This window comes from Medicago sativa, chromosome 1 (assembly GCF_051527215.1).
Source record: "Medicago sativa cultivar Bolivia chromosome 1, Bolivia_mono, whole genome shotgun sequence".
Lineage (NCBI taxonomy): Eukaryota > Viridiplantae > Streptophyta > Magnoliopsida > Fabales > Fabaceae > Medicago > Medicago sativa.
In genome coordinates, this window is record NC_140749.1 from 78092570 (window position 1) to 78361033 (window position 268464).

At 33.7% G+C, this 268464-nt stretch overlaps 28 protein-coding genes, 3 long non-coding RNA genes, 2 other non-coding genes and 3 pseudogenes across 43 annotated transcripts; 16 read left to right on the top strand and 20 right to left on the bottom strand.

Annotated features, from left to right (window-relative positions):
- Nucleotides 1-5748: 5748 nt before the first annotated feature.
- LOC146957734 (stellacyanin-like) lies at nt 5749-7202 on the bottom strand. The gene is made up of 2 exons (XM_085738363.1): nt 6665-7202; nt 5749-6313 (listed from the first exon to the last, which is right to left on the bottom strand). Exons 1-2 carry the CDS (start codon nt 6819-6821, stop codon nt 5943-5945), a joined length of 528 nt encoding a protein of 175 aa, XP_085594489.1. The 5' UTR covers nt 6822-7202; the 3' UTR covers nt 5749-5942.
- Nucleotides 7203-8594: 1392 nt separating this feature from the next.
- LOC146957735 (uncharacterized) lies at nt 8595-10046 on the bottom strand. The gene is made up of 2 exons (XM_085751074.1): nt 9806-10046; nt 8595-8776 (listed from the first exon to the last, which is right to left on the bottom strand). Exons 1-2 carry the CDS (start codon nt 10044-10046, stop codon nt 8595-8597), a joined length of 423 nt encoding a protein of 140 aa, XP_085607200.1.
- Nucleotides 10047-13841: 3795 nt separating this feature from the next.
- LOC146957736 (polycomb group protein EMBRYONIC FLOWER 2-like) lies at nt 13842-31498 on the top strand. Of its 2 annotated transcripts, XM_085738676.1 has the most exons (24): nt 13842-13933; nt 14088-14146; nt 16174-16278; nt 16355-16496; nt 16829-16884; nt 19508-19613; nt 19751-19910; nt 20002-20070; nt 20448-20587; nt 21825-21887; nt 21998-22167; nt 22560-22592; nt 22766-22797; nt 23768-23820; nt 23919-23972; nt 24062-24121; nt 25250-25296; nt 25402-25937; nt 26344-26482; nt 27552-27600; nt 28395-28478; nt 30153-30232; nt 30416-30505; nt 30863-31498. In XM_085738676.1, exons 3-24 carry the CDS (start codon nt 16244-16246, stop codon nt 31035-31037), a joined length of 2373 nt encoding a protein of 790 aa, XP_085594802.1. In that variant the 5' UTR covers nt 13842-13933; nt 14088-14146; nt 16174-16243; the 3' UTR covers nt 31038-31498. The 2 variants fall into 2 exon arrangements, with proteins under 2 accessions (XP_085594802.1, XP_085594796.1); XM_085738670.1 differs by lacking the exons at nt 13842-13933; nt 14088-14146 and adding an exon at nt 15457-15623.
- A 983-nt stretch (nt 31499-32481) lies between these two features.
- Nucleotides 32482-33135, bottom strand: LOC146957737 (oleosin Ara h 11.0101-like). The gene has a single exon (XM_085738579.1). It carries the CDS (start codon nt 33118-33120, stop codon nt 32689-32691), a length of 432 nt encoding a protein of 143 aa, XP_085594705.1. The 5' UTR covers nt 33121-33135; the 3' UTR covers nt 32482-32688.
- A 20380-nt stretch (nt 33136-53515) lies between these two features.
- Nucleotides 53516-55398, top strand: LOC146957738 (UDP-glycosyltransferase 79A6-like). Its single transcript, XM_085738684.1, has one exon. The coding sequence runs from the start codon at nt 53642-53644 to the stop codon at nt 55037-55039; it is 1398 nt and encodes a 465-aa protein (XP_085594810.1). The 5' UTR covers nt 53516-53641; the 3' UTR covers nt 55040-55398.
- Nucleotides 55399-59625: 4227 nt separating this feature from the next.
- Nucleotides 59626-61573, top strand: LOC146957739 (UDP-glycosyltransferase 79A6 pseudogene; annotated as a pseudogene). The gene has a single exon (XR_015023952.1). The product of XR_015023952.1 is annotated as a UDP-glycosyltransferase 79A6 pseudogene (transcript).
- Nucleotides 61552-62329, bottom strand: LOC146957741 (ethylene-responsive transcription factor). The gene has a single exon (XM_085738721.1). It carries the CDS (start codon nt 62327-62329, stop codon nt 61724-61726), a length of 606 nt encoding a protein of 201 aa, XP_085594847.1. The 3' UTR covers nt 61552-61723.
- On the bottom strand, nt 61552-71075 carry LOC146957740 (ATP-dependent 6-phosphofructokinase 4, chloroplastic-like). Its single transcript, XM_085738695.1, has 15 exons — nt 70735-71075; nt 70045-70091; nt 69847-69886; nt 69677-69739; nt 69468-69605; nt 68238-68396; nt 68097-68150; nt 67936-68004; nt 66434-66563; nt 66223-66263; nt 65716-65940; nt 65110-65158; nt 64529-64683; nt 62530-63849; nt 61552-62092 (listed from the first exon to the last, which is right to left on the bottom strand). The coding sequence occupies exons 1-14, from the start codon at nt 71020-71022 to the stop codon at nt 63691-63693; spliced, it is 1617 nt and encodes a 538-aa protein (XP_085594821.1). The 5' UTR covers nt 71023-71075; the 3' UTR covers nt 61552-62092; nt 62530-63690.
- Nucleotides 71076-72100: 1025 nt separating this feature from the next.
- Nucleotides 72101-77603, bottom strand: LOC146957742 (Transducin/WD40 repeat-like superfamily protein). Its single transcript, XM_085738707.1, has 6 exons — nt 77265-77603; nt 75702-76190; nt 73904-74125; nt 73752-73824; nt 73443-73550; nt 72101-72828 (listed from the first exon to the last, which is right to left on the bottom strand). Exons 1-6 carry the CDS (start codon nt 77379-77381, stop codon nt 72461-72463), a joined length of 1377 nt encoding a protein of 458 aa, XP_085594833.1. The 5' UTR covers nt 77382-77603; the 3' UTR covers nt 72101-72460.
- A 2122-nt stretch (nt 77604-79725) lies between these two features.
- On the bottom strand, nt 79726-82137 carry LOC146957743 (uncharacterized). Of its 2 annotated transcripts, none has more exons than XR_015023965.1 (5): nt 81866-82137; nt 81488-81763; nt 81236-81279; nt 80488-80790; nt 79726-79976 (listed from the first exon to the last, which is right to left on the bottom strand). It is a non-coding gene; the product is annotated as an uncharacterized LOC146957743 (long non-coding RNA). The 2 variants fall into 2 exon arrangements; XR_015023966.1 differs by having other exon boundaries at nt 81488-81732; nt 81866-82136.
- Nucleotides 82138-87612: 5475 nt separating this feature from the next.
- LOC146957744 (putative E3 ubiquitin-protein ligase LIN) lies at nt 87613-95418 on the top strand. The gene is made up of 17 exons (XM_085738738.1): nt 87613-87908; nt 88394-89334; nt 89593-89656; nt 89766-90134; nt 90353-90453; nt 90604-91884; nt 92263-92407; nt 92500-92757; nt 92847-93156; nt 93242-93366; nt 93456-93575; nt 93656-93781; nt 94117-94239; nt 94321-94431; nt 94626-94769; nt 94844-95092; nt 95184-95418. The coding sequence occupies exons 2-17, from the start codon at nt 88394-88396 to the stop codon at nt 95199-95201; spliced, it is 4485 nt and encodes a 1494-aa protein (XP_085594864.1). The 5' UTR covers nt 87613-87908; the 3' UTR covers nt 95202-95418.
- Nucleotides 95419-95814: 396 nt separating this feature from the next.
- Nucleotides 95815-103100, bottom strand: UCP3 (Mitochondrial substrate carrier family protein). The gene is given in 4 exon segments (XM_085738750.1): nt 95815-96540; nt 97456-97530; nt 97532-97712; nt 102923-103100. Coding segments are annotated over 4 exon segments (921 nt in total). The 5' UTR covers nt 103045-103100; the 3' UTR covers nt 95815-95997.
- Nucleotides 103101-104943: 1843 nt separating this feature from the next.
- On the top strand, nt 104944-114454 carry LOC146957746 (uncharacterized). Of its 3 annotated transcripts, XM_085738779.1 has the most exons (10): nt 104944-105267; nt 107027-107118; nt 108193-108323; nt 108949-109147; nt 109559-109864; nt 109943-110029; nt 110119-110847; nt 111143-111729; nt 112328-113178; nt 113344-114454. In XM_085738779.1, the coding sequence occupies exons 1-10, from the start codon at nt 105006-105008 to the stop codon at nt 113997-113999; spliced, it is 3900 nt and encodes a 1299-aa protein (XP_085594905.1). In that variant the 5' UTR covers nt 104944-105005; the 3' UTR covers nt 114000-114454. The 3 variants fall into 3 exon arrangements, with proteins under 3 accessions (XP_085594905.1, XP_085594890.1, XP_085594897.1); XM_085738764.1 differs by having other exon boundaries at nt 112328-114454; XM_085738771.1 differs by having other exon boundaries at nt 107027-107070; nt 112328-114454.
- A 728-nt stretch (nt 114455-115182) lies between these two features.
- Nucleotides 115183-118384, bottom strand: LOC146957747 (uncharacterized). The gene is made up of 4 exons (XM_085738587.1): nt 118237-118384; nt 117422-117641; nt 116241-116479; nt 115183-115710 (listed from the first exon to the last, which is right to left on the bottom strand). Exons 2-4 carry the CDS (start codon nt 117567-117569, stop codon nt 115333-115335), a joined length of 765 nt encoding a protein of 254 aa, XP_085594713.1. The 5' UTR covers nt 117570-117641; nt 118237-118384; the 3' UTR covers nt 115183-115332.
- Nucleotides 118385-118894: 510 nt separating this feature from the next.
- LOC146957748 (U4 spliceosomal RNA) lies at nt 118895-119044 on the top strand. Its single transcript, XR_015025092.1, has one exon. It is a non-coding gene; the product is annotated as a U4 spliceosomal RNA (small nuclear RNA).
- A 5072-nt stretch (nt 119045-124116) lies between these two features.
- Nucleotides 124117-125947, top strand: LOC146957749 (transcription factor TGA4-like). The gene is made up of 4 exons (XM_085738787.1): nt 124117-124280; nt 124818-125077; nt 125287-125490; nt 125607-125947. Exons 1-4 carry the CDS (start codon nt 124178-124180, stop codon nt 125730-125732), a joined length of 693 nt encoding a protein of 230 aa, XP_085594913.1. The 5' UTR covers nt 124117-124177; the 3' UTR covers nt 125733-125947.
- Nucleotides 125948-127071: 1124 nt separating this feature from the next.
- LOC146957750 (5'-nucleotidase / magnesium ion binding protein) lies at nt 127072-130299 on the bottom strand. Its single transcript, XM_085738801.1, has 10 exons — nt 130157-130299; nt 129925-130072; nt 129390-129450; nt 129163-129295; nt 128816-128939; nt 128609-128665; nt 128396-128489; nt 127776-127983; nt 127580-127640; nt 127072-127376 (listed from the first exon to the last, which is right to left on the bottom strand). Exons 1-10 carry the CDS (start codon nt 130240-130242, stop codon nt 127314-127316), a joined length of 1035 nt encoding a protein of 344 aa, XP_085594927.1. The 5' UTR covers nt 130243-130299; the 3' UTR covers nt 127072-127313.
- Nucleotides 130300-132243: 1944 nt separating this feature from the next.
- On the top strand, nt 132244-133861 carry LOC146957751 (uncharacterized protein At3g28850-like). The gene has a single exon (XM_085738601.1). It carries the CDS (start codon nt 132556-132558, stop codon nt 133657-133659), a length of 1104 nt encoding a protein of 367 aa, XP_085594727.1. The 5' UTR covers nt 132244-132555; the 3' UTR covers nt 133660-133861.
- Nucleotides 133862-135634: 1773 nt separating this feature from the next.
- LOC146957752 (early nodulin-like protein 6) lies at nt 135635-137668 on the top strand. Its single transcript, XM_085727250.1, has 2 exons — nt 135635-135905; nt 136938-137668. Exons 1-2 carry the CDS (start codon nt 135725-135727, stop codon nt 137414-137416), a joined length of 660 nt encoding a protein of 219 aa, XP_085583376.1. The 5' UTR covers nt 135635-135724; the 3' UTR covers nt 137417-137668.
- A 194-nt stretch (nt 137669-137862) lies between these two features.
- Nucleotides 137863-139947, bottom strand: LOC146957753 (putative fucosyltransferase 8). Its single transcript, XM_085727312.1, has 2 exons — nt 139650-139947; nt 137863-139563 (listed from the first exon to the last, which is right to left on the bottom strand). The coding sequence occupies exons 1-2, from the start codon at nt 139855-139857 to the stop codon at nt 138110-138112; spliced, it is 1662 nt and encodes a 553-aa protein (XP_085583438.1). The 5' UTR covers nt 139858-139947; the 3' UTR covers nt 137863-138109.
- Nucleotides 139948-144237: 4290 nt separating this feature from the next.
- LOC146957754 (uncharacterized) lies at nt 144238-148524 on the bottom strand. Of its 5 annotated transcripts, none has more exons than XR_015023918.1 (10): nt 148250-148524; nt 148126-148170; nt 147943-147980; nt 147758-147829; nt 146691-146931; nt 146279-146348; nt 145594-145656; nt 145261-145346; nt 145059-145129; nt 144238-144541 (listed from the first exon to the last, which is right to left on the bottom strand). It is a non-coding gene; the product is annotated as an uncharacterized LOC146957754 (long non-coding RNA). The 5 variants fall into 5 exon arrangements; XR_015023919.1 differs by having other exon boundaries at nt 145594-145678; XR_015023921.1 differs by having other exon boundaries at nt 148126-148175.
- On the top strand, nt 146731-146803 carry TRNAR-UCU (transfer RNA arginine (anticodon UCU)). The gene has a single exon. It is a non-coding gene; the product is annotated as a tRNA-Arg (tRNA).
- A 415-nt stretch (nt 148525-148939) lies between the features above and the next one.
- LOC146957756 (RING-H2 finger protein ATL20-like) lies at nt 148940-149561 on the bottom strand. Its single transcript, XM_085727384.1, has one exon. It carries the CDS (start codon nt 149552-149554, stop codon nt 149075-149077), a length of 480 nt encoding a protein of 159 aa, XP_085583510.1. The 5' UTR covers nt 149555-149561; the 3' UTR covers nt 148940-149074.
- A 2312-nt stretch (nt 149562-151873) lies between these two features.
- Nucleotides 151874-152746, bottom strand: LOC146957757 (E3 ubiquitin-protein ligase ATL59-like). Its single transcript, XM_085738632.1, has one exon. The coding sequence runs from the start codon at nt 152555-152557 to the stop codon at nt 152093-152095; it is 465 nt and encodes a 154-aa protein (XP_085594758.1). The 5' UTR covers nt 152558-152746; the 3' UTR covers nt 151874-152092.
- Nucleotides 152747-160485: 7739 nt separating this feature from the next.
- Nucleotides 160486-161016, bottom strand: LOC146957758 (RING-H2 finger protein ATL70-like; annotated as a pseudogene).
- Nucleotides 161017-167294: 6278 nt separating this feature from the next.
- LOC146957759 (RING-H2 finger protein ATL70 pseudogene) lies at nt 167295-168055 on the bottom strand (annotated as a pseudogene).
- Nucleotides 168056-168881: 826 nt separating this feature from the next.
- Nucleotides 168882-172854, bottom strand: LOC146957760 (vacuolar protein sorting-associated protein 60.1-like). Its single transcript, XM_085738643.1, has 7 exons — nt 172603-172854; nt 172322-172470; nt 171941-172034; nt 170978-171049; nt 170783-170894; nt 169878-170032; nt 168882-169238 (listed from the first exon to the last, which is right to left on the bottom strand). Exons 1-7 carry the CDS (start codon nt 172669-172671, stop codon nt 169185-169187), a joined length of 705 nt encoding a protein of 234 aa, XP_085594769.1. The 5' UTR covers nt 172672-172854; the 3' UTR covers nt 168882-169184.
- Nucleotides 172855-180576: 7722 nt separating this feature from the next.
- Nucleotides 180577-184337, top strand: LOC146957761 (uncharacterized). Its single transcript, XM_085738817.1, has 2 exons — nt 180577-183820; nt 183927-184337. The coding sequence occupies exons 1-2, from the start codon at nt 180862-180864 to the stop codon at nt 184250-184252; spliced, it is 3285 nt and encodes a 1094-aa protein (XP_085594943.1). The 5' UTR covers nt 180577-180861; the 3' UTR covers nt 184253-184337.
- Nucleotides 183947-186719, bottom strand: LOC146957762 (uncharacterized). Its single transcript, XR_015023979.1, has 3 exons — nt 186478-186719; nt 186230-186383; nt 183947-184217 (listed from the first exon to the last, which is right to left on the bottom strand). It is a non-coding gene; the product is annotated as an uncharacterized LOC146957762 (long non-coding RNA).
- Nucleotides 186720-209473: 22754 nt separating this feature from the next.
- LOC146957763 (UDP-Glycosyltransferase superfamily protein) lies at nt 209474-211436 on the top strand. The gene has a single exon (XM_085738833.1). It carries the CDS (start codon nt 209592-209594, stop codon nt 211017-211019), a length of 1428 nt encoding a protein of 475 aa, XP_085594959.1. The 5' UTR covers nt 209474-209591; the 3' UTR covers nt 211020-211436.
- A 2177-nt stretch (nt 211437-213613) lies between these two features.
- NUDX26 (nudix hydrolase homolog 26) lies at nt 213614-216483 on the bottom strand. The gene is made up of 6 exons (XM_085738843.1): nt 216227-216483; nt 215914-215964; nt 215739-215831; nt 214563-214657; nt 214235-214349; nt 213614-214126 (listed from the first exon to the last, which is right to left on the bottom strand). Exons 1-6 carry the CDS (start codon nt 216413-216415, stop codon nt 214061-214063), a joined length of 609 nt encoding a protein of 202 aa, XP_085594969.1. The 5' UTR covers nt 216416-216483; the 3' UTR covers nt 213614-214060.
- Nucleotides 216484-225003: 8520 nt separating this feature from the next.
- LOC146957765 (exocyst complex component EXO70A1-like) lies at nt 225004-232056 on the top strand. The gene is made up of 12 exons (XM_085738852.1): nt 225004-225238; nt 225414-225509; nt 227059-227264; nt 227385-227630; nt 228394-228532; nt 229073-229285; nt 229415-229620; nt 230002-230199; nt 230305-230404; nt 231246-231364; nt 231449-231595; nt 231679-232056. The coding sequence occupies exons 1-12, from the start codon at nt 225077-225079 to the stop codon at nt 231794-231796; spliced, it is 1950 nt and encodes a 649-aa protein (XP_085594978.1). The 5' UTR covers nt 225004-225076; the 3' UTR covers nt 231797-232056.
- A 563-nt stretch (nt 232057-232619) lies between these two features.
- On the top strand, nt 232620-235655 carry LOC146957766 (Nuclear transport factor 2 (NTF2) family protein). The gene is made up of 7 exons (XM_085738864.1): nt 232620-232687; nt 232778-232862; nt 233522-233605; nt 234509-234548; nt 234915-234983; nt 235102-235211; nt 235299-235655. The coding sequence occupies exons 1-7, from the start codon at nt 232678-232680 to the stop codon at nt 235432-235434; spliced, it is 534 nt and encodes a 177-aa protein (XP_085594990.1). The 5' UTR covers nt 232620-232677; the 3' UTR covers nt 235435-235655.
- A 9313-nt stretch (nt 235656-244968) lies between these two features.
- LOC146957767 (protein SMAX1-LIKE 3-like) lies at nt 244969-248282 on the bottom strand. Its single transcript, XM_085738876.1, has 3 exons — nt 247026-248282; nt 246681-246906; nt 244969-246365 (listed from the first exon to the last, which is right to left on the bottom strand). The coding sequence occupies exons 1-3, from the start codon at nt 248210-248212 to the stop codon at nt 245232-245234; spliced, it is 2547 nt and encodes an 848-aa protein (XP_085595002.1). The 5' UTR covers nt 248213-248282; the 3' UTR covers nt 244969-245231.
- Nucleotides 248283-250041: 1759 nt separating this feature from the next.
- On the top strand, nt 250042-254564 carry LOC146957768 (uncharacterized). Of its 2 annotated transcripts, XM_085738889.1 has the most exons (6): nt 250042-250128; nt 250180-250209; nt 250513-250644; nt 250978-251075; nt 253311-253521; nt 254187-254564. In XM_085738889.1, the coding sequence occupies exons 1-6, from the start codon at nt 250113-250115 to the stop codon at nt 254270-254272; spliced, it is 573 nt and encodes a 190-aa protein (XP_085595015.1). In that variant the 5' UTR covers nt 250042-250112; the 3' UTR covers nt 254273-254564. The 2 variants fall into 2 exon arrangements, with proteins under 2 accessions (XP_085595015.1, XP_085595013.1); XM_085738887.1 differs by having other exon boundaries at nt 250063-250209.
- A 2291-nt stretch (nt 254565-256855) lies between these two features.
- Nucleotides 256856-259821, top strand: LOC146957769 (uncharacterized). Its single transcript, XM_085738662.1, has 12 exons — nt 256856-256993; nt 257293-257462; nt 257570-257607; nt 257708-257816; nt 257925-257948; nt 258042-258110; nt 258206-258256; nt 258378-258471; nt 258549-258603; nt 258715-258887; nt 258971-259028; nt 259145-259821. Exons 1-12 carry the CDS (start codon nt 256930-256932, stop codon nt 259428-259430), a joined length of 1191 nt encoding a protein of 396 aa, XP_085594788.1. The 5' UTR covers nt 256856-256929; the 3' UTR covers nt 259431-259821.
- The last annotated feature ends 8643 nt before the right edge of the window (nt 259822-268464 follow it).

The window sequence follows — 268464 nt, forward strand, 5'->3', positions numbered from 1 at the left end:
AAATAGATCATAAAGTACATTATTTTATTTTATGCAATACACAAAAATGTATTAAAATAGACCATAAAGTACGTGCATCAATCATCAAGCCATCCATCTAAATGGATCTTGATGGTCCATGCAGTGAAACTTACACAAAATACAGAAATTACATGGAAAAATGCAATAGCACTATCGTTGACAAACCTTGAAAACATTAAAAAATAAAGGCTTAATTACCTTTTTTGTCCTCTAACTATTTAATTAGTATCGGTTTGGTCCTCTAACTAAAATTTGATTTATTTTGGTCCCTTAACTTTCTCTTTTGAATTATTTTGGTCCCTTAACTTTCTCACCGTTACTACATTTGGTCCTTTCTGTTAGTTTTTGGCCCTCTAACTTTATTTATTAGTACCATTTTGGCCCTCTAACTTTATTTATTAGTATCATTTTGGTCATATACCTGATTAATTATTATGATTAAATAGTGACTGATATTATTAGTAACTGTTATGGTTCATATGTATGTGTGAAACAGGAGGTCTGATACCCACATAACACAAACCCTAACGTTTATTTGAATAAAACTAACAGAAAAGACTAATGTAGTAACTGTGAGAAACTTAGAGGACCGAAATAAATCAAATTTTAGTTAGAGGACCAAACCGATACTGATTAAATAGTTAGAGGACAAAAAAGGTAATTAAGCCAAAAATAAACAGTTACACTAAACATTAAACATGCATATATATAAGACATTCCACATAGATAATAAAAAAATGTTTTGACTATATATTTCCTATTGCGTTGTATAGCCTCAATGGCTAAAGCCCCCAGAATCATCGTAAATGTAAATCCAATTATTGAATGCATTCCGGCCTGGACTGTATTATTAACTCCAATTTCATAGGATGGTGACTTCAATGGTAATCCGGTTAAACATCTAATGAACGCAAGAGAGGCAACGTACGCTCCTGAACATTTGAGTAAGATGTGTTCCATTGATGCTGTATTTGGAATATGAGTATTGTGATATCAGTGTTGGATGGTATATATGATATTAAGGCTTTAAGAGTTTCGTATTTCTTCAGCAGTGGTAATCAGAAGAGAGGACTTGCTTATAATGAATTAACATTGAATGAGCAAGAATCTATTTCATAACATGTAGAGTATGTATAAATTCTTTTGAGTACAACATAATTTTCGAAATACACATACACATGCACACCGTGCACGCTTGCGCGCTCGCGCACAAACACGCACACACACACACATATATACATATACATATATATATATATATATATATATATATATATATATATATATATATATATATATATATATATATAAAACAAGAATGACAAATGACAAATAAAAAAAATGTAAATCTTTCATAATAGATGTGAATCCAAATGTTAACATAGTATCCAAATTTAACGAACCCTGATAAAATAGACCATAAAGTACATTATTTTATTTTATGCAATATACGAAAATGTATTAAAATATACCATAAAGTACGTGCATCAATCATCAAGCTATCCATCTAAATGGATCTTGATGGTCCATGCAGTGAAACTTACACAAAATAAAGAAATTACATGGGAAAATGCAATAGCACTCCCGTTGACAAACCTTGAAAACATTAAAAAATAAACAGTTATACTAAACATTAAGCATACATATATATAAGACATTCCACATAGATAATAAAAAAATGATTTGACTATATATTTCCTATTGCGTTGTATAGCCTCAATGGCTAAAGCCCCCAGAATCGTCGTACATGTAAATCCAATTATTGAATGCATTCCGGCCTGGACTGTATTATTAACTCCAATTTCATAGGATGGTGACTTCAATGGTAATCCGGTTAAACATCTAATGAACGCAAGAGAGGTAACGTACGCTCCTGAACATTTGAGGAAGACGTGTTCCATTGATGGTGTATTTGGAATATGAGTATTGTGATATTAGTGTTGGATGGTATATATATGAAATTAAGGTTTTAAGAGTTTCGTATTTCTTCAGAAGTGGTAATCAGAAGAGAGGACTTGCTTATAATAGATTAACATTGAATGAGCAAGAATCTATTTCATAACATGTAGAGTATGTATAAATTCTTTTGAGTACAACATAATTTTCGAAATACACATACACACGCGCACGCTTGCGCGCGCGCACAAACATACGCGCGCGCGCACACACACACACACACATATATATATTAATTAAAGTTGAACCCCTCCCCCAGGTTCCTACCAGCGCCACTGAAAATATGTGTAAACACCATCAGAAATTGTCTAGTGATTTCTTAATTTAATGTGTCCAATAGAGGTAAAATCACCCCTAACTTGAAGGCAACACAAATCATTCTCATGAGGACAACTATGACATTGTTGTTGCGCATAAATCAATTTACTTCAAACTCAATTTTAATCAAAATTTAAGAGAGGGAGTTTTACATAAATCACAAGTCTCTTTAGTTTTAATCAGTGCTGCTATAGTTTTTGTTTTCAGCTCTTTTGAAGTGCCCTCCTATCTTTGCCCGACTCCTTCTTTCTCTTATCTGAATCACCTCAAGCCTGATTAACAATGGTTAATTAGACTAATTAAATAAATATTTTTTTTTAAGTGGCAAAACAGAATTGGCTCATTCTTTCTCTAATCTGAATCACCTCAACTCTTCAATTAAGGCATCTATCTCTCATGTCCCTTGCAGTGATTTTAACTATCAGATTAAATTAGATTTTTGCTAAAAAAAGACAGGATTTAAATAAAATTTTATTAATAGTAATAAATTAAATACAACAATTTTATTTAAAAAATTTACATTAATTAAACCACGCCTGTAAATATGATCTCATTTTCAAGGTGGTTAAAATAAAAAAAGCAATACAAATTATATAAGAACGCATCATAGCCCACGTAGGAAACCGTGAAAATATAAATTGGCGGAGTGTTAAACTAAATAGCATACAAGACAAAATATAAGATACCCCGTTTAACCAATAAAAAAGTGTTTTCCACCAATACCTATTATCGTGTTCTATGGCTTCTTTAGCCAACCCGGCAAGATTATACGTAAACATGAAGCCTACACGTGCAATTACACCAACGCTTATTAATCTATTTCCACTCTCTATATAATTATCTACATTGTTATTAGATTGTGGCAATGCCGCTAAAGTAGCGATGAAACCGAATCCCATCATATAAGTGTTTGACGATTTTGATAAATGTTTTATAATTTCCAATTTCCTCTGATCGTTGTTGAGGTCCATATCTCTGCACACATAAATAAATAAACATTATGAACTTAATAAATCCTTAATATATTAAAGTAAATCTTATTTTTGGTGTAAAAGTGTGCTCAAGAGTGAATATATAATACCAAGAGTGAATGTAAAAAAATTGAAACGGCAATTTGAGGCTTGAGCTTTGGTATAAATCGCTAACTAGTGCTTGAAAGGCTTGATTCCCTAACTACATGGTGTTATTTTGATTGTGAAACGTGATTTATGTAAAATTTAGTATGTAAAACTAATTTGATTAAAATTAAGTTTGAAGTAAATTGATTTATGTATAGAAATGTTTACTCTGATAGTAAGAAAGTTCAAAACAGGGTCGATTTTCTTTGGTAATTTTGGAGAATTATTTAAGAGGGAATTAACATTGAATGAGCAAGAATCTATTTCATAACATGTAGAGTAGGTATAAATTCTTTTGAGTACAACATAATTTTCAAAATACACATACACACACGCGCACTTTTGCTCGCGCACACACAAACACACACACACAATATATATATATATATATATATATATATATATATATATATATATATATATATATATATATATATTAAAGTTTGAACCTATCCCACAGGGTCCTACCAGCGCCACTGAAAATATGTGTAAACACCATCAGAAATTGTCTAGTGATTTCTTAATTTAATGTGTCCAATAGAGGTAAAATCACCCCTAACTCGAAGGCAACACAAGTCATTCTCATGAGGACAACTATGACATTGTTGTTGCGCATAAATCAATTTACTTCAAACTCAATTTTAATCAAAATTTAAGAGAGGGAGTTTTACATAAATCACAAGTCTCTTTAGTTTTAATTAGTACTGCTAGTTTTTGTTTTCAGCTCTTTTGAAGTGCCCTGCAATCTTTGCCTGGCTCCTTCTTTTTCTTATATGAATCATCTCAAGCCTGATTAAAAATGGTTAATTAGACTAATTAAATAAATATTCTTTTTTTAAGCGACAAAACAGAATTGGCTCCTTCTTTCTCTTATCTGAATCACCTCAACTCTTCAATTAGGGCATCTATCTCTCATGTCCCTTGCAGTGATTTTAACTATTAGATTATATTAGATTTTTGCTAAAAAAAAGACGGGATTTAAATAAAATTTTATTAATAATAAAAAATTAAATACAACAATTTTATTTTTTAAAAAAAACTACATTAATTAAACCACGCCTGTAAATATGATCTCATTTTCAAGGTGGTTAAAATAAAAAAAGCAATACAAATTATATAAGAACACATCATAGCCCACGTAGAAAACCGTGAAAATATAAATTGGCGGAGTGTTAAACTAAATAGCATACAAGACAAAATATAAGATACCCCGTTTAACCAATAAAAAAGTTTTTTCCACCAATACCTATAATCGTGTTCTATGGTTTCTTTAGCCAACCCGGCAAGTTTATACGTAAGCATGAAGCCTACAAGTACAATTACACCAACTCTTATTAATCTATTTCCACTCTCTATATAATTATCTAGATTGTTATTAGATTGTGGCAATGCCGCTAAAGTAGCGATGAAACCGAGTCCCATCATATAAATGTTTGACGATTTTGATAAATGTTTTATATTTTCCAATTTCCTCTGATCGTTGTTGAGGTCCATATCTTTGCACATAAATAAATAAACATCATAAACTTATTAAATCCTTAATATATTAAAGTAAATCTTATTTTTGGTGTAAAATATTTTCCAGAACGCAAAAGTGTGCTCAAAAGTGAATGTAAAAAAAATTGAAACGGCAACTTGAGGCTTGAGCTTCGGTATAAATCGCTAACTAGTGCAGCTTGAATCAATTTGAGGCTTGAGCTTTGGTATAAATCGCTAACTAGTGCTTTGAATCAATTTATGTGGACTTGTACTTAAATTAGTGCACCTGGCTGCTTTTGGATCGCCAAGGTTGTGCGGCTTCCCCAAGCTTAATTGCATTCCACAACATTTTGATAATTTTGGTCTTTGTACCCCCTAACTACAGGGTGTTATTTTGTTTGTGAAAGGTGATTTATGTAAAATTTAGTATGTAAAACTAATTTGATTAAAATTGAGTTTGAGGTAAATTGATTTATGTATAGAAATGTTTACTTGATAGTAAGAAAGTTCAAAGCGGGGTCGATTTTCTTTGTTAATTTTGGAGAATTATTTTAAGAGGGAATTAACATTGAATGAGCAAGAATCTATTTCAGAACATGTAGAGTAGGTATAAATTCTTTTGAGTACAACATAATTTTCGAAATACACATACACACACGCGCACACACACACATATATATAATTATTAATTAAAGTTTGAACCCCTGTTCCAGTGTCCTGCCAGCGCCACTGAAAATAGATGTAAACACCATCAGAAATTGTCTAGTGATTTCTTAATTTAATTTGTCCAATAGAGGTAAAATCACCCCTAAACTCGAAGGCAACGCAAATCATTCTCATGAGGACAACTATGGCATTGTTGTTGCGCATAAACAATATGAATGTGCCTGTCATTTAATCATGTTCAACAAATCATGTACAGTGTATGTTTCATGAGTTTTACAAACCAAGCAAAACTGTAATTTTTTTTCTCTTAATTAACATCACAAAATAATTTACTCATGCTCAAAACATGAACTTATAACAGTTTCTGTAGCAGTTCTTAGATGCTCAAATCTGTAGCATCCCATAAAAAGCTACCATAACAGCAATATAAACTATATGTGCACAATTTGCAACTCCCTTTGAAAATTCTGCGCTCTTCTTTGTTGATGGAGAAGTCCTTTGATCTGATCCAGCTACTGCTTTTGGTGCTAGATTTGGCGAAATTGATTTGCCGTCATCTTCTACATGAACATGAAGTTTCATCCCACCAAGGCAATACAGTTTGTTTCCACATACAAAATACCTGTCTCCGGCTCTTGTCAATGGCACCGTCGTGTTTCCATTTCCGTAATTTGCCAACACTTTTGTTGTGTTGCATGTGTCGAAGTTTTCTTTTGTAACCTCGTCCACACTGTATGTCGATGAATATTGAAAAACTGAAAGGAAAAATAACAAAAAAAGTTCCCAAATGGTTGTAAAAATTGTCCTATAAATGCATAAAATCTGTTCTATCATAAATCTTGTTATCAAAAGCTATAAACGATAATCAACTTGACATTTCAAGTTTCATTATCTATTGAATTTTAACCCTCAAAAATACAAATATAAATACATAAAATATGTTTTTATTTATCCATATATGGTCACAAGAAGAATGATTGATTTTGATATGTTATGGAAAAATAATTCAATTTATGTGAATTGGAACTTGAAGAACATGTAAGTATATGTATGATTTCAATAGCTTATAGAAAATGAATTATTGAATGAAAGATAAAGGTACTTACGAAGAGCATCACCTATCTTGAAATTTTTATCAGCAACCCATGTTTCTAGATTAGAGCTAATGTCCCAGCCAGAGCTATCTCCAACAGTGTAGGTAGTTGCTGAACATGTGATAGTTGCCAAAGAAAACAGAAGAGAAAGAAGAAGCAACTTTTCCATGTTGTGAAAGAAATGAGCTAACTGATTATGAGAGCTATAAATTAATTAGGTGCATCATGTGCCCAACTTATATACTTGAATTTTACTCTTTATTGGATGACCTAAGTCTATCTCCCAAAAACAATAAATTGAATAGAATGATACAATTTAAATGAACTAACAAATTTTACCTATGAATAGAGTAGATATACACGGATATTTTTAAAAACTAGTTTAAAAAATGACATCATAGTATGATTTGATTTGATACAAATGCAAAAAAGTATTACATTACCTATGCATAATAATTAATCAATTTTTTAAAAATGAAAAGATTATTGTATAATTGATACTATGTAGTAATAATATATTAGGGCTTGCATTTGATAAAGTTGGTGGAATAAGAAGGGGTTATGTTAGCTGGGCAGTGGTTAAACGGTATTGAACTGCCAATTAGCCTTTAGGTTTGACTTTTAATTAAGTTCATTCTAGATGTGCATATAATATTGTCTTCCACAAAGCTTGGCAAACTGGTTATGTTTTTTCCTCATATAGCAAGATTAACTAATTAAATTAATGTTACTTCTGTAGTCACGAAAGTGAAAATTTATATTTAGTTAACTCAATAAGTAATATTATTCTAGATAAATATCAAAGTTTTGATTATACCAACATGAGAAATCTCAAAATTTTGTTGAACTCAATAATATAGATAATGTATATTAGAGCATCCACATTGAAGACACTCAATTGTGAGGTCTTAAATGGGTCCCACATGAACACATCATTTTTTTATTATTTTTTAATAATAGTACCTAATAGGTACTCATCCACTCCAATGGAGACCCTCTAACAAAAGGTCTAAAAGGGTCCCACCAATAACTATTTATTCAAGACACTATTTTTTTTGTTGAAAGGATTTATTTAAGACAAAAAGTAATGTTGGGTCCACTTTAAAATGATTATTTAAAAAAAAAGTAATGTGGGGTCCACTTAAGCATTGATGTCTTAAGTAAGACCCTGGGTCTTAAGAGACCCCCCAAAAAAAAAAATCCACATTGGGGGTACCTATTCGGTACTGGGTCTTATATGGTTAAGACCTCACCGATGTGGATGGTCTTACTTGGTCTTACTTTTCATTTTTCATATGTTTTTTTTTTTTTTTGTTGGGCGGGGTTTGAACCCTGGGGGTCTTATATGGTTAAGATCTCACTAATGTGGATACTTTTCATTTTTCATATTTTTTTTTGTGTTGGGCGGGGTTTGAACCCTGGGGTCTTATATGGTTAAGACCTCACCAATGTGGATGGTCTTACTTTTCATTTTTCATATGTTTTTTTTTTTTGTGGTGGGCGGGGTTTGAACCCTGGACCTTGCATATATTATACATTGTCCCTAGCAACTGAGCTAAGCTCACGATGACCATTTTTCATATGTCTATGTGTATATGTATATTGGTAAAAAAAAAAAAAAAAGACTAATTCCACGAACATTAGACTAAAAACATTAGACTAAAACATGTGTATATATACTAAAATAATTTTCTAAAATTTCACGAACACTAATTCCTGATAATTATCTCACCTATATAAAATGGTTGGAAATACCAAAAAACAGTGAAGCTTTCTTTGATCATAACTTAGAAAAGCAATTAAGAATATTATAACTTCTTTTAGCTTTAGTATCTTACAACATATTAAAGCTAGGCTACCCATATCCACCTCTCCATTTGTAATTTGCAAACACTTGAGCTTAAGATACACATATATCAAACTTTATAAATTTAAACATCATTCACTTAAAGTTCTTTAAATTTATCAAATATTTTTCAGCTCCCAGTTCTTTTGTGGATATATCTTCTAAGCCCATAATAGGTAAAACACCAGCTTGTGTACCGTCGCTATCGCTTTCCATTTCTCCATCAAGACTTAATCCTTCAATTCTTGCTCCAATAGGATCTCCTAGCATTCCCACTTCTATTTTTTCAACAATAAATAAAGAAATTAATCAAACTAATTAAATCAAAGAATTCATAGGAGGATAAAACAAAATACAAATTAATCAAACTAATTAAATCAAAGAATTCATAGGAGGATAAAACAAAATACACGTCGTTGTGATTTCCTTAAAAAAAACCAAATAAACTATAATAAAAAATATAATTTAGGGTCCCCGTGAGCATAACTCAGTTGGCAGAGACATGCATTGTTATATGCAGGGGTCGGGGTTCGAACCCTGGACACCCCACTTATTCACCTTGAAAAAAATGAATCCTAACCACTAGGCTACTTGACAAAAAAAAAATTAATTTAGGGCATCCATGTTTTTTTGTTATGATTATAAATGCAGGGGTCGGGGTTCGAACCCTGGACACCCCACTTATTCACCTTGAAAAAAATGAATCTTAACCACTAGGCTACTTGACAAAAAAAAAAATTAATTTAGGGCATCCATGTTTTTTTGTTATGATTATAAACCTAGCTATGTGTTGGAGAAAACTCGTAAACGCCGACACACTTCCGGATCTTAAATCTAACATAAATGTCACCAAACATATTTTTTGTTATTGGAGTATAGATCATCTTATTGGAGTAAAGATCATCTTCATTTTTCAAAAGAAATTGAGTAATGAAGGATTCATTTACTATAGTTTCAAATGAATATAAATACTCAATAAGTGTCACCAATTTTTAAAATGTGTGATTTTATATATGGGTTTGTCTAACATGTGCAATATTGCACATGTTAAGGTAACTAAAAAATAGTAACTTTTTATTGAAAACCAACAATTATTTATTACAAACTTACATATTTAATATAAAATGCACAAGTTCCAAGTCAAAGTTACTACTTTAAATTTCTTAACATGTGCAAATTTGCACATGATAGAAAAACCCTTTATATATTTATAGTTATACTTACAAAACCATAATGATAAAACTCTATATATTTCTTTTGAAAAATGAAGAAAATTCATATTATATCATTGTACATATATAATTCACCTGGATTTGAAAAGATCCAAAGAATGATGGCACAAATAAGCAAAACAAAAGGGATGACATGCACTGCATTCTCAGAGAATTTAACACGTGCTTTCTCCTTCTTAGCCAACTCTACAATGGGGTCATATGTAGGCAAATCATTAGATGATCTTTGCCCTGGAGATATTGATGAAGAACTACTACTTGTGGCATGTTTGAAGTAATCATCAGAAAATTTGTTCCAGCTTGCAGACCTATACATCATTCTTTGGTTTCTTAATTTTTAATCTTTGTACTATAGAGAAAATATATATTGATGTTAATTTGGAAGAGAAAAAAGTAATTAGAGCATGAGCATAACAAGTTTTGCATTTTTGATAATTTTATTTGTTTATTTAGAATAGAAAAAAGTCTTCACGAAAATGAGGCCTATTTCTTTGAGTTCGGCAATCTTTGCTCTCCAATTTCCACTCAACATCCTCTTACCAATTCAATTATCACCATTTCTTGTGACTTCATACAAAAATAATGTGAAATTGTCAATGGTAATATAATTAAAAAAAAGAGTATATACTTCTTTAAATGATACTACATCTCAGGAGAGGAGCCAAATATTTATTTTAAGGGTGATCAAATCTAAGAGACAGAAACCTCAAAATTTTCAATGCAGTTTTATATACTTAAAATTAAAGTTGTCAAATATATAAAAGATAGAACTTTTTTACTATTGATTCGTCAAAAAATAAAAAATAAGCTTTTCCAATTGAAGTTGTGTTTGAGGTGATTCCATAGAGTTAAAATCATCTATTAGAGATGAAAAAGGAGAAAATTCACCTATAACTCTATTACTACCAAGTGTCAAAGACGACAAATTTGATGACCTTTTTTTTTCTTTCTTTCCTATCGTTATTTGAACTCTTTCTAATAATAATGGATACCAATACGAGGAATGCTAGCAACACACATTCTAACACACATTTTCCAATACACTCTCTTTGATTAGTTAAAATTTACATGGGTCCCACCAAATCATGTGGGTTCCATATAAATTTGGTGGGTCTAATGCAAGGGCGGATCCAGACTTTCATTATACGTGGAGCTAAAATTTCTAGGTCCTTAGATTCACTATACTCAATCCAATCATACAATCCAATCATACAAATTAAACCAATTCTTACAAAATCTACGTCTTTGTCTACCATGATCAGACCAAGGGTAAACGAAATTGCTAGGTTTATAACGACCTTTTTTAAGGTAAGCTTTATGTACCTCATCTTGGATGTTAGGATGATAGCTTGAAATTGGAGACCTAAGTCCTGGATCCGTTTCCAACAAATTGTAATCAACAACTTGAATACCCTCATTGGCCGAGTTAGGTGTAACTTCATTTTGTGGTTCACTTGGATGTCGAGTATTTGATGGTTCTTGACTAGCCGAAGAACTAGCTTTGTCTCTAGAAAGCACGGGAAAAAATTTCTTCATCCTATAAAAGTAAAACACACAATCATTGTTACAAGTAAGTAACAAGAATATCACTAGTCATTAAATCATAAACAAATACAAAATACATATATATATATCGGGATACATTATAACAACTTCATAGAACTCTTTGTCACATTTGATATAGCAGCATTATCAATTGTTCAATAAAAGATGGCTAGTTCAACCATTACAATTCTTAGTATAGTTTTCTACCTTATGTTCATTTCACAAGGTAGTATTTTCTTCCATAATTTTTGTAAATTATTATTCAAAACTGTCATAATTTTTTTTTGGTGATTATCTCAGGTTATAGCCTATGTTCATTGAAAGATATTTCAGTAACCCAGTATGAGACAGGAGTAGTGGAGAATAAGCCAGAATGGACTGTATATATCTCCAAAAAATATCATTATGCTCAAAGAAAATTGCTTTTCTGACCCAGCCACTTATTACCATTTCCACTTATTACCTTTGAGAGAGATTGCAATTTAAGAGAGAAAGGGGCGTGTTTAGTTACGGTACAGGAAGGAAATTGGAATAGAAAATGAAAGAGAGAGAGTGAGACACACATCTGTCTTTTGTTTAATATACCCTCCGATCACTATTATAAGCAAATGTTTGCATTTTAGATTCATTCATTGAATGATGTATGTGACCTACAACAAAGACCATATATATCATTAATTGTTGAATGAACCTAAAGTGTAAACTTTTGCTTATAATAATGACCGGAGGGTATATTTAAAAAAAAAAAAAAGGGGGAAAGCATGTGGAGCTATAGTCCCACATTGCTCCTACATGCATCCGCCCCTGGTCCAATGTGAATTTTAATCAATCAAAGATAGTGTGTTGAAAAGTGTGTGTTAGAATGTGTGTTGCTAACATTTCTCATACCAATATATAAAGGGTCATGTTAACTTGTGCCCTAAGGGCACAAGTTAAGAAACTAAAAATGGAGTTAAAAAGTAACTTTTATATTGAAAAGACAAAATTTCAAACTTTTAATACATTGAATGCACAATTTCCAAGAAAAAGTTTCTATGTTTAGTTTCTAAACTTGTGCCCTAGGGGCACAAGTTAACATTTCCCATATATAAATGCCTGAATTAGTTTTTCATTGTTTTTTGTTGTGCATATATGTTTAACAACCAACATAGGCTGCAAACCCTATGTCTAAGAGGGGACACAATCGTAGGAGTGATTTGGAGGGGACTTCACAAACTGTGCGTCCCAGGTTTTGGACCATTCTCAGGACTAGTATTATGTTACTAAGGATCATTTCAAAGATCTTCCTAACACAATAGGTATCATACATACCCTCTTTGACACGATGGATGAGAGGTTGTGTGATGGTGACTCAGTTAAATACTTTTGTGATCTCATGAGTAGGATGCATGATGAGATGTGCTCGACCGCTACGTATCAAATCTAGAAAGAATAGGCAACAATTGAGGAGGCATTAGTTTTATGTTTACTTGTTTTTGGATCTTTTTAGTTGTAAATAATTGAATGATTTTGGTTTAAATTTATTTCTTTCGCTGGATGATGTAAATGAATGACTTGAGTGAATGATTTGAATTATTTGAATGAATGAATGTGTTTTAAGATTGAATGTATGTCCGGCGGTGTTGGCGTGTGACCTTGAAGTGTGCTCCTCCTCAAGGTCTCAAGTTCAATTCTCATCGGTGCCAATTTAGGTGGGTTAGTTTAGCTTGTTAAAAAAAAATGAATGTATATGGTGCAAAAATAAACGAAGGTAGATGTATGTATATGGGGGTTCTACCTCTACTCTATGTTACAGGTGAGCCACGATACTTAAGTTCCGCTGGTGCCAACAACCGTTAACCGTCGTAGGTACAAAGTCAGTTAACCACCGTTGGTACAATGACAATTAAGTGTCAATGGGGTCGAGCGTCAATTAACTGTCACTAAGGGTATTTTGGTATTTTCAGAATGTCTATAGACATTTTGGAAGTGAAAACATCAATTTTCTCAACTTGTTGGGTCTTAGCCTAGTTCTCGATATCATATGTTTTCGACTTAAATAGACTTTTGACTCACCTTAACTATTCAAAAGTTGCAATTTTTGCCTATTTTCTTTAAGAAATAGCAATTTTGGCCCCTTATCTTCAAAAAATAACAATTTTGGTCCCATCTTTTGAGACATGTGGTTTTTTCTCAGCAAGTTTGGCCCTTTAACTTTAAGTTAGGGGGCAATTTTTTTTTGTTGAACGGCCAAAATCACAAATTTTTAGAAGTTAGAGGGCTAAAAGTGCATTCAGACCCATGTTTTTATTAATAGAAGGCCTTATAGACAATCTTTAGTCTATTTTTTTAAAAAAAATTGACTTTACCCATCTTCAAAAAACCTAATTTGAGTCAAATGTTAAGTAAACTATTGACCCTTATCGTAGAGGTTAATTAAATGAAAATATTTATCGTAAAATACAAAAGGTAAACATATGCCGCAATATGATTTGTTGTTTCAATTTTTATCATGTAATAAAATATTTTCACTCATTTTATTCATTTAATGGTCTATATAAATGGTTATCTCAATTCGCTCACATACTTTGTTTCATTTTGCGCCGCTCACATACCCTAGGTTTCAGGCGATCCAACTCCATCTTTGAGATTTGAAGGGATCGTCTTAAGCTGCGCTAGGTAAATCTTAATCTTTTAGTAGATCGAATGTTTTTCAATCTTTATTATGTAATAAAATATTTTCGCTTATTTTATTCATTTAATGGTTTATATAAATGGTTATCTCAATTCGCTCACATACTTTGTTTCATTTTGCGCCCCTCACAAACCCTAGGTTTCAGACGATCCAACTCCATCCTTGAGATTTGAAGGGATCGTCTCAAGCTACGCCAGGTAAATCTTGATCTTTTAGTAGATCAAATATTGTTTATTGTTGCATCGTTGTCACTATGAGTCTAGATTTTGTAAAATACACAATAAGAACATATGTCTCGAAGTGATTTGTTGTTTCAATCTCACCTTTATTACGGAACAAAATAATTCCCCTTTATTTTTTTTTTCATTGGAAGGTTAGTATAATTGGTTCTCTCAATTCAATGACATTCTTCATTTTATTTTACATTGTTCACTAATCCTTGGTTTTCATACGATCTAACTCAATTCGTAAGATCTGAATTGTTTATTGGAGATCGAGCTACGCTAGATAATTCTTAACCTTTTTGTGAATATTGGATGTTGTTTATCATTGCATCATTTTGGTTTCACATGTTACACTAAAAATGAAATCATAATTATGGTTAAAACTTTTCTTCAAAAAATTGAGATTCAAAGTATTGGCCACTATGGTTAATTTTATGAAAAAGGATTTTCAATTTCAAACATTCATATCCTAATATTGATGGTGGAGAAAAGTAGGGCATAGTTGAACTATATATAGGAAATGCATTCCCTCATGTGAAAATCCCATGTTTTCTCCGTTGAATTAATTCTCATGTTTTTTATGGGAATCATTTTTACCTAAGAATAAGTTTGTTTATATTTGTCTTTAAAAAAAAAAAATTGTTTATATTTGCAACGAACATGTTCCCTATCCATAGACATGTGTTTAGATGTCTAACGAATGCATCCTTATTTTTTCTAACCTTTTGATGTTTTTGTGGGACAAAAAATTGTTCCATAGTTCATTGAGTATAATTTTTAATGATAATATATTGTTTCCTGTTGTGTTAAAAGAAAAAAAAATATCGCTTTGTGCTTAATCGTATGATAAGTAGGAAGACTTCAATTTAGTTTGGTACTTTGGTTTAAACTTAGATATAGAATATATGTTAGAAAATTGTATCAATTTATTTTTTAAAAAGTTGAAAATTAATTTTTTTTCAATAAATATTTGCATGACCATATATAACTATATTCACTCCAATATTAATTTTAATCCATTAATAATTTAATTTAAGCCACTCTTATTTTTTTTAAAGAGATTTTTATTTATATTTCAGTACTCCATTTTATTTTATTTTACTGATTTACTGATCTTAACATTTCCAACTTCACTTAGATCGTAACAAACAACACAGTAAATCTCCTTAATTATTTTGTGGGTACTGTTTTACGTTTAACTTTTAATAAATATTAATTACTAGTAATAAAAAAAAAGGACTGTGAAATAGATAAAAAGTTAGTTGGTGTATTAATTAAACCTTAAACCCATTTTCATTTCATTCTGATATAGTAGTTGCAAAGTTTGAACAAATTCCGATGGCTTTTTTTTTTTTTTTTTGTCATTTACTATTATTATTATTCTGTAATGGATTCACCATTGTTCTTCGTTAATCTTCGCCATTGCTATGCTACTCTTCTTCAAAACATGGTATATTATTTTCTCAAATTTTCATTCTTTTTTTTTTTTTTTTACGGAATATCAACTCTTCATTTTTCTTTGTTCTCAATTTGTATACATAATGCTTATTACTTTAGGTCTTATTCTGCATTGTTAAATTTAATACATTATTACTGGTATTCGAGCCTGTTTGAATTGACTTATTTGAGCTGACATCAACACTTGTGAGACTGTTTCAGAGAACGACAAGTTGTTTTCAACTTATTTCCATTTTCCATAAGCTATCCTACTTATAGATTATAGAAAATAAGTTGACTTCATTTTATCTTTTGTTATATAAATAAGCACTTATATAATAAGTGCTAATGCTAAGAGTGCTTAATTAAGTTGTTTTTCTAAATAGTGGATTACTTTATTTGGTGGATTTGCACTCTCAAAAACAGAAATGAGGTTTCTGTTGTTTGTTGATGTTTAAGCTGCAATATGGAGCACTGATATTCAATGCATTTCGATACGTTACTATATTTTCAATATTTGGTTTTGTTGGATTGGTGATTTAATGCCACATTTTCTGTTGTAGGTTTGTTCTCAGATACACAGAGGTTTCGGTTCCGTTAAATGTGTTTATATCCTAGACTTGTTTGACAAGAATGCCTGGCTTTCCTGTTGCGGCTGATGAACCATGGTATGTTCACTTTCAGAAAACGCGTTCCATTCTGCTACGACATTGTCAATGCTAATATCTGTGTTTTTTCCTGCAGTGATTTTACAAGCACAGATCAACAACCTAGCCCTCTAGATACTAGTGTGGAATTATCTATATCAGAGAAAGTCGCTGGAGAATGGACTTTTACAGGTTTTTGCAAGCCTATAGAGTTTTACAACGTTCTTCTTCATCGTCCGGTAGGTACCTTATTTGTAGGCCCAATTGTCCATGGTCCAGTTAAAGTCATCCAAAGATGAAAATTATAGATGGGGGGGAGAGTTAGTTACAGGGAAAGGGAGAGAGTTGAAGGATAGAATTATGGGGTATCCTTTGGGTTTTTTTCTTCTTCTTTCTATAGCTGTTGTTTTCAAAGCATTTCTTATACTTTCTATTTACTTCTTATCTGAAGTTACTTTATAATCCCCTTTCTATTTTACCTCCTAGTCTCTTGATTTATGGTCTCTCAAGATTTTACATATAAAATATTGTTGCATAATACATTCTAACAGAGTACATGTCTTTTTTGTAGCGATTATTCCTTCCAAGATGTTTGAAGTACAGGATAAATGCTAGCCAAGAGAAAAGGTAAAAATCTATCACTTATAATCTTCCCTCCCCCATTCACTTCCTTTTCTCTAACAGATTTATGTCAATCATATTGGATGTTTATGCTATGTTCAGTTCAAATAGAAGGATTTTATAGGTATACATCTGTGAAGTCTAGGAGCCATTTTGTGGTGGTTACTATATAACTGAAATTTTCCTTTTTTTTTGACCGACATGTGTATTTAATATTATATGTTAGTCATCACAAATGACAACCTAAAGCTATGAAGCTCCGTCATTGTTTGGTCCAAAGAAGGGCCAGATCCATTATGGATTTATTATAGATAGACTGTTTGTTTTTGCAAGAGATTGATTCATAACTTGAACCAATGTCATCCACTTGAACTCGGGATCTCCATTTGTGATTAATTTTAAGAGATTATGGACAGTACCTTGTATTTCCAAGAGATCGATTTCATAGTTTGGGAATGGGGAAAAAGTTGAGTGTATTTACTATTATAATAAAATTAGTGACAAGACAACTTTGATATGAAAAAGGGGGATATGGACTCAGTTGAATGAATGTACTTAAGTTGTTAATTTTGTACCTGGACATGTAGGTTTTCTTGGTCTAAGCTGAATTAGTATTAGCTTTATCAGCAAGTGCGGTATTTCTCAACCAGTTTCTTTTAGAAACTTTGAGACCTATTGATATTGTTGCTGTGCTTTGTCACATGAGTTATACATGTGGTGGTTTGTATTGACCAAATTAACGTGTCCATCTCATAATATTGTTTCCATTCAAGTGGGGAGATTCAGCTGATATTGATGTACGACTCTCTTCGGCAGCTTTTGAAGTATGGGGTTTCACCAGATATGTGGGAAGACTAGGAAGCTTCTCTCTATTGAGTTTCTCTTTCTTCTTTCATTGCTTTATGTTTTGTTCTTTTGTTTAAGAGGATTCATTATTCTCCCATTCTCATTGCAATTTTTCTTCTTCATCTTGATGAATTTCTTATTGTATGTTAAATCTTGAATAACCTTTTGGAAAATGTGAAATTAACCAATCAAGCTGTTAAATTGAATTTTTTTTATTTAGTATATCATGTCAACAAAATTTCACAAAATAAGTCAGAAATTATTTGTGCTTCACACGCCACTTCATTTTGATGTATTATATGATATGTAAAATATAAGTTAATGTCTACCAATGTTATCGATAAGCATAGCGGAGACGAGGATGTTTCCTCGGATGTGTGGTAAGACTAAAGAAGATGGGATTTTAAATGGCAACATTAGAGAGAGAGTTGGAGTAGCACCTATAGTAGGAAAGATGGTGGAAACAAGGCTTAGGTGGTTTAGGCATGTAGAGAGAAGAACTGTAGATTTTGTAGTAAGGAGAGTAGATCAGATGCAGGATAGTCAGATCACCAGAGACAGAAGATATAGAAAAACTATAAGAGAAACTATTAAGAAAGATCTATAGATTAATTTGTTGGATCGAAATATGGTTTCTGATAGAACATTATGGTGTAATGTGATCCCTTTAGCCGACCCCACTTAGTGGGTTAAGGTTTGGCTGTTGCTGCTGTTGCCTACCAGTATTATTGATGGTGGATGGCGGAAAGCCAAACAAATCTTCTTCCATTGTATACTGTCATATCCACCATAAAACGCCATGTCATCACCATCCTTCACAAACTGGCCAAGGTGGTTGTCAAAAAATCCGCTAGCACAATCTTCCATGGCGCCGCCATGACTGATATTTGACTACACTGATGGCTACTATTAATTTACCGGCCCATGGGTGTTTAAATCATCTGAAATTTTGCGTATATGATTAAGTTCATATAGCAGGATTCAATGGTTGGATTGGTCAATGCCTCGTTTTAAAAAATAGTACTGAAGATGTAAGTGTGGTAAGTTTGTCACTGATGCCAAAAAAGTTTCTTTGTATGTCTCTCAAGTGCCGCGCTCGTGCACACTCACGCATACAATCTCATGATTGTGCAGCTATACTTGAGTGCGTTTGGCATAATAAAGTTCATATGAAAGCATTGCATCTCTAACCAAGAGTCCAAGAAAAAAATTATGTTACCATTAAATAAAATGTGGATCTCAAGAAGTGGGATCTGGTTCAGTTATGAGGCTCATTGGTCTTAAGCCAATATGTGAACCTTGTTGTGTTTATCCTTGGTATAGATTATATCCTTTTAAGTAAATCTTAGCATCCATGTTGTGTGAGCATATGATCACCATTCAACTATAACTCAACATCAGTACATAGTCTTGTTACTCTAGTATACAAATAAGAAGTCAGTATTGACTCAGCACCAAATATCTTGGGTTTTTCGTGCACACTTTATGTATATAGGCAAATTAGTTCTTGCAGACATACCAGGGTAACTGGTAATCTTTTATAGTATGAAGTAACGTTTAAGAGAACTTCTGTTATGTAGACCTTGTGATGCCATTTATTTTTACCTTTACTCAGGCGGTACTATTTATTTATGTTTTCAGATAAGGTTGAAGTTATTGTAATTTCTAGTTATTTCATTTGAGTCGGTATTTCAATTTGGCTGTCGCCTTATTTTCTCTGATTGTTCTTTAGAGTAAATATCAATATTGAGATGCTGATGAGATGTCTCATATGAATGTTTAGGATACAAATGACAGTTTTGCTCTCATGGAGTGATGAAGAAACACAAAATATGTTTCCTTTGTATATCAGTCTGGCAAGGCGTGATCCTAATAATGAAGATGCTGATGTAAGAATAGTGCTTTTAAGCTGAACTGTTTTTTGTTACTTTATGCTAACTAATTTTTTAGTGCACTTATAATATCTTAGTTAATAATTTTTCTGTTGCATGATACTTTTTGCTTTAACTTGCAAAAAAACAAAAAGTATTCTGCTGTTTATCTACTCAGTCAGATATTAACCTTTCGAGGTTCCTCCGGCATTGATGGGCGGAATGAAATCAAAGCAAAGTTTGTGCTCTCTGAAGTTAATAAGTTAGCTGTGGAGGCTAGATCTGGCTCACTTTTTCTCTTGTTTTTCACCACTGGTATGCATATGGTTATGCAATCCAATTAGCATGTGTGTGTGTGTGTGTGTGTTGTTTTGCTAAATTCATATTTTTAACTATTTACTTGCAGAAGGAAACTCAAATTCATTATCTAGAATCAATGCAAGCCTAGGGCCTTCAGATCAGACTTCTCATGAATGTGAGATATACTTTAGTTGATAACTTCATACATGCAAAAATATGGTTTGTCAATTTGTTCTGTTACATTGTTATTGCCTGAGCAGCCTCCATATTTACTTCTTTTTATAGTGATTTCTGCTACATATATTTTGATTTTTTTTGTTCACTGTGTTTCATTTTCGCTGTTATTTTTTAAGATGGATCCGTTATCTTTCAGACTCTCATCATCTTCTCTTTTCCTTAATGACTTTCTTCTTTCAAAAAAATGTAAACAGAAATATGATGTTTTGACTTCCTTGCTATTCTTGGACACTCCTTCCCGAAAAATTATGCTGATTTTGTTATAGAAAAGGGTGATTTGTGAACTTTCATATTGTTTCATTCTTTACTTGACAGCAATAGCCGAAAAGACCTGCTTATATGGGAAAATTTCTTTTCAATCAATTTATACGGCTTGGGATGACTCTCCGAATTTCCGTTGGGGACAACGAGCTGAGATTATGACTACTCTCAATTTGCTTCCATGTATTTTAAAGGTATAACATCTATCTATATGGGGTGATGATCAATATTGCATTGCATGTACTGTGCTAGTTAAATAATATGCTATTTTGTGGAAAGCCCTAGAGAAGAAAGGTGTTAGGGTGGCCTATATTAGAGCTATCAAGGATATGTATGAGGGGGTCTAGACTAGTGTGAGGACAGAAGGTGGAGACACCGAAGATTTTCCCATAACAATAGATTGCACCATGGTTCAACACTAATCCCTTATCTTTTCACCTTAGTTTTGGATGTACTTACGGAACACATCCAAGAGCGAGCACCAAGATGTATGCTTTTTGCTATGATATAGTCCTACTTGAAGAGTCGAGTCTTCAAAGGAAGAATTAAATGGGAGGTGGAGACCTGGAGATACGCCTTAGAAACATATGGGTTTCGCTTGAGTAAAAGTACGACAGAGTATACGGAATGTAATTTTAGCAAGAGGCAAAGCGTTTCTAGCGTAAAGGTGAAAGTTAGAGATCATATCATAACACAAGTTACACGGTTTAAATATCTTGGGTCTATAGTACAAAACGACAGATAAGTAGGAGATGTAATCCATCGAATTCAAGCTGAGTGGTTGAAATGGAAGAGTGCCTCAGCTGTTTTATGTGATGCGAAAGTACCACTTTGGAAGGGAAAATTTTATCGGACAGCGGTAAGACTGGTGATGTTGTACGAGGCAGAGTGTTGGGCGGTAAAGAACTAACACAAACATAAAGTAAGCGTAGCAGAGATGAGGATGTTGCGTTGGATGTGTGGCAAGACTAGATGAGATAGAATTAGAAATGACAACATTAGAGAGAGAGAGAGAGAGAGAGAGAGAGAGAGAGAGAGAGAGAGAGAGAGAGTTGGGGTAGAGCCTATAGCAGAATAGATGGTAGAAACTAGACTTAAGTGGTTTGGGCATGTAGAGAGAAGACATGTGGATTATGTAGCAAGGAGAGTAGATCAGATGGAGGGGAGTTAGATAACTAGAGGTAGGGGCAGACCTAGAAAAACTATACGAGAAACTATTATGAAGGATCTAGAGATAAATGAGTGGAGAAAGATATGGTTTTTGATAGATCACTATGGCGTTGTTTGATTCATGTAGCCGACCCCCCTTAGTTGGACGAGGTTTGGTTGTTGTTGTTGTGGAAACTGCTTTTATTTAACAATGTTTTATGCGTTTTATCTTATTTTAGCAATTATGATAAATTTGTAACATTAAATTTCTTCATACTGCAGTATGATTTTGAAAATAAGGGCACGACCATCGCAATTCAAGATCTCCAGAATTCTGAGATTGTGGTTTGTTCTAGCATCATTAGTATTTACTCACTAAGCAAAAGTTCCCACACCCAAACATGGATAACTTGTTTTAACCGCTTCTTGTTTGTTTTCTGTTCTGCTTTCCAAAGACTACATCAAAGAGCATTCATATCAAAATATTTGCTGAAGAGTTTGGGGCCAAGGAAAAATCTCCTTACCATGCAAATGCTATCAATGATGTACCATCACCATTAGCATCATCATCATCATCAACACCATCGTCACCATTGTCATCATCGTCATCTTCTTGCGTTATTCGGTAATTTTCATTATGCCATAAGTGTCTGTTGGGGAGTATTAGATATATATAAGGAAGTTACCATGAGCCTTGTTGCTGCGTAGTTTGAGCTTTAAGAGTTACTATTTTATACTATTAGTACAACTCTTTTAATAAAGTCAGAAAACTGTGATTGAAAAGGCTCTTTCTCCATATCTTGGGGTTTATTTCTTAATATCTATAGCATTAAGTTATTGGGGTTTCTTCCTGTTTTAGTTCTTTGGCTCTGTATTTTTGTTACAATTTGAGGGTTTCAGTAACTTAAAGTTGCAGCACTTTTTGTTGTTTTGGGTGGGGGGCAGTGTTTGAACTTTAAATGTAATTCCTATTAAATAAATGTAATTGTTTAACTTTTAGCTGCTTGCATGGTTCAGGTCGAAAGAAGGAAGAGTGGTGTTTAATTACAGGTATTGCATTTTAACTTCATTTTGATGGGGTATTTTTATGGCTTCTTCGTGCATTGGAGAAATGAAATAGCTGATGGGTTGGAGAGCTCTTTTGTCATTAGAAGAAATGTTGTTGTATATGCTCTGTATTTTTCTACCATTTTAATGATTCTTGTTTTATAAAAATATTACAGGTATTACAAAAACAGATTGCAGAGAAGGGAAGGTAATCCAAATGTTGCTCTCTTAATTTATTATCTCCTGTTCATTTTCTTGGTGAATAACAAATGTATTTTTTTTTTTTTCCAATTTAGTCATTGATAGAAGTTTGTATGTGATAGAATATTAGCATTTTATTAGACTTTATACTCAACTATATTCCTGTTAGTTATATTAGAATAATGAATTATTAGGCTGGAGATCAGTTTTTAATCAGCTGAGATTACTCCGTAATTGACTGTGAAGTCGATCAATAAATGGTAGAACACGTGTTTGCCCTAGCACATAATTCTCTCAACTAGTCTCTTTCTCAACATTGTACCAGAATCGTACCATTGTCCATAACCCAATCTGTTCTGCTTCAAGGTTCCCAAAACATGGAATCCCTATTATTGCTCCCTCTGTTTACCCTGCTCTACTTTCTGGTGGCAGTCTCATTTTCTAGCGCTTTTCCTAGTCAGTTATCCATTGTTTAGAGATGTAATAAACCATATGTTGGCGTTATTTTCTAGTGTCTTCTCCTGGTAACTGAAGCTTTTGGGGGATAGTTAATTCATGAGATGTTACATAGCCTTATCAACTGGAATTGATGAGCTAGTTCACTAATGCTCAGACTTAGACCTATTTGATGGATAAAATTGTTACCCACTGCAAGCAAATTTTCAGATGCGTAGAGTATTGGTCTCATTTTCATCCCTTAAATTGATGGGGAGTTTTCACATTTAGATTAGAATATTAGCTTTAATCTCAGAATATACAGCTAATTATGTCTTTGATCATTTGATGAGAATAATCAATTACTGGTTATTAGGGTAGAGATTAGTACTTAGTCAGTTGGGCTATGCTATTAGTCAGCTCTTTATGTTCTTTTACTTTATTTATATATTATATATAATTTTTTATCGGCAATCAGCCCACATACTTCTTTTGGAAACTTGGCAATCGGCCCACATACTAACTGAATACTTTGTTAACAGTCACTGAGAATTTCTCCTGCCCATACTGTTATCTAAAATGTGCAAGCTATAAGGTGAGCACTACTGAAGACCACTAACTTAGAGCTATAATTTTTATTTTAATTACGATGAGTGTACCATTTTTCATTGCTTTTGACGCGGCCTTTTTTAGGGTCTAAGATGTCACTTGTTAGCATCACATGATCTTCTCAACTTTGAATTCTCGGTCAGTAATCTTCAGAACTCTTTCAGTCTTTATAATCACTTAGTTTTGGTAAGTCATGATAAAGGTTTCAAGTATAAATAACTTTGCAGGCATCGGAAGATTGTCTGGCTGTTAATGTGTCTAAGAAATATGATATCTGGAGATTTGAGGTTAGAACAGTTTTCCCTTAGTTTTTCGTATTTAGTTTCACTAAATCTATTATTGCTTAGTATTAAATTGGTTACATTTTTTTTTTGTTTACATGTGCCTTCTTCTCGGAACGGAAATGTTAAATTATGTGATTTTCAGCCTTGTTTTATTTCTCCTTCATTCAGTTTAAACCGCAAAAGAAATCGTTGACATCTCTAATTTTGTTCATTCATGTCCTTATTTTTTTGAGAGGAGGGAGAAAAAAACAAAGAAGAGGAAAAACAGTTTTTTTATTGCCATATTGTAGGGATGTACAAGACCCGTCCCATCCCGATGGTTTCAGGTTGGTCCCAACACTGTCCCATGCAAAAAGAATTGACAAAAGGACCGCCCAAGCAATAGCCCGACATTGGGTAGGTTGACGCCCGGGTTACCTTAGATGCGACTTGAAAAGAAATGTTTTCATTGTTCCATACTGAGTATTCCCCTTAGCCACCCAATTTTGATTTGGGAAAAATGATACTTTTGGCCCTTCTTTGGCGCTTAGCATATGGTTTCCCGAACAGATATGCGAAGTAATAATTGTAGAGAGCATTATTGTTTCAGACATGTTTGTCTTTAATCTTTTTAATCCCTTTTGAATAAAATTTCTTTGGTTTATAAATGTTTTTGATCCATCAAAGTGTGGTGAATTATGCAAGCAGTACTTAAAATTTTATTTATTTAGTCTTTAAAAATAAATTTTAAATAGGGATTAAATTAACCAAAACATTATAAGGTAGTTTTAGTGTAAGCACGCTCTTTGTTCATGTCTAGCGGGCTTTCCTCGTCTAGGATTGTGCATCGCAGAAGTCATTCTTGAGTTGGGTTCTTGCTTAGCAGCTTGGTATTTAAGGTCTCTACTCCGCCAAACTTGAAATATGTGTTGTTGCTATGTAGTCTCTATAAGAGATGGTATCTAATAGCTACAACACTGTTATTGTGATACACAGCAAGGATGGTTGATTTCCTCTGCACTGTACTAATCTTGTATGGAACATCTGCCTAGAATCATCAAAGAAGCTTGACAAAACTGTCTGAAGTTTTTGCATGAATGCATTTGGAATTTTGTGTTATCTCCAGAAAGTTATTGATTGATTTTCCTCCAGTTTATTGCAGATGGTATTGATCCAAGATTGCAGACTTTTATGCATCGGTAAACTTTATATTTCCTACACCATTCTGAAATTTTCCTACGCCCATATACTTTCATATAACTGTTTATGAAGTAAAATGGTCAATTGATAATGTCTATATGCAGTGGCAAGCGAACCAGACAGGTTAGGCCAGAAGATGCACGTTTTGAAGAGGTCCAGGATGTGGATTCACCGGCCTTAGCTGATAATGCAGACCCACCCGTCTTAGCTACGGATGTGGATCTACCAGTCCTAGCTAATGATGTAGACTCTCCGGTCTTAGCCATAACTAATAATGCAGACCCACCGGTCTTAGCTATGGATTTGGACCCACTGGTCCTAGCTAATGATGCAGACTCTCCGGTCTTGGCCTTAATTAATAATGCAGACCCACCAGTCTTAGCTATGGATGTGGACCCACCGGTCTTGGCTAATGATGCAGGCTCGCCGGTCTTGGCTAATGATGCAGGCTCACCGGTCTTGGCTAATGATGTAGACTCGCCGCTCTTAGCTATGGATTCAGATCCACCAATCTTGGCTATCGATGAAGACCCACCGATCTTGGCTATGGATGCAGATCCACCGGTCTTTGATTCTGAAACTACTTTAGAAGATATTGAGTTTTTGAAGAAGGCGGACGGAAATTCTGCAACTACATCAGGTATTTTAGTTGTTATTTTATATTCTTAAAAGCTTTATGAACTGTTATAAGGTCCCACATTAGATGAGATATAGTTGAAAATGTGTTTTTAAGTGGGAGACATCCTTCACCTTACAAGACGTTTTTGTAGGGTTGAGTTAGGCTCAACCCAAATTTAAAGAAAAGTCTCACTGAATGGCTTTGAATGGTTTTCCTCTGTTGATTCTTGAATATCCAGTAATCACTTCTGCAATAAATCATGACATATCTTAGCTGAACTAATTCAAAGTTGGAATATATTTTCCCTTCAAAGAAGTTTGTTAAGTCCTTTTTCTCTTATGACCAAATTGTTAATATTTGTTGAGCATGATTTCTTGTTCTGAACACTCATTCTGATCATATGTCACATATTGCTATTATATTGCAGGGGTTGCAAATACAAATATTGTATCTAATCTCGATCCAGATTGTGTCCCACCAGTATCTGAGCATGATAACGGGACTCCTTCAGCACAACAGGCTGGCAATACAAGGAAGTTACCAGTTGAGCATTTTAGCCCACAAATGTATGACCCTGATCATTTTTCTATCCTTTGGAAATAAAAACAATTTCTTAGATTCTTGGAACTTAGATGCGTAATTAGAATGGTAATTACAATCCTAAAATGTTGCTGAAATGAAATAGTCTTCAAAACAAAATTAATTCCATCTTGCAATGCTTTGTTTGACGCAATAATTCACCGGCATATTATTATAATATAAAACTGTTCACCTGATTGATCAATGTTGCCTTAATTGTCAAATAAATATATCTTCAGTTTGAGCAACAATAGCCCTATCTTGGAAATGACAAAATAATATATAAAGAAGCCCTTGAATATAGAAGGTTGTCAAAATGTACATTTGGCAACTCATTTTATGTGGCTTACGGGGTGTTGATTTGGGTTTTGTTATCTTTTAAACTACTAATATGTATGTCAAATAGAAGGTTTTGTTAACAATGTACCAGCTTTACTTTTTTTCCACTCTTAATAAATTCAGTATTGGAGGGGTAACCTTGACGCAAGTGGTAAAGTTTTTGTCATGTGACTAAAAGGTCACAGGTTCAAGTGCTGGAAACAGCCTCTTGTGTAAAAATCAGGGTAAGGCTGTGTGCAATGCACCAAATGGTGGGACCCCTTCCCGGACCCTGCATATGCAGGAGCTATAGTGCACCGTGTTGCCCTTTTTAATAAATTCAGTATTGCTGTATTTCTAAGTCAAGTATTTGACATGTAAAGGGTTTAGTCTTCTAGATGTAGAGGTGGAAAAGGAATGCCAGGAATATTTAAATAATTAAAATAATATTATTGAGTGATATGTTGGATGTTATTACAAACTAAAAACGCCAATCATTATTTATACTGATTCTAGGCTCTTAATCCTAATTAAATAAGGAAACAAATATTGATAAACAGGTATACAATATTTTTCTATGTGATGCCTAAATGAGTGTCATTATTGGAGTTTATAGGCTGTGTTGAAATAAGTTGTTACTTACACTTTTTAACTTGGGATTATAAATTTATAACTCTTGCTAAAAGTACAACTATTCGTGGACACAGATTTGACGTAGTTCTTTCGAAATCATTTCAGGATAGCCCAGTTGACGAAGCGTGAATTTTTTCATTCTCACAAAGCCCAGGTGATGAGTGACCACCATTTGTTTTCCTGCACTTGTATTTTCTCTTCATGTTTATAGAAATTCTCTTTAAAAAACCATGAACTGAGCTCCATTGAGCAGCCTAAACTCAATCCTTCCCATTGAGATGTAGACCATCAGATTCAAGCAGGGAGAGTGATATACAGGAAAGCCTTGGGGGTTTTATGTGATAAGAAGGTACCGCTCAAGGTAAAAGGGAAGTTTTACTGTACAACTATAAGACCAACAATGTTGTACGTGATGGAGTGTTGGGTGGTAAAATGTCAACACCAGAGTAAAGTTGGTGTAGAAAAGATGAGAATGCTATGCTAGATGTGTGGGATACTGGATAGGGTGTGCTTAGGAATGTTTGTATTAGAGGGAGTTGGGATAGCACCTGTGTGGGATACTGGATAGGGTGTGCTTAGGAATGTCTGTATTAGAGGGAGTTGGGATAGCACCTATTATAGGAAAGGTGGTTGAATCTAGATTTAGGTGGTTTGGGCATGTGTGAAGGAGACCTGTATATTCCAAAGTAAGGAGAGTAGATCAGATGGAGTGTACCTCAGTTGCTAGAGGCAAAGGAAGACCAAGAAAAAGTATAGGAGAAACTATCAAGAAAGACATAGAAGTCAATCGTTTGGATAAAAAACTGAAAAACATTCTTTTATGCTGAATGTTGAGTCCTATTTTTTTTTTTAATTCCAGTTTCATTTTGTTGAGAATGTTGAATACTTACCTTTTCTATCATATTTCTGAAATTCTCTTCTCATTTTTCTCTACCTTTTTCCTAAAAGCCAATGTCACTTGAAGAAGTTCTATCAGGTTATGATAGTGAGGCTGAAGTTGATGATGAAGTTTTAGACATTGAAGACCGATGGGTATGTAAAATTATATGTGATCTTCTGTTTTGATTTTCTAAATGTCCATTCTCACCTACTATATCTTTTATTAAACATCAAAAAGTCTTTTGGAGCTTTATAAAACTACTTCCTGGCAAGAGCTTAAGAGTGATATATTGGTTACCTTTTTGAAGGTTTATAATTGACCACTGGCTCAACAATTGGAATTTTTTAACCATATTTTACTATAAATTGTAGACATACAGAGAGTTTGGGAGGGAAAAAAATGAAGAGATGTTAAACAAATCATTTTTGCTAGTTATCTAAATTATGAGTTTAATACTCATTGAGGGTTTAATGACAAGGCACTAAAAGTGTAAAAGTATTTTGCACAACTATGAAATCATATCTTGCCATGACACCACATTATTATATTATGACTTCCTAAAACAAATCGCAGCATGTATATATACAGTGAAATTTGATTATATGACTAGTTTTTTTTACGATTAGAATGGTTGTAATGCATAAATGACCATATATCTTTGCTAATTTATATTTTTTTTTTATTTTTTAGGGGAAATTGCACTCACCTCCCTTGAGGTTTCTTTAAATGACATTGACACCCCCTTTAATTTTTAAATAGACAATAACCTCCCTTATTTAATCTTTTAATTGACACTAACCACCCCTGGCTTGTTAACGCCATTTCCTTGCTGTTAACTTAAGAAATTAAGAGGAGACCATTATGTTCATTTGAATCTCTAAACCTAATTTTTCATTATGTTACGTGGGTTTTTCTGTAGACCAACACATTATCTGCTGCTTTCTGTATGTGACCGTCTCCCTGCCAACAATTTTCTCAAATCCAACAAATAAAATATTTGATCAATGGAGCCAAATAGGGGGGGTGCTCATGATTTAGTCGTGGTGGCATATCGGCGGTTAGGACGATAGTTGTAAATCTATATGGACAACCAAGCAGTAGCAAAATCCTTTCTTATGCACATTCACAATTAATTGCACATTGCAAAAACAATTCCAACAAACAAATTGAATACGATACACTGCTATAAGTGAAAAACACACAAATAGTTGTTTCCAACAACAAATATTTTGAAGTCAAATGGTATCAGTTAACATCTTCTACCGTATCATCTCATCAAGCTTTGGTGTTAGATGCTGCGTTTGTTCTCATATTCTTTATTTTCCAGAAAAACAGACGTAGTGGAATGTGAATATTTTGTTATTTTAATTAACAAATATCTAACACCGTTAATAAAGAGGGGAGGTAAGTGTTTTTTTCAAAACTAGAGGGGGTGTAAGTGTTATTTAAAGAAACCTCAGGGGATGTTAATGTAATTTTCTCTATTTTTTAATATGAAGTTTGACTTATGGTGTTGACACATAAGCCGATTTATTACTACTATCTTGTTTCTTTTTTTTTTCCTTTCATTTTTTTAACCTCATAATAACCCAAGAATTTGTCTGTTTATGTTTTTCACATTCAATATCATTCCTAAATGTCATGAATGTGGTGTTGGCTTGGGACATTTAATTTCTTTACATTATGTATTTATGGTTTCAAATGTCATGAGTGTGGTAAATTTCTAAAGCACCCAAACAACTCCCTGCAGGCTACAGCTGTTGGACTTTTTACAATTATTTGTTCTTATTTCTTGTAGAACATTGATACATACTGATACCTTGCAGAGACTTAATCTTCATGATAATGCGACCAAAGAAGAGAAGCAGTTGATGACCATGTGGAACTCGTTTATTCGGAGGCAACGGTAATTTCTTTTCATTCACTTCTTGTTGCATGCTCCATATTTTTTTTCTTGCCATCACTAACAAGTAACAACACATATATTTTATACCGAATGCACTTTGACCTTTAGAAAGGTGATATACACGTCCTTTCTGAATTTTACTTTCTAGTTTGAAACTTTGAACTATTTTTCATATTGTGGCAGTGTGCGGGTCGATGCTCACGTTCGTTGGGCATGCAAGGCTTTCACAATTAAGCATGGCTCTGAGATTGTTAAATCGCGCGAATTATCTGAGTAACTAGCATCTCACTTGTGTTAATTTATACCTAACTTGTTTTCCTCTTTGTCTAATGGATTCTTATTTATCAATATTGATTTTTACCTTAACCAAACAAACATACTGTTGCCTTTTGTACTATACGAGAACGACTATTAATTATTGCATAAAATATAATAAAGTTCAACGTATCACACCAACAGAATATAACACTGTTAAATCATGATAACATGTACATGAAGTTGGTTTATTTGTCGAGTTTGAATATTTTATGCCATTATAACACTTTTTTGTGACTTCACCTGGTCAAAATGCCACACATTACACTCTTATATTTTTTTTATATATATAAATATCTGCAATTTTATTGGCAGGTATTGGACAGTGTTCAGGCTCAAACTATATAGTGAAGGTCTTATAGATTCAACGATCATCAATGATTGCGGTACTGTTCTCAAACATTACCGGGCAAATCCTGATACCCAGTACCCAGAAGATCAGATACCGGCCATTCTTTTGTCCCCTGTCAAAAATAGAAGAAAAAGATGACACAGAAAAGGATTTCTTTACAAGGTGGAAATTTTACTCACCCTCTTGTGAAATGAAACCACCTTGGATTTAAATTTATACCCTTGCCTTGTTGTACTATATGATTATCTGGAGTTGTACCATGAGGTTTACCAAAGGATAAAAGTTTCATTCTACATCTCTTTTTCTGCGGCATGGAGCTGAAAGAAACTCCTAAGCAACCTGAGTATTATGTTCTTGATCCATTTCTTCTTGAAGTTTGAAATTCAATGTTTTATACTTTTTATTAGACACCAAAGTTATATGGAACTGGATTTCCAGTAATTCAAAAGGGAGCTGCATGAACTGATACCTTTTTGTGGCTGACATTGATTGTTGTATACATCTTTGAGAAAATGGTAGACATACTCATCCAGATTGTGTTTTTTAAAACTGTTATCTATTTTTAATAATTGAAAAAAAAAGGATGTTTTAATGGATGATTTATATTTGTTTTTTAAGAATTTTGTTTATTTCACTTTTATGCTTATAGAGTAAGCTTCAGTCCAGTGTTGCGTGTACATTTAACTGCTATGTTATAGTATGTAATGATCAAAATAGACAGAAGAGAGTAATTGACTATTCACACTATATTTAATTAGTCCTTAACTTAATTTTAAATAATACTTTCGTCGTAGTAAAAAAATAATCAAAAACTCCAAAAAAAAATTATCAAACTCATAGACGAACGCAAATCTTCATCATACAAGCTAGAAAATCAAATTTCATTGAAAAAATCTCATAAAAAATGATAAGATATTGTCTTTTATTTTTTATGAAAAAAATAATCAAAAACTCCAAAAAAATTTATCAAACTCATAGACGAAAGCAAATCTTATCATACAAGCTAGAAAATCAATTTTTATTGAAAAAATCTCATAAAAAATGATAAGATATTGTCATTATAACAAAAAGACAAAATCGGAATAAAAAAAAATAAAGGATGAAATTAAGGGACTAATTGTGTTAGCTCACTGTTTGTTTTTTACAGTCTTTTTAGATGAGATCAACGTTGTCGTTTTCTCTATTGTTCCGGAAGGAAGGAAGAATGCACTTTTAACTCTTTTAGATGTGTTTAATTTGCTAGAAATCAATTGCACTATCAAGTAGTCAAATGACTAAAATTTCATGAAATTGATGAGCTAGCTAATTCACTATTAAGTAGTTTAATTTGCTACAATTCTAATTACATAAAACTGATGAGCTAATTAAAGAAACAAATGCTAGCAAAAATATCTCGAAATTTATGAAAATTATTTATTCAAATTCTCTTAAAAATGTCAAAAAAATCTATTTTTAATATTATTATTTTTGTCTCTTAGTAAACCTTAGTGATATTTAGAATAAATTTATTCTATTTTATTGTCTGTACCATCAGAAACATGGTACCACCCCACAGAAAAATAGATTAAGAAAGACAACAAAATGACATAAACAAGGACTACAGAAGAATCATAAAAATGAAATTACAAAAAATACAAACAGATGATTTTTCAATACTCTCTCACCTAGAATTTTTTGGAAGATACAAGAGGAATGATGACTCACATTATACGAAATTACAAGAAAACTAAAATAGAATAACAAAGGTTGAGGGAGAATCTAGTGCATGCATGCAACTGCAAGTGCAGGCTTAGGAATTCTGCGTCCCACTGATTTGTTGCTGACCATAGTCCTTAATCTCACGCGCTTTGTTCATCAACTTATGACGTGCTGTGTCCAGTTGATCAGCTCCAGGTGGATGTTTACCAGTAACATACCTGTAAATCCACGCTAACACCGTTATCGCCGCCACACCGAATCCACCGGAAACAAAGAATCCTAAGGTCAACAACGCCACCGTGATCACCGCAGGAACCAGCACCGGACTGAATAACACGAACAGCGGAGTAGCGATGGTGAGAGCGATAACCGTGCCGGCTAAGACTAAGCCGGAGAGGATCAAGAGTGAGCCACCGGCGGTGACGGCGGTGCTGGACTTAAGAAACTGAGTTAACTTGGATGAAAGTTGTTGTTGTTGGTTGTAGCCACGGAGAGGTTGGTAGTGTCCTCCTGTATCAGCCATGTTTGTTAGGGTTTTTGGGTTTGAAATGGAAATGGAAATGGAAAATGAGAAGATTGAAGAATTAATTGCAGTTGCATTGCATGGTTTATAAGAGATTATAAATGGTGGGTGGTGGAGGGTTGTGTGGCAGCAGTTGAGGGTGGTATGTGGCACGTGTTGAGGTGGTTTTCATGCAAGCCTTGCATGCAACATGCATTCCTGCTTCTATGACACGTGCATTTCTTGTTTTCGGTAAGGAAAATGTTTACCCCTTGAAACAAAAGAAGAAAAAAGGTAAAATAGTGGTGTCATAGATGTGATAACAAAAGAGACAGGTAGAAAATGAGGTGTTAAATGTAACGCCCTCCTTTTTATTTAATTATTTTTATTAAGTTAGAGTCTATTTATGTGATTTATTTATTTATATGAGGTGTTAGTATTTTATTATGTGGCATTATTCTATTATTTATTAGAATATGAGAATTATTAGAGTAAGTAGATTTGGAGGTAGTTTTGAGATTAGATGTCTTTTTATGATTTAGTCGATTTATTTTGATGAGTGATATTTTGTTATGTTATATGTTGGTATTTACTAGAATAATATATGTTTGTTATTTGTTAGAGATATATTTGTTATTTGGTGTAGAAATATATATTTGTTATTTGTTAGAGATATATTTGTTATTTGGTGTAGAAATATATTTGTTATTTATTAGAGATATATTTGTTATTTGGTGTAGAAATATATTTGTTATTTGTTAGAGATATATTTGTTATTTGGTGTAGAAATATATTTGTTATTTGTGAGAGATGTATTTAATTTAGAAATAAATAAGATTATGAGGATTATTAGTGTGAGTGGAATTGGATGTTAGAATAGAAAGAAGAATAAGTTGTTGGGCCTAAATAGATTTGGGAAGAATATTTTAGTATTATAAATAGAGAAGCTTAGGTTAGAAAGAGTTTACCTTAAACCGCTTTTTGGAAAAGAAGAGAAGAGAAGAGAGAAGTCAAGAGAAGAGGAGAAGACCTTAGGAAAGAAGAACGCTGCTGCTGATTCAGGAATTAATCTAAGGTGAGGGTGAGACTATCTTGCATTAATATTAAGTTGTTAAATCATTAGATTACATCTAACAAAGTTGGGGAGAATTTGTGAGATTAAGAGGATTAGGGTTTATGAGCGATTTTGATGATTAGATGATGAAGAACCGTAGAATTGATTAGAGAATCATGAACAGACCTTAGATATCCCATAGGAATGTTATTAGAAGTAGTTTGATGGTTAGAAAATTAAGTTGTTAAATCATTAGATTACATCTAACAAAGTTGGGGAGAATTTGTGAGATTAAGATGATTAGGGTTTATGAGCGATTTTGATGATTAGATGATGAAGAACCGTAGAATTGATGAGAGAATCATGAACAGACCTTAGATATCCCATAGGAATGTTATTAGAAGTAGTTTGATGGTTAGAAACATGGGAATAGATGAAAAGTTGAGATTTTTAGGATTCTGGCCGTACTGACACAAATCGCTCGCAATGGCGAGTAACCAGTAGCCGCTCGCAGTGGCGAGTAATACCAGAAGCTCGCCTTGGCGAGCAAATCACTCGCAGTGGCGAGTAACCGGCAGAAATCATGATGTTGCATTTAGGCCAAGTTTTAGATGGTTTTGAGTGCCTTAATAGTTATGAGTTGATCTTAGAAGTAAGATGAAGATTGTTTAGGACATTAGGAGCTGTCCAGGAAACCAAACTAATATGGTATAGGTTGTGATTAATATAATATTGATAAATATGCTTTATTTGATTCTTTTTTATGATTAAGTTGATATGATACATTTCTTTAATGATGATATGATATTCAAGCACTGTTATATGCTGTAATTGCCGCTGTTTGTTGCTGTTGAACCTTGATTTAATGTTATAAGTAAAGTGACGTTGTTATAAATACATTAAGTAAATACTTGTGATGCTTAAAGTTAGTGTAATGCATTCAATGATGATAATAGGTTGTGAGCTGTCCATACGTTGTCTTTGTTGCTGTTGAGTTTTAGCGAAGATGTATAAGTCGGTCTAAGTTGTCGTGATTTAAGAAGTTGTCCATTTTAATGGAATTGTATAAGATGTTCACGTTGTTGTCCAAGTTGTAGGAAGATTGTGTCGTTGCATAGTCAGTGATGGGGGCTTAATGCCCGACAGGTTCTTTATGACCTTAGCGATGGGGGCTTAATGCCCGACAGGTTCTTTATGACCTTAGCGATGGGGGTTTAATGCCCGACAGGTCCAAATATGACCTTAGCGAGGGGGGCTTAATGCCCTGGTGGTACCACATGCATGTTGAAGTTGTCTAAGTTGTTGTTGAAGTTGTCTAAGTTGTTGTTGAAGTTGTTGTTGCATTGTAGAGTCGTCATAACTTATATTTAATGATGATATTCGATGATGGTATTTGATTGCGATTATGATTTAATGATGATGTTGTTTATGAAGTTGATTATTGAACTTGGTTATGAAGTTGATTCCAATAAATGCTATGTTTTGATAATGCTATTACGTGAATTATATGGTGATGCCTATTACTATTGATGTTAGATGTTGATGCTTATTATTATTGTTGATGTTAGATGTTATGTGATTTATGATAAGATGTTATATGATTATGATAATGTGTTGCGACTATTATTTGATGATGTTTTATTATTAATAATTGAAGTTATTTGATGAAGTATATGACTAATGTAGGTGATTAATGATGCTAGTTAATGGAGTTTAAGATATGTTAATGATGTTTAAGTTGTTGAATGTACTTTATATGATTTATATGTTTAATATTTTTGTTTTGAGAAATCTCACCCCTCTGCTTGGAAATGTTGCTCTTCGTATGGGTAACTTGCAGATAATCAAGATTAGAGACGTCGTGAGTGGACTCCTCACATGTGTGTCTAGGTGCTCTGATACGTAACGGGATGGGACTTGACTTTACTTCTATTCCTTACGTATTGTTTATGAACTTTTATGAATAAATATTGAACTAAGACTTATGAGATTTTCTGATGAGGCCTGCGTGCCAAAGACTTTTTATGTTGAATGAACTAATTCCATTGCGAAGTTTTGAATTACTTATGTTAAATGATTTTGAAGAATAAATTGTTATTTATTCAGTTTATGAATTTTTAAGAAGTGTAGCATTCCGTTTAAAGTTGAATTACTCTGATTTTTAATTATGAAATTTTTATGTTGGGAAAGCGGGGTGTTACATTAAACGAGTGTATGAAATTTAGAGATGTTTATGTATCATTGTTGAAAAATGAAAATGATACTTTGTAAACTATTTTGACAACTATTTATTTTATGTATTTTATTTTAATTGTGTTATTACTCACTCTTCATCTTCTCTATATGTTATTTTTCTTCAATTAAAAAAGAGCAAAATGTTATTTCAAAACTTGTCACAAATTTCAAAACTCTCTTCTTCATACATATGGATCCAGAAGAACGATGACATGGACACGATCCAAAATTAAAATTAAGATTAAGTGGGAACGTCCTTTTTTAAGACTCGTTTTTTTTATACATTTACTTTCTAAAACAGTAAATTGACGATAATTTTGATGAATCATAGAGTTATTTGTCAACTTTTGAATTTTAAGAGTGGTCATTTTCATAAGAAAAAGCATCACTTCATTGTTTATATCCTACAAGCATCATTATTATACTTTATTATCTGACACTTTGATAAACAATGGGTGCATTTGTTTCGGCTTTAAAAATAGAGCAATGCTATATCTCTAGAAAAATAATATCAAGAATGAAGGTGAGAAAAACACAAGAAGGGGGGTTGAATTGTGTTTTGAAAAATTCTTCGTTTCTCTAAATAACTGAATACACAGATCAGAAGCTAAGTGAGACAGCTTCTGAAGTGATGATCAGAATCTAAATGCAGCGGAATAAAACAGAGAGAGAGAAGAAGAACGACACAAAGCAATTATACTGGTTCCTTCCACAATCCGGAAGTAGTCCAGTCCCCCTTGCACTTCCAAGGAGATTTCACTATGAGTAATATCTGATTACAAATGCTCAAGCACACAAGCAAGAGACTTCCAATGCTCAAGCACACAAGCAAGAGACTTCCTTTGCTCAAGAACACAATCAAGAGACTTCCTGCTCAAGCACAACTGCAAGAGACTTCCTAACTAAACAAAATTACACAGAAAATTGTTTAAGGTTGAACACTTGATATACAATCAGAGGTGCTCACAATACAAATCAGATACAGACTCAATGGACTTAAGAATTTCTAAGATATGACTTTGAGACACAGAAATTCTAAGTGAATGCAGAACAATTTCAGCAGAGGTTTGGTACTTGTGAAAATCTTGTGAGTCTTTTGTTCAGCGTTCTTGCATTACCAATTCTCTAGGTCTTCACTCCTTTATATAGAGGTGTGAAAGAGACGTTGTGAAATTGCCAGCACACCAAAGAGTCGTTGTTGAAGCTTGATCTTTCACCAATGATCTTTTGCCTGATTTGGTTGTTGTCCTATGAAGAACAAATTTGAAATCCATTCCTTATCCAAAGGAACATCTATGCAGGCGAGACCGTATTCTGGAGCTGTTTTCTTGTCTTGAAGTGCAGACACAAAACAGAGTAGTGGAGAACGTGGTTGTACAATTCGTACAAAGTACAATGTCAACGCTTTCGTCCAAATTGCAAACACACACCTTCAAACACCTTTGAAATGACCGTTGCAAGCTCCACTAATCCTTTGTTTGTGTTTTCGAATCCAATAGACAGCTTTTGCATTGATGATTCTTCAATTCTTGATTCTTTGCAAATCCAGTTGATATTCAGCTTCTGGTGAAATGGCTTCTGATGAGGCAGCTTCTGATGATGCAGCTTCTGATGATGCAGCTTCTGATGATGTGACTTCTGGACCTCTTGTCTTCAGGAGCACTATTCTTCAGGAGCGCTATTTCTTCAGGAGCAGCTTGACTTCAGGAGCGCTTTTTCTTCAGGAGCAAGTTGCCTTCAGGAGCGTCCAAGCTTCAAATTTTTGTTGTTTCCATAGCTCTTTATTTGCTCATTCAAAACCAATGATGATGTAACTTTATAATTATGGTCCTGTACACTTGAACAAATATTAGCTAATCCAATTTACAATTTTTAATACCTTGTTATCATCAAAACTCTTTAAGGTTTATTGTTAAACACATTTTGTTCCAACAATCTCCCCCTTTTTGATGATGACAAACAAAAGTATTTAAAATTGATCAATTGTTGTTAATCTAATTAACAAGTTGACTTTGGGGTTCTGAGGTTTGTAAGCTCAGAATCTGAGGTTTGTAAGCTCAAACTCCCCCTGAGTCTGATAGTCTTTAAGGTGAGGTTTGTAAGCTCCCCCTAAGTTCTATCCAGGTTAATTAAATTCATTTTGCGCGCAATAATTATTATCAGAGCTTAAAAGCAAAATTGAATCATTGAAAGAATTTACTTATAGATAAGAAGAATGGTTCAATTAACTTTACTTGAAATTTTGATACTCCTTCGTTCATTCATAGCTTATACCAATAAGGTAAAAAGATAGAAGTTTTTCAAAAATTTCAAATGCCATTAATGGGGCTCAGAGCCTTTAAATACTTGTCACATATACTCCCCCTTTTGTCATTATCAAAAAAAATAAAATAAATCTAAGCACAAAAGACAAAAAGATATGAGAAAAACTCAAACGTGAGAGAGTATACTAAGCAATGAACTAAATAAATCAGAGCAAAAAAAAACATGTATATTCAATTGTCAGAAGCAGCTAAACAGTCAGAATCAGTAAGCATTCAGAAGCAAAGAGAATTAAAACAGAATGGTTTCAGAAGCAAGGACTAGGAATTCAAAACAAACAACAAACAAAAAGAAAAACACAAGGGTGTGCAACTAAGTGTTGGTTTGATGTTGTTTCTTCATCTCCTCCATTTCTTCAATCTTCTTCTGCAACAGTTCTTCAAGCTGTTGTTGCCTCTGGAGAAGAGCCTGTTCCCTTTCCTTAGCTTCTTGCTGCTGCTGTGCCATCTGTTTCTTCAGAAGCTTACATAACCTTGCTTCTCTGGTCAAGTAATCCGTTTCTAAGAAGAAAGGCTGGTTTGCCAGGAGCAGTGTAGAACTTCTTACTCTGAGACTCTGATTCAGATGCTCCATTAACTTCCTGACAGAAGCTTCCTTGCTTCTGATGCACTTAGCCCTTAAGCTTTCAATTAGCTCAGTTGCCCGGTTCTGAAGTGATGCCCAGGAGTCTTCATATGCACTTGTGAGATCAATTGTCCTTCGTTGATCCACAAGATTAAGCAATTGACTAAGGATTGTCTGAAGCTCAGAATTGATATATCCAGATTCCAGGATGTTTGTGGGTGGATGTTCAAGGATTTCAAGATCAGAATCACTGATTTCTAAGTCTTGAATAGGGTTAGGAACTGGAATGGTAAGGTGTGTTTGTGTGTTAGAAGATGAGGGCTGGTCAGAATCAATGTGTGTGGTGGAGGTTGAGGCTTGAACATTGACTAGAGAGATGTCAACATCCATGGGAGTTGGTTCAGGAGAGTGTTCAGGTAAAGGTTGAAATTCAGTTTCAGATGGTGGTTGTTGTGGTGAAGTTGATGTTTGAGTGTTGAGTTGGGGGTCAATGATGGCTATTGGTGATTGTGGGGGTGTTGTGGGTTTTTGTGGTTCAGGTGTTTGTTGATGGGGGTTTTCTGAAACAACGTTTTCAGAAGCAGCTGCTTCTGGAGTTGCTTCAGAGGCTTTTTCTGAGGTGGACTCAACATTTTCAGGAGGAATCATGTTGAGAGGTTGAATGCAAAGGGGTTGAGGGTTAAGGCGAAAGATAGAATCAATGACTCTTTCTCTTTGCACAGCCAGTTCAGCTAACTTCTCATTAACTATGTGGCCAACTGGTTCATAAGAAGTTGACGAAGAGGGCTTATCGTTGGTTTTGGTTGATGTTGATTGGCTTTTTACTGGTTTTTGAAAAAGTTGAGCTAAGGGTACATCATCATCAGAATCATCAGAATCTGATAATGATGCGGATGCGGAATCTGAAGATATATTAATTACCTTTTCTGGTTCAGGATCAGAATCCTCTTTAGCAGATTCACTGGACACCTGCAACAGTTGCTTGGCTTCTGAAACTACAGACTCTCGTAGCTCAGCAGCAATTTCCAGAACCTTTTCAGCGGCTGCTTTCTTCTCTTGTAACTCTTTTAACTTCAAATCAGAAGCAGCTTGAGCTCTTAAGGTGATATGAGGAAAATCCTTGGTTCTCCTCAAGGCTGGCTTTCTCTTCCTCTTTGGTATAGCAGGTTGATCAAGAGGAATGTCAACACCCATGATCATCCTGGAGTCCATGTCTTCAATGGCTTCTTCAATAGAAGGTGCTGATGAACTACCAATCTTGAGCTTGTCAGCAGCAACTTTTGCCTTTTTAGTAGTTTGTTCAACCTCTAGATATTGCTCTGCAGTCATCTTCCTTTTTGACTTTCTGCCTCTGGCTCGTGGCAGAGCACCACCATACATTTCCTCTGGAATATCTTCCAATCTGATTTTCTCATTGGTTGCCTCAAAATGTTCCTTGATATAGTACAATTGCACTTCAATGGGATCCTTCTTGCAGATGGGTGGAAAGTCCTTCATAAGATCAGACATAACAAGTGATTCACTTAAATCAGTTTGAAGTTTGGTGACTTCACTGATTAGCTTCATATTCAATAGAGTATGAGCATTAATGAATTTTCCAGTTTTTGTGTCAAGTAGCTGATCTGTGAAGCCTTGAGATTGACTGAGACTGTTCAAGATACCTCCTTGATAGAATATCTCTGAGAGGAGTCTTCCATAAGGAACCCAGGGTTTATCCAGTAGCTGACTCTGCTTCAAACACTCTACCAAGTACTTGAACACGTATTTGGGCACATTCACCTTTTCCTTCTTGATGAAGTGCTGGAGAAGGACCTTCTGAGCTAGATTTGGTTTCACACAGTCACCACTTGGAAACAGGGTCTCATTCTGAATCTTCAGAAGCATCTTGGTTTCCATGCTCAATTCAGCATATTTCTTCTCCTTCTCAGAATTGTAAATCACCAAGTTGGCTTGCTTTTTCCAAATGCGTTTTTCAGCAGCATCTGAAAGATCAATTCCAGAGTAGTATCCAGAGGCTGCAGCCTTGAGAACATACTCTATGTGCCATTGTGCAATTCTTATTGGAATACCACAGATGCTGGATCTGATTTCATCTTCAACAAATGGCGCAAGACCCATTTCTTCTCTTGTTTTCCCTTCTAATTCAGGATACATTAGCACCATTTGACTTTCCTCAGATAAGGATGCCGCTTTGTTGTAAAATTTTGCTCTTACCCAGAAGTGTCTAACCAGAGCTTCATATGTTGGTCCATTCAACATTCTGAAATAATCCATGAGTCCTTGCTCTTCATAGTAGCTTCTGATAGAACACCTATGAAAATTCAGAGAATCAAAGTCCACTGGATTCTCTATCTGAACTTGCAAATCCCATTCTTCCAATTTCATGCTTCTTCCTCTGTAGTCATATTCAGGGACCATTCTTGAAGTAGATACTGAATCTTTTCGTTGCGAGCTTGATGATGCCATTTGATGATTGACGAAGATTTGAAGAAGATGAAGATTTTAGGGTTCTAAGGTTGAGAGAATGCGCTTACTTCGCAAACGGTTTGAGAGCAAATGTGTTTGTTGTGAGTGAGTAGTGTGTGAATTGACAAAGTGTTAAAAGTAAAACGATTGCAATTCAAAAGAGACAAACAAACATAACATTAATGACAAAATTGGGGGCGCGTGAAAAGTACTTTCAAAGCTTTTAAATCATCATTGCCCTTTTAGTTATACACCAACACATACAGGCCACGTAAGAAGTTCACAGAGTAACTACCAGGTTAGTGGGCCAGAAGTTACTTTAAAAAGTAACTCCCAACGTTTCCACTTATTCAACTATTCAGAAGCAACAAATCCAGCTTCTGGACTTCAGATGCTGATGTCATCATCAGAAGCGAGTTTTCCTCAGAACCTCAATAAAGAGCTTCTGATGGACTACTGCTTCTGAACTAACTTCAGAACCTAAAATCCTATTCAGGAGCAAGCAAACATTTAATCAGACACGAAGTGCATGTTCAAATTTTTCTTTATAAAATCAAATCTTTCAACAGTTAAAGGCTTAGTAAATATATCAGCCCATTGATTTTCAGTATCAATGAATTGTATATCTAAAATTCCTTTTTGAACATAATCTCTGATAAAATGGTGTTTGATTTCAATGTGCTTAGCTCTTGAATGCAAAATTGGATTTTTAGACAAACAAATAGCAGCAGTATTATCACAATAAATGGGAATACTGTTAGCAGTTATCTGATAATCTTCCAACTGATGTTTCATCCAAAGTAGTTGTGTACAACAACTTGCAGCTGAAATGTATTCTGCTTCTGCTGTAGACATAGCAATAGTTGTTTGTCTTTTGCTAGCCCAGGATATAAGATTATCACCCAGAAATTGACAATTGCCACTGGTTGATTTTCTTTCAATCCTATCACCAGCATAATCAGCATCACAGAATCCAATTAGCTTATAATCTAAGGATTTCCTATAAAGGAGTCCAAGATTAGTTGTTCCCTTCAAATACCTGAAGATTCTCTTGACAGCAGTCATATGAGATTCTCTAGGATCTGATTGGAATCTTGCACACAAGCATACACTGAATAAAATATCTGGCCTAGATGCAGTGAGGTATAACAAAGAACCAATCATACCTCTATACAGCTTCTGATCTACTTTAGCTCCTTCAACTTCTTTGCTCAGGTTGCACGTAGGATGCATTGGAGTGTTCATCACTTTACAATCTTCAAGTTTGAACTTCTTCAGAAGCTCCTTTGTGTACTTTGATTGATGAACATAGACTCCATCTTTGCATTGATTGATTTGAATGCCAAGGAAGAACTTCAGCTCTCCCATCATGCTCATTTCAAATTCATCCTGCATTAACTCAGAAAATTCCTTGCAAAGAGATGCATTAGTAGAACCAAATATTATATCATCAACATATATTTGCACAACAAGAATATCTTTCCCAAGGGTCCTTCTGAAGAGTGTAGTGTCAACCTGTCCTCTCTTAAAATCATTTTTGATTAAGAAATTACTTAGTCTATCATACCAAGCTCTGGGAGCTTGTTTCAAGCCATATAGTGATTTCTTCAGTTTAAAAACATGGTCAGGATATTTAATATCCTCAAATCCAGGAGGTTGCTTAACATACACTTCTTCTTCTATGACACCATTGAGAAATGCACTCTTGACATCCATCTGATATAATATTATGCCATGATTAACTGCATAGGAAAGAAGTAACCTGATTGCTTCCAATCTTGCAACTGGAGCAAACGTTTCAGTGTAATCAATGCCTTCTTGTTGACTATACCCTTGTGCAACAAGTCTGGCTTTGTTTCTTGTTACTTCACCTTGCTCATTCAGCTTGTTTCTGAATACCCATTTTGTTCCAATAATGTTCTTGTGCTGAGGTTTGGGTACCAGATCCCACACATCATTTCTTTGAAATTGATTCAACTCTTCTTGCATAGCTAGGATCCATCCATCATCTGAAAGTGCTTCATCAACTGTTGTAGGTTCAATCATTGAGATTAGTCCAATCATTGACTCTTCTTGTCTGAAATGTGATCTTGTTCTTCTTGGACTATCTTTGTTTCCAATGATTAGCTCCTCAGGATGTGAAGACTTGTGTTTGAATGTGTTTCTGGGAGGATCTTCTTGATGTGAGCCATCTTGTGCTTCATCAGAAGCAGTTTCATCTTGCGCTTCTGATGTGGGTTCAGCTTCTGGACTATCTTCAGACTCAGCTATCTGATCAGGTTCTGGAGTAGCTTCAGGAACCTGTATCTCTGCAAAACTTTCACCCTGCTTTGAAGTTTTATCTTCAAGCTCCTTGTCATCAAATTTAACGTGCATAGATTCTTCAACACAGAGTGTTTCTGAATTATACACTCTGTATGCCTTTGACCTTTCAGAGTAACCTAAAAAGATTCCTCTTTGGGCCTTGGCATCAAATTTCTTTAGGTAGAGCTTGTTGTTCAGAATGTAACAAGTACATCCAAATTGATGAAAGTAAGAGATATTGGGTTTTCTTCCTTTAAAGAGTTCATATGCTGTTTTCTCCAAAATAGGTCTAATATAGATCCTGTTTTGAACATAGCATGCTGTATTCACTGCTTCTGCCCAAAAATGTTTTGGTAAATTGTTTTCATGAATCATGGTTCTGGCCATTTCTTGTAAAGTTCTATTCTTTCTCTCTACAACTCCATTTTGTTGTGGTGTTCTAGGAGAAGAGAATTCATGGAAAATTCCATGTTTTTCACAAAAAGCTTCAAATGGCTCATTTTCAAATTCTCCACCATGATCACTTCTGACTTTCAAAATTTTTGATTCTTTTTCAGATTGAATTTGAGTGCAGAAGCTACTGAATACATCACACGCAACATCTTTACTCTTTATGAATTTCACCCAAGTCCATCTGCTGTAATCATCAACAATGACTAATCCATATCTACTTCCATATAAGGATGCAGTACTCACTGGTCCAAATAAATCAATATGGAGTAATTCTAAAGGTCTTGAGGTTGAGACAATGTCTTTGGTTTTAAAAGATGATTTCACAATTTTCCCTCTCTGACATGCACCACAAAGTGCATCTGAATGATAGTCAATGTCTGGTAGCCCTTTCACAAGTTGTAACTTACTAAGCTTAGAGATTAACCTCCAGTTAGCATGTCCCAACCTTCTGTGCCACATCCATTTCTTATCATTTACTGATAGTAGGCAGATCACCTTCTGATCAGCCAGTTCAGAAAAATTGATTTTATAGACATTGTCAACTCTCTTTCCCTTGAACACAATGGATTTGTCTTTCTTGTTGATTACTGTACAGTTGGGTTTTTCAAAAAGCACATCATAACCATTATCACAAAATTGACTTATGCTCAAAAGGTTATGTTCAAGACCATCTACCAACCATACATTATTAATTGAGGTAGAGGAATTACCAATAGTTCCTGTACCTATGATCCTGCCTGACTGGTTGCCTCCAAATTTCACATTTCCTCCCTCTTTCATTGTTAGGCTGAGGAACATGGACTTGTCTCCTGTCATGTGTCTTGAGCAACCGCTGTCTAGGTACCATGATCTTTGCTTTGGCACTGCTCTTAGACATACCTGCATCATTGACATTTTTAGATTTAGGTACCCATTGTTCTATGGGTCCTGGAAGGTTAGTACTTAAGGCTTTACTCTTCACTTCTTGTACCTTGTGCTGTGAGTTGGGTTGCTTCTGATTAGCCATCACCTTAGGTTTTGGTACTTCAGAAGCAGTAACTGTCTTCTTCTGAAACTTAGACTTCAGAACCCCAGATTTTGGTTTCACCAGACTCTGAGGAATAGGTTCTGATCTTTTCAGGATCCTAACCTTTGAAGTTTTGGAATCAGATTTGATCATAGCCTTTGACTTAGAGTTCTTTGGCTTTGAAGTAATCTTAGCCTTAGAACTAGAAGCTTCAGGTTCTGATTGAACAACAGTTTCCAACTCAGCCCCTTCTGGTACAAAGAATGTTTTCAGACCTTCCTTGATGCATTCACAACAAGACTTTAGATTGGTTTTCTCCAGTTTCACTTCTGGAAAGCCAATTCCTCTGCCATTGTTCTTGTAAATGCTATAAATCATAGAAGCCACTCTGCTTCTGTCAATGCCAGATATAATGAAGTCTTCAAGAGCAATTTCATGATTACTTAAAGGTTTTTCATTACACTTTTCTTGTAGCTTCTGACATAAGAACCTGAGCTGGTCTTCATATGTTTTACACATGAAGTCAAAGCCCCTAAGTCCCTGTTCAGAAGCTTTCAGATCCAATAGAGTTGATTTTTGCTGTTGTACCAAATCAGCATATTTTTCTTTTAAATCCTTCAACTCATTGGTTCTTACTTCAAAATGTGTAAGAAGTTCTTTAAGTGACTCAACAAGTTCATCTCTGGGAATTTTGGAATATACCTCATTTTCATCTTCTGAGTCTGAATCTGATCCAGCTTCTGAAGTTGCTGTTGCTACCAACCCAACAGCTACCTTTGCATCTTCATCAGCTTCCTCTTTATCAGATCCAGATTCACTACCCAAATCATCCCAGGTTGCCATTAAACTCTGCTTAATCTGCTTCTTGAGTTTGCTTGGTTTGAAGGTAGACCTCTTTGACTTGTCCTTTGACTTTTCTCTTTGAAGATCAGGGCATTCAGCAATGAAGTGACCTGGCTTCTTACAGTTGAAGCATCCCTTCTGATCTTCTTTCCTTGAGCTTCTGGAGTTACCCCTTCTGGAGAGGAACTTTCTGTTCTTCTTGGCCAGATATTGAAGTCTGTTTGAGAGCATGGCCATTTCAGCAGCATCTGGTTCAGAGTCTGAACTTGACTGTTCTTCCTCTTCAGATTCAACCACTTTGAGAGCTTTTGATGACTTGCCTTTGGATGGAAGAGCTATTGATTTACTCTTCTTAGTAGACTCATGTTCATTAAGACTTAACTCATGAACTTTGAGAGAACTAACAAGATCTTCGACACTTAAAGTGTTTAAATCTTTAGCTTCCTCAATGGCAGTCACTTTTGGTCTCCATCTGGCAGGTAAGCTTCTGAGTATCTTGCTTACATGATCAGAAGCAACATAGCTCCTCTTTAGAATCTGTAGACCAGAAACTAAGGTTTGAAACCTTGAGTACATCTCCTCAATAGTTTCATCATCCTTCATTTTGAATAACTCATACTGATGTACAAGCAGGAGAGCCTTTGCTTCTTTGACCTTCTTGCTCCCTTCATAATTTGAACAGAGAGAAGCAAACATAGCTTTAGCAGTGGATTTGTCACTCATCTTCATGTATTCTGCTTTGGGTATGGCAGTGACAAGAGCTCCTCTGATAATATGATGCTTCTTGTAAAGTTTCCTCAGTTCTGGAGTATGTTTCTTTCTATCCACAGCAGCTCCTTCTTCATCAAGGACTAAACCACCAACGCCGTCTTCCAGAATATCCCACAATTCTTCATCTAGGCTCATGATGTAACTGTAAAAATTGGTCTTCCACCAAGAGAACTCTTCAGCATCTCCATTGAACTTTGGAACTTTTCCAACACTGGTTTTCTTACTATCACTATAATCATGTGAGACATTTTTATAGCTAGTATCACCATCAGGAGGAGGAGTAGTCATGTTTTTCTCAGATCTTTGACTGTTGCACGGTTAAGTGATACACAACAGACCAAGGCTCTAGATACCAAATGAAGGTGAGAAAAACACAAGAAGGGGGGTTGAATTGTGTTTTGAAAAATTCTTCGTTTCTCTAAATAACTGAATACACAGATCAGAAGCTAAGTGAGACAGCTTCTGAAGTGATGATCAGAATCTAAATGCAGCGGAATAAAACAGAGAGAGAGAAGAAGAACGACACAAAGCAATTATACTGGTTCCTTCCACAATCCGGAAGTAGTCCAGTCCCCCTTGCACTTCCAAGGAGATTTCACTATGAGTAATATCTGATTACAAATGCTCAAGCACACAAGCAAGAGACTTCCAATGCTCAAGCACACAAGCAAGAGACTTCCTTTGCTCAAGAACACAATCAAGAGACTTCCTGCTCAAGCACAACTGCAAGAGACTTCCTAACTAAACAAAATTACACAGAAAATTGTTTAAGGTTGAACACTTGATATACAATCAGAGGTGCTCACAATACAAATCAGATACAGACTCAATGGACTTAAGAATTTCTAAGATATGACTTTGAGACACAGAAATTCTAAGTGAATGCAGAACAATTTCAGCAGAGGTTTGGTACTTGTGAAAATCTTGTGAGTCTTTTGTTCAGCGTTCTTGCATTACCAATTCTCTAGGTCTTCACTCCTTTATATAGAGGTGTGAAAGAGACGTTGTGAAATTGCCAGCACACCAAAGAGTCGTTGTTGAAGCTTGATCTTTCACCAATGATCTTTTGCCTGATTTGGTTGTTGTCCTATGAAGAACAAATTTGAAATCCATTCCTTATCCAAAGGAACATCTATGCAGGCGAGACCGTATTCTGGAGCTGTTTTCTTGTCTTGAAGTGCAGACACAAAACAGAGTAGTGGAGAACGTGGTTGTACAATTCGTACAAAGTACAATGTCAACGCTTTCGTCCAAATTGCAAACACACACCTTCAAACACCTTTGAAATGACCGTTGCAAGCTCCACTAATCCTTTGTTTGTGTTTTCGAATCCAATAGACAGCTTTTGCATTGATGATTCTTCAATTCTTGATTCTTTGCAAATCCAGTTGATATTCAGCTTCTGGTGAAATGGCTTCTGATGAGGCAGCTTCTGATGATGCAGCTTCTGATGATGCAGCTTCTGATGATGTGACTTCTGGACCTCTTGTCTTCAGGAGCACTATTCTTCAGGAGCGCTATTTCTTCAGGAGCAGCTTGACTTCAGGAGCGCTTTTTCTTCAGGAGCAAGTTGCCTTCAGGAGCGTCCAAGCTTCAAATTTTTGTTGTTTCCATAGCTCTTTATTTGCTCATTCAGAACCAATGATGATGTAACTTTATAATTATGGTCCTGTACACTTGAACAAATATTAGCTAATCCAATTTACAATTTTTAATACCTTGTTATCATCAAAACTCTTTAAGGTTTATTGTTAAACACATTTTGTTCCAACAAAGAATTCTTCAAGAATAAAGAATAGCCAATCACAATGCACTATTTGCCACAATTCAAGGAGGTGTGGCTGAAAAATAGGAAGTGGACAAATAAGTCATCCAATTAAAATTTGCCAACTATTTCTTGAAAAATTCTTGAAGCTATTTTTCTTGAGAAGTAGCATTTTCCTTAAAAATAATAGATTTTGTGTCAAAAGAATCTAGATTTTTTTTTTTTTGAGATTTAAAAAAAAAACTGAAGTTATTTGTGTTTGCCTACTATCCATAAAAATTCATTTTAAAAAAAAATGAGTTCTAACATGCACATGTGTTATCTCCTTGTTGTTGAAAAAAATAGATTTTGAGAAAAGCTAATCCTAATAGCTTTTCATTTTATGGTCAAAATATATTTTTTTTGATAAAATGATTTTTCTAAAAATCCTAAACAAACACTTAAAAATGAAAAAAGTGATTTTTTTTAAGGGAAAAAATAGATTTATTTTGGAAAAAATCTGAAACAAACGGGCCAAATATTAATTATTATATTTTTTAAAGAAAAAATTACACTCATTTCTCTTGAGGTTTTCTTAAAAAGCATGAACACCTCCCTATAGTTTTCAACTAAACTTAAACTCCCTTAAATTTTATTTAAATTGACAAACACCTTCTTTTCAATTAACACAGTTAGTTATCTACTCTCTCCGTCCTAAATTATAAGCAAAAAAAACTCATTTTCTTTGTCCCAATTTATAAGCAAAAAAGACCAACTTTTATCATATTTAATTATGTTTTTTCAAAAAATTATCTTTTCTAAAGGAAAATTAAATGCAAAGTGCATTTAATTTGCTCTCCTTTTCATTTTCTTTATAATCAACTACCAATGAAAATTGTTTTTACATCTTCCTATAAAACTTATTTTAAAGATAACACAAAAAACTATGTAACAAACTACTATGTTTTAGTTTTCTTAATAAGTGTGATTTTTTTTCTTATAATATGGGACGGTGGGAGTATTACTTAACCCTTCCACTTTCATTTGCATTCATACACAGTTTCCCTCTTTCTCGTTATATTGAATGCAAAATTTTATAACTTAAGAGTTTACCTCAACTCGTTTTATTTAGCTAAACTCGACTCGTAAACTTGTACGAGTTTATCTAAAATTAAAATTATATACAATTTATTATATATGTGGCATATGTAAACTAATATAAATATTGTAAATAAGTCGATAGTGCAAAATATTACTTAATTATATAAGCAAAGTATATCCAACCACTACAATAAAGTGTTATGCTCAACTTAACATCAAAATATAAAATTAATTCGTAAAATTATAAATATTGTGTGTTGTGTTGTTCAATTAATAATTTCAGAAGAAATAAAAGCAAGGCAAGACAAGAAAGTATTTAACGGGAAAGTCAAGGCAAGTTCGTTGGGCTACCAAGCTTGAAAAAAATGAATCGGATTTTAACAAAAAATAGGCTCATAAAAAAATGGCTCATAACCAAAAAAATATGTTTTTAAACGTTAACTCGTAAATTCGGACGATTTACCTGAATTTAACATGTGTTAACTGGCTCAAACTCATTAAACATTTTGATTTCAACAAAAAAACAATTTTACTCCAAATTAGTAGAATTTTGACATCTAAAAAAAAGTAAACTTGTTCAAACTTAAGAGTTAACGTTCGATTTATGAAACAATGATTAAATGCTCACGAAGTAACACAACTATTATAAGAGAATATTATCATTTTACAAAGGGTCATGTTAACCGGTGCCCCCGGGGCACTGGTTAAGGAACCTAAAAAAAGAAATTTTAAAATAAAAATAACACTTTTTATGTTTTTGAGGAGTTGACAACACAATTTCCAATACAATACTTACTACATTTGCTTTCTTAACCAGTGTCACGGGGGCACCGGTTAACATTACCCTTTTACAAATAACAGACGTTTACTGTACCCGTGCGTCAGCACGAGTTTGTTACTAGTTAATTAAAAAAAAAAAAAGCAGAAATAATGACTGATGCACCATGTGCTATTGTCTGGTGATGTAAAAAATAGAGGCTTAAATATGTTATTCGTCCCTGCAAATAGGGGTCGCTTAAAATTTCGTCCCTGCAATCGCTACTCTTTTTTTTTTGCCCATGCAAAGTTTAATCAGTTAAAAATTCGTCCCTTGACCCAGTTAATGACTGCCACGTCATCAAAATTACCATAATGGCATGGGAATTGACCAAAATACCCCTGGGCTAATTTTTTTTTTCAAAATTTTGAAAATTCTTTTTCAAATTAAAAAAATCTGAAAAAATAATTAAAAGTAAAAAAAAATTTCGGAAAAAAACTGTTAAAATTAAGGGTTAATTATGTTTCTAGTCCCTATAAAATAGCGACCTTGTAAGTTTAGTCCCTACTTAATTTTAATAGCATTTTTAGTCCCTATAAAAAAAAATTTACTTATAATTTTAGTCCCTGTAAAACAAAGTTTGATTAATTATCCTTAAACTCTTAAATTTTTGAACGATTTTTTTGAGACAAGATTAGAACACTATGAAAGGTTCGTTTACTAAAATTTAGAATTTTCTGACATGAAATGAATTAAATATGAATTTTTTAAAACGACAAAAGTTAAAGATAAAAAGTAATAAAATCTGGATGTAGAAATCAAATTTTGCAATAATTTTTTGCGGACGAACTTTTAGTAATGTTCTAAACATGTCTGCAAAAAATTGTTCAAAAATTTAAGAGTTTAAGCATAAATTAAACAAATTTGAATTGAGTAGGGACTAATACTCAGTGCAGAAAAACAAAATTAGGGACTAGAAATGCTATTAAAATTAAGTAGGGACTAAACTTACAAGGTCGCTATTTTATAGGGACTAGAAACATAATTAACCCTAAAATTAAAACTGAAAAATTTTCTGGAAAAAATCGTAAAAAAAATTCGGGAAAAAACTGATTTTTTTTTAAGGGAAAAAAAACAAAAAAAAAAATAAGCCAGGGGTATTTTCGTCAATTCCCATGCCATTTTGTTAATTTGATGACGTGGCAGTCATTAACTTGGTCAAAGGACGAATTTTTAACTGATTAAACTTTACAGGGGCAAAAAAAAAGGATTAGCGATTGCAGGGATAAAATTTTAAGCGACCCCTATTTGCAGGGACGAATAACATATTTAAGCCAAAAATAGATGAACTGTGTTCTTTAAGTTTTGGTGTACAAAATTTTCCGCATCATTATTTTAAGCTATCATTTCACCACTGCATGTACCACAAGGGTGATTATTAATTACTTCGACGTCCGTTCCATAATAATTTAGTCATTTGTAAAAAAAATATCTTAAAATAATTGAGTCAGTTCATTTTTCAATACAATATTAATTACTTTTTTTTCTTTATGACTCTAATTAACATCATTTTCATCGCTCTCAATTCAATATATTCTACTTTGCATTTATGATAGTGGAGAATACACCAAATGCTAAACAAGAGCATTTAAAATTATTTTTCTCTCTTTCATTTATACATTTTTCTTAATATGTGTGAAATGAACAAATAACTCAGTTAATCCGAGACAGAAGGAATAATATACTCCATCCGGTCACTATTATAAGCAAATTTTGATTTTTTAGATTCATTCAATAAATGATGTATGTGGTCTACATTGTAGACCACATGCATCATTTTTTGAATGGATCTAAAAAATAGAAATTTGTTTATAATAATGATCGGATGAAGTATTTTTTAATACATTGACGACTACTCTATGTTTAATCTTAAATAAATATCTTAACCCAGCCACGAGTAGTATATTTTTTAATAAGCATTAGTACATATATTAAATTAAGAGAGTTACGCACACACAAAAAATAATAATAAGAGAGATACTTATGACCACAACACTACATAAAAATTATTTAATCGCACACATATAACATTATTTGTCATTTAATTAATTAATAAATATACATTATTAAATTTTTTTCAATGCTACTTTTTTAAACCTATGCTAGCCGGAGCCTCACATAGTAAGATATTAGTCTTTATTTTTATTTTTTGAAGTAGATATTAGTCATTATTATATTTATATTATATGCATCCTATATTCTAGTTAAGGCTTTGATATTACAATGGTCGAGATAAGATTATGAAATGCTGAATGAGTGTGAAAAAAATAAGGTGTTCATATATCATACTTCATCCAAAAATATAAAATAAAATGGTAGCTAAAAATCAAAATGTTATTTATATGAACTAAATTTTTAATCAAATGCATTTACCTTTTACTTTTACAAATGTTTCATTTCCAAGTATTAAAAATGAAAAGGCTAATGTTAACTTGTGCCCTCAAGGCACATGTTAAGATACTCATTATAGAAATACACATATCAAAATGCGTGCATTCAATTTCTTAAAAGTTGTTATATTGTGTTTTCCAATGCAAAATTGCTCTATTTAGGTTGCTTAACATGTGCCCTAAGGGCACAAGTTAACACGACCCAAATGAAAATCATCTTACCCAAATTAGTATCAAACTATACTTAACTGTGGGACAGCTCACACACCAAAGTGTGCAAGAAATTCAACTGTCTTAAATTAATCTTTAATGTCTTAAACTTACCCCAACAACGAGGCATCAAAATTAAATTCAATTATACATGCAATATATTTGTAGTATTATATTGTAGTATATTATACCACTACATCAAGCACGTTCAAAGCAAGCATCAAGCACAATCCAAGAAACTCTTGCAAATTCCCACACAAAAATGTCTAATTCAAAGGCTATGAACAACAATGATCATCAGCTTCATGTGTTCATGTTTCCATTCCTTGCATTTGGTCACATAAGTCCTTTTGTTCAATTATCCAACAAGCTATTTTCTCAAGGAGTTCATATAACTTTCTTATCAGCTTCATCAAACATTCATAAAATCAAATCCACTCTTAATCTCAACCCATCCATCCAAATTATCCCACTTCAGTTCCCAAATGGTATAACCAACACTGCTGAACTGCCACCTGATTTGGCTGGAAATCTAATCCATGCCCTAGACCTCACTCAACCTCAAATTAAGTCCCTTCTGTTAGAACTCAAACCTCATTATGTTTTCTTTGACTTTGCACAAAACTGGCTTCCAAAATTAGCTTCTGAACTTGGTGTCAAATCTGTTCATTTCTCAGTATATTCTGCTATATCTGATTCTTACATTACTGTTCCTTCAAGACTTCATGATATTGAAGGAAGAAGCATCACTTTTGAGGATCTTAAAAAACCTCCAAAAGGGTATCCTCAAAAAAACAATATCTCCCTTAAGACCTATGAAGCCATGGACTTCATGTTCATGTTTACAAAATTCGGTGAAGGTTTAACCGGTTATGAACGCGTTATGCAGAGTCTTGGTGAATGTTCATATATTGTGTTTAAATCATGTAAGGAGATAGAAGGACCTTATATAGATTATATAGAAAAACAGTTTGAAAAACAAGTTCTATTAGCTGGTCCATTGGTTCCAGAACCATCAATGGAAGTGTTGGAGGAAAAATGGTGCAGATGGTTGGATAATTTTTCAGTCAAATCAGTCATATTTTGTTCATTTGGTAGTGAGACATTTCTGAATGATGAACAAATCAATGAACTAGCAACTGGTTTGGAACTCACTGGTTTACCATTCATTTTGGTTCTGAATTTTCCGTCCAATCTTTGTGCAAAAACTGAGTTGGAAAGAGCATTGCCAAAAGGGTTTTTAGAAAGAGTGAAAGATAGAGGAATGGTGTACACTGGTTGGTTGCAGCAGCAGCTTATTCTGAAACACAATAGTGTTGGATGTTATCTTTGTCATGGTGGTTTTAGTTCTGTGATTGAAGCTATGGTTAATGATTGTCAACTTGTGTTGTTACCTTTTAAGGGTGACCAGTTTTTCAATTCTAAGCTCATTGCTAATGATTTAGAGGCAGGGATTGAGATGAATAGAAAGGAAGAAGATGGAAATTTTCATCAAGAGGATATTCTGAAGGCAGTAAAAGCTATCATGGTGGATAATGAGAAAGAGCCAGGGAAGAGGATAAGAGAAAACCACATGAAATGGAGGAAGTTTATGTTAGATAAAGAAATTCAGAATAAATTTATCATTGATCTGGTTGCTCAGCTGAAGTCTTTGGCCTAATGCATGATTGGTATTACGGTGAGTTTCATGAAATAATTTGTACTGACGTGATTTTGTTGAAGCTCCAAAGCGCAGCTTTCCTAAATCACGATGGTTCCACTTGATTTTGTTAAACTCCTTGTGAATTTAAACATGCATCCACTCCCTCTTGATGGAATGGATTATTTGTGTTCTATATATTGATTGTGTTTTTCTTTGTTTACATGTTTGTTTCAGTTTCCGACACTTAATGTTGTTCTAATTGTAATTAAGATTTATTCATGTTTACCGTAGTTTGTTGTAATAAAACCAGTTAATAATTGAGAGTTATCAACATCATGTAAAATTTTAATGTTAATTTTATTATTTTAAAATTAAAATACATTAAGAGGTACACAATATTAGTTTTCTAAATAATGATATCACAATGTGAATAAAATATTTATTTTCATCTTGGAAGTTCTCTCCGTTAGATCTTGATAATTGATGGTTAATTCACCGAATATATCCTCACCAACTTTTTTTATACTCCTTCCGTCCCATTTTAAATTACTAGTTTAAAAATGTGTATTCATGTAACATGCTTTGACTCTATTTTCCTACTAATATATAACGACAAAATATAGCATATAAGATGTTGTTAGATTCGTCTCGATGAATATTTTCAAAATATTTGTTGTTTTTGGATTTCCAAACTGTTAAATTTGGATTTCCAAATTCTGTTATCTACCGAAGTTGTTACTAGGTTGAGTCACGACCAGGTCGCTCTCTTTAAGACGTTTCGTGGCACTACCCAAAGTTGTGCAAGGTAGACTATCAACCACGCCGCCTCCAGGATAAAACAAGCCCAGCTACAACTGTTCGATTAACTACTGCACTGTAGAAAATCGTTCGAGAATTACACCCTCAAATATGGTTCTAAGACCACTCTTTAATATTGAAACCACTCAAATTAATATGGTATTATTACCATTCTATTATGGTGCTGAGACCACTCAAATATGGTCCAAAACATCAATATGGCACTACGACCACTCAAATATGGTGATACCACCATTTCTCATTAAATAGAAAATTATTGAAATAATTTATATACTGTTAAGATCATTCTTAATTCCGACGGGACATTAGTATTATGAAAAGGGACTATGATCTTAATAGTACTCTATATTCCGAATAGATATATATTATCGAAGGGACTATGAACTTAAGACCACTCTTAATTCCGAAGGGACATTAAACCGAAAAGGGGCTATGGTCTTAAGAACATTCTTAAAATATGGTTCAATCGATTGATCGAAGCCACTCGATACGGTACGTAACCGCTTTATTTGAAACCGAAAGGGACAGAAAGGAGTAGAAGCAGAAGAAACTTGTTAACACAAGTCGGAGGGAGAAGAGAAGAAAAGAATTCCCGACAACTCAATGAAATTCTTTTCGGTGTGTAGAATGAGTGGGGCGAACTTCTCCTTTTATAGGGAGAGTTTGTAACAAAAAACGAGTGACTTGGGGATTAAGTCTGCTTAATCCTTAAGCAAACGCGTTTTGTTTCTTAATTGGATATATCCGGAATTTTCTGGATACGCGATTTGAATCGGGTCGGATCGTAACAAATTTATTTGTTACGCGTAGCGCTTACGGATAATGATTAAATTAATTAATTAATTAATTAATTTAACATTTTCAAGGGACAAAAAATATATATATCATTTTTTTATTCGATATATATATTTTGTAAGCGTTCACCCGTTCACAAAATTGGGTACCCCAAGGGCACACTCTTGGAGGTCACTTTGCTCATATATAAACACTTACTAGTTGGGGTGACCCTCCAATGTGGGACATTTTTAAGTCACACCCACACACTAGTTCTTTCATAGTGTTTTTCTTTCCAATTTTCTTCACTAGAATTAACTAGTGTTCCAACAATATTAAATTTTCATAATTTTTTCTAATAGATAATAATAGAAATTTAAGTTTAAAATTGTGCATTGACATACGTGCGAGAGTCAACTAGTTATATATTAAGTGACGGAGGAAGTACCAAAGATAGTGTATTACTGTATTAGATATTTAGGTCCAAGTCCCAAAAATAGAGAGCACAATGGAGACACCCATTTTTGGGTACTTAAATGGGTCTCACACGTACACATCACTCTTTTATCATTTTTTAATAGTAGTACCTAATAAGCACTCAATCCCTCCAACCCAGATCTCACACAAAGTTCTTAAATGGGACCCACTAATCAACTATCAATAACTTTATATCACTACATTTTAATTTTTTAATATTAAAAGTGTGCGGGTCCCGTTTAAAGTTGGGGGTCTTAAATAAGACCCCGGGTCTTAAGAGACACCCGAAAAAAAATTTCCCAATGGGGGTACCTATTAGGTACGGTGTCTTAATTGATAAAGACACCACCATTGGGGATGGTCTAAGGTGTTGAGTGAGACACGTTTCTAAAAGGAGAAATATTTTGCAGTGCCTCCTCCTTCATGCTCATGTTTATGTTACATTTATGAGGAAACAGAAAAGTTGTCCATAGATGCCAATTGGCAGCATAATGACAAGGAATGGCAGTTGGCAACAATAGGCAATAGCTTCAAACCAGTCAGTGTACTTCCTGCAGGAAAAAAAAAAATTGGTCCGTAAAATACTAACCTCACAATAACAACTCTTGAGAGTAGTTTGAAATGTCTAAACTGAACGTTAAATATCATAAGTGTTAGTATTGTAACACAATCATTGAACTCGTTCATATGTGTATCCCTTGTTTTAAATCCTAGGAGTTGCATCTTTTCATTTTTTTTTGTCAGTTTACTAGCAAAAAATCAAACTGCAAAATCTGGGGGTAGAACCCTTCATTGTTTGTTGCCATGAACGAGACTTTAGAGTATGTTTGGATGAAATAATTGAGAAATTTTGAAGAATTTAAAATCCTGGACAATTTAAATAATTCAATTAAATTGCTTTCATTTCTCAATAGTTTTATTTGGATGGAGTAATAAAAAATTTCATTTTCATGATTTTTGGGCAACTTTTATAAATTATATTTTTTTGGCCAAATTTGAAAATTGAAATTAGGGGTCAATTTGAAATATAAAAATTTTTAAGGGTCAAATTATAATTTTTGGAAAATTTGAGAGGTCTGATTGCAATTTTTTATAAAGTTATTGGGGTCAATTTGAAAAATTTGAGGACCAAAATGCAAAATTTGGAAACTTTAACAATGAAGAAATTTAAAATTTCTACCTTTTAGGTGTCATTTGAAATACTCTAGATTTAACTTGAACAAAATACTTTAAAATTTCATCAATTTGAAAATTTTTCAGATTATCGTCCAAACAATAGAATTCACCTCAAAAGCTCAGAGTATTTCAATTCCCTAAAAACACCGTGTTACCTCAAAACATTCCCTATCCAAACACTCTTACACTGTGTTTGGTAGAGGAGAATTAGGGGAGAGAGAAGTTGAGGGGAGAGAGATAGAAGAGAAGTTGACAATTTCTCTTGTTTGGCAGACAAAAGAAATAGGAGAGAGAGAGTTAAAACACGTGGGACCCACATGTTTTTATTTCTCTTCACATGAGCGAAGAAAGGCTGAGAAATGGGTTTTTTTTTTCAAATTTCCATATTTGCCCTTGTCTTCTTCATGTTTCAAACTCTGCAGAAATTTTAAAGACTGGTGGCTACATCCCCTTGTCTTCTCCGATTTAATTACCAGATTTTATCTTATTTAATTTCTTGAATTGCTTTGCTTTAATTACATGTTTCTTGAATTGCTTTGCTTTAATTACATGAAAAAAGATAAGGGAGTAGATTTTTGGTAATAAAACAAGCTTAAGAGGGTGGGTGTTTTTTTCTTCCGTTTCTTTACCTGTGAGTTCATTTTTTTATTAAAACATTACATTTGTCAAACTGATTGATAATTAAAATAACTAAACTATCTTAAAAAAAAAGTAATATAATAACGTGTATTAATTAAATTATTTTTATGAGTTTTTAATCTCAAGGGTATTTTTGTACTTTTTGATATAATCAAAACTTCTCTCTTCTCTATTTCTTTTATCTTTCTCTTATATCAAACAACCCATCAAATCTACTCTATTTCTCACCTTTTTCTCTCTTCTCATACTCTCTCTTACCTATTTCTCTCTTCAGAACTTCTCTTCTATACCAAACATACCCTTAGTGTTTGGGTTTGGGATACACATGTTTGTTTAATAAGATTAGGTAATGAATTTTTGTGACAGGGTTTAAAGATTCCACACTTGATTGTTTTGGTTTTGGTTGATGGATTATTAGATGAGTTTGTAGGAGTGGGGGATTTGATCAAATTAGTGGGAATTATGTTATTGGTTTGTAGGATGGTGGATTCGGTCTCATCCATATTTGTAGGAGTGGGGAGTGTAACCAAAGTTGTAGGAATTTGGTTATTGCTTTGTGGAGTATGTTGCTGATTAGGTGGAGTAGTTGGAAGTGTGATTTGTTGAGGTAAAATAGGAGAGGAATGGGTGTTTGTTGAGGTCTGATTAGGTGAAGATTTTTGAGCAGGGAAAAATTATTTTCAATGAATTGGACATGTCTTGAATGATAAAATTTGTTGGTTTTAGGATTGTAACAAATTGATTTCTCTGAAGCTTGGGAATCAATCTGAAATCATGCCATCCACAGCCTGTGCCGTTGGCTCGCCATAGGAGTTACCATCTCCATTGAGTGTGGTTTCTGATCAGCTTCAAGGGCACATGGAAATATGGTGGTTCCTCCGCCCCCTTTCTTCGCAACTTGGACAGAACTGGAAACGACGTGGGTGCCACGAAGTTTTGCTCTCTCTTCGCCATTTCTCTTCTGTTCCAAATGTTGCGGGAAGTTCTCTTCGATGTTTCGCTTGTACCAAACACACTCTTACAGATAATTCTCATCATAAGAATGGTAATCAACTTCATGTGATCATGTTTCCATTCCTTGCATTTGGTCACATTAGTCCTTTTGTTCACGTATGGAGTTCGCGTAACTTTCTTATCAGCTTCATCAAACATTCCTAGAATCAAAACAGCTTTTAATCTCAACTCATCCATCAACATTATCCCACTTCAGTTCCCAAATGGTGTAACCAGCACCGCTGAATTGCCACCTGATTTGGCTGGAAATTTAATCCATGCCCTTGACCTCACTCAGCCTCAAATTAAGTCCCTTTTGTTAGAACTCAAACCTCATTATGTTTTCTTTGATTTTGCACAAAACTGGCTTCCAAAATTAGCTTCTGAACTTGGTGTTAAATCAGTTCATTTCTCCGTTTTCTCTGCAATTTCTGATTCTTACACTATTGTTCCTTCTAGACTTGATGGTATTGAAGGAAGAAGTGTCACTTTTGAGGATCTTAAAAAACCTCCAAAAGGGTATCCTCAAAAAAACAATATCTCACTCAAGACCTTTGAAGCCATGGACTTCATGCTTCTGTTTAGAAAATTTGGTGAAGGTTTAACCGGTTATGAACGAGTTATGCAGAGTCTTAGTGACTGTTCTTATGTTGTATTTAAATCATGCAAGGAAATAGAAGGACCTTACATAGATTATATGGAAAAACAATATGGTAAACAAGTTCTGTTAGCTGGTCCATTGGTTCCAGAGCCATCAATGGATGTGTTAGAGGAAAAATGGTGCAAATGGTTGGATAATTTCCCTGTTAAATCAGTCATATTTTGTTCATTTGGGAGTGAGACATTTCGGAGTGATGATCAAATCAATGAACTAGCTCTTGGGTTGGAACTCACTGGTTTACCATTCATTTTGGCTCTGAATTTTCCATCCAATCTTTGTGCAAAAACTGAGTTGGAAAGAGCATTGCCAAAAGGGTTTTTGGAAAGAGTGAAAGATAGAGGAGTGGTGCACACTGGTTGGTTACAGCAGCAGCTTATTCTAAAACACAATAGTGTTGGATGCTATGTTTGTCATGGTGGTTTTAGTTCTGTGACTGAAGCTATGGTCAATGATTGTCAACTTGTGTTGTTACCTTTTAAGGGTGACCAGTTTTTCAATTCTAAGCTCATTGCTATTGATTTGGAGGCAGGGATTGAGGTGAATAGAAAGGAACAAGATGGATATTTTCATAAAGAAGATATTTTGAAGGCAGTGGAAACTATCATGGTGGATGGTGACAAAGAACCAGGGAAGAGCGTACGAGAAAACCACATGAAATGGAGGAAGTTTATGTTAGATAAAGAAACTCAGAATAAATTTATCATTGATCTGGTTGTCCAGTTGAAATCTTTGGCTTAATACAATATTGGAATCATGTTGAGTTTCAATCAAAGTGTAGCTTTTGCAAGATCACGGTGGTTCACCTTGATTCTGACCTACTCGCTGCATATCTAAACATGCATCCACTCCCTGTGTGTTCTATATTGGTTTTGTTTTACCTTGTTTGTTGCAGGCTCCAGCACTTACTGTTGTTCTGATTGCAACAGGATTTACTTCCTGTCTGTTGTAGGTTTTAGTAATAAAACCAGTTGATTCATGAGAGTTATTAATATCATGTGAAATTTTAATGTTTATTTTTGTCTTAAAATTAAAACACATTAATAGGTACACACGGACCATTGCTATTTTTTTTTATAGACCATTACTTTCTGAAAGACGAACTAAATCCAATATAAAAATCTAATATGGTATAAAATATCGGCAATACTAATCATGTCTTAACTTTAACTTGTAGCATCATATCTTTGATGTATTCTCCTTCTCCTGCCAGAGTTATTAGGCTTTGGATTAGCTTCACCAGCCTCCAAAGGAAAATTCAATATGGCTTTCTGACCCCTCATTCTGAAAGCTGCACAATCATAAGCCTTAGCAGCATCAATCTCTCTGTCAAATGTTCCTAACCAAACCCTGCTTCCTTTCCTTGTCGGATCACGGATTTCTGCAGCATATTTTCCCCATGGCCTTCTCCTCACTCCTCTGTAATGCCTTGTTCCATAACTTCTTTGTTCCTTCTTCTCCAACACCATTGATTCTGCCAAATTTGACTTCTTCTGAGTTTCCTCTAAGGGACTTTCTTCATTCAAATTTTGTACCTTATTATGAGAAGAAGTGAAGTTAATAAATTTTGGATCAGCTTCAAAACCAAGGATTTCAAGAAAACTGTTATGTTCTGAAAAGTATGAATCCAAATCAATTTCTGGTGGTGATGATGATGATGATGTGTTTTCAAGTTTTACACAACTGAGATTGGTGAAGAAAGAGTCTGATACATCCTCTAAAAGATGTTGGCTCAATTGTGTCAAACTTGAAGTTTCTTCTGATGTTGTCATGTTTTATGAATTATGTAAGTAATAGAACCTAGGAGGTTTAATTTGAGATTGAAAAATAAAACATGATCAACAAAGATATATATACAAGTATATGTATAAACCTGTTACTGATAAAGGGTCTCAATCAAATCCTCTGATAAGGGATACATGAGAATTGGATGTTGTACTAAGCTAGTTGATGGAGTGGACCCTTATAGTACCTTACACGGTTTACACTCTTGAGACAGTGTATCTTATCCAAATTACATGGTTACATATTCGGTTGTCCCGCATTGAAGTAACAGTCTTTAATTAGACTCTCAACTTGCTTCTTGGCATTTAGCAATAGAAACCAAATGATGACTTGTGTTACATACAAAGAAAGGTGTCAAAAAGTTGCTTTTGGTTGTATCCAGCCGATGCATATACATAAGTTAGAAAACGTGGTTGTTTTGGGGACCCTCATCTTCAACTTGTACCTGTACATTTAAGGACATTTATTATGATACACATTAAAAAGTTCACATCAAGGCAACATCTAGATGTAAAATTCTAATTCATACTCTTGTCAAGTGGTTTAGCCAAAACCAGCAAAGGAGAAAACAAAAGTCAAGCAGGTTGTTGGCTTTCCCCCTCCAAAATATTGAAAAATATACCATCTCCAATACTCCCTCCAATAGAAATTATAAATATTTTACAAAACTATCCCTTATTAATGATATGAGAAAAATAGATTTAAAAGAATGGAAAGAAAAGAGAGTAATAAATGTTAAAAGGTATGACAGGAAAAAAAAATCATTAATGATGCATTGAAATTGTAACGCGACTTATAATAAAAATAGATTTTTTCTAAAGTGACTTATAATAAAATGCAAAGGGAGTATTAGTATATGTATAAACCTGTTAAAAAATACGGAGTATTTGATTATACCAAACTTGATTTTTTTTTCCTTATATTTAAGCTTAGAGGGTGCATAAAAAAATTGTAAAAGAAATACTAGAAATAGTAAAAATAACTAAATGTTCTTGTAGACAAATATCTGATAATAAAAAATTAAATATAAATAAATCATCATAATTTTAATTTAACTAAAAATAAGTACAAGCAAAATTCAAATACTCAATGTGCAATAGAGTTTTCAAGGATTCTTCAGACACAGGTGGTGATCCGTATACTCAATGGAGGATTTGGGATTAAGACTGCAATAACTAAAAACCTCTGTATGTATTATTAAATTGAGCAACAAAAAAATCTGATGAGCATAGTAGTAACCAAATTATGCTCGTACATAAATCTAGCATATTCTAACTTTCCAAACAGAAAAATAAAATAAAACAGGATAACACAAGGAAGTGCAGCAACACACAATATTGAACCTAGATTAGATAGAGGTAATATTCATATTATTTGTATCTTCGACCATCTCCTTCTCAACTCTTTGTTGGTCAGAGGTAACAAAACTTGGTTGATTTGTCGATTCAAGAAGTCTAGCCCACATCCTACCCGTCAGTTGGACTGTATTCGGTCTCTCTGTTACACACTGCAACAAGATGTTTTGTGATCAGCTGGTATAGTAAATGTTATGGACCAAAACAAGAAAAATATAATGAGGAACGCAATGACTTTATTCACTGTAGATAAACAGTTTTAACAAGATTCATCTATACTTTCCTTAATTACAAAAAAACAATTGCTTATGTAGAAGACTGCCAAATCGAAGAAAAACCTAGCAGAAGGTTGTTAGAGAAGGTATTAAGAAAGATTCACTAACAAAATTAGTAAAAAAAATTCCAAACTACTCTACGACTTATTCTCATAAAGCTTATGCATTTGGAATAGTTTCTTGTTTACGTGATACACATTAATGCTGATCAGGAGGATGCCGGCAATTCATTAAATTACTTAATTCAATAGCCATTTCATATCCTCAACACAACTTTGTTGTTAATTCTAGGAAGCTTTTCCATTGGACTATAGTCTATACTCTATACTGCATAGTACATAGAAACTAATAACTAATAACATCAGTATAGTACAGAAGCAAGCACCAAGAGAAAATATTTTATTTAGAAAATCTAGATGAGGTTAACAGAACATAGTTTAGAAAATAATTTGAATGAAGTAAAGAGGTTGTTTGAACTACACTTTGAGGAGCACAACTTTTAGTCACAGAGTAATTTACTTGAATATAATCATGATTTATGAAATGAACCACTTACAGCTATTGGGAGATAAGCATGTTTGCTGTTCACAGGCCCAACTGTGAAGCCAGAATATCCTGCCATAGCTCCATGAACAGCACTATGAGCAAGAAGCGTGCAGTAAATGTTGTCCGAGGCATTACTTGGAATAGCTCGAATCATATATGTAGGATCTATAAAAGTAACACAAACAAAAGTTTTATAATAAAAATTAGAACAGATTTCAATAGAGAAGAAAAGTGAAACGATTTTAAAAAAATTAATTAATATACCTAGATTATGTTTAAGTAATCAAGCAAATAAAAAAGTTAACATGGATGAAAATAAATTATAAAAAAAAAATACTAATTTCTTTAAAACTTCGATCTTGAATGTTTTCAGAATATAAATTTCTACACTTTTTTCCTACTAATCTATTAGATGCAATATTTCCTTTCCATCTGATTCAGTAACATGTTAAATTAACTATAGGTAGATTTCCAACTGGATAATACATTTTCGTGAGAACTCTCTAAAGATAAAGCTATTGTAAGTGGAAGGCTACAGTCATTTCGGTAATCTAACATGATTAAAACAAGTTCAGAAACTCATGAACATACCTATATATTTCATATTTACCGCCATCTTTGGAAACTTTGTGAAATGATCCTGTAACAAGGAGGTTGTATTTTTATATTAAGAAAAAATGGACAACTTAAAGGATGACAAAAACCATACTCAGAACTTCTGGAGAAATGAAAAGCAATGCTCATCAAGACGAAAAGATCGATGAATTTGTTTGTACCAAATATAGCGCTCAGTCAAAGACAAGTCCAAAGTCTACACAGTTTTCAAATGATACGCATTCATCATTCCTCTATTTGACAGTATCGTTATTGACTGTCATTTCATTTTCTTTGATGAGAAGGAACAAATCAGAAAACTGAACTAGACTAAGAGTTGATACTGATAGTTATTATTCCACGTCAGTAAATTTCCCATCGCAAAGCAATATCCCCAAGTTTTATGATTAAAAAGTGAAAAGCAAAAAATAACAAAATGAATTTAACAAGGAAATTTTGCCTTAAAAAAACAAGAAAAATTCACAAGATTATTGATATTTAACATTATAGAACTGATCTATTGGTAAGTTGACTGATATGGCATAAATGCCGTTTTTAAACTAGTGTACAGAATACAAGAGAAGGAAAGATGATGGATCATACCTTGATCTTATTGGATAACCATGGACCAACATCAAGAAGTAGCTTGTTCCCTGATGCATCCTTCTCGTCAGCTGTATGAACTTCTGAAGCAACACATTCCTGACCAGCTCCTTCTGCTACCACAATAACTAAATGTCCATTTTCTTTTAACCTCTGTTCAATAAACTCAAAAATTCCGCCTCTTCCTTCCAAATAAAATGGAGACTCTGGAATCAAGCAGCAATCCTGTTACAACTTTTGCTATTAGTAGGCAGTCCTTTTTCTCTCTTGAAAAAATCAATAAACGAGGAGGTGCAAGAGGAGTCATGTACCGAATTAAATCAATTAAATACATCAGTACTAAAAAAAGAGAAAATGCAAAGATATATCAACATAGTAAAGCTCTCCAATCCTACTATAAATCTCAGAAGAACTACAACTTTAATACTACCAAAAGAATCAGTTCATCAAACACCACCCATCAATAACAAAACACCTAATAAGAATCAGTTTATGGATATCCCTTACCACATCTCGACTTGCCAAAGTTGCATTCATGGCAATGAAACCTGCAGATGGAAGCTTGTAAAGCATTTTTCTGAAAAGAGAAATAGGATGCTTAAAGATCTAACGCTCCCATTCTATGTCCTTTCAATGAAAAAATATATATTTGGAAAAAATAGAATTTAAAAAAAACAAAAAAAAAATACAGGATAATGAAGTTGTAGAGCATGTTTACCACTGTATCTTCCCATTAGCTTAACAATTCCAATTCCATTTTCAACACTATTAACCTCCACATGTGCAGCGTTAATGGCTCTTTGGGCTTCTTCCACAGCAGTATCAAATCCAAAAGATTTATCTATTACCTAGAGGTAAACATGCAAAATATCACAAAAAGTTATTGCTCGGTCCATGTTTTATTTATATTTATAAATATATCTATATAAACAATATACTATACACATCAAAAGTTCTGACAAACAAATGCTAAGGCACATGTCTATCACAGTTCAGTTTAATCAAATAATATATGCACCAAAATGGTCACTGATGTCAAATTTTAATAACAACCCAGTTCTTTAATGTCATTTTTTATATCATAACGATTCTTCAAAAAGTCGTCTGGCATTTAAGGAGTATTTGGATATATTTATTATTGGAGGGAGATTTATTTCACTTGCATTTTAGAAAAGACCAAAATAAGCATGAATTCAATCTTAATTTATTTAAGTATATGAAAACCTCTTATTAATGTGCTGAAATTTCTATTGACTAGAAGAGTAGAACAATAAAGATTAAAATTTTGGCCATTTGTGTGAAGATGCTCCTGTATGTTGTGAAATAAAAATAATTGACATGTTTAGCTTCAGAAAAAACAATTTATTTTCATTTCCTATTTTCACTATCAATTACAAAAAATATCAATTTGACTTTACCTTACTTCTTGTTTTCAAATCATGGAAAATATAACATTGTTTTATTATTATAACCATTATTATATATTAGATTTTATACTTTGTATTAAACTATATATTTGCTACCCTTTTTAGTAATAGCCTACATTAATTTTTTGCATATTTACATGTATATAATTGAATTATGATAACATATAATGTCATATTCTCTAAAACATCATGTTAGATATCAAAATGGAGTTCAATTTCATTTGTCTATTAGTTCGTTAATCTATTTAAAGATATGTCTGATTACTTATTTGAAGATGTCATAGTCTCTAAGTAGGCTAGCAGGTCATACTAAACTTCTGGAAAGGCCAGGCTCGAGCCTAAAAATAAGCCTTCGACAGGTAACAGAGGCCTTGATTATTTTTACCAGACCAGGCTTAAGCATTGCAAAGTCTAACCCGGCTCAGCCTATTCCCACCCCTATCTATGAGCACAAACGGTAGATAACATTTGCACCACCAAAGTTTGCAGCCAAAAATAAGAAAAGATTCAAATTGATATCTTCCTAAAAAATTGTTAGTATTGTTGTCTAAGAAAATGAGGATATCAATTTTAACTTGCCAAAACAACACCAAAATCATCAGATATATTATCAATTCGTACTCTAAGAAATACAGCCGAATTTGTTTGTCATGAACATTATTTTTCCCCACAAAGAATAAAAACAGGATAATGATACAATGGTATAAAACTAATTAAACAGAAGAATGTCATTAGTGATTTAAAACTTCCATGTGAGCACAAGTTTAAAACAGATAACGGCTAAGAAACTTACAGCAATATCATTATCAATTGTCTTCGGAATCCCAGCCACAGCCACTTGAAGACGACGTTTTTCAACTTCCTTCATCAAAGGATGCTCATATTACATTATTCCATAATAAAACTATATAATGGACTTGTTGAAGACCATAAATTGTGAGAGAAATCAATTACCTCATAAATGCGTGCAGCTCCTTTTTGGGTACCATCACCTCCAATAATGTATACCTAATATGCACAAATCAAATTTCCCATTGGTTTTCCATAATCTATTAAGCACCTAAAACGACAAAATTTACTGAAATTTTTAACCACCTGATTTATTCCTCTGTCCTCAATGTTATCTACTATCTTGTGGGTATCATGTCCTCCACGAGATGTACGAAGAAATGTTCCCCCAAGTTTATGGATATCGCTAACCACTTTAGGTGTCAATCTCATGGTATTTTTTGAATAAAATCCTTTATATCCTTCCTGAAAAAGTTCCCAGAGAATATGGTGATTCATAAGAACTCAAGAAATGACAATAAAAGAAATTGGGAAACAGCGCTCACGGACTGGTTATTGTGTTCAAAACCATACAATATACACAATATTTTGGTTAGAGATAAACTGAGTTATACTATTAAGAGTTATCAAGTTAGATGGTTTTTATTCTTTGTAAAATTATACCAACCTTCTTCTCAATGTTCCCGTCATAATATTCAAGACAGGAAGACAGTTATTTTTACAAATGAAAATAACCTATAGTTTTCTACGTTGAGGAATTAAAGTTTTTCTTACAAAAGTCGCGAAATGCTAGCTGTTGAGATCCCGTATTGATTAGAGATAAAACAAAATAGTCCTTACAAGGCTTGGACAATCTTCAACCTTAAGCCATCTTTGGGTCTATAGTCAGCCTCAAAATCCAAATTTGAAAATGCTATTAGAGTTAACCTAGATCTATTATTAGTCCCATGCCTATATTAGTCCACGCTCTAGATGACCAATCTTGAGCGTGAAGAGATGTGTTCAGACCTGAGATCCCATGTTGAGTCAAGATATAGCCAAAACAGTTCTTATAACTTATAAGACTTGGACAATCCTCGTCGCTTAAGCTAGCAATCTGGGTCGAGTTAGACGTAGCCCAGATTGTAAAACTAGTTAACGAGTGTTTTGTGGCTTCCCTCCTTTACTGTTATGAATTGGTTGTTTCATTCAATCCTTGCCATTTTCTTGGTTATTTTCTTAGTTATTTTGATTATGAAAATTTTGTATCCTCTTTTATCTTTTATATTTTTCTCTTCACTTTAACAAAGTTCTGTTTAAGAAATATATATTAAAAACCGCAAATGACGTATTAACTACTCAGCAAACAACAAAAATAGTCAAATTAATAAAAAAAATCAAATTTTATCCGAACTATTAGTAATTTAAACAAGTAGTGTGCATTAATTCTTCAAAAAAAAAAATTGAATGGTGCATTAATTCTTCAATTAACAAAAGGAGTATTATATTAATATTTTAACAGATAGCGAAAAAAAAATGTAATTTCACAAAACTCACCTCAATCCCAAGTATATCTTCAACCCCATACATGTTTTTCAAGCCAGATACAATTTCCCTAATCACTGTATTAATTCCTGGGCATAATCCTCCACAAGTCACTATGCAAGCACGTACTTCTTCTGGCTTGAAGTAAACCTAATATTCGAAGGCATCATCGTCAGCTTCTAAACATAACAAATGAACACTGAATTTTCCATGTTTTATACCTTTTCTCGAGGTCCAGCACGGCGAAAATGAACTCCTCTAGGACTATTTTTCTGAACGACAATCTGAACATGTAACATTGTTTGAAATATATGTAAGATCAAAGAGGGAGACATAAATCATTCAGAAAAGAAAATAATTCACAAACAAGGGAGAAGATTGGGCCACTCACAGTTTGTGCGACCATATCTTCCGGACTTACAAAAGTATTCCTGAAAGCATAAAACGGTTTATAGAAAATTTGATAATAAAATAATTTAAAGAAACAAAAATTTGGGAACTGGAAAAAATTAGAAATCAGTTAATAAGCTTCAAATCTAGGATGCAAAATCACAACATTTTAAAACAAATTGCATAGAAGTAGATTTACTTGACAATTGAATAAGCTTGACTGGTTTGCAGTGGGTTTGGATAGGACTGCAAAAGAGGAATTCAAATGGAAACTATCAGAAATCACCAATATGGTTAGAAGAAGGAATAGATATACATACATACATGAGGACAAAACATCTGCTTGTCACAACTAAAAAGACAAAAACAGTATAATCAAACACACAATACTAAAGAACTACCGAACCCCTTAACAAATCGACCAAAACAGTTTGTCAAAAACTCTATATTTGTCCTTCGATCTGGTCCATTACTTGTTAACTTATGCAACGAGGCTCATTAATCAAAATACGCACCAACTTAATCCTTTTACAATTAAAATTCACCTCATATGGAGGAGCAAATTGAGAATAACCATATGTTAACAGACAATACTGCTGCAAGCTTGATGAACCTCCTCAGTAATATATACATCCTCTTAATGACTTGAAAATGCATTGATTATATATGATATGAATCCTTATTTGTCTCTTTTAATACTAATAGAACATTTATTATTTAAATCATTTAACTACTCCACTAGCTATTATTAATAAGAAAAACACATTTTTTTACCATTAAAATTAATAGTACCAACACATAGATTCAATTAACTAATTTTTTTAAAATTTTGACTGCAATGTTGTGTCTGGGATAGAAAAATAGTGTTAGAAAGGAGAAAAAACGGTACCGGCAGATTGGGAAGGAAATTGGTGAGGTGTGGAACGTCTTCGAGGAGAAAACCGTCGTCGTCATTTTGGGTTTGATTGGAAACTCGAGGAGGTGCGAGTGGGGGATTGTTTTGGCGGGAAAATGGTGGTGGTAGTGGCGAGTTCCGGAGAAAGAGTGCACGGTGAGGAAGGTGGGATCTTAACAACAGTAGTTGCAGAGAGTTTTGACGGGAGGAGAGAGAAAATGAAGGAGGAGTTTTAGAGAGAGAAGAGAACGAAGTGGAGGAGGAGGAGGAGAATAGATCCATTTTCCTTTACAAACACCTGACTCAATCAATCTCTCACTACAGAGATTGTTATTCAGAGTCGGACTGGTTCAGCCAATTGTGCAATATTCAATGATATTTTTACACATGTTTACTATTTTCAAAGATATTTTATTTTATTTTTACATCAATTTCTACTCATAAATTAAGGCAAGAAAACAAGTTTCATGTACTACTTGAAACTAATTTGAATTAAAATTGTAACCAAAAATATAAAATTTGAATTAAAATGATTATGACCATCTTAACAGTGGATGTTCACATATTTAGCATTATTAAATATGTAACTCCCTTGTGGAGTAGAAAATTTGAGTGTGTGTAGAGAATGACAACTATGGAAGCATTGTTTCTTTACTTTTTACGAATATCGTTTAACAAGTCATAATGAAATAAATTAATTTTCTTAAAATGTAGTGATATAAAATTATTGGTGGAATCTATATTTAGTTTTTATTTTAGATGCTAGATTGAAAAAAAAATGGTGTTTATTAAGTATTATTATAAAATGAGTGAAGTGGACACAAGGGACTCACTTTTCTTTTTAGGGACATAGGGGACTCGATCAAACACCCAAAATGGAGTGCTCTTTTTTTAAAAGAAAAATGGAGTGATCTGTGGTGGATGCTCTAATAAATATGTGTATATTTTTCAACAAAAACAAAAGGATGTGTATTTCAACACTTCAAAATTGTAGCTTTTTTTTTTTTTGAAAAGAAAGCTTACATCATTTCATTATTAATCATATCAGTAATACATGTGATTTCATGAAAAATATGGAAGTTAGGTAAGGATGTGGGTTGCCTTAGCTGATTTATGGGCAACTTCATTCCCTTGCCTCCTAATAAACTCAACATGAGAGTTTGTTAAATAAGAGCTACAAAATTGGAGACCAAATTCGGTGACATCTCCCCCTCCTCTATTAAAGTAATCAACTACTATTTTCGAATCAACCTCAAAATCAACATTTGAGTAGTAGGTCATATATCCACCGAATCCTTGTTAGAGTTTGGAATGACTTTCAATCATTTTCTTTACTCTAGAAGCTACCTTAGAATTAATGTCATCACAATCGACATTACATTCTTATTTCTGATAAGGTAATGCATGAAAAGAGAATGTGGTATTAATACATGCTCTTACAACAAGGGCTGAGACAGCCTTTTGAATTTTCCCAAATGCAAAACGAAAGGTTTCACTGGAAAAACTCTCACTACATAGCACTGCTTAATTGCGCCTATTAAAAATGAACTCATAGGCATATCCTACCCAACAAACAGGAGAGACACTCTCATGGAATTTGAATTTACAACTGAAGGTTTTTACATGATCTTAAACCTTAGCTACACTTACCTACCCGGTGCACAAAGATAAAGATAGCCGTTCATATTTACCATAATTTTGTTTTACTCACTTGTAAGCATCATTCATCTGAGCTATATTCACTAGATTCTGGCAATAAGGGTACAGCAGCACAGCAGAATGTCTCCTTATCCTTAAGAAGCAGACAACTGCCATCAGAATTCCACTTCAGGTCTGTTATCGAAAATTGTGGTAGAGGAACATGAACACAAAAGGCACCAGATGGGGTCCACATGTATAAATGTGTGCTTCCGGTGCAGAAAACAAGGCGAGTGGATGTCGGATCCCAAGCTGCCACTCTGATAGGGTCCTTCTGCACTAAGATTGCTGTAAGCTCAAGTTGTCGAATATTCCATACCCAGAGTACTGTAGGCATACTATCATTGCGAGTACATATGTATTGGCTATCATTGCTCCATGACAAAAAACCTGCAAGAAAAATCAGTTTTGTTAGGCGGGCCAAGAGCCATCGTGCAAAGCTAGTGACAGAAGGCTTTGATTAAGTCCAGAGGCAACCAAATGATTCAGTTTGTCTAGGTAAAGTTTAGTTAAAAGAAACTGATATGGTACAAGATACATAACCATCAAAGTGTATTGCAGAAACCAAGGTATCATCAATAAAGAATATGAAGAACTAAAGAATCAATCCAAAGGACATAATAACTTGGAATTGCAACAAAGAAAGAATATATGGATAGAGATTCTGATGTTAAAAGTCCAGAAAAATGTAAAATTAGAAATCGCCAGTGAATCACATAACAATATCATTGGAGATAAGGTTTACGCTAAACATGAAAGGATATATCGGTATTAAAGGTCACTTGAATTAAATAGTTTGCATCCAGATCTGCTCTATCTCATGCTAATACTTGTACAAACCAAAAATCAAATTGACCAGAAAAAAATATCCACATGAAGTAATTCAGTTTCTTCCTATTTACCATGCAAATAATGGAATTAAGAACCCTGGAGTGATCATTGCATTATGTAGCAAGGAAGGGCATAATTTGAAGCATTCAAAAGTTAGAGGAAGCACAGCTTACCGATTCCTTGTTTGGGGTTAGGTTTCTCAGCAGGAGGCTTCTGAAATGGTAAATTGATTGGAACTTCCATAACCTCATACCTTACTCTAAAGGGTCGTTCTGGAGAATCTGGTTAGAGAAAGAAAAATATGAAAACGAAGGAATGTGTTTCATGGACCAACTGTCCAAAAAGCTTAAATCAAATAAAAATAAGAACTGTGTACTAGAAAGTTATAAACCAACAATACATGTGAAACTTTTTCCTGCCAAGACAGGTCGTTCAAAACAGTGTAATTGTAATTAAAAAAAAGTCATAGCACTTATGCTTACCATTGTTTCCTTGAGAAAAATCATCGCTCAAACACAGTTCTGACATATCAAGTTGCAGAGGCTCATCCACTTCCTGCAATTTCAGGGACATGGTAAATAAATTTTTCATAAACTGCAACACCATCAACAATAAAAGTGTCAAAAAGAAATACTTTGAAAACAGCAGCATAACAAGGGCCACGGACTGCATATGGATGCAGAAACTCTGCAAATGTCTTCCAAGTTAAATGATTCAGGACTCGCAGCATCTGGTCATAACTACCCACTGCCAGAAACTGACCACAGGGAGACCACGACACACTTTTAACTCCTAATCCACTTTCATATGCTTGATACTTGAAAAGACACCTTCCGTCTGGAGAATAGATTAGAACCTAAGTATAAAACAAAAACGACTAAGGCTTCAGCATAACTTGCTATCATTAACTTTATAGCATGACCATCAGTCTAAAAAAAACAGGATATAAGCAACACGAGTAGACATACAGAATACATGCATGAAAGATTGCATTATTTGATATACGCAACGCCATTCATGAAACATTCTCTATAAAATGCTTGCAGTTCTATCTATATTATTGAACATTGTAGATATTTAACCTTCCTTCCCCTGTCCATTGACTCTCATGTCCGTTGACTCTCCTTCCCCTGATCATAGCTCAGTGAAGCTTAAGCTTTACATGATTGTTAAGGGTCTAGAAAACTAATAAGGATCTGTTGACCCAAACATTATGGGTGATATACCAGTAAGTAACTGGTTCAACGTGATAAACCAGTAATTTCGAGTTTGATTGGAGAGATGAATGACCAATAGAGGAGAGGACTATGAGCTGTTAATACTTAAAATAATTTTTCTCCAACTTATTATGACATTCCTATACTATCTCCCCATCTCTCTATTTTGCTCTTCCAACTATTTTTCATCTCCAATTTTTAAACATAGTTTCAAAGTGGAATAATCAACAGTGACAAAAAATCACAATTTCAACCACTGAGTTGATTGTATCCTCTCTTTCGAGTAACAACGGTAGTTTATGTAATTTTAGATTTTTTTACCATGTCTATTGTACATTGATATCAAATAGCTGACATTGTAGGTTGCAGTGACGGATTTTTTGCCAACCTTGATGGCAAATATGTGAAGGATGTCTGAGCCATAGAGTCTTACAAGGGAAATGGGGGCTTAAAAAAAAGGATATTTGGCCTCCCAAAGGTGTACACCATACGTAATTGATGGCACTGCTATTACATGATTAGTCGTTGTTATTGTTCTTGCATCTAGGATTGGACCCTAACATTTCCTTTAGAGGTGTTTGAATTTGATCATAGACTTTGATTTTGATTTGGTGGCTTAAGATGATCCGCCTAATTGTTTTCAATTGTGTGACATGGTAAGTTGCCATTGGCCGGTCCAATCTTGTAGGAAGGAAACAACAATGTATACACACTAGGCAGATACGAGCTTTTAGTGAGGTGCAAAGTAGTAAGTGTTTGTTTAATAGGATAGTACACATGATAATTGTTGTGTTTATTTTAGGTTTTGTTTGGATTATTAGAAAGGGATAAAAAGAAGCAAAACAAAATGACACTAGTTGCCAATATTTGAATTGCTTAAAATAGGATAGAATGGACCTGAGGTAAGGGAATATATTCTATACCTATGGAATATAAGATTTAACTACAAAGCTTTTACCATTTCAACCACTTCTCAAACAATGGTATGAAAACTTTCTTTTGTTTCGCCATAAATTGTCCAAACAACTGTATGCTATTTTTTTTTCCATTCCATTAACGGTTTGAATTGAGATAGAATGGGAATTATCAGTGTTTCCTTAATTTCACAGACTAGTTAAATTCAGTGGAATATTTTGAATCACATTTATGTTTACCAAGTCTCCCAGGTTAAGAGGGCTAGGAAAGAAAAATAGGAATTAGGAAGATAGTAGCTACCTTGTAATCAAGTGGTGAATCCCATATTACTATAGAACTATCGTCAGGTGACCATTCGACATCAGCCAAGTCTAGAGTGTCAACAGCAAACATGCCCATTATTTCCCATGAATGACAAGATAACAGATTTATATGGTCTTTGCAATCACGCCTTGTGCAAATCGCTGCAAATTTTCCATCTCTTGTAAAGGAAACCCCCTTAGAAGCATGCTTTGGCAACTGCAGGTGCACACAAGCCGTGTTTACCAGTGACCAAACTGTTAAACGCAACTGAAAATCTGATGTAGTAAGTATGTGACGACTATCTGGGCTCCACCTAGCATATGCAATACCAGCAGGACCTTCGTCTATCTTGCATGTCCACTCTGGCTGGGTCAGTGACCAAGCCTGTATCATTGGCTTTTTATAGAGACCGCAGAGGATGTACTCAGAATCAAGGGCCCATTCAATATAGCTAATTTTGTCCAAGCATGAAAACAATTGCACAACCTGCATAGGACGGAAAGAATGATTCAAAACCACAAACCAGAAGCAAATATTTGGAATCTCTCAGATGGAATATATGCACAATACCAAGTATATAATTCACCTATGGCACATTAAACCTAGACACTAAAGTTCCAAATACATTCTTGTATTCTTTTATGTGAACTTATCAGGTCAAGAAAAAGAGTCATACACATGCACAAATACAATAATATATGTTGGCATATAGAGAAAAGAATAAAAAGAGAAACGTTGAAGCATTAAAGTAAAAGGTAATAATCGAAAAATGAGCTGAAAAGGAAAATTACATACAACATGTGTTCTAAGTTGCCATTTAAATTTCAACAGGCACTCTTGTTTAATTTTACTCGCTTTATATCCCAAAAATTTACCCGGTATTCAGAACTGCTGACCATGAACCAAGATTGCCTGCAGTTGACAATTTGACACACTCACATAGTCAGCACATCTGTGTTTGTTGGATCAAGATTGGACCATCCATATTTCAAGCTCGGTATTTTTTTATTTAAAAAATAAATAAAATCTTCATTGAAATATGAACCATCCGATCTTCAATCCAACGGCCACAGATATGCTGCCTGCGTGAATGCGTCAAACTTCTTATTGTAGCATGTTGGATTTCAGATTTGAGGAGCATTAAGCAATCACAATTAAGAGTTCACAATCTCCACAAGTATTGCCTCAAATCCATCTATTTCCAATGATTTTAGTGTCTCCGTTCCTAAACCCAAATAACTTTAAATTTCCTATTTACAACATTATACAACTTCATCACATCTTACAAGAACTGAAAATCCTAAAACATCAGCTTCATGTTTTACATTTTACAATCTCTACTTAGCTAGTATCTATCTATCTAGTTGAGTTCTTAATCTTAATCAAAAATTGAATCCCATTAGTGGGGTCGCTCTTTCAACCACATTTTTCCATTTCCATCCAAAAGGCTCGTACCCGAGACTTTATTTAAGGGATCCGAGTCAAGTTTCACTCAGATCAATGTAATGTTGATAACCACCACACAGAATTTTATCAAATTCAAAAATTAAATAATGTTACCTTGAAAGAAAGAGTGTCACGAATGACGAGGCGATAATCAACTGCGACGGCTAAGAAACGAGCATTGGGAGAGAAAGAAGAAGGACCCGTTTGTTTGTAACATTCAGTGAACTCCATTATCACACCGCAAATTCAAGGGTTTCGTTTCGTTCTTCAATTTTCAACTTTGAAAAGATAATGATATTATTAATAGTAACCGTTTTCACTAATCATGATTAATGTGAGTGAGTGAAGTTTGGTGCGATGAGAAGATGAATGAAGTGTTGTTCCAAGTGAAGACAGACATCAGATCTGAAATGGAATGGTGGATCCTTTTTGTTTCATATACTTTTCACTTTTCAGACATTCAACATTTCAAATTTTTCTTATATGCTTCTAATAGACCGTTAAATTAAATCCTAAATCATTTCTCCATTTTATTTTATCTTATAATTATCATCATGACAATAACTTATTTTATTTTAAGCAATTATCTTCTTTTTTTTCCACAATTTTTGGTATTGGCCATCGGGTCTTTCTAATCGATGTATCGGGAGAACTGATTAAGGAATCCAAAATTAGAATTTCTGCTTTAGAAACATAAACTATCATTTTTCATTAAGTAATAATTATGTTACTTTTTTCCTCTCAAAAAAATTACATTATTTTTTGTTCAATCAACAAATATTATGTTAAATCTTTAAAAAAAAAATATTATGTTGAAAATATAAACTAATTATCTCCCTTAAATAATCTAATTGTAAAAACATTATTAATTACAAACAAATTTAATATGACTATCAATATTATTTATATGAACACATTGGTACACATGAAGTTTGGTTGGGTATACACAGTTCATCTGATCATTCAGTGTATGTCATTTTTATATTAATGTAAAATCAAATGTTTAACAAATTTTGCCTACAATATCCAATCCAACTTCAAGGTACCTAAGAATTAACATTTTATTAATTTCTGTGATTTAGTTAAAAGGGTCATATATTTAAAAACATATGTAATTATGTATTATCTCCTACTTATATTACCTCAAAAAAAAAGTCTCCTACTTATATAAAATTAATTACATTTCTTAGTACGTATAAAATGATCAAAACAATTTATAATTTAAAACAGATGGAGTAATTTACTTGAGTTGATTTTTTTTACAACATAAAAATTACATACAATTCATACACGAAATGATAAGCATCGATCAATATATTCCCTCATTCTTATAAATTGATTACGTCTTTAAAATTGTAAAATATAATTTCAGCTATTAACCTATGTGGACATAAGCTATGGTCTATGATACGACACGTTAATAAGACATGTAACATTCAACATTATTTGTAAAAAAAAAAAAAAAAAATTGAACATTAATATTGGATAAATGTATATTATATATAGTCAACCAACTTTTGTGTCTAGGAGGTCTATCTTAGATAATATCGTGGCTACTACCGAAACAATTCACTACATGAAATCAAAGGTTAAAGGTAAAAAATGGAATGTTGTTTTAAAACTTGATATTAGCAAAGCTTGTGACATGATTGATTGGAGTTACCTTTGAGGGGTTATAGCAAATATGGAGTTTTCTGATCAATAGGGTTAAATGGATTATCATGTGTTGAAACGGTGGATTACTTTGTACTTCTTAATGGTAATGCCACAAGTCCTATCATTCTAAAAAGAGGTTTGAGACATGGAGATCCACTATCCCTCTATTTGTTTATTATTTATGTTGAAGGTCTTTCTGCGCTTATTCGAAAAGCTGAAGCGATGGATGAAATTAATGGTGTCAAATTTTGTAGCAATGCGTCAACTATGGAGTATCTGGAAACAAAAAAATAACAAAGTGTGGAAAGCGGTAATTGATGCTCAAGTTTATGTTGTGGAGAGAGCAAAAACTATGTTTCATGATTGACAGGATGCACGTAGGATTTGTAATACATCTTATGCACATCTGCGACAAGAAGGAAATGTGAAATGGATCAAACTAGTTCAAGTAAGATTTAAGTGCAATATTAATGCTTCTTTCTCCCAACTTTCTAATAGAGTGGGAATATGAGTTTGTACAAGTAGGGGTGGACATCGGGCGGGTTCGGGCGGGTTCGGGTGCAAACCCCCCACCCAGATGAACCCGCGGGTGTTGAGTACATACCCTTTTCTGCCCAAAAATTGAACTCGGGTTAAACGGGTTCGGGTGAAACGGGTTGCGGGTTAAACAGTTGGGTTCAAACGGGTTGGACCAATTACTGGGCCATTCAACCATTTCAGGCCCAATGAATTTTGCTACGATTTTTTTTTATTTCACGGTAATTGACCATTTTTTTTGTTAATTTTAATGGGCCATTTAGAAATGTCTGCCCATTAAATTTTATAGTGTTTCATTTTCTCTTGTACTGAGCCATTTTTTATGTTTATTTAACTTGGATTATGTTGTCATAAATATGTAAAAAAAAATCCTTTAAAAATCTTGTTAAATGGGGATGATGATGTCCCATTTTCCCATTTGATGTCCCTTAGCTGTCATATGATTAAAATTAAATTTAACTTACAAAACCAATAAAAATAACTTTAAAAATTTACATATTCCTAATAAAAAAATTAATACAGTGCTCATGAAAATAATAACAGTGAAACTGGATCTGGATAGATAATAATAACTCCTTTATATATCTTGATCCACAATAGATCAAGATACATTATCACAGTAATATTGTTAACCTGTGAAAAAAATACAGAAAATATACATCAGTAACTAATAAATCAAGGTTCGTTTTCTTCAAAATTGCATAAATTATGTGTATATGCAGGATAGGTTTTAAGAATCACAAGCCAACTGATTCAGCAGCGTACCAAATTTTACAGGCTTGGCATAACATAATATGTGCTAATTGATTTATGATACTACACTAAAATTAAGACAGATACGAATAGCAGCATCAAGCATCATTTTATTGAGGGGAAATGTCAAAGAAGTAACATTGTAACAGCTTCAGTGAGTCAAACATTCCCAAACAATGAACTGATGAAGTGAGAGTATGCAACTATTGAAGAAAGCAATTTATTAGTTGGTTACAACTCTTTCTTTTAATTTTGGCATAAATTGGCCAAAACCAACATATAAAATCAAAGACAACTATGAACACAGAGAGTAAACATAGAATAAATCAAATACAAAGTTACAACAAAAATACTAAATCAATATTACTCTAAAAGAGTTAAAAAAAACTACCTTTATCTTTTTGGACATATCATCATATGTTTAAGCATGTTGTTAGTTGGATGGCTAGAACTATTTGACATAAAAGAAGTGAAACAGAAGTTACAAAAGGCAGCATCTTTTTTCTTCGTAAAATGTCTCCAAGCCATTGAAGGATGTCTAGCATCTTTTTTCTTCTTTAGATTTTGCACTAACTCAGCATGTTCAGGTCCTTGGCTATGTACTAAATCAGCAGCCTCAACTTCTTGTATTCTAGCAACTTGAATTGGAATTTGAGGAAAATGATTCACACTAGTGGTACCACTTTCCATGTGTCTATAAAAACAAAATAAATAACAGACCATTAGGATAAGAAATAAACAAATAAACAATGAATTCAAAGGAAGAAGTATAAGCATCAACAAAATATGCATAAACTCAACAAAGTATGCATCAAAGACATGGATAAAAACTCAACAAACATAAGTATTAACAAGTCAGAAGCTATGTGCATCAAAAACATGGATAAACTCAACAAAATATGCATCAAAGACATGGATAAAAACTCAACAAACATAAGTATTAACAAGTCAGAAGCTATGTGCATCAAAAACATGGATAAACTCAACAAAATATGCATAAAAAACATGGATAAATTCAACAAACATAAGCATCAACTCAATAAAATATGCATCAAACCAATAACTAAAAAGATTAGTAAGGACAAAAACTGAGAGAAAATGAAATTGAGTAAACTTAATATATTAAGATCCAATATTACCTCTTGAAGCTGGAAAATTTGCACAAAGATAGAAGTTTCCAAAGCTGATAAAAAGAGAAAAAACAAATAACAAAAATTGTCAAGTTAGTAACAAATTCAAATACAAACCCACACATTGAATAAAGTTCAGATCTGGAAAAGCCTAATATTAAAGACTCCAAAAAAAATGAATAATTTAAAATTTTGGCATAAATGTATAAAAAGACAAGTAACAAAACTGAAGCTAATATTAAATCAACAAAAATTACTTACTTTGACAAGCTGGAGTTCTCATAGATGCAGTACAGGGAGAGGTTCGATTTTTTAAAATCATAAACAAATAAAATCAAAGAAAACAATAGTTAGAAAAGCACAAAGTGAAAGTTTGTTGTAAAGGGAAAAAACTTATAGATAATGAATCGAATAAAACTGAATGGAAGTAAGACTAACACTATTTTTTTCTGTAAATGGTTAACTTTAAGAGAAAATATGTCAAGAAGGAAGATTACCTCTCAGATCTGAAATAATTTGCAGAGATGTATAAGTTTCCTAAGCCAAACAGAGAAAATAAACAAAAAAATAATAATTATGTTAGTAAGAAATCCACAGCAGTAAGCTGAAAATGAAAAAAAAAATACTATGTTGCCTTACCTTTGATAGATAGAAGTCGCGACTGAGAAGAAGGAGGAAGAGGACGAATTTTCGTGTTGTCTTGACTGAGAAAGGCATAAAACAAAGGGAATCAAGTTGGAAAGTTGTGAGGTAGTGGTGGTGAGAAGCAGCGGCGGCTGCTAGGGTTTGTGGAGGAAGGTGACGGTGAGGTAGTGGTGGTGAGAAGCAGCGGCGGCTGCTAGGGTTTGTGGAGGAAGGTGAAAGAGTTTGAGGCTAGTGAGAGAAAATTTTGGAAGAAATGAGGAATGAGTGAGTGAGATAAGGGTTAATGTATGGTAGGTAATAAAACGACGTCGTTTTTAATTATCTAATACGGGCGGGTTCGGGTACCCGCGGGTGAAGCTCATTAACCCTACTCTGCCCCTTTATACCCTTGTGTACCCGAATTTTTGACCCGTTTGACCCGCGGACCCGCTTAAACCCACTCAGCTCGGGTTTTTTTTCCGGGTTTTTTCGGGTTGGGCCGGGTCACGGGTCCTTGTCCAGCCCTATGTACAAGAGATGATACATGCACTTTTGTTTTGGCTAAACTTGAATGATTTACTTTAGTTTGTGAGGTACATGGTGGCGAAGCTCTTGGATTGTTATCAGCTTTAGAATAGGTTCATCAATTACAGTTGAGACTTATCGCTTTTGAGCTTAATGCCAAAAAAGTGGCGGATAGTTTTTCATCTGCACATCAGGATGTTACAAAATTTGGGATGATTATCCATAATTGTAAAACTGACTTTGAACAATATTATGTCAACTCTAGAGTTGAGTTTAGGAGACAAGCAAATAAGCCAGCCCATAAATTAGCTAAGGCAGCCACATCCTCGGTTAGTTTTAAGATTTTGGTAGAAATACCACATTGTATTAAACCTACTAAGCCCGGATACTCCAAAATGGAGACATACCTGTATTTGATACCGATACTTTGTGGATACTCGCGGATACATACCCACAGAGTATCATAGTTAATTATTTTATGGGATACTTATAAGATACTCAACACATGCACGCAAATACTTATAAGATACTTCACAAAGACGTATCCTGGAGAAAAAATAAAGATAAAAAAATGAGATCATGTTGTGAAAATTCAATGGATATGTATATGATTCAATTTAATATACGAAACAATTTAATTGTTTTTCGATTAACCAATTAAAAATTATGTTTTGGTCGATGAAAATAACGAGAAAGAGGAGATTGAATCAATCAACATTAAACAAACTTTGTTTTGAGTTCTTTTATTGATGTATTTGTTGATATCTTAACATATGAATGAAAATATAATAGTGTATGATTTATATGAAAACTTTGCATTTTTTATTTCGATAGCATATATATATATATATATATATATATATATATATATATATATATATATATATATATATTTTAAAATTGTGACTTTTATGATTATATAGTATTGATGAGTAATCAATACTTATTCGATCCCTTAACTTATTTGTTGTTTCCGATTTGGTCCCATAATTTTAACTTTTTCTTTTTCGGTCCCTCAAATATATTTCCGTTAGTCTTTTGGTCCTAGTCTGTTAACTTTAACCATAAATGTGTATAGTGGATCAACATTGTAAGTTGTCCATCGTAGACTTTATTGAATTCTTTAATTTTAGCCGTTTGATCTATTTTTCAAAAAGTGAATGGTTAGAATATAGAGATCCATTGTATCTAACGATGCACCCCCAACATCTAATTATTTTTTTACATGTCTTCATCTTCTTCCCTACTCATCTTCATACATTCATAAAAAATTCAATAAACCCAAATTTTTTTTTTCAAACAAAGAGATGGAAAAAAACTCAAATTCTTCATCATCATCATAATCATACATTTATACAAACAAACCCATAAAAATAAATTAAAAAATAAAAATCATATGTTATATTTTCCTGTATTTCCTCCAAAACCCAGCAACCTAGTAAGAACAGGAACAAAATCATCAACAAAAATCAACAACAAAATCATCACCACAATCTCATCATTACACTTTCAATTCTTTAAATCCAGAAATTCGAAAAACTTGGAGAAGGAACAAGAACATCAACGATAATGGCAACAACAACAACACAAATTCGAAATTCGAATTCGAATCTGAGTTTTGAAGAGGAGGACCATACTGAAGCAGCACCACTACCATTTCAGCGCAAACACTAAAAATCACTTTTTTACCTTTCTTTTTCTATGAAACTAAACACTAAAAAAATGGATTCTTTTTCCTCTCTTTGATGCTTATCTTCACTGAGAAAATTTCCCAGTAACCAACCAAATGAAAACATCATTGTTACATTGAATCAACAAAAGAATGAAACACCATCATTACACAATCGGTGACAGTGAACTCAACGTCGATGATGAAGCAGAGAGATTGATAGATCTGGATTTCGGAATTCGGTGAAGAAACTCAGGTTCAGGAGATGAATCTTTTGAATTCGCGTGAGGAATCCATGGATAAAATCAATTGAAGTTGATGTTGTTGTCGTTGTTGATTTTGGATTCGAAAAAAGATTTTGAATTTGTGTGGAATCCATGGATAAAAAGAATTCGTGTGTGGAATCCATGGATAAAAAGCAATTGAAGTTTATGTGTTTTTGAGAGAAAAAAGATGAAGATTGAGGGGGGAGAAGATGAAGTTTATTGTTGTTGTGTTTTTTAGGTTTTTGGAATTTTTTTAGAGGAAGAAGAAGAAGGAAGATCATGAAGAAGTGAGGAGAAAGAAGAAGATGGAAAGATGATGAAAAGAAAAAATTATGTGGTGATAGTGCACTGTTAGATACAATGGACCTGTAATCAAGTGATTAAAATCACATCATACATATTAGACATTAAAAAAACTAACGGTGAGGACTAACTTCATTAACGGAGTGTACATGAGGGACCGAAAAGGAAAAAGTTAAAATTATGGGACCAAATCGAAAACAACAAATAAGTTAAAGGATCGAATATGTAATTAAGCCTATTTTTTTTCAAGTATTTTACACACATATAAATTTTAGTATAAATATTTGTTAGCGTATCTTAGTTGTATCATATCATAAATTTTTAAAATTTCACATATTTGCATACGCGTATCATATCGTACCCGCACCCGTACTACGTATTAGTGACTTCATTATACTGAACACATTTTAAATAATAAAATAATATAAGCTTCTTTCCTTAAAAAAGAAAAAGAATAATCTCACTTTATTGTAAGTTTGTCGTAAACTAATTTACCTTTGAAAATTATGTTATCTCATTGATTGGAATTGTTCATGAACTTATCCTATAGAATTAGTGAAATGATATATTTTTTTTAATGGCGAAATATATATATATATATACACACACACACAAGGACGAACAATATAATACAAAATACATTAAAAGAACCGTCAAACGACTCTCCAGAAAAACACCAAAGAGGAGAACACCCCAAGCCCCACACACGAGGCTGAGGGCGCACCAACAAACACTCTAAGCAAAAACAAAACAAAAGCAACAAGCGAAGGAAAGCACCAAATAGCCAACAGCCACAAGTGGCAACAACCCCAACAAACACTTGTAGGCAACAAGACAAACACAAGAAAAGCCAGAAAGCCACACGGGAAGGGAGGAGATACAACCCCACCCAACCCCGCAAGCAACCCCAGGAAAACCAACCACCACAAAACCCTACCGATTCCAACACAGGACGAGCTGGATCTCCCACTCAAAGAGAAAACATGAACTGGCAGAGCACTTAGCTCGGAACTACTTCCAAGCTAAGAGTTTCACTCTGTCCACCACTGGCTCCTCTCGGAATAAGCCACCAGCAAAGATAAGGTCATTCTGGGATGCCCAAATGGTCCAAACAACAACATGTCAAACCAGAAGTAATCCTAACCTAACTATCTTCCCCCTTCCTAAACCCGCAAATGTCTGAAACTGCAGGGGAAGCCCCGGAGGCATCACAAACTCTCAACCCAACCACCTAGACACCTGGTATCACACTGGGAAAAAGAAAGAATATGAGAGGAAAAGGTGCAGCGCCGACTCAGTCGTGACAATATTTATAAAATTTATTAATATAAAATTATTAATAAATTACATTTTTTTGGGAAATATTTAATATTTTTAAAATTAAAAAAACTGTCATAAAATTTGAAAGTATGATAATAGATAAGATGTATTATTTTGAAGATATTTACAGTGGGTTGTTAATCAATTATTACAAAATTAAAATTTATCACAAATATTTAAATGTAAAAAAAGACGTGACATTAAAAAAAGTTAGTTATCTTAAACAAGGTTTCGAACAATTTAAGATTTGTTGCTAATACTTCTTCTATAGCTAAAGGTTAATTCTCCCAAAGAAGTTACGACAATGGCAATGTTGAGCTGTAGTCAATCTTTTGTTGAAAGTCTATGCAAATCTGTCGTTAAAAGAAAAAGTGCAATTAATCAAATGAAATGAACTTTAGTTTGTTTAGGATCTACTTGTACTTCCTCAGATTCGTTTACTAATCAATCAGAGTGCACTCTTCTTAAAGAGAGTCGTTTACTTATTAATCAAACAATTCTTATAATCATTCTCAAATCAAATTAGTTTTTTAGCAGTAGTAACATGTTTATATATGTTTCTCTAAACAAAAACATGTTTATATACGACGTTTTTGTTTGATGATAAAAATAAAATTTTTTATTTGAGATTGTTATCTGACATCATCATCATATCATACTATTCAATCCCCCAATTTTTTTTTTTTAATTTTACGAGTTTTGTTATAAAAAAATAAAATAATCTTTAAGAATCTCTTGATCTATAATTTTTGTCAAGTTATATGAAAAAGGACTCATTGGAGCCAAGTCTATTGAATTTTACACCCACATATTGGAGCGGTTCGTTATAAATAAAATTGTCCATTTTCAACATCAAAATATAATTTCCAATTTTATGCTTAGTTCAATTTTAAACAGTGATGCCCCATCCCAAGCCCATTCTTTGGATATGACCGATCTACTTTCTTAATAATATGAGGGTTTTTTTTTTTCTTTTCAAAAAACAATTAAATAGTAAAACTCATTTCAAATTAGTAAGGAGTTTTTTTTTTTTTTTTTTGTTGAGGGAAATTAGTAAGGAGTTTTATTATAGGAGTTGAAAATCGCTAAAGTCGTTAAACACGTGATATGACCTATAAAAAGGAGTTAAGCAACTCCAATTTAGTTAGACCATATTGACAATTCTCCAAATCCATCAAATGTAAGAGAAATACTTTGAATAATATAATTTTGTTTATTTTAACATTATTTTTATACAATTTATATATAAAAAACTATCCATACTTGTCCATAAAAAAAGTGAAGCTATATATGCCGCCGAAAGCATGTTAGGCAAAAAAAAAAAAATGGAAATTTGGGGTTGGTAGAATCATTTAATATTTTCTACTACTCCTATGTAGCTAAATAAGTAAATTTATTTTCACATTTTCACTCCATCAAGCATGTATAGTAAGAGACCAAGAGTCTAAACCTAAAAGCCAACGGTTGTTTGTGTTTTTGTCAATGCAATATACAACCAATCATTTCCTAATGATTTAAGCATAAAGTATATAATACAAATACATGTAACCTTTGCACAATATAATAATAAATAATCTATGTGCCTTAGTCCGCGCTTTGTTTTGCTTCTGTCATCATGCCGGCATAGCAATTTCCAACCTTAGTGTTACTAATTTTGTTTTTGTATACCATATGCAGGCAAACACATAGTCTTCTTTTACACCTTTTTTTTTTCTGATTTTTTCTTCTTGCAAGAAACGTGTTGGCTTATTCATCATGTCAATCTCACAATTTATGTCTCTTTCTTTGATAACTTTAAGTCAAAGACTCAAATCCTAGTGTCATTAATTCTTATACTTTGTTTCTGAATATTTGAGTACTTCCATCATCTTCTTCTATTGCAGCTAGCTAGCTAGCTAGCATGCCAAGTCATCATCAGTTGCATCTCTTGAAGGATCAAAGTGGGAAATTTTAGTGGTTGAAAAGAAGCTATAAGGTCAAACAAATAATATCTATTTTGAAGATCATAATCTGTTTTAGTTTACTTGGTCTTAACTTTACAATATAACGATAGATTATTCAAATATGTATGACAAAAATGTTTGCTTCAAAAGGTCTTGATTCAATATTAATTGCTTTTGGAGGATTCATGTCCATTGCACATAAATTTTGACCATTCTTAAGTTTTGTTTGACTTGGCTGAAAGTTGTATAGATGTTGACTTAGAAATATCTTGTTGAGGTTAAGAGTTCTGATTTCATTTGGAAATTAGATTGGTATTCAACATCCTGGTATACTTGGATGATTTTAGTTTGTTTCCTAAATGTTAGTTTATGCTTAATTAATACTAACATCACCTTATTAGTTATTTGATTTAGTTTACCTTTATGTTGATGAATTTGTACACTCCAAGTCACTAGGGTTTTTTATATTTCATGAACAATGTTTTATTAGGCTTTTTTTTGTGATTTTTCTTGATAGATGTCAGGGAATTTCAGATTCATGATGGATCAGAAGGACATTGTTAGATTCTTGACTACAACTATAGATAGTTTCATTCAAGATAGGTTAATCAACAAAGAACAAAGAACACAACATAAAGATCAATGTGCTGAGAGATTAGCAGCTGAAGATGGAAACACCGACAAAGAAACTGAGGTAGAATATTCTGATCAAGCAGTATTAGCAAATTTGGATTGGGGTATTGAGGCTCTTGAAGAAGCTATTAATACCTATAATATGGAAACTAAGCTTGCAAGATTAGATTATGCTGAGAAAATGTTGCAAGTGTGTGCAATGTTGAATCCTAAGCAAAAAACTGCTGGAGTACCAAATTCATATTTATCAGCTTGGGCACATTTGAATCTATCCTATTTATGGAAGTTGAGGAACAATATTAAGAGTTGTATTTATCATTCTTTGGAGATGTTCATTGTTGATCCTTTTTTCTCTAGGATTGATTTTGCTCCTGAATTATGGAAAAACCTGTTTCTTCCACATATGAGTTCAATTGTAGGGTGGTATTCAGAGGAGAGACATAAGCTTATGATGGAAGTGTTACCTGAATCTTCTGATTTTTCTTATACTGCTGATTTCGATAAAGTTTTCAATGAGTCTTTGGTATTTTCTATGAGGCCGAATCAGCTTGAGAAATTGCAAAAACTTGAGCAGCTTTATGGAGAGTCTTTAGATGAGAACACGAGGCTATATGCGAAATATTATAATGATTGTATGAACCCTGATTCTACCTCAAGCAAGAAGGTTGTTCCTATGTTGCCAATTGCTGAGCCGCCGATGACTCCTTTGCATGAGTTGAGCCGGTCTGTTCCTGATTTTGTAAAGTTTGGTCCTATTTTGCCCAAGAGTTCTGGATTTTCTATGACAACAAGAAGACCTAATGATGGTTTAAATGAAACAACCAGGTTAGAGCTATGCACTCAAACTTTGAATTCTTGGAATCTGTGAGTCTCAATGAACTTCGGGACATAGCTATGCGATGAGACCATTTTATTTTATTTCTAAGATATTCAATTTTTCATATAATATTTAAATATGCAAAATCTACTCATGTGTTTTATGATTCAGTGCCAAAAACTTGGCTCAAGAAAGTTCAACAAGCATTTTATTTAATTTGAACCTCCTAATTCTTGTATGTACGTTTGGATTCTGAATTTCAACAGAGAGACTATAGCTTCAAATTCCAACCATTCAAAGGGGGAACAATCATCACTATGGGGTGCTAAGGTAATAGAAAATTATCTTTATGTTTGTTTATTGCTAATAATATAACTTTTGATTAATGGATTTAGAGTAGCACATTCATATAGGCGTTATGATAAATTACCTTATGCAGGAGAGCATAATTGAAGAGATTGAAGACGGTTCGGATTCTGAGCATTATGATGCATCTGTGGATTCTGATAAAATCAATATTTTCTCACCTGAATCGAAGAAAAATATCATGGATGAAGATGTTGAACCAAAAGTATATCGATCAAACCAGAAGAATCAAATGAATTCTCCCAATATATCTCCTATGGAATCTCCAAGAAGAGCTTCAAATTACTCATCTACAAATCCTCATATCCGTAGGAAAAAAGAATCAAAGTTTTTGCGGTTACTATCTAATCGTTTTACGGGATCAATTGTTTCTGATCACTCTCTATCATCATCTCCAGACACGAGCTCCGATCATATTTTCACTGCCGATGAAGAAGTTATGGTATGTCAGATAATATATACATAATCCTATTATTTATTACTAGTCCGGACTTAAATATAAGCAAACAAATGCATGTATCTGGTCCATATACATATACTTTTTTTTTTTGCTTATTTTGAAGCCTAGAGGGAGTATGTATTACTCGTAGTTTTTTTATGGTTGGTGGATGTAGTTACTATATTTGAAGTTCAACTATGTAACAGTTATTTGGGATATAGGTCTTGAATAATATTAAGAGGAAGAATGATAGTCAAACACCAAGCATGAATCAACCAAGCATGAATCAAGACAATGAGAATAGTCTGGTGCTGAATGACAGGTAATTACTACTTCTTTTTATTTATGAGATATTCTTTTTATATTCTAGGATTCTCTTTATAGTTCTCATGCTACTATTTGGGTTAGTGACAAATAAATAATATTATTTCCTTCCTAATGTTCAACTTTCTTTGCCCTTTTGAGTTTGCAGTTCACATTGTGAAAGTGAAGATGGTTATCAAAGCTCTAGTTCATTTCCAAAATTAGAGAAACTGACTATTGGATCAAAACCACCAAAAGATTTTGTTTGTCCAATCACAGGTCAGATATTTAGTGATCCTGTCACCCTTGAAACAGGCCAAACCTATGAAAGAAAAGCTATTCAAGAGTGGCTTGGAACAGGAAACACAACGTGTCCCATCACGCGACAGGCTCTATCCGCAAACATCTTACCAAAAACAAACTATGTTTTGAAGAGATTGATAGTATCATGGAAAGAACAGAATCCTGAACTAGCTCAAGAATTCTCAAATTCTAACACACCAAGGGGTTCTTCATGTTCTCCCTCTGCAAAAGACATCACAATGGTTTCGAGTATACAAAGAACAACTGATTCACCAAGTCAGAAGTACAAAGACGACTATATTAGACAAAGAAACAACAGATTTACGAGGGTTTCTGTCGGTGCATCTCCAACTAGTGTGTTATCGCAAGCTGCAGTTGAAATGATTATAAATTCCTTGACACCTTACATCACAAGTCTATGTACATCAGAAAACTTGCAGGACTGTGAACAAGCTGTATTGGAAATAGCAAGATTGTGGAAGGATTCAAAGACTGATCCTCAGATTCATTCTTATTTATCAAAGCCAACAGTCGTAAGTGGTTTAGTAGAAATTCTCTCTGCTTCTCTAAATAGAGAAGTTCTGAGAAGATCAATTTATATTCTTTCAGAGCTAATCTTTTCAGATGAAAGAGTTGGAGAAACACTTAACAGTGTAGATTCTGATTTTGATTGCTTGGCTATGCTACTTAAGAATGGTTTGGCCGAGGCTGCACTACTTATTTACCAACTAAGGCCAGTTTTTGCTCAGCTTTCAGAACATGAACTTATACCCTCTCTTATCCAAGTGATCCAGAACAAAAGTGAGGATATAGATGATTTTCAGTTAGCTATAGACCCTAAAGCTGCCGCCATAGAAATTCTTGAGCAAATTTTAATAGGAGGGGATGAATATAATAGGTCAGTCAATGCTTCAAGTGTTATCTCAGCAAACGGAATTCCAGCCATAGTTAAGTATTTGGACAAAACCGAAGGAAGGAGACCTGTAATTTCCATACTTTTGTGTTGCATGCAAGCTGAAAAAAGTTGCAAGAGCTCAATAGCAAATAGAATCGAATTGTCACCCATTCTTGAATTATTTCACGCTGGAAACGATAGCGTGAGAGGAATCTGTGTGGAGTTTCTCTCAGAACTGGTTCGATTGAATAGGTAACTTTCAATAAGAAATTTTTTCCTTTCCCTTCAATTAAAGCAGTCATTTATCTGTTACTTTTCACCTTGTTCAATATTTTGGAGATGTAAACCAAATTCAATGCTAACTGATATAAACCATATTATCATTCATTTGAGAAGTATCACCTTTATGTTTACAGTAAAATGGAGAAATTAAAGCAACGATGATACCATTTTTCACAAAAAAATAAATCGTATTAGATGGGAAAAACACAGATTTTTCATATCACTCAGCAATAGGCACACCTAAATATTTTCCTATTAAGCACTCCCCACATGTTAAGAAAAAAAGTACTGTTGAGCCGCTCCTCGTCCAACACCAATTTTAGTATTTTTGTTTTTATGATTATACAGAAGGACGTCCAGCAACCATATATTACAGATAATCAAGGATGAAGGAGCTTTCAGTACAATGCATACATTTCTTGTATATCTTCAGATGGCTCCAATGGAACATCAAATTGCTGTTGCCAGTCTTCTTCTTCAACTTGATCTTTTGGTTAGCCCTGTTAGATGAATTTATTGTTCTTAAAATGTAACTATGCTCTTTTGTTGCCTCAATATATTTTTTGTTCTTGTCAAACTATTCAGGCTGAGCCACGAAAGATGAGCATTTACAGGGAAGAAGCTGTAGAGACACTGATAGAAGCACTTTGGCAAAAGGACTTCTCAAATAATCAAATGAAGGCTTTAGATGCTTTACTATTTCTTATTGGACATGTCACTTCCTCAGGGAAGTCATATACTGAAGCTGGATTGCTGAAGATTGCAGGATTTGATCAACCTTACAATGTTTTAATGAAGGCCGAGCAATTGGGACACTCTGACAATGATTTCATGGAAACAATGGTTTGAGGATATGTGGCATTTCAATTGTTATTTTGAGTATTGTTGATAATTGATTTCGTACGATACTAATACAAACTTTTCTTACATAGGAGGATGAAAAAAACGCCATGAAATCTTGGCAGAAAAGGGTAGCTTCTGTACTTTGCAATCATGAAAACGGTTCAATATTTCAAGCTTTGGAAGAATGCCTAAAGAGTAACTCCTTAAAGATGGCAAAATCTTGCCTTGTTCTTGCCACATGGCTGACACACATGCTCTTTACTCTACCTGATACTGGTGTAAGGGATGTTGCTCGGAAATCCCTGCTTGAGGCACTTATGAATGTCCTCCAGTCATCCAAGAACCTGGAGGAAAAGATCCTAGCATCCCTAGCTTTGAAGTCTTTCATTAGTGATCCAGGTAGGTTTTTTATACTAGATGTAAACATTATACGGGTCTTTATCATACAAAGGAGTACACTAAATGAAAAAATGGAATGTTGCAGCTGTTCACGAAGTACTAAGAGTTTATGCTAAAAGCATCTATAGAATCTTGAGGAAGCTGAAGAAATATTCAACAGTTGCAGCTGATATTTTGAAAGCCTTACTAAACTTAAATTCTGTTGATGTGGTAAGTGGAGTAGTGATTAAGGATATCATTCATTTCGTATAATATATTTATGTTTAGGAAAGTAACTATTTTAATTCTCTGTTCTATAGACAGAGTTGTGGAGCTGTAAAGAAGTAGTTGAGTTAGATTTGAGCTCAAATGGAGAGGTGCTTTCTTTGCATTATCTGAATGGTCAGGTCTTGAGTGGACATGCTGATGGAACTATCAAGGTAGAGTATCCTAACAATCAGAAACAGTGTGGTTGTGCGTTTGTCTAGCTGTTCTTTTTAACAGTATAAATTCCTCCTAGGTATGGGATGCAAGGAAGAGAATACCACGGGTGATTCAAGAAACTCGCGAGCACAAGAAAGCTGTTACATCTCTTTGTTCTTCAGTTGATAAACTATACAGTTCTTCCCTGGACAAAACAATCCGGGTAACTCGTCATGCTATGTCATAGAAAAAATTGGTCAAATATTTTGTTGTGCATACCAATTAACGTTGCTAATATTTGAGGTGATGAGGCATACGAAAAAAATTAATGAATTTTACCAGAATAAACAAATATAAATGGCTAGACTCAACAATTAACATATAAAATGTTGTGCATTCTTATTGTTTGTCATGTACTCTACAATAATTGAAAGCAATACAAAGTAAACAATAGTACTTGATATCTTAACTTTCCAAATTACCTGCATCTTTTTGTTGATCCACTAGATTAATCTTAATACTTGATATGCACCATTGAATAATACTTCTTATGTACAGGTTTGGACAATTAAACCTGACGGGATTAAATGTATAGATGTTTATGACGTTAAGGAGCCAGTGTATGAGCTAGCAGCCAATGCTAAATTGGCATGCTATGTAACACAAGGAACAGGAGTTAAGGCAAGCCTTATATGTTGCTGAACAACTCAAAGAAATCTAGTTCCATCATAAGATAAAATTGATAAAATTTGATGTTTACAGGTTTTTAATTGGATAGATGCTCCCAAGTTCATCAATTTCAACAAATATGTAAAATGCCTTGCTGTTTCTGGGGACAAACTGTACTGTGGTTGCTCTGGTTACAGCATACAAGTAAGCATCCCTCTATATTGCTTCATTTTTTTAGTGGTGTCTTTAGCTGAAGTAAAGCAATCAGCAAATATTGCTTAAGAGTTAAGATCCATACGTTCTTTCCAGTTTCATAATATACAACTCTAACAAAACATACAAAAGCTTCTCCAGAAATTGTCTATGTTTTTTAAGACTTACCGGCTGAATGATGGCAGGAGGTTGACTTGTCCAAATATACATCAACTTCATTCTTCACTGGTACAAGAAAATTGTTGGGAAAACAAACCATACACTCCCTTCAAATTCATGATGATTTGCTCTTTGCTTGTGGTTCTTCTATTGATGCAACCGCAGGAAAGGTATATGTCTGTCCTTGTTCTGTTCCAAAGCATATTTTCTCGCAGAACTAACTTTTTCCTTCAATTGATACAAGATATTTTCACTTTCCACCAAAATGGTGGTGGGATCGCTATCAACAGGACTCGACGTCCATCGTGTAGCCATCAACAGTGACTTCATATTTGCTGGTACAAAGTTTGGCACCATTGAAGTTTGGCTAAAAGATAAGTTCACCCGGGTTGCTTCCATCAAAATGGCTGGTGGTAACACAAAAATTACATCATTAGCATCAGACACTGATGGAATGATGCTTTTTGTTGGTTCCTCTGATGGAAAGATCCAGGTTAGGCACTGATCATAATAGCAGCCATGATATCACAAACTAACCAGCTTCTTTCCCAGTAACTGAATTTTCTCTTGGATTCATGATGCAGGTCTGGGCATTGGACTAAGCACAATAAAAGTACGAGTATAACAACCCTTTTGCCACATGTAAATGAAATGCTGATGAGTTTTACCTATTTGAGCTCCTTACATATTTTATAGGATTTCATTAGTCAAAGAGTATTGTTCATTAAATTATATTATCCAAATAAGATCTTCTATGTCGAAGGTATACAATGCAGGAACAATTGAATATACTATTTGCGGGTACACTACCACCATCAACTTCTTCTTGCACAAGCATCTCATAGTTGATAATTCAACTGCAAAGTGAAAGAGACAATTGAAACATTTAATCCACGTATATCATCACATAATGTATGTAACATATAAAAATGTGAAAAAATTACTTATTTTTAATATAATTGTCAATTAAATCAATCAGTTCATCCAATTATTTCGCAAACTGTATTTTTTCCCCCAGTTTTAAGTAATCCGAGGACTGTTTGTATTGTAGTCCCAGCATCACAAACTGTACGAATAACATCTTCCGGAGGTTATTTTTCCAAAAGGAAACTTTCTTCTTTCTCCAAACTAGGTTTCCAGTAGTAAACAACCAGCGTATATTAACTATAACAAAGGGAATAATAGTGTGGCTAAATTATCTTTAAGGGAAAAAAGGAGTGAAATTTATTCCAAAATAAATAAGAACAACATCACTTGACAATGTAACTGCACAGACAGGCTTCCAAATAATAGTACAGGCAGCAGAAAGAAATTTCAGTGTGTGCACTCACTCTCGAGGCTGTGAATTGTGAATTTTATCTTGAATGAATGTTTAACATCATAAATCAAAATAATATCCTAGAAAGAAGAGAGCCTAGCAAATTTTCTAAACTTCTCGTAGGAAACCCAGAACACAAATTGCCACGGACCAAGCCTTGCCCATGTGGGGAAGAATCCTTTCCAGAGTGCTCTTATTCCTTCAACTTTAACTGTCTTCACCAAGCAATCATAAGAGCTTCTATATAGGACATTCCCTTCCTTTTTAGCTGCCTGATTCATCATTCTAGTCTTGACAACGTCGGCTGGACAACTTAAAGAAGTTGCCGCAAGACCCGACATGATGGAAGCTAATGTGTGGGCATAAACGTTATCCTCAGCAATCTTACTTTTAATAACAAATTGTTTAGCGTGATCATAACAGGCTAATTCACCCATGTTCACTAAGAAGGCTCTTTGGATATTAGGAAAAACACCCTTCCACAGTCCTTGAAATCCTTCAGCTTGAATGATTTTGTTAAAAGCATCAAATGGCCCTGAATACCGAGGTTGGAGACCTTTTCTCATCATTTGACTATCAGCTTGCATCCTCACCTTGACAAGATCAGCCGGGCTTGCTATAACCTGTACTACTAATTGTAAATAATAAAAAATATAAATCTGTAATTTTCCAAGGACAAATATAAAGGTGATCAGTCGGTTAAAACATGGATTCGTCTCCAAAGTTACAGTGCATTGGAAATTATATTCTTGTAAAATTGCATTTTATGATTTTATCACAATGGTCAGCAGATATTTCTTCATTTTTCTTTGATCTCTTGTTTAACTATTAGCATCTCATGGCTACTTTTGCTTCTAACTGATGAAACCATAATCCTAATATTTTATTTCCACCTCTCCAGCATGAGACCAGGTGTGAGATTTAAAACTTAGTAAAGCTTATGCTTAAGGGAGTGTCAGAATCAGAATTTTATAACAAAAGGCAATCCAGAAACATGTGCAAAGCTCTCACATAGGCTGAATCACCTAGACCAGGGACCAAGACAAGGCAGACGTTATGTATACAACAGAGTGGCCGACTAGGCTAACCCCACTAGTAACTAAGATAAACATCAGTCGAAAAACACAAAAGTCGTGATATACCTACCTAATACTGAATCAATCAATCAATTGTATAAAACAGATAATTGATGTACAAACACCACATATTCTTTTACTATGTTCATAAAATCTGGCCGACGGTGTTCTTCGAAGTTGGAAGGTATAAAATTATGTTCTTGAAACTCTGAAGTCTTAACAACAGAATTCAAATGAAGAGACAGTAACTTAACTATTTTTTGGTCCAGGCTCAAGCCTGAATCTTGGAACTTTTATCCTTTAAATATACAATCTTGATGCTCAGCATTTTCAAATAAAAAGATATAGAAAAATTTCAATTACAAATCTGAATTATTTACTTACTATGAGAAATGACTAAATTGACAAGAATTCTGCACAAATATTAACTACACAACACATTTCAGACCATGTAATTCTCACCTGAGCCATACTGCCAGAGATTCCACCAACAACAGCCTTGCCAATGATAGAGGGCGACCCATTATCGGAAGAAATAAATAACACTCCTGAGGTGCTCATACCCAACAATTCGAATAGGTGTGTAGAATAGGTGTCTAAGAATTGCTGGAGACAAGCCCTTATAAAGACCAAGAGGACCTTGTTCACGAATAATGTCTAAGCCTATTCGAAATGCACCGGTTGGACGAGTTGATGAAAGTGACTCCCCATGGAGTTGGTAACAAGAAACTCGAGAGAGAGAAAATGAAATGAAAGTGAAAAACTTTATTAATGAATCAATCAAATGATACAAAGTGTATACACTTATTTATAGACTAATGAGAGTCTATTGTAGTTATCATACACTAATCATATACTAATGCTACTCATCTAACTGCCATAACAGAAAGTCCAGCTGGCATATTCAAGTTACTTGATCCTCAAGTAACTTCTTCTTCCTCATTTGTGAGCTTACTTGCATCACAAGTAATCTCCTCTTCCTCTTTATTTTGTAACAGCCTCCCACAAGCTGGAGCTTGGTATATATCTACCATGCCAAGCTTGGACAATAGAGTAATGAAAGGCTTAGGATGCAGTGGTTTGGTGAAGAAGTCTGCTGCTTGTTCAGCACTTGAAACTGGGAGAAGCTTCATAGTTCCATTTTGTACCTTCTCTCTTACAAAGTGACAATCTATCTCCAGATGTTTAGTTCTTTCATGAAACACTGGATTGGCTGCAATATGTAAAGCACTTCTGTTATCACAATACAATACAGGAAGCTTAGTGTTGTGAATCCTTAAATCCTTGAGAAGGTAAATCAGCCACTGCATTTCACAAGCTGCAGCTGAAAGTGCTCTGTATTCAGCTTCACTTGAAGATCTAGACACTGTGCTTTGCTTTTTGGTGCGCCATGATATAAGAGAGGAACCAAGGAAGAAGCATAAGCCTGTTATGGATCTTCTTGTGTCAACACATCCTGCCCAGTCTGCATCTGTGAAGCCTAAAAGCTGTATGTGTGATGACTTAGAAAAAAAATAAACCTTTGCCTGGTGAATTCTTCAAGTATCTAATCACCCTACATGCTGCATTGTAATGAGTTTTGGTTGGTGCAGACAGAAATTGACTAAGTTGTTGAACCACAAAACAAATGTCTGGTCTTGTGTTTGTCAAGTATATTAATCTGCCTACAAGCCTTCTATATGAGTAGATATCTTCATAGGGTTGCCCCCCATCATGGTGCAGCTTGATAGAAGGATCCATAGGTGTGGAAACAGGTTTAGAACCTAATAAACCAGAGTCATTGAGCAAGTCTAAACAATATTTCCTCTGAGAAACAGAAATACCAGTTTTGGAATAAGCGACCTCAAGACCAAGAAAGTATTTCAGTTGACCTAAATCCTTGATTTTGAAAGATGCATCAAGTAAATGCTTGACTCTAGTGATTTCTGGCAAAGAATTTCCAGTTAAGATGATATCATCAACATAAATGAGCAGGGCAGTGAATGAATCATTAGAATCATTCACAAAAAGAGTGTGATCTGCAGAAGCTTGAGTATATCCTTGCTGAGTGAGAAACAAGGTTAACTTTTCATACCAGGACCTGCTGGCCTGCTTCAAACCATAAAGAGATTTATTTAACTTGCAGACTTGATTTGGTTTGGAAGTATGAACACCCTGTGGGATCTGCATATACACATCTTCATGGAGGTCACCATGAAGAAAAGCATTGTTCACATCAAGCTGGTGCAAGAACCAATCATTGATGGAGGCCAAAGCAAGAAGCATTCTAACAGTGGTGATCTTTGCTACTGGTGAAAAGGTTTCAAAATAGTCAAGACCTTCAATTTGACTATACCCTTTAGCAACCAATCTGGCTTTGTACCTTTCAATAGTGCCATCAGAATGATACTTGATTTTGAACACCCATTTGTTCCCTATAGGTTTGACTTTGGGAGGAGAATCAACTAATGTCCATGTACCATTCTTTACTAAAGCCAGGATCTCAGCATTCATTGCCTCAACCCAGTACTCAGATTGCATAGCCTCTTCAAATGATTTGGGCTCAGTGTGGGAAGTAACAGAAAGAGTAAAATGTGATTGTGAAGGAGAAAGAAAATGAGAAGAAGTAAAATTGGACAAAGGATATAAACTACCTGAAGAAGATGAAGATGGTTGATCTGTGAAAGAGTTACAAACATAGTCTTGAAGCTTAACAGGGACATTTTTGACTCTTTCAGACCTTCTAATAACAGGTTCAACATCATCTATAGGATCAGGTAAATTAGGTATAGAAGGGTTTATAATAGGAGAGGAAGAATCATTATGATTGATAGGAGGAATGAGAAGAGAATCAGAGAAAGAATCCTGATTATGATACGCTACACGTGGGACAGACGCAGGAAAATTATCAGAAGCAGAAGGAGGATCAGAAGCAGAAGTAGGATCAGAAGCGGAAGTAGGATCAGAAGCAGAAGTACGATCAGAAGCAGAAATAGGATCAGAAGCAGAAGTAGCATCAGAAGCAGAAATAGGATCAGAAGCAGATTTATAAGGCAAAACATACTCATAAAAAACGACATTTCTGGAAATGAAAAGTTGCTTAGACTGTAAGTCAAAGAGAACAAAACCCTTGACACCAGTCTTATATCCAAGAAAAACACTCTTTCTTGCTCTAGAAGCAAGCTTAGTTCTGTGAGAACAAAGAGTAGAAGCAAAACACAATGAACCAAAAACTTTAAAACTATCAAAATCAGGGTTTTGATCAAAAAGAAGTTGATAAGGAGATTTATCCTTTAAAATGGATGAAGAAACTCTATTTATGATGTAAGTGGCATGCACAAGAGCATAAGACCAAAATTTTTTAGGAAGTTTTGATTGAAAAAGAAGCGCTCTTCCAACATTCAATATGTGCTGGTGTTTTCTCTCAACCCTCCCATTTTGTTGGGGAGTTTCAACACAAGATTTTTGATGTAAAATTCCTTTTGAAGCATAAAATTGTTGTAAATCAAACTCAGGACCATTGTCACTTCTGACAGTTTTAACCTTGCAATCAAATTGATTTTCTGCAAAAAGTATAAAGTTTTGAACTTGTAATTGAACTTCTGATTTTGATTTCAATAAAATGATCCATACAAATCTACTATAATCATCCACAACAGTAAGAAAATAACTATGACCATGAATGGATTTAATAGAAAGAGGACCCCAAATGTCAAAATGCAAAATATCCATTTTATTGATTGCTCTTTTGGTACTGATACAAAAGGGAAGTTTCTTTTGCTTAGCAAAATGACAAGTTTCACACACTAAGTTGGGATCAGTTTGCAGGAAAGGAAACTGCTTATTCATAATAGCTAATCTAGAATGAGATAAATGCCCTAGCCTATAGTGCCAAAGAGCTGAAGAAGGAATGATATTGGGATCAGCAACTGAAACAGACATGACTCTTGACATGCTAGCTTCAAGGTTTAGTTTGTACAATCCTTCACATAGATCAGCCAAACCAATCTTCCTTTGAGAAGTCATATCCTGCAATTCACAATATTTGTCAAAGAAATGTAAAGTGCAATTTGAACTGGAACATAGTTTGGACACTGAAATCAAATTAAAAGAAAAATCTTTGAGATATAGAACTCTATGTAAAACTAAATGAGGTGTGAGACTGATGGTGCCTGCTATATTAGTGACAACAATAGTATTATTAGGAAGTTTAACATTGGTAGGCTCAATGTTATAATATGTAGTAAACCAATTCAAAGAAGAGCAAATATGATCACTTGCTCCTGAATCTAATATCCAGGAGTTAGATTTAACACAGGCCAGGCAATGTGCAACAGGTAGGGAACAATAAGCATTACCTGAAGTAGATGCTTCAACTGGTGTATGACCAATTGAAGCTGAAGTGCTGACCTGGTTTACCAAAGACTGAGGAGATGCAACCTTAGAGGATTGAATTAAGGCAAGAATGCTGTCATACTGTTCTTTAGTAAATGCAGGCAATGAACCAGAAGCAGTCTCAGTAGATCCTTTACAACTTTCATCAGGATCTTCAGATTGCACAGAATTTGCATTAGAGTTGAATCTACCATTACCATAGTTGGGAGGATAGCCATGCTTTCTGTAACAGGTCTCAATAGTGTGACCTGATTTACCACAAAAGCTACATTGTCTACCACTTTTCCCTCCCTGAGAAATGGATCCCTTGCCTCTACCATAAGGTTTCTTGGTTTCAACAGCATTAACCAAGACTTTACTATCATCAATAGCATCAATACCTTCATGACTTTCTTCTTGAGCCACTAAAGAGTAAACTTTGCTGAGAGGAGGTAATGGATCCATAAGCAGAATTTGAGTACGAACAATGGAAAAAACTTCATTAAGGCCACTCAAAAACTGAATCACTTGATCCTCATGCCTAAATTCTTTAACATTTCGCATGGAAGCACACACACATCTCATAGGGCAAACACATGAAGGTGTAGGTCTATGACTATCATACTCTTCCCAAAGAGATTTCAATTCAGTGTAATAGTCATTAACAGAACCAGTACCTTGTTTGAGATTGTTGATCTCAGATTTGAGCTTCCAAACACGAATGCGATCAGCTTTGCTAAAACGTTCTTTCAACTCATTCCAAACGTCAGAAACGTTATCAATATACACAATGCTCTGTGCAATACTATCAGAAACAGAGTTCATGATCCATGAGTGGATAAGATTGTTGCAACGTTCCCATGCAGAAAAATTCAAATCATTATCAGTAGGAGGAGGAATTGTTCCATCTACAAACTGATACTTGTTCTTGCCACCAAGACCTCTGCGCATAGCACGCGCCCAAGCTTGATAATTGGACGTGTTCAATTGAGGCTTGATTGCAACTGAATGAGGTCCATCACTGGGATGAACATAGTAAGGTGAAGAATAATCTTGTGTTGGATCTTGATTTCGAACCATGATTGATTGAAAGGAAATCAAAATCTGAACGATTCAGGAATCAACACAAAGATGAGAAAAGAGATACGAAAAAAAGAAAGGATCTTCAACGAGAAGAAAGAAGAAAAAGGAAAAAAAAAAACTTGAAAAAGCTTCAGAAACACGCATCCATGGCGGAAACGGTGCGTAACTGAATCGTAACCACCTTCCCCAAAGAGAAGGCTCCTGATACCATAACAAGAAACTCGAGAGAGAGAAAATGAAATGAAAGTGAAAAACTTTATTAATGAATCAATCAAATGATACAAAGTGTATACACTTATTTATAGACTAATGAGAGTCTATTGTAGTTATCATACACTAATCATATACTAATGCTACTCATCTAACTGCCATAACAGAAAGTCCAGCTGGCATATTCAAGTTACTTGATCCTCAAGTAACTTCTTCTTCCTCATTTGTGAGCTTACTTGCATCACAAGTAATCTCCTCTTCCTCTTTATTTTGTAACAGTTGGAGCCTGGTTTTGATCAAGTCTATGGGGAAAGTTGTGGATTCGGCCACCATTGCGGATAATGATGTTAGTAAAATCTTTGTATGAGTATTGTCAACTCCACCCTGTTGATTGCCTGATTTCATTGGTACATACAAGAAAACCCAACTCGCCAAAATAAAATATGCACGGGGCAGGCTATTCTAAGACAAACAATACAATGAATTGACAAGGTACACAGGCATGAGGGGTTGGAGATTAGATTGAAATTACCTCAGCCATGCCATTTGAAAGTGTTGAGGAATCAGGATGACACGATTGAAGTTGTGTGTAGTAGTTCTGTCAGAATAAGTTACGCGTACTTGTCCTTTTGTGGCATCGTCCAGAAGATGCGTGAAGGGGGCTATTGGAGCATGTCCAACGATTGCTAGAAAATAAAGTACAAGACATGACAATGCTGTACCTTAGTATTTGATTTACAAAATTGTCCTTAATAAATTATATAGGAAAGATAAATGAAAGAATTGAAAGAAGAAAGAGTGATAAATAGTTAGGGATAATAGAAAAAGTAACATTAATGTTTCATTGATATTGTAAAGCGACATATAATTTGGGACTCTTTCAAAAAAATATATATATAATTTGGGACAATTTGTTTTCTTCCTAAAGCGACATACAATTTGGGACTGAGGGAGCATTTGATTGTAAATCTAGGTAGGGCAACACACGGTGGAAGTCAAAATCAAGATAAAAACCCAAATTTTGTCTCATTAAATTACATTTTTATTTCAAGTACAACTTGTTAAAAATAACAATATAGTCTTGAAACTATTTACCAAAAGTCTTGTGATGTGTTGTTTTTTTTCGTACTTATTTTTAACGGATCAAACACACTCTTATTAAGAGATTGTTGATTTATTTAACTTTTTAATATTAATATTAAATATATCCCATTTATAATTTTACATTATTTTTTTAATCGATCAAAAACACCCTTATTAAGATATTGCTGACTTATTTAATTTTTAACACTAATATTAACTCTTTTATTGAATGAAACTCATCCGTGCTAACAATTTAGAGAGTGTTAGAAATATAATATAATGTTTTTAACATTTATCTTACTTTTCATTGTGTCATTTCTTAAATCACTATTGTTGACGTGTCAGTGTTGTATCCAATGTCATATCAATGTGTTGTATTCAATGCTTCATACTCTTTCGGACACATATAAATAAAAAATAACTTTTTAAATTTATTGAATAACTAACGTATCTAATCACATTTACATATCACACACACAGATATATATATATATATATATATATATATATATATATATATATATATATATGTATGTATGTATTAAGAGATATTCTTGCATGAACTCTTACCTAAGAGATTATTCTTACACCCAACCAATAAAAATATGACACATGTTATTAACTTAAAAAAAAATGTGATTTTAATTAAGGAAATGGAAACATAAATGGTGGTGGGTGGTTTTTGTTGGTTAAAGAAAGTTGAAAAATGAAAGAGAAATATTAAAAATAATGAGAAAAAATTATGATATTAATTATTTTTATTATTTTAATGAGATATTTGATTTTAATTGGTTAGGTGTAAGAATAATCTCTTAGGTAAGAGTTCATATAAGAATTTCTCTCTCTATATATATATATATTATATTAATTATTCAATTAACAAAAAAATTGTTTTTTTTTTAAATGTGACCGGATGGAAAGAGTAATAAATTACATTGCCTTCCATTTACACATGAGAGATTAATTCAAAATTATTTTTGTTTGAAAACAAGAATCAAAATGAGTTTTCAATCTTTTTTTATTTGATGGAATAGATAGTGATTTCTCTTGAAAAAAAAAAAAATAGACAGTGATTTCTTTTTTTGACAAATAGATAGTAGTGAGTTTTCTTTCTTGAAATACTTTTAATTTTTCTACACCAATACCCAATATATTTAATTTAATTATTTTTATTACTCTATACTCTGTATTATTTATTATTCGTTCTCTTTCTCTCTCTCTACGATTAAAACCCTAATTTGCCCTGCGTTTGCATTTCTCTCTCTCTCTCTGAACGAGCGGCGATGGCGACGGAAGGGAAGGAGAAGAATCCATACGAAGGTGGAACCGGTGGCAAGTTCCGTAAACGTCCCTTCCGCAGAACTCAAACGACGCCGTACGATCGTCCTCCGGCAGCACTCAGAAACCCTAACAGCAACAACAACGGTTGGATTTCGAAGCTTGTTGATCCCGCTCACAGACTCATCACTCATGGCGCTCACTCTCTCTTCTCCTCTCTCCTCCGCAAGCGTCTTCCTCCTCCCCCTCCTGCTCCTAATTCTTCAGGTTTTCACTTTTTTTTACCCTCTTTTGTTTGAATTCAATTGAATGTTTTGCTTCTAACAATTCGTTAATGTGTTTTTTAATTATACTATTCTAGATTGAAATTTTGTATTAGGAATTAGACAGATTGTATTTTTTGTTGCTGTTAGGGTTTATGATTAGGAAATTGTTCACTTTACGCTACAGTCATTACCATTTTAAATTTACTGCTTATTAATTATTTATTAACTATGAGGCATGACACCGGACACTGATACATCGAGATCGGTAAATTGTTTAAAAATTAGTTAAAAAAATGAACTAATTGAAAGTAATTGCATGTGTCGGTGTCGGGCACTGAACATGTTTTCCATCAGAAGGGTCAGTGCTAAAAAGTTTATTAATGAGTGTTTCGGGAATGCTTAAGGTGGTAGTTTGATTGTTATCATCATCACGGCACTTTCAAACATAATTCAAATTTGTGTCCAAATAGTTGTTTCCGGTGTTTAACTCTTCGATATTAGATGTCTTTCAATTTCTTGCTTTAGGGAAGTAGTATTATATTGTAGATGCATCGAAAACTCTTGGTGGTATTATCGCTATTCTGAAATATTTTATGCAGTTTGTAAGATGTATATTGTACACATACAAATAAACATTAAAAAGTTATTAAAACTACTCAAAATTCATGACAAATACATAATATTCATAAAAAGTCTTGGTGTCTTAGACAGGACTTAAAATCCCTATAATAGCTTAAAAAGATCATAAATGTTCATGAGGTAGATGTTCTGGTGTGTTTTAAGGCAGAAGTGCCTAGAGTCTCAACAAAAAGCCTTAGGTTTAGTTTGATGGATATTTTGGCATTTCAGCTGGTACTCACAGGGGCAATATAATAGCATTGCGATACCTGCTCTGCTTCGCTGCTATAGCACGGTATAGATATCAGCTCCCATTCAATAATGTCATGTTCTATATGCTCCTGGACTGGAAGTTCTAAAGTATATTGTAAACTGAAATAATAGTTTTCCTCAAAATTTTGTCAGCAACAAGACTTTTGGTATGCAATTTTTTTGTTTTCTAAGCTGATAGTAGGACAAAATGTAAATGAAATTAGGGAAGTGGGGTCAAAGTTTAATATTTTTTTTACCTTCAAACGTTTCGTTGTTGAATTTTTTCAACGGGTTTTGTGGTGGAAGCAGAGGAACTGAGCTGTCTGGTTGCAGTGTTTTGTGAGTGTGTCACAATAAGCATTTGGGTGTCCTGGGGCAAGGGCACAAGTGTAACTTGACTACTCTTCTAATCTTTACTGATGTAGTGAGTGAATGCCATCTGTATCTTTTCTGTGGATGTAGGGCTATAGTTTACTGTAGATATAAACATGTTAAATACTATGTTTATTTTTTGAGTAATGATATTTTGACATCCATTTGATGACAACTTTGTTGACAACCTTGTTTTTCTCACTTCTTATTGGTCAAAAACAATGGAGAGAGAAAAAGGAAGAGAGAGGATAACAACATCATGTGAGTATGAGAGAGAAAGTTGTCCAAAAGTTGTCAAAAAGTGGTAAAATATCATTTCTCTTATTTTTTATTCTCACTATTATATGTTTTTCCTTGTTTACAGCAAGTAACTTATTGGCTGTAACTTTTCTATGGTTTTCCAATTTTCACCACTTTAAATGTCATTTTTTGTCATTCTTTTCTATGAAAGTAATCACACGACTCCATAATTTCTTTATTATCATGCACTTCATTGATATGGGGTTTTTATGATGCAGGGTTGGAACAAGAAATGAGACAGGACAATCATCAAGAAGAAGCTGTAGAGATGGAACAAGAAATGAGACAGGACAAACATCAAGAAGAAGCTGTATGTATGCACGCTCTGTATATGTTATAACACCATTTGCATATCTTGAAAGATTATTTTTTGGGGTGTGAAGTGCATGCATTTTATTTAATAATAAGAAATTGTCATTATTATTTTTATATTTCATCATATCTAGTAGTCCTCAGTTTCTTTACAGCTTAATATTGTGCAAAATTTACTACACTGTATGGCTAAATAAAATGCCAAATTTATGCTTTTACTTATAGTTTTTACATTTTATATTCCTATCTGTGTTTATGTTTAGTTGTGGTTGGAATTGATAATTTAAGGGTCAAAATATGCATCTTGTTGAGTCCCATATCGACTGAAGATGTGGCTTAAGTAGTACGCATATGGCTTGGATAATTGTCACATTAAAAAGCCGATTTTGTGTAATTGAGTCAAGAGTTGCACCCAAAACTTAAGATAATATCAGAGTCTATTCTAGATCCGTTGGGCCACTTGGGTCAAGCTCTAGGTTTGTACTCCTGAGCGTGAAGGGTGTGTGGTAAGAGTTCCAAATCGGATCGTGATATGAATTGAATAATGTTTATAAGTGATGGGAATCCCTTACCTTACAAGCCAGCTTTGTGAGGATGAGTTAGTCCCAAACCCAATTTCTAAGATTGCATTGAGAGTCAGATTCGACCTGTGGGTTATAGGCCCACGATCTAGTAGCTTGTTCATGTTGGATTGCAGAATTGGCTTAATTTGGATTGTTGATGGATTAGAGCTCTGTAAAAGTTCATGTAGAATGCTTGTTAATATTGGCTCTTTATTTCTATTGCCATTTTTTTAGCTTAATTCTTCTCTACTTTTATTTTTCCCCGTAGGTGTTGTTGTGGGGTAACCTACATTGTGGATGTAAAAGTTTCCTTAAATGTCTTTTGTTAGTTTCTATTCGTCTAATTGCATGTTTCATGATGGGATTGCACTGCTTTTGAAATCAATCTTTATTTCTATTGGTTGCTATATTATATATTGAGTATTGGAGCTGCAATGTTACCTATTGATTGGTGAAACCGTGTTATTATTGATATCTCACTGTTTTTTCATTTCCCATACGAGAAACAGGTTGCAAAAGAATCTTCTGGCAATCAACAAAGAGCAGTTGGTGAAAGTAATGTTCAAATTGATTGTTCTGACTCGGATCAAGGGGGATTGACTGAACTTGAGAAACTGTTGAAGCATAAGACTTTCACCAGGCATGTTTTGTATCCTGTGGATTAGGAATAATTGTTTTTGGTTTTTAGCGACATGATTCTCTTGAGCATTTGATAATTTTATTTTCAGAAAAGACTTGTAACTTCTAATTCAAATAATTTGATAATTTTATAGTAAAATGTTGGTTCTGTCAGTTGTTCAAATAGCATTCCTGGCTTGATTATGATTTTTCTCCCATATATTACTATATTTTGAGCAGCTTTTTATTTTCTTCCTATTATTTACTGTAGTTTTTGAAGTTTTTATTGCGATGATTCTGATTTTGGTTTACCATTTTAGTCTCCTAGTTTTTGAAATCGTTCTTATATTTATAGTTGCTTTCTGTAATTTGTGCTTTGTGTGCAAGTTCATGAAGTTCATTCTGCTACAAGTTTGATTTCACCTCTTCCTGATGTCCATATCTTTTGAAATCGTTCTTATATTTATAGTTGCTTTCTGTAATTTGTGCTTTGTGTGCAAGTTCATGAAGTTCATTCTGCTACAAGTTTGATTTCACCTCTTCCTGATGTCCATATCAATTTCATTCCATTCTTAGTCTTTGATTTATGGTGTACCTTTTGGGATGTTTTTGGTTGATTGTGTATATGTTTTTGGTCCATACAACAGGTCTGAGATTGATCATTTGACAGCACTTATGCAGTCAAGGACTGTAGATGCAGCTGTTAGGGGAGAAGAGAAGAGGTCAGAAATGGTTCTCTCAGAACCAATATTACCTTCTGGACAAAAGGAAGAATATCCCAAAACACCCACCGTAGAAAATGGGACTGAAAACCATCTTGCATTAACTCAACCTGTTACTTCCAGTGTATGTGAACTTGCCTTAATATTTTATGCTTGAATATGTATTTTGCTAAGAGCTATAATAATAAAAGTTAAAAACATCCCATTACACATTTTAGTTACAAGGATAGTTTCTTAGTGTAACTTATATTATCTCTTTATATTAGTTTCCATATTTCTTAGTTATTAACATGGTTTATTTTCCTATGTAATTGGGACTTGGAGTCTTGTAAAGGGCTAAGTGCTTATTCTTTTTTGTAACAAATTATTACTACCAATCTTATCAACCAATATTCATAATTCAAAGTCTTTATTCTTTTTCTTTTCTCATTATTTGAAACCCTAATTTATTTGTTTGATTCTATTTTGTGGATTTGAAATTACTGATTTCTCCACTCTGAACTATCTCACATGGATTACTTCGTAATGTCCATAGGTTCCTATTGAGGATGTTGCTTCACCTGTAGAGCTTGCAAAAGCTTACATGGGGAGCAGGCAATCCAATGTATCCTCATCAATGCTAGGCGTGCGATATCCTGCTCGTAGGGAAGACACAACTCCTCTAAAAAGTGAAAAATCTCCGTATAAATCCCCTATTATGTCGATTGTGCCAAGGGCTACTACTGGGCACACTGCAATTCATGAAAACGGTTTTGTGACCCCAAGACCTCGTGGCAGATCTGCAATTTATAGTATGGCTCGTACACCGTATACCAGAATTTATCCAACCTCTACTCTCAAGGTCCTTTTCCTGAATTATTTTGTATCATAATGTTCATGTATTGGATCAAATTCCTGATATGGCTCTCTAATTCTACAGGGTGGCGGGCTTGCTGTTCATGGCGAGCCTTCGTCTTCAACCCAGTCTGCAATGGATCATGCCATGTTTACCGGATCTACACAAGGGGTATAAATAACTCTTAGTTATAAGTCCTGTCTTTCAGATAATACAGGTATCTTATTAGCTTTTGTGGTGTTTTCTCCTTATTTTCACAGGGGATAAAGCGTAGAAATTTAGCAATGGATAATAATATAGGATCTGTTGGTCCTATCCGCCGAGTCCGTCAAAAGTCTAATCTTCTATATTCCAAAGGCTCCAGCTCACCTCTTTCTGGCAGTGCTCTATCTGTCTATAGGAACGGATTGGGTATTGAAGCTGCTCAGCAACCCTCATCTTCCTTGCATAAGCCTGTTCTGCTAGATAAAGTTAAGCACAAGTCCGAAGAAAACGTGAGTGGAACTAAGTCCAGTACGAGCTTTCCCCCTTCCTCCTCAAAATCCAGTGAGATGGCTACAAAAATTTTGCAGCAACTTGATAAAATAGCTTCTCCCAGAGAAAAATCATCTGAATCAAGGCTACAAGTTGTGAGTGATAGTTCATCAATGAAGTTATCACCTTCAATGCTACGTGGACAGGCTCTTCGAAGCTTGGAAATGGTAGATGCGTCAAAATTGCCGGACAGTTTACAAGGAAATAATTTGGATGGCACATTTGGAAATTTTACTTCCAGTGCTCAGAATCAGAAGTCAATTTCACATAGAGATAAGGGTGAAAACGGTCCATTGAAACTTGTTGCTTCTTCCAATGAATCGGTTCCTATTGTAACCACTACAGAGACCACAAAGTCAAGCAATCAAGTCTTGTCTAGTGAAAATTCTTTTATGATGAAATCGGTTTCTAACCCTACACAAAAGAAGCGAGCATTCCATATGAGTGCACACGAGGTATGAGATTTTGTACGATATCTATTGAAGTATTTATTTATTTTTTTATATAAATCTTCCGTTTGCAGTTTCATGCAAGTTGTTTTAAATTATTGTAGCGAGAATAAATGATATTTACTAACCATGGCCATTTGATTCCTTCCATTTACTCCTAAATAATTATGAGTGAAGCAATTGACTTTTTTCAGTTTTTTAGATATTTATTTGGTGGTTGTATGTCTTTTATTTTCCTTGATAGTATGGCCCAACCTCAGATCATGATTGTTCTCTTTTCTTTTTGTCTCCTCTATTAAAGAATTCTCTGGACCTGGGTGATAATGCTTTTAGAGCCGTCTCTTTTTCTTCTGCGGAAAAAGAATCAAAAAGCTCCATTGTTATTGCGGACAAAGTTTCTTCTGGTTCTGAAGCCATTGCACATGAAAGTCCCTCAACATCATCTGTGGTATTGCCATCCACAGGGTTTACGATAGATGCTCAAGCTCATGTTAAGACAACTGATGGTGGAGCTAATGTTAAGACATCTGTGGCTACAGTTGCAGTTACAGCACCTACAATAACAACTTTTGGTTCTGACAAGCCTGCATTACCAAATGGGTCAACTGCTAATCCTTCTTTGTTTAATTTTTCTAGTAAGAATATCTCGTCAGCAGAGTTATCAACTTCTGTTGCTTCATCAAAGGAGTTAGCCAAATCAGCTCCAGTATTTGGTTTGGAGAAGGTTGATCCTTCAAAGGAGGCTGGTGGTCCATCAGTAAACTTTGACACCAAGCAAAATGTTTTCAAGGTTCCACCAATCCCATTTACTGCTTCATCATCAGTTGGTGGTGAGTCTACTCCGAAATTTGGTGCTTCTTTTGACTCTCAGCCGGGAGGCTCAATCAGGTTAGTCTATGTTTCTTTAGTAAGCTATTAAAAACCTCGCCGAACACAATTCTCTTCACATCTAGACTGTTTTTTTTTTTTTTGGGTTTGTGTCTGTTCAGCCATTTGTTTTTTACTTTGATTTAGTTTGGGGAAGTAATAACATCTCTTATTACGAGGATGATTTTCCATTTAGTGAACATATTTAGACCCAATTCCCTTAAATGGTTGCGGGGAAAGTTTTGTTGTTACTTTTGGGGGTATAGCTTTCCTTTCATTTTCAAACTTTCTTACATTTCCATTTCATATGTTTAGCTACATATACCTTTACTTGGTTTGAACTTTCAGGATTACAGTTTTTTGCTCGAGCATATTTTCATCAAACTTACCGTCTTCAGTCTTTTATTGGGGCATATATTCATCAAACTTACTGTGTGTTTTATTACCTCAAACTTTTGATAGTGTAGATGTTTGATATTAACAACGTATATGCAATTTGACCATATGATTCACATGTGCCATACGATCAAACTTGAACAGATCTATTTAGATTTAAATAATTATAACAATTATCAAGTGTTGCAATTATTCGTGTACTGAATTTTTGCTTTGTCTGCAGCTTTACTACTGTTGCTGGTTCAACTGGTTCTATGCAAAAAGTTTGTGAATCTGATAGTGGTGATGCTGGGACTGATAAAAATACCGGATTTTCTGTTAGGGCATCGGAACTAGCTGTTTCATCTGCAGCATCAACATCATTGTTGACACCATCAAATAGTATATTCAAATTTGGCCATAGTTCAAATCAAAATAATGGGTCTCTTGGTTCAGGCCCTTCATTTTCTTCTTCCTTTCCATCTCTCATATCAAATAACTTTAGCAACAGTTCAAATCAAAATAATGGGTCCCTTGCTTCAGGCCCTTCATTCTCTTCTTCCGTTCCATCTCTTCTTGTATCAAATAACTTTAGCAACAGTAGCTCGTCCCTTTCTGCAAGTGGTTGCATTAATGCCACTTCTGCTTCCACTGGAATTATCATGTCAACTCCTGCGCTTGCTGCATCAAGTAATAACTGTTCCTCTTCCTCCACCCCAGTGGTGGCAACTTCGTCTTCAACAACTTCCCTTTTCAAATTCGGTTCCTTTCCTGTCACATCAGCAGGTTTATCTGTATCATCTTCTGGCTCAAAACCACTGGAAACTGGGAACAGGCAAGATGCAGGAATCGGTAGTTTTAGCAGCACTGCATTTGGCAGTTCTTCTGCTGCAGTTGGAAGCACAGTGAGTGCCATTTTTGGGTTCAGCTCTTCATCAATGACAGCTGGAGCTAGCCAGTCTCAGAGTTCTTTCGGTGCTGCCAGTGGTTCTCTGTTTGGTTCCCAAGCTTCTCCTTCTGCCGGTGTATTTACAACTTCTACTCAGACCCAGTCAGTTCAATCATCTGCATCATCCCCATTGTTTGGGTCGACTGGTAAGACAGATATTTCTTCTGGGAGTTCTTTGTTTCCTTCTTTAAGTTCTGCCACAAATACATCTTTTTCTTCTGGGAGTTCAATGTTTCCTTCAAGTTCTGCCACTAACGTTTTCAATTCCGGTACAACATTTGGACTCGGCACATCTGCTTCCTCTTCGGCAGTCAACTCTAGTAGTGGCACAGGCTCTAGTTTATTTGGGGCTTCTAGTTGTCAACCCAGCAATTCTCTATTTGGTTCCTCATTTAGTTCATCACCTTTGTCCGGGTTTGGAACGTCCAGTACTACTGTTGCTTCCACCAGTTCACCCATGTTTGCCTCCACGACCAGTGCCTCAGCTCCTCAGTTTTCATTCACTTCAGCTGTAGCCTCCACCTCCACACAGCCTGCTTTTGGAAGCCCTAACCCTGTCTTTGCTTTTGGTTCAGCTCCAGTTAATAATGATCAGATGAGTATGGTGGACAGTATGGCTGAGGACAGTGTTCAAGCGACTCCGCCTGCGAGTCCTATGTTTGGTCAACAGCCTGCCCCGGTTCAATCAAATTTTGTATTTGAAGCATCCACTCATTCAGGAACCAGTCCTTTCCAGTTTGCAAGTCAACAGAACATTGCTTCACAGGTTTCCACTCCTTCAGGAACCAGTCCTTTCCAGTTTGCTAGTCAACAGAACATTCCTCCACAGAACCCTTCTCCATTTCAGGCTTCTGGCAGTCTGGAATTTAATGCAGGAGGAGGAGGGAGTTTCTCGTTAGGCTCAGGTGGTGGTGATAAGTCTGGTCGAAAAATTATTAAAGTCAAACATAGAAACCGTAAGAAGTAAAAGACCATTGTTTATGAAAATGGTTGCTTTCTATCACCTGCTTCAGGCCGCACTTCAGTAGCGCAACAAAAAAATAAGTTCTGAAAAGCAAATGCCTTATAGTGTTGCTCATTTGGCGATGTGGACAAGCGAAGCTATTGCTAATCAGCATATCGAAACTTGTTGGTCATCTTTCACCTTCGATAAGCTGAGGCATAAATGTTCCCAATTTTGTTATTGTATGATATGATAGAACATATGTGCTGTACTTGTAGTGATTCTAGGTCATACAGTTCACGATTTATGATGATAGATAGTACTCTAAGATCGTTGTATTCTCCTCACTTGTAAGTTGTAACATTACCAGAATTAGGGATGAAGTTATAAGCTTAGCTGGTTGTAACATTTACAGTTCCAATGAGCGATCTGCTGAATATTTTCTGCATTATATATTGTATAATGAATTTTTGTTTACAGATTGATGAATTTCTGCATTATATATTGTATAATGAACAATCCCATTGAGCGAATTATGATGATGATCCGGCACTATAATATAATTTTTTTTTGTATGCAAATATTAAAGTTTTGGTTAAACTTCTTAGCACCATTTTATCTCCTTATCTTTTTACACTTTCATTAATTTCCCCCGGCCTCCATTAAGAATATGATTAGGTATTTGTGAAAACCAGAATACAAAATCCTCTTCCACAATGTGGTGGTTTGAACGTACAGCCTTTTGAGTGTAATAGTTTCTTGTTGTTGCTGTTGATACTCAATAATACATCTTACATTTTGTCGCTTAAGATATCTTTGTTCCCACGTCTGCATACCCTAGAATTAATTTTACAATAGTTAAACAGGGTTTGAGTTCAAAAGGAAGCATCTTGTTTTCACCATCTAAATCAATTTAAGCATCAAAACCAATTTTGAATTGAAACCAAATGTATTTGGAACAATTGAAATTCATCGTCCTATTAGCATTGAGACATGATATTGCCAATCAAAATGCGAATCAAACATGCTTTAAAATTCCCAGCTATCATGGTGGGCAAAATCAACACCCAAATTTAGTTGTGACAGATACATCTTACTTTTTCATTATTGCCAATTTTAACTGAGATACCGTGGACAACAAAAAGAAGCAAATATTTATTGTAATTTTAGTTCTTATATGTAACAATCATCTTAAATTTGAGCTGAATTTCTGACTCGAAAAGTGACTCACGAGATTTTTATACTTCATACAACTTATCAGAATTTTCATGGTCTTATGATTGGGCAATTGATGACATACCCGAGTTAATGTATAAGGAACAACTTCATGCTATTTCAATCATTATATTATTTAAATCTAGTTATTTACAGAACTGTTCTTGTAAACACGACCAGGGGGCAATGGAACCCTTTTCTCATTTCTCTGAGTTGTTTGCATCCCATTTGAAGTTGTTGTTAAACACTCTTTTGGATCTCCAACATATTTATTATACTCAGTAACACCATGAAACCTACTACTGCTAGTTACTTCTCTAGCAATGAACGTAGTTGAAGGACATAAATAGCCATTAGCATCTTCCACCTTTATGTCGGGGTAGCGGTTCCTTTTACCATGCTGATCCTGGTTCAATCTTGCCTGTGCTTCCTTACGAAGAAACTCTTCTCTCCGAGTTTCTTGAAGAGCTCTTAGGGAAGATAACTTTTCCTGGAAGTCCGTGTTTATCTCAACTATTCTCTGGAAACAACAATATATATATATATATATTACGTTTGAAATGATTAGATAATCATGGCATGAACAAAGTGATCTAAAAGCTTAAGTTGGAAGTAACAAAGATCAAATTCTAGACCACTTCGTTAAAAAAGGCTCTGATACCATGTCATGAACCAACTAGGGCCTGATTGGATTGACTTATTTGAACCAATCTACTTACATAAGAACTTGTGAGACTGTTTGGGAGAACTTATGGAAACATCTTATGACATGTGCACAATTTGCTTTCAGCTAACTTCCAGAAGCACTTATATAATAAGCGCGACACTTATATAATAAGTGCTTAATTAAGTTGTTTATCCAAACAAGACCCTCATCCAAAAGCTTAAGTAATCTGTTGAAGAGACATGAATTTTTTATATCTGACACTTTAAATTTAAATTTTATACAGATTATTCTCTGTACCGAGAAAAGGCCTAGTTTCTTTGTTGTATGGATTATTTTTCTGTATTGCAAAATATTAGTACATACTAATTCCATCAGTTACTGACCTCATTGTGCCTTGCAAATTCTGCATCCTCTTTATCACTTCGGTCCTTAACTAGTTTCATGATCTCGTCAATAAATCTCTGTTCAAGACCCTCGTAAGTTGGCGTTGGTGGACTTTCGTCATATCCTATTTCCATATCTTCCTCACAAGCTTCATCCATTTCTTGGTTGGCTTGGTTCTGCCGACTGACTTTAATTGATTCATCTGGAATGTAGCGTTGTATCCCGTTATTCCCTTGAGCTGCATAATAGAATTTGTAAGGTAAAATGTAAGGCATCTATTTTCCAAACATAAACTGCTAAAACTATGCCATATTAAATTGCTATAACTATGCCACATTGAAACATAAAAACAAAAACTGAGACGAATCAGAAACACATAGACCGTCAATGAAACTGAGAAATTATCACGTGGAAAATACCAAATATTATGTAGAAGTAGATGGTGAAGAATATCCTGCCAATGTCATAATCCACAGCAGTTATAGTACAACATTTCTAACAATATAACGTGCCGAGCCAAGATAAAAACCTTAAGGCACTTCTAAATAACAATTGAAAAACATTTTTGAATCATGAATATCAATAGCAAGTGCATACCAATGTCTAAATTCAAAGCTATGCCCTCATTACATGACTTTATGATGTCACTTTTAAGCCATTAAGCTATTAGAATATAATAACTGCTCATAATCATGATGCAGTACCATCAAATGACATGCACAACTTCCCTATATTTTAGTGATGAGGTGTTACCATTTAAGGAAACTTCCAGTGTTTCTGCACATTTTAAATAAATTTTGATCTAAATATAATTTTCTGGCGAAAAGCGCACACGGATCATAGAGCATACCTTCATCAAAGAATATCTGGTAAATACATATCACATGAGAATTTTAGCCAAAAAAATTATCACAGGACAAGCTGATAAGTACGTAATATTTTTGCAGCCATTACATAACATTGAGCATATACAATTCATTCATCCAAAGTCTATTACATCCAATATTTACTATACATCGGCTACACATGAACAGATCTTTCAAGCATCAAAAAGTTAAGTAAAACATGGCTGAAAATAATTAAAATGGTAAAAATATTCATTGCCACAAAGTCTGAAAGATTAGACACATTGCAGTATTTAATATAACATGCTTTAGCTAACACAGAGGTCAATACTTGCCTTCATTATATGCAATAGTGGGCAAGCCATATACATATGATCCATATTTATCTCTCGGCAAATGCGTCTCTGTATTTAATGTCTTGTTCGCACCAGAAAACAAGCCTGGCTGGCCTACAAGATGATTTCTAACAGAATTATTTTGCATTCTCGCTACAAACGTTGAATCATACCCTTAGCTCTGCTAAGCATGCTCATTCAAGTCCAGAAACCTAACCACCTGAAAACACATCAGTCAAGTGCAAGAAATATAATGAAGCTTCAAGAAAAAATTGCATCCTTGGAAAGACACAAAAAAAGAAATCATCTAAGACGGGTCGACTGAATTGCCGTCATTGTCACGGCCCACGGATACATAAGTGATTATAAACCCGAATGACAGTGGTGGATAACTCAAAAATAGTGAAAACCAAAATTGCAGATTTTCTTGGTGGTGAATAATTTTAAATAAAGTATCACCATATAGCCAGCACTCAACAATTGAGATTAAAAGTGTGTCTGGTGTCCGACATGTGTCAGTCTTCGACACCAACATATGTGTATTATCACTCTCATTTTCTAAAATTTTACGGTGTCTGCGTGTCAGTGTCGGAATAGCAACAAATAGTTCTCATTCTTTCTCTCTGTGATTGTAGCAACACGCATACATAATTTTCTTACTTATCAAAAAACAGAATGAATCAATGAAAATCAACAAAATCAGAAATTAAAGTATATCAAATTCAAATAAGCGAATTTGGGAATTAATATAGATAATAAAACAAGAACCTCATTAAAATAAAAAAAGTTGAAGTAGAGGCGAAATTGAAGCTTACCTGGGTGGGTGGGTGGGTGGTTGCGAGGGTAGAGGGAGGGAGAGAAACAAGATAAAGGAAAACAAACGTATGCGCGATCTAGTTAGTTAACTATCCAAATTGTGTCGAAATATACTTAATTTTCATGTGTATTATAACCATAATTTATGTTTAAATATATATTAAAAAAATATGATTAAGACTATTTAAAATTGTAATTGATCAGTGAGGCAACGATCTCTTGCAGTGTTTCAGTCTAGTGGTGGAGTCTTTAACGTTAACACTTCAACACTCAAGTCGGTAAGAGAAATGAGGTTAAATATGTCTAAGTGTGTGTAAATGAATGTATCTTGATGATGACACCGAGTCACCCTTGTATAGGCGAGAGCGGCACCAATGGCTTATGTGAAATGCAGCGCCTCATCAGGGAGTCGTTGGAGGCCACATGTACAATGCAGGAAGGGTGAGGGTGTGTTCCATGAAGGTGATCCACACCGGAATTAGCATGCTCCCTCATGACATTGTACTTCATTCATAGGATTTAAGTCTACATGACTTTATGGGATTGTGCATTCTAGCCGGTCCAGAACAACGATCGAGATGATTAATGGGTTACGCAATGTTACGATACTCATACTCATTTTCTAACCTTTGAAAAAAATAACAATACTTATGTTTTATCTTTGCGCTTGGGGCAATGATGCAGTTAATTAGGTTTTAACCGAGGCGCGTCTATTGCTGGTTGAAAACTATTTCCAAACCCCCTCTTAGGCTTGGGGCAACTCAAGCCTTCGAGAATTTCTGGAAGGACTCCCTTTGGGGTAAAGTCCTACAATCTTAGTTCAAACATTAATTTTCAAGGCTGCACCATTAAGCCTATTCAATTTTTGAAAATATTATTGGTTTGAAATTATTTCAAAAAAAAAAGAAAATACTTATGTTTGAGCGTAAGTAATTAATCACATTTTGAATTGTAATACTCATTTAATTTATTTTGAAATTTGACAAAACATAATTTAACAAAATTGCAACGGTAAATCCGTAAAAAAATTTACAGTGGTAAAATATGCGTTTTTAACAATGTGTCCATATGTGTCTAAAACATTTCTAGTCACTTAAATTATTATTATTATTATTATTATTATTATTATTATTATTATTATTATTATTATTATTATTATTATTTAACAAAGAATATCCATCTCCGTCTGATGGGCTAGAAGTTGACTTTTTATTATCTGAAAAACTTCTGGGTGTCTCTTCCACAATTTTTTGATGAAAATTATGGGTGATTAATATCTCTTAGAGAAATAAATCAAATCAGAGGAGAAGAATTAGAAGATTAAATTAAAAGTCGTCAAATTGGTTGATTATGATTTATATCATTTCAACATTTTTAACTAATAATAACATAGAGAAGTTTGTTAAAATTCATTGACATATGGTGTTAATTATGGGTGATTAATATCTCTTAGAGAAATAAATCAAATCAGAGGAGAAGAATTAGAAGATTAAATTAAAAGTCGTCAATTGGTTGATTATGATTTATATCATTTCAACATTTTTAACTAATAATAACATAGAGAAGTTTGTTAAAATTCATTGACCTATGATGTTAATGTTTGTTTTTGCTAATGTGTTTTGAACGTGCATACAAAGATTCATGACAAATTCAAATTGTTTTTTTTTTTTTTTTGGAATGATGGTAAGATAAAATTATTTGTCTTATTATAGAAAAGTCACGAAATATCACACAAAGATCCACATAGTTGTACACACAACTATCCAACCTAGCATTGTGTAAGGATAGGGTCGTACATACCTAGAAATACTAGGGTTTGTACGGTGATCAACGATCTAGAAAGCACCAACAAATGAATATTTTCTTTAAGGTTATTTGACCTCTGAGTTAATGGAGGAAATCATCATTTGACCATGTTCAACAAAAGAAAGAATCAAATTGTCAAACTATATGATTTCCTTTTAAACAACCATAATATAAGAGAAGCAAAGTGAAAGATATCACTAGAAGATATATAAAATTACATGAGTTACCTCTAATAACCATGCTCCGACACATTTAATATGTTTCACAATGCTGCCTCTATTACGGTAACTAGACCCTAGTAGTTGAAAGTACCACTTGTCTAATATTGAGTCAATCTATTGACCGTCTATCTTTGAGATGATCGTCTGGTATTCAACTTCTGAAATACAACACGCAACCATATGACTCCAAATAATAGGCAGTAAAAACTTAAGAATAGTAAATTCATATGAATTTTTAGTTTATTTTTTTCTCATTCATTTTCTACAAATTGCAAGCAAATATATATTCTTTTTTTAAGAAAGATCTTGTTATATATTGATCTTGTTGGTAAAGATTTGAATCATATAACGCAAGGTTGTGAATTCAAATTTTACACTCAACATGAGAACTCGATTGCAAATGACTTATAATTATATTTGTAAACTCTATTTAAACATCAAGATTTTTCCCTAATTTTGATGAATCGGCCTAACTCTTCTAAACTTTTATTTAAAAAGAATCTTTGCATCCAAATTAACTACCTTAATTTATATTATGTAAGTAAATACTTTCCCATTAAAATAGCTACATTCATTTCATTAATAAAAGGTGGGATTAATAAAGGTTGAAAAAGTGATTCCACCCACACCATTTGAAACTTTAGCCATGTTTCGCCAATAGTTATAGTGATAAATGACTTAATAATTCATCTAAACTTTGGTGGAAAATGATCTAATAATTAAAAACTAAAAGTTATACTGATATAGTATGCCACATCAATATTATATATGTCGTTTTTCACATTACCTAAGGTTATAAAATATAGCTCTAAGAGATCTACAACTAAATAATTTTATATAAAGATTTATAGTAAATAATAAAATCACATGTGGTACATTGAAAAGTCTCACACTCTCACTATCATTCTCATTCTCACCTTGGCTTGTCTTGATGAATGGGGAACCACTTTGGTGCCATTAATGGCACCAATGTCACCATACCATTACATCTCCACCACACACACACACATCACACACACATTCCCACACACATTCACACACATCAACGGCCAGGATTTCTCCAATGGCACCAATGGCACCTAAGCTAAGTTACTAAAATATTTCCCGAATGTATGTGTCATATGATCTTTTTGGCCACGCAAGCACCTATGCAAATTAACAGCATTAAACTTTCATTTTGCTTCATTGCTTGCTTGTCATGAAGGACTTTACAAGCATGGACTAACTTTTTATTACTTGTGGTCATTCAAGCAGTATGCCACACTATCAAAGGCCTCGTTTCTTCCACGTGAGATAAGACTACTATTTATATTTAAATAATACAAAGAAAATGGCAGAAGGAGATGCACCTTTGGTTCAAGGCTACTTTGGATGATAGTTACGTAAAATTAACCAGTGTTCAATATATAAGAATATACCAAATTGGATTCTTTGCACTCACAATAAACACTTCAATAAGAAAATATACCGAATCTTGATTCTTGACCGTTCATGAAAAGCGAAAGATACACATGGTTCCACGAAGGTGACTACCATTTTTTGAAGGATATGGAATCTCAACCATGTCGATTCTTAAACTTTATTTGTATTGTAGTGGAACTCCATATTATCAATCCCCTTTCATGAGAACCTGATGGTTAACCAAAACAAAAAACAATAGCAAAAACGAGTATATTTGATGAGATTAGATAATTCCGACTGGTTTGAGTTAATGGTTAAGGAGTTGGAGGTCTAAAGTTTACATCCTGACAAAGAAAAAAAACTAATATATAACAATTGGCATTTGGGAGAATTGAATCTAAAACCTTGAGAGGATCACACCTTAAGAGCATTCACAACGAAGACTCTCAAGTTTGAGTACTTAAATGGATCACACGTGTAGTTTTATAATTTTTTTAATAATAGTATCTAATAAGTACTCAATCACTACAATGCAACTCCTCTCACAAAAATTCTAAACGAGTCCCACCAATAATTCTTCATTAAAAGATTACTATTATTGGTACCTAATAACAACAATGGGATCTCAATATTCACTCTAACACGTCATTTTTATTTATATCTTTCTATCACATTACTAACGTATTTTTATTTAGGGTTTTGTTACAAGCCACCCTTTGGTGGTGTCTTTTAACAAGTCACACCTTAAGGTGTGATTTTCACTTTTTAGTTATAACTTTGCTAAAAGACACCTTCATAAAAGTAAGTTGGTGTCTTTTCGCAAATGCTCATAGAGTAACTTGATAAAAGACACCTTCATAAAAGGTGTCTTCTATCATAACCCTTTTATTTATTTATATACCTCTTTCTATCACATTACTCTATATTTATTTCTCTTAAAATGGATACATTTATTGTTTATTATATGGGATGTCTACCAAATATTTTTCATCATTTAATTACTCTTTTCATAGGCTCTCGTAAGATTGTAGTTCACTAATCATTCATTCAAAGATATATATCATGTCCATCCTCCATTTGTTCCTTTTTATTTGTTATAGTTTTAGGGATTTTTACATGTACTAAGACAATTATTAAATTTTATTATTTTTGATAGAACTATATCTTATTTCTAAAACATCTTTAATCATTTATCATCTTATTTTTTCCATATGTCTCTATACAATAAATAACTAACACTAATAGTATTGACAAAACAACAATTAACGATGCATTGAACTTTGAAAATAATAGGTAAATAAGAATAAAATTTCCCATACAAATGTGACAATATTTAAAGAGGAATTGAGGGAGCTTTTTTTGATGGCAAACTATATTAATAGGAAAAGATAGTACAAGAAGTACTTGAACCCAATATCAAAAGATGAAAGCCAAACAAGAACAACCACTAACTAGAGTATTAATTTATCATTTTACATTTATAATATAATTTAAATATGGGGTTTGCTAGAACACACCCACTAATTTTTATGTGGGAGTGTTTTAGCAAAGCTACACCTTAGGGTGTAATTAACCACTTTTTAGTTATTTACTTGCTAAAACACTCCCACATAAAAACTAGTGGGTGTGTTCTAGCAAATGCCTATAGGATTTGCTAGAACACACCCACTTGTTATTGTTAGAAGGTGTGTTATAGCAACATACACCTTAGGGTGCATTTAACCACTTTTTAGTTATTTACTTGCTAAAACACTCCCATATAAAAACTAGTGGGTGTGTTCTAGCAAACCCCTTTAAATATATCAAAGCATTGGAGGAGGAATGGACCATCATATTACAATTTACAGATTACTAAATTGTAAAGTTAACTTGGTGAAATATTGGAATATCTCTAGTGTGATTTTCATTCAACTGTCCAGGTTTATTGATAGTCTGACTGCATAGTTTTTTTTTTTCTGTTGAGGAAAATGAATGCATATATAGTTTCTCAAATGAACATAGATGGAAATCCGGGCCCAAGAATATACCATCTTGAATTGGGAATATGACAAAAACTTTAAGTGATGATTCTACTTTTGTCCCAAGATGGTTTGAAAGGTCAAAAGTATACCTATATTGGTTTAATGATTTGGAGATTCTCAAAATATTCAGTAAATCTTAGCAATGTATGATGATTGATGACATGAATGGTTAATAATACGTGTAGTGTAGCTTTTTGTAGATAAGTGGGTGATGATGTGGTAATTTATTTAGGTAAGAGTATCTGGCACATATTGGCTTGAGATCTGGGAGTATGCTCCTCCTCGAGGTCTCAGGTTCGATTCTCTCTGGTGTCAATTTAGATGGACTAATTTAGCTTCTTCAAAGAAAAAAAAAGAGTATCTGGCACATAAAACTTTGGTCACCTTATTTCTCTTTTTGGTGATTATATATACACCCTTAATTCTTCTCATATTCATTGGTGCATTATGGAATTATGTGCTTGTGATTGCTTTTCTATTCAAAGAAAATCATGAGTTCCACATCTAACAAGTTGAGCCAGAGCACCAGGCTTCGTGCTGAAAAACCAATAAATGAGGCTAATAATATTCAAGGAGAAGTCTTGAAGATTAATGGTAAGTGTATAGAAAAAGTTTGTAAAGTCATTAAAATAATTAAGATATTTATGCTTAGGTAAACCAAGGTACTCCCTGCTTCTAATTACATGAATGAACTAAGATTCTATTAAGTTGACATCAATCTACATATATTTTTCCATACTCATTGACTAAATATTGTACTCTGGCCAAATGATTAATTAAGAGATTCAAACATCTATCACTTGTGTCACACCATATTGATTAAGATTCGAGGCAAAACAAAAATTACTATTGAAAATCAACCAAGCTGGGTTTTTCACCACTATTTATAGTGGCATCATTTTCAATGTGTGGAACTTGAGTTTTCTTTTAATATATCTCCTCACGCTCTGGAGCATTAGGTTTGATGTGTAATCCGATCGATATGCTAATATATCATCATATTAGGTTTTTAAATTAGGTCTCATTCTTACAAAATCGGTTTGTATGTTGAGAATGAGAAGTGTTAGTATTTATAAACAAATTTCAGGTCAATTTTTATTCTATGAGATTTATGTTTTTCACAATATGTAGGAAACACAATTTCTTTGAAGAACTATGCACTTTCCTCTGAAGAACAGAACAAGCTTATTTCTGAGATACATAATGCTCTAAATGATCACAATCACGTTATATATGATGATGACAAGCTACGGTTAGTTCTAAACACAATCATGAAGCACTGTTTTGAATTATTGGAGATAAAAACACGTTCTGCAAATGTAGATTCTGCCACAACATGTGAACGCAATCTATGGTGGATTGGTGGCTTTCGTCCTTCTCAACTTCTTCAGGTAATGCTTGTTGATATTTTGTATGAATGAGTTAAACCCAATTTCAACACTATATACTGTCATGCGCATTCATTTTGTTTATATTTTTTAGAGCTAAAAAGATTGATGTGATGTCCTAATTAGGGGTAGAATTAGTTAGAAACATATACACACCAATTTGAATTATGTTTTCTTACAAGTACTATGTGATTTAATTTGGATATACATAGGTTATTCTGCCTCAACTGAAACATTTGTGCACTCAACAACAACTTTATGATATTTATAATCTTGGACAATCATGTCAACAAGCTGAATATGCTCTTGCACAAGGCATGATAGAACTCCAACAAATCATTGATAAAGCAACATTAGCAGGTGACAAAGAGTTTCAGCAGACGTATGTACCTCAACACCTAAGCTTCTTCAAAGAGGTAATACCTATTTTTAAGTTTTAACCCTACACACTCTCTAACACGGCTCGATTATAAGTTGAAATTCATGCGAGTCTCATCATATAGAAAACTGACTTGGTTTCTTGTAACTACAGGCTGATAATCTTCGCCGGCAATTCTTGCATCAATTTTCTCGTCTCTTTACAATTTCTCAGCAAGCTGAACTCGTAGTTACTCTGAAGGAACATCTACATAATCCGCAGCCTCGGAGCTCACTTTGAGAATTCTCAAGAGTCAAGACAAACGATATGATACTATATAATAGAATATAGATCAAATAAACTTCATTTGCTTCCAATTAATTTGGTATCAATGTGTGTCATTTAATTTGGTTTTGTTATTAAGTCATTTAATTTGCTTAGATGTATTCGCAATGAAAAATGTTAGTAACACTCTGTAAGAAAGTCTTTTCTATGCACTCTATTTCGTTTCATGAGTTTCGCAGAATCCACATAATTTAGTATAGAGCAATGCTATTTATCAAGAAAGATTTTATCAAGAAATTGTCCCGAAATTAATGTTAGCCAATAAAATCTCAGTCTGGTCGGAAATCATGGGGTGGTGGGTGTTATATATTTTTTTTTTATGAAACTTTAATAAATAAGATTAAAATCTAAGGGTGATTATTCTGCCATGCCATTCTTGAATTCATCAAGAAAATCCATTCTTGATATCTAGCATTTTCCTTTAGTATATTAAGAAAATATACTAGTGTATGTTTCTTACTCCATGGTTGTAATTTATGCCCATATTGAGGTTTAATGTAGTGACAACGAGCATGTCATTTTGTTTTTGCTGGCCTATCTACTTTTAGCTTCATTCAATTGAATTGCAAAGACACGACCCTAAATGAAATTTATTTGGACACACACATTAATAGTGAAGTTAAAAAAAGAAATAATATTAAGTGATATGACTAAAATATCCTTATTAAGCTAGATAAATCAAGCAGACATAACAATTTAATTATCCCCAAGGAGGTTCAAGAAAAATAACTAATGTTTAGATGAGATGGTGAGCTTCAATATGGATGCAATCAAGCAAGTCCTAGACGTCAATGGCATAGACTAGTTGTAAATAACTTGAGAGGAAATGAGAGGGGGCAAACAATATATTTACTATTTGCACGTCTGGGTGCATGGAGTAGTAAACAAAACTGGCCTAGTTGTATCTTTGGCCCACAATCTTTTTAGCACAAGTTGTATGAGGGGACACCTCCCTTGTGGCAATGGAGATCCCAAAATGTAGTGACTTTTCCCATCCCAAAGCGACTTCAGGAAATTTTGGTGCTCTAAATTTTTATGGAACCAGCGAAAGGATATGTAGTTCTGACACTTCCAATCAAAGGTGTGCCTAGTGCCCGATGCGTGTTAGTGTCCAACACCAACATGACAGACACATGTGATTACATTCAATCACTTTCATTTGCTTAAAATATTACCGGTGTCTATGTCACTGTCGCATATACATTAGTGTTTCTTTCATAAGTTATATGCAAAAGCAAAAAATCAGGGACAAACGTACTGAACTGAACCCTCACAATCGCAACAGAAAATGCAGTTTGTGTGTAACACAGATAATATTATAGCTTCATTGTAAACATACATGGGAGTAAATAAACTATATCCTAGCATAACATAACTGCTAATCGCCAGCCATATCCAGGAGGGGAAAAAAGTGCAGTAAAGGGGTGCTTTGTTACTTGTTAGCATTCTTCATAAGGAGAAATTAATAGGAACCTTGGGATGTGTAAGACAAAAAAATGATGATACTGCTAAGAGTATATGGTTAACTGGGAATAATCAGTTCCCACTTGAGCACATATGAGAGACCACTTTGATAACTTCCCACATGGGCGCATCATTCTGCAGGGAAAAAGTTGCAAGTTAAAATTAGATACTCAGCCACCCCTTCACCTGGTACTTAACATAAGAAATATAATAATGTTTGTCACCTTATACAAATCATATAGGAAGATCTATCTATGAATTAATTTAGTTTAATAATAACTAAATTAATGTTTGGAAAGGAATCCAAAGATGTGTTACCATCCAGCTAATCAACTTACCATTAAAACAACATCAAAAGCTTCTCGATAGCAGCTAAGTGAGTTCTCAACGTTGTGGTTCCTGCAACAATTCAAAATACCAGAAAAAAAAATTAAGTCAGGGATCAAGTCACAATCATAAATGCCTTATAGACATTAATTGAGCTCAACTTTAACAAAATCACAGCAATTAGAGTCTGGCAAATGCTTTACTTACAAAAATCCCACAGAAATTCGAGTATCGTAATTTAAACCATCAGACATTCCCAAGTCTCCAGTGTGATCACCAAGAAGGAGAACATTGGTTCTCTTCTTGAGCAAGTCATTGTCATCGGTTGGACCATCAATATCACCGAATCGTTCGTGAACAGGCGCAGCCATATCAAGAGCATGCTCATTTTTATTTAAGCTGTGAATCAATTTTCCTGTGATCAAAATTGAGAAGTAAAAATTAAGAACTGGTTCTTGTTAAGTACGCATATGAAATGTTTATTTTCAACTCAGCAATAAGCTTTGAAAATCTGATTTTGTATATGAGAAAACAAGGCTATATGTGAAGTCAATATCAAATTACAGAACTACATTGTAATACAAATGTACTTTTCACTATCAAATTACAGAATGTTTATTTTTTTTCAGACTCACTCGCCAGGGCTTAAACATAATTAAATAAACAAACATTGTGATACAAGTGTGCTTTTCTGTATTACCAGTGAAACCTAAAGGCAATTAATTATTATGTAATTCCCCGGCCTCTGAAAAATATATTTGCATATGAACATTGAGAAGACCAGCAAACAAATACACAATAAATGAAAGTTGGAAACATAGAATCACCTTTAAAAGATACAAGTTGGCCATTGTTAAATACCATCCTGTTGGATACTATCTTCACATTTTTGAAGGATCTGCGAAGCTTCTGCCTTAGAACCTGTTAATATTGGAAAAAGCGAGACAGAGATATTGAGAAGCACAATCAATAACCGACAAGAAAATGAAGAGAAATTCTTAGTAACCTTGCCAACATAAAACAAAATAGACTTTTCACACCTCTTCAATGATATCAGCAAGCCCTGCAGAGAATATTAATACAGGAATGTCTCTTTCCTGAAAAATAACAAAATGGAAAATGGTATCCAATGTCAGCAATCGAATCTTCACACATATATATATTACATTTCATAAATTCTCCTGATATAAAATGAACATATCAACATGTAAGAACATATATTTGTCAAAGAAAGATGGAATATATACCTCCAAAAATTCAAAAAGCTCGGAAACACCTTCCCTAAAAGCTATGTTAGCATTAGCAACTGATTGTTTTATTGATTCATATGTAAGTCCTCCTTCAATAAGAAGAGCATGCGTTTTTCCCCACCTAATAATACACCAAATCCTAAGTTACAGCATCAAAGATTAATGTCAATTGAATATCACTGTACCTCTGGTGCACAAAATGTGTGAGTGTTGTAACTAGTAAGTAAACTCTGGGGGTACTGAATTTGATTTCTACCCATAAAAAAAAAAAAAAAACAGAATACAACACTATTCAAGTTAAAGCCTATATATGTAGACCAGCATTGAGAAACCGAATCACATACCACTCTACCATGAGTTTCCTTTTCTCTTCCAGCCCAAGGGTAGGAGAAAATTCCAATGGATGGTAATGTTCATATAACTGCTGCCTTTTGGCATCATATTCTGGATTATCCTGCTGCAAAAGGCCATGACTGCCTAGAAATGACTCGATTAGATATATAATACATATTCCTAATTTTTGACGTGTAAGGGAGCATTAGAGGGGAAATATAATAGTCATGTAACATACTTTGGCCGCGAGTTCCATTAACCCAAAACTTTGTTAATGTGGCATCAAAATCAGCGATCACCTACAAAAAAGAAAATATAAATCTTAGAATTTGGGTTGAAATTCTCAATCCTACAAAACAGATTTGTAAGGTGAAGACTGCCCACCACTGCACGTTTGGAGTGTGACTCGATTGATCTTGGATCGTCTCTGATATCATCTTAAGTTTTTATATTCGGTATAATTCAACCCTCCCAAAAAAACCCTCCAAAAATGAGACTCTTAAACACCACCTCACGCCCACTAGTATCTCAATTTTACAAAAGTGGCTTGTAAAGTAAACACATTTTCAAGCATTATTATATAGTGTGGGACTTCTCAGGAAACATATTGAATTGAACTACTAGTAGTAATGAATTAAAAAAATCGTTTTTTTTTTTTTTATAAATGAGACCCAATTTTGTGTTATGCAATTACAATGAAATGATCACATAATAAAATGCAATCATTGATTTGCATGAAACTCAATTATCAATGAAATGGGGTTTGAAAAAACCTGAAGCTTTTGAGGACCAGCGGAACGAATTGCAGCAAGTTTGTTGTGGAGCAAAACAGGATCACCCACCACCAGCGTCAATTCTGAACCCAATTTGATATCCTCCATTTCCAAATGTTTTCCACAACAAAATGTAGAAAACGAAACCCTTAAAAGAAAAAAAATTACATGCAATAAGGGGGGTGTAGGAAAGGTAAAAAAAGAGAAGAGGGGGTGAAGAAGAAAAAGGAACCTTGATGTTGAAGAAGTGTAGCGGGAAAAGTGACGTGGGAGAAAGTTGGTGGTGACGATGGATTGGAGTTGGAGGCGATAACTCATTTGAGTGTGGAGAATTGAGAGAAAATAAGTGGTTACATAGTTAAGTTAAGTTGTGTTACCAGAAAAATGGGAAAACAAAATTAAGAAAATGTGATTCATGTGTCTGTCTGTCTCAGCCTCTGCATGAATTACAGGTCACAAGTAAAATGAATGGATGTTACTTAACTGACTCAATGAGACGTGTTTATCATAGGTTCGGTATTGGATTCTCTATAAGCATATCTTCTAAAGGGTAAGACAACTTCTTTTTATTGATAAAAAACAATAGAGAAAAAAGAAAGAGTAAAAGTAATGTAAATTTGAGAGAAAATTATTTAAAAATTGTCATAAAATAGTTGCATAAATAATATTTCTCATTCTATCTTGCCTTCAACTCAACATACTAACTTTGTTCACCTTTTATTAATGGTAATGTAACAATCTTCTAATTATAAGTCTCTTTTAAAGAAAGAAAAATGTCTTTAAATATAAGTTTCAAACCAAATTATATTTTTAAAACCAATCCAAATAATAAATAATTAGAAAATAACAAGAGAAAATCTCTACACGCAAGAAGAAAAAGAAATTCATAATAAAATATTTTATTGCTCTCAACTTGGTATCTTTACAAGAATATAATTGCAAACTCTCACAATTGTCATGTTGTCCACAGTAATTTTATTTCCTAAAACCTTATGAGGTTGGTAGTGTAACCTTGAGACATATCCTCATCTCAAGGTCTCGATTTCAAATCATTTCAATTCTAACACTTCATGTGTTAAACCAATTCATATAACGCTATGCTTTAATATTAATTAGATCTATGCTAGTGGACAATGAGATTGACTGTCCTTAAATATCAAATTTTTAAAAAATTATATCTAGATGTGCCTTAATTCATATAGAAAAAGTTTAAAGTAAACCGATGCAAAAAAAATCAAAATTAAATTGATACTGTAGGAGTGTAAGTGGTTCAGATAAAAGCAATGAAACCGAAAATTCAAACCGAACCAAACCAAAAAAGTATCCGATCTTGTTTGGTTCGGTTCAAAAACAAACTGAACCAACCTAAACCGATCAAGTTTGGTTTGGTTCTCGATTTTTAATTTTGAGATCCAAAGAACCGATGAACCGAACCGATGCTAACCTCACTCCCTATTTTAGTAATATTATTCCTCCTCATGCACACTTACGATTAAGCTCAAAATTAAACTCCAACATAAAATATTTCTTAATTCATTCACTTTCTCCCATCATCATCTCATCTCACCACTCACACTCTATTTCGTTTAAACTAAAAAAGAACACTAGCTATTAGTCACACCTAACTCATAACCCATCGTTCCTCACCGCCGTTGGGATCCATCTGTTGTTAGTTTTTTCATGTTAGTTATACATAGCAGTTTGAAAAATAGAGAACAAGGAAAACAAAGTTCTATGAAATATTTGAGTATATTGTATACATGAAATACAAATTTGTGAAATTATGGAATTTTTTAAATTATATTTTCAAACAAACCGATCAACAGAATCGATCCAAACCGACTAGTTTGGTTTGGTTTCTTTTTTGAAAAACAGTACAAACCGAACCAAACCGAACCGATGAAAATTTCAATGGTTCGGACATATTTTTGACCAAAACCCGATCCAAACCGAACCGTTACACCCCTAATTGATAGTGTGTACACCCTTCAAAATAAATTATAAAAAAATGTTTAAAAAGTTAAATGTATTTGATCTAATTTTAGGTAAATACATTTGACTTATCAACTCCAGATCAATTTATACTTCATTTTAGAGCAAGTATCACCTTATTTTGAAACATTTACATGTGGGCTCGAATATAATTGCTCTCAAATGTGTGTGTATATATATGTGGTATTTATTCTCAAATTTATATTTACACATTTAAATTTTTTCACAATATGTTCTTTTTGACAATTTATTTTTGGGCAATATTTATTTATCTGAAAGACAATATATTTTTTTTTATATATTTGTTGAAAAGAACAGACGAAATTGTAGTGCCCAAAAAGAAAAAAATGACCTTCAAAAAAAAAAAGAGCTGTTAATTAATCTAAACTGAACACGAGGCATATGGCTTCATTGGCTAGACTTTTTCCTAACGTTTTGAATAAAAAATGTGGTGGATAATATTATAGCCGTTAGAACCCTTTGTTGTCACTCATCATTCTCTCTCTGTTTTCGAGAAACCCAAACAAAAATATCACACTCACTTCACTTCTTTCACATTCTTCAACCCTATTTCACTGCAAACCCAATTTTATTTGTTATTTTACTAATAATTCCGTTGGAAAATCTCACAGGAAAAAAATGAAGGGAGTGAAAGGAAAATTGTTGAAGAAGCTCAAATCAATCAAACAGGTCAATTATCTAATGCCAGAACGTATTCTTCAGGTAAAATCCATTGATGGGTATGCAGATTTTCTTCCAAAGATTTCATCTTTCAATATACCCAACCCGTTTGTTGCTCGAGAAAATGAGTCCAAGAAAAGTTGCGAGAATTTGCAGGAAGAACAACCACAACCAGAAATTATTGATGTATCAGAGCTTATGAAAGATCTTGAAGAAAATGAAGAAGAAATGGATTTGGATGATGATAATAAAGAGAATATTAGTCACAAAGGTGTTGTTTCGGTTTCGAAGATTGGTAACAGAGAAGAAACAGAGTCAAAACAGAGTGAAGTTTTGAGAGAAAAAAGACCACCACTGTTACCAAGAGCTAATACTGATAGAAAAAGGAAAAGCCTTCTTTCTGAGAGTGATAGTTTGTCGTTCCGGAGACCGGATTTGAATTCCGGTAGCTTATTTGATCCGAAACTGCTCGCTGCGTTCGAGGAAGCTGTGAAGGAACAGAGGAAAAACAGAGTTGAGGAAGAGTTTACAAAGGTAGATAAAATTGAATTTTTCGATGAAGATGAAGAAGTTGAAGTTGACCCTTTGGCGTTATTTGAAGAGAAGTGTCCACCAGGTGGTGATGGTACTGTGATTTTCTACACAACATCGCTTAGAGGAATCAGAAAGACTTTCGAAGACTGCCAAAAAATTCGGTTTCTTTTACAAAGTTTTAAGGCTTTGTATCTCGAGAGGGATATATCGATGCACAAGGAGTATAAGGATGAATTGTGGAGCCTTTTGGGTGAGAAAGTTGTGCCTCCAAGGCTTTTTGTTAAGGGAAGATATATAGGTGCAACAGAAGAAGTTTTGAGTTTGCATGAACAAGGAAAGTTGAAGAAAATTCTTGAAGGGGTTCCAATGGATTGTTCTAATGGACCTTGTGATGCTTGTGGTGGTTTAAGGTTTGTGATGTGTTTTAAGTGTAATGGTAGCCATAAGATTTTGGCAGAAAAGGAAGAGATTGATGAGTGTTTGTTGTGTAATGAGAATGGATTGATGGTGTGTCCATATTGTGGCTAGATGGAGAATTTTGTTCATAACTCATTTGTTTAATTTGAGGTAATAGTGTTTATACTTCTGTGTTGTGACTATATTGATAGAGTTTTGTAAGTAATTGAACTTGTTGAAATTTCATTCTTTCAATTCTTTGGAAAATGCTTTAGGCACTTCATTGGCTGCTTGTACTATTTCTTCGATGAAATCTAAAGTTGTTTTATTATCAGATTTTGTGTGCTTTTTCAATGTCTCTTGTTTCATACCTTAAAATAAAGGATCTTACCTGTTGGTAATATATGCATATTATTAGAGTACATAGAAATTTTACTCATTGAAATTGTAATGGTCTGTCAATTTAGTCCTCAAATTTAGAATTTTGTCTCAAAAATTGAAAACATCTATCAAGAAGAGACTAGTTTAAACTAAGTTCGTTTTGATGTAACAAAGCACTGTTTAATGAGTTCTCTTGGTTTTGTTGGATGATTATTAAAGAAATATTTTGATGGAGAGAAACTTAATTGATTGATATTCTTTCATTTAAGAGACCTATTTGCTATTTTGTAAATTTGAGGAACTTTACCTACTCTTATAAGTTTTAGGACTAGGTTACCAAAAAAAAATAAAAATTTAGGACTATGGTAATTTGACTGGTTCTCTCATGGATGAGAATTGTATATTATTACTAAAGGCCAAGTCTCCAGTCTTTCTTTTTCATAGAGCTGTTCTTAACGACGATGTTAATTTGATTGGTTCTCTCATGGATGAGAATCTCCACGGAGATGGCATACATATCTAACTGCTTCTCCGTATTGGAAACGATCCTCAAGTCGTCTTTGAAACTCCAGTTCCATGTCCATTATCTCTGGAATTTCCTGTTTATTGTTTTCTGCACAAGCAAAGAGTTGGTTATGCTCTTCAATCATTTATGACAGTTTCTACATCGGTGTGATCGGATTATGAAGGATGGATTCTCGCCCACCTGGCCACTGGCGTGCTGAAGGAGCTGGAACGAGAATCAGTGATGGTGTTGGGGTCGTTCTGTCCAACAATTGTGGAGGAGGACGAACGAAGGTGCTCGTGATATTCTTCTTTAAGGCGATGGTGCACATAGGTCATGGTGTTGCACTAACAAACACTCCAACCTCAAGTTAGTTTTTGAGTGAAAGGTTTAATAGAATAGAATGTGTACATTTCTTCTGGTGCAACGGTCCTTTTATAGGTAGGATTAAAGGAAAAATAGGTGATAAACTCATTGAGGTTGTTGAGGAATTGGCATTATGATCGACGGATCACCCTCTGATCTTGATCATGCGGTGGTCAGTTGCTGAGAGGTTACTTACGCTAGTGTGCCGGCAGTTCAGTGTTCTTGCGTGTTCCCTCGCAGTAAAGTCCGTTACAAATTGCGTCTGAACCAAGACCAAAACACTTAACATATTAAAGTGTAAAAAAAAAATAAAAAAACTTCAATGATCCATCCCTGATATATTTATTACTTTTTGATAAAACCAAAAAAAAAATGTTCAGAACTTTCTGTTATGCGTTGCACTTCCATGGTTTTATTATCTTTTGCAGTTTAATCAACAACAGTTACACTTACACAGTAAAAATTTCTACGTTAAAGATGATCTGATCAACCCAAGGTATGATATTATTCAAGGTATGATATTATTTAAGTTCTCATGGCTTACAAGAATGTGGCAATTTCTATGTCTTAAACTTTTATTTTAAAAATTGACTTTAGAGATATAATATAAATTAAACACCAATTGTAGTATGCAATCCTAAAACTTAGTTACCACAAAACAAAGCTTTAAAATTATTTAATCGTTACCAAAAAAAATAGCAATCAGATTAAATATTGTGGATATTTTTCTTTAACTTTTATTTTACTCAATTATTTTTCTCACTATTTAGTCTCATTTTCTCCCTGTATTCTGTAACGTTAGAATCATCAAGTAAATATTAATAATTCCTTCCCAACTTAAATAGACGGTTACATCTCTTGATGTTTTAATTTCCATGTCTCCATTTTAAGCCTATCTCTTCCTAGCTATCTTTCTCTCAATCTTTTTTTGCTCCAAACCTCAACATGTTGCAGCTTCAAAACCTTTTTGTTCTCTTTCTTTCATCTTTGTTTGTAACATTCCTTTATCAATGTTCTGCTGCTCAATTCATAGTTGGGGATTCAGCAGGTTGGGTTATTCCACCATTTCCAACATACTACACTAATTGGACAAACTCCCATTTCATTAGAGAAGGAGATTCTCTAGGTAAGATCCTAAGCATTATTCTTAATTTTGGAGGATTTTGATTTTTAAATTCTTTCTTTGATATATATATTAAGGTTTTTTTTTAAACAAATTTATATTAGAGATTTCAATTCCATTTCATGTGTCATAAATTGAAATCGAAATCCTTGTAGTCAAAGATTTTTCGTATTCATGCATCGGGGACATTGGTGGTTGTTCGATCAAAATTGGACAGTCAAGAAAATGAAGATTTTAGAACCTGTTTGAAACACTTCCCAAAAACTCTTTTTTAGTTTTTAAAAACTTAAAAATTAAAAACTTGTTTGCTAAACTATTTTTAAAATTACAGTTTTGAAAATTGTTTTGAATTTTTTAGTTTTGGGGACTAAAAAAATTAAAACATGTAAAAGGATAACTATTGTGAGAAAATGACTTGTATATTTCAAAAACTAAAAACAAAAACTATTTCAAACAGGCCCTTAGTTTTTTTTGGTTTTATAAATAAAAAAATCTAGTTAGAATTTGGACCATCCGGTTTCGATCGAATGACCATCGATGCCCCGAACATGTGAATGAGAGAAATCCTTGACTAAATGTAATCTAACTTCCCAAAAATCATTGTCATAAAACACTTGTATCTTGTATATGGGAAAAGATTCTCTCCTGTGAAATTATTAATCTTTTTTTTTGGGTACAATATCAATCTTTATCTCTAGCTTCATCAAAGAAAATATCAAGAGGAAAGTAATGAAGTTATTTCAAATTATTAATATTCCATATAGTTTTCTATGTGTCATATGATATACTTGACATCCTTCTAAAATTTTGCCTTTTATATTTAATAAATGACAATACATATTATTTTCAAAATTTTATGTATGCAAGAGTTGGTTTATATTAATGTGATCATATATATCAAAATAATCAGGGCTGTTGAACAATAGTTTTTTTATCTTTTGAAATGTATGAAACACTGCACACACAGTTTTTCTTGTTGTTAAATTGAACATTTGGTACAATTGTTCTAATGAATTTTGAGAGTTGTTAACACAGAATTCGACTTTGACGCAAAATTCTACAACCTAATTCAAGTATCACAATCTGAGTATGAGCATTGCACAGCACTTGAACCTCTGAAGGTATTCAACAGCAGCCCAGTAAATTTCCCATTAAAGGAAAGAGGTGTCTACTACTTCATATGCAGTGTCTCAAATTATTGTACTTTAGGCCAAAAAGTTATAATTGATGTCCATCAAATTCCTCCACAAAATCCACCAACACCATCAGCATCACCTCCACAACAAGTACCAAAGATATCTCCACAATTATCACCAAATGGTTCTGCTCCTCAACCTAGTGGTGGCACGAGTAGCCCTCCAGCTCCTATAAATGTACCATCTCCTACTCCTCTAGGTGGTAATGTTGGGTGTCCTCCTACACCATCTTCCATTCATGGGGTGAAGTCCAATATTGACGTGGCATTATTGGTTTGTGCTATGTTTGGTACATTCCTAGGATTTTGGATTATGTAGGAAGGGCTTGACATTTTCAAGGTGCTTTTTAGGTTACATTTGATTCTATTTAGTGGTTTGGTAGGGTTAGTTTTGGTTTTTGATTAATTAAATTGAGATACTCATTTACTTGTTATCATGTAATGGGATAATTTGTCCTTGTGAGCTTAGCTCAGTTGGTTGGGGTTCAAACCCCGGCCACTACAAAAAAAAAATGTAATGGGATAATTTTGATTTTTCAGTATTTGAGAAGATTTTGTTTGTGTTTGGAAACTGGATTCCTTCAATATATACAATGAAATTCAGTATCTCAAGGCTTACAATAAGCACAAACGAAACGAATCAACCATTTGCGCTAGAATCCTAGGATAACACACACACACCAATCAATATACCATTTGACCATAAAGTAGACTTACTATAAGAATGTAGGAAGACATACCTATCAAAATCACCATCAAGCATATGAAGCAGCAACAACTACTTGAATTAATACTATTGCTGTTACACAATTTGACTTCACCAGTACATAAAAAAAATTAAGAAGAGAGAAGTGCAACATAAAAACATTGGCAGAAATCATATAACAAGTCATATTACAAAAAATATAGCTAAATGATAGTCCTTTAAAAAAAAAACTAAATGATAGTCGAAAATAGTTGTGCGGTAACCTTAAACTAAAATTAAAATCTTAAAAAAAAAAGTTGTTAATAGCTACTGAAGATCATTGATCAACTTTACACCTGAATCATAATCCACACATCTCCTAATGTACGGAAAAGTTGTGCCAATATCATCTAAGGGTTTTTCCATGCAATCATGTTTAGGAGGTATATGAAAACAAGGCTCCATAGAGATATCTTGCACACAAGGCGAATCCGGGACTTTGGCGTCTATTAATTTGTAAAGAGCCCACGGCTTTATGCCTCCCAAACTCTGAGCCACATAGCCAAAAGTTGATAGAGAGCTAGTAACCAAAACATCACATAAACTCAATAGGTATATATCTGTCCATGCTTTCTTGTTGTGCAAGTTATCACCAAACTTTTGATTCTCTTCATGACTTGGCTGATAAACCCCTATGATTTCTCCTGTAACAGTTGGTTTGTTCAAATACATAGTCCTAAGATTCTCACCATACTCTGGATATAAAGATGTTACCAAAACAGACTTCAAAATCTGATTTTTCGATGGAGACTCGTTTGAAATATTTGTGGCGAAATCAGGTAGTATCTTATGCTTATGGCTGCAACTCAAAACTTGATTCATGATTGTTTGATATGGAGTGAGATTAGGATTAAATACTCTTATTTGGATCCCAATCTTCTCATCTGCCCTGGCCAAATATGCTTGATAGAACCTTTTGATTGGTCCCCAGACATCATTTGAAGGTAGAAATAGGTAGCGTCCCAAATGGTGAAAAACCGTGTCTTTGTTTGGGAACATTTTGCTAAGCTCTTGGTTGAAGGATGGAGCCATAAAAAGAGAAGGTACGAAATATTGATCTGATTGTAAAATTAAGAGGGGTACCTTATGTAGAAGATGTTGGCTATGATCACAAGAGAAAAACTTTTCATGATCATGACTTGTGTGTTGTAAATTGAGATGCATAACTGATGGTAATAAGAACTCACTTGCATTGTTTTTCTTATCCCTTTTCAACATGCTTTGATATGTTTCAAAATGATGTCTTTTGTTGTTGTCACTAAAAGGGAAATCTTTAGGCAATATCCATGTTGAATTGGGGAATGGTTCACAAAATAGGTCAACCATGTCATCATTAAACTCCACCAATAGGACTCGATCGGTGAGAACTGCATAAAGGAATGCTGAAGTCATGCTCACCATTCTGTTTCCTAAGCCATTGGCATATGTCCATATTATGTACTGACATCCAGTAGTAACATTGGATTTGAATTTATTGAGCTTTACCATGGTTTTCTTGTAAGCTCTAGTATGAGGTCCACATCTTTTGTGAAGGTCTTCATAGCTACGAAGTTTGGATATGAGATACGGAGAAGGTTTATGAGGCGATACCTTGCGGTATAAGTAAGATTGATATCTGCTTAAGCATGATCCTTTATCAAATCCAGAAGAGAGAAGTCCATCAAGGAGTATGTCATTGTCAGCATGACTTTTAGTTGATGGAGATGAACTATTTTTTGAACCTGTAGATTTGAACATTTTTATTAAGGAGTAAAGTACAAGTTATCATATCAAAATTTATAACATAAGATGTAGAGATTAATATTACCAAGATTTGACTGATTACACATGATGCTTTGATCTCTTTCACTTGGTACAAAATTCCCTTTTGAAAACCAATCTACAATACTCCCTTTTGATAACCAATCAAAATGACCAAAGTTTAAGCTAAGTGTTAATACGAGTAAAGAGAAAGCTATGACAAAGATGACCAAGGAAGCTCTGGTTCCATTTGAACTCAATCCCAACCATGCCATGGTGGCTTCACTGACTTGTAATTAGCAACCACTAGCACCTTCAAGATCAAGATAAATAATGCACATAAATCAACCTCTCATAGTGCATAATACATATATCATTACAAATAACATCTATCAATTCACCAAAAAAAAAAAAATTAACAACATCTATCAGAAACTTCTTGTCAAAAAACATCTATCAGAAACTTAGTACTTAGAAATTTGTAACATAACTTATACATTATTTATAACTAGAATTATTATATCCCATTTTAATTGTATTCTATTTTATAAAAATGGGTTAACATTAATAATAAGTGAGGAAAAAAAGAAACATCTAATAAAACTCGCAAAAAAAACATCAAATAAAATAAATAAACCCTTTAAAAAATAAAATAAAAAGGAATTAAGATTGAAAAATAAAAGGTTATTGTTCTTCTTCCATCTGGTTTTGCTAGTTCCCGTCAAAATAGTCCAGCATGAGTTAACTCTCGCAAATGTATTTTCAACGTGAGTTAACTCACATATGAGTATTTTTCAGCTCACGTTGGACGGGAATTAGCAAAGACAGATACGAGAAGAACAATTCTCAAAATAAAATCAGTAGATATTTTTGTGGCCCGTGGCTTGTTTAAATACATGGGCCGAAGGGGTGCAGAAAACCCAAAATTACCTTCGATACCTCTAACGTCAATTTTCTAAACATTTAGGCCAAGAGTGAAATGTAGTTAACTGTAGTTGAAGGTATTAAGGTAATTTTGAGGGGTGAGAGAACAATTTTTTAAGCTTGAAAGAGCAATTTCCTAATGGTGCTCTTTTTGGTGCCCACCCTGGCACTCATCTTCGATCTCTAACCTATGTAAGAGAAAGACAAAATAAAAGCTGCATATGATGCAAGAATACCATGACAAAAAATGACCAGAAAATTGAAGGCTGGTTATTAGGTTAAATTTTAGATCATGTACATTACAATTAAAACACTACACAAATCTCTTGATTTTTCAGTTCGAACAAAAATATAAAAGTCAATGACAACATGTGATGGCTGTCTCATCAATAAACTTAGAAGAATTCTATTATAAAAAAACAAGAAGAACATGAAACAAAAGTCTAAACAACATGAAATCAAAGTTGGGAGCATAACCACTACGTACCTGGAGTCTGGAGGAGATTAACTGTTGCAAATAGCTCTTCTAAATCAAATATTTTTAGACATATATAATTTTTTTGGTAATCAAACCAAAACAAAAGAAGAAGATATATATTTATCCTGCAAAAACAAAAAAATAGAAATATATTGAGTGCATTTCCCATAAAAAAATAAGAAATATATTAACTGCCTGATTTCTTTCCATATATTTTTAGAGGAAATTTAATGTGGTCAATTTTGTTTTTTGAGGGGATTAATATATGGTCATATCTGGTGATCGCTGAATTAGCAACAAAATATTCTTTCACCAAATGTATTAAATGCATCATTTCGAATTTTCTCCAAAAAAGAGCCATGAAAACAGTAGGGAAGAAAAATAAAAAATAACTAAATAAATAAATAATTGTAAACGATATCAAAAGAAATTATAAACGGTAAATACAGTTATTATTAGTAAGAATTTGTATATGAGAAGAAACAAGAGAAAAACAGAAGAAGCTACACTACCATGAGAAATTATGACTTAAAATTACCTTGTGATTATTTTTTCATGGTCTATGACAAAATAATCACCATAACACTATATTCCCTAAAAAAACTAAGGGCCTGTTTGTTTCAGATTTTTTACAAAAAAAATCTATTTTTTTCCTTAAAAAAATCATTTTTTTCATTTTTGAGTGTTTGTTTAGGATTTTTAGAAAAATCATTTTATCAAAAAAATATATTTTTACTCTAAAATGAAAAGCTATTAGGATTAGCTTTTCTCAAAATCTATTTTTTTCAACAACAAGGAGATAACACATGTGCATGTTAGAACTCATTTTTTAAAATGGATTTTTATGGATAGTAGAGAAACACAAATAACTTCAGATTTTTTTTAAAAATCTCTAAATAAAAATCTCTAGATTCTTTTGACACAAAATCTATTTTTTTTAAAGCTGAAACAAACGCACCCTAAAACACTATATAAATCTTTTGATTTGATTTTTTCCTTAATTTTTTTTTCTTCTGGTATTCAGTTAGGAAAAAGAAAACTATATGAAACAAAAGCATTCCATGTAACAAAAAAGAATTCCATGTCTTACCAATAGAGACTTGGAAGAATTACGTAGAATAAAAAAAAAAAATACCTCGGAGAACATGAAACAAAAACCTAAAAAACATGAAATCAAATTTGGGATCAAGAATACCAGCGCATACCTGGAGAAGATTAAGTGTTGCAATAAGCAGCCCTTCTGAATAAATTTTGCAAAGCATATACTTTTAAACAAAATGATAACGGATGCCTTCGGGGTTATAAAAGGAAATATTTTTTGGAAATTGTGTATTCTATTTTTTCAATTTAAAAAATTGTTATTTTCAATGCAAATCATGCCTTCCTTTTCTTTTAAACATGCGTTTCTTCTTGTTATTCAAAACACTTGGCTGGTATGATAAAGTTCACTTGCAACTGAGTAATTAGAGTTCTTGAGTTCGAATTCAACCATAAAAATACATCAATGTTACATCTCTTAAAGGAGAACTTTGCCACTTAGTGCGGCATACACAACTCAAGAGATTAGCATTTGCTTTCGTGTACGGAGGATACTCAGTTAAAAAAAATGTGTTTCTTACATTTTTACTCAAAATTGATATTGTAAGTGGAACTAGACTTTACAGACCATATCAAACACATTTAGTATAATTGTTAACATATTTTTTTATTACTTTAAGAAGGAATAAATAAATATATGAACAAAAATTTTGGTCTACCAAAAAATATTTTACGAAATGTTAATTGTTGTTTACTACGGTGATTGAAATATCAAGCACATACTAGTATTGTTTATGAGTTCCTTTCCCAAACTCCTCCTAACACTAACAACAATGATCATCTCTTTGATTTGTGTGGGCTTGGAATGGTCCTCGAAAAATTAGAGTTCATTTCTTGAAATTATATTATGGTCGTCGTCTTGGAATGACAAATGATGTTTCATGCATTTGTTGCGGTAACGAAGACGAAAAAATTAGGCACCTTTTCCACGACTATGAACCGGTTAGAAAATTAAGGGATCCTTTAATTGATGAAAATTATTGGGCAATTTCTTTTAGTCTAGGGCTTATGATAGGGGCTTATGTTTGTGCAAATTGAAATCTTACGATTATGAATAAATGGATTCATGTTTGTATATAACTAGCGTTTCCACCCGTGCAACGCACGGGCGAACAAAGATTTTTTGCAGCTTAGCCAAATTATTACTTTGAATGTACCACTAAAATAAAAACATATTATGGACTTGTTAGACAAATCAGATTATGTTGTCATCATCAAAATAAATATGTCATCATTTGACATATAGTTCAATTTAATTTAAAGTAATTATACATAACCCTGCCCAATAATGATTAATGACAACATAGGTTATATGTGTCACAAAAAAGTAATCGACACTTGAAAGAGAAATTAATCCAAAAAAAAATCCTTCTTTAAGATAGATGCATCATCGCTTGATAGCTCCAAAGTTATCTACAAAATTAAACAAAGGTTTTTGCGTGTGATTAATGTATATTGGATAATTCAAATTGCCCATGAAGCTTAAATATACCCATATTCATACTTGATAAGCTATTTTCTACAAATTATCAAACACATCCGAATAAACAACATTGATAGTTGAGGTGCATGGATTGCCATCTTCATCCAAAATCAACATTTTCAACCCTGAGTGGAGTTTGTCTTGTAATTTAATTGAGTGGAGTTTGTGATTTTAACATTAATACAATTGTTAATCACAACAATATTTATACCTACAATTTAATAGTAACATAAACTAAATAACTCTAGCCCCCCATGTTTTAAGAATATGAAATTTTGGACTTAAATCAAATACTTATAGCCTCCCATATAAAGAGAAATATAAAATTTCAAACTACCATCAAATACTTATAGCCCCCCATGTATAGGAAATATTGATTTGCTTGAGGGTAACATTGAAATATATGTTTAGAGAATATTCAATATGATTTATGTCATACACAGAGAGAGAAGAAGAAGAAGAAGAAAGAAGGAGTGAGAGATTGAAAGTGTGAATTTTGAGTTTGAATTGTAGGTGAAGTTTGTCATGTAATTTAATTGAATTTTGAAATAATTTAATTCAAACTTAATAAACAAAACACTAAAAGAAATATATAAAAAGAAAAAAAAATGTTACAAAATTCAAAAGGAAACTTAGTAAAAAGTCATTGTCAATAATAGCTTCAACATCAACTTCACAAATAAGTAAGCATCTGTTATGCTTCCCATAAATCATACATCATTTATATCAATTTAATCAGTTTGAGTTACAAATTTGATAAAGAACTTAATACACAATTGTCTAATATTTTTTGCCTTTCAATCAATCTCTATATTTTTTTTTAAATAATTGTCTATTGTTATTGTATGTAACACACTAATGAAGAACTTGATAGACAGTTGTATTCACTCTTATACTTGTTGCAGAAGCTTATAGCAACACTTTCCTATCCATGTAAAATTAGTCACATGCTAGTCTCCCATTGCTCCAATATTGCCTATACCAGCAAATTTATAAGTCAATGATACAGTAAGTAGGGAGATTGTTTTATTAGTCTTCAAATGAGTGCAAGTGAAAACTGTTTACTCTACAATTATTTTATCACTAAATTCTTCATCGCCATTCCAAAAGGGAAAAGGAATTCGAATAAAACTTGATTGAACATTGCATTTAACACAGACAATATCAATTTTAATGTGTTCTTGTCATTCAAAACAGAAACGTAACTTGGTTTATTGCAGTCATTTGGTAAAAAAAATGACTATGCCTCTTTAGTATCAATTTTTTAACAATTATTTATGATCATTTAGGTAAAAATCTTAATTCAGCACTATGAAATGGCTCTGCAAATTCAATAGTGAATTTTGTAACAAACAAAAATGAATATTCTTTAAAGGAATTACAGTAGGGAGATTGAAATTAAATAAGAAGGTGATAAAAGCAAATGCAACCTAGCTGAGAAAACATAGTCTAACACATGGCTGAAGATAGGAAGGGTAGAATTAATTAGATACCTTGAAGGAGAAACTCTCAAATGTGTAATTGGTTGTGATATCTTCCACACTAAGATTAAGAAGAGGTAAGCCTATTTAAAAAAAAAAAAAAAAATCAAAAGTCAATCTCAGGGTAAATTTAATATTGTTAAATTGCATATACCTATTTAATCTTAACCGTCAAATGCAGGAAAGGAATAAAAACATGTTCTTATCCATGTACCTCATCATAACTGTTCCAGTTTTGTATCATAGTGAACTCAAATCCACCCTTACTTATTGTTTCATCTCTGTAACCTTCCATTGATCCTAACATATCGTTCTCTCTCATCAAACTGATTATAAGTTTAAAAATGACGATAATCTACTAAAAGTATTTAATTACTTAAGTGTATCATCCTAAAATATTTCATTGATCATAAAGCATAAGCAAGACAGTTATCCATGTTTGGGTACAATAGTTTGAGAACTAAAGTTTAAGATCTTATAAAGCATAAGCAAGACAGTTATCCATGTTTGGGTACAATAGTTTGAGAACTAAAGTTTAGGATCTTACCTTAGTTCATAGAACCACAACAGCCAAAAAGCAAGGGCATCATGAAATTAATCAAAACAGGTCCTGGTTCAATAGATAAATGAACCTATAAGTTGTAACACTAACAATTAGATTTCCAAACAGTGTCAAAAGGAGTCAAAAGACTTTTACGAATTACAAAGGCCTTCAATATAAATCTACATGTTAACTTGTTAAGTGAATTAGTAAAGAAATTGCCATGGGAAAAAATGCCAAGCATTTCAAAACCTCGTTTAGATTCGTTAACTATTTGGAAATTAGATAGCATGGCATATTCATAAAACTTAGTGTCAACTTAACACTACATGCAAGCTGGCAAAATAATAAAGTAAAGGTTAAAAGCTCAATGATATGAACAACAAATTGATATACCTCCTGGCAGGAATTTTGTCTTGTGGCCCATCAACTCAAAATGACAGTAAATTTGTACAAAATATTTCAGCTAACAATTAGTATCTTCAAAGACATGGACTTTTCACAAAATTTCATATAGAAGAATATGATAGCTAGTTTAAGACTATGATCAGAAAAATATGATAATCCTTTTACTCCTAGAATTGAAATACCACAAAAAACTTTGCCATAGGGTGTATGGAAAGAGCATTAGGATCAACAATTGAGTTTATAGTAAAAACCCAGAATAGCGAAGGATCAAAAAAATAATTACCATAGTTTGACACCAAGGAGCAATCAGTGAGGCCACATCCATAGATATTGCAAAAGGTGAAAGTCCAACACTGTCAGCCACAAATATAGGGATCAGAAAATATTTTGGAGGGATTTGAATTTGAAAACTTGATTGAAAAAGGAGAAAATTGCAGATGGAATGGGACTGGTCATGTGTACAACAGATCATCTTTTTTTAGGGGACCAACAAAGCATCTTGTGTTTAAAGAAAATTGCAGATGGAATGGGACTGGTCATTTGTAGAAAAAGCTTTCAACATCATAAGCTTTTACTTATATAACAAAAATTATAATTCATAACCAAAACATGAATCTATTTGAAATATGTGATGAATTTTGCGAACACAAAGAATATTACACCTTTAAAATAATTGTATTAATTTAAGAAGATACCTGCAAAATAACTTTCATGTGCCATTTCAGTTGAAACAAAGCGCCCATGCCCTAATGGATAAGGCGCTTGACTTCTAATCAAGCGATTGTGGGTTCGAGTCCCACTGGGCGTGCTTTTCTATTTTAGCCGACCCCACTTAGTGGGATAAGACTTGATTGTTGTTGTTGTTGGTTGTTGTTGTGCCATTTCAGTTGAACAAATAATCAAATACCTAGTCTTCACACCATGTATTCTTCAAACCTGCAATTGAAAGGAAAAGGAAAATGAAGTTGGTGTCAATTCAAAATGTCAACAGAAAGTCACTAATAAGTCATGTCTCAAACATGTATCTAGTGTGTTTACAAACATTTGAATAACCAAAAAGATAGAATGAAATCCACTATTAAAATCATGAAATAAGAACTAACACAAATAATAGCATCAAAAGATGATGAAATAAGATACTAACTCTTGTAATTTGAATTTGTGTGAACTAATTATGAAATAAGAACTAACACCAATAATAGCATCAAAATGAATCTGTGTATCAATGTGTAAACTAATTAGCTTGTGCAACAAATGAACAACTATCTCTCTCAAAAATAAAATAAAAATGAACAACTATCTTGAATTAATTATGAAGTTGATTCAATTTAAACTCCAAAGATCATTCAATTGTTTCAGTCGATATGACTTTAAACCTCAAAATTACATTTGAGTGAACAATTTAAAAATAAGTACTAATTGAGTTCATTGGTTCTAATTGATAATATGTCATTGATAAGTATCTTTCAATGCTTGAATATAATAAAACAGTCCAAACATTGTATCATTGCGCTCAAATCACAACATGGCAGCACTTGTTAAAAGTGAAAAAACCTCCACAACATAAATCACAACATGTAAACAGTATATTTAAATTCCCATTTTAGATGGCATATGACTTGGATTTTTTGCTGCACAATAGTTTAATTGAAGGACTAATCTAAAAATTATAAAATTACACATTCAACAAAACCTTAATCTAAAGGAAATATAAAAAGAATTTTTTTTGTTAAAACTATAAACTGGTCAGAAAACCACTAACCAAGGAAAAGAAAGATATGGATCACAACATGTTGCAGTTGTTCAAATTCCTCTAATTTTTCTTCACCTATTGCTGCACAAAAAAAATCAAAACAGAAAATCATTTATCATTATTGCAAGTGGTTGAATGAGAAATAGAAAATGTATCCAAAAAGAGAAAAAAAACAAACAAAATTAACAAATAACCTTTGAAGAGATTATCGTTACAAAAAGTGACAATAAATCTGCAAAATGAAATGAAGAAAAAGGATTATCGTTCCATTGAACCAAACAGAATCAAAAGCAGAAAACATTAATCGAAATTTCTAACAAAGAGGATTTGAATTAAAAATTAAACCATAAACCCTAATTTCTATGAACACAAATTACCTTCGCATGAGATGATTCATGTTGAAAACGGAGATTCGTGTCTGCCTGAACTAAAGGAGAAGAAAAAATTACGATAGCGTGAATTTTAGGGTTGAAAGGAAAGTGATTGAAGGAGAAAACTTACAAAATCGTGATTGAGCATTACGCCGGAAAATGAAGGAGGCGATGGGAAAGGCAGTGAAAGAAGAGAGAGAGAGAGAGAGTGAGAGAGAGATTACAATCTCAATTTTTAGGGTTGAGCGATTGTGGGCGGGAGAGAGTTTTGAAATTGTAATTTGAATTTGAATTCTGATTGTACAGAGGAGACAATTTTCTGGTTTCAAAGCAGAGTGGTGGTGTCATGGTGTATGTCGTGTTTTACATATGAGGGTTGAAAAGTTTTCTTCTCAGCGTGAGAATGGGGGAAAGCGTTCCTCTTTTTTGCTTTTGCATTTATTGTTTCTGATGGTAGAGTGTTGGGCTTGGGCTTTTTTGAATATTTGTTTGTTTTTTACTTAAAAATAGACCCAAATTTCCTTTTTCTTGGAGGGAAATCAACAAATTCAAATATTAATGCCATAAAATGAATTTGATGATTTTAAAAATGTGAAAAAATGTGGATTACATCATTTTCAGCTCCTACTTACTATTTTTGATGATAAAATGAGCTTTATAGAAGTGATGATTTGGCATTGGGTGCTTAAGAAGTTGACACATTGGATTGAGGATGTGCCACATTGGATTGGTGTAAAAAAAGTTGCTATTTGTTGCTTCATGTTTGTATATTATTAAGATTCATGAATTCATGAATAAATAAATAATTTGACCGTAAAAATCAATTTTACGGAGTAAAAATTTGTTAATGTAGTAAAAATAATTTGCATAGTGCAATATTCGAACATCCAAAAAATGGAATATCTTAATTGACACATATCAACCAAAAATGAAAAAACACACATTTGCATATAGATTATACTGATCTGTATGTCTTTCTACAAACTGGACATGTCAACTTCATTATCAACCAAGGATCAACACAAGCAACATGAAACAAATGACCACAACCAGGAAGCATTCTCAACAAATCAGATTCTTTATAATCCATCAAACATATGGAACAGCAACAACTACTAATTGAATTAATATTATTGCTGTTACATAATTTCACTTCAGATAAATATGGTATAGTCCTATTTTGATCATTGCTTCTACACACATTTGTAGTACTTTGTTCCAAACGTGGTTGATCAGCTGGTTCCATTACAGTAATTGTGGTCTGGTTGGAGTTTGTGTCATGTCCTCCAAGAGGCTGAGGAGGAGGTTGAGTGGAAGAAGTGGGTATAGTACATAGATAAGAGGCTATTGTAATTAAGAGAGTTATCATTATTAGGCACACAAGAAATAAGATGAAATACGCCATTTTTTTAAACTCTTCATCATGAATGTTCATGACTTCTATCTATACACATATATTATGAGATCATTGGTTAATTTTGAGCATGATGATTGTGTTTATATATGCTAATTTCCGTTATGAAAAATCTATTGTGAAGTGACGTTCTGCATTGCCCTTTTAAATAATTCCAGTGATTTCCGTAATGGTAAATCTATATGTCCTAGTATTTTATCTTATGTTGGAGCCTAATTTGTCCTATTGTAATACATAAAAATAAGTCAAATTATAAGAAAAATATTCTACACTGCTGCTGCTGCGTACCGTTACATATGTCTGATCATAATTCAAAGCCAATATTAATCTAACACGAGCTCTCTTACATCTTAAGTTATTCTTCATATATATAAGAAATAGATGGTTTTGGATCAATGTTTTAGTACATTCATCTTCATTGCATCGTTCCTTTACATAGATATATGCCTTTTCTTCTCTTTGTGATTTTGTGTTTTGTTTGTTGTCTTGTTGCAACATCTTTTGATTTTTCTATGTTATTGTGGTGTTCTTTTGATTCTAACTTTGATTTTTTTTTTTTTTTTATTGACTCAAAGGGTGTGCTCTACCGTTGGATGCTTCCGGAGTCTAGGATAAGTAGGTGAATAAAACAATAATTATCGTATTAGGCTCTTTAGAACAAATTATTCGAGGAAGGATAAATAAACATAACTAATAAAACAATACTAAACAGATGATTATTATCAATTGGTTAATGAGTTTCATCAAATGACAAATTGTTTGGAAGAATCCGAGTTTAATTCTTGAGTGGAACAATTTTTGGTCAAACTTTACTTACCTCCCGATCGAACTTCAAATTATAGGGTCTCTTTCCCCTACGAACTGAATGTTTAATACAAAAATTAAACAATAATTAGTACTCCCTCTGATCTTAATTATAAAAGACATTTAAGTAAAAACAAAATGATGCATTCAATCCAAATTTTAAACAAGATACATCAACTTTTATTGATTAAAATATCTCTTATAAATAAAATCAGAGTGCAGTATTATCTTCAGTTTCTTTTAAAAAAATATGTCAAAAAGGGTCATGCATAGCAATATAATGTCTCTAGGTCCATGAATGTTATATTTACGATTATTAATTTTGCAATCCGAAAAGGTTTAACAATACAGCTTATTGTCTACTTGTTTTCTATTAATGTGTCAAATTCACACACATATGTATGTGTGTGTATAGAAGAACAAAAAAGTTCTCTGTTTTGTATTAGGATCCATCTTTCTCATTTTAATTTTTACTTTAACTGACAAACATAAGTGAATATATATTCAATATTTTCTTTACCATTTTATTTTACAAATTTCGAAAACAAATATAATATTTTTTTAAAAAAATGAAAATGCCAAAATTTTGTTTTTGTTGTTTCTGAAAATGCTTTTTTTTTTTTTTTTTTTTCTAACTTGTCTTCCATTCTCTTTATCATAATTATTCACTGCATGCAATTTTAATCTTCTTGATAGCAATTTAAAATAAATATAAATTAAATACACTAAAATCACAAATGTCAACAAAGGAAAATCAATGTCACCCAAATATTATCCTAAAAACTTTCCTTTACATCAGAGAGACCTTTGAGCGAGTGAGAGATAATGGGTAAAGAAAAGACTAATTTATTTGAATGACTTCATCATTCAACCTTCACATTAAGTTAAGGGTCATGGTAATAAATGTTTTAAGGTTACTGTTATGTTTTTTTTTTTTTTTAAATTGCGTCTAAAAAATGTAATTTTCTATGTAAAAGTTAATTGATTAAACAATGTGTCATTTACACTTGCTAACATTTTTTCCTTAAGTTAATTGGATTGTACTAGATGAGATTGGCTTTGGACTTCCATAGAATTTTTTTCTTTCTTGATCACACTTGAATGACCTGAGTTATGAATTAACTAAGTTCCATCACCCACACATTTTCTACTTGGCTAATTATCCCCTTATTCCTCCCAATTTCCTCCAAGTTCATTGTGAAGCTATATTGGGAGCAGGAGGTCTAATCAAATTAATTAAACCTACGAAAGTTAATTGTGATGATGATGCTAAATAGACGAAACATCCATCATTGTGAATGTCTTTAGATTCACAACAACTTTTAGTACTAGGCAGGGGACTATGCACGTGAGGACATGTTGAGAACACCAAAAAGAAGAGGAAACAAAGTCAAATAAGGCATTCATTATCCAAACTTGAACCTTGATCGCGACGATGTTATGTGTCGCTAAAGGTTTAATACTCCACACCTGAACAGCTTCATCTTTGGCCTAACCGTGCTATATCAAACATATACCACCATCACGTTGGCGAGATGAGAAAAGGTGCAAAATTTTATTCAAGTAACCATCTGAAAAATTCATGGAAGATTTATATACAGACACATTGTGTCATGCCCCATACAAAAGCACTACACAATATAATTGTTATTTAAAATGAAAACAAGCTATCAATAAAACATGGCTATATACACACAAAATCAAAGAGTGATTAATTTACAACCTCGTAATATTGAAGGCATAGCTAACAACGAGCTAGGTTGAAGCTAGTGATGATTTTCTACATATGGGACAAGTGGAATGTAACATGAGCCATGGATCAACACAAGCAACATGATAAAGATGACCACAATCAGGAAGTAACCTCAACATGTCACTTTCTTTATAGTCTCCTAAGCAAATAGAGCAACTAATTGAAGTTGAAGAACCATTCTTCTGAATCTGAGAGTATAAAAGTTTCGGGTATCCTTCAAAACTTGTGTCGGTATGATGACGAAGTCCTTGTTCCATGATTGAGTCTTCATGACGATGTGGTGGAAAACCGGACAAAATATTGAGAATGTTTCGACTTTGTGAACTACGAAGTCGAATACAAGCAACAATTATTGATAGAACCAAGAATACGAGACCAAATACAAGTATTAAGATATATGTGAACCCATTTGCGTCAAAACCGTTGTTGTTGTGTGGAGGTTCCGAGGTGCCGTTGTTGTTGCTCATGTTCTTAACTAAAATCTTGAATATGAATATTAATTTGTTTGGAATTGGTTATATTATGGGTGGCCTTTTTAACTAGCTGAAATGTTTAACCATTGATTTGCCAAGCAACTATATATGCATACTTGGCGAGTTCCATGATGTACAAAATGAGACGAGTTTTATATCATGCACAAGCTAGTTTTACTTTTGAATCAATAAACCTTACTATTAAATTAAATGATAGTAACTTGCTGATCTAATAATGAAAAAAAATTATGCACAGTTCAAGATCATTTTAGTTATGAATGTTAGACTAAGCTTACAAAGTTTAATTCTGAGGTCAACGTTTATGTCTTTTTCACGATTCATTTCATGGTACAACAATTTTTTTTAATAAGCATTTCATAATACAACATTAATTAACCTTGATATTTTAATTTAATACTATTTGTTTGTTGGCTTATCTTTCCGAGTGGCGTACGGGACAAAGGGATATGAATTGATAAATAAAAAATGACTATTTTTTTGTTTTTTTAGGAAACTATTTTTTTTTTTAGTGAAAATGACTTTAAGCCTAGCTAAATTCTCTCTCGATCCTTCTGAAAAATACGACTCTCTTCATCCCGTAAAAATTGTTGTAGTAGGTCATTTCATATAAATAAATATAAATTAACAATTTGCTTACGAATGTCTTTGGTACTCTTTAATTAAGAAATTATTTTAAAGTATTTTAACTTTTTAAAAACACAGATTTGCATAAAAACTTGTATATTTAAAAATTGAAGGCTAGATGTACATTTTAATTGTTTTCAAAGCTAGTCAAGATGTTTTTTTTCTTTCTTTCATGCAAAGCTAGATATACATTTTATTAAGGCTATTTATTAATATAAACACCGTGTATACTATTTTAAAGGCTAGATATACATTTTAATTGTTTTAGCCAGTCAATATGTTTTTTCTCCTTAAAAAAAAATATTTTTTTTTAAGAAACCAATCCAGTCCACCAAAATCCACACCGTGGAAAATCGAACATAGTACCTTAAAATTAAGGAGCACACTTTAAAGTCACAAGGTAACACCATTAGACAAACCCACGTGAATTAGTCAAGATATTTATAAAGAATTGTTTTTAAAATCTAGTCAAGATATTTAAAAAGAATGTGTGATGTATTTCAATTTTTTTTGGTCAAAACGTGTGATGTATTTATAAACTTATTCATATATGACAAACTAGTATGGATACCCGTGCCAAGCACGGGCTAGAATTTTTTCATATTTGAGGGAGATAATGTTGTGATGTATCAAATGTAAGTTATAGTCTAACATTGAGTAGAGGATTGAAGGGTGAACAACATATAAGTGAAAAAATTCATACACTTAGTGCCTTAAAATATTGGGTGAAAATGTGGTATCATTCTTATTTGTGTGGTTCCTCTCTATTCGATTCACCTCTGTGGGGAAAGCAGGAGTGATTCAAGGTGGTAGATCACAGATGCAAAGAGTCTCATACTTGAAGAAGAGATGTTAATGTGTCAATTGTGAGTTAAAGTTATGCATGAACGCTAGAGTAAATTTTAAAGAACATTTAAATGATATACCCATATACCTAGTTAATTCCTTAAAGCTCTATATTGGATGGAATAGTAGATTTCGAAGAAGGTATCAGTAAAAAGACTCATATACTTGATGCTATAAGATATTTTGTAAGGATGTGGTATCAATCTCACTCGTGTGCTTTCTAGTATATTGTGGGAATCATACCCAGTGTAGGATTCCCTGGTAGTTCCAAAATTATGATGAATTTTTTTGTTAGTTTTTGGATCCCCGGTAGTCCCCCAACAACTCAATATATTCCGTACACTTTCACAGACAAAGCACACACTCCTTAATTTTTTTTCCCTTATCATTTCTCTTATGTTAAAATTCATTTTCATACTATATTTTTATTCAACTTCTATTATTTTAAATTCCTTTAATTTTGATATTAGGTGGGATGTAACAATCGAAAAATGCAGATGTGTTATGTTGAGTTTAGAAAATACATGCTTATTAAACATTTTAAAATTATATTGAGTTTTTTTAATTAAGTCTGATTTGTTGGTAAAATAATTACTCAAGATTCCTCAATTCATTCAACAAATCTATAAAATTAACGACAACTCGTATTATTCACTACTCTCTTATGGACAAAACACACTGCATTTTTTTTCTCTTATTATTTCTCTCATATCCAATGTCATTTTCGTATTCATTGTGTTTCTTCTAATTTTCTTTATCTCTTCTCGTGAAAGAAAGGAACATAAACATACATCCACGAAATAATCATCAACCCAAATTTTTGAACATGTTGTGTCTCTATTTTACTTTCCATGACCGTGTCACATAATTAAGAACACATGTAATCACACAGTTGGTTAAAATATGGTAACATTTTCAAGTGTGAGTTAACATTCTACATATTGGATGAAAGAGTAGATTTTGATAAAGATAGAAATGAGATGACCCATTTACCTAGTGCCTCAAGGTTTTTTGTGAAGACGTAGTGTCAATCTAACTTGTTTGGTTGCTATTAACATAACATGATTATCCAACCTAATGTAGGCTCTATTGGAAGGCCTAACATTATGATAAACTGATTTGTTAGTTTTTGAATGTCATTTGTTTGATTTTTTTTTATCTTAAATTTTAGTTAGTAGATGTCATTCGCTTTAATGCTATATTTTTTATTCAAACTTAATATTTTTTTCAAATTAATTTACTTTTGGCATTTGATGGGATTTTACATTAGACAAATGCAGATGTATTATGCTAAGTTGATAAAATACATGCTTATTAAAAAATTTAAAATGATATAACACTTTTTTTGGTTTAGTCTAATTCTTCTTCTAAAAAATATTAAATTTAAGTTTTTCCATGTTGTTCTCTTTCATACCATTTATTTCATTCAACTTGTATTATTTCAAATTCTTTTATTTTTGGTCTTTGGTAGGATTTAACCTTAGAAAAGCACTTTTATGTTATGTTAAGTTGACAACATACATGTTTATTATACATTTTCAAATGATGTGGTTTGTTTTTAATTGAGTCTAATGTTTTGGTAAATTAATTATCGAGAAATTCTCAACCCTTTCAAGAAACTCATAAAATTACCAACAACTTTTGAAAAATGTGTTTCATAATGTAATTCCAATAATCAAGAACAATTAAACCAATAAACTTTTTTCAGTAAAAAACCAAGATGAGAGATGGTTCATGTATAATGAATATGCTATTTATCATGATTAATTTGAATTAAAAATGCATTTTCTACTTCATTGTGATTTTCCGACTCTAAGGGTTTAATCTAGTGGTAAAAAGAAAAACTTTGGATTTAGAGGTTCCAACTCATGACAGAAAACCCATTGCATATCTTTTTCTCTTATCATTTCTCTCATATTCAATGTCCTTTTTCGTATTCACTTTGCTTCTAATTTCATTTATCCCTTCTCATGAAAGAAAGGAGCGTAAACCTACATCCATGAAATCACCACTAACCCACATTTTTGAACATGTTTGTGTCTCTATTTTACTTTTTATGACTACGTCACATAATTATGAATGCATAAATTCACACACTTGATTAAAATACGTTAATGTATGAAGTGTGAGTTAACGTTCTACATATCGGAAGAAAGAGTAGAATTTGATCAACATATAAATGAGATTACCCATATGTCTAGGGCTTTAAGGTTCTGCGTGAAGATGTAGTGTCAAATTAACTTGCGTGATTGCTATTGACCTAACATGATTACCCAACCCAATGTAGGCTCCACTGGAAATCCCGGCATTATGATAAACTCTCAGGATTTAGTCTAGTTAATTGTGATTTTCCAACTCTCAGGGTTATCTAGTAGTAAAAAGACAAATTTTAGATTTAGGCTAGTATCATTGGAGATAGATGAAATCATATTTCATACCTTTCACAAAATCAACATTCGTCGACATATTTTTTTTATTAAAAATAAAGTCAATATGATTTTTGTTTCTTATTTTATTAACTTCATTAAATACTATATCTCAAAAATCGTTAGTGCAATGATCATTAAAGAGTTATCCCATGTACATTTTTATTTATAAAATTAGACATAAAGGCATTAAAAAAAGTGTTATTAAAAGACTTTTACATGCATTATGCTATTAAAAGGACACGACATATATACTTTAAAAAAAATTGAAATACAGACTTTGTAGAAAATTAGTAAAATTAGAATTTAAAAAACCACCGGTTATTGCTCAAATTTAATTTTGGGTAACATTCGATTCTTCTTCAAAACTTTATTATTATTGTTTCTATAATTATATGATTTTTCCATTTTATTGAATAATCTTTCCTAAAAAATGTTTTCAATTGATCTTTTTTCTTTTATAATATGCTAAAATTTAGGCTTTCATTTTGAATCAAAAAGTTGAGATTTTTCATTTTTAATTTTTTTTAAATTTACAATTTAAAAAAAATGATAAAATGTTTAGATGAGTTAGGCTTCGGAAGCTCATCAGGGTCAAAACAAATCTCATGGCTCGAAGAGCATTTAGAGAGGTACTTGTAAATCATTCACTAAAGAAGTCCTCGCGCAAGCACACCATAAGTTAAATCAATTACCTTGCAGTTAAGTCAATTCTTTACCAATTGAGTCTACCTTCCTTTGTATTGCTACTATTAGTAATTTAGTATTAACTTATTAAAAAAAAATAAAGACATGTTACCATATTTAAAAAAAAAACATGATAGCAAATATTAATACTAATAATATCATTCAATTCTCCTTTTAAACATTGTTGTTATTACTATTTCTATAATTATATGATTTTTCCGTATTGTTAATTTTTTTTCTTTGGCTTAAATGTCACTTTGGCCCTGTAACTAATTTTAAAGTTTAATTTAGTCCCATAACTTTAAAATTGGTCAATTTAACCCATAAACTTATTTTAAAATCTCAGTTTGATCCCTTAATTTTAATATAAATCAAATTGATCTCTTAACTTGTGTAAGTTAGTGCAACTTGATCCTTTATCGTATAACCAGATTAAACTTTGTTAGTATCATTAACAAAAAAAAACACCATTAAATAGAAGCAAATTTATATGTAGTACAAACCTATGGAATATCATCTTTTAAAAAAGGAATAGGTGTAAAAATATGATGACATATTCAATTTCATTATTTTTAGAAAAGTAATAAAGACCGTTTAGTGGAAATTATATTGTTGTATATTGTATGATTATTTTTAGGGAAAATGATAATGAGCATTTATTCCCTAAAATAATAATAATGGGTATTTAGGTGTCTTTATTTTTTTTTTTTGTTAACTTTATGGTTCCTAAGAGAAGAGTTCAACCGTGACGTAACTAAAATTTGAGTTTTCCCAAAAAAAATCATTTGATGGAGTTCATAAACAACTTGAGCCAAAATAAGTGATTTTCATATTTATTTTTTTAAATTACTATGATTACGATTTCAAAATCAATCAATTTTAATTTTTCAAGTTTGGAGAAGTGTTTTAAAAGAATTGTTTTTCCGTAGAAGTCAAGGATGGAACGAATATTGTGGAAAGAATTAAATATGGAGTCGTTTTTAAACCATTTGCGATTATAAGTTTTAATAATAGAATTGATGCTCCTTAAAAAAAAAAAAGAATGAATACAAAGATATGGTGTTGAATAAAACATTAATATTTTTTTCTAAAAAAATTTAATAATTTAATAATCATTAATTAGAATATTATTTTTAATAATAGTATGAATTCATTTAAATATTTCATAAGGATGAAGGAAATAAAACTAAAAAAATCAAAAACATTATACACTAACGCAAGGTCTTGTTTTTGTTTTTTATTTACACGCCCATTAATTAATTAACTTTGTCCACTCAAATATCTTTTTGTTTTAATTATAAAATATTAGTTTTGTTATTGTCTGTTTTAAATAAATCAAAGGAGCCATAAAAACAATTTTTTTTGTTATCTACAAAAGAAAATAGAAACATGAATAGAGATTCGGTCAAAAACAAAGAATATAGAAAAAAGCACCAAAAGAAAAATTTAAAAGAAAATATGAGTAGAAAATAGCAACATAAGAAATCACAATAAAAAGTAACATGTCATTAAGAAATAAACAAATAAAAGAAAAGAGAATGGGGTTGAAAACAATGATTTTTTATGGGAGGAAGATGTAGATGAAAATAATGAAAAACAAATTGTCTCTATATATAGGAAAAAAAATCACGTCATTATCAATTTTGATTGGCTCATGAAAAGTAAATGAGTCATTGATCCATTTTGATTGGCTAACAAAAAGTAAATGTTTCAATATCCATTTTGATTGGTTGACAGAAAAACATTAAATGAGATGAAGAGCAAGAAGATGCCACGTGTACTATCGCTTATAGAGGTATGCTTTTGTATTATATAAAGATATGTATTCAATACTTTAAAAAAATATAAATATACGAGGTTGAGGGAAGGGGAAGGTACATATGGACATCCAACATTCTAAACTCAAAACAAATTAATCAAAATAAACTCGTCATCATTATAATATTAATAACAGCGTCATCATTATAAACTCGTCATTTATAAATGGTAACTTATAAATGTGATCGGATTCCTTCAAAAAAAAAAAAAAAAGGTGATCGGATACATTAATTATTCAATGAACCTAAAAAATTATTTTTAGCTTATAAATGTGACCGGAGGGAGTAGGCTTATAGCATTATTCTTTGATCTTTTCTTATGTTTTATCTTTAACTCTTATAATTTAGGTTCAGAATGAGAATTTGAGTTGTACCTAATTTAACTAATAGATTGAAGACAGATTGAAGGTAAGATGATGATAACTTTCACTTATAATACTACAAGAAATTAGGGATTTTGTAGTAGTTATACTTATATGTTAATGAATGTATAATTCTCCGAAAGTTGAACTATTGCGCATTGCAAGGCAACTTTGCGCAATGGTTCCATAAACTTTTTGTTTTAATTATTGATTGATATTAGTCACGGCAATTACGAACCCCCCCCCCCCCCCCCCCCCCCCCCCCCCCCAATATATATTCTACGACATTTCAAACCGTCATAGTGTGCACAGATGATTTAGTCAAAAACAATTTTGCAATGGTTCTAAACCACCACTAAACAAATTTCACAACAATGTCATAGACTTAAGCCATATTAGTTGTGAAGATATGTTGTGGTGGTTGGTAACTGTCGCAGTTTTTTTTTTTCCTTTCTCGTTTTTAGAAAGTTAAATTGTCTTCTTATGTTTAATATTAACTTTAAGTACAACTATACGTAAATCTCATTGATACATTTTAAATACATAATAATATATAATGATAAAATATTAAAACTAATTCATAAATAATCTATTAATAAGTGACACATTATTCATACACCATCAACTTAAAACTAAAAGTAAAGTAGTTTAACTTTAAACACTCAAAACTCATATATGAGTCTGAACTAACAAAACAACTAAATATTATATTTTCCCTTCAAAAAAAAAAAAAAACTAAATATTATATTTTAGTTCATAAATTCCAAATAAAATCATTTAAATGGTCCCTTGTAATGATGTTCAATGATGCCCGTGATGGTAACTACTAACTCGTCTCAGATGAGTTTTTTCCATCTCTTTACTACGACATTGTGGTTGGTGATATTGGTGACATTGGTCAACCACAATGTCACAAGTGTACAAAAAAAACAAAGCAAAAAAACCACCTGTGACATTGTGGTTGACCAATGTCACCAATCACAATGTCACGCAAGTGTTATCCCTATAACAGTTGGATGAAAAAAAGATGAAAAGGTTTGAGTGAACACAATGATTTAGACATATTATTTGGTGGCACATATTATTTTTTCTTCATTTTATCAGTTTTGTGAGTGTGTCCAAAGAATGTGACCAAATCTTTCTGTGCATATAAGAATTATCGTTCAATTAGGCTCTTAACTTGTGTAGAGCTTCTACTCAATTATTTGTAGTTGCCAAAAATGTAACTTCAGAAAGAGGAGTTGGGATTGGCAAGTTTCTACAGAGGGGAGGGGACATGAGAGGTTTAAACTAAACCATGCAGCAATACACTCCTTATGAAAAAAGTGACCACAATCAGGTAAGAAACGCAACCACTCTGAATCTTTATAATCTCCCAAACAAATTGAGCAAATGAGTGATGTTGAATCCTTAGCGTGGGAGTACAACAAAATGGGGTAACTGTTCGGATTAACATCTCTTTCTTCCTCGCTTATTTCAATATTCACTTCAGTAGTATGATCTCTGTTAGAATTGATGCCACTAGATTGTAGTCTGTTTTGCCAATAACATGAAAATAGAGACATGAACATCATCACAAGGGTAATAGAAAATGAAAAACCAATAAAATAATATACTAATACATTTGAGTTCTCTGAAGAGTTGTCAGAAATATTGGAAGTGTAGTTCATGGTTTTCTATGTGTTGGGAGAGTTCAAATTCTATGAAAAAAGAATCAAAGGAAGGATACAAAAGTGTATAATTTGGCAAGGAAAGACTTGGATGATGGTTAAAGAGAGTTGTATCTTAATTGCGTGAGTGAAATGATTATAACTTGGTGGGGGCAAATATAGACAGAATGAATAAAATGTCAACTTGGTGTGAATGCATTATATATGCCTGATGCTTTTGGAGACAACAGCTAGTGTGGGCTAAATGCATGTTATTTTTTTTAACCTCAAATGTATATTTAAGCTAAGTTTGCATTGTATGTTAAAATGGGTTGGATTCAAATTGAATTGTATTTCTGATCAATGATGATGCCATCTAAATAGAAAAATTAATTGCACCTCTTGACAACAAATTCATGGCCTAATATAACAAAATGCAGTCTCACCTAAATTGCTTAACACAGGGCGTGAATCATTTCTTGAGCAAAAGAAGAAGGGCGTGAATCATGGAATATATAACTCCCAGATTTTGTAACCAAATCCCATGTTCTAGAGGAAACCTAATAGGAAGTCTTATACATGCCACAAATATTTGGTCACACTATTTAAACACATTTTTTTGTTAAATAGTCTAATGACTAGAATCTCACCATTTTAAGATGAATAAGTGAAAGATCCGAAGTTCGAATCAAACCTTGCATGTAATGCAATGTCCCTACCAACTGAGTTATGAGACACACACATATTTAAAATAAATTGTACCCCCACCCCCCTACACACTCTTTTTTAAACTTCTAAACCAAAACTTTGGTAAATTGAAAGTGCTGGTATGATGATGTGTATGAGAACTATGTTTTATTTGGTGAAATCAATGTGAGACTCATTTACAAAGGTTTGAGATTTTAAGGTTTAATTCTAGTGACAAACATAATCCTTTGGCAGTGCTTTTTGAGACCAATGTTTTTTCTACCGTGAACAGGAACACTATTTTCTCATCCTAAATTTCTTCTATCATAGAAAATAGAAGGCGAAAATCACAAATTAAAAAATAAGGGATCAAAATCCTGAATGAGACAATCACCGTCCATATTGATTTCACCAAACAACGAAGATAGTGTTAGATAGTGTGTTGGGAAAAGAGTGTTCCTAACACTCTCTCTTGAGAGAATTGAAGGGCAATCTCTTTCCAACACTCTCCTTACACTCCATCTTTTATTGGGTGAATCTTTATTGAGACTCATTTACAAAGTGTGAGACCCACATTGATTTCACTCAATAATAGAATGAGTGTTACCTATGCACATGTGGTTTACGTTGATGGATTATGTTTGTGGCTAGAAGTAAATCTGAAAAATGGGCAAACTTTTAAGTATTTCTAAATTTCTTAAATATTATTATATTTATATTTTATACTTAAAAGAATCATAATTTGCATTGATAAACGGTGTTGGTGTTTATACGTAACTCATGAAATAGGAAGGGAAAAACTAGAGCTTTATTGAATTGAAAAAAAACTACAGTCAAAATACAAAGCTGTAATTTAAATAAAAACAAATACTGAGTAACTAACTCCTAATCTTTAGCCACTACTTTATTAGCTAATTAAAAACTGAAATATTAAAACAAATTCTCCTAAAGACTTGGTCAATCAGTGCAGCTGGCAGTACAACTGCTGATACACACGTTCAACACTCCTCCTTGTATCAGTAGTTGGATATTCCAAGTTTCTCCCTTAGTAACTCAAACCTGCCTGTTGGAAGAGCTTTTGTAAAGATATCTGACAGCTGGTCTTCAGTCTTGCAGTACTTCAAACACACATCTCCATTCTTTTGGACATCTCGGAGGAAAAATAATTTGATGCTAAAATGCTTTGTTTTACCATGAAAGACGGGATTTTTGGAGATGGCAATGGCTGCCTGGTTGTCCACCATTACCTCAGTAGTTTCCCTTTGCTCTAAGTGCAAATCAGCTAGTACTTTTCTTAGCCATAAGGCCTGATTAACAGCTGATGTGGCTGCAATAAACTCTGCTTCAGCTGTTGATTGTGCAACAATATCTTGTTTTTTTGAACTCCAAGAGAATATCCCTGTTCCATAACTAAAACAGTAGCCTGAAGTGCTTTTCATGTCATCTAAAGATCCTGCCCAATCATTATCTGAGTAACCTTGTAACTTGAAATTTTCTGATCGACAGAACTTAATGCCAAAATTTATGGTTCCCTTAACATACCTCAACACTCTTTTTGCTCCTTTGAAATGAGATTCTTTAGCACAATTCATGAATCTTGAAAGAACATTTACAGCATACAAAATATCTGGTCTTGTAGTTGTAAGATACATTAAGCAGCCAATTAAACTTCGGTAGAGTGTTTCATCCACTTGTTCTCCTTCAACATCCTTGCATAGCTTCTCCTTTGGACACATAGGTGTGCTCATGCTTTTACAGTTCTCCATATTGAATTTCTTTAACATCTCCTTTGCATACTTCCTTTGACAGATGAATATATCTCCACTTTTCTGCTCAACTTCCATGCCAAGGAAATAAGACATTTCTCCCAAGTCTGACATCTCAAACACTTGCATCATGTCATCCTTGAACTGCTGAATCAGTTCAACACTGCTGCCAGTAACTAGGAGATCATCAACATATAAAGAGATCACCAAAAAATTAGCTTGATCACCTTTGACATATAAAGTGGATTCACTTAGACTTTTAACAAAGCCTAACTGCACTAAGTACTCATCAATCCTGCTGTACCAAGCTCTTGGAGCTTGTTTCAAACCATACAAGGCCTTCTTTAATAGATAGACCTTATCTTCATGCCCTTTCACAACAAAACCTTCAGGTTGCTCAACATATATTTCTTCCTCTAGAAATCCATTTAAAAATGCTGACTTGACATCAAGATGACATATTTTCCATCCCTTTTGTGCTGCAATAGCTAACAACATTCTAATAGTATCTTGCCTTGCAACTGGAGCAAATGTATCAAAGAAATCTACTCCAAAAATTTGAGCATACCCTTTAACCACTAACCTGACTTTATGCTTGTTGATTGATCCATCTGCGTTTAGCTTTGTTCTAAACACCCACTTCACCCCTATGACTCTTTTATGCTCAGGCCTTTTAATAAGTTTCCAAGTCTGTTTTTATCAATCATGGTAAGCTCCTCCTGCATTGCAGCCCTCCATTTGGGATCTTCTTTTGCATCCCAATATCCTGCATGTTCAAGGACTGCAATATTGCATCTTTCATAAACATCAGAAAGCAATCTAGTACCTCTTACAGGAGGATCATCAACTAACTCATCTTGATTTTGAAAAGGATCAACTATTGACTTATTTTCTGTATCATTCCAGTTCCATTGCTCATTCTCCATGAACTGCACATCCCTGCTTATCAAAAATTTCCTTGTGTTAGGTTGGAAAACTCTATAAGCTTTAGATGTTGAGCTATAACCCACAAATATACCGGGTTCAGCTTTCTTATCTAACTTGTCTCTTTTAATCTGTGGCACATAAGTAAAACACAAGCATCCAAATATTTTAAAAATTTTCAAAAGAGGCTTGTAACCATACCAAGCTTCAAAAGGAGTCTTCCCGTCTACTGCTTTGGTGGGAAGTCTATTAAGTAAAAATACAGATGTATTTGCAGCCTCTGCCCAATATTCTTTAGGCAAACCTTTCTCATGAAGCATGCATCTGACCATTTCCATTATTGTCCTGTTCTTCCTTTCGCTCACTCCATTTTGTTGAGGGGTGTAAGGGGCTGTAAGTTGATGCTCAATGCCTGCCTCCTCACAGAACATAGTGAATTGTGTTGAAGTGTACTCAGTGCCATTGTCAGACCTCAAAACTTGAATCACACAACCACTTTGCTTTTCAATCCAATTCTTAAATCTCCAAAATACCCCTGCAACCTCTGACTTGGACTTGAGAAAATAAATCCAGCACATTCTGGTGTAATCATCTATAAAGACAATGTAGTATTTGCTCTCATTAAGCGAAGCTGTTCTTTGCGGTCCAGCCAGATCTGTGTGAATCAGTTGCAGCTTCTCTGTTGCTCTCCAGGTTGCTTGCTTGAACGGTAATCTTACTTGCTTACCATACTGACATGCCTTGCAGCTTGGTAATTCAGCATCTAAGTGAGGCAAGCCTTGAGCCAGATCCTTTCATTGCAAATTCAATACTGCTGCATGATGAAAATGGCCTAATCTTTTGTGCCATATCTCTGTACTATTAATAGTAGCTGGATAAGCTATCTGCTCCTCCTTCATTGGATCAAATGAAAAACTTTTGCTTCTCATTTTAATGCTGAAAATTACCTTATCATCAGCATCTTTGATCAAACATTGCTTATTTTCAAAGATGACTTTAAATCCTTTATCAAGTAATTGACCCACACTCAGCAAGTTTTGATCAATCTCAGGTACATATAAAACATCAGAAATTAGCTTTGTACCTGTGCAACTTTCAATGGCCACAGTTCCTTTTCCTTCGACAGCGATCAGTTTACCATTACCGATTCTGACTTTTGATATCTGTGATATGTCCAGCTCTCTGAATATTTCTTTATCACGGGTCATGTGATGGGTACAACCACTATCCACTAGCCAACATTCACTTGAGCTACTGGTTGTAAAACATGTAGCTACAAACAACCGCTCTTCCTCTTCCTCTTCTTCCTCTTGTTGATCTTCAGCTTGAGCCTCATTACTTTGTTGAAAATTGCTTCTGCAAATTCTCTCATGATGCCCAAGTTTGTTGCACTTGTCACACTTCACATCAGGTCTTCTCCAACATTTGAAAGGAGGATGACCGAATTTTCCACAATACTTGCAAGGAGGAAATTCTCTATTTTTTTCTTCATTTTTGTAGCTGGTGCTTCCAAATGCCTCTTGTTTGTTGAATCTCTTCGTATACATATTTCCCATGCTCTTTTCTCCTTTGTTGATTTTTAATTTAGCTTGTAATGCTCCTTCCACTGAACCTTCAGACCTTATTATTCTTCTTTGTTCTTGGGCCTGCATAGCATTTACAAGCTCCGCCACGGTAAGCTTTGACATGTCCTTGGTATTTTCCAAGGAAGTGATAGTTGCTTCAAATCTTTCAGGGACAGTCACGAGTATTTTCTGAACTATTCTTGAATCAGACAATTCAGAACCAAGCAATCTAACTTTCAACACATCCTTCTCATGTCTAGGATTTGTCATCTTGAACTTAATATGAGCTTCTCCGTAACAGATGGTCCAACGAGTTTTGAATAAGTTTGGATATCATTTTATAATTTGGGTTGATCATAACTCAATTCTACAAAGTCGACTTGTATGATAAGAGGAAAGAGAAAAGTAAGATATATACTACTAAATTATTTATCATATCGTATCTAACATGAGACTCTTAACATTGAAGAATGAACATCTTATGGTGTGAATTGAATGGTTTAATATAATATATAGCATGTGGCTCAACATATTTAGGATATTCTCGAATATCGTTATAAAAATTGGGCTAAGTCTAACTGAATCTAGCAAAACAAGCTTGCAAGTTGGGGAGCATAATAAGAATGTGAAATTTGTAAAATCATGGTCATTGTAAAATCACGGTCATTGAAAATTTAAACTATAAATCAATGGCTAGTATTACATTGGGGTATGATTCAAAAATTCTATCATTTGTGTATCCTAAATGTCACCCTCTATTGGGTATACAAGTTAGAGAGCGTGGGACATTCTATGATCAGAAAAATTCTTAAGATTTCATATTAGTCTTAGTTATAGCTTATAGTTTCTCTAGGTCAGTGGTTGAATCCTAGGGGCATATTTATCTCTATCCTTTTATATCTGATTAATTATGTAAAAACATGTTCTAACTAACCATACAAGATTCATATTACATTGATAGCTTCATATCCCTTAAAGCTTTTAAATTGCATCATGATGTTGCAATTGCGAACATTGATAGTTTCATATCCCTTAATGTATTGTGATCGTTGCAGTTTAAATTTATTGTCTATATTATAATTTGTTCTTATTTTAGAAATTTCAATTCATTAGTTTTTTTCTCTAAAATTTCATATCTATCTTATTACCAACTGTCAATCACTTTAAAATATCTCTTACCATTGAAAATGCTCTCTAAATCCATGATAGAAAGAAAGATTAAGAGGATAGAGAAATAATGTATGAGCATTATATAGACCAGTCGGTTGCAGTCCAATGCTGCTGTTACACCCACTACATTGTGACTGTTGCAGCCTTACAGTGCAAATTTTTCTATGTTACAACAACACAATTGTTGTCTATGCTGTAGGCTTGGCCTCAACTGTAATATTAAATTTGTAAGCATACAAGATTCACATTCAATTTCTTTTTCTAATATTGCTTTCTAACACTTTATAGAGCTTCTACTGCTCAATCATGTGTAGTTGCCAAGAGTGTAACTTCAGCAAGAGGAGTTGGAAGAGCTGTTGGGAGTGGCGAGTTTCGACATAGGGGACATGAGAGGTTTAGCCTAAACCATGTAGCAATACACTCCTTATGAAAAAAGTGACCACAATCAGGCAAGAAGCGCAACCACTCTGAATCTTTATAATCTCCCAAACAAATTGAGCAAATGAGTGATGTTGAATCAGCCTTATGATGAAACTTGACTTGTGAGTACAACAAAACCGGGTAACTATTCAGAATGGTATCTTCGATATTAATCACTGCAGTATCTCTCTCCATCCAGATCACGGTTCTGTTAGGATTAATGTTGTTGCTGCCTCTAGATAGCAGCCTGTTTTGCCAGTAACATGAAAATAGAGACATGAACATCATCAGGAGAATAAAGGCTAACGACAATCCGATATAATAATATGCTAATGCATTTGAGTTCTCTGATGGATTTTCAGAATTAATGGAAGTGTTATTCATGGTTTTCTATATGTTGGGAAAATCAAGGGAAGGATACAGATATGTATATTTTGGTAGCCATGTATTACAAATGTCTCTAAGCTAACTAACAAGGTGCAAACAAAGATAGAGAAAAGGAATAAAATGTCAACTTGAGGGAGTTGCTTTGTGGTGATGGTAGAGTCAGGTGTGTATGCATTATGTATACCTGATGCTTTTGGAGTCAACAGCTGGTGTAGGCTAAATGCATTATGCATCTGTCATTTTTTTAACCCCAATTGTCTATTTAAGCTAAGTTTGCATTGTATGGTTCTGTTTCACCCCATATCTAGTTTAAATGTGTCGGATTCAAATTGAAGTCTATTTCGGATCATGCATCACTTGACAATAATTCATGTCCCGATGATAAAGTGCTGTTCCATCCAAGTAAGCTACTTAAACAGTGCGTGAGTCATGTCTTGTTGTACCAAATGAAGAAGGGCGTGAATCATGTTTGAACTCTCTGATAATAATAACTCCACTATATATGGCAAAACCCTAGTTACTGTTTATGTCACAATAGATTTGACATTTATCACCTCACTCGCCAACCATATTAAGAATCATATAGACTATAAGAAGTTGTATGATTAACGTACGTTTCAACAATTTTTCTGGAATGGCTGTTACTAGCTTTAAGCTAGGGAAAATTCTTGCTGACCCAATTAGCTTAAAATTTTGAGTAAGGAATAACTTGGCAGGAAGAGGGTTCTCTTTTACACGCGAACTGTTGCTAAGGAAAAGGGTTCTTTTACCGTATATTATAGCACCATAATTACATTTTCAACTAGCAATTTTATACATGATTACAAAAATATTGTTTATTTGTTCTTTTAAGATTGAAATAAGGAGGCCATTTTCTTTAGTCGTTGCAGGACCAGAAATTCAGATACGACCAAAAAACATCGGGGTAAATTCAATGTACAATCATACAAAATCAAATCACCCTTACTTCTGTTGAAATTTCCTGACGATTTATCACATTCAGGGTTTAGATAATACTTATATAAATTATTAAATGTGAAAATTTATATCAGGATTCAGACAATAAAATTGGTATGAACAAGGTTTACACATAGTTTACTCTGATCATAACTACCAAGTTCTCTAGTGTTTGCCAAGCATCGATAATAAATTTCCTTACAAATAATGCCAATGAAATCACTGTATTAATCAATGTTGTCAAGTTCTGCACAACTTTACAAGGTCTTGCTTGTGTATGCACCAGCTACGCCAATGAAATAAAAAGCATTCTTTAACCGCGTAGGGATGCCCGAGGGACGGCAGGTAAACCCAGTTCATCTTCAGTCTGTCAGTAACAAAGTAATCAATCAGGAAAAAAAAGTCACTACATGACATTAAAATAAAATAAAAACAAAAAATTGAGTAATTTACTACTACATAGTTCAGATTATTATATTAAACAGCATCGAGAATAACTTGTCAGGAAGAACTAATAGATCACACAAAAGAGGCATTGAGCAACTATACAAAGGCTGACAACTAATAATGATGATGACGAATCCTTTCAATAATCAAGTGAACATACAATTCAAGTGTAGGCACAACCATAGAGTTACACCATCAGAATGCAACCTCAAGCATGCACATGATACATATGAGAATACAATTGTAGAAAAAAGGCACCAAGTATAGGCTGCTCATTCATTATAAGCAAGAAAGGGGCAGATGAAGTGTTGAAAAACATCTTGCTAAGTAATCCCTTCTCAAAAGGAAACAAGTAACCGATAAACATACTTCTACCAATATGTAGCCAAAATATCTCTATAAAGACACAATCACCTGTTTTAAGTTTAACACCATATCGTCTGTTGCAACGAGACTTACGCAGTAGTTTTTTCCCTTGAGTTTTCATATTGATAACAAAACAACAAAAGGAAAATGAATTTTCATATTGATAAAATAAAATAAGTTCAAAATACTATACTTGGGCATTGGCTCTGCCATGTGGCACTGCTGTTTGTCCTGTAGGAGCTGAAGGCAAGTTAAGCTCCGAGTCAAAATCAGATTCTTTATCAGGTTGGAGGTAGGAGGGGACTCCTTCAGATTCATTTTCCATGTCTGCTTCCAGCGCATCAAGTTCTGATATTCCAAAACAAAAAAGAACAGATAATTAAAGACCCTTCATCACCAAAAAAAAGGAGAATTATCTTTCCGAAAATGAGTGCTCATTCCCTAAAAGTGTATAGTGACTAGTTGGATGAGCATCTGCAGGTTATACCCACGCCTTTTAAGTTTAAGTCCAAGTAGAATACACCACTGGTCTTGAAATTTATACAATGTTATATATTATGCAATCCATATCCTATTCTTATATAAGGCAACAAACTCAAATCATACAAATGCAATAAACCCCATCTTTAATCTATTACTCTGGCTTAGAGGAGTGTTCATTCCCTAAAAGTGTATTGTATATTACGATGCATCCAGCCCACAAATGAAAATGCAACTGATGAAACCTCACTTAGAACATTGTCCGTCTTTTCATTCGAATCAGGATACAAAACAAGTAAAATAGCAATCATATTTCAATAAAGAGCAGTGTTGTTAAATAGCGTTATTGCATAGCGGAATTTTTAACAAAACACTATTGTTCTGCAAAATGCTAGTACAAAATATTGTGAATTAGAGGCTATAGCGGTGCTATAGCAGTGTTCCATAACGGAATTTGAACAAACTGCTATTTTCCGCAATCTGCAATTAATAACACTTTTGAAGCACAACAAAATCTCAGGGTCATACAGTTATCCAACCCATGAAGCCATGTTACTAGGAGTTTTCAAAAAGGTGTCCAACATATATCTCAAGAGCTTAAATAAATTATTAACTTACCACCCATAAGATCCTCCTCGTCGATGTCATCAGGAACACTATAGCTTCTACCCAAAGTCTCTTGGATTTCATTACTTACATCCATCAGGTCCATCATCTCATCTTGCAAGTTCTACAAATTCAATCAACAGTAAGACCTAAAATTCTCAATGTTAGCTACATAAAAGCTATAAGAAAAGGAGAGACAATACATACATCAATGTCTTGGATCTTCACAGTTTTCATCATTCCCTTCAAATCCTTGTTGGCAGACTTCAAAGCTGACATCTGAAAAGGAGGGGTGGGGGGAAGGAAAGAGGAATTTGTGAGCAAATGAACTCAAATGTTATATCTACTTGACAAATATTCTTCAAGATCATTCACTTTCTGAAAACATAAATATATACTAGAATGTTATAATGGAACTATAATGCATAGTGAATAACATCGTTAAGAAAAGAACCCTCCCAAATTACAAACCATTTGTCCCCTACCTCTCGTGAGGTAGGCAGCAGATTCCAAACAGGGTACAGACAAAGCTCCGCCTCGAACCATGACCCTTAAAGCGCTACCAAGACAAACGAATGTTTTATAGTGAATATGGTTGCCCCAGTCAATTTCTCTTAATATTAGCATACAATTTGCATTGTCAAATTTATAGAAACTTTTGAAATAGTTACGAACATCCAAATAATTTGTATCTATTGGTTTTTAAAAAGGGATGAAAATCCAAATCATAAATTATTAAACAATGTGGCACAATATTACACTAGGCTCCCACCATTGAAGGGTCTAGAAAAGATCAAATGAACAAAGTCACGTCCCACTAGTGGGGAGGCGTTTTTCCTGACATGTGACCACAAGATAACAAGGAAGCACTTTTTTGTTAAGGCCGATCACGTTTAGAATAAACCACAAAACAAAAGACACAAAATAGTAAAAGTTTCCCCTTTCAAAAACCACAGTGCTGAAAGCCACCAATCTTATGAATAGTTATCAGAGAGGGAGGAATGAGGTTATGCCATAAACTATTTGATTTAATAAGTAGAAAAAAAAATTATATTATGTCTTCTTTTATGAATTAAACCATCTTCATATTCTTGTACAAATAGTGATGTCATACAGATGGATATATGAAAAGAGTTCAATGCAAATTGAACTAAGCTCTTGAATACATACAGTTTGTTGAGCATCTTTAATTCCCTCAGCAGCAAATTGAACTTGATCAAGATTGAACGTCTGATTGTACAGCATATCACGTTGACCTTCATACCTGACAAAAGGTAAGTGTATCACTATATGAAAACGGCTATATAACATTCACTTCATGCAAACTTTCATGCCATGCATACAGTTAGAAATTATTCACTTTGTTTAAGTCCAACTTCCAACATACTGAAAGGTAAAAATGCCAACTACTCTTAAAAGCTACCGATAGCCTTTTAAAGTTGAAGGAAATTATTAGCAGCATGATAAAGCAATTGAGCGTATTAAAAGTAAATATTCCGAGTATTCTAAGTCTGAGTAACCAATAATCAATTGAAGAAACCCGGTACTCACATTCGCTTTTGTTTAAGAACCCGCATGGCTCTAGCTTTAACAGCATCCTGAGCAGGACCTCTTGTTTTCTTAATCTGTTCTTTGTATCTATTGAGTTCTACATCAAGCTTCTTAATTTTCTCATCCACCGTATCACCTCGTTTGGTAATCTGCAAACATAATCAATTTAGTTCAACAATAAAATTAGGAATTAAAAAAACCTAAATTCAAAAATAGAAACCGAAATTGAATAGATCTGAGAGAATTTGAAGAAACCCTAGCGGCGATTGAATGAAGATTACCCTTTCGTTGGCATCTTCAATTGAAGGAGGGGGTTCCTTTTTCGCTTTGACACCGAAGACTCTTTTCATCGTTCTTCTTAACGATTTAATAAATTTGAAACTCCTTTGAAAATTGAAATTGAATCGTGTGTGTTTGTGAGAGAAAGAGATGAAGAATACGATGAGAGTTTTGAATTTAGGGTTTTGCTTTGCTTAACGCGGTGATGATGATGAGAATATTCAATTCAATTCAACACGACGGAAACTTCCACAAAAAAATAACCGATATTTTATTTGATTGCGCGATTATTATTTGATTCTGTTATTGCAAAACAGAATAGAGATTTATTTTCCCAGCCCACTGCCTTCTCGCGCGTCCTGCAAAAATTCCAAAAATATCCCAAGTTCGGATTACGTAATCCGGACCAGATTGTTAGCGTTTCCAGAAACCATAATCCGGACAAATACGATATAAATATTTTTGTCTTTCTTTGATGTCAACGGTCTCTGTTGACCGTTATACGACCCTCGCATAAGCTGCAATGCAATTGCAGGGGTCGTATGAGCGGTCAACAATGACCATGACACCACAAACACTCCTAAAAGCTACCTAAAAAACTTACAATTTTTGAAGAAAATGTAAGAAAGGAGGTGAAGAAGAATGAAGGAAAATGTTGAAGATTCAAGCCTTTTTATAACCTTATATAAGTCATATGTCTTAATTACAGTCAAATAAAACGTTTTACACATTCAAAACCGTAAAAAAATGCATTCAAACTCCACTAACCGGCCTAACCTTTGGTGAAACGTCACCGGCCAAAATGTTACTGAGGGTTTCCGGAAAATAAAATCCGGAATGAATGCAGTTGTTCCGGATTATATAGTCTGAACTGCACCTGACCCTTTATTTGGACGTTTTCGTTGCGAATGCCTTGGAAAAAATAGATCAAAGATACATAACATAAATAAAAGCAACATAAGACAAATAAACAGTTAAAAAAAACCATAATAACATAAATGATGAATCTTTTGGGAAGGTGTTCGAAGAGGAGCTTTTGAACTCGATCATGCCGGCCTGTCAATTGACATGTTACGATCGGCTGGCCGACATGATCGAGTTCATAAGAACCTCTTCTTTGGAGTTAGATCTGCAACACATTTAAGAAAGGCAAGGTGTTGTCAAGAGGATTTCTTTGAGTTAGATCCTGCTGCCTTGCCAAATGACAGATTCATCTGGCATGCAGCAAGATCTAACTCATAGAAACCTCTTGATATTTTTGAGTTATCTATCTATCAAAGAGACATCAAGGACTATCGATATATTTTTGACAGCATGCTGAGGATCTTCATCATGCCGTCAAATAGAGACCTAACTCATCCATTCGCGACAGCATGAGAAAGATCATCAGCTTAATGACAAAAATTTGCATGGTTTTCTTTGGTGTGTTTGTGTGTTTTGATGGTATTGAAGGTGAAAACCGGAGAGGATGTATTTATAGAGGTCCTTGGATGTTGTGGACCACACAAACTCTTGGTGCAATGTGGTCCATACAAAAGAATCATATGCTGAGGCATTCCGGATTTCGTTTTCCGGAATACACTTACGCCCTATGTAATTCTGGATTTCGTAATCCGAAAAGCATATCTTTGGTTATTTTATCGATTAAATGAACATCTTTGACGTAAATTAAAACATAATGAAAGTTTAAATAATATATATATTATTCAAAACATAATGCAACAACTTAATTCAAAAACACATAACTAACACGCAATTAAAACAACATAAAACACGCGATTAATTAAAACATAACACATTATCACGGATCATCTAAACTAACTTCTTCCTCCTCTGGTCCCTCCAGCAGAGCCCTGATCTCTTCGTAGTTCCTGGGCCAGTGCAAACTTTTCAGAATTTGTTCAGCAGATCTAACCAACGAAGCGTCCAACTCGATCGGTCCTCTATAGTTCTCACGTCGCCGTCGTTTGTGAGTTTCATCCGGCTGAAGCGAAGAGATCCGGCTAAGTCGGACAATGGACATCGATATTCAACACCGACCACCATCCTCGTGTCTGTGTGGTTGAATTGACTGTTGATTTGATTCAGCTCATCCTTCAGCCCGGAGAGGGTGACATCGTCGCGAATCTTAAATAGATGGGGTGGTGTTCCACCGTTGGAGTAGACTACCGCTAGCTTGGTGTTCGGATCAAAGTTAGGGAATTCCATGCTTTTTTTTTCTGGTGTAGTTTACTTGTAATGAAATCAGGGACCCTTATTTATAGAGGTATTTGGGCACTGTGGACCACAAAAATTGTCGGTGCAATGTGGGCCACATAGAAGAATCTAATGCTGAAGCAATCCGGATTCTAAAATCCGAACCAACCCTCACCATACACAAAGGCCGAAGTTTCCCTTTGGTACACCCCATTATCGTCTTTTTCCAGAATACACAATCCGGAGTCCATGTGTAATCCGGATTATATATTCCGAACTGCACCAGAAGCTTATGGCCGGTGGCCTGCACTAGGGGTGGACAGATGGGTTGTACCAGCCCGAACCCGTCTGACCGTAAGCCAAAAAGGAGCAACGGTCGGGTCAAAACGGGTTGGACGGTCCACGCGGGATGAAAAACCGGTTAAGGATGGGTTAGTGCGGGCGGATGCGGTCTAGAAATCCACACCCGCCATTAATCTGAACCCGCCCGCAGTATAACCAATACCAAACGTTCACGTGTAGCAGTAGGTGTGTAAACAGACTTTTGCTCACAGACAGCTGTACCCTTTCTCTCCTCGGTCAGTGGGGTGGTCAGTGTTATGATTCCAACTTTTTAAGTATCATCAAATCAATTAATTGACATGTCTCCATTTCTTTAATATTTCTAGAAAGTTGTATTTGTTTTGTGAGAAAGCGTGTTACCTTCTTCCCTTCATATTCCAATGACAGAAACTCACACATCAAACTTCTATCTAGTTTTTTATTATTCATTTCATTCCATTCTTCCATAAACTTAAAATCTTCAATGATGTTTTCTAGTCTCTTCACATCTCTAAGTAATAAAGTTCTTCTTTTATAGATTCATGTAAATAAACACAGAGAGAGCATTAGCTATCAATGTTGCATAGTTTCCACAAGCACTCTAAAATCACAACATCAACAAGTTTGTTGAGTCTCCCACGAGAAGATTACTACAGACGGAATTTAGATACATGTCAATTGCTTCAAGTTTTCTAAACAAATTCATGTTTCTTCTCTTCTCTTGACAATGGAAACTGGGTTTTAGTTTTTTTCTTCTTCTTCTTTGAACTCGCATAAATCCGACCGAATGAACCGACGAACCCGATAAACCGTAACCGCGTAAACCGTTGTGATAGATGGTCGAGTTTGGGGGTGGTTTTGTCACCCGCAGATTAGTTCGGTTATGGGTTTTGAGCCCGAACCCCGTCCGAACTCGTCCGCTGTCCACCCCTAGTCTGCACCACAAAGAAAACGTTTTTCAAACGTTTTGGGCGGTGGTCAACGTGTAAAAACGTGTTTTTACACGTTTTTTGACCGGATTTTACCACATTCCCACCTTCTTTTCATCCCCCCTCCCCTATATATAGCCTACATTTCCTGGAAAAATTTCACACCTTCTTCTTTCTCCTCTTCTCCTCTTCTACAACGATGTGTTTCCATCGTTGGTCTTTCATAGAAAGAGGCCTCTTTGGAAATCCATCAGGGGTCATATGATCGGTCAATAGGGTAGGGGTCAGCCTGGGTGTGAGGTTGGTTTGCCTGGGTGTCATGTTGACCATCATGGTCTCTTGTTCCCTAGAGGCCCCTGTGCCCCCTCTGTCTCCCCACCAACACCAATGCTACTGGTATGTCCCATCAGGAAGCATTGGTTTCTTCTTCCCCGCCATCTTCTTTCCTCCCACCCTCTTTCCTCTCCACCAGTGGCTGAAGCCACTGGTATAGAAATAGTTTTAGGATCTTATGTAATAAGCTTAAAAAGCTTGAAAATTATTGTAATGTATTGTTCATATATTAATAAAATGACTTCTTTTTATTCTTATGTCTTTTTATTTCTGTTTATTATTTTTATTCGCATTTTATTTTACGAACTGTAAAGCTTAAAATTGCAAAAGTTCTGGTAAAACAGTATTCTGGATTTTATAATCCGGAAACATCTGCAAAATTCTAACAATATAATCCGGAAAACGTAATCCGGATCAGGCGCAAAATTGGAAGAAAAAAAAAATAGGGCGTGCGAGGAAAGCCATAGGGTGGGAAAAGTAATACTCAACAGAATATGCTATTGGGCTAACTATTTTGTTCCAAGTTCCAACCGTATTTTCCTTTTCTTTTTACGCCCCCTACTATATACTAGTTGTTATTAAACTTTTTTTTTTGAAGGACAGTAGTTATTAAACTTGTTTATATTGGTATTATATAGTCATTAAACTCTTTCAAAAATCATTTAAAATGATAGTAATGGTGGAACATGTTGGTAAATTTGTTTACTAATTTCATAAAATTGATTAGTTAAAAATCATTTTAAATGTCCCCACGACCACGAGTTTAGTTCGATTGGTAAGGATAATAGTTCAAACCATAAACACCTCATTTATTGAGAGATGAATTTCTGACAACTAGATTGTTTGACCAAAAAAATCTTTTCAAATATTTCATAAATTGTTTAGTTAAAAGATCGATATTTTAAAAAGATTATTTAAAAAGGATTTCATAACTATGCGGCATGTAAAAAAATGAAAAGGGCAAAAAAACAATCTAATTATATCTCATCGTATATAATACTTATGTAATTATTATAAACTTACTAGGGTTAATATGATGGTGTTGGCTTGAGATCTTAAAGTTTGTTTCATCAAGGTATCATGTTCGATTCTCTTCGATGTCAACTTCGATGTGTTAATTTAACATTTTCAAGAAAATAATATGTAATTATTATAAAATACTATTATACTAATGTGTAAAGAAATTACTTCCAATATATGTGTTATATAGGTGTTACTTTTAATCAAATATATATGATACTAAATCAGTTGTTACTTTTAATAAAATAAATATGATATTGAATCAGTTGTTACAATCGGTAGAATCTAACGTCTATAAAGTCAGTTGGTTGATTTGATCTCACTTACATTGTTGTTTGGTTGAACCAATTCAATTGCGATTGGATAAATCAATATTTACATTTTGCTATTTTATTTAAGGGAAATGATATTTGAACAACCATTTTTGACAACTTCTGTGATAATTTTATCTCTCATACTTACATTGTGTCAACTTCTGTGACAACTTTATCTCTCATACTTACATTGTATTTTTACATTGTCTCTCAATCGCTTTAGTTTTTGTGCTACTACCTAAATTTCTTTGTATATTTTACTTGCTCAACAAATTATCCCAACAAAGAGTTATTCAAATAACATTTCTTTTTATTGAAAGTTACTTCCACTTTTATCTCTCAAGTAGTCCCCAATGTCTATTGTGAATTGCAATTTCCAAGTCCCGGATCAATGATGACTAACTCAACACGAATGTTCCTCATTCTTATCATTATTTTGCCGTTTAACGCAAAGCTTACATGGATTTAAAAGTTTTAAAACTCCTTATTTATTCCTTAAAAAAAAACTCCTTATTTATTTTAATTATGTAACACACAAAAGAAGAAGTTCTCAAGATTAATCTGACTTTTGTTTAAAAAAAAAAAAAGATTAATCTGACTTTCTTAAGGATAGCCGCAAATATGGATAAGTTTGGCTAAAACCCACATTCACATATAACGGAATATTGGATGAAGACGATCATCCAACGCAGCAGACAGTGGGGGCTTCAACTGGGATATATCATTTGCATTCTTAACCACAATTTGAATAACATAGTTAACGGTCATATATTGACTTTGGTTCAAATACGACTGACTTCAAAAAAGGATAAAGATATTCGTATTCAACGTTCGTACATTGAAGAGTTATTGAGACACTTTTGAGTTTTCACATTTGAGGTGTGAACATGGACAACTATATACTAAATAATATTGTAAAACAGCTGTATGCATGCCCGATCATGACATTGAAGCTCCAAGTTGACCAAAAGTTATCTGTGCATGACATCAAGTAGAATTCAAAGATCTTTTTTTTTTTTTTTTTAACGAAAAAGGGTGGGAGAGGTACAATACAATGGCTTCCACTCTGAGTCAAACACGTTTAACTATGGAATTTCGATGAGATCCAGTGCATTATGTGGTATGATCACACTACTCATTTTAATCTTAAAATGGAGAGCGAGGGTCAACATTCTAGTGATATTTGGAATGTTTTCTACTAATTTTTTAACAAATCAAACACACTTATAAGCTAAAATGTGGTAATTTGCTTCACATGTCACCAAGACACCAATACTAACTAGTTAGTTACTAACTAACTATTATTAACAAATATAGTTTGTTTTATCAATAACAATAAAAAAAAAAAAAAAAACAGGTGGTTATCGTCTCATTCAAGATTTTCATTCCTTATTTCTTTAATTTGCGATTTTTGTCTCATATTTTTTATCTCATGTAAGCGTCATCTTTTATTTTTAAAATAACTATCTTTTTTCCTATCATATTTTAAAAAAAAATTAGGGGATTTTTTTTAAGAAGGCAAATTAACCTATCAAAATTGAAAACATGAAGAATCGAACCTAAAACTTTTCGATGATCACACTTCAAAGTCTCAATTCAATACCACTAGACCAACCCAAATGAGTTTAAAGGATATATTTTAAAATTGAATTTTGATGATATAAATATTGGTTGGTGATATGACAATTTCTACATAGATTGATACTTTTTTTTTGAAAGAACATAGATTGATACTTAAAAACTAGTAATATATTTCATCAAAATTTGCATAATTTATATCACAAAATCAATTACATTTTTATCTAAAATATTTTCTTAGGCTTTGTTTGCGAGTTTGGAGGGGAAGGGAGGGGAAGGCTTGGAAAAAAAGGAATGAACAAGTAGAAGAGATAGAGGAAAATGGGAAGGAGGGCTTTGGGGGGTTAACTTTTCTTCATAATAGAAAACCCTCCTCATTTGGAGGAACTAAAAAATTGTATTGGAGGAGGGTTTTGGGAGGTTTTGGAGGGTTAATAAGAATTCTTCAAATTTAATCTATGTAGTTATAATATTTTTAAAATTAAAAATAAAGTAATCATATGCATTAATTTATCATTCTCTAAAAAACTACTCTTTTAAAAAATTTGAAAAATTTCTCTATTTTTCCTCATATTTTACACCCCTCAAAGCCTTTCCTTTCATTCCCCTCCAAACTCCCAAACAAAGCCTTGGTGAATTCTCACTTAACAATTCATTTCCATATTATCAATTTAGATGTGACAAGCGTACCAATTATCACAGGATTTCACTTGTGTGACATTTTGGTAGGAATGTCACATAAAATTACCCAACCACAATGTGGCACGTGGATTTATCATTCATTTTTAAATAAAACAAAAAGGTTTTGTGAATGACGGAGAAGAAAACAAAAAACCTATATATCACATTGTAGTTTGGTAATGTCATGTGACATTTTCACCAGAATGTCATATAAGTAGGATCCCTTATCACTCTCTCAAAATCCAATCTCTAAATATATGGAAAAATCAATGATTTTAAAAATAAGGTACTAAAATACTGAATTTATAAATAGATAGACCAAAATCGAAAATGATATAAATTAGAGAACCAAAGTTGCATTTTAAGAAATCATTTATTTATTATTTGTTAAAACAGTGGCTGGTTGCATAACATTGCTCTTGTAGTCTTGTACCAAGTGGGCACCCAACTACCCATTACAATATTCCCTCTACTTTGACAATTGAAACTATCCAAAATTATTCAACAATCAACTTCTAAATCTGGTCATCTCATTGCTCATAATTGCATGGTTCCAAAATCATGCACGCCACTATATATAATATATGATGAAGGACAAAATTTCATCATTTTAAGCTTCTAACTATTTTTATCATACTTCATTTGTACTCAACTCCATAACAGATTCAAAAGCCCAAAACAGCACCTTGCATTAAGGTAAGTGTTTTTCCCCTCTTAAAACTTTGCCACCATATCATTCATACTTTCTTTTGTCTTAACTCTCCGATTCTAGATAAAGAGGCTCTAGTAGTATATAGTCCGTTAAAGTCTGGCTAAGAATTGTTCCGGCCAACATTCATAGTCTGTCTCTCTAGTAGCTTGTTATTTGTGCCTCATTGTTTTTATTTCTATGGGGTATCTCTATGTGTTTCTTCTTTGTTTTTCTATATTGTTATATGTTACTTCTGCATTGAACTTTGAGGGTTTGGCTCTGTTGTCACTTTTGAGCCACTGGACTGTTGTGCCTGCTAACATAAATTCCACATGGAATTCCTCTCATTCCACTCCATGTTCATGGAAAGGAGTGGAGTGTGATGATTCCCTAAATGTAACATCTCTAAGCCTAAGTGATCATTCAATTTCAGGTCAATTAGGACCTGAAATTGGAAAGTTGATTCACCTTCAATTGCTAGACTTGTCAATCAATGATCTCTCAGGTGAAATTCCTTCAGAGTTAAGCAATTGTAGCATGCTTCAGTACTTGGATCTTTCTGAAAACAACTTCAGTGGTGAAATTCCCTCAGAATTAAGCAATTGTAGCATGCTTCAGTACTTGTATCTTTCTGTAAACAGTTTCAGTGGTGAAATTCCTCAATCCTTGTTTCAAATTAATCCTTTGGAAGATTTGCGTCTCAATAACAATAGTTTAATTGGTTCAATTCCCGTTAGTATTGGAAACCTTGCTAACCTTTCTGTAATAAGTCTCGAGAGTAATCAGATGTCAGGAACAATTCCCAAATCCATTGGAAATTGCAGTCAATTGAGTTACCTAATTTTGGACTCGAATCAATTGGAGGGAGTTCTACCTGAGAGTCTAAACAATCTAAAAGAACTTTCTTATGTAAGTCTCAATCGTAATAATCTTGGAGGGACCATTCAATTAGGGTCGAGAAATTGCAAAAATTTAAATTATTTGAGTCTTTCATTCAATAATTTCACTGGCGGTATTCCATCAAGTTTAGGTAATTGTAGTGGTCTAACAGAGTTCTATGCTGCAATGAATAAATTAGATGGAAACATACCATCAGCCTTTGGTTTGCTTCACAATCTTTCTATTCTGGTAATTTCAGAGAATCATTTGTCTGGGAATATACCTCCACAGATTGGTAATTGCAAGTCATTGGAAATGTTACATTTGTATACCAATGAACTTGAGGGAAAAATTCCTAGTGAATTGGGAAAATTGAGTAAATTACGCGATCTTAGATTGTATGAAAACCTTCTGGTAGGGGAAATTCCACTTAGCATATGGAAAATTCGAAGCCTTGAACATGTTCTTGTGTATAATAATAGTCTCATGGGGGAGTTACCTGTGGAGATGACTGAGCTCAAAAATCTCAAGAACATTTCATTGTTTAACAACCAATTTTCTGGAGTTATACCTCAAACCTTAGGAATTAATAGCAGTTTGGTGCAGTTGGATTTCACGTCAAACAATTTTAATGGTACTCTCCCACCAAATCTTTGTTTTGGAAAGAAATTAGCGAAGCTGAATATGGGTGGAAATCAATTTATTGGAAGGATAACTTCGGATGTTGGAAGTTGTACAACTCTCACAAGGTTGAAACTTGAAGATAATTATTTTACTGGTCCTCTTCCTGATTTCGAAACGAATCCGAATATCTCGTACTTGAGCATCGGCAGCAATAATATCAATGGAACAATTCCATCAAGTCTGAGTAACTGCACAAATCTCTCTCTTTTAGATTTGTCCATGAACAACTTAACGGGTTTTGTACCCTTAGAGCTTGGAAACCTTCTGAATCTCCAGAGTTTGAAGCTTTCTTACAATAACTTAGAAGGTCCTTTGCCACATCAACTTTCAAAGTGTACCAAAATGAGTGTATTTGATGTGGGATTCAATTTCCTTAATGGTTCGTTTCCATCAAGTCTTCGGAGCTGGACAACATTGACTAGTTTGATTCTCAGAGAGAATCGTTTTAGTGGGGGAATCCCGGATTTCTTGTCAGCATTCGAAAATCTCAACGAGTTAAGACTCAACGGAAATAATTTTAGAGGAAACATTCCTAAATCAATTGGACAATTGCAAAATTTGTTGTATGACTTAAATCTTAGTGCAAATGGACTAGTAGGTGAGCTTCCAAGGGAGATTGGAAACCTGAAGAGTCTGCTAAAAATGGATCTATCTCGGAACAATTTGACAGGAAGCATACAAGTTCTCGACGAGCTCGAATCGTTATCCGAATTGAACATTTCATACAATTCTTTTGAAGGTCCTGTACCAGAACAACTGACGGAGTTATCAAATTCTTCTTCATCCTTTTTGGGCAATCCCGGCCTGTGTGTTAGCCTTTCATTATCCAACGGCTTGAATTTCACAAGAAGCAGCAATTTAAAACTATGCAATCACGATGAGACAAAATCAAAAAGCCTCAGCAAAGTTGCAATTGTGATGATAGCACTTGGATCCTCAATACTTGTTGTGGTCTTGCTTGGACTAATTTATATATTTTTAGTTAGGAAGTCTAAGCAAGAAGCCATTATCACTGAGGAAGATGGTTCTTCAGACCTTTTGAAGAAAGTGATGAAAGCTACAGCAAATCTAAATGATGAGTATATTATAGGAAGAGGAGCTGAAGGAGTTGTTTACAAAGCTGCAATAGGTCCAGACAATATTTTAGCAGTGAAGAAGCTTGTATTTGGTGAAAATGAACGAAAACGAGTAAGCATGTTAAGAGAAGTTGAAACACTTTCAAAGATTAGGCATAGAAACTTGGTTAGACTTGAAGGTGTTTGGTTGAGAGAGAATTATGGTCTAATCTCATACAAATACATGCCAAATGGAAGCCTTTATGAAGTTTTACATGAGAAGAATCCGCCACAACCCTTAAAATGGAATATCAGGAATAAGATAGCTGTTGGAATTGCTCAAGGATTGGCTTATCTTCATTATGACTGTGATCCTGTCATAGTTCATAGAGACATCAAAACAAGCAATATACTTTTAGATTCTGAAATGGAGCCTCATGTTGCTGACTTTGGTCTTTCTAAGATTTTGGATCAGTCTTCTAGTTCTTCCTCAACACAGTCAATAAATGTTTCTGGTACACTTGGTTACATTGCACCAGGTAATTCTTCTACACTATCGATAAGATGATTGCATCTTTTATTTGCAAATTCTTTTATCTTCATAATTATTATATGGACTAATGCTTAAATATTGTTATATGACAGAGAATGCATATACAACGGTAATGGGAAAGGAGTCTGATGTATACAGTTATGGAGTAGTTTTGCTTGAGTTGATATCAAGAAAGACGGCAATAAATCCATCATTTATGGAAGGAATGGATATAGTTACTTGGGTGAGATCTTTGTGGGAGGAAACAGGAGTTGTTGATGAAATTGTTGATTCAGAACTTGCCAATGAAATATCTAACTATGATTCTAATAAAGTGATGAAAGAAGTAACCAATGTGCTTTTGGTGGCTTGGAGATGTACAGAAAGGGATCCACGCCGGAGACCTACAATGAGAGATGTTATCAAATATTTGTTGTAGTCTTGTAGATGATACACACACCAAATATACACAGCTTGTAAATCATGGAAACTTTTTATATAGTAAATGGTTTGTTTCTTATGAACAATTGTTGGATTTTTCTACTTTATCATGCGAAGTTTTTGTATTATCGTACTAATGTTTGATTAGAAGTTATATTTTTAGATTTTTGTAAATAAGTTTATTAAATTTGTAAAACTGTCACTTTTTTTTTAACTGAGTCTAATACCCCCTTGAACCGTGAGGAAATTCACTCTTTTTTTCGTCTGAACATAATAATTTATTTTTTTGAATGACATGTTAGTAATTACTCCCTCTGTCCCTATATGTAACCACCCATTTGATTTTATATTTGTCCCTAAATGTAAACTCCTTTTCAAATTACTAGATGCATTTATTATTTTTTTCCTAAACATGCCCCTAATTAATACTACTAACTTGTCTTGAAATATGTAAAGTCAAATTTAATACACATACAAACAAATGACAGTTTGGTAATATTAACACACAAAATAGACACGTTAATTACACTAACAACTTTTCTTAAGAAATGTGAAAAAAGCAAAGGGGGTTTATATATAGGGACGGAGGGAGTAGGTGTTAGAATAGTTTTTTTCTCCTTTGTCCGGGTTTGTACCCAGGATTTCCAACTCGTGAACATAATAATGAAGAGGCTCGTGATATAAAAAACCAAATTTAATGACAAACACATAAGTGACTGCATCAAGTAGTGATTACGGTGAATCAGTGATGGAGAGATGGATTGCCTACATTAGCAATAATGAACATGTAGATTTCTACATCTAAAAGTATATAGTACAGAACTACTTTTTTGTGGAATCTGCCTCTTGAAATTTACTACATTAGATCCATCATGAGTCTGACTATTAGAATGGCACAAAGTTTCTCACGTGACATAGCAACCGCAACAGGTATACTGGGACAGTGGGATGACAATGTCATGCTGAGAGAGGAGGGTTGCCCGTCTTATTCATTAGGGCATATTTCAGATTTTTGTCAACCTAATATTGAAAATAATAAAAGGAACCCTTATTCTATGAAAGGGGATATTTCAGTTTCTCTCTGTTTCTGCGCCAGTTGGCCCTCTCTGGAAAACCCTACCAATCTTATGGGGATAACACACAGGAAAATAGGCGTCATTGTAATAATTACCGGGCAAGCGTTTCTAATGATGCATGTTCCATGTTTGATAGGAGTGCGTGAATACTCCTTCCCTAGTCTCTGTCACTTAACAGGGAGGACTGCTAACTGCAGTTAGAGCTTTATAGACTAGTGTCTGGTAACTATGTCAGCTAGAAATAACCGACAGAGTGACAGTTAATGCTGTTGTTCATGCATTGTAAAGTTCAACAAGCAAATAAATATTAATTCAGTTACAATCAAATTCTCTCTTTAACACTAATTTTCAGAAACTTCATGAATAATAACTTAATAAGGATGTTGTCAAGCAGGTGATGCATGGGCATGCGGCCATATTTTCATTGTGAATTTTGATATTTCGTGCTTCTTTGGGTTCCTTGTCTTGAAAACATGACATTTTGATTTCTCTTGGACAGTGTAGTAGTCCAAGGTATGCTATGACATGTGAGTAGGAGGAGCTATAGAATGTCGATCTCCAGACAAAGAGGGAGATGGATAGTGATGTGGGCTTATGCTGCCCTACACAATCTGCTAGTTGGTGCTGCAAGTCCCACAGAGTCATAGTGCATTGAATAACGAACTCCACATTTTGGGATAAAGCTAGGAAGCTGTATTTTTTTAGGGAAAATCTATGGAGTTGTTGATTTGAATGTCATTATTATAAGTAAAAATATATGCTTCAGAAAAAAAAAATACAAAACTAAATAAGCTCACATGCAATGATGCAAAGATAAATATCAAACAGAAAGAGTGTAGCGAAACAACTCTGAAATGTCTGAATTTCTGAAAGCAAATCAAAAAATACAGATGACTTACAATCCTCATCCATGCTATCCATTTCCTCTTCTGAATGAAATCTCTTCAGTATGTCCAACATTTTATGTTTGGTCTGTTGATTAGGTTGCATTTGCTGGAGCTCTTGAACTACATTTTCTTTCATGAAGGATTCAGTACAATGAAGACTATGAGACTGTAAAAATTACAATAAAAGGGATCAAAAGCAGTTCATAACAAGCAAGGAACAAGATTTAAAATTAGAGTATCTACAGAAAGGAGTGAATTACTAATATAGTTTCACCACAAGATGAACTTCGGTTTTGGTGTCCTAATTTTTCTTCCTTTGATGATATATTCATCGTAAGAGAAATGTAATGATTGACAATTTTCATTAGAGAATTTTGAGATACAATCAGAAGTTTTATGAAATCTAAAGCAGATAAAAGATTCAATAATATAGATCATTGAAACTTGACTATGTTTCTAGCTATATTGAAGAAGATCACATGTTGACATATTTCCCTATACCGCAGAGGTAGATATTACAACATCCAGATCTTGACTTAGAACTTTACACCATGTTCACAGAACACAGCATTTGGTTCTCTTTCAATTTTTATTCTTCTTGAGCATCTCTAACGAGTTTAGTGAAGAAATTCAAATTCACAGCTCAAGATATCATTGAAGAATGATCGATAAAATAAAAATTAAAAAGAACTTTGAAAAACCAAAAAAAATTAAGGCCAGTGTTAGAGGATAATATTATCCAAGTAACATGTTTTTGTCTATCCAAGATTTAAAAGAGGTTATAAAAACAATATCATCAAAATGAAATTTAAAAAATATCCCTGAAATTAAATATCCTTGACCGCATTAGTCTTTCCAGGACGGTACTTTTAGTCCCAGACATCGATTGGAGGGCAAAGGTTTTTAATTTCATACAGTTCAATTAGGAATTTCATTAATTTCAAAGACCAAATTATTTAACCCTTTACAATTTCAGCGATCAAATTGGTGATTACAACAACAATTTTACAAAACCATAGACATCAAATTAAAGTATAAGATTGCAAAATAAAAGAGTTGTCATCACATAATTAGACCATTGACCAAAGTAAGCACAATACATGCAGATGAAGATACATGCACAGAAACAAGGCAGCCACACTACAAGAACAGTACCTTGGCTTGATAGCCTCGTCCAAATATATCTTGTAAAATTAACATTCAGTATCAAAACTCAAATGATATTTTCTTTAAACTTTGTTGAACACGAGAAGTGAGAGAGAGATTCTCAATCCGTAAATGTTGTGTCCAAAACATCTGTATCATATATATTATTGACCGTTGAGTCTTGACACACTAGTCCCGCATAACATTATGTAAAATCAACTAGTTAGTTAATGGTGTTGGGTCACACGCACACAACTTAGTTACTTAATGGTGTTGGGTCACACACACAACTTTGCAGCACAAATCAAACATAACCAGCTCATATCTATTTGGAGGTAACTTTACTTACTTTATAACATGGGAGGGAGCAGTATCGCGAATTGCATCGTGGACATGTGTAGTGGGAGAACTGCTTCTGACATCTGTTTTTGTATGAAAAAGTATAAAAGACAGTAGTTTAAAATATCAAATATGTTAAAAAAAAAAAAAAAAACTATGAGAAGTTCAAGAGTAACACATACACATGACAGATTATTCGGGCAGGGTTCAGTGAGGAAGTAGAAGATTGGTCAGATGTAACAATAGTGTCTACCATTATTCAATCACCGAAGCCGACAAATTACTTTCCTTTGATCACCGACTGCAATGCAATTTTCTCCTTGAGAAATCAGTATTTCAGTTCCAGTCCAAGGTGTTGGGTCCAGATAGCAAATGCAAGTATTTGATATTTCGGGAAAATACTCTAGCCACTTTTGACACAGAACCCTATTGTCAACTATTATGCAAAAGCCTTCGCTCGGCTGTGATCACTAGTCAGAGTCTGCAATCACCAATCATTCTCGAAGGAAAATCACTACACAATCAGATATCGACCACTTCATGCCACTCTTTCTACTCCCGGGAGCCTGAAGTGTTGGAGTAGCATGTGATTTCTCAAAGTAATCAAGTAAATGACCTAGAAGTTGAACTTCTTCTGGGTAAGGCTTCTCAATATTTTCATTAATTTCCTATAAAAAAAAAAAAATCAAAAATCACTTGGTCAAATTATCTTAAAATGTTCAATCCAAAAGATTCTCACACATAACCTGCATGCAAATAATAAACTAGAAATGATACACATTTCACTTTATTTCCACATACAATCACAGAAAATATAAAATGGGCAACCTGGTAGTACCATGGCAGGGTCTAGAAAAGGGTTGGACCTATTGTGGATTTCTTTTATTCTTGTAGGCAGCCTTACATTGCAAATACAAAAGGCTGATTTCATGGCTCAACTTGTGACTTCCTAGTTACACAGCAGCAACTCCACTATAAAAATGTTGGGCTGATGTGTGTCATGTTATTTGGGAAAACATTAAAAGATGAGAATATAAGCACTATCAGAATTCCAATATCCTGATGTTATGGTTATAATATTGTGGCCTAATTTAGTAGAAAGAAACTAGCCCGGCTAAACCTTGATCACACTTTTTTCCGCCATATGGCTCGTGTAACACCCATACTAGACGTATCTAGAAAGTCTAGCATGTGTATTAGTTTAGTACTGGATACATTAAATTTACAACATAAATTACATACGAATGAATATTTATGCAACAAATTGCGTTCGAACATAACTAACATAAACATCTCAACCATACATAAATAATTACATCCTTAAAGTCCAAAGCATCCTGCAGCGACACGAACGCACACTTGCTGAAACATCCATCCGGCTACTAGCTTGCTAATCCAACCTGTTTATCTGAAACAAATAAGGATTGGGATGAGACATAATGTCTCAGTGAGTTCCACCTAATCCTAGGCTATAGGTAACCTCAGGGGAAACCTACGGTCACCACGTGTCTAGAATACAACCTGCCGGTAGATTATACGTGTGTGGGGACATGCTTTCTTAGACGGCGGTGCTTGCTAGGGCCGTCTTAATATTCTTAACTTGTTATAGGTTTCACTTCTTATTCGTGTCAAGGCGGTTAAGGGGAACTAAAACCGCAATGCCAAGATACTATCTACGCATCAAGGCCTTCACTTGCTAAAGTCTTGACACGACTCTAAACCGGACGATTAGGGGAAACCTAAGATCGTCGTCGGTATAGCTCTCTTTACTTGCTTACTTACTTACTTGAATAAGTTGTAGCTATCTTAATCTTGTCACAAAAGTGACTCTTTCTAGCTTGCTAGTTCTTGACGGTCTATGCCAAGGCTCTATGACATAACACTTAACCATATCTAATGCAATGCATAGTTAGGTTCATTGATTAAGTTAGCGTTGAACAAACAATTATCTTGATTCAAATTTTACGGATTAGTTCCGGGTGGAGTAGTTCCGAAATCAAATCCTCTTTCTACCGGTGAAAGGCTTAGCAAGAGCGCACCGGACTCCCTTAGTGAACGTGCGGGTCCCTTACGGCTTACCCCATTCCCCTTGGGAAACCTTTTATACCCACCCTTGGGTGGAATACAAAAGACACGACACTCTTTCTTTCTTAAGTACTTTCTTAGTGACATGCATGAAGGTTAAACTTAACCATGCTAACTCTCTTTTACCTCGGATCCTAAACGATCCATCTAGAGGTAATCTTAATGCTTGCTTATCTTTCTTTGTGAATAGTTATCTAACCTTTCACACTTAGCATAAATACATTCTATGCATAACTCTATGCTTAACTATCTAGTTCTCGACAAGCTATGTCGAGGCTCTATATTCTTTCCCTTTCTTACTAATTAACTTGCTACCCGTTGCATAACATAATTCTCTCATTTGCCATACTTTGTTAACTTGCCAAATACTTGCTTATTTCTTAAGAAAACATTTAAATACTTATGCCTTGGTGACATGACTTGAGGGGTTTTTTTATGGTAAAAGACTGCTCGAGAAAACTGGACCGAAGTTCGTTAAAAAGGGACTGAAGCGAGCAAACAACATGCTGTCATGCTGTTACTCGCATCTGCGAGTTGCTCTACTCGCAACTGCAAGTTGCTTGCGTGCAACTTCCCTCATTCTGTTCCCAGCTCGCCATTGCGAGTACTTTACTCGCAACTGCGAGTTATGACAGTCCAGACCTGCAAAATTGGTGTTTTTGACCCAAAATCCTCAAATCCAAATGACTCAAAGCATAATATGACTCTAAAGATCATTTAAAACTTCTAAAACATTTGTATGGCAAGTATTTGCAAGCTTTGCAAGCATGGCATAAAAAGGGGCAACTAAACTTATACTTATAAACCTTAAAAATGCATATTAGCCTTACAAGACAAACACATAATCCCAAAGGGTGGGAAACTATCTAAGGAACTCACATAAAAGATTACACTTGATTCCCAAAAGCTTCCAAGCATCAACTTCACTTCATGCCTCAAAACCCAAGCTTTGGTCCTTGTTGCTTTCTTTGATCATACCACTCCATTCTTGTTGTTTTCTTGCTATCCTAAGCCTCTTTATCCTTGCTAGCTCATCTCAAATCCAACCCAAAGCTTCTTTCATCAAACCCTAATTCTTGATTGACCAACATCCAAGGCCTTAGCTCACCAATCAATCTTCAAACCATCTTTCTCTTTGTTTCTTAACCATGAAGAACCCATAACTTGAACAAGATCATGCTTCAATTCCAACTTGACCAAAACCCTAACCTTAATCTCTTCTTAGGTGAATAAATAGAGAACCCAAAACAAAACCAAGCTTCCATAAACTTAAGAGACCAAGAGAAGCAAGAATCTAGTAGTTACCATGGAAGGGAGAAGTTTGGAAAGGATTGGTGTTGAAAGGAAAGAGATCGATGGAGAGGAGGGAGGAGAAGAGAGAGCCAAAACTCTTTCTCTAGCTTAGAAAGAGAAAGAGATAAGAAGAATAAGATATTTTGGCCAAACACCAAATAAATATCCTTCCTCCTGTGCAATTACCAAACTGCCCTTTGCCTTAAGCGTGTTATATCCATCTCTAATGCTTACTCCGGTATAAGCTGATACTACGTAATAAATATTCTCCATTAACCTTTCTTTCAAAATAAGTTCTCTGGGACGATCGACTGTTAAAGTTCTGATACTGACAGGCGGGATATTACATTCTACCCCCCTTAAAGAAATTTCGTCCTCGAAATTTAGAGACCACCTACCAATTCTCGTAACAGATTCCGACCAAGCCCACTCTAAAGATCTCGAAGCATACTTTATTCGTTAGAACACATAACTTAACTTCTTTCTTTATCCGCATTAAACAAATAAAATCTCTCAATCTTATTATCTTTCTTAAATCACTGAGCTAACTCAAAACATCGCATTTGAACCACATCTTTACTGGATGCAACTTAGTCATCTTGTATTCACAACTTAGTTACTTAGCATATACCATTAATTTGAATAACCTTCATTAACTAAAACACTCGGGATCTACCCTGTAGTGCTCCTTTGCATCAAAACATCTTATCTTGTACACATCTTACTATGCATACATAACCTTTCTCACTGTACTTCGAGTCTCAAGCCTCTTACTTACGTTACTTATCTTAATGATACTACAAATCTCTTGTCTTTTCTCAGAGTCTTAAAGAAAACTTGCAATCTCATTGCAACCGAACTCATGGGTAACTCAATAACTTGTCTTGGAGATATGTAAAGAATTACACCGATCCATCAGACAACTACTAACCCGCCTGGTGGTTCACTTGCTCTTAAATTCTTGCCAAGTCCATATGCACAGGTACTTTGAACACTCTTGGCAAAAATTACATGCATCCCAAATACTAATGTCATCAACGAACGTCGTCGCTTTTCATGAAATCTTACCTCCATATCATCTGCATGCCTTCTAATTCCACTCCTTGTTAATTAATAACGATACTTGTTCTAGTATTTTGCTTCTAGAAATTCTAAACATTGGTACGTAGGTTCTTGGAACGAACGATTACTTGATGAAAAGTAAATCTCATTTTGAAACCAAGTCTACAATAGTACTGCAGAACCACAGGACGAGTCTCTAAATTTTATTAAAAAGGTTTTATAACTCGTCCCAAACTTGTTTACATCAAGTTGGTCCTGAAGCCTGTACGTCTTAAGTGAGCTTGCTCGCTTATGGCGCACCTCATTGGTTTCATCAATGTTTAATATCATATTTTTTTTAAACAATTTTGTTCCCAAGTTCCTTAATACCAATCCTCACTTTAGGAAAATTGAAATCATAGCTTGAACTATCCCATCTAGTATCGTCATCATTTAACAAGTATGGTATAGGAGGGTATGTACTTCATTGTGCAATCCTCATGTACCTTATTCCATCATCATTGTACATTCTCTTCCGGATTAACCAATAGCTCTTCTACTCATTCGACACCACCAGATAGGTAATCCGATTACTTCTTCCATGGTACTCTAGTCATTCTTGTCTTGCTTAAATGAAGATACATCCTTTATTCTTCTATCTTAATCACCACTGACTGTGTGAGTATCATTACTTACTTAGCATATCGAATATTTCTTGCTTGTCTCATAATACTTCCCACTAAATTGCAACACTATCTCGAACATTCTTCACAAAGATTCTTCTTATCAAATCCACATTCCATGACTACCAATTGATTTCTGTTGCGCTACTCTGATTTCCACCGGTTGGCTTAAACCAATACTCTATTCTGTTGTGACGAGTGAAACACCACAATCCTGTTTACCTCATGATTTCTATCTTCTTGAACTATTTTAAAATCTCCCATGATGTAACCCTTCTCTAATCTTTATCACTGGTTTTGGTAAGACCAACTCACGATAAATTTATCATATGCTCTTATTCTTTTCTTGGGAATAGACCTTATATTCTTACTGGTTGTTTTTACCTTCCGATATACTCATTATTCTGAAGCTTATTTCCGAGCAACCTTGACTTTAAGAGCTTATCTTGATTCTTGGTGTATCTCCTTGCTACTACATACTTACTATTTTCATGAGTCGTCTTCACGACTTCCCATGGTAGACTCCTCTTGCTCTCGGCATATCTTCCTCGAACCTTTAACCTTGTATCTTCGTATTCTACATTTTGTTTAATCATTCTTATGCTTGCTCGTTAACCCTTCTTTTAAAGAAAACTTTATAAACTAGCACATGGGTCATTGACGTTGACGATTCTTTACTATTAAAACATATACTAAACCAAAGCCCCCAATTGTTACTCTAAAATCATAGAACAAGTTGATAACACTCATGTGTCATCAAATCTTGATTCTAGTGAGTTTAGCCCACTCTACGTGAGTCGCAACAAGTCGGCACCTACAAAATTTAATTTTTTTTTTTTTAAAATGTCAACTTCTATCACCCATATGTATATATCTTTCTAAAATCATATAAAATTTACACTTTAACATCGTAACGAGCCTTAGCAAATCAATTAAACAAAACATAGATTCGGTGGATACTCTTAGTTCCACAAAATGAGAACCTTGCGCGTTCATGTAACCCTTCGCCACTTAACTTCTTACTTCATGTCTTCACATCCGTGACGTTCATTCTAAATACCGGAACCTCTAAACTCTTAGTCTAAGCTCCTTCTTATCTCTTGTCACATTAACTTCCTAATTTACCTTAAACCAAATCAATTTTCGTGGATGATTACTCGTGCCTTTTTCCTTTAAACTTTAGGGTGTGATATGCATTTATTACTAGACGTCATAAAAAGATTTTCGTTATACAAAATGATTATGAAAACAACCCTCCATTAGTCGAAGAAATCCTGGAAATGAAATGACAGTTTTTGGAAAATAGGAAATCTCATTCCAGGTCTGCTATTGGTGAGTTTCTCTAATTCAATTCTCTGGAAAATATACTTTACGTACCAATATCATTTCAAGTAATCCAATGCACATCAGTCACTCCTAACATCGTAAAATATTTTATCATCTATGCATGGCAAGCATCAACCTAATTTGATACAATTTTCGGTACATTGGAAATTAATGCATTAGTCCTGTTGACATAAAATTTCTCGCTTAAATTCTTAACTTCTTCCGCTACAAGTAGCTTCTCTCTTTGCATGTTGCTTAACACAATCTTCCGAACATCAGAACCTTCTCCACTCTGAGCATACAAAATCTTAATTTCTATCACATAACCACTTCTTGAGAGCTTACTAACACCGTCAACATACGTCGACTTCTCCTCATCTTAAAGCCTTGCGCTTACGTCTCAGGATCAATTCCTTTCTCCCAACGACTCTTGCTGAAGCTTCCGATCATACTTGGTTATATCTAACTTCTTCACTTACGGGTATATGAATTATCCTTAGCACCTTACCCAACGTCGTCAGGATGTTCCCTCTCTTCATTATCTTACATTCCCGGAGGATTCATACTTCTACTTTTACATTTTCCAGTGCATCTCCATCTTATACTTCGTTCCTCCTAGGGCCTATTCAGCTCTCAGGCATCCGTTCTAATCGTTGAATGTTAAATTGAGTTGATCAGGCTCAACTAACATCAACCACTAGAACATTTACCCGGAACCCAATGGTCCAACTACCTTTGTTGTAACTTAATGACCCAAGGCACGATCTGAATCGACCTGCTCTGATACCAAATGTAACACCCATACTAGACGTATCTAGAAAGTCTAGCATGTGTATTAGTTTAGTACTGGATACATTAAATTTACAACATAAATTACATACGAATGAATATTTATGCAACAATTTGCGTTCGAACATAACTAACATAAACATCTCAACCATACATATATAATTACATCCTTAAAGTCCAAAGCATCCTGCAGCGACACGAACGCACACTTGCTGAAACATCCATCCGGCTACTAGCTTGCTAATCCAACCTGTTTATCTGAAACAAATAAGGATTGGGATGAGACATAATGTCTCAGTGAGTTCCACCTAATCCTAGGCTATAGGTAACCTCAGGGGAAACCTACGGTCACCACGTGTCTAGAATACAACCTGCCGGTAGATTATACGTGTGTGGGGACATGCTTTCTTAGACGGCGGTGCTTGCTAGGGCCGTCTTAATATTCTTAACTTGTTATAGGTTTCACTTCTTATTCGTGTCAAGGCGGTTAAGGGGAACTAAAACCGCAATGCCAAGATACTATCTACGCATCAAGGCCTTCACTTGCTAAAGTCTTGACACGACTCTAAACCGGACGATTAGGGGAAACCTAAGATCGTCGTCGGTATAGCTCTCTTTACTTGCTTACTTACTTACTTGAATAAGTTGTAGCTATCTTAATCTTGTCACAAAAGTGACTCTTTCTAGCTTGCTAGTTCTTGACGGTCTATGCCAAGGCTCTATGACATAACACTTAACCATATATAATGCAATGCATAGTTAGGTTCATTGATTAAGTTAGCGTTGAACAAACAATTATCTTGATTCAAATTTTACGGATTAGTTCCGGGTGGAGTAGTTCCGAAATCAAATCCTCTTTCTACCGGTGAAAGGCTTAGCAAGAGCGCACCGGACTCCCTTAGTGAACGTGCGGGTCCCTTACGGCTTACCCCATTCCCCTTGGGAAACCTTTTATACCCACCCTTGGGTTTTCTTTCTTAAGTACTTTCTTAGTGACATGCATGAAGGTTAAACTTAACCATGCTAACTCTCTTTTACCTCGGATCCTAAACGATCCATCTAGAGGTAATCTTAATGCTTGCTTATCTTTCTTTGTGAATAGTTATCTAACCTTTCACACTTAGCATAAATACATTCTATGCATAACTCTATGCTTAACTATCTAGTTCTCGACAAGCTATGTCGAGGCTCTATATTCTTTCCCTTTCTTACTAATTAACTTGCTACCCGTTGCATAACATAATTCTCTCATTTGCCATACTTTGTTAACTTGCCAAATACTTGCTTATTTCTTAAGAAAACATTTAAATACTTATGCCTTGGTGACATGACTTGAGGGGTTTTTTTATGGTAAAAGACTGCTCGAGAAAACTGGACCGAAGTTCGTTAAAAAGGGACTGAAGCGAGCAAACAACATGCTGTCATGCTGTTACTCGCATCTGCGAGTTGCTCTACTCGCAACTGCGAGTTGCTTGCGTGCAACTTCCCTCATTCTGTTCCCAGCTCGCCATTGCGAGTACTTTACTCGCAACTGCGAGTTATGACAGTCCAGACCTGCAAAATTGGTGTTTTTGACCCAAAATCCTCAAATCCCAATGACTCAAAGCATAATATGACTCTAAAGATCATTTAAAACTTCTAAAACATTTGTATGGCAAGTATTTGCAAGCTTTGCAAGCATGGCATAAAAAGGGGCAACTAAACTTATACTTATAAACCTTAAAAATGCATATTAGCCTTACAAGACAAACACATAATCCCAAAGGGTGGGAAACTATCTAAGGAACTCACATAAAAGATTACACTTGATTCCCAAAAGCTTCCAAGCATCAACTTCACTTCATGCCTCAAAACCCAAGCTTTGGTCCTTGTTGCTTTCTTTAATCATACCACTCCATTCTGTTGGAACAAAATGTGTTTAACAATGAACCTTAAAGAGTTTTGATGATAACAAGGTATTAAAAATTGTAAATTGGACTAGCTAATATTTGTTCAAGTGTACAGGACCATAATTATAAAGTTACATCATCATTGGTTCTGAATGAGCAAATAAAGAGCAAAGGAAATGAAGCTTAGATGATTCTTAAGGCAAAGCGCTCCTGAAGTCAAGCTGCTCCTGAAGAAATACCGCTCCTGAAGTAAAGCTGCTCCTGAAGAATAGTGCTTCTGAAGACAAGAGGTCCAGAAGCCACATCATCAGAAGCTGCACCATTAGAAGCTGCAGAAGTTGCTTCATCAGAAGCTGCACCATCAGAAGCTGCAGAAGTTGCTTCATCAGAAGCTGCCTCATCAGAAGTCTTTTCACCAGAAGCTGAAGATCAACTGGATTTGCAAAACATTCAAAGATTGAAGGATCTACATTGCAAAAGCTGTCTATTGGATTCGAAAACATAGCAGAAAATTAGTGGAACATTGCAACGGTCATTTCAAAGGTGTTTGAAGGCTTGTGCTTGCAATTTGGACGAAAGCGTTGACATTGTACTTTGTACGAATTGTACAACCACGTTCTCCACCACTCTGTTTGGTGTCCACGCTACAAGACAAGAAAACAGCTCCAGAATACGGTCTCGCCTGCATATATGTTCCTTTGGATAAGGAATGGATTTCAAATTGGTTCTTCATAGGACAACAACCAAATCAGGCAAAAGATCATTGGTGAAAGATCAAGCTTCAACAACGACTCTTTGGTGTGCTGGCAATTTCACAACGTCTCTTTCACACCTCTATATAAAGGAGTGAAGACCTAGAGATTTGGTAATGCAAGAACGCTGAACGAAAGACTCATAACATTTTTACAAGTGCCAAATCTCTGCTGAAATTGTTCTGCATTCACTTAGAATTTCTGTGTCTCAAAGTCATATCTTAGAAATTCTTAAGTCCATTGAGTCTGTATCTGATTTGTATTGTGAGCACCTCTGATTGTATATCAAGTGTTCAACCTTAAACAATTTTCTGTGTAATTTTGTTTAGTTAGGAAGTCTCTTGCAGTTGTGCTTGAGCAGGAAGTCTCTTGATTGTGTTCTTGAGCAAAGGAAGTCTCTAGCTTGTGTGCTTGAGCAAAGGAAGTCTCTTGCTTGTGTGCTTGAGCATTTGTAATCAGATATTACTCATAGTGAAATCTCCTTGGAAGTGCAAGGGGAACTGGACTACTTCCGGATTGTGGAAGGAACCAGTATAATTGCTTTGTGTCGTTCTTCTTCTCTCTCTCTGTTTTATTCCGCTGCATTTAGATTCTGATTATCACTTCAGAAGCTGTCTCACTTAGCTTCTGATCAGTGTGTTCAGTTTTTAGGAGAAACGAAGAATTTTTCAAAACACAATTCAACCCCCCTTCTTGTGTTTTTCTCACCTTCAATTGGTATCTAGAGCCTTGGTCTGTTGTGTAACACTTAACTGTGCAACAGTCAAAGATCTGAGAAAAACATGTCTACTCCTCCTCCTACTGGTCCTAGTGATACTAGCTATAAACATGTCTCACATGATTATAGTGATAGTAAGAAATCCAGTGTTGGAAAAGTTCCAAAGTTCAATGGAGATGCTGAAGAGTTCTCTTGGTGGAAGACCAACTTTTACAGTTACATCATGAGCCTAGATGAAGAATTATGGGATATTCTGGAAGATGGTGTTGGTGATTTAGTCCTTGATGAAGAAGGAGCTGCTGTGGATAGAAAGAAACATACTCCAGAACTGAGGAAACTTTACAAGAAGCATCATATTATCAGAGGAGCTCTTGTCACTGCCATACCCAAAGCAGAATACATGAAGATGAGTGACAAATCCACTGCTAAAGCTATGTTTGCTTCTCTCTGTTCAAATTATGAAGGGAGCAAGAAGGTCAAAGAAGCAAAGGCTCTCCTGCTTGTACATCAGTATGAGTTATTCAAGATGAAGGATGATGAAACTATTGAGGAGATGTACTCAAGGTTTCAAACCTTAGTTTCTGGGCTACAGATTCTAAAGAAGAGCTATGTTGCTTCTGATCATGTAAGCAAGATACTCAGAAGCTTACCTGCCAGATGGAGACCAAAGGTGACTGCCATTGAGGAAGCTAAAGATTTAAACACTTTAAGTGTCGAAGATCTTGTTAGTTCTCTCAAAGTTCATGAGTTAAGTCTTAATGAACATGAGTCTACTAAGAAGAGTAAATCAATAGCTCTTCCATCCAAAGGCAAGTCATCAAAAGCTCTCAAAGTAGTTGAATCTGAAGAGGAAGAACAGTCAAGTTCAGATTCTGAACCAGATGCTGCTGAAATGGCCATGCTCTCAAACAGACTTCAATATCTGGCCAAGAAGAACAGAAAGTTTCTCTCCAGAAGGGGTAACTCCAGAAGCTCAAAGAAAGAAGATCAGAAGGGATGCTTCAACTGTAAGAAGCCTGGACACTTCATTGCTGAATGCCCTGATCTTCAAAGAGAAAAGTCAAAGGACAAGTCAAAGAGGTCTACATTCAAACCAAGCAAACTCAAGAAGCAGAGTAAGCAGAGTTTAATGGCAACCTGGGATGATTTGGGTAGTGAATCTGGATCTGATAAAGAGGAAGCTGATGAAGATGCAAAGGTAGCTGTTGGGTTGGTAGCAACAGCAACTTCAGAAGCTGGATCAGATTCAGACTCAGAAGATGAAAACGAGGTATGTCTAAGAGCAGTGCCAAAGCAAAGATCATGGTACCTAGACAGCGGTTGCTCAAGACACATGACAGGAGACAAGTCCATGTTCCTCAGCCTAACAATGAAAGAGGGAGGAAATGTGAAATTTGGAGGCAACCAGTCAGGCAAGATCATAGGTACAGGAACTATTGGTAATTCCTCTACCTCAATTAATAATGTATGGTTGGTAGATGGTCTTGAACATAACCTTTTGAGCATTAGTCAATTTTGTGATAATGGTTATGATGTGCTTTTTGAAAAACCCAACTGTACAGTAATCAACAAGGAAGACAAATCCATTGTGTTCAAGGGAAAGAGAGTTGACAATGTCTATAAAATCAATTTTTCTGAACTAGCTGATCAGAAGGTGGTTTGCCTACTATCAGTGAATGATAAGAAATGGATGTGGCACAGAAGGTTGGGACATGCTAACTAGAGGTTAATCTCTAAGCTTAGTAAGTTACAACTTGTGAAAGGGCTACCAGACATTGACTATCATTCAGATGCACTCTGTGGTGCATGTCAGAGAGGGAAAATTGTGAAATCATGTTTTAAAACCAAAGACATTGTTTCAACCTCAAGACCTTTAGAATTACTCCATATTGATTTATTTGGACCAGTAAGTACTGCATCCTTATATGGAAGTAGATATGGATTAGTCATTGTTGATGATTACAGCAGATGGACTTGGGTGAAATTCATAAAGAGTAAAGATGTTGCGTGTGATGTATTCAGTAGCTTCTGCACTCAAATTCAATCTGAAAAAGAATCAAAAATTTTGAAAGTCAGAAGTGATCATGGTGGAGAATTTGAAAATGAGCCATTTGAAGCTTTTTGTGAAAAACATGGAATTTTCCATGAATTCTCTTCTCCTAGAACACCACAACAAAATGGGGTTGTAGAGAGAAAGAATAGAACTTTACAAGAAATGGCCAGAACCATGATTCATGAAAACAATTTACCAAAACATTTTTGGGCAGAAGCAGTGAATACAGCATGCTATGTTCAAAACAGGATCTATATTAGACCTATTTTGGAGAAAACAACATATGAACTCTTTAAAGGAAGAAAACCCAATATCTCTTACTTTCATCAATTTGGATGTACATGTTACATTCTGAACAACAAGCTCTACCTAAAGAAATTTGATGCCAAGGCCCAAAGAGGAATCTTTTTAGGTTACTCTGAAAGGTCAAAGGCATACAGAGTGTATAATTCAGAAACACTCTGTGTTGAAGAATCTATGCACGTTAAATTTGATGACAAGGAGCTTGAAGATAAAACTTCAAAGCAAGGTGAAAGTTTTGCAGAGATACAGGTTCCTGAAGCTACTCCAGAACCTGATCAGATAGCTGAGTCTGATGATAGTCCAGAAGCTGAACCCACATCAGAAGCGCAAGATGAAGCTGCTTCTGATGAAGCACAAGATGGCTCACATCAAGCAGATCCTACCAGAAACACATTCAAACACAAGTCTTCACATCCTGAGGAGCTAATCATTGGAAACAAAGATAGTCCAAGAAGAACAAGATCACATTTCAGACAAGTGGAGTCAATGATTGGACTAATCTCAATGATTGAACCTACAACAGTTGATGAAGCACTTTCAGATGATGGATGGATCCTAGCTATGCAAGAAGAGTTGAATCAATTTCAAAGAAATGATGTGTGGGATCTGGTACCCAAACCTCAGCACAAGAACATTATTGGAACAAAATGGGTATTCAGAAACAAGCTGAATGAGCAAGGTGAAGTAACAAGAAACAAAGCCAGGCTTGTTGCACAAGGGTATAGTCAACAAGAAGGCATTGATTACACTGAAACATTTGCTCCAGTTGCAAGATTGGAAGCAATCAGGTTACTTCTTTCCTATGCAGTTAATCATGGCATAATATTATATCAAATGGATGTCAAGAGTGCATTTCTAAATGGTGTCATAGAAGAAGAAGTGTATGTCAAGCAACCTCCTGGATTTGAGGATATTAAATATCCTGACCATGTTTTTAAACTGAAGAAATCACTATATGGCTTGAAACAAGCTCCCAGAGCTTGGTATGATAGACTAAGTAATTTCTTAATCAAGAATGATTTTAAAAGAGGACAGGTTGATACTACACTCTTCAGAAGGACCCTTGGGAAAGATATTCTTGTTGTGCAAATATATGTTGATGATATAATATTTGGTTCTACTAATGCATCTCTTTGCAAGGAATTTTCTGAGTTAATGCAGGATGAATTTGAAATGAGCATGATGGGAGAGCTGAAGTTCTTCCTTGGCATTCAAATCAATCAATGCAAAGATGGAGTCTATGTTCATCAATCAAAGTACACAAAGGAGCTTCTGAAGAAGTTCAAACTTGAAGATTGTAAAGTGATGAACACTCCAATGCACCCTACGTGCACCTTAAGCAAAGAAGATGAAGGAGCTAAAGTGGATCAGAAGTTGTATAGAGGTATGATTGGTTCTTTGTTATACCTCACTGCATCTAGGCCAGATATTTTATTCAGTGTATGCTTGTGTGCAAGATTCCAATCAGATCCTAGAGAATCTCATATGACTGCTGTCAAGAGAATCTTCAGGTATTTGAAAGGAACAACTAATCTTGGACTCCTTTATAGGAAATCCTTAGATTATAAGCTAATTGGATTCTGTGATGCTGATTATGCTGGTGATAGGATTGAAAGAAAGTCAACCAGTGGCAATTGTCAATTTCTGGGTGATAATCTTATATCCTGGGCTAGCAAAAGACAAACAACTATTGCTATGTCTACAGCAGAAGCAGAATACATTTCAGCTGCAAGTTGTTGTACACAACTACTTTGGATGAAACATCAGTTGGAAGATTATCAGATAACTGCTAACAGTATTCCCATTTATTGTGATAATACTGCTGCTATTTGTTTGTCTAAAAATCCAATTTTGCATTCAAGAGCTAAGCACATTGAAATCAAACACCATTTTATCAGAGACTATGTTCAAAAAGGAATTTTAGATATACAATTCATTGATACTGAAAATCAATGGGCTGATATATTTACTAAGCCTTTAACTGTTGAAAGATTTGATTTTATAAAGAAAAATTTGAACATGCATTACGTGTCTGATTAGATGTTTGCTTGCTCCTGAATAGGATTTTAGGTTCTGAAGTTAGTTCAGAAGCAGTAGTCCATCAGAAGCTCTTTATTGAGATTCTGAGGAAAACTCGCTTCTGATGACGTCAGCATCTGAAGTCCAGAAGCTGGATTTATTGCTTCTGAATAGTTGAATTAGTGGAAACGTTGGGAGTTACTTTTTAAAAGTAACTTCTGGCCCACTAATTTGGTAGTTACTCTGTGAACTTCTTACGTGGCCTGTATGTGTTGGTGTATAACTAAAAAGGGCAATGATGATTTAATAGCTTTGAAAGTACTTTTCACGCGCCCCCAATTTTGTCATTAATGTTATGTTTGTTTGTCTCTTTTGAATTGCAATCGTTTTACTTTTAACACTTTGACAATTCACACACTACTCACTCACAACAAACACATTTGCTCTCAAACCTCTTGCGAAGTAAGCGCATTCTCTCAACCTTAGAACCCTAAAATCTTCATCTTCTTCAAATCTTCGTCAATCATCAAATGGCATCTTCAAGCTCAAAAGTTTCAGAATCTACATCAAACAAGCAAAGCGTATCAGAATCTGGGTCCATCTACAAAGAGAAGACTATGGATATTCCATGGAAATCCTTAATCGTCCAAGTAGAATCACCAGTGGACTTCACTTCACTCAAGAAGTACGAAGTGGACATGGAAGGCTATGTAGAAACTCAGAAACTGTCTGGATACTTCAACATGCTAAATGGGCCAACGTATGTGAACTTGGTCAAAGATTTCTGGTTAAGGGCTGAAATCGTCAATATAAAGCCTGTGAAGGCAGCAGTTAAACCAGCTGGGTCGAAGAAAGGAAAGAAGGAGATTGAGTTGAATCCCACTTCCTTCAGTAGCCATGAGATAAGGTCTGAAGTGATGGGTATTCCCGTTATCATCACAGAGGAGATAATTGCTAAAGCTTGTAGAATGGATGCAGAAGGAAGATTTCAAGAAATAGTTAAAAAGGATGATGTCCTGCTGCAAAACTACTACAACACTCTTCTGGGTGGTAACAAAGATGCTAAGCCTTCTGAAATGGAGATTCACAACAGAATGTTGGTGAAATTCAGTAACGATTGCTTCTTTCAAAGAGCAGGTGGGTCTGATCAACCCAACAACCAACAGAAGCTAGCAATCTATTTCATGACCAATCTGGAAAAGATAAACTTTCCAAGATATGTATTGGATCATCTCTGCTGGGCTATTAATGAAGGCACAGTCAAAGGAAGGAAACAAGTGCCCTATGGAAGATTGCTCTCTGAGATCTTTTATCAAGGGAGAGTGCTGGATTTATTGAGAAGAACAAGGGATGCTTCTGATAAATGCTTCGAAGTTTCTACTGCAGAAAAGACTATCAGTAGCAAGACTTTGCATTCAATGCACTTTTTCAAGACAGCTCCTAAAGATGAGAAGTGGTTGGAGATGACCACAGAAGAATCTGAGATTATCAGGGACTTTCCTTCCTTAGTTAAGGAAAGTAATCCTGAACACTTAGCTAGATTAGTAGCTGAGTACGTCTTGGAGGATGATGCAAGTTCTCAGGAGGAAGCTGCTCTTGCTAAAGGGAAAGGCAAGAAGGCCAAGGCAGTTGCTGTGTCAGAAGCTGCTGTTTCTGATGCACCTAAAGGAAAGAGGGCCAGAACTAGTACTGAGTCAGAAGCTGCTATTGCTAAATCTGAAAAGCAAAAAGTTGCTAAGTCTGAAGCTGGCCCTGCAGCTGAGGTAATCCAGATTCCAGTCACCTCTATCCCCATTTCACCTTCTTCACCATCAGTACCTGAACCAATAGAAGACACTTCTGTCTTAGACAATCTTGCTCTCCACTACTCAGGTGAGTTACCTATAGACAAATTTACCTCAGAAAAAGCCTCTGAAACAACTCCAGAAGCAGCTGCTTCTGAAAATGTTGTTTCAGAAAACCCCCATCAACAAACACCTGAACCACATAAACCCACAACACCCCCACAATCACCAATAGCTACCATTGACCCCCAACTCAACACTCAAACATCAACTTCACCACAACAACCACCAACTGAAATTGAACACTCCCCACAACCAACTCCCATGGATATTGACAACTCTCAAGTCAATGTCCAAGACCTAACCGCACACATTGCTTCTGACCAGCCTTCATCTTCAAACACACAAACACACTTTACCATTCCAGTTCCTAACCCTGTTCAAGATTTGGAAATCAGTGATTCTGATCTTGAAACCCTTGAACAACCACCCACAAACATCCTGGAATCTGGATATATTAATTCTGAGCTTCTGACAATCCTTAGTCTATTGCATAATCTGGTGGATCAAAGAAGGACAATTGATCACACAAGTGCATATGAAGACTCCTGGGCATCTCTTCAGAACCGGGCAGCTGAGCTTATTGAAGATATCAAGGCTAAATGCATCAGAATCAAGCAAGCTTCAGTCAGAAGGCTACTGGAGCATTTGAATCAGAGTCTCAGAGTAAGAAGTTCTACACTGCTCCTGGCAAACCAGCCTTTCTTCTTAGAAACGGACTACTTGACCAGAGAAGCAAGGTTGTGTAAGCTTCTAAAGAAACAGATGGCACAGCAGCAGCAAGAGGCTAGAGAAAGGGAACAGGCTCTTCTCCAGAGGCAACAACAGCTTGAAGAACTGTTGCAGAAGAAAATTGAAGAAATGGAGGAGATGAAGAAACAACAACAAACCAACCCTTAGTTGCACACCTTTGTGTTATTTTTTGTTTGTTGTTTGTTTTAAATTCTTAGTCCTTGCTTCTGAAACCATCTTGTTTTATTTTTATGCTTCTGAATGCTTATTGCTTCTGACTGCTTAGCTGCTTCTGATAATTAGATATTCATGCTCATATATTTTGATCTGATTGAATTAATTAATTTCTTGTATACTCTCTCTTGTTTGAGTTTTTCTCAAATCTTTTTGTCTTTTATGCTTAATTTTTTTATTATTTTTTTTTGATAATGACAAAAGGGGGAGTATATGTGACAAGTATTTAAAGGCTCTGAGCCCCATTAATGGCATTTGAAATTGTTGAAAAACTTCTATCATTTTTTTTACCTTATTGGTATAAGCTATGAACGAAAGAAGAAGTATCAAAATTCAAGTAAAATTAATTGAACCATTCTTCTTATCTATAAGTTAATTCTTTCAATGATTCAATTTTTCAAAGCTCTGATATTTTTATTGTGCGAAAAATGAATTTAATTAACCTGGATAGAACTTAGGGGGAGCTTACAAACCTCACCTTAAAGACTATCAGACTCAGGGGGAGTTTGAGCTTACAAACCTCAGACTCTGAGCTTACAAACCTCAGAACCCCAAAGTCAACTTGTTAATTAGATTAACAACAATTGATCAATTTTAAATACTTTTGTTTGTCATCATCAAAAAGGGGGAGATTGTTGGAACAAAATGTGTTTAACAATGAACCTTAAAGAGTTTTGATGATAACAAGGTATTAAAAATTGTAAATTGGACTAGCTAATATTTGTTCAAGTGTACAGGACCATAATTATAAAGTTACATCATCATTGGTTCTGAATGAGCAAATAAAGAGCAAAGGAAATGAAGCTTAGATGATTCTGAAGGCAAAGCGCTCCTGAAGTCAAGCTGCTCCTGAAGAAATACCGCTCCTGAAGTAAAGCTGCTCCTGAAGAATAGTGCTTCTGAAGACAAGAGGTCCAGAAGCCACATCATCAGAAGCTGCACCATCAGAAGCTGCAGAAGTTGCTTCATCAGAAGCTGCACCATCAGAAGCTGCAGAAGTTGCTTCATCAGAAGCTGCCTCATCAGAAGTCTTTTCACCAGAAGCTGAAGATCAACTGGATTTGCAAAACATTCAAAGATTGAAGGATCTACATTGCAAAAGCTGTCTATTGGATTCGAAAACATAGCAGAAAATTAGTGGAACATTGCAACGGTCATTTCAAAGGTGTTTGAAGGCTTGTGCTTGCAATTTGGACGAAAGCGTTGACATTGTACTTTGTACGAATTGTACAACCACGTTCTCCACCACTCTGTTTGGTGTCCACGCTACAAGACAAGAAAACAGCTCCAGAATACGGTCTCGCCTGCATATATGTTCCTTTGGATAAGGAATGGATTTCAAATTGGTTCTTCATAGGACAACAACCAAATCAGGCAAAAGATCATTGGTGAAAGATCAAGCTTCAACAACGACTCTTTGGTGTGCTGGCAATTTCACAACGTCTCTTTCACACCTCTATATAAAGGAGTGAAGACCTAGAGATTTGGTAATGCAAGAACGCTGAACGAAAGACTCATAACATTTTTACAAGTGCCAAATCTCTGCTGAAATTGTTCTGCATTCACTTAGAATTTCTGTGTCTCAAAGTCATATCTTAGAAATTCTTAAGTCCATTGAGTCTGTATCTGATTTGTATTGTGAGCACCTCTGATTGTATATCAAGTGTTCAACCTTAAACAATTTTCTGTGTAATTTTGTTTAGTTAGGAAGTCTCTTGCAGTTGTGCTTGAGCAGGAAGTCTCTTGATTGTGTTCTTGAGCAAAGGAAGTCTCTAGCTTGTGTGCTTGAGCAAAGGAAGTCTCTTGCTTGTGTGCTTGAGCATTTGTAATCAGATATTACTCATAGTGAAATCTCCTTGGAAGTGCAAGGGGGACTGGACTACTTCCGGATTGTGGAAGGAACCAGTATAATTGCTTTGTGTCGTTCTTCTTCTCTCTCTCTGTTTTATTCCGCTGCATTTAGATTCTGATTATCACTTCAGAAGCTGTCTCACTTAGCTTCTGATCAGTGTGTTCAGTTTTTAGGAGAAACGAAGAATTTTTCAAAACACAATTCAACCCCCCTTCTTGTGTTTTTCTCACCTTCACATTCTTGTTGTTTTCTTGCTATCCTAAGCCTCTTTATCCTTGCTAGCTCATCTCAAATCCAACCCAAAGCTTCTTTCATCAAACCCTAATTCTTGATTGACCAACATCCAAGGCCTTAGCTCACCAATCAATCTTCAAACCATCTTTCTCTTTGTTTCTTAACCATGAAGAACCCATAACTTGAACAAGATCATGCTTCAATTCCAACTTGACCAAAACCCTAACCTTAATCTCTTCTTAGGTGAATAAATAGAGAACCCAAAACAAAACCAAGCTTCCATAAACTTAAGAGACCAAGAGAAGCAAGAATCTAGTAGTTACCATGGAAGGGAGAAGTTTGGAAAGGATTGGTGTTGAAAGGAAAGAGATCGATGGAGAGGAGGGAGGAGAAGAGAGAGCCAAAACTCTTTCTCTAGCTTAGAAAGAGAAAGAGATAAGAAGAATAAGATATTTTGGCCAAACACCAAATAAATATCCTTCCTCCTGTGCAATTACCAAACTGCCCTTTGCCTTAAGCGTGTTATATCCATCTCTAATGCTTGCTCCGGTATAAGCTAATACTACGTAATAAATATTCTCCATTAACCTTTCTTTCAAAATAAGTTCTCTGGGACGATCGACTGATAAAGTTCTGATACTGACAGGCGGGATATTACAGCTCGACTCAACTTAAACAATGCAGGTCATTTTTCCAAGCCTTAAGATGTTTTTTTTTTATATAGGCAAATGTTAGTCATTAGTGTTATGTTAGTTTCTGAGGATCGAACCCGGAACCTCCTTTTTAATCTCCTTCAACATCCTTTAGCTCACCAACCAAGTTATGCCTCGAGATATAATCAAGGGCTGCTCCACCACACTCAAACAATTGGTTAATGATACGAACCCACCTGTTGCTCTTACACCTGAGTCTCTAGTAGGTATTCAGGTTTTAGTCTCCACATAGGCCTACTTCGTAAGTTTTAGTGCTTAAGTATTCAACGAATGACTTAAAACCTTCTACTTCTCAAGCACTAATCATAAGCCTGAATTTATAATTTATACGATGCCTTTTAAAATCTTAACCAAGTTATTACATCCCATTGACATGATATTCTCATGAATCTGAAGTACTAACATCACAACTAGATTCTTATACTGTCCACAATTAGGCCGCTACCATACATTCCAAAAATCACCAATTTAACAAAGAAGCAGTATATACTCATGGTACATAATCAAAAGTTTTTATCACAAGCAAAAATGGTCATATATTTTTCTACCCAAATGCTGCTAGAATTCACCAAGAAAGACTCCAATCCAAATAAAAAACACAAATGAGCATCAAAGGTTACTTTCATCATATATTACTCCAACATCTACTTCAATCAAAATAACAATCAATATATAGCACAAATTTCTACATGCACAGTTTTTATAAAATGATAATTCATTCCACACAGAACATTTTACAAACATCTTACTCCCTCCGGTCACATTTATAAGCAAAAATGCACTTTTTAGGTTCATTGAATACATAATGTATTTGATGTATATATTGACCAAATACATTAAGAATTGAATGAATCTAAAAAGTGTTTTTTTGCTTATAAATGTGACCGGAGGAAGTATATGCATACCGTGAACAAATTAGAAATACAAAAATAAGCCCTTATTCTTACTCCCTCCGTCCCGGAATATCTGACCCATGTACTAAAAAAAGTGTCCCAAAATAATTGAGTCATTTCAATTTTCAATACAACTTTCATCATTCCCAATACAATATAACTTTAATTAATACTACTTTCATCATTCCCAATTCAATATATTCCACTTTCTCCTTTATTTATACATTTTTCTTAATCTGTGAAAAATCAAACTGGCTCAGATATTCCGGAATGGAGTGAGTAATTCTTATATCTTGGGTGCGATCGAAAAATAAATTCAGTGAGGGCAACACTTCTCTCTTCCATTTCCATCAGGTTTCTCACTCCTCTTCTTCTCTCTCTTGACATGTCATCATTTTATTTCTCTCTGTAGCAATTTGATTTCTACACTCATACCATGAATTCCGTTGAATCAAACAACCACCATGTTCTTCCCGATCCACAAAACCACCCGATCAAATCAAAATTAAAAAAACTCGCATTTCAAACACTTCCCTTATTGATCTTATTCACAGCAATCTTATTAGGTTTCACAACAACAAATTACTACAAACTTCACTACTTAAAATTCTCCCTTAAATCACAAACCTTTTCTACACCCCCAAAACCACTTTCCACACCCTCCCATTGTCTCTTATGGATGGCCCCTTTTCTTTCAGGCGGTGGGTATAGCTCAGAAGGTTGGTCTTACATTCTATCCCTTCATGGTCACACAAAAATTCAATCTTTTAGGTTAGCAATTGAGCATCATGGCGATCTTGAATCTTTGGATTTTTGGGAGGGTTTGCCACAAGATATGAAGAACTTGGCTGTTGAATTGTATCAAACAAAGTGTAATATGAATGAGACTGTTGTGATTTGTCATAGTGAACCTGGTGCTTGGTACCCTCCATTGTTTGACACCTTTCCGTGTCCGCCGTCATTTTACCGTCATTTTAAGGCTGTGATTGGTAGGACTATGTTTGAGACTGATAGAGTGAATGTTGAACATGTCGAGCGGTGTAATCGAATGGATTATGTTTGGGTTCCTACTGAGTTTCATAGGGATACATTTATTGAAAGTGGTGTTAATGCTTCCAAGGTGGTGAAGATTGTTCAACCTATTGATGTGGAATTCTTTGATCCTGTCAAGTATAAGGCGTTGAATCTTGATTCGATGGGGAAACTGATTTTAGGTTCTGAAGTGAAGAAGGGTTTCGTGTTTGTAAGTATCTTCAAGTGGGAGTATAGGAAAGGGTGGGATGTGTTGTTGAAATCATATTTGAAGGAGTTTTCGAAAGACGATAGTGTTGTTTTATATTTGTTAACAAATCCATATCATACTGATAGGGATTTTGGGAACAAAATATTGGATTTTGTAGAGAATTCTGGTTTTGAAGAACCGGATAGTGGTTGGGCTTCGGTCTATGTTATTGATACACACATTGCACAAAGTGAGTTGCCAAGGGTTTACAGGGCAGCTGATGCTTTCGTTCTTCCTTCACGAGGAGAAGGATGGGGAAGACCTCTGGTGGAAGCTATGTCAATGTCATTGCCGGTGATTGCTACGAATTGGTCAGGACCAACTGAATTTTTGACAGAGGATAATAGCTATCCATTGCCGGTAGATAGAATGAGTGAAGTGATGGAAGGTCCGTTCAAGGGACATCTTTGGGCTGAACCCTCTGAAGATAAACTTCGGGTTCTTATGAGGCGGGTGATGGATAATCTGGCTGAGGCTAAAGCCAAAGGTAGAAAGGCGAGGGAGGATATGATAAGACAGTTCTCACCTGAGATTGTGGCAGACATTGTTGCAGACCACATACAAACCATACTAGGAAGGTAAGAAGAACTAAAGAGTTTCTGGTTTTCTTTCGTCCACAGCTTTTTTGCTCCGAGTCCAGACCTTTTTTACGATTCACTCATAAGGAGATTCAGTTTGGAAGAGGGACATAGTGTAGACTTCTCAGAATTCATTGAGCCACAACAACTTCATCACCGGAAAGTGGTTTATTCAATAGTTAATTCTCTTAGTTTCTGAGAATTTTTTTATTGAAAGGGTATATGCATTCTTGGATGAACATAAAACTGTTTCTCATGGAATGTATCAGACATTTTGGAACAATATGTGGCTATTGCCTATTGATAGTTCAAGGTTTCTCACTTGGTCTATGTTTTGTGTAATAATAACAATGTATTGTCCTTAAAACTGATAAAAATGCTCAGTGTGTGCAAGGAATCTTTATGGCTGATTGTTGATGAATGACGGTACATGAATGATGTTGGCTGAATTTAATATGAAAGGCAACAAGTTAGTAAAAAAAGAATAATGGGTTTATGAAGTGATCTGAAGATTCCTAATGAAGTTCAATCTATGATAACTGGAAGGCCTGTGCAGATTAAATGATTTTGTAAAGCCATTCATAAATGATCTACTGAGGAAACACGATTACTGAATTAAAATATCTCTGCATATAGTTTCAGATTCTATGAAAATATATTGATGACAACAAAGCTTATGTAGCGACGTTTTAAAATCAGCAAAAGAAAAATGATTTGAACGGTTGAAACATGAAATGGTTAAGGACACTATCGGGCTCGAGGACAAACATATTTGCTGAAAACCGCTCTCTTTCTAGCTGGATTAGGCTCCATATTATTCCTAAATTTTTCATTTAAAATTGTCAGCATTCCTGAAGAGAAAACAGATGCTGAAGTATATCAGATCCTTCATGAATCGCTCCGGGAAGTTGTTTTTCCATCACTATGCGTGAAGAGAATAGTTGTTCACGCACGTTGACTAGCATAGTTTGGTACCAACTGGGATTTTTTTTTTTTTTTTTATGATAAGCACCAACTTGGAACTTGAATGTAGATTCAGAGCACCTGATCTGTCAAGTTCTTTACAGCAGATGTCTTGGGAGTTAGGAGTGCCAAGGGTTAGAATTTAATTTCTGTTTTGCTGTCTTTTACTATCTATTGTTAAACATAAGAAAGATAGTGAAGTATTCACCAATGAGAAATGCTAGGGTCACTCATTCTAACACACTCCTATAACACACTCCAATAGAAATTAACCATGTCACTTACATTACTTTTTCTTATACCTGTAACCGGCTAAACAAGTTGCTAACCTTTTTTTTTTCCTTAATAAGAATTTAACTATAATAGTGTCTTCTCCGCAAGCTCCATCCTCCTCTAATCTTTCCATTTCTCCTTCCATTCTAATCTGTGCATCAGAACATCTTGTATATCAGTCGCAATTTCTTTCATTTTTCACAATCTCCTTCATTTTTCATCTTTCCAATCTGTTTTGATTGATATGAAATATAATGGAAACATTTAATTTGATATGTCATGAGTAATCTGAGTTAGGTTCCCTTTTTGGCTTTTAATCTGGGTTCAATTTTTGTGTATGAAAACATTAATATAATGGATTATGGATTTCTAGTTAGATATTAAAAATAAAGCTTATGAGATCCATTTAAAATTGGAAATTGCTGTCAAAGTTGGGATCCATTGAAACAGAAGGTGGTTAGAAGTGGGAATTGCAATTAGACTCAATATAATGATTTTTTTTTATTTTTTCAGTTCTATTAGGAATTGCAGCAATCAAACTGATATATCGGAAAGGTCAAATTTTTGTGTATGAAAACATTAATATAATGGATTATGGATTTCTAGTTAGATATTAAAAATAAAGCTTATGAGATCCATTTAAAATTGGAAATTGCTGTCAAAGTTGGGATCCATTGAAACAGAAGGTGGTTAGAAGTGGGAATTGCAATTAGACTCAATATAATGATTTTTTTTTATTTTTTCAGTTCTATTAGGAATTGCAGCAATCAAACTGATATATCGGAAAGGTCAATTTGGGTGAAAACAGCATATGTCAAACTGTGAAGAAATCGTCTTGACATGAGGATAAGTAGAGAAGATGAAAAGTTAATCTATATCTATATAATAATTAAAAAAAAAAAAATCAAGCGTTACACTATCAAGGTGAAACAGGTCAGAAGGTAAAACAATAAAGAAAGTGAATGATGTGGCTAGTTTCTATTGGAGTGTGTTATAGGAGTGTGTTGGAATGAGTGACCATAGCATTTCACCAATACACTCTTATCTTATGACTACACAAAAATTAATCATTTATAAAACCGTGTGGGTATTGCTTTAATTTAAAGAAACCAGTGTTGAAAAAAGTACTGTAGCGCTTGCTTGGAAACCTTGGAGTTAAAGAAAGATATAACTGACTTGAAAAGATTGTGAATCAAAGAATGCTTTATTTTCCAAAAAAATAAAATAATACTTTAGTTTGAGAGTAGAAACTCGCTTAAACAACTACTGAGCATAAACTCCACATAGGAGAACATTTTACTGCTTAATCTTTTTGTTGTATACTTTACAATCAGCTGAAATAGGATGCAAAGGGCACAAATATTAATAACTCGACCAATCAATCAAGATTTATCTCTGCCTTCGATTGAAATCAGATCAAAGTTGTTCAGCACCATTTAAATAAATACTAACTTCATAAACATTTGTATACAAAGTAAGTCTACTGTAAAGCAATGATCAAAATCGTGCTATTGTGTTCCCAAAGGGACTTAAGAATTGTAGGCTAAGTCATCAATTCATTCTCATGCACTTTCTGATACTTAACAATCGTGTATCATCTTTCTTCATGAAAACAAAAATGGACAGATCCATATAAATACAGTAAATATCCCCCTTATCTACCTGTCCGTAAAGCCAAGAGGAGAAAGGGAGAATATCTACCTGTCTTGGTAATTATCTATGAATGTGATACATTATTTTAAAGCAACCCGCAGAATTATCCATGACGTCTCTCACTTGGAAGCTAAACATTTTTCAACAGAGATGAAATTATTGGAGATGTGGAGCAAATGATGCAAGGACTTCCTTGTAGACAGGCTTCTTGAAATCCACTGCCTGCACAGAGAAGATAAGCTAAGTCATGAGTTTGTGTTGCATATGGTACCAAATCTTAACTGGTTTTGAGCAGGTATTAAAAATATAATCAAAATAACATATACTCACAAGCTTGATTACTTGTTCTGGTGACATCCATGACCATTGCCCAAACTCGGGTTTCTCGGTACCATCGCCCAAAAGATTGATTTCTTGATCTTGCCCCGTGAACTTAAAAAGAAACCTGTGTATATCAGAGTGTAAAAAACATTATTAGGAAGGCGCAAACGAAATGTCCCTAATTATGCCTTTGCAATAACAAAAATACCCTTTCCCCCCCCCCCCCCCCCCCCCCCCTGCATGTGTACACAATTATACTGATTTCACATTATATAATTTGGTTGTGCTGTTTTTACGAGTTTTATTTCCTCTAGACTGAGCATATTTAAATGATTACCATTTTTGCGCCTGCCCCTTCCAATCAGTTCCCCACTGAAGATTTAATCTCTCCCTGACTTTTGGTGGGAAGTCATAAGTTAACCAGAAAGGTGCCTACAACAGAAAGCCATCAATATGAACTTCTCTAAACAATGCAGAAGAGAAAAATGTTTTACTTTGGATTTTATGATGGATTGAATACTAATAATACTAGTGAATGGATTAACTGACATTGGTAAATCAGACTAGTGAGACTATGATATTAACTGACATTGATAAATCAGACTAATGAGACTATGATATGATGATATATTGATGTGTAGCAAAAAAATAAATATGGCAAATACCTAGGACAAGGTATCTTCCTGGAAAAAACTAGTAAATAACAAAACTTGAAGAAACTTTATATGCCTATAAAGAAATAACTCCGTTAAACCACTCATAAAATTATCAATCTGAATTACAAAAGAGAACCCAAAAAAAGCACTCTCTAAATGAGATTAGATAACAAAAACACACCGACAGACCTTTTATTCAAAGATTCATGCATCATACCCCAATGAAAACAAGCAAAGTTCCATACATATAACACCTTAAGAAGGCCTTGCTTGCCTAGTTCAGTCCCTTGGAAGCCTCTAAAACTAACAAATGGTAACTAAGATAGGATGTAGCTACGTATTAAACAAAGTGCTGATATTGTTATCCTAAATGGGATGAGATGCAACAGTTTAATTAGATTTGCGTTAATCAGTTGGAATCTATCTATTCTGCAAAAAGTCTTCTCCATGGCAAAATTTTACATATCTCTACCCTGCCATTTTTTCCCAAAATCCATACAAAAGAGTACATGATCTTTATTAGAGGTGAAATATAATTCGACACTTTCTAATTTTAACAATCAAGGTAGAGTAAGCATGCAATTTGTAGAATTTTTTTAAAATTATATATATAGGAGAGTGGAAATATGATTATTTACTTAGGAGGAGGGTAGGCACTTGGGCATTCAGTCTGAGTCGGGGATTAAACTCTGCCCGCCGTTTAATGTTTGGACGAGGAATTTTGGAGGGGAGACAAGGACTTATTTTACATTTCTATATTAAACCTCAAATAGATATCAAAAAATATAGACCCTCCCTCCAAAACACTCAATCCAAATAAATCTTAAGTTCCAAAGCAAGAAATATAAAATTTGTACCTCTGCAATGATTTCTGCTGAACTAACACCAGTCTCTTCTCTTAGTTCCCTAATAGCTGCATTTCTGGGATCCTCGCCTTCATCAATACCACCCTACATTAACATCATTACAAACGTATATACATCATTGTAACTTTATCCATTTATTTCAATTAATTGTATAAAAATGAATCACCTGTGGCATTTGCCATGAATTCGGAATATCCAACCTTGAAGCCGAAAAAACCTGCATAAAAAAACCGTCAATTATTAGCTGAAGCGCTACATGGACACCAGACACAACAGTGACACATTACACCGGTAGTAATTTAAATAAATAACGTAACTGAATCTAATCACATATGTCGTGTCGTGTCAGTGTCAATTTCTTTTTTGACACTGTCATACATGACACTTATCGAACACTGGACACGTCTTCCATCAGAAATGCTAGTGTTACATAGATTGATTATTAATGTTAAGCTTTTCTAGAAAGAGAGAGATTGTACCTTCTTTTGATTATTGATGAGACAGATTCCAACGTTCTTGCGGTAACCTTCGGGAGGAGCTTCCATCGTTGACGTTGAATAACGCCAGGCAGCAGAAAGTGGCAGCGAGGGTAATTTGGCGTATTTGGGAGGGTATTTCGGAAAAGATAAATGGTTCGCAGGAGAATATGCGACTCGGCATAAAGCCATTATTACTTACAGCAAACAAAAAAACAAGCTAACTACCAAACGTGAAAACGAAGCATTTTCATATGGGCTTATACCTTTTGGTCTTTCAAAATCTGCTTTTGAGGTTTCTTTTTTACACCTACAATTTTAAAGTCGCACGTGAGCTTAACGACATTACATAATATATATGCATGGATCGGAGTTCAAATCTCAGATGTTTCACTTGCTGGGATTAAAAATATGAACTTTTTGTTACTATACTATTTGACCCCCCAAAAAAAAAGGTAAGTACAGGTAAAGGAAATGGGATATAATAAAATAGATTATCACATATTTTCTCAAATTAATCGATATTATATGGTACTTAATTAGCTTATATGTGGACTTTGTCGTGTATGCAATTATTATCCATGTCACACCTCGTAACGACACAAGTTAACAGAAGAACCATTGTGTTCGATATCATTAAAAAACAAACTTTTTTTTTATCTTTTCGCAAATTTTAGGGGTAAAATGTCCAACTCTAAAATTTAAAGGGGGAAATTGGTAAAAGAGACACACCATACGTAAGGTTAGAGAGAATCACCAACCACGTTGAAGATTTACACAGGAACATATGTATAATCTATTGGTTGAGGAATTTTGAACTAAAACCTTGATCATAAAGTAAAATGTCAACCACGATTGATAAATAGGATCAAAGGAGGATGTTTGTGGTAGAGGATTCAAATCCTAACATGAAAACTTCACCAACACATCTATGTGGAGTTCAGGGGCAGAGTCGAGAATTTAAAGTCAAAGGGACCAAATATAAGGAACATAATTTGATTAAAAAATAATGGTTTAGTGGAGACTATTCTTATAAACGGCAATATTATGGAGGACCAAAATTATGATTAAAATTTAATAGGGCTGAACTTGAAAGCTCGTGACTTTGTAAGGACTAAAAACATATTTAACCATTTATTATTTATGTAGCTTTGAAATTTATTTCGCATAGAATTTGGAAATGAAAAATATATTTCCATGGACACACAAAAACAACAATTGACTAACCAAACAACTAAGCTCAAGTGGTTATAGAGTTCCCCAAAGGAAGAATTGTTTAAGAAAACCTAAGTTTGATTCTTAGAGTTGAACAAATATATAATAAACGTTACTTACTTCATTGCTGAACTCCGGATCACCATGACCCATTTACCATGACAACCAGAAGATTAATACAAAAAATAAATGAGCTACATCATTATTAGTTCATTTTATTTAAAACGTGTTGTGGAGAGAACCATGTCGATATAATTTACGAAATATGATATAATTTAAAATAATATGAAATATAAAATTAATGATATTAACTGTCAATTAATTTAGTAACATTAACAAGGTAATAAATATATACATTTTTTTGATAGAAAAAATTAACATTTTAATTAGATTAATTGGGGACTATATCCTAAAATATACTCTACGAAACATTCTAACATGGTTTTTTTGGTTGCAAGGGATAAAGGAAAGGAATTGAAACAAAAAAGCAGAAACCAAAGAAAAAGAAAACTGCATAAACAGGCAAACAATTAATCCCTGGGGAAGAAGGTTCCCCCGAGCGTCATTCCTAAGCAGATTGCTCATACCATCAGGCGCGGACAAGTGGATTGTCAAAGCAGAATCTGAAGAAGCTCCTAGTTTAGTCAAAAAAATCAATGCATTGGTTACCCTCCCGCAGAGTGTTGAAGTATTGTTGATGGATAATAGGTCCTTTGTGTCTTGGATGAGAACAACATCAATGTGATAATTCTTGGCTGGACCGGTAATGAGATTTACGCAAAGAATGGAGTCGGTATAACACACGAATTCAGGAGTATCCATGTCTCGAGCCAGCAGTAAATCATGGTATATTGCAGAGAGCTCGACTAGTAATATGTCTTCTGAATTAGGCATGAACCCAGAGAAACCAGAAAGGTAGAAATCTGTAGAATTTCTAACGAGGACTCCGAAGCCAGCTCGTTGTGGTGTTCCTAGACAACCGTAAACATGGTTTAATTGTACTTCTTAAAAAAAATGGTTTAATTGTAGTATATAAACAAATTTATTGAAAATGTGGGCGACCATAGCCACTAGAGGTCTTTTATTGGTCTCGTTATCTAAGGGTGTGTTTGGATTGAGGGTTTAGGAGGGGAAGGGATGTGAAGGTTTACTTTTCTTTTTAAAATTCCAGACTATATAACATATTTTTCTAAAATAAATTAAGTGTGATTGAAGTATTATATGATCATTTATCATGTTAATATGTTAACTTTTAAAAAAATATTTCATAGTGTCCGTAATTTAAAAATGAAAAGTAAACCCTCCCCTCCCTTCCCCTCCTAAACCCTCCATCCAAACACACCCTAAGAGTTTTTCTTAAAAAAAAAAAACATTTCAAAATGCCTTTTATAGGATGCCTAAACACCTCATAAAGGGATATGCTCCGGAAATTGGTCATTGCGATGTTATCATTAGTGAAATATGGGCAATGGTGCATGGTATCAATATAGCTTTGGGTGAAAGGATAACAAACCTTGTTGTGAAAAGTGATTTTAAAGCTTTGATACGCGTGGTTTGCTAAGACATCGTGGATGGTCATTGACCACAATATGACAAAAGACTTTTTTTTATCAATTATGTGAACCATCGAGTCTTTGAACGCAAGTACATTTATTATTATTCATTTAATAGGCAGATATAAATTAACATTTTGATCATCAAAATAAATGTTAACAAAACAATTAATTAGACTCGAGTGATTAACAAGCTTCAAATTATGATAAATCGTTTGAGAGAACTTGAATTCGAATCTTGATTAAAAAAAAATCTTGATCAGACTTTACATACATTTCGGTTAAACTCTGAATTACGAGTAGAGCTGTCAAAACGGGCGGCCCGGCCCATTTAGGCCCGGCCCGATCGGGCAACGGGCTTTTTAGGGCCGGGCTAAAAAGCTTGGTTTAAATATGGGCTTGAATATTTGGGCCCGAGCCCGGCCCTATACGGGCTCCCGGGCTAACGGGCCAGCCCGGCCCGCACGTATCTATTTTTTTTCTTTTTTTTTCTTTTTTTAACGACATTAAGCAAGCTTTCCTTTCATTTTTTGTTACACAACCTGCCACTTAGTAGCTACTCTAGTATTAGACATTGGTTATGTATATTTATTTTTGTATTTTGCTGATTGTATTTGGTATACTTCCAATGCCCTTCTTACCATACAAGTGTTTGGTACTCATTTTACAGAATGTTTGGTTAATAAATCTTAAATGCTATGCATGCCCATCCATACTTCAATCCAATTAGAAATGCGGAAAGTAGCAGAGCTCGTGCACATTGAGCTGCTGGTGCTTGTTGTGATATATGGTGTTCACTCTTGATTGAAAAATCTGAACTTTTATGCAGATATGCAGAGGAAACATCAATTCCACCAGAAAATCGCATATTGTTGTTATAGCTCATGCCAAATTGCCAATAATACTTTCGTCATCAGCTACACATCAACTCAACCAAATTCAATTCATTCTTCAATTAAAACACCAAAAAAAAAAACTACTCAATCAAAACCCAAAAGTAACAAATGTGAAAAATAGCTTCAAAAACAAAAAAAAAATTGTATTTTTTGGCGGGCTGGCGGGCTGCCCGGAGCCCTAACGGGCTGCGGGCTTTTTCGGGCCGGGCTAAAAAGCCCTGAAAAAATTCGGGCTGCAATTATTCGGCCCAAGCTCTACATTTTATTTGGGCTTTCGGGCCGGCCCGTACGGCCCGGCCCATTTTGACAGCTCTAATTACGAGGGAGAGCCTTCCCCAGAAAAAGAGGCTTAAGAGAACAAAAATAGTAAAAAAGTCTTGAAGAACACACAATCACGTATGCGTCTATACTACTAGTTTTTTTTGCGTGTTACATTCAACTCACTCTTTCTTGAACGAACTGTGCAATGGATGACATGAACAATGACATTCCTTTGAAGCCAGAAAATATTGAATTTTTGTTGCCTCATGATATTTTTGATGAATTGTTTGTTGAAAAACCAAGAGCAAAGTTATTCGAATCACTAAGTGTCAATGTCGACTTAGGATCTGGGGAGGAAACCACTGCTCAAGATGAACTTTTATTGCATGATTCGTTTTTGCAGGCTCGTGCTATTATTGATGAATTGTTTCTTGAAAAACCAACAGAAAGCCTACTCGAATCACTAAGAGGGACTGTCAACAAAGACATTTGGAAGGAAATCTTTGCTCAAGCTGTCAATTTTGCGCAAGATTCATCAACTCACATCGTTCCTAATGACGAGGTTTTTCCATTTCTTTTTCCTTCTTCTATTGAATTAACTTTTACTACCACAACAACAGAACCCGAGAATTTTCTCACAAGATTTTTTCGGTAGTGGGGAGAAATAGTAGGGTGACTTCTAGCTATATGTATTAAAAATTTAATTTAAAACAAATTTATGGAAAACTCCATTCTTTCATATCTCACCATTGATTGAAACGAATGAATGTATTTATTTATTTTTAACGCCAAATATTCAGATCTGGATTCCTTCCATTCGAGAAATTTCATTTTTGTTGCAATCATGTGATCTTTTCCGTTGGATCAAGATCGACCATCCCACGTATCTTTGGTAAATTTGGTCAAATTGTCAAACTTGAAATGATCTTTCGATGATCATACGGTCAAGATACACACTAGTGCGATTGCTTGTATGCAAAATCCGAAGTGTTCTCCCTTTTATCATTTACTTTTATTCTACTCAATAATAAGTTAAAGAGAATATCAAGTTTTATATTTTTGACAAGTAATCTAAATTATAAAGAAAAACAATTACTAATGAATGTGAATGATATGGGGGACCAAGTGGTAATAATAGTTTATATCCTTTTTTAATTGTTCATGTCCATAATCCTTTGTTTGCTATTATTTGAAAACTCGTGTTTTGGGGGACCAAGTGGTAATAATAGTTTATATCTTTATGATTTGCAGATCCTTGAGAAAAATGAAGAGCATGTTGTGTCAAAATCAACTTGGGCGGATATTGTTAAAGGAGAGCCTAGAAACTTCAATGTGAATTCAATTGGACATGAGATCTCTTTTCCTCCATTAATATCCTCTGCAAATGCTCAAAAGCCTAATAAGAAAGGAATGCCCCCAATTATGAACATGCACCAAACATGTGAAGAAAACAAAAAATGTAAGTTTATTATTTAATACAAGTTACCTACTCATCTTTTGGTGTAAGATTGCTATTAGGCTTCCTCTTAAAAAAAGATTGCTATTAGGCCATCTCATTCTTCATGGTACTTAATTCTTGAAAAAGTACTTAGTCTCTATTGATATGTAAATAAGGAGAGTACATATTTTTTACTTCCTCCCAACTTCTATTGATATTCAGTTTAAGTCTCTATAGAGGAAAAAAAAAAAAAGTCTCTATAGAGGAAAAAGTACCTGTGTTTGGAACTACTGATAGAAGAAGGAAAGATACTATGAAGGATGGAAAGTTTATGGGGAATTGGGCTTCCATTGTTTGGATCCCCAAAGAAAGGGTGAGGAATGATCATTTTTTGGTGGGACCTACAACTTAAAACTTTCCGTCCAATATTGAGAAGAAAGCATGAGAGATTGTTCAATTTTTCAAATAGACATTGATGCCCTTGCCTTGGTTAACGTGCGTGAGTTATTTTCCAGTAGTGTTATACTGTTATATGACCAAGTACCAAATGTATCTCACAACAAATATTTAAATAAGAATGATACATCAATAATTTAATTAGTAAATAAATGCTATAGTAATATTTTATTTTAAAATACTATATAAATAGGAGTATATATGTATATTATATATATAAGTATTAACATATATTTTTACATTGAAAGTGTTTTATTCTAATATAGGGATATTTGTGTCATTTACTAAATATATTAGTTTCTTTCCTCTCACTTTCTATTCACTTTCACTTCTACCAAACAACCAAAAAATCATTTCACTTTCCTCTCACTTTCTATTCACTTTCATTCCTTCAACAATCTTTCCTTTCACTTTCTTTCCTTTCACTTTCTTTTGTCATCCAAACAAGCGATTAATGTCTTGAAATATGCTACAAATTAGTAATCCTTGTTTTACCTTAGTCATACATGATATAATTATTTTCTATATTTTATTCCTTATAGTATTATTAATTAATGTTCAAGTAGTTAGAGACTAAAACAAAATAATGATGATCAATTGTAGCATATGTACACTTCAAGATTCAAGATATTGAGAACTTTAGAGATCAATTTTAAAAAATCGAGAACGAATAAAATAGTTTTTAACGAGACCAAAATGCAACATCTGCAAAAATTGAGATACTAAACCTAATTAACCCTTAAATATTTTTTTAGAATGTGTGATATTATCTCTTTTTATATATTACTCGAATTTTAATTATATGGTTTTGCATTGTTTGTTTTACTGTAGGCAAAAAGAACAATAAAGGTCACCAGATGTCGGTTGGAAAATTTTCTTCCAAAAAAAAAAGAGATGTCAGTTGGAAATGAGAGTATGCAGAAGTAAAAGAAATCTCAATCGCAATATGAGATGTCATTACCCAATAAAGGTCGATAAAGGTCACTAATGTATTTTTTTTTTTTTTGTTGATATGAGTAAGGTTGTAAACTTTTTTATTGTAATTTGTAGTAATGTTTTAGTGCAAACAAAAATTCCAATCTCCATTTGCGATTATTGTGATAGGAGTAAGGGTGCAAACCTGCTTTATTGTAATTTGAAATGATAAATTTACCTTTTTTTTCAACATGTTTGTGGTGATCTTTATCCATGTGGTATTGTGGTTTTGATCCCCTATTTTTAAAACTGAATTTTTGGTCCTTTAATTTTAATTTTTCTTGAGTTTTGATCCCCTACTCCGTTTTGAAATCAATTTCGATGATGTGCCCTTATCACTAATGGCGTGGTAGTGATTATTTGGACAAATATATTATACAATATGCATGTCATTATTAATTTGTTTAATTAAATAATTCCATTTTTAAAACCGTACACATTTAATAAACCAAAATACTTTCATCGTCTTCATCGTGTTCATCATTTTCATCAATAAACTCATAAATTTTAAAAGTACTTACATCAAAATCATATTCAATAAACCTAAAACATCTTCATAAATCAAACTTCCAAAATTCTTTTTTTTTTTTTTTTGACGTTAAACTTCCAAAATTCTTAATACACCTTAATTTACTAAATCTAGAAAAACATCTTCAATTCCACCGCACCTCCATCAATTGTGAGATAACCCAAATTTCTTTGAAACGTGATTTTTACGATACACTCAAACTCTCAATGATGATTTGAAAAAAAACAAAAAAGTATCCCTTCACGACTTTTACAATTGTGACAGAACTTCTCCAACTGTCTCATCCTGGTTAGCAACAGAGAGCGATCGAGGACCACCAAAACTTCTCCGTTAGCAAAAAGAAAGGGACGAGCAATAAGCGTCACTTGTGGATTATACTTCCTCATCAGACGATGACATTCCATAGAAGACTGAAACGAAAAATAAAAACTCCAACATCATTCACCGCAACCTCCTCCACAGACCCGACAATTCTTTGATTGTGCATTTCTTCTTCTAGTTTTTAACTCATTCATTTTTTAAAGTGTAATTTGGGTTATGTCACATATGATGGAGATGTGGTGGACATCCAAACTCCAAAGATTTGGTCCAACGACCTTAAACTCGGAGGTTGTGGGTTTGAGCCCTACTAGTAGGGGGATTCAGATTTAAAATGATCCAAATAAAAATCGCAAAACGATTCAAAAAAGTTGAAAATCACACAAAATCGAGTATTATTGAATGTGTTTGGATGTCCTTTTATAAAAACCAATAAGATCAGATTTTAGATTAAACTGCATACATATATCTTGATACTTATATTTCTTTATTAGTATAAGATAAGATATCATATTAATATATTATTCTTTGGTTTTCAATTTTTTAAATACTACTTATTAATTTAATTTACTATTTTTTTTGTACCATTTCATATTTTTCAACATAATCAATCATTGCCATTTCATAGTATTATTAATATGTTATATTTTACCGCAACTGTATTATTTTAACGTGTTTTTAAAATAAAAAAAATTAAATTTATAATTTGAATACCCAAATACCATTCTATATTAAACTATATTAAATTGAATATGATCATAACATATTTTTTAAACCAAAATCTTCAAAACATAATCGAATCGAACAACATTTAACTTTATCATCCCCTCGCCTTAAATTTGTAATAGAAAATAACACACACTCAATAGTGCACTTTTTTTCTTCAAATTACTAATTATCCATATCATCATTAATAAAAAAATTAATTATTTCCTTCAAAAAAAAATTAATTATTATCTAAGGAAAAAAAGATGAAAATCCTAACAACAATGAATAAAAAAAAAAAAAACAAGACACTCTGTCAAAGGAAAGAAAGACAGGAGGTTTTGGGTTGTGTCTACCAAATCCTAAAACTAGTGTGGGACCCGCTGTTCTAACATTCTAACATCATACACAGCTGCTACCAAATTCAATAACTTGTGATTTCATTCATCTTCGTCTTTTTTTTTTTTTTTTGCTCTGTCTGAAACAACTAAGAAAAAGAAGAAGAAGATGGGTATAGCAATGGGTGGTACTGATTCACTGAGTGTAAAAGCAGCCATGATGAGAGAGTCTCTTCAAAAAAGCCAAACTATCACAGACAACGTTGTCACCATTCTTGGTTCCTTTGACCACCGTCTTTCTGCTCTTGAAACCGCCATGCGTCCAACTCAGGTCAATTTCACCTTTTTTTTTTTTGTTTAAAAATTGGATTTTTAGATTTGGGTTTTTGTTGATTTGACTTGTGTTTGACTTGGTCAAGTAGTGATTGGAATTTTGGGGATCTGAAGGGTGTTTTGTGGATTTGTGGTTTTTGAAAGTTGGATTTTTTTTGATTTGGGTGTTGCAGATTAGGACACATTCTATTAGGAAAGCCCATGAGAATATTGATAAGACTTTGAAGGCTGCTGAGATTATATTGTCTCACTTTGATCAATATCGTCAGGTTAGTTTTACAATGATCATGGTTTTACTGGTTTCTATAATGTTCCTACATGATCTGTTTCTTACAAAATAGGTTTTTGTTTGTTTACATTTAATCTGTTCTTGTTGATAGATTTAAAGTGAAAAATCAAATTCTCTGTTCAATGTCAATCACTAAAGGATGCATAGTATTGTAAATGTTAGTTCAGGTTAAAACAATTATCTTTCATCAATCTGGTGTTGAGAGAGTTGGTAATGTGACTCTCCCCCCTGATGAAGAACTCAAGTTCTATTACTGAATGAACTTTCCCAGCTGGGAGATATCCCAATCTTGTTTGAAAAATTGGGTATCCCAATGCCAACTTGGGAATTAGTCCTGCTGCAGGCCCAATATCATTTACCAGCCTAGTGTTGAGACTTGAGAGAGTTGGTAATGTGACTTTCTCCGATGGAAAAAAAAAAAAACACAGGTTCTATTAGACTATTACTGAATGAGTTTGCCCAGTTGGAAGACATCCCAATCTCGTTTGAAAAACCGGATATCTCGATGCCAACTCGGGAATTAGTCCAGCTGCAGGTCTAAATGGTCTAAACTGTGGGGATACCTAGTAAAGGTTAAAAGACTTGAATTATAGTGGTTTAATATAAAAATTGAGAAGAAAAAAATTTACAACTTTTTTAATGTGCGATTAATTTTTTTTTTGTTCCTCAATGCTATTACTATCATTTTAACTTTCTTTCCGCTATTGCCTTTTACCGAATTCACGCATGTCTGTTACTTGTATTTTTTAATCAATAGCAATGTGCAAATATGAAGGCCCAACTCTAGTCTTATTTGGTTAGCTTCACTGGTTTTTGCATTAAGATGTAATTTAGGATTTGAATTTTTTACATCAGAAATTTTACATGTCAATATTTTGTAATGAACCCTCACCAGTCACCATCTTTATGGATTATGTTATTTGGTAATGAATTCTTTAAGTCCTAACCTATGCGCTTCTTTAACTTGCTGCTAGAAGCTTTCATTAACTCATCATTAGAACACATAGACTATATATAGCCAATTTAGTCCTTGTAAGACTTGGATAATCTTTACATCTTGTGCTAGTTTTTGGGTTGAGTTAGGCCTAGCTAACGTCCAAGTTCTAAGAATTTCCTTCATTTTAATTACACTGCCTTTCTTTTTCTATCTTAATTTGTAATGGTAATTGTGAAGTGCTTTAAATGATTCCCTACCTTAATTTGTAATGGCAATTGTGAAGTGCTTTAAATGATTCTATTAAGCTAAACATCGTCCTTTAACTCCATATGAATTTATGAAGTTAAACTTCATTCTCTAGCTCAAGATGATTCCGTTAAACTAAATTTCATGCTTTAGGGGCAGAAAAGGTTTTCTGTCCACATGCTTCCAAAAAATTAGATACTGGATGATGTCAATTTAAGGACACAACTTGTCTTCGTAGAATATTTCGTGCAGATATATGTTATCCTTTTTATGTACCTCGTTATGACCCCTCTCTCCCACACACATACGATTACGTTGTTTGATGGTATCTTTGATCTGTCAACAGGCAGAGGCAAAAATACTTAAAGGGCCACACGAAGACCTAGAAAACTATCTTGAAGCAATTGCTAAGTTGAGAAGCAACATTCAATTTTTTGGCAGTAAGAGCAGTTTTAAGAATAGTGATGGTGTTGTCAGTCATGCCAGTAGTTTGTTAACTAAAGCTATTTCTAAGCTACAAGATGAGTTTAATCAGCTATTATTATCGTACAGGTTTGTATTTTGTGCTTAGTGGTGTTCACCTTTTCGTCTGTTGGATGAAAAGTTCATTTGTTTGCATAAACTCAATAATTAATCAGGCCCTCAAATTTCTTTTGTCCCACGTGACTACAGCAAACCTGTGGAACCCGAGCGCCTCTTTGATTGCCTTCCAAACTCTATGCGGCCTTCTTCAGGATCACCTGGTAATGAGGGTGAACATAATGGCAAGTCCAACCACCATTCTGACAACAATAATGCTGATGCTGTTGTATACACACCTCCCGCTCTTATACCACCAAGAATTTTGCCACTTCTACATGATTTAGCTCAGCAAATGATTGAAGCTGGTCACCGACCACAGTTACTCACAATATACAGGTACTGCTTTGTTTAGTTGACTGTTGCATTGTAAAAGGAAAAATTAAGATTTTCTTGCTGTAGAAACTCTACAACAACAACAACAACCAAGCCTTATCCCACTAAGTGGGGTTGGCTACATGGATCAAATTATGCCATAGTGTTCTATCATAAACCATATTTTGGTCCAACTCATTGTTGTAGAACTCTACATTTTAAAAAGTTATAAATGTAACAAGTATGAAATTTAAATATTTAACATGTATAAGGATGTGAAGAATGTAGGAAATAATTAAGAAAAATCTTGTGAGTTAAGGAAGTGTCAACCCTAATTGGATGGGGATTGTTTGATCCCTAGTGATTAGTTGAGGAGCCTTTCTAGAGTTATAAAATTGTTCAAAAACCTTAATTAAGGAGTGACTTCTTTGATGTATAAGTTGAATAATTTTTTGTCTGTAATGAATATTGTTATAGTTTAGACACAATGTGTATCAACCTACAACATTTTATATAGTCTCTGCCTGAAATCTTGTAAGTAGGTCTAGGTACACTGGATCGGAATCATACAAGACAAAATGTGTTTCTTATACCTAATATCACGATGAGAGTAAGAAATTAATGAGACATATGCTGAACCATGGGTTTAACTACTCACAAGGATTGGTACACACATACCTATAATGAACCTAGACACCTAACATTAAAGTGAATTAAAGTGCTCCTATTGTACACGTTTCCAACAATGAGAAATATAATTAGCATTATCATCATTATTATCATGCAGGGAAGCCCGTTCTAATGTATTGGAAGAAAGCCTCCAAAAACTTGGAGTTGAGAAACTCAACAAAGACGATGTTCAAAAGCTACAATGGGAGATTTTGGAAGCCAAAATCGGAAACTGGATTCATTTTATGCGAATAGCAGTAAGTAGATTGTAAAATTGGTACTTTGTTTGTTTTGTTCTCGTTAAATTTTAAATTGTGTTCAAATATGTAATTATAATTAGGATAATGCTGATTGTGACGAAAAAGTAAAACACGAAAGGCAAGAATGAATATGCTCCATTGATTTTATACGAACCCACCGCATGATTTCCGTTAAAAAAGGAGATAAACATTTTTAGCTCTTTACAGCAACCCACATGTATATTCTTGCGTTTCTTGTCCGTTTTCACTAGTAACAAATAGCACTTCTCTTATAATTATATTTGTGTGAGAATATTATACAATATATTATAATATCTTTTATATTAATCTAGAGTATATCTTAGGATCAGATTTTATATTACTTATTATTATTTTGATTTGTTCCTGATTTAGGATTGAGTCCGTGTATTGCTATAAATAGGGATTAGAATTGAGTTTTTTGTATCAAGCTACTATTCAGCCAGTATCAATAACATTCCGAGGGTCTTAGTATTTTCTCTATTCCTTTTATCTAAAACCTCTCAACAATATGAACAGGTAAAATTGTTGTTTGCTGGTGAGAGGAAAGTTTGTGATCAGATATTTGAAGGCTTTGATTCACTTTCGGAACAGTGTTTTGCTGAGGTGACTACAAACAGTGTCTCTATGCTACTTAGCTTTGGAGAAGCAATAGCCAAAAGCAAGAGATCCCCCGAAAAATTATTTGTACTTTTGGACATGTATGAAATAATGCAAGAGCTGCATTCAGAGGTATGGCTTTTGACTTATAAAATCATAAATCTCAATGCAATATCATTTCTGCATTGGTCTCATAAATTCCATAGCCTCGATGAAATTTTTTATTTCCAATGCTGACTTTCTATGTTTGACAACTTGCAGATTGAAACACTTTTTAAAGGCAAAGCTTGCACTGCAATAAGAGATGCTGCGACGGCTTTGACAAAAAGACTTGCGCAAACAGCGCAGGAGACCTTTGGAGATTTTGAAGAAGCGGTTGAAAAAGATGCTACAAAGACTGCAGTAACAGATGGAACTGTTCATCCTTTGACTAGCTATGTTATTAACTATGTCAAGTTTTTGTTTGAGTAAGTTTTTGTTCATCATCTAATCTCAATTTCGTAGCCACATCATGAAATTAATTCTAGCATTCCTTGCCGTGTGCACTCATTACAGAGATGTTTGTCATTATTTATTATTTCTGCTTACACAATTAGATTAATTTTTTTTAAAAAAATATTTTATAGTTTTGTGGTGTTCTGCTCATGGACATTTTCTAATGCTCATTTTATATTCAGATTAAGGAATTGTGGAATATCATATTTCAATTTCATATTTTTATATTTAGGAGAAATTACATATTAACATTCAGTTTCTCTAAGTTGCATGTGTGTTGATAATTTTTTTTGGGATCTTCATCGTGGTTCTTCAAATATTGGACCTGATCAGAATTCTTCAAATTTTTGCAGCTACCGTTCCACCTTGAAACAGCTTTTCCAAGAATTTGAAGGTGGAAATGATTCTTCCCAGCTAGCTACTGTAACTATGCGAATAATGCAAGCTTTGCAAATCAATCTAGACGGTAAATCAAAGCAGTATAAAGACCCTGCATTGACACATCTTTTTCTCATGAACAATATTCACTATATTGTCAGATCTGTTCGGAGGTATGTCTTCAACATATATTGGTTATTAATTTCTTCGAATCAATAGTTTTATTATGCACTGCAATGGTTCAAAGTTATTACTCTCCAAATCTTTTTCTATTTCAGATCTGAAGCCAAGGATTTGCTTGGGGATGATTGGGTACAAAGACATAGGAGGATTGTGCAGCAGCATGCAAATCAATACAAAAGAAATGCTTGGGCAAAGGTGTTATTCTTATGACTTAATTACTACAGTACTACTACATGTCTTGCAGCTTTTTTATACGTTTATTCCGATATTTTGTTAGTAGTAATACGAGCAAGTGGTTGAGTAGATTTGTTAGTAGTCCCACATTCCTTAGAGATATGGCCTAAGTAGTGCTTATAAGATTGGACAATCCTCACCTTTCAAGCTGGTTTGGTAGGGTTTAGTTAGGCCCAACCCATGTTTTAAGATGGTATCAAAGTCTAACCCAGATCTGTTGTTGAGCTTCACACACCGTTCACACTTCACACACTTTGGGCCTGGGTGTGTGTTCGAAATGTAGCCTTAATTGTGGTATGCCACTAGCCCGCCTAATTGCGGCATTTGGGTTGCCTTCATTGAAGTCAATGAGTGGATTTAGTCCCACATTACTTTGAGATATGGCCTAAGTAGTGTTCATAAAGTTTGGACCGCCCTCACCTTACAAGCTGGTTGCTACGTGTACTCAAACTCAGAGAACTCAATGATTGAATGAGCTCTGGGGATGAAGAATAAATTTAGAAATATTAGAGTTTTCGAGAAGAAGATAAGTTATGTGAAAATATAAGTTGTTTTCATTCAAGAACCTTGGGCTAGCAATATAGCTAAGGCATTTACAAAGTGATACATTGGAATATTCTAGAATCCTTTCCACTCACAACTTGCCAACTCAGCACATAAAACTAAATGGAAAATCAAATGAAAACACAAAATACTAACAGTACATAAATACTGTAAAAGAATTATACAAAAAGAACCTGTGTCTGCTTGTTTTGTTCTTTGTAAAGTATAATTACTGAATTTTGATTCTTTTGCTTGGCAGATTCTTCAATGCTTATCTATTCAGGGACTTGCCTCATCCGGTGGTGGGAGTAGTAATGCAGGTGGTGATGGTGGAACTGGAAGTAGTAGTGGTGCTTCAAGAGCACTAGTTAAAGAGAGGTAACCTTTCATTGCTTTTTTATGAACTTTCAGTTAGGGAGAGTATTCGTCCTTTTGACATGCTTTTTTGTATTGTGTTGTCAGGTTTAAGCAATTCAATATTATGTTTGAGGAACTCCACCAGAAACAATCACAATGGACAGTTCCAGACAGCGAGTTGCGAGAATCTCTTAGGCTTGCAGTTGCCGAAGTCTTGTTACCTGCCTACAGATCATTCGTGAAACGTTTTGGGTGCGTTGTAATCCATTATGACATTGCTATCCATTAATATTGTATGTGATATATTATTTAACAATGATGTGTAATTACTACAGGCCTCTAGTGGAGACTGGAAAGAATCCTCAGAAGTACATCAAATACACAGCAGAAGATCTAGATCGAATGTTGGGCGAATTTTTTGAAGGAAAAAACATGAGTGAAACCAAGCGATAATCGAAAAAAGAATGGTATTATTATTATATCTCTTGGGCATTGATTTAATAAGAGGGGTGAATGTTTTTTCTTCCTTAGATTATCTGTATAGTATAGTTTAATTGATTTCTTGCTTGGGTTCAGTCTCCAAAGCATTTGATTGTATACTAGTGATTTTAATTTTATGAAATTTTACTAGTCTTGAGGGCCAATGTGAATGTAACAAAATTTCAATCCGGGTTTTATTTCCACTTATTTTTTTTTTTTTGAGGGGTTTTAAACTTGATTTATCGTTTGTGTTGCATATCATTTTTAACTGTGCTAAACTGTAAACCGTGATAAATGTATTTAAGTCTGCACTAGCATTCCTTCCCCCAAGCGTGTGAAAGTAATCTTATTTGAATTGCATTCATTTATTTTCTGCGTGTAATCCTTGAATATATTATAAATTCCAAACAAATATTAATCACATACAAGTCATATTTTGATAAATTTAACTCAAAATAATGTAATCTTAAAAAAATACTATTTGTCTTAAAACAAAAGTCTAGTTGAAAAATTGACTTTTGAATGATATGATTTGAGCAAACAAATTGAGTTGTTCTTGAAACGAAAACGAAAAATATAGTCATAATCACATGCAATGAAGCTTAGCTGAGTCGTGCCGTTTTATTTGAATTGATAAGTACTGTATTTGAGAGATGGAGGCATGGCCACGTTGAAGGCCAAGGCGCCACCAACACATTCCTCTTCTTTCTCTTCCCGCGGTTCATGTTTTTTTCTTATTTATTTAATAATTAAACCTTCATTTCATATATAAATCAAATATAGAAATGTACAACTTGACACGTTTTAGACACATCACTCCCTCAACTTCTCTGTGTCTTTCCAGAAAATTTGCAATGGATGCTGGTAAGGAGGGACGAATTCCTCATCCTAATTTCTTTCTTGTTATGATTATTATGATTCTCAATCATAATTTCCGTTTTCTTGAATTTGAAGGAAAAGAGACTAGTTACAAAGAAGCATTTGATTCCACTGCCAAAAAATCTATTGCTGATGCCATCATTCCTCATATTCTTCGTCTGTAAGCACTCTCTCTCAAATCTCCACAATACTTAACGCCAATTTGTATTTCTATCATATTCATTGCAACACTGTATAACTATAATTTATATGTAACAGTAACACCAACACTTCTGAAGCGAGCCAGACATGTGGTTCCATTTAATTACTTTCATTTTATCAAATTATTATTGATAGATATCTACTTGTTAGTGTCATCACTCAATGTCTTAGGTTTGATTCCCCCGTACCAATTTCAGTGAGCTAGTCCATTAAACGACTCCCTCAAGTAGACAATGGGATTGGACCTTTGGAATAGTCAGTCTTTGGCCAGGATACTGAGTTTTCAAAACAAATAAAAAACGTGTTAGTGTCATGTCCTTGTCTTTACCGGTGCTTTATAGGCTATAATCAAATTCAAGTATAAAAATGAATTGTATTTTATTTATTTACTTTTTTTTAGCGGAATGGATTGTATTTTTAGTGTTTCTTAATAAGAAGTCCGTGAGAAGTTTATTTCCATAATGTAGCAAATTATTACTAGTGTGCTATGTCTTATGGTTTGGATCATGCTAGGTTTTCAAGACATGCCTTCTATTGCTTATAACTTCAAACTGCTATCGACTTTATTTTCAACTACTGTTGTATTCTTATTGTATCGACGTTGGTGTGGTATTTCAGATATGGATCATGTGCCACGGCTCGCGATTTTGAAATCTATGCCCCAGATGCTTCCTTTGAGGATCCCCTTATGCGTGCACAAGGGTATGCATTTCTTTCCTGCCCTTTTCGTCTTTCCTAAAATCGTCAATACTAAATATCATGAACATTCTTGTACTTGTACGATGTTATATATCTGGTATGATATTAAACAATGGGAAGGATTAAGCTTGATGTTTCAAGTGTACCCAATAGAAAGGTGAACTATGAAATAAATTGGTTTTTTAACTAGCTTTTTCATTGAAATCTTATTTAGTGATAACTGCTCTATGTCTGTACTAAAGATTTTCATTGAATCTTAATCAGAAAAGAGGTTTGTTTGTTGTCTATGCTTCTTGATGGTGAAATCACGGAATAAATGCAGCCATATGTTAGAATATGAAATTGAAACAAAGTCTTTTTCTTTTACAGTGCTAACCTTGGCATGATATTAATGTTACAATCTGACTTACCATGATAAAGACTTATAGCCCCTAACCAAATCTAGGAGCTTTTTTGTACCACCAAATTTGATGTCCCAATGTGCATATAATGACACTACAGAATGATAAAGAATAGGGAGGAACAAGTTGTCAATTTATCGCCTAAAAAAAATTGTCAATTTCCATTCCCTTTTTCTAGTAAAAAATTTGCCAATATTTGGCATACTTCCCTTTTCCCTTATATGTATGTAAAGAACCTGTCAAGGCCTATTTTTACATTCAGCAAGCCTAAGTTTTTGTGTCAATATGCAGCCTATTCCACACTCGTATACATTTGATCCCTATACCAGCATATTTGTGGCCTTCCGCAATAATATAAACCTATTGACGATAGCAGTTAGCTCTTTTGTACTACTCTTTTGAGCATGGTTCCAACTATTTAGATCATTCAAATTCTGTTTTATTTATGGATACATTCTGTTTTAGGGTAGACTGACGTAAATATTTTTAAAAAATGATGCTGCAGGGTGAAGCAGATCAAATCAGCATTCTACTCTCTCCCTAAGGTTTTCATTACCTCTTATCAATCACTTTGTCTCCTTCTTCACGTTGATCTTCATTTTGCTTTCGACTTGTTAGATTTCGATTTCGATCTGCATCTAAATAGAACCCATAGCCATGGAATAATAAAAGTCTTGAGATGTAAATAGTTATAACAAAACATGATTGACTGCCTTAAATTAGAAAGTTGGTGTATATTTCTCTTGAATACGTTTCTTACACAAACAATTGTTCCAGTTAAAACAGTTCTCTTTATAGTTTATTTCTATAATGATTTTTAATGCGTGATAAAGTTATCTTCTAAACAGTTTCATCATTTTCTTCTGAATATTTACATATTGCAAACATCCTTTTATCTCCTTGTTTCTTAGCTGTTTAGTGAGTCAAAGATTGTGGAATACAGTGTTGAAGAAAATATAGTTTCACCAGGAAAAGGAGAGGTTAGTAAATCTACTGTCAGTTAATGTAGTATGCAAATCTTTTGTTCTTCTCAAAGTACAAGTGCTTGCTTGATCTCTTAGTGGACGATCCAAATTCATATTTCATGATGTTATGCAGATATTAATTGACAATAAACAACACTATAAAATCTTGGGGAAGGATATAGATATGGTATCGCTAATCAAGTTGTCTGTTGAGGAGGGTAAAGTTATTCGCCATGAGGACTGGTATGTATTAATCTCCTTAGCCTTATGTTCCTTTTTGGCAATAATAATTCCTGATGGGTGACTAAGTTTTGTATTTACATCAAATAGGTGGGACAAAAAACCAATTTCTAATCGAGAAACCGTAAAGCTGCCATTGCTTGGCCGAGTTGCAGAAATGACTCGCAGGGGTTCTATGCTAGCAACTCATGTGTTTATGAGGTTCGGGAAGGATCCAACTGTTTGAATAACTAGGATTGATTAAACATATCTTGAGCTTTATTATAAACGGGTTTGTACATGAGACTAGATACTTGGCGTCGTTCTTTTAGTTTTGATGAATGCTGAACTTCTATGTGGAACTTAACTTGTGGAATAAGTTTTCAAATCCCAGATAAGTATCGATATAGTTAGTTATCTCCTATATGTATTTATAATTCAAAGCATATTAATAATATTCTCTCTGTATATGGTGTTCTTTTTTCTTTAAGTTTTGGGCAAATGCCTGTTTTTGTATTTACTTCTTGTACTTTGTTCAATAACTTTTGGCAATAATGGAGATGGGAGTGAAGTTTTGAAGGTTGATATAATGAAGATGGGAGTGAAAATGGATTTCCATCGTCATATTGTATGTTAAAGTGTAAAAAGTTACTTTCAATTTACTTTAATGTTATAGGGATTGGTGAGGATGAAGTCATGCTTGCTTTTAACATGTTCACACATATTTTTAACCAAGCAACTATAAAGTGATTTGCACTTATTGAACAAGCATAGTCTACATTGTCACCTCGAGGAAAATCTTGATTGAGCAGTTAAGAAGATCGATATTTAATATAGGGTATGTTTGTTTAGTTATTTAAGAAAAAGTGATTTTTAGATTGTGCAAGAAAGTTACATTTCAGAAAAACTGAATATAGGGTATGCTTGCTAATTTTTTATTTTATTTTTACTTTCTGCACAAGCAAACCAGAGTTTTAATTGTGCAATTTTTCAACTAAAACATTCAATAATTGTGCAATTTTTCAACTACAAAATTGTTCAACTAAAACAGTCATGCTTTTATCATTACCATATTTGTTCTCCTGCCTGATCTTATCTGAGTAGCTAATCATATGGAACTCTGTCAAAATTTAAAACTAATCGTACGGAGTATGCACACTAAGGGTAAAATATATTTCAAAATATAGACCCAACTCTTCAAAACTCTCCCCTACAAATATCTAAAAAAACTCCCAAACATACTCTAAAGTTTCATACATACTATTTAAATGTGTATGAAGATAAGAGAGAACATGTTGATTAATAAGTCACATTACTGTATAAGAAACTGCTAAATTAGATGTTGAAATTTCAAGACTCGTTTAACAAACACAACAAATTGAGTAGAGTAAAATAAACTCTATGCGAGATGTATTTTTTATTTTTTTTTTATATCGAATAATGTTATAAATTGTAAATTGTATTAATGTGAATATTTTTCGGATGGTAAAATGCTGCAGAAATATTTGATATGTTGCGACGCGGATTCGAACCCGTAATTCTTCACACCTCTCCATTTGAAGTGTATGATTTTTGCTGCTAGACTTTTTTGAAAACAAAAAATAAAAATGGATTGAATAATCAAAAGCATCTAATTTAAATTTAGTAGGATATATGCACTTTTAATTCTAGGGTGGCAATCGAGTTGGATTTTCTTCTTGCAGCTGAGGTTAATTCAATTGGGTTGTCCATCTTCTTTACCTCCAAAATCTTTTTTTCTTTGTTTTGAAGGGACCTCCAAAATCTTAATAGAGCAAATTGGTGATATTTCTATATATCATGTGATGAGAAAGGCTAATTAGGCGGCGGATATGCTTGCCAGCTAGTAGTTTACACTCTTCAAATTGCTACATCGTCTAAGCCAGTACTTCTTCTTTTTGTTGTATTAACTTTCAATTTGTCAACAAATTTTAAACTCAACTGATAAAAAATACTTAGATAGTTAGATTGGACAGCGTAACCGGAATTTTAACTCTAATTTCTCCATTTATGTGTGTCAGTTTCTAATGTTCATTATCATTTTAGCTATCTATAAAAACTTTGAATCTTCCTTAAAAAAAAAAAAAACTTTGAATCTTGATGGGGTGTTAACCTATTGATATTTTTTTTTTTTGTCTCTTGGGCTTGGCACCTTGAAACCACCCAAAAAATATATTGATAACAAAAATATGTTAAAAATACAGATGAACTGCTAAAATATATTATATAACAAATAGTTTTCCACTTGTACTATTTAAAGTATTACATTCACATGCAGGTTTGAGTTAAGAGTCAAATTGTCAAAATATGGTTAATCAAATTCCATAATTTAAATGTCTTAATATTTTTTTAATAGACACATATATTTAATGGAAAATGCTAACTTAGGGCACTTGTTAAAAAATCAAATATACTAATAACATTTTTGGAAGCTATGTAATCAATTATTTAAAAGTCTAAAAAAATGATTTTTTTTTTCAATACAAAAGTTCCCTTCTTTTTTTTTTTTTCATTCCTTAGCATGACCCATATTTAAATTGTGAAATTTAATTAGATGTAAATTTGTTAAACTATTTTACAATGTACAATCACAAAAAATACAAAGGAAAATATACTTAGTGTTACCTATAACTTCTCAAAGTCTTACATTTTTGTCATATTCTCAGAAGCCCAAAATAAGAAAGGACCATAAATGTGTATGATATCATGGTCAACTTTATTTTCCACCCATTCTTGTTAACTTCCATGACAAATTCCTTTTTGACTGGTCATCTCTAATGTCTCAGCCTTTACAACAGAGACCATTCCATTCCAACACAACATCCTCTCCCACTATCCATCTATGTTTGTCCCCAGCTAGTTGAAGGATCCGAGGTCACTAATAAGTAATGCTCTGAATGTGTCTGTGCCCTAAATTATACACTGATTATTGGGAGTTCTAGATCCGAGAAATCCCTTACTTTCATGCAAAAAAAAAAATTCACTTGTAATAGAAAAGAAGTGAGAAACTGAAAAGAGGATATGGCCTTCTACACATAAAGGCAAAAGCCATATTCAAGCTTTGCTTTATTATTTTTATTTTTATTTTTTGTTTTCTCTCTTTCCTAAAGACTGCAAAAGCTTCATTGTGTGGAAACTTTGTCTCCATGCCAATCTCATATGCCACTATCTCATCACTTGCCTCAAAAGTTTGAGGTGTTATGGGCCATCCATCTTCTAACTAGGGTTAGAAAAGAACATGATCAATATTTCAAAGAAAAGAGGAAAAGATGTATTGCCTTTGAAAAGGATCAACATTTTGAATGCTTTAGAGCGTTAATATGACCCCTAAAAAGAATACAATTAGTGGGGTCATGCTTTTGATCAAATTCTCTTTATCTTTACCTTTTTTCGATTGTAATGATTTTTAGATCATGTTTGTAAGATTTTTAAGTGTCCACAACGACTGATGCACAATATCTTGGTTTTTAAAGAACCTTTTGGCCGTTGGGATGTGTATGTGTAGTACAATGTACAATCATATCTTAAATTCTAAATTAAGAATCATAAGATAAATATACAAATTTGAATAAAATGGTGATGTTGTAGTAACATTTTTAATTTTTTTACTACTAAAATAGATATATTTATTCAAATTTGTAGGATACATTGAAAGCAACATATATAAATGTAAATGATACATTTAATTCCATCAAAACCAAGAACATGTTTGAATGAGAATTTTTTGAGTTAATGTAATTTTAGAGGATAATTCAAGCTTTTCTGTGTAAATTTTATTGTTGGACAATAAATTAGAGAATTTGAAAAATGAAGATATTTTATAAAATAATTTGTCATAGACAAATTTGGCAAATTTCACAAACTATCTAAACAAATACTAATAATTTAAAATTTCTTTTTTATTGGATAAAATGTGAATCTTAAGTTGATTCTTATAATTCGTTCAAGTTATGCAAATTGGATTCTATATGCTTTAAAAATTTACATATTCGACCCTATTTATTTTTTGAACTTTGAAAATCGGTCCATATAAATTTAAAAATATTACAATTGGTCCTCAAATTTTAAGTTTTGTAAATTGGTCTCTATTGTCATATTTTGAAACTGTTTTATCAACTTTTTGAAATTTCAAATTTGACCAAAATGTTTTAAAATCTTCAATTTTTATCACGTTTCATTATATATTTATTTATACTTTTATTCCAAAACTTTTACAATTCATAAAAATAGCGCAACATATTTTAAAGGGTTAATTATGTTTTTGGTCCCTACAAAATTGCGACCTTGTAAGTTTAGTCCTTACTTAATTTTAATAGCATTTTTAATCCCTACAAAAAATTTCTGCACTCAATATTAGTCCTTACTCAATCCAAATTTGTTTAATTTATGCTTAAACTCTTAAGTTTTTCAACAATTTTTTACAGGCGTGTTAAGAACGTTATTAAAAGGTCCTCCGAAAAAAATATTGCAAAAATTTGATTTCTACGTCCATATTTTTGTTACTTATATCTTAAACTTTTGTCGTTTTAAAAAAATTCATATTTAATTTATTTCATGTTAAAAAATTATAGATTTTAGTAAATGAACCTTTCATAGTGTTTTAAACTTGTATAAAAAGAATCGTTAAAAAATTTAAGAGTTTAAGGATAATTAAACAAAATTTATTTTAGCAGGGACTAAAATTATAAGTAAATTTTTTTTTGTAGGGATTAAAAATGCTATTAAAATTAAGTAAGGACTAAATTTACAAGGTCGCAATTTTGTAGGGACCAAAAACATAATTAACCCTATTTTAAAAATGAATTTTTTGTATTACTCTTCCTTAAAGAAAAAACTTAGAAATGAATAGAATTCAATTGAAGCATTTGAGTTATCTAAAATTTTCAATTACCTTATTTTAACTAACATTTGATTCCTTAATTTCCCCATCATTTGGTTTCACCTTCATGTATCCTCCGGACCTATAAGCTTATCCAGCCACACCCATTGTGCTAGCCAATAATGAATCCTTCTAAATTATGGATATACTAAATAATTAATAATAAGCACTATAGATGATTTGCTTCAAGAGAATTTCTTGTTCTAGCACGTTCTTGCAATATTTTAAATTTTATGAAACAGAAACGGCAGACTATAGTGGACTACATGCTTCATAAAAACAACATTTGATCATAAACATATTTTTTTATTTAATTTTCACTTGGTTGATCCTATAAAGATTGTAGTCCAGAAAAGTTTCTTTCTGCTGTCGGCTTGTGGAGATTAATTCAATCCTTTGTCCCTCCTTAACAAAGCAATCCTATATCTATATTAGTTAATCAATATAAAATAGCACCACTAATGGTAAGTAGAAAATCAAGGAGACTCTCACCTATAGTTTATTTTAGAACGATGTTTATTTGATTATTTTTATTTCATCACTCTAGTGTAGTATACATATTAATATTGTAGATATATGGACAAACTAAAGGTGTATGAAAACGATTTTTGCATGTTTAAAAACTATAAGCATAAGATTTTCTATTTGACAAAGGAAACTAAAAATTGTAATCTTGATCAATGGGTACTGTGCTCGAGGACTTACTTGTCTTGTCTTAATGGAGTGTGTGACTGTGTGAGTTAGTGGTGACAATAGTTTGCAACGTTAGCACTTTTTTGTTAAAGGTGATATTAGTGGTTTGCATGAGAATCGATTTATAATAACAACCCACATATATCCTGGATGCCATTTTATGAGAAATGAAACAAAATAAAATTTAATTGTAAAATTTTGCTTGTATCCATATCGGATGTTTTACGGTTTACATATTTTATATCCTCGTTTTATTTAAGATGATTGATTAATGTGTACGAAAAGTTTGTTAGTGCACTTGGAGAGATGTAAATGTAAATATCTATATAAGCGAACTTTGAGTGGAAAGATCTTATCTACCTTTGGACTGAGACATCATCCTATTACATCAAATTTTTCTCATAAAAATAAAATTAATGAGTATGAAGGTCATTCAATATTCCTTGCAAAAACTTTCCTTACAAAAATAAACATGAAGTTAAACGCTTCTAGTGATGTATTATTAGTTAAATTGGGATGTGATTTTGGTGATGTTTGGAAGGTTTACGAGACATGCCTGGTTAAGTTTATTGAGCAGGAATCATCTCAATTTTACGAGACACGTCATTTGGAAAGAGATAAATTTATTGAATATATATCCAATGAGTCTATCTCTCTTCAAATGACATTTTATACTAAATAGAGAGCATCATAGCTCATAGTTGATCCTATTTTATTCAAAAAAATCTTATATAATTCATGTACGTCTTAATTAATAATCTAAGGATGTGTCTCCATGATCTTGACTCAGACGGTCGAGACACTATACAATACATGCAGGAGTCGGGGTTCAAACCTCGTACACCCTACTTTCTCATCTTAAGAGGTGAATTTTTAGTCAATAACATATTTGACAAAAAAATAATAAAGTCCGAGGATAATAGAAAAAAATCTTGATTGAAGTATATATTGAAAGTATTGAAACCACTCAAGTTTTGGTTTTGAAATCTAACAATTAACTATAACACCTCTTTGAAAAAATAACTACTAATATTTTTGGAGGGAAAGAGTAACGATGAAGTAAATAGTTTCAATCTATTATTGATTGATGATGCTATTTTATCATTGAGAGTCGGTTAAAGATTGGTGACCTTGAAAACATTGAAAAGAAAAGTAACTCTATCTTTTCAAAAGGCCCTAGGTTTCTTGTAAGTTAGGGAAAGCACATAGATTTAGATTTAGATTAGTTCACACATTTTTGTTTTTGCTAAAGAAAGGTCAATTTAATTTTTGTCCCCTTCTTTGCATCTTTTAGAGCATGAAGAATCAACTTACCACATCTTTAAAGCTTTTGACACTTTGTTTAGCAATACTTGGTTGATCACTTGAGTTTCGTTAACTTTTGTTTTACCTAGCTACTTTCAAGAGAAAGGAAAATAAAAAAGAAAAAGAAAAGAGAATAACGAACGAGTTCTTTAATTTTATGCTATATATATTTATTAATTGCTTAAAGGATGCTAATAATGTTTAAAAGAGTTTAAGAAAAGAGACGTGTTTTATTCTGCAATATGTGGTGGGTAGTTTTATTTCTTCAAAAGGAAATCCATCTAAGTTTGGAGACAAATATTAAATGTTATAGTTCACACCTTAACAATGGTAGCTACATAACTTGTCAAAAAAGAAAGAGATAGCTACATAAATCTACCACAAGGATGGTAAAAAAATTGTAAGTACATTTGATATGTTGGAGCGCAAGTTTGAACAAACAAGCGGTTCATCACTCACTTCTCTATATGTAGTGTATGATTTTCTCCGCGCTAAACTTTTTTGACAAAAATAACTCTAATTTCATCCATATTTTGATGGTTAGTAATGAGCGAGACAACAAAGAAATCAAATTATAGGACATTCCAATTATATGGATGTAGTTTCCAAACATGACATTGGAATGTATGTGCTTATTCCAATTAGCATGCTACTGCTTAATGATATTCATGTACTCCCTCCGTCCCAGATTAAGTGAGTTATTTGTTCATTTCACATATATTAAGAAAAATGTATAAATGAATGAGAGAGAAAAATGATTTTAAGTGCTCTTGTTAAGTATTGGTGCATTCTACACTATCATAAATGCAAAGTAGAATATATTGAATTGGGAGTGACGAAAATAATATTAATTAGAGCTATAATTGAAAAAAAATAATTAATATTGTATTGAAAAGTGAAATGGATCAGTTATTTTAAAATAATATTTTTTTACAAAAAATTCACTTGTTGCGGGACAGAGGGAGTACTTGATTTCACGAGCTGCTTTTTAACTCCTACCATTCATGATAAAATAATTTTGAAACGAATAGCTTTTGAGCAAGTTGTTTTATTTCTTTGCATAATGCTTACGCTATGAATAATTCTTTCATCAACCTTTTCAAATCTTTAATTAACTAGTAATGATATTCAAACACTCATTTTTTTCCTTCACCTGTGATACTGGTTAATCATATTAAAAAATATGATTAATTCAACTTAGAATTTTCTGATAAAATTATGGTTAATTCAATTACATGATTGACTAGTATTTCACAATTTTCAACTTGATCTAAATTAATTATTGTATCATTGACACACATTATGCTTTGGGTACTTTGTCATCAAATATAGTTTTTGGTCTTTAAAACAAAACATATACAAAATTTAATTAACCCCAATCGCATGTGATTAACTAGGTGTTGCACTTATAGCGAAAATTGAGTGTCAATGAAATATTTTTACTAATTACTCCATCCGTTTCAAAATGAATGTCGTTTTAGGTGTTTACACACATATTAAGAAATGCAATGATTAAAAGAAAGAGAATGATTATTTTACCAAATTATCCTTATTAACTATTGGTTAGTTTTAAAAGTAATACTTTGAACTAGTGTGCAGAGTATTAATTGGAGGGTACAATTGAAAAGAAAAAATTATTATTGCATTGGAAAGTGAAAGTGACATTCATTTTGAAAAAAAAATATTTGGCTAAAGCGACACTCATTTTGAAACGGAGGGAGTAACTTTTTTCTCCCTTGAGCTCTATATTTATAGTTCCTAATAAAATGCTTTTAAACTGTATATCTCTAGATTAAAATATATATGTTACTTAATTAGGTTTTTATTTTGAGAGGTTAATTAGGTGAATTATTAGACACATAATGTGTTCTTAATATAAAGATGTGACAGTATAAAACTCACATTGTTTGCTGAAACCAGTCACCCTTAACAATAGATTAGATAAACATTTGTAGTAAGCATCATGAATTCTTAATATACTCCCTTCAAAAAACATATTTGAATTCTTAATATAAAGTGATGTGACAATATATTCTTGGAGATTTTATTTTTGTTTGTTCCTCTTCTCTGTTTGTTAGCATGTTAACCCTACATACTTGCACTTTTCATGTTTTTTTAGTACCATTGACACTTTTTTTTTTTAAAATAAAAATTTGAGGATGCAAAATTATCATTAATAATATGACATCGATGACCATTATTTAAACTTCGTCTCTTAAAGTTACAAAATCAAATTCTTACGATTGAACTAACATCACATAAACAAATAAAGTGACACTAATGATATTTTTACGAATGATGCCATGATTATTTATATTATGTCTCAATATTACAAATTCTGAGTACCATTGACATATTTCACTTGTACAGCAAAACTATATACTTTTTTTATCAACAGTGAAGAGTGCAGCCAATATTATACCACAGGACCAAGTAAAGTGGAAACAATAGTACACTGTCCTGACAAATAATTGTATGAAATGCCTGCCAAGCATTTGAGTTTGAGAGTTTTAAATTTAACTTACTTGTTTCAGAGAATTTTGGATAGTGACATCCACATGTGCTTTCTTGTTCTGCCAATGTGATTGAGATATTGTTACCAGTTAAACAAGTGAATTATTTGTTGCATATTTGTGTTAAACTATAAATATATTTAAATTTTAAAGACTAGGAAAATATAAGTTCACACTATTGAAAGTACCATTAATTTTAATCAATTAAAATTTGTTTACTAAATTACATTTATAATATGATTATATTTCTCTAAGTTCTTATTAATTGTCATTCTAGTTATATTTTTTTATCTTTTAAATTACAGACTAAGTTTTTTCATGAATTCAAAATCAGTAATTTGCCATAATACATTAGTTAAACAAAAACCAAATCTCACTCAAATAATTGGAGTAAGTTAAAAATATATACAAGCTTATCATATACCATCTCCATCCAAGCTTGAAAAATACATGCATATCAACTTGAATTATCAAGCTATATATCTAAAAGTTTGCATTCATGTCTTTTTTTTTTTCTTTCCCCACTAATAACTATAGCTGAAAAACAAACAAGTAGAGCAAAAAAAGGTAAAAAATAAAAAAAAGAGTTACACCCAAATTTAACATATATAGAACATTTTTTTTTTCATTTTCCTATTACAAATTAAAACTAATTTTCTTGTCAACTAACTCAAGAATACCAATGTCAGCATTATCATGATCTTCAATGGCTATATTCAGATCCAAAGAGAGGTTTAGACTATTTTGATGATCCTCTATCATGGTCTCTTTCCCTTTGTTTTCAGCACATGATGATTGTGGTGACTTTGACACTGAACTGAAGCTTTCACTACTGAAAATGACAATGGCATCCTTGAGTGGAACAGATTCACCATCAGGAATTGTTATACTTCCACATTCAATTGCTTTCTTGATACCCTTTTGAGTAAAGCGATCAACTTGCTCAAAATCTTCCATGAAGAACACTCTATGAGGATTCTCATTCACTGCTTCACCAAACCTTTGCAAATAAGTGCTTCCCAACTCATCTCTTGGTCTTTTCCTTTTGGATTTTTCATCACTTGAGGAATCGTCATTTCCTAGGGAAGAGAAAGTGCTCATGCCAATTGTCATAAAGTTGTTACAAGATCCAAAAACAACTTTAGCTAGTTCCTTTGAGATATTCTCTCTGGCTTGAGAATCATCACCAAGAAAAAACATCCATGTTTCTTGCTTATGATTTTCTCTTTTGAAGAAGTTGTTCCCTCTTTTTCTCATTCCTGATCTACAAAAAAGGACAGTACTTGCAATCTCTTGAATGATTTCTTTATGTTGTGGAAACTTGTTCTCCAAGGCATCACAGAGAATCTTGAGATTCTCTTCATTATGTTCGTTGAACATTTCAGTACTTTCTAAACCATCCACTGCTTCACTTGAAGAAGCTGAGTTTGGACTTGAGTTAGGATTGGACAAAAGATCTGGTTTCGGAACATTTCTATGTGGCATGAACATGATCAAGTTACCATCATAGCAATCATCATCATCACCAGCACTTTCAGTGTATAATAACTCACACTCTTTTGGTACCTTTTCTTGTTCAGAAATTATAGGCCAATTTAGTTGGCTTTGTTGGAAGTTAGACTTTTTTTCAAGTGAGGAAAATGAAGTTGGTGATGAAGGTGATGACGATAAAACAAACAAATCTTGTTTGTCAAGAATGGAAGGGTGTCTGTGTATTGAATTGCATACTGAGTTCCATTTCTTGCAGAGATCCTTAAGTCTTGCATTTTCCTATTTCACATAGAAAGAAAAAGATAAGAAAATAGAAAAAGGACAACCTGTTTTTGCATATATATAGTTAAAGACTAATGCATATACACTGTCACCGTACAAAAATTTCACACTGAATCAGTCGTAAGTTCGTAACTGTTGGAGTAAATCATAAAAGATATTTAACTTTTATCATAAAATTTTATCATAAACACCATTAAAGTAATTTTGTTATTTGTCGACAGCGTAAAGCATTTAGGCTGACAGTGTATCAAAATGAAACTCGAATGAATTTTTCTGAACCAAGTAAGTGTATGAGACTATTATGAAACAAACCTGATCTTCCACTGTGTAACTTCTTTCTTCCTTACAATTTTGAAGCCATGTTGGCAAGCTTGAACTGCATGCTTTCTTGCTTATATTGTTACTCAAACTCAGAGCTTCATTTTCAAATTTTATTGAACAATCTCTGCAGCAAGTTAGTTGCTTTCCAACTCCTACTTTATCTTGAAAAGTCAAGTCATTGAATAATACCATACTTCTCTCCTTAGCTTGAAAATCACTATAAATAATGTAAAACATAAGAGGTGTTAATTACAAAAAAAAAAAAAAAAAAAAAAAAAACTCAATAATAGAAGTAAGAACAAGAGTTTCAAAAGAAAACAAAAATCTTAAATTTACCTGTCAAAGTTCAAACTTAGGCTTAAGCTGCCAACAGGAATTGTAAAAGGATGAAGCTCCCAAATAGTTTCTAGGGAAGGGTGAGATATTTTACACTTCATGTATGTTTTAAAATTTGCAATCCCCATAAGCCATAATCTACCACTCTCACCACTTCCACTAACCAATTTTTTAATCTCCATTACCATATGCTCAACAGAACAATAGTAGTTCCTTTTTTGTTCACAGTAACTTGACCAAAACTCAAACAACCATTTCAAATCACCTAAATAAAGAATAACCCCTCTTCCCATATAGCTTTTCACAAGGCTTCTAACTTCCACAAATTTCTTTTCAACTTCCTCTTTACTAATATTCCTAAAACATATAAGAGGAAGACTCACAAATTGTACATATCTTAACTCCATAGGAACATTACCTATCTCAAACCTTTCCATCACTCCTTTAGCTACTCCCTCAGCATTAGAAACACTCTCTCCTACAATAACAGTGTTTCTTTTCCTTTTTACTAATTCACTCAACACACTTGTTACATCATCATTGTTAACACAATCTATAGGTTTGGTGTATGAACCACCAAGGCTAAGAACTTGAGGCTTAAGGCTAAGTTCTTTGGACTGGTTTTTATGATATTGATCAGAAGAAACTTTTGTTGAAGAAACTTCATTTGGAAGAGCTTGTTCAACTTCAACTCTTGATTTCACAAGACTGCTAGAGAAACCAGCTTCTCTCATAACTCTACTAACACTTGGATCATCAAGAATAGAGATTATGAGCTGTTCAACTTCAATTTTCAAAGCAAGAATATGCTGCTGTTGCTGATTCTCGATCGTTCCGCGTCTTTGGTGAGCCTGAGCACGTTTGAAAGCTGCAACCAAAGCATTGGAAAGTGAAGGAGTGGTTGAATATTGAGGACCTAATAGTGGACTTTGTGTTGATGCAGGTAAACGGTTGAGTGCAACATTGAAACAAAGCTCAAGAGCTTTGCATTGAAGAGGGTGAGAGTGACATTGAAGACAAGCTTTTCTTAACAGTCCTGTTGAAGTTGCAAGCATGGCACTAGCAACATGAAGAGGTGTAACTTGTGCATGACCTCTTCTTGTTGCTAGATTCACTGCTTGTTTAACAACAGTTGCAGCTTCTTGTGTAAGTGCTTGAAGCTGTATACTGCAAATTCCTCCTCTCATGATCTTGAAAGAATATTGATTTGAAAAAAGAGAGAGAGTAGAAAACAAAGGCTACTAGTTGGTTTGGTACAATTAGAGCAAGATGTGGAAGATATAGATATAATGTGAGAATTTTGTGCCTTTCTTGTCAGGGAGGTAAATTTTGGCTTTTTATATGAAACTTTCTCTTTCTTTCTTGTACATGCAAAGGTATATGGATTAACAAAAGCTTCTGTTCATGATACTGAGGGAAGTATAAAATATATATATATATATATATAGAAAAAGTAAGTAAATAGTGAGTATATAGCTTTAAACATTATGAATGGAAGGAATAAACCACTTTTGTTAAGAATAAGCTTAACTAAAAACATGAAAAAAAGAAAGTAAGAAAAAGAGAAAGTGGATAAAAGGGTATTAAGCAAACAAAGAGGAAAAAGAAATAGAGGACTGTCTGTCTGTTTGAATAGACAGGAAACTACAGTAGTGGTGTGGGTATAGGCTTTAGCTTTTATCTTTTTTTGAGGAGAAGAGAGAATAATAATGCTTTGAATGATTGATGGAATAATGAATGGATCACAAACTACAAATAAAACAGATTGCATGAAAAAACAATATGTTTGTTCTTAAAATATATTGTCACTTTGTCTCTTATAATTCATTACAAAAAGTTTGCTTTCTTCACCATTTTAATGAGTCTAAATCATGGTTTTCTGTTGCCTGAACTATTTTTAGAAATAAGATGACATAATATAATAAATAGATGAAGAAAAGGATGATCATATACTACATTGATTTTTTATTTTTTTTGGAATTTAGTTATTTTTTTTGGAATTTAGAACAGTGAATGGAAAATATTAAAATTTTATGGCGTCCTCCGAACTGAAAATTCATTGCATGATTAGCAATCTATTGTATTATTTCTTTAGAAATGTTCTTTTAATTGCTAATTTTGTTTTAAAATAACTTAATAATCTAATAGTACACTTTTTCTACAAGTAGGAATTGAACTCGGTACCTCGAGTTTACAATGCTTTGCACACATTGCATACCAACCAAGCGTTAGGTTTCGATAATTAATTAATCTAAACATACACTAAACCTACATATTTCATTTTTTTTTAGAGGAAACCTACATCTTTTAGGTATAATTAAGCTTATGTGGTTCTCAATTAACAATGCATCCAGTCTTTTTTTTTTATAAGACTTCTTTTTTCACCTGATTGAATGTAGAAGAGTTTAGAAAAATAACAATAAAAATTAATTTGATTCTTTTTTATATATTATAATTTATTGTATGAATTTAAATCTATATGTATCTCTTTAAAAAAAAATATGATTTATTCCCAATTGAGCGTGATAAAAGCAGTTTTGTGAACATATGAACACAACGTATGAAGTATAATCCATGAGTTAACAATGAAGAGAATTTCTTAACACCTCTCTTCTTCTCGCTCGCCTTTCAAAATTTTAATTTTACCTTCGTTCAAAGTATACAATCCAAAACGAGATAATCCATTCTCAGTGGTGGCTTTGAGAGTATGCAGAAGGTGTGCAGCCACACAAGGTCCCATTTCTTTGGGCACCAAAAATAATTTGGCAACAAAAGTTATCTTAGTGCGTGTTACTTATAAAAACAATTATTCATCAATTTTATGTTTCACACATGACACTCAAAATATCAATGTTCATTATTTTTATGTAGTGAGGCAAAGGTTTTTTTTTTTTTTTATTACATTGAGTTTGTAGGGGTAGAAGGGATAGGTGGGGGTATAGAGAAGATTTTTCAAAAAAATAAACGGTTAGCATTCTAAATTCTAAGCCCAACCCACTATCTTTTGAAGGAAAAAAAACACGTTTTATTTAACAACTAAAACCCTAACTAACAACAAAACCTTGGAATAAAAATCACCCGAAAAAGATGAAAGTTACAAACAACACCCGAAAAAGGAACAACAAGGACAAAAATCTAGTTGAAACACAAGATGAAGAACATGTTGATTTACAACACCAAATTGGTGAGTTCATGGATATTGTACTTTGTACAAGTATAAAACTGGAACTTTATTTTCTGCTTATTTATTGAATATGTATTTTAGTTTTACTCTGTCTTGGCAACTAGGGTGTCTTTAGATTGACTTATTTCAGCTTATTTACTTGCATAAGCACTTTTGAGATTGATTGGTGGAACTTATCAAAACAGCTTATGACTTTATTTTCATATATTTTCTAGTTAATTGATTCCATTGTTGTATTATTGTGAAATACCGTGCCTGAAGTCATGCATTCATTCTCCTCATGAAGTTATCTTTGTTTTTTAGGCAGGTCAAAAGAATCTAAGAAGAAAACAAGAAAGGAGGTTCAGAAATCACATGAAAAAACAGAACAAGATCATCAGAATGAATTTCACATCATTTCCTCTGGAGACGATGACTGCTTAATTGGAATGAAAAGTATGAATTGCTTCTTCTTTTTTGTAATGTCAGCATTAATACAAATTTTGAGGTTATTTTTAAATGTAGTACTTGCCATACATATCCATTTGATAAACCTTACCTTACAACATTTTCTATGTTAACTTTCATGTGTATGTCTTTCATCATTTGCTGACATCCACCTTACCTCCTAAGCGTGAGCATGTAGACATATCGTTTAACATTATTCTTTCAACCTGTTGAGAATTGGATTGTGGTGCACCCGTGTACTTTGTGCATATTTTGATGCTACTGTCTATATTTATCGTCATACATGCTATATTGTCTGACTGGGGAATACTCAAACTACAGAATGGATTATGGGATGCCATCAAAGTAGACTGAGGTTGGAGGCATTGCAAAATCAAATTGACGACTATGTAACTGCTTACCAGGAAAAATTAGAAGAGGTATACGTTTTGCATAACTTCCTTTAAACAAAAACGTAGGTTGGATGTTTTTGCCAGACATTGTTTCAAAATTTTGCTTCTTTATGCAGATTTATTCCTAATAATAGTCAGATAACCCTTATTTTAGTGGGGATAATACTCATGGCATGAATTTTATTTTTATTATATATCAAAATTAAATTGATGTCAGAAAATATATAATTAGAGTTTTCTTTTGCATACCTACTTGTTCAATGGCTATGAAAAATAACTAGTAAAAGTAATTTTCATTCATAAGAGAGGGCTTTGACATATGAATCGAAGTTATAGTTGCATAAGGTTTGATGTTGCTTTGCCTCCATGTGCTAAGCACTTGGTGCTGTCTACTTTTGACAGAGCTTTCCTATTTGTGCGGTATGGTAGTTGGTGCTAGTAAATATAGTGTTGTGAATTATGAAGTGGGTGATTATTCAGTTTGTATTCATAGAGTAGCTAGATGTATTCATATATCTCGCAGCCGTAAAGCCATAGACACAGAATTATAAGTTCCTTTCTGTTTTGATGTTCCTGCATATCATTTGGATATGACTTTTTTCTTACGTGCTTTTTGAGTTAAGATTGCGTTCTTGGCCTAGGCAGCATGAAAAGTGACTTTCTTTAGACATCATGTCAGTGTCATGCGCACTATATATATACAACTCCTCATCAGGAATGAAAGAGAGAGTTCAATTGAAATGCGCTAATTTATGAGAAAGAACATGGAGGGCCCCTATATCAGGAACCTTTGAGGGCCTGCAACCTCCTTAACCATTGGCCCCTGTATCTTCTAAAATGAGTCAATGACTAGAAATCATTCCCTCTCAACTGTCCTTTTATTTTTAGGCAACATGCCTTCTTTCTTCTACTATAACTTACGAAGAAACTCAACTGCCCTATAACTTACGAAGAAACTCTCTGACCAACAGTCCTGATGGACACCTAACAATACTCCCACAAAATTTCCATCTAATATTTGTTGGAAGAGTTTAATTTTTATACACTCTCAGTGTAATTTTTTTACACATGTATCTAATAATGTGGCAAAATATCATTGAAAGCTTGTGAAAACTTATTTACACTGACAGTGTATATAAATTATATCCTTTGCTGAAAACATTATTCCAGCAGAGCCCCAATCTTTAATTTGATACATGATTAACCAAAATACAGATGAGAGTCAGTAATGGCCTCTGGAGTCCATGGACCTTCAATGCTCACAACAATAGCTCGATGAATACTTATAGCAGTGACATCTATTTTGCCGTTTATGTTCGAAGAATTCTATAAACTGTCTGTCCTTTTCTCTTAGCCATCGCTGCAGCAACAGTGGCATATTTTCAGCAAGATTTTGAATTTCTTCCCAGGAGAACCTTGATCATTGTAACTGAAATTAAATCTCCAAAATGGGTACCGTGATAAGCCATGGAGCATCCAACATAAAGGGTAATGCCCTCAAAGTTCTAACCCCTTTCTTTTCCTTAAGTTGGGCTTCACCTTTCAAAATAATTTCCTTAAGTATCCTATCGCTATCTAATAGTTCGGGCTTGGCCTATTAGGCCAAAAAGTTTGTTCAATTTCAGTTTTCTCCTTTTGTTCTTCTTATTCACACTCCGGCCTGTCTCACGTCTTTTCTTTCCTTACCATTATAATGCTTGTTTGAGTTTGCTTCTGCTTCCATCTTCAATGTTGATTCTCCTCAACCACCATAAGCGCCATTGCCTGCACAAATTATTATTTCTCACTTCAGCTATCTTTCTCCGTTCACTTTGCTTGGCTACTCACTTTGAGATTCAATTTGTATCCCTTTTTGGATCCAAAGGCGATCCTCCCTGATATCTCTTCCATCTTGCAATCTTACTTTCTCTTTTCTTTGAGAATTTCGAGAATTACTTTCTTTTTCCTTGCTGCAAATTGAACAGCTCTTGAATTGTTCAACACCCACAACCTCAAAATTGGAGCTTTGATACCAGTCGATAGGAACTGGATCAGATTATAGAAAAATGATGTTTACTGATGGAAAACAGCAGTACACTCTATGTATTCGAGAGGCCTGGCAACAATGCCCTTTACAATACTTAATATCCTCCCTTTAGTCTCTCCTTTCCATTATTTCTATATAGTCTCATCTCACAACCCTAATTGGCTTATTAGCTCATTTTTCAACCTACATTTGTTACTTATTTTGGTTTCCATGCGATTGTTTTTTGGTCAATGCAGGAAAGAAAAACAAAAGAAGCCCTTGCCGCAGAAGGGGGATGGACGGTGGTTGCACACCACAAGGGTAGGAAGAAAACAACTGACTCTGAAAGTGGTATTGCTGTGGGCTCAGTTGCTCAGGCTGCTGCAGTGAATAAATTGGCCAACAAGAAACTTAAAGAAGTTGGTCTAGATTTCTACCGCTTTCAAAAAAGAGAAGCCCAGAGAAATGGTATGGCTTATTTTTCATAATGTTTGCCATATTTTTATATCCTAGGTAATGCTTAACCATTTTTTATCATAAAAGTTGTTTATTTATGTTAAAACAATAGTCCTGAATTTAAACCAATGATGTTGGTTTAAAGAAAAGCATAATGTTAATTAGTGGGGGTTCCATCAAAATTTGCACCAACATGGAAAAGATCTTATAGCTGATGTTATTTGTGTTTCTTTTAGAAATACATCAACAAGTGATAAACCTAATTAAAGCTATAGATAGATATTGAAGAATAATGAATCTGATAAAAAAAACATCAAACAAAGACATCAACAATTCAGTTATTTGTGGTATTCCTCGCTTCTCTTTCTAGTCTTTACACAATTATCTTTTAGACTTTACTAAATATCTTTGTTCCTAGCATTCACAGCCCGTGATCCAGTAAATTAAGATGTTTTGCTCAAAAACACTAGCAAGTAAGGTTTCTGAATGTTCATGAAATGATTGTTATCTGGTTGGTTGGAACACCTTTAAAATTATACCATTTTATGCGAGACTCATGTTTTACCGTTTGTTTTCCTCAAACACTAGATGCTTTCTTAAATTAGTACTTCTTAACATTCAAAATCGATTTTGATTGACGATCAAACTGAAACAAACCATTCATGCTTTGCTTGCAGAAATAATGGAATTGCAGGGGAAATTCGAGGAGGATAAAAAACGTCTGCAACAGTTGAGAGCTGCCAGAAAATTTAGACCTTATTAAATGATGTTGATAGCAGCCAAGGTTGACGGTTCTTTTCTTTGGGGGAAGGGATTATATTTCTGGAAGTCCTGAAGTTGAATTATACTATAGTCCTGAAAAATTTAGCTCATTTATCATTCCAATTTTGTGGAAAATATTTGTAAATGTAAATATAATTTGAAAAACTTGGAGGAAGTAGTTATTTTAATTTGAGATCCTTAACTATGGAAGAAGTACTTGTTAAATCCTTAAAATAAAGTAATCCCAAGTGTGATGATTTATATCTCAAATCAAATACACGAATATTTAAGCACGGCATTTTGAGTTGAGCAGCACACACATTGCTCTTTAAGGTTTCCTGCGTGATGACCAATGAACCATAGGTTAAGGTTTGAATTATATATTGGCGATTTCATTCAAGATTTTGCTTCACTTAATACTTATACTGTTATACTGCACACGTAGGTTTGGGAACCAGATCCTATCAAAGTCCTCACCTGCATTAAATAAGTGCTCTAGGACATTTGTTAAAATGTTAAGAGCGAAAATTTATTGTGAAAATTATGTATTCAACAAATTAAAACATTAACATCCAACTTTTTATAATAAAATCTATCAAATTATTTCCTTTTTTGAATCGTTAATAAGTACCCTAAAGCTTGACGATTAAAATTAATGGCAGAAGCATTATTTAACCAGCTTGAAGCCTACACGCTACAGTCAAGTCAAGGTCTCATGGAGGCCGGCCTAGCTATGGCAATCTATTAATATTCCTGCCACAAGATGAATTTGACTTGACATGACTCTATAAAGAAAGGAATAATCATGGAGGTATGTGAATCACTATATTCTCTATAAAATGGACAAGGTGTGAACACTCACTTTAATTTCTAAAACTAACATGTGATGTTGCCACATCATCTATAGGTAACATGTTCCAACTCAAGTCTAGGCACTGTATATTTTAGGGATCGTCCGCTCTAAGTTATGTTTAAGTTATCGCTATTTTGTAGTTTTTAAAAAAGACACTTTGTTAAAAGAAAATGAACGTTGTTTATAAGTTACATTTAGTTTCAATTTTCAAGCAATGTGAAACTTTTTAACATACCATAACACAACCCTTAACACAAATTGTACATATTTTACTCCAATATAATAAAATTTAAGCAACACTAAAATATCTCAAACTTTAATATTATAATATAGCAAATTTAAGACATAACTCCTTTTTATTTGCGAATTGGTTTGTTTTTGGTTACTTATCACAAAATGTAACTTTTATTTTTTGAAAAATGTATAAATGATGGATGAAACCAAATGTAGTTTATAAACAACATTCATTCTCTTTTAGTAATATGTCTTTTTAAAAAACGACAAAACTATGATAACAAATGGTTACTTATCACAAATGTAACTTTTATTTTTTGAAAAATGTGCAAACAAAGGATGAAATTAAATGTAGTTTATAATCAACATTCATTCTCTTTCTTTATTCAAAAAAAAAAAACATTCATTCTCTTTCTAACTACATGTCTTTTCAAACGACAAAATTATAATAACTCACACAAAGCTTAAAGTACTCATACAAAACTTAGAGTGTTCGCGGATTGGTTTGATTACTCATCAATGAAGAATAATACATAGCTGCTATAATGATGTTTGCTGGGTTATAGAGTTCTAAGATTTGCGACTTGGATTATTTTTTTTTTAAAGGAGAAGATGAATGAGATGGGTTTGATGTGAGTCATCAATAACATAATGCACGCATCCATTCAAGTGTACTTGTTTTTGTAATTGAAGATGTAGAAGATTAAGGATCTAGATGGAAAGAAAAATATATAAAAAAAAAAAAGAGAAATGCTAACAAGTGTCCTTGAAACATTGTTTAAGCAACTAAAAGTGGTAACTTTTGCATAGAAAGTTGTATAATTATTACTTTTACATTTGTTTGACTTATGTTTTCAAGAGAAAATTTCTTATAACGGGTTCCTTAACACAATGCTGTTAAGACACTTGTTAGCATAACCCAAGAAAGATCAATCCAAAATAGGGATCCAAGTTAAAAGACATGTAATTTTATTTTAATTTTTTTTGTCAAGAATTTTATTTTAATTATAACTACTTTTAAAATAACACATTTGATTAATTACGATTTAAAGATGGGGTGAAGTAGAGATTTAACTTTCTGACCACTTGCTTGAGTGATCTAAATCCATTATCACTTTCACTAATCTATTATTCGGTTATAAACTTTTTTATAGATAGACGAAATGACAATAGACACTTGAGAATTCACACACACAAATGAAGGAGACATGTTCAAACCTCGATCATAGCGTCTGATATAACATTTTCGACACTTTTTCTAATTAAGCTAGAATTTATAGAGTGATGATTTATTTTGTTACAATGATATTCTATTAAAATTAAAGTCTAATAATATTATTATTTTATTATTATTATTATTATTATTAATATTATTATTTATTTTCCCCTCAAAAAACAAATAATAAAATCCTTTTAAAAAACAAATAATAATAAATAAACAAAAAATGTGAGCGAAGGAAGGAGTTAATAAGAATTCAAAAAGAGGTTTGGAACAACAACGCCGTTAGTAGCACAAACAAAATTCAATCTTCATCGTTTCATTTCCCTCCGTGTTTCGAATCGTCACAGCAATGGAAGGTGCTCCCATCTTCCTCGACTCCGATCTTCAACCTCCCGTCGCTGAAACTGGACAAGGTATCAATCTCTCTCCATTCTTCTTCTCTTTCATTTCCCAATCCTTCATTCCCATAACCCCTAGGGTTTACTCATCCCTCTTCCCTCACTCCGATTAGGGTTTTCCTCTTCAATTCTGAGTTTCACTTCTGTTTTGAATTTGTAATTAAGTGTTTGATTTAACTAAAATTAAGTGATTACATAGCTATTAGATCTAACTGAGACTCCAAAATTGAAAGGTTTATCTATATATATGCAGACATTTTGGTTTTTTAGGGTTTCGTATAGTTAATTGTAAAATGGGTTTCATTTGCTTGCAGGTCAAAAACCAAAAAGAGGTAAAATTTTGAAGGGTGATTCTGTTTCTGTTGTTGGAGCTGCTCAGAAGAAAATTCTGGCTGATATAACCAACAAGGCCCAACCAAAGCACCACCCTGCACTACCACTTCCTCCACCTTCAACTGATGTCTCTGTTGACCTCATTCTCAAGGTATATTATATATACACAATAATGTTGTTATAGTATTATGATTATTATTGATTGATTGATTGATGATTATCACTACACTTCATGGATTTTTTGAATTTGTTTCTCAGGAAAATGAAATGATGAGGAAGCTCTTAGGTCAAAGAAAGTAATTTTTTATATCTTAATTTTGTGTCTAATTTTATGCCTTTTTATCTTCAATCAATGTAGGAATAGTTTTTGTTTACTTTGGTTTGTTCTGTTTATAGTGTGGTAATAGAATCATATAAAGCAGAGCTTCAGAAGTATCAAAGCAATTTTCAGAAATTTCGGAAGCAAAATGCAGAACTTGCACTTGCTAATACTCAAATGACGCGGGTACTACTGACTATATGTGTTTTAACTGTTGTTTATTTTAAGTTATTTGCTATTGTTGATTGTTGATATTCAAATCTAAAATTGGTGATCTTTTTATGTGCAATGCAGGAGATTAGTGCAAGCAGACAAATGGTGAGTCTTGAAAACCAATGGTGCATTGACACCTGCTGCTTTGATTTCTTATTTTTTGTTATGTTTAGTGACATTCAATTTGTTGACATCCAGGTGAGGGAACTTCAGCTTGAACTAGCATGCAAAAATGGTATACTCAAAGCTATGAAATTAACATCGATGGTTAGTTTAACTCATCTCCAACATGATGAATTTGTAAATGAGCAATTCAGAGGGCCCTGCTTTAGTTTTTGATGGTTTTGTCTTTTGATTCGTAGGAAAATGATCACAACAGAGCAAAACTGATCCATGGCATTGTTGCAGATGAGGTACTTATATATATATATATATATATATATATATATATATATATATATATATATATATATTTCCTTTATTGGCTTCTTCTGCTTGTTGGTCTTTGCTTCCATCAATTTTTCCTTTTCTTAGAGTAAGCAGTCAGATCAAAAGTTTGAAGAAGAAAACAAGGGAGAAGAACAAAACAAAGGAGAAGCAAAAAGGAAGAGGATGTCCAAATCTCAATGTAATTAGCCTGCCGAACCCACTCTGTCTACAAAATTTAATTTATATATCTTTTAAGTAGATATTTCTCTCATGCAGCTTCTGCACCAGCTGTTGTTAAACAAGTCAAATCAGAAAAGGTTGACAGTCAAAGGTATGAGCTTGGATTTACCTTTTACACATGATTAATGTCGAATTCTAAAGTTGGACACCGGGATACTTAGGAACAAGGCAGCTTATATGTCTCCTTCAAATATGCAAACAGATGTTCTTCGAGAAGGAAATCTGCAGCGTTGAAAGCTGGAAAATCAGGATCAACAGAAGAAGTATTTGAAATAAAATATGATGCCTCGCATCCTCTTGAAAGTTTGGCAAATGAGAAAGAATCTACATCATTAGGATCCAAAGTTCACGATGTGGCCGGACAAGATACTGAATGTAATTGCATGCCATTTATCTTTTTTTTTTTTTTTTTCCTTTTTCTTTTGTTTCTCTCCTTCAACATAATTTTTTGCTTGCAGCCTCAGGACCTGCTAACACTGAACAAGTTCTTGCTGAAAGGAATGTTGAAAATAAGAGGTATACTATTATATATGAATTCCACTTTCTGAATGGATTCGAATGAATGAAATAGGAAAATGTGATTAATTTAGATAATTGAATGCCTGTTTCATGTCTTCACGAAAAAATTACAGGCATAGTTTGAGAAGGCAATCTGCCCTGTTCAGACCCGAGAAACCAGAACCAGCTGAAGACTTCTTTGATACAGAGGATCCAAAATTTGAAGTTTCCAATTTATGTGATGATATGTCAGAAAGTCTTCCTACAGCATCAAGCGAAACTTCAGAAAACAATGCCTGTACACTTGATCCTCAGGTAACACGAAGATCGTCTATTGGCCGGCCTTCGCGTCGATCAGCAGTGAAGGTTGTTTCGTACAGGGAAGTTCCAATTAATCTGAAAATGCGTAGGGATAAGTGAGTCAGTTTTATATAAGGTTTGCACCAAAGTGTCAATTGTAGAGAAGAGTGAAGTGAAAATCTGAAAGCCTTATGATATGTCCTACTTGATGCCACAATGCATGGTGGTAGGGATTATTTTGATTCGTTGAATAGCTTCTTGTTTAGGACTCTGCATAATTGAAACTGATGTATGTTCGATGATAATCAATTATAGATGATAGTATGTGATCGACGCAAGTCATGTCTTTGTCTCCTGCCCTTCCCTCTGTCACTTTGTAAAATAAAAGTTATGGTACTGACCAGGTTATTTGTAATTGCAAACTTCATTGTGCTTGAACTTGATTCTCCTCAGATTGATTTTGTTGATAAGTGAGTTTGTATTTTGTGAATATAGTTTTTTATCTGGAAAATTATTTTAGCCAAGGCATTGAGTTTTGTTGGTAACACCAAATCATACTTTTAACTCTAATGGTGCGTTTGATGGACAGGATATGATAAACTAATCATATCCTATCTATATCCCATGTTTGATGCACCAAAAGGATATGATAAATTAATTCCTTTTTTAATCCTATCCTATTTGGTCTTTGTAATTTCTATCCCGGGTTTAGGCTAGGTTAGAAACTATCCTGATAGGATAAGTAATATTTTCACTATTTTGCCCTATTCTTCCTCTCTACCCGCTCTCTATGTGTTCTACATGTTCCTCTTGTCATCGAATACTTCTTCGGCAACCACTTTTCTTCAACCCCTCTCTTCTCTTTCTACCTTCAATGAAGGATTGTGATCCAGTTCTGATTGTGACCCACTTTTGTTAGTGGATCGTGTTTCATGGAATTTCTTTGTTGATTTATATCTCTTTGAACAGATAATAGATCCAGTCATGTTTAGGACATTGATGAAAATATTTGATTTTTTGATTCAGTTCTGATCGTAATTTTAATTTAAATTTTAGAAATTGAATTGGGATAGTTTCTAGCAAGAGATGCTCAGTGGTTTATTATGGAAAATACTTGGGTGACATAATGTCACCGTGACATTAAATCTGGGCCTCACAAAGGTGTTGTGTTGTGTGGCCCAGATGTGTGTATGTGTTGTGTGGCCCAGATTTAATGTCACGGTGACATTATGTCACCCAAGTGCTTCCCGGTTTATTATGCCATGTGATTTTCTTAAATTGATACCTTCGAGAAAAACACCATCATGAATTTCTATGTTTTAACTTTTAAACAAGGTTTTCCCGGATAAGGATTTCCTGCTGTAATATTTACACGCAGTTGCACGCTGTAGCTGTTCTACACTGTCTGATCTGAAGTGAACGGTTAAGATCTGACATTGTGTGAAATTGTTGAAATCTGTGCTGTGAACTGGAACCGTCAGATCATGGATTGATGGCTGAGATTTGCTACTGCGGCAAACTGTGTGAATTTGCTACAGCAGCAAATCCTGATCCGGTTTTCCCATGGCACCAGAGGGACGTGCTTCGGTCCTGGATTTGTCAATTTTTTTTAATTTTTTTTTTGTGTAAAATGGGTTTATCTTGATAAACTATTTAAAATGTTTAATTGAATATAAGGATAATTTTGTCATTTAATTATCCTATCATGTTTGCTATCATGTGTGTATCAAACATATGACATGATAAGTGTTATCCTATCTATATCATATCCTGTCTTTATCCAGCTTCTTATCATATCATATAATTATCCTATCACGACCGTCAAACGCACCCTAAAGCATGTTAATTCCATGTGTAATTAGTTGTTTTTTTTTTCTTCTTATTTTTGAGTCCGGAGTAATAATCTACATATTAATTATAGTAGGCTTATGCATGCTAATATTTGTGTATAACTACCATACACATACTCGGTACTGATATGTATCCGGTAAGAGGACTCCACCATTTTAAGAGTACTCATAGAGATTGTCTCTTTCCTGCAATCAAAGAAGAAAGTGAAAATCTGAAAGCCTGATGATATGCCCTACACTCCATGCCATAATGCATGGGGGTAGGGATTATTTTGATTTGTTGAATAGCTTCTTGTTTAGGACTCTGCATAACTGAAAACTGGTGGGTGTTCTATGATAATCAATTGTGGAGTATGAGGGTCTGAACCTTGCTTGCTTCTCATGTGGAATGTATGGGCACATGATGAAAAGAGGATGATAATATCTGATGAGGAAGCTCCTAGCTCCCCGTACTTCTGAATTTTCCTTGCACATCATGTCTTTGGGTATGAATATTTTAAGGAAGAGAAGTGCTATATGACACGACATATAGCACCCCACGAATATGCACGACACGCATTTAAGCTTTACTTTCCTAAGAGCATCCACAATGGTAGTTCCCTAACAAGGACTCCTTAAATGGACCCCACGTGACACATTACTTATTAATAATTTTTTAATAAAAGTACCTATTAAGGACTCAATGACTCCAATGACAATACACTAAGGACTCCAATGAAAAATGCTTAAATATGTCCCACTATCTTTACATATTAAACAAAAATAATTTATCTATTACTCATTTTTACAAGTGGGACCAAGTAGTACACATTTTATTACTTCTTTATGCAAGTGGGACCAAGTAGTACACATTTTATTACTTCTTTATGCAAGTGGGACCAAGTAGTACACATTTTATTACTTCTTTATGTAAGTGGGACCAAGTAGTACACATTTTATTACTTTTTTAAACGTGGGACCCGTTAGTTACCCAGGAGAGAGAGAGGGTCCTTATATAGTTGTCCGTTCCTTAACGGGGACTCAATTTTTCTTCCTCCAATGGAGGGTCCTTAACGGGGAGCGGTCCTTGTTAAGTAAGGACCCCCCATTGGAGATGCTCTAATAAACAACAGATCAAAAAAATAAAAACTAGAGAAATGCTAATGTGCATGACACATGTGTCGTGCAAATCACACGACTCGGCAATTTCTACCCCTTTTAAACCATAATGCCTAATTTATACTCCATTATTAATGGTGGATTGATTAAATGTGTCGTCCCCATCGTTCCGGTGGCACAGGAGTTCGAGGATAGTCAAATAGTCTCGTCACAACCTCTAGGTGTGGTGTCATTGCAGCACCTCTTGACATCTTGGAATTGAATGGAATGATGAACATGGAAATTTGATGAATTTAGAATGGTTGCAGTGCTGGTTATGGCATCAACCAATAGTGGTTTTATGGCAACAACGACAATGAAGACAATAATGGTGGCAGTGACAGCGACGGCAAGCAAAGTTGAAGGCAACCACAAAAACGACAGTAATGTCATCAACAACTGCAGCGATAGACGGTAAATCAGGTTCATGGCGGTTGCAGCTTATTGATGTGTTGTTGTAGTACAGGGCTACAGGTCATTAATACCAACGATCACAAAAGACGAGCTTGTGCTTGAGCTGCTGGTGGACAGGGTCACTATGGAACGTTCTCTTTTGCATCTTATGCATTTTCTGATTTTGTTTATTAGTTTTTAGGAAAATGGTTGTTCCAACGAATTGGCTATCCACGAAAACCACGAATTGATATCTGTCATCCATTTTCACAAACCCATGGCCATGATTTCCATTAAATCTGGAAGTAATAGTTTTCCATCTTTTTATTTTTAAAACAGAAACACATTACATTCTTCGTGGAAAATAGCACTTCTCAATTTTAAATTAGCAGGATTTTAATTTAATAGAAACTTTTTAGTTGTAACCGAAGTAAATTAGTCATATGCATCTCTCCACAAGTCATAACTCAACTATCAAAATATTAAAATTGTTACATTGGACATCATGATTCATCCACTTGTGTGTGTGTGAGTTTCTAGTAACTTGTCATTTCGTATATTTACAAAGAAAATAAAAAACCAATCATAGCATCACATTAAAGTGAGAAATATCTCTCTTTTACGATGTTATTTCTCACATCTAATCAATCATTTCTCTCTTTTTTTTTCATAAAATAAAATATACAAAAATGCATTAAAATCACAGTGACTTTTCCGCCACTAAAATCATGAATCTGAATCTTTCATCAACAGGTGTGAGATTTTTAGACCCCTAAAACAAGTTGTTAGATGTTACTACATCATCTCCCAACATTATTGTAAGTTGTGTGGGCCTGCGATGTATTGCTTCGCATGTGCAAAAGAAGATCAAATATTATCTGTTTCACTAACATTCTTAACTTCAATTATCATTTGCTTATAGACGTGTTTAATATTTTTGACAATATATGTACTTAATTTTGAATTTTAATATAATAAGATAAATTAACAGTATTAATTACAATTAGTGTTATGTTTAAAAAAAAAAATAAGCACGTCTAGTGGTACCAAAAAATGTTTGTATTGTGACAATTTGTTTCCAATCAATACATATAACCAGAGACGATGGGAGTAAAAAATAAAAATAAAAATGTAAATATAATGATATTCATAGAGTTTGGTGGTATATATCCTTCATCTAGTCATTTAATATTATGTCATATTTTTATTGGAGTCTAATTAAAAAAAAAAAGTATTTTATTATCCAACGATGAAAGCCACCATCACTTTTCATGGAGTTTGGTTGGTATGTACCACTTTCCATGCACGGTGAGAGCCACATCACATTTTTCTAGTTCAAGACTTGTTCATATTTGGGTGTCGTTTGAAACTTTGAATTGTGGATAGAGTGGAATATAAATAATCCGTTATACTCTTTTGTTTTCATGTATCAACTAGTTACAAACCCGTGCTTCGCACGGGGGTTCAGTAACGTATTTGACAAAATATTATATTGAAAGGATAGATTGCGAAATGACAGATAATTATAAACCATAATACAATATTTAGAGTACTCTTGCATTACAGATTACAAGATTAAATCTTCAAAATGGCTTGATCACGAGTAACAAATGAAAACATATTTAGTCAGCGGTAGAAACACTTTTCCAGTAATAATTGATATCTATCTATAAACCAATGAAAACCCTATTACCAAAGCTACCTGATTTATATCATTTTGACTTTCAGCTTCAACATATATAAATCATTTCACACGATCTACAACAAAGGCAGATATTAACTGCAATTTAGTATCCAGTTCTTTCAGGTGAACAAACTTCTGCATCAGACAGATAGCTGAAAGCCTCTCTACCTAATTTATATCATTTTGTGTTTTAGCTTCAACGTATATAAATGTTTTCACATGATCTACAACAAATGTCAATGGATACCCATGGATACGGATAATATGATACATGTCCCCGCCCCGTTGGATAAATATGATACCCATGCCCGCCCCGTATCCTCGTGGGTACCCACTATATTGGTACCCGTGGGTATTGAGTATCCATGGGTACCCATGGAGTTTTGAATTTATTTATTTTTTGGTACAAATAATAACTTTTTTTGATTACCAAAAAACTTCAACTTTTAAACATCCATACATAATCCACTCAAAATTTCATAAATCATACATAATTCATAGAAAATTCATGATTCTTATATAATTTATATGTTTTATGATGTGAATGAAGTGGAAACGGTGAACTTAATAAGATGAATTAAAAAAATTTAAAATAAAAATAGGTTATTATTGAGGATTTTTAGGTGGGCGGTAAAATTTTCTTCAATAAGGTACCAACTTTAAGTAATAAGATATGATATATAAAGATATATTAGTAATTTACTTAATTTATTATCGGATATGGGTACCCGTGGGTATGGATACAATCCAATCTGTGTCTGTGTCCATATAATAATGGGTAGTCAAATACCCATTTATTATACCCGTGGATACCCGTTTAACTACCCGCTCCATACCCGTGACGGATTTTACCCACGGGTACCCATGGGCATGGGTATTTTTGCCACCCCTAGCAAAGGCAGATATTAACTACAATTTAGTACCACGTATATAAATCCCTTCACATGATCTACAACAAAGGTAGATATTAACTACAATTTAGTATCCAGTCCTTTCAGGTGAACAAACTTCTGAATCAGACAGATAGTTGAATGCCTCTCTACTTGATTTATATCATTTTGCCTTTCAATTCAACGTATATAAATCATTTCACATGATCTACAGCAAAGGCAGATATTAACTGCAATTTAGTATCGAGTCCTTTCATGTGAATTATAGGCACTTTTAAAAAACTTATTTTAAAGGAGAGATGTTCAAATTACGGAATATTACCATTCTTCGTAAATTTGAGAATGAAGGTCGCATAATCCAAATATTTGTGATGCATGGTCTAAGGCATGGGGTTCAGTAACGTATTTTGTAAAAAAAATTGTTTCGAAGGAAAAATGAACAAATTAATGAATATTGCACAAAAATTATAAATCTTTATCAAAATATTTATGAAAGCTTTATCAAGAGCAGAAAAACATCATAAATTACATATTAGTTAAAATTATAAAAGTGAGCGCTACTGTCATAGAGTTACCAAAAAGGGATTAATACCAATATTTACATGACACAAAATGAACGAAAGAAACACATTAAACTCTTTAGCGTCTTGTGTAGGAACTTGATTATTAGTAATTTGACCGTTAAAAAATAAAAAATCTCTTTGACGTCAAAAAAGTAATATCAGCTGAGCAATATTCTGCCTCTTCGCATACGCTTAGTAATATTCACTCTGGAAGATTACATTGAAAGGATAGATGGTAAAATGACGGATAATTGTGTATCATTGTAATATGTCAAAATATAAACCTTAAAAACCATGAACCATCAACTTAGTTTTAAATAGTTAAAAATAAAAAATTGTAAAATAGTTAAAAGTTTTTAAAAATATAAAAATTGGAAAATAGTTAAAAAAAATTGGTGAGGTATCACTCAACCAAGCAACACTAAAAAAATTATATGCATTAGCGTAACAAAAAAAGACAGACGAACATAAAATATTACTCTATACGTTAATGTGTGTGTATATTCGCGAGGTTGAAGAAATGAGATAAAAAATATTTGGGATCATTAAATGACAACGTGAATAAAAATATTTGTGAGATTGTGATGATTAAACGATATTGAAATTTAATATATAAGTGATAAAAAGATAATAAAATTCCTTTGAAAAAAAGGTAATAAAATTAAATGGAACCTCCTTAAAAAATTAATGGAACGGTTAAAAAAAATAAAGTTAAATGGAAGAAAAAAAAACATATTGAAATATAATATTAAAAAATAAAGAAAAGGTTCCCAGCGTGAGTTGAAAAGAGGTGCTTGTGAAATAAATTGTCGAGAAGTAGTTTTTTAGTAACATTCAACATCTTCTGGTCAAAGCTCATTCCATTCAATTTTATGCTTTCAAAAAAAGTACTTTTTTTAGTAAGTACTTAATTGATATTGTATTCGGCCTAACTTCTCCTTAAAAATGTAGAGAAGTTTTAAAAAAGTCGGGTCAAACGATTCCTTAATCTCCCACAACGGCAATGTAGAAGCAACTGAATTTGGGAGGAAAAATTGAAAAATAGCTAAAAATATAAAAATTGGAAAATAATTAAAAGTTATTAAAATATAAAAATTAGAAAATAATTTAAAAAATTGATTAGGGGCAAAAATGGAAATTCATAGGCCAACCCTAAAAAAAAAACTTCCAATAATTAATTTACCAAAATGCCCCTCCTAGGGGCAAAATGGTAAATTCGATGGACATTTATTTTCATATTAGTTATAGATTTGGTGTTAAATCAAATTGTTATTTCTTGTATCTTATTAGATTGTTTATATTGAGTCAAACACATCTTTACAAATCGGTTGTAAGATGATGATGATGATGTTATTCTTTGTAAAACCCTAATTTAACTTTATCATTATCCATGTGAGATTTGAATTTTTTCAATGCACCTCCTCACACTCAATCTATTAAACTTGGTGTGTTTTTTTCCTTCCTTTTTTATCAATTTGAACTTGGTGCATGAGCATAGATAGTGGGCGACCTGAAACAATAAATTATAATACCATATTAGATTTTTTATAATGGATCTAACTCATCATATCCAAAACGGTTTGTAGGTATAATAAGTGTCTCTCTTGATTTATTTATTTGTCTCTTTTTATTATGAAGTCTACCTAAACCTTATTTCAATGTTGGATTTTCCACAATATATTACATAAAATATAGAATTATAGATTTCTCATTTTCAATGTGTTTTGGTTTATTCTCACGTAACGTATTGATTAAATCAAGGGACAAATAGAGTCTCCCCCTGAAAGGAAGTGGAGAGCTATATGAATATGAGTATATGTTGAGAATTTTCATACAAATTGCAGAAATTCCGGATATTGAAGTAAAAATTATGAACTAGTTCCCATAAATAAGCCTTAAATATAAATATTTAATTTTATAAATGACGGAAAATACCATATAATGCATTCATAGAAAAATGTGATTTTTTTCCCTTCAAAAAAGTGAACAACAATTTGTCCATATGTTAACAATCTTCATCATTCTACTTTGGTGCATGGACATTAGGAAACCAAGGAGAGTGTGAAGAGGGTATGAGGACCCACACGGTTTCAATGAGATCCATGGCAATATTTTCTTACGAAAACAGTTAGGTGTATCATTAGCCGTTATTCTTTTTCTTCCATGTTATCTAAAATGATTCAACTTTATTATGCAAAAAATCTCCTACATAAAGGACCCACTATATTATCTCAATTTCTCCTTTTGTTTTTAGGCATAAACATAGGCTATGCTAAATATATATGATGTTGGAGATCACAAAATTCTCATAATCTCCCTATAAAAAATTCCAACCATCCGGATCATAAAAAAATAATTTGAAGTTCGGTCAAGAGATAAAAGAGCATTTAAAAAAGAATTGTTGCAATCACGACTTGAACTTAATTTTCTCCAATAACTTATTCTTAATTACAATTCATTAACAATCGAGATAAATTATTTGATTATAATCTCTCAAATTTTCTCAAATAAATATGTTCATTGGTTTAGAATGGCAAGTGATTAGCACTATCTTAGAATAGTTAATTTCTCATGTGATCCTAAAATCATTTTCAGATGTGTAATGATATTTACATCACTTTACTTCCAATCAGCACA

Bases quoted from the DNA above. Each gene is read 5' to 3' on its own strand.
- LOC146957734 (XM_085738363.1), bottom strand. From the start codon at position 6,821: ATGGAAAAGTTGCTTCTTCTTTCTCTTCTGTTTTCTTTGGCAACTATC. The intron at 6,314-6,664 runs GTAAGTACCTTT...TTTTCCTTTCAG, and splicing joins CAAGATAGGTGATGCTCTTC to TTTTTCAATATTCATCGACA.
- LOC146957735 (XM_085751074.1), bottom strand. From the start codon at position 10,046: ATGTATAGGTCTGCAAGCTGGAACAAATTTTCTGATGATTACTTCAAA. The intron at 8,777-9,805 runs GTGAATTATATA...TTGAAAAAATAG, and splicing joins TTGGATCTTTTCAAATCCAG to AAGTGGGAATGCTAGGAGAT.
- LOC146957736 (XM_085738676.1), top strand. From the start codon at position 16,244: ATGCCTGGCTTTCCTGTTGCGGCTGATGAACCATG. The intron at 25,938-26,343 runs GTATTTTAGTTG...ATTATATTGCAG, and splicing joins AAATTCTGCAACTACATCAG to GGGTTGCAAATACAAATATT. The intron at 27,601-28,394 runs GTGATGAGTGAC...TTTTCCTAAAAG, and splicing joins TTCATTCTCACAAAGCCCAG to CCAATGTCACTTGAAGAAGT.
- LOC146957737 (XM_085738579.1), bottom strand. From the start codon at position 33,120: ATGGCTGATACAGGAGGACACTACCAACCTCTCCGTGGCTACAACCAA.
- LOC146957738 (XM_085738684.1), top strand. From the start codon at position 53,642: ATGTCTAATTCAAAGGCTATGAACAACAATGATCATCAGCTTCATGTG.
- LOC146957741 (XM_085738721.1), bottom strand. From the start codon at position 62,329: ATGACAACATCAGAAGAAACTTCAAGTTTGACACAATTGAGCCAACAT.
- LOC146957740 (XM_085738695.1), bottom strand. From the start codon at position 71,022: ATGGATCTATTCTCCTCCTCCTCCTCCACTTCGTTCTCTTCTCTCTCT. The intron at 65,941-66,222 runs GTAAGGGATATC...AAGTTGTAACAG, and splicing joins CTTTGGCAAGTCGAGATGTG to GATTGCTGCTTGATTCCAGA. The intron at 63,850-64,528 runs GTAAGTGGTTCA...ATCTTGTTGCAG, and splicing joins ATGCTTATCTCCCAATAGCT to TGTGTAACAGAGAGACCGAA.
- LOC146957742 (XM_085738707.1), bottom strand. From the start codon at position 77,381: ATGGAGTTCACTGAATGTTACAAACAAACGGGTCCTTCTTCTTTCTCT. The intron at 74,126-75,701 runs GTAGCTACTATC...TTTTATACTTAG, and splicing joins ATTCACCACTTGATTACAAG to GTTCTAATCTATTCTCCAGA. The intron at 73,825-73,903 runs GTATTTCTTTTT...CTGAAATTGCAG, and splicing joins GTTATGCTGCTGTTTTCAAA to GAAGTGGATGAGCCTCTGCA.
- LOC146957744 (XM_085738738.1), top strand. From the start codon at position 88,394: ATGTCAGGGAATTTCAGATTCATGATGGATCAGAAGGACATTGTTAGA. The intron at 92,408-92,499 runs GTTAGCCCTGTT...CAAACTATTCAG, and splicing joins TTCTTCAACTTGATCTTTTG to GCTGAGCCACGAAAGATGAG. The intron at 93,782-94,116 runs GTAACTCGTCAT...TCTTATGTACAG, and splicing joins CCCTGGACAAAACAATCCGG to GTTTGGACAATTAAACCTGA.
- LOC146957746 (XM_085738764.1), top strand. From the start codon at position 105,006: ATGGCGACGGAAGGGAAGGAGAAGAATCCATACGAAGGTGGAACCGGT. The intron at 108,324-108,948 runs GCATGTTTTGTA...TCCATACAACAG, and splicing joins AAGCATAAGACTTTCACCAG to GTCTGAGATTGATCATTTGA. The intron at 111,730-112,327 runs GTTAGTCTATGT...CTTTGTCTGCAG, and splicing joins CAGCCGGGAGGCTCAATCAG to CTTTACTACTGTTGCTGGTT.
- LOC146957747 (XM_085738587.1), bottom strand. From the start codon at position 117,569: ATGCAAAATAATTCTGTTAGAAATCATCTTGTAGGCCAGCCAGGCTTG. The intron at 116,480-117,421 runs GCAAGTATTGAC...TCTATTATGCAG, and splicing joins CACTATTGCATATAATGAAG to CTCAAGGGAATAACGGGATA. The intron at 115,711-116,240 runs GTCAGTAACTGA...TGTTGTTTCCAG, and splicing joins AATTTGCAAGGCACAATGAG to AGAATAGTTGAGATAAACAC.
- LOC146957749 (XM_085738787.1), top strand. From the start codon at position 124,178: ATGAGTTCCACATCTAACAAGTTGAGCCAGAGCACCAGGCTTCGTGCT. The intron at 124,281-124,817 runs GTAAGTGTATAG...CACAATATGTAG, and splicing joins AGAAGTCTTGAAGATTAATG to GAAACACAATTTCTTTGAAG. The intron at 125,078-125,286 runs GTAATGCTTGTT...GGATATACATAG, and splicing joins GTCCTTCTCAACTTCTTCAG to GTTATTCTGCCTCAACTGAA.
- LOC146957750 (XM_085738801.1), bottom strand. From the start codon at position 130,242: ATGAGTTATCGCCTCCAACTCCAATCCATCGTCACCACCAACTTTCTC. The intron at 129,296-129,389 runs GTATGTTACATG...AGTCATTTCTAG, and splicing joins TAATGGAACTCGCGGCCAAA to GCAGTCATGGCCTTTTGCAG. The intron at 127,377-127,579 runs GTAAGTTGATTA...TTTTCCCTGCAG, and splicing joins CTTTTGATGTTGTTTTAATG to AATGATGCGCCCATGTGGGA.
- LOC146957751 (XM_085738601.1), top strand. From the start codon at position 132,556: ATGAAGGGAGTGAAAGGAAAATTGTTGAAGAAGCTCAAATCAATCAAA.
- LOC146957752 (XM_085727250.1), top strand. From the start codon at position 135,725: ATGTTGCAGCTTCAAAACCTTTTTGTTCTCTTTCTTTCATCTTTGTTT. The intron at 135,906-136,937 runs GTAAGATCCTAA...TTGTTAACACAG, and splicing joins TAGAGAAGGAGATTCTCTAG to AATTCGACTTTGACGCAAAA.
- LOC146957753 (XM_085727312.1), bottom strand. From the start codon at position 139,857: ATGGCATGGTTGGGATTGAGTTCAAATGGAACCAGAGCTTCCTTGGTC. The intron at 139,564-139,649 runs GTAATATTAATC...TCAAATCTACAG, and splicing joins GTGTAATCAGTCAAATCTTG to GTTCAAAAAATAGTTCATCT.
- LOC146957756 (XM_085727384.1), bottom strand. From the start codon at position 149,554: ATGAACATTCATGATGAAGAGTTTAAAAAAATGGCGTATTTCATCTTA.
- LOC146957757 (XM_085738632.1), bottom strand. From the start codon at position 152,557: ATGAGCAACAACAACGGCACCTCGGAACCTCCACACAACAACAACGGT.
- LOC146957760 (XM_085738643.1), bottom strand. From the start codon at position 172,671: ATGAAAAGAGTCTTCGGTGTCAAAGCGAAAAAGGAACCCCCTCCTTCA. The intron at 172,035-172,321 runs GTGAGTACCGGG...ACCTTTTGTCAG, and splicing joins GTTCTTAAACAAAAGCGAAT to GTATGAAGGTCAACGTGATA. The intron at 170,895-170,977 runs GTATGTATTGTC...TTGAATTTGTAG, and splicing joins TGAAGATCCAAGACATTGAT to AACTTGCAAGATGAGATGAT.
- LOC146957761 (XM_085738817.1), top strand. From the start codon at position 180,862: ATGGGGTATCTCTATGTGTTTCTTCTTTGTTTTTCTATATTGTTATAT. The intron at 183,821-183,926 runs GTAATTCTTCTA...GTTATATGACAG, and splicing joins ACTTGGTTACATTGCACCAG to AGAATGCATATACAACGGTA.
- LOC146957763 (XM_085738833.1), top strand. From the start codon at position 209,592: ATGAATTCCGTTGAATCAAACAACCACCATGTTCTTCCCGATCCACAA.
- NUDX26 (XM_085738843.1), bottom strand. From the start codon at position 216,415: ATGGCTTTATGCCGAGTCGCATATTCTCCTGCGAACCATTTATCTTTT. The intron at 215,832-215,913 runs GTGATTCATTTT...ATGTTAATGTAG, and splicing joins ATTCATGGCAAATGCCACAG to GGTGGTATTGATGAAGGCGA. The intron at 214,350-214,562 runs GTAATCATTTAA...TGATATACACAG, and splicing joins AAGGGGCAGGCGCAAAAATG to GTTTCTTTTTAAGTTCACGG.
- LOC146957765 (XM_085738852.1), top strand. From the start codon at position 225,077: ATGGGTATAGCAATGGGTGGTACTGATTCACTGAGTGTAAAAGCAGCC. The intron at 225,510-227,058 runs GTTAGTTTTACA...ATCTGTCAACAG, and splicing joins ACTTTGATCAATATCGTCAG to GCAGAGGCAAAAATACTTAA. The intron at 228,533-229,072 runs GTAAGTAGATTG...CAATATGAACAG, and splicing joins TTCATTTTATGCGAATAGCA to GTAAAATTGTTGTTTGCTGG.
- LOC146957766 (XM_085738864.1), top strand. The intron at 234,549-234,914 runs GTTTTCATTACC...CTTGTTTCTTAG, and splicing joins CATTCTACTCTCTCCCTAAG to CTGTTTAGTGAGTCAAAGAT. The intron at 235,212-235,298 runs GTATGTATTAAT...TACATCAAATAG, and splicing joins GTTATTCGCCATGAGGACTG to GTGGGACAAAAAACCAATTT.
- LOC146957767 (XM_085738876.1), bottom strand. From the start codon at position 248,212: ATGAGAGGAGGAATTTGCAGTATACAGCTTCAAGCACTTACACAAGAA. The intron at 246,907-247,025 runs GTAAATTTAAGA...CATTATTTATAG, and splicing joins CTAAGTTTGAACTTTGACAG to TGATTTTCAAGCTAAGGAGA. The intron at 246,366-246,680 runs GTTTGTTTCATA...TATGTGAAATAG, and splicing joins GTTACACAGTGGAAGATCAG to GAAAATGCAAGACTTAAGGA.
- LOC146957768 (XM_085738887.1), top strand. From the start codon at position 250,113: ATGAAAGTTACAAACAACACCCGAAAAAGGAACAACAAGGACAAAAAT. The intron at 250,210-250,512 runs GTGAGTTCATGG...TTTGTTTTTTAG, and splicing joins TGATTTACAACACCAAATTG to GCAGGTCAAAAGAATCTAAG. The intron at 250,645-250,977 runs GTATGAATTGCT...CTCAAACTACAG, and splicing joins CTGCTTAATTGGAATGAAAA to AATGGATTATGGGATGCCAT.
- LOC146957769 (XM_085738662.1), top strand. From the start codon at position 256,930: ATGGAAGGTGCTCCCATCTTCCTCGACTCCGATCTTCAACCTCCCGTC. The intron at 258,257-258,377 runs GTACTTATATAT...TCCTTTTCTTAG, and splicing joins ATGGCATTGTTGCAGATGAG to AGTAAGCAGTCAGATCAAAA. The intron at 258,472-258,548 runs GTAATTAGCCTG...TCTCTCATGCAG, and splicing joins GAGGATGTCCAAATCTCAAT to CTTCTGCACCAGCTGTTGTT.